The following is a 249,921-nucleotide window of genomic DNA, read 5'->3' as shown; positions in this document are numbered from 1 at the left end:
TTCGTATGTATTTTACGAAGTGGCTAATTCGTACGAATTCAAATGATGTCACTCGTACGAATTCGTATGATTTTTGCTAAATCGTACATATTTTACGAGTTGCCCAATTCGTATGAATGACCTACCCCTTACTCCGCCCCTACCCATCACTGGGGTTTGGACAAATTGGAGTGAGGTTGTACGAATTTGTATGAATTAGCCACATCGTACGAATTCGTACGAATTGGTCGTGAGATAGCGTTGGAGTGGCCGATCAAGTTGGAGAAGAACAGCGTAAACTTTATAGTTACCTTCACAATGTGTGTTTGACGTAAGTAAAACAAGTTTCAAATTATCTTTGAAATGTTTTTATTTTTGTATTATCAGAGTCCTCCAAAGATTCTGTATGTATTAGGTCTAATGTTTTTTTTTTTTTTTTTTTATGTATTAACCGACACAATATAGACAGGGCTTAGATTAAGACAGGACTAGGCCTTAGTTCAATTAGGACATTTAAGTAGCTTTTATAAACGTGCCTTAGAAAAAAACATTACTGCTGTGCATCTTGAGACAAAATACTGTAATGGCACTGACATATTTTAAGATATATCAGTGCAAGTTGCTTTCAGATAAAACAGCTCAAACAAGCATTTTAGTCTGGGACTAGGCTTAAGCCTGGTCTGTGAAACCGGGGGTAATACATTTGATGCAATTATACTAAATCTGTGCAATAATTATTTAAATGATGCACATCATTATACATTTAATTTAGTTGCATTACTTACATTTGAATGGGTGGATTGATATCATCAATAGTCGAAGACAGAGATAGTTTGAAGGGATGAGGGAATTTTACATTTCAAGAGTGTGTTGACGACAAAATGTTTGGCTTACCAAAGTTCATCACAGTACTACATTTACCAATACACACAACAAGAAATGTGCCCCTTGTTAATTTGTTACGAACACTGGAAACTTTAATGGTATGGACTTCTGAACAACACATCTCCCCAGTTTTAATTTTAATAATCTGGTCAGTGTATGATTTAGGGTTCAATGTACTTCTGCATTCTTCTTCTCCTCTAGCAGCATGGGTCTGCTCTGATTGGCACGGTTCAGTACACTTGGCAGGAGAGGCCTTTTCAAAAAGATGTGAGGGCTGATTGAAGGTGGTGACCATATGGAGGTGGCAAGCTCTCATTAAATGCGCAGTTCAGCTCTCTCATACACTCTTAAAAAGCAGTTATTCACTATACATTTGACTTCCAGCAATCATATACTGTAAATTACGTATAAACAGATAATTTATTTCAAGGAATATGAATGAATATGAATGATGGCATTGAAAGAAAATACTTCAGGTTCAATAAGTTATTGAGAGCAATAATGTCAGTCACCACACACATTTCCCCACTCTTCCCTAAAAATAACTGTGTACAGTAAGGTACAAAATATGGTTGCTATTATACCAACCATTGGTCTGTAATTTACAAAGTTGAACAAGCATTTAAGAAAATCTTAATAAATAACACTGATTTAACCCTCAGGTTGTGTTCGGGTCATTATATTCAAATATTCTCTTTTTCCTGAAAATACTAATTAATGTTATCGCATTGGACTGAAACTTAGTGACATTTGTTCATAAAGGGTATAACTTCTTCTCAAAAATTATTTGACATTTTTTTTAAACTTTTTTTAGGGGGGATTTTGTTACCTTGTTACACTTGTGGTGTTCCCGGTCAAACATGCCAGAATATAAAACATAGCTTATAAAGCTCTCATTATACAATATTATCACCCAATATTGGATTCAATCTTATTGTCAACTTTTTTTTCCTTCAATTAGGACTAGTTTTATATTTCTATTTGTATCTGATTAATCGTAGGCCTCATTTATCTGAGAGTAGGCATCTAATTTTTTGAGTCAAAAAAGCATTTTTTTTTTATAATTTTGGAAATATTACAGTACATTAAAGATGAAAAACTGTCCACTGTTGATCACACTAATGTACTTTAATGTTTCACCAGGAAGTTTGTTTTGAAATGCTTTTATTTGTAAAATATGGCACATAGTCACACTTGTGGTGTTCCCGGTCAAAAATGACCGGTCTACAAAAAAATGCTTATAATTCAATTGTTATGTGTCAGGTTAGGTGCAGGATGCCGAAGACGAGGACACGGGTACTTGAATGTAGTTTAGTTTATTACTTAAATTAACTCTCAGGAACAAAGGGAAACACTCAAGAACTTCAAAACACACAACCTTACAACGACCAACCAACACTGAGGGAAAACACAGGGCTTAAAAGAACTGGGGTAAATGGGAAAATTAACAAGACACCGGTGTCGGGAATTTCTAATTAGACGGAAAAACTAACAGGACTAAACAAAAAAAAAAAAACACAAACACACGGGGAAACAAGATCACAACACAGAACAGAACACATACAATGTGACAGAACCCCCCCCTCCCCGCATGCGTGTCCTCGCGCCGTAAAACATCCAAAGGGGTGGGAGGGTGGGCGCCGATGGAGGCCAATGAGGACGTGGCTACACCGGACGGGAAGCCTCCAGGGCGGAGCTGTCGGACCCTCGGGAGTCCAGGGCGGAGCTGTCGGACCCTCGGGCGTCCAGGGCGGAGCTGTCGGACCCTCGGGCGTCCAGGGCGGAGCTGTCGGACCCTCGGGCGTCCAGGGCGGAGCTGTCGGATCCTCGGGCGTCCAGGGCGGAGCTGTCCTTTCTGGTGGCCATGGTGGTGTTGACCCTTCTGGTGGCCACGGTGGTGAGGACCCTTCGGGTGGCCACGGTGGTGAGGACCCTTCGGGTGGCCATGGTGGTGAGGACCCTTCGGGTGGCCATGGCGGCGAGGTTTTTTCAGGTGGCCATGGCGGTACTGGGAACCTCGTCGGAGAGACCTCCACGGTCCCCCTAGCAAGTATACTGCGCTCCCCCAAAATTTTAATGGGAAACTTGACAGGCACAAAGATTGGTCCTTGGTGCTCAGGAACAGACACCGGCTCAGGAACGGGAACAGACACTGGCTCAGGAACGGGAACAGACACCGGCTCAGGGGCAGACGTGGACGGGACCGGCTCGACGGGCTCTGGCGCAGGATCAGCGGGCTCTGGCGCAGGATCAGCGGGCTCTGGCGCAGGATCAGCGGGCTCTGGGCGGGTTAAGATCAGCACATTATGGGACTCGGAACTGGACGGAATCAGTGTTTCTGGTAACATGGGGCTGGACTCACTGACCAGAACTGATGCGTGTGTAGCCCACACACACAGAATCGCTGCAGACATCACCATCAGCGCAGTGTCGTCTTGGATGTACTCGCATGCTGTGTTTTCAGTCACTGGCGGACAGGTGACGGGCTCAGCTTCAGATGGGCAGACTATGGGTTCTGGTTCTGGCAGATTGACGACGGGCTCAGGACATACCGGACTTGAAATCGGCTGAAGGGGAAGATCCTCTACCACGTAGTTCGATCCACACACCCATAGCGTGTGATCAACAAACTCCAGAAATGACAGATGGAGATCTTTTACCAGAGTCAGCTGGGCAAGCGGGTCCTTTAACCCACCCCAGAAACTTTGCGTCATTTCTTCTTCTTCCAACGTCACGTCACTGTAGAGATCCATATACCGCATAATCTTCGAGTGAGAGCTTCTTTTGAAAGAAGATAGGTGTGTCAATTGGTTTCACCTTTTTCTTCCGGGGACATCTCCTCTGGCTCATCTTCGGTTATTTATTGGTTGGTCGTTCTGTCAGGTTAGGTGCAGGATGCCGAAGACGAGGACACGGGTACTTGAATGTAGTTTAGTTTATTACTTAAATTAACTATCAGGAACAAAGGGAAACACTCAAGAACTTCAAAACACACAACCTTACAACGGCGACGACCAACCAACACTGAGGGAAAACACAGGGCTTAAAAGAACTGGGGTAAATGGGAAAATTAACAAGACACAGGTGTCGGGAATTTCTAATTAGACGGAAAAACTAACAGGACTAAACCAAAAATCACAAAGACAGGGGGAAACAAGATCACAACACAGAACAGAACACATACAATGTGACATTATGCTATATTATTACCCAATTGGATTCAATCTTAATGTCAACTTGTTCTCTTTAAATTGGGACTGGTTTTATATTTCTTTTTGCATCTGATTAAACAAAGGCCTCATTTATCTGAGAGTAGGCATGGTAAAAAATGGTCACAATGGCCAGCCATTGAAAGTGAATGGGCAAGACTGAAAATAAGAGAAACATTTTGTTTTCAGGAGCATGTTCATTATGTTCATGTAAACATATGTGCATGTGTGCTTGCAAACATCGAGCCCTTGGACCTGTGCATGTGTGGATACATGCATACACACACACACGCACACACACACACACACACACGTTAAAACACACTAACTATTTTGAGTAGTGTACACATTCTTTTTCACAGAGAGAAACTTGATCCTACCCTGATCTGCATCTAATATCCATTTATCCATCTGAAATTACCACACACACATGCACACAGACACGTATGCGTGTCTAATAAATATTTTACATAATATTTTGTCTGATGAAACAAAGAACATGAAAGATTTGTTTCAAACAGGGTCACTGCAGACTAAAACCAGTTTGCTTGTGTGTGTGTGTGTGTGTGTGTGTGTGTGTGTGTGTGTGTGTGTGTGTGTGTGTGTGTGTGTGTGTGTGTGTGTGTGTGTGTGTGTGTGTGTGTGTGTGTGTGTGTTTGGGTAGCATTTGCATGCATGTATCCACACATGCACAGGTCCAACGGCTCGATTTTTGCAAGCACACATGCACATATGTGTACATGAACATAATGAACATGCTCCTGAAAACTAAATGTTTCTCTTATTTTCAGTCTTAGATTATCTTAGATTTTGTCTTAGATTGTCTTAGTCTTAGATTTTGTGAGCTGGTGTGATGTGCTTCTGTGTACCCCAAACTAAGATTTTCAACAGTACACTGTCTACTACAGACCTGGGTAATGTAATTTTTAAAAATATAGCCTATATATTATACATTATGTATACACATGTTCATTTTTGTAAATCTGGTGACATTACTCCAGTAATGATATCCTTTGGAATGTTGAGTGTTAAACTGGCTGACAAACACGTCTGGGAACATGTAGATTCATTTAAATATTGCCCACTGTGTCCCTCTGTGTCCTATTAGTAGAGTTCCGGTGGCCTTTAGGAGCATAGTTCTGCCACACAAACAACGTCAGACCGTATTAGTGCATAGAACGCGACCCTGTCAGAGGAATGTTAACAAGCTTCAGATGCAGTCAGGCTTGTGGTAACTTGCCGTTCCTCTTGCTGCTGGGTCTGTCCACTATTCATCCTGAAACTGTTGGACTGATATGTCTGATTTGTCACAGCTGCCTTATGAAATACAATACAATACAATACAATGTTGAGTGAATCTTGAATCTGAATGGCCAGGTAGCCTTCCAAGAGTGCTGATATAACAGTCCAACAGCACTTTTCACTGTCTGTATCATTCATCTTGTCCATGTTTGCACGTTCCAGACTCTTTCAACTCTTTCTTCAGGTTACATACTTATGCCAGTAAGTCATTGAAACATTCACTCAACCAATTAGTTTAAAACCATTATTAGTCGAATCGCTTGCCCAACCTATTTGTTCATGAACACTGAATAATTCAGGAACAAAACACCACTACTGTGTGTGTCTCTGTGATGCAGCAGATCTGCTGTGACATGGTTTGGAACTATTCTTGTTGGCCAAGCAAAAACAGATACAGAACAATATTGGCAACATTGTGTCTAAAATGTAAGTTTCTCAATATAAAACTTTCTTTTTTTATCACACAATCACGCTGCCGTATTGTTACTCCAATAACTTCTCATAAACTGCTTGAGCTGTCATTGCTTGTTTGTTAATTTTTTTTAATTAGTAATAATTCCTTCCATACACAAGAGGGTCTTTTGGACACTACTTTGTTTTTCCTTACTTATTTACATATATACTTGATTGTTGTTCTATTGCACAAAAGCAATTTCACATTGATTTATAAGAGAGCAAACAAAACTAACAGAGACATAATTAACACTTTTATTTTTAGAGCCTATTCGGTAACACTTTATTTTAAGGTGACATATAGTGACACGTTACTACATGTACAACATACTATTTATAAATTATGCATAATTACAAGTAACTAACCCTAACCCAAACCCTTACTCTAACTCTTTAGTAAGTACATGTGGTTAATTAATACTCAGTACTTATTTGAATAAGTACAATCTACACGTCACATTCAAATAAAGTGTAACTGCCTATTCTTTTTTTTTTTTTTTTTTTCAAACGAGTTGTCCTTGTTTGTGCCAACCCAGTTTATGTAGAGTCCCAGGAAAATCCCCAAGGACCATGTTATGTAAACCTGATTTATGTTTCATCTTTCCTTACGCTGATTTGGAAGCAGTGATGTTTGTTCCCGCGTGATTTCAGGCTGTGTATACGATGTGACTGTGAGTGACAGCAACTGGTTAAAACTGCTGCTCATTTTGCAGACTCATGCAGATTTTTTCAAGCAGGAGGTAAAGCTGTGGTGAAAACAGCTGTCATTTTGTAAAGCAAGTGTTACACAATGCAGAGTGGCATGATCGAAGTTGGCTGCTGTTTTCCATGCGTCAAAACAGCTCATATACATAATGCAGCAGGCAGGAGCATTTTCGTGTAATCATACCAATCACAATGCAAAACAGGTATAAACTACAGATTATCTGACTCCAGCATAGCTTAATCTTAATCTAAGCTTCATCTGATTCCAGAAAAATAGCTTTAGTCAATTGTCATGCTGAAGATCAAACCTGGTTAATATAGCTGTCAGACAGACCAAAATAAAGCTACCTGAAGCACCTAAGACCGAGGAATTACCTAAGGGAACCACCGAATTGGGATTGCTGAGACAGCAAAAGAAAAGACAAAAACCAACAAAGAAAAGACGAAGAAAAAATCCAACAAAGACTGGGAACACGGGGACTTATGAACCAACAAGACATGAAACAATTAAATCTACAAGTGATTACAAACATGGCACAGGAAACAGGAGCAACAAAATAAAAGTCCAGGGACAGAACCAGGTTAAAAATACAGTTCCAGAGATCACACAGAACATGGAATTATTACAATGCCAAATGAGGCAAGAGTCCAGTAAACCTAAACGTGATGATGTTAAACAATAAAATCGACCTATTAATTCCTTAAATTCAATAATCTATGAACCTAAAATATTCTAAAGTACTCTATAATTAAAATGTTTGTTTAAAGTTCCATTTTTGCTGCGACTCTGTATATTTCTATGGCACCATTGTCGAAGAGTAATTAGCTGGTGAACTCAATTTACTTATTGTGTAGAGTTAACAAAAGTTTTCATGAGAATTGAGATATTATGCAAAACTAACTTTGTTGTTGTTTAACATCATTATGTCTGCAGTGTGTGAACACAACCACCATATTGTGATAAAAATCCATCTACTCCGTTTGTTATTTTCCCCATAAATCTGAAACAGTGTCTCAAAATGATCCATTCAGGAATGTGCTCCAATGTGATGTCACACCGGAACAGGACCCGCCCATGACTGGCATGGAACCTGTCCTATTAGCTTAGCTCCTCCCCTTAAGTGAACTGAACACAGTCCGCCATATTTATCCCCCTCGCCAGAGCATTTAACAGCAGCATTCAAATAAGAAATGTTTTCTTATTAAAGCTACTAAAGTTATTCAACCAAGAGCAGTAGTGATTTTTAGTTTTTCTTTTGTTGTTTGATTCACATTAACAGCATTTACAGCATTATATACTGTGTATTACGCTGCTTTCACTTTAATACACGAATCTAATATACACATGTGATTTATGTCCCTGCTGTTTACTTTCACTTAAACTTGTTTCTGTGAGGAGCTGAAAGACGATTGGCAATTAGCATACAGTTTGGATTGCTGGTATGGTTCTGTTCTGGGCAAGAAATGAAAGCTTTAGCATAAGTTCTGCCAGGAAGACTTAATTTCTACGTCACTTATTACCTTCATATCTATCCAATTATGCCCTTATACTCGCTGTATAAAAGATCGGCACTTACACATGTTTGAGTTCGCAGATGCTGACGCGACAATTACCTCCATCCTCCCCACCACCACCAGGATGGTCCTGTCCATACCTCCCGGGGGTCGGCTGCGCCCCTGCCTTCGTCTTCAGGCAGGAAATGAAGATCCGCTACCCTCGGATTATGCACTACGGATGGGGTCTACGCCAAAGAACTTTATAAATAATTGCTTGCTGGGCTGTCAATAAATGTATGCTTGTTACATCATTCTATCTCCCGAGTCTTTCTGGTAGAACTCCCTGCGCATCTATAAACGAGCAGCAATAACCTCCCTTAGAACAGAACAGAACCAGAATGTATTGCAGATATCATAATTAGAGAATTTAGTCTGATTCAGAGGGGAATCAGAATGCCCAATCCTGACTAGATGAGAGGAGGATAATGTAGGTAATTTAGCTCCTGAGAAACGTCACAGCTGCTAATAATAGTGAAAAAGCTTATATGGATGTTGTAATAGGCATCGTATTCCTATAGGTAGACGTGGATCAGCTGAGAGCTTGACTAAAGTGACGTGCCAGAACTAACGCTACACTTAATGTGTATTTGACAGCTTAAGCAATAAGACGTGAAAGAGAACTGTAGTGCAATACTCATGTGACGCTGTCTGACAGCCTTTCTGTGCACGTGCTTCGGATGTGTGCACTCAGAAAACCATAGAAGTTTAAACTGATATGGCTTTAAAACGCATGCAAATTATAACTTTCATGATGATGAAGAACTACAATGTCATAGAGGAAATTATCAAAACCAAACAAATGTCTTGTCAGTTTTTGGCTTGGAGTATCCAAGGCACGAGCTGTGAAAGCACTGCGCTATTCTGGATAGGAGGCGGGGATCAGCAGCTCATTTGCATTTAAAGATACATGCACGAAAACAGCATATTTTTGCTTCAAATTGGCATTTACAACATGGTAGAATAAATGATATGTGGGGTATTTAGAGCTGAAACTTCACAGACACATTCTGGGGACACCTGATACTTGAGCCGTGTTTCCACCACAGGAACATGAACAGGTTCATGCCGCATTTTGATTGGTTGACTCCACGCAGCATTTTATTTCAACCACCATCTGTTGCGGAGCGTGTAGTAACAGTTGTTTGCTACTCGAATCAACAATTTAGTTTAAAAAATACAGATGGACAGACGACGAGGTTCAGGCTTTTTTAAGCTTAAATTCAGAGGATGAAACTGTAAAGTAGCGCGCAGTTCTACGTCACTGGACTATAATCTTCACGATAATTTACACCACGATGCTTCAAAGACTGCAACAGGTATGGGGGAAAAAAGTTCCAGGGACAAATTGTTCCGGGTAATTTCGGTGGAAACGCCGCTTTATATTACATCTTGTAAAAAGGGGCATAATAGGTCACCTTTTAAGCAGATGTCACAACAAATGTCAGTAGATTGGGAAGATTTTAAAACGAGCGGTTGATTCATAAATCCGTAAAATCTTACCTTAATGCTTTGGTAATACAAACTGGAAGACAGCACTCAATGAGCGCATAAGGTCTACAGAATATGAGATAACCTTAAGCTACGATATTAAATAGCTAGCTTAACATACATTTTCTAGCAGGCATGGCACCTGTTGTGCTGTAACCACTTGTGTCTTGTCATTGCACATTTATACAACAGTTGCATGTTGAATGTGCTGAAGGATACCGTGCTAAAGTTTATCTTAGCAAATCGCAGCTCCTGTCACGATGGAAAGGTCATTATTCAGCAGGGGGTGCGTGGTGCCTGATGAGCTTTCGGCCAGATGTGTTGTCCCTTCTAGGCTTTGCATTATTTGAATTGGGTCTGTTTATAGTTAAACAGCAGAGAGGTGAGCCCTGACATTCCCTTCCCTCCCCACACGGGCCTCATTCCTCGAAATTTGTCCAATGATAGCCTTTCTGACACCTGCAAGACAGACATGTTGATATCCCTGCTTTTGTAACCATCATCAAGCCTTCCTTGTTTAACCAGCTTAACCAGAACGGTTGACCAGTATTTTGGTCAACGACAAATAAAGAATGTCCATGATCAAGAAAAGTTATATTATTAATCTAATATTAATAAATCATTTTTTCAAATATCTGATGTGTTCTTCAACATATAGTCTGTGTATTTGTTTCATGTGTTTTTGAAAAACTTCCATATTCTTTTTGAAAGAAGTTTAAATGTAATTTAAAAAATGTATGTGTAGCCATAAAGTAGCATAAAGTAATAAAATACTGTATTTTCTTCATAATTTCAACACATGAACGTCTTAAAGACGTTTTTCCCCTTGGTCGAACATTATTAAAGTTAGAGCTTATTTAGGGATATCAGCCTTATGGCTTAGTGCTTGGCTTAGTGCAGGCGCTAACGGATCCAAGTTTGTATCTCGTAAATTACCCCACTAATAATGCCCGGAATGGTACCAAACTAATACAGTAGTACAAATAGGTTCTTCTGTACTCATAAAATGAGGCATTGGAAATTTTGTAAGTACATCAGGAGTTTATTTAAATAACACCTGCCTGATGGCTTATGCTACCGCTAACCCGGACGTCGCGGTCACTTCCGTGATTTGGGAAAAGCCCGTAAAAGTCCTTTTCAAAAATCACAAGTGTTTACAACCTTATGCTTTGCTTTCTGCCAGGACTTTTACGGGCTTTTCCTAAATCACGGAAGTGACCTCGACGTCCGGGTTAGCGGTAGCATAGCCATCAGGCAAGTGTTACTTAAATAAACTCTTGATGTACTTACAAAGTTTCCAATGCCTCATTTTATGAGTACATAACCTATGTGTACTACTGTAGAAGTTTGGTATTCCTGGCATTATAAGTGGGGTAATTTACGAGATACAAACTTGGATCCGTTAGCGCCTGCAATAAGCCATTCGGCTGATATCTCTAAATAAGCTCTAACTTTAATAATGTTCGACCAAGGGAAAAAAAGCTTCTGGGGGGGTGTTTGGCTCGAGGTCATGGTGCAAAGGACCCTAGGTACTACGAACCATCCCTTTAATAATTATTTAAAACAACAACAACAACAAAAAATTCAAGCTATTTTTTGTATAACCTGAACCAACCTTGTCTTGTATATTTTAAGAGATTTATTGACAGTAATGAGGGTCTTCCACAGGGGTCTTCCACAGGGGTCTTCCACAGCATGTTGGTTTTGACTTTGATTCAGTGGACAAATCTTTAACCAAAAAAAATATAAGCAGCAATGTCATGTAAGGCCGCATTTACATTACATGTTTCAAGTGACCCAATTATTTTCCTCCCATATGGCACAGATAGGATATGACCCACAAACGTGTAAGCAGGAAAAAAGCACATTGATTCCAATATTCTCAGATAGGTTTCAAGTCTCACTCATATGTGGAAATAAATCTGATATGAATTGGATATGTGCATTTACATCTGTCATGTACAGTAAGTGGACAGATGGGATATTCCTCTGTCAATGCAAGTCGTACGTCATTGAAAAAGCGACAGTGGAGAATGACGTCAAATCAGGTGGACGCCAACTGTGATCACATGACTATTTTCAATGGCGCATGGAGGACAAAGACTCAGCCCAATGTTTTGCTGGCCTTTAAAGATATAATAAGCAAAAATATAATTGAATCATCTGCATCCATTGCAAGCTGTGCCATTTGTACTTCCTTTTTGGCCTAAGCTTTTCCGTGTCAGTATGTCTTCCTTGGGTTGTTTTGCCAAATGTATAGTGTGAATGCAGATATGTTAAATGTTAAAACTCTATTGGCACCCCAGAAGGGATGTGGGCTGGTAGTACTGGGTGTGTAGTTATGAGAGTCCCATGATGACTGAGTATATAGATAGAACCTCTGACAGAAATGCACTCTTTTTCTGAATGGGCTTGGTCAGTTGTTGAACGTTTTTCTTTGCAGCCCAGCCTTGTGATGTCCAAACTGGTTTTGCTTCAGAACACTATGTCATCAACAGCCAAAATTGTTGAAAAAAAAAAAATCCTTTGAAATGTTATTCAGATTTAGTACTATAATTGTAACACTTGACAATAAGGTTCCAGTTACAAACATAATTTAACTAGTTTACATTAATGATGAAAAGTGTTAACTAACGTTAACAAAGATTAATAAATCAAATGTTTTGTATATTATTTAATGCAGTTAAGGGACCTTATTGTTAATGCAGTTAAGGGACCTTATTTTTAATGCAGTTAAGGGACCTTATTGTAAAGTGTTGCCAAAATAATAATTGAATGCATGCAGTAGCCACCGATTCACAAGGAATTGTATAGTTGCGTTGATGAACTTATCATGAATTAGACTAGAGTAGCTTCAACTGACACCAAAACTTGCATTCAAATATCGTAGTTTCGCAGGATGCGCCGCCTTTGATGTCAACATGGGAAGAATTTTCTTCTCCTTTTTTAAAAGTTTCTAAGATTAAGTGTACCACTTTATTATTTGCATTTAGCATAATTGTTTCCACTATCTAAACAGGCCTGTGACCCATTTATATGGTGTTAGAATTGTTGCATTAATCCAAATAAATAGATTAATATTTACAAATAAATGTAAAGAGTTTCACAAAAAAAAAAAAAAAAAAGATTAAGATCCACAAATAAATGTATAGAGTTTCACAAAAATGTTTAAATTCACAAATAAATGCCAGGCAGAGTTGTGTTTGTAAAATAATAAAACATTTGTAAATATTTTTTTATTTGCAAATTTCATTTTATTTATTTGTGAATTGTATACATTTTTGCGAAACTCTTTACATTTATTTGTGAATATTAATCTATTTATTTGGAATAATGCAACAATTCTAACCCCATGTATGGCTCATAACCCACCAGTTAAGAACCACTGATGTAGAGTTTAAGCATTGCTGATTCTCCTGACTCATGAAATCAGAGATATTTTACACAGACATGCACACACAAGCTCATCTGCCATTAAATATGTTTTACACACCAGAAGAGGAGGCACTGCCTCTGGCAGAAATCTGTAGGCTTCACTGCACATCAGAGTAAGCTGCTTTCCAGCTGCTGCAGATGTTCACATGGTAAGCACTGTATGTAGCTATTGTAAAACATACTTGTCTTGGGGTCTGGCAAACTAAGGCTTCTATTCCATACTGGCAGCCTAGATCAATTTATATCTAGATTCAGTGAGGGTTACACTTTATTTCGCTTGTCCACTTTAGACATTCTACTAACTATAAGTAACTTTGCAGTCAACTAACTCTCACGAATAAACAGTAGTAGACTGTTAGTAGACTTTTAGGTTAGAGTTAGGTGTTAGGGTTTGGGTAAGTTGAAAAAGTTGACTTGTTCCAAAGTTACTTATATAGTCAGAAGTGATTTTGTACAACATGTTCATGGATCAACATATTTCGTAGATCCTGGAACCACATTCCTGCCCGAAAATTAACCATCAAAATAATATGTGGCCTAAAGGAATGAGCTGGGTGCAAAACAAATTAAGAACAACATATGTGGTATGTTCATGAGTTTTTAAAAGGATTAATGACATATAAGAGTGTCCACTAGGGGTGTGCAGCAAATGTCTGTATCTGTTAGTGATGCACAAAAATTGTGTCCGAAATGGTTTTGGAGGGCTAAAATCCATAAAAGTGACATTTCATTAGTGCTTCTCCAATGGTGCATTTTGACTGTGTCTGTTTCATAAAGATATGTTAACAAAACTTCACAACATATTATTTATAGTGCATATGCCATCCAATAATAACAATAAGCTTTTGCTTTCATGAATCTTTCATGACAACATCTTTATATCATTAAAAGTGTATATAAAAACTTCGTAATATGCAGTTTAAATGTTTGTATATACTTTTATTTGAGTTTTGATTATTAAGTAATCGTCAATTTTTGGTTGTTTTGGTAAAACAAATCAAAAAATCATTGTAGCACATCACATCTGTATCTATCTGTTTCTGTAATGGCAAACTTATTTGAATCCGTATCTGTATTCGGTTAAAAATTAACGTGGGTGGGGCTTACAGTTGAAGTTTGTCAAAATTGTTTTAATTATGTTCCCTTCATAGTTAGCATATAGTATGTGTGTGGGAGAGATTGGATGTGTTCTCACGTATAATTTAATCTGTACATTTTTCGTGTTGGTAAATCATTAAAGACAGAACAGATCTTGCTATAAGTAATAAGAGCAATTTTGACATATAGAGACTATTCCCCACCAATGCATTAAATGCGTAACAGTCTCGGGACTCTTAAAAAATGTATTCGCTCCAACCCAGTTTCACAATGCACACTCACAGAATGTTGCAAAACATGTCGTCTGTGTTTTTTTTTTTTTTTTTTTTTTTTTTTTTTTTTACTCTGACCTTCACATTTCTATTATAATCTGTCCCTGGTGAGCTTTTAGCAGCATCTACTGTATGGACGAGCTTCTTAAATTCATAACAAATATTCAAATAGTTTTTTCTGCATGTCCCAGATCTCATAGATGACATGATGCTTTCTTTGGCAGACAAATAAGAAACCTTAGATATCTTGCATAACCTTTGAAATTCAATATAGTATTCAGTTCAGTCTCACTCTACATCTGCCAAAATAATAGCAAAGCTATTGAGAAAATTCACAGTTGAATTCCTCTTTTGCAAATGTCTCCTTTGATGTTGTCCAAGGCCATCTTGATGAGTCTGATGGTCTTTTTACAGTGTATATACACACCACCCCTTTCTAGAGTCAGTTCAAGAGTATACATTTCTCTCTGTTCCTCTCTATCTCTGTTTGTCTCTCCAGGCCTGAACACATGCTCTCGCACTGTCTGTGAGTGTGGGAACAGATTTTGTAGTTGGATTGAACATGATGTTCTGTAATGGTCCTTGTCCATGTGTTATTTAAATACATCTTACACTCTAAAAAATGCTTTGTTGTTTTAACCCAATTTTGGGTCAAATATGGACAAACCCAAACGTTCGGTTAAAAATGTAATTTCAAAATTGAACTCAACGGCTGGGTTTGTCCATATTTGACCCAAAATTGGGTTGAAACAACCCAGCATTTTTTAGAGTGTACAAATCCTGTCTAGCTCATATTTCACCCCAAATCATAAAAAAGCAAATGATACAAGTAATCACAAACAATATGAAGCAAATAACATATACCGACAACAAGCTTCTTTTGCAGGCCGATTTTAGTATATACGGTATATTGTGTATATGCAACACGGCTCATAAGTAGATAAATCTCAACCTTATGACCAGATTCCACAAAACATCAACCCAGTGATATATAATAATCAATCCTGTTATTATCTTATTTCCTCTCTCTCAGATACACTGGGGTTTAGTCCTCTAGGCTTATCACTTTCAATAACCTCCGTTTTCACTCTGTTAGATTTATAACAGGGATCAGCTCTTAACGCTGACCTCTACAATGTCAACTACACATGTGACGTCGGTCATTAAAGCTGCAGTCCGTAACTTTTTTGGGTTAAAAATGATCCAAAATAAATTTTTGAGCAAGTATATAACCAGCCAGTGTTCAAAACTATCTGCTTACTAGTGGTGTCAACAATAATCGATTCGGCGATGCATCGCAATGCGGGATATGCACGATTCAGCATCGATGCGGCAAAGTGCCATAATCGATTATGTCACTGTTTATTTTCTGGCCTTGAGTTGGACAATAAAGTTGTGAAGTTTATTACTTCCGTGGGCATAACAACAACAATCAAGACGGCTGAGGCGGAGGGAGATGACCGCGATAGACGGGTAATTAAAAACGCACCCAAAGCTTGGAAAAGCGGACATCTGGGCACATTTCGATTCTACGAAGTTAATGGGAAACTTAACAAGACGAGGCTGAACACAGGAGCGCAGCTTCGCGGCTGAGACACGAATAGACTATTAACTTAAAGCTTTACTCTTAAACACAAAAGGCACGTCCATTTTAATAAAAAAATGATATTTATTAAACAAACCAGATCAAGAGCAAAAACGAAATAAAGTGAATAACTGAAAAATAAAGCATAGGCTCAAAACTAATACAAACAGTGGCACTGCGCGAGTGCGCGCATTGGGCTCCAATAATATGTTCCCGTCTTCTAAAAAAAAAATGCTGCCGATGTCTTTGTAGACATGGTAGAAGAGGACTGACTATGAATTAAACGGTCTCTCAATTAAATAAATAATATTCAGCAAACCTTAGTAGCCTACTTTCTTCAATCTGACTGTCTCTCTTCTCCAGTGGGTTGGGATAATCCAAAAGAAGTGAAAACAAGGGGGGTGTTCTGAAGACAGACTGTTACCTGTGAAACAGGGGTGCTCTGAAAACACCCCCATTAGCAATTAGTGCTTTCCACCTGATGAAATGAACGCGCAAAATGAATGAAATGAACGCGGCAAAACTGATGAAATGAACGCGGCAAAACTGATGAAATGAACGCGGCAAAACTGATGAAATGAACGCGCAAAACGAATGAAATGAACGCGGCAAAACTGATGAAATGAACGCGGCAAAATGAATGAAATGAACGCGGCAAAACTGATGAAATGAACGCGGCAAAACGAATGAAATGAACGCGGCAAAACTGATGAAATGAACGCGGCAAAAAATCGACCAATCAGAATTTTGGTCAAGCCAGAACGTATCGACCAACAATCGACTAATCGATTGGGAGATTACAGCCCTAGAAAGCAGTGATTTATGTTTTCTTTTTCAGGTTTGAAAATGCCATATACAATACCCTGTACCATTCAATTTTATTTAGTTTAATGACATTTATGTCAAAGATACAGCAGTGATAATGGTAGTGATAATACACACATATAGCAGCCAATAAAATCTGTTGTTCAATATATGACTGCTTGTATTGCCTCATGACTGATGAAAAATTTGCCTTGTTGTGTGCAGTAGAATTTTGATGCATCGCAATGCATCGTAGAATCGAATTGAATCGAATCGTTACCTGGTGAATCGTAATCGAATCGAATTGTGAGGGCAGTGCCAATGCACACCCCTACTGCTTACCTTAGCTCGATTCAAAATGGTAAGCTTGTAATAGTGTTTTCAATTCCAGCGGTACTGGTGGATTTCCGCGGGAAATTCAAGCATGTCTTTGCGTCATTACGTCACATCTGTACACATAAAGAAGATGTGTCGGCTAGTATAGGCTATGTTGCGTTTGAGGATGTTGGTGTTGGAGATTTATAGCCTTTTCTCACAGCACTTGATATAATTAAACTTTTCAATTTGATGGCGGATCCAGAAAGGTTCAAACGACAATCACCAGTGACGAGATTCACCCATTGTAAAATGCAAAAGACTTCGGAATGGCTACAGGAAAAAAGAGACTGCAACCGGCCCATGCGGAGAGGGCTTTTGAAAGGTGGCGTGAACTCCGTGTTTTGAAGGGGTTCAAAACGGACGCAGAGACGGCTTTTTTTCTGCTGGACAAGTAAGAAATTTCAACGGTTCAATTATGCAAAAGTAGCGCTCTTGTTCGCTTAATTCATTCAGTTATTGAGTAGGCTACTGAAATACAGTCACGCAATGCTGGTGGTGTTAACATTAACAATTTGACAACAAAGTATAATTTACACAGTTTGACGTGATATAAGCGATCGTTAGATTTAATCAGCGCGATTTACTGCAATGCTTTTTCCCCCTTAGTTGGTCAGAACAAAAGTGGATGTTACTTACTTGTTCAGATTACATTTTTTCCGATGAAAATTATTATGTTGGTCATACTTCCAAAAAGTAGAATTTGTGATTCTGAATGACAGTATCCACACCGGCGCGGTGACTGACAGCCGTACATTCTCCTCAAAACATTGGATTTATCCGCGCTGTGCCATGCCGAGGCATAACTCACGTAAAGTTGATAATTCCGCGAATAACTGCAATTGCACTTTAATTTTCTCATAATATACATTGGAGCACCTCTTTTCTCAGTGTCTGAAATGGTTTTGTTTAAGAATCTGGTCTCTCTAAACCCCTCCTGTCTGAGAGCCTACATTATCTGCACTGATTTGGTCCGATGGCCCAGTCTGTTGTGATTTCTCTACTGCTTACAGCACGTGTCTGAAACGGAACACCATTACCATATCTGAATTTCAGCTCCAGATCTTCCTCAGCACTTGATAGACAGTGATTTTTCCATATCCATTCGAGTCTGGGTCCTCATCCTTTAGAAGTGCATGCAAAGTGGATCTGCTTTCACAGCGCAGAAAACAGTGTCTTCTCGACGTGTTGATAACACGAACCAAACTCTTCAAGGCAAGTAAAAGTAGATGTTGTTCGCAGACAGCCAATGAAGAACATGAACTGGCATTACAACCCGATCTCACCAAATGCGTCTATATAGCACGCAGTGTGTTTATCGTGTAATATATACGCGAAAATGAGTTTTTACGTGCATAGTATACGCATGGATAGCACATGGTTGGGTTTAGGGTGGGGTAGGGTGCGTGTGTATTATACGCTTGGGTAGGATTAGTGGTGTGGGGTGCGTGTGTATATCACGAAATTAAGTGCGTATCATATGCACGCGCAAAACTGCGTATCATATCCACGTAAAAACTCATTTTCGCGTATAAATTGCACGATAAACACACTGCGTGCTATAGAGACGCATTTGGGTGAGAACAGGCTGGGCATTATACTAATTTGTTACAAACGTACGTAGGTTTGTGCAGGAAGTAAGGCTGTAATTACTGATGACTTTTTTAAGGCAGTTCAGAATTGTTTATTTTTGAATGATAACTACAGTGGTATCACAACACCACAACTACAATGATAACGATAAAGATATAGTTCTAAAAATCGTTGTAAATATATTTTAAAAAGCACAATATATAATGATAATGGCAAAGAGCAACTATGTCATTCGAATGACTTTCAGAACGATTTTTTTTCCAGCTGATGGAATACAAAAATTCGACAGCCCATAGCTATCGTTCTTGGTGTGTCCGGGTTTTAACCCATCATTTTGTGTGAAGAAAACTGTGATTTTTGAGCTGTATATGCAGAGTTTATTTTATGACTTTTTTGTACCACTAATTTAAAAAAAGTGCATGACACAGCATATTTACAGGGTACTTTATGGTTAGAAATGGGGATAGGATTACAACTATATTTATTTGACAGAAATGTTCTTTCAGGATCAACAGAAGATGATTATCCAGGAAAATGACTTACAGTACTTTCACTGTTTAATAACACACAATATGATCTTTTATGATAGTGCTTTCTTTTTATTTCTGAACCATTACCTTCAAACCACTTGTAACCATGAGAATTTACCACTTGTATTGTGATTAAATTAGGAAGGAAGGAAGTTTCAATCGACAGTTTTGCCGTTTCCCAAAGAGGTATGCCATTCATATTGAGTTTATAGGGAAACATTTAAATAAGACCAGCTTGTATAACACACATCCTTCAAATATTTTCCACAGCTTAGCTATTATACCACAGCTATGAGACCACAGTTTTGAAAGCTGCCAAAACATGCCTTTCAGCATATTTATTGAAGCCATTTGTGCCTCACCCGCATCTTTTCTCTTGTTTATACTGTGCGAAATGTGATTGAACATTCGTTTTACTTTGTGTGTTTGTCATCATAGTTGTTGACTTAACATTGAGTTTGATGTTTTCTGGCACATTATTTCTGTAAAACTTTTTTGCCCCCTTTTTTAGCCTCATTTTGAAGGGAACATTAGAAACGCAAAGCTATTCACTTTGGTTTGACTGAACACTGGACTTCTAAACCCTCTTGTTCTGTCTGTGGTGTAGTGGAGTGCTGGCTACAGAGACTGTATAAACACTTTAGTGACACCAGAGCAAAGCTCAGTCCCCATGACAATCTGATATGGCCTATTTCCAAAAGGCCTGACTTTCCACGGTGGACGCCAAAATGTTTGGCCCAAAAGCTATATTTGCTATGCAAAAATAGAAAACAATGATTTGTGGGACTTTGCGAGAACTGGTATTTGATAAACAGTTTGAGAAGTATAGCCCCTATCACAATCCTCTAGAGGCATTACTGTAATTGGGTGCCTTTAGGCAGATGATGTTTAATCTAATGTTGTTTTGCAGAAATGAGCAGTCTAAAAATCATTCATCAAAGATGTAAATTAAGAAAATTATATAAGTATGTTTTAAAAAAATAAAATAAAAACGTTTTCTGTCTTTCAACTTCATGTTTAATTAAATGTGTTACTTGCCCTTTCTCTGTGAATTTTTACATTCACTAGCAATTTCTGAGTGAAAATTGTTACAAAGCAATTTCGCTCTGACAAAATGCTGTCTGATTGGGTCATGTATCGGTTGTTACTGTCATTAGACTTTGTACAGAAGGTATTTCTGTCTGTTGATCTTTATAATGAAACAGCTTTTATTGAAATCATGTCATCCTTTCGTCTCTGGTTATTGTTTATTGGATACAATTTAATAAATAATTGTAATTTCTCCATTTATGTGATGTGACTTCATAGGAATCCATAAATTGTAAAATTTCACTTTGCATAATCCGGTTTCATTTGTTCACATAGTTAAAGGTGAAGTATGTAGTTTCTGCAACACTAGTGGCAACTAGTGGAATTACAAAAATAAAGCATATTTTGCAAACACCTCTTTTGCGCCTCCCCCAACTCCCCCAGCAGTACTTGTTAGAAACAATGTTTGTTTGTTTTTTATGAAAAATAACAGCTTCAATCAATATGGGTGTGTAATTTACGTTGTAGAACAAAACTACAGACGACGAAAGTATTGTCATGTTATGTTTATCACAGACATTATTTTCCTCATAAAAAAAAAAAACATTTTGGAAAATTAAGGAAAATCTCATGGGAACCAATATCAGATTAGTCTTCCAGTTTTTGATGTCATCCCTGCACCACTCTATATGTTGAGCTAAAGAGATTGACGGATCTGAGCTGACCGGTCTCAATGTATTGATGGTGCCAGAGAGGAGCAATGTTTACACTTTTGGGGAAAGATAAACCCATGACTGGTATACCAACAGTAGTCAATAAACTGTGTTAAGAGAATGTACTTTACCATAAAAAAATCTTACATACTTCACCTTTAACTATTAGTTAACATTAACCAAACATGAAAGACATGCAAAATATAAAATGCTTATAAAAGTAATTTTAGTTAAGTCCATTTTAGTTTTTCAGTTTGTAATAGGGCTGCACGATTAATCGCAATTTACATGAAATCGCACTTAAACCGATTTGGCGTATTGCTATTATTAAATCACAAAGGCAGCAATTGTTTGTATGCGCAGCTTGTCATTGATGTACGGCAAACTCTCCTCCATCTGAAACCACTGTGAGATTGAGTCACTTATAACGTGCATTTGAAAAAGAAACAAGTCAAACATCTTTTCAAACATGAGAATCATTTATGAACCTCTTGTCCAACAAAAGACAACATTTAATAACATTCTTTTACTTCGAAACTTATTTCATAACAACAGTTGTCTTTCTGTTTTTTCAATCTTCTGTTTATTCAGCTACAGCGACAGTATGATGCCCGATAGGGATTTACCGGGTTGCGTCCAAAATCGCCCACACTGGTAAAAAATATTTTGTGAAGTAAATACTACAGAAGAAAAAAAAAACAATGTAATTTCTATGAAAAATTTAGTTCAGGTAAGAATAAAAAATAAAAAAATAAAAAATAAATTATATATTAGTACTCAATTCAATCGTGTTTCCTGATACTGGTGTTCCCATCATGCACTGGGCCTTGAATAATTAATTAGGTTGATTTTTCGCTGTATTCCAGCTATATTTACACTGTTGTATCATTGCTTTAGTTGTTAGGATTAGTAACTTGCCCTTTTGTGACATTTGGAGTTAATTTTCTACTCAAAATGACACATTCATACACACAAACGATCCATCAAATGCTGCCGTCATTGTGTATTGTGTACCAAGTATTGAGGTCTCTGTGTTTAGTTGTTGTGAGACTAATAATATTGTATTGTTTATTTAGATGTTTCAAAGTAAAGCATATAATTAAACTTGTGGTTTAATTAAATGTAATAAAATTACTTAATTTCTGTGTTAATTTTCCTTAACTTAGTTAATAGAGTTTTAATGTGAAATTTACTTTAAAAATATGCGTGCAAATTCAAAAACTTTTTCAGTGCACTATACCCTTAAATAGGGCACTATTTGAAGGGACAGCCATTTGTAGTGGTGTCCGAAACCATAGTGGACTTTATTGAGTGCACTCATTTAATCCCACAATACACCGCAATAACGAGTGTACAACTGATGTATGCTCAACGGCTAGAGAATGCCCATAATGCAATGTGAGAGTCAAGCATCGGATGAATTCCCGCGCTTGACCAGAAGACGGCGCCCGCAGCTGAATCATCCATTCATTTTTCAAACCGCTGGTCAAGTGTGGCTACAGCATTATCATACAGGTAAATTCCTTTTTAATTGATTATTAGATTGTTTAACTATGGTTTATGTGTCCTAGTTTCCATGACAGAGTTCAAGATAAATATTTTCATTACTACTGTTATACTATTATACTACTATAATACAGTTTGCTAGGTTTTAAATGATTATTAAGCAGCTCAAACCATGCAAAAGCTTCCGGAGCACTCAATGTCCGAATTCACTCGTTTTCATTCACTCCTTCAGTGGACTAAATTAGGGGGGACATTTAGGGAATAGTGAATGAGGGTAAAGGTGGCGATTTCGAACACAGCAAAGGAGTGATGTGCGTTATCGTACTTCTGCGGCAGGGCATATTTGTCGTGTCTGCGTGAGAGCGCCTTTGCCTCAATAAGCTCATTGGCTCTTGTATGTTTTATAACTGATCGCAACATGCCGTGTTTCAGGTAATTGTGCATTTGAATAAGATTATAATTACACTGTAACAAGCGCAACTCAAAATAAAGTGCAACGCTTAAATTAAAGACAAACTCGGTAAGGAAAATTAAATTTTTACTGTTACTGAGACAAGGTATACAATTAAGGGTGTGTTCTAGTACTTGTTTTATTTTTTATTCATAGAATAATTGATTCTGTGCCAGTTTAAATTGGATTTAAAGAGATAGAACAATGAATTGTGTTATTACTTACTCACCCTCAAATTGTTCCAATCTTGAATGAGATTCTTTTCTCTGTTAAAAACAAAAGAAGATATTTTGAAAAATGTTGGTAACCAGATAGTTTACGTTACCCATTGACTTCCATACTCAGCCCGGTCTCACCCCAAAACATCATATACTGACGGGTCTTGATCATACGTCAACATACGACGAAAAGGGTACCCCTATAACGTCAATATGAGACGCAGACATAAGCGCACCAGCAGCGCCTCCTAGCGGTACCCTAACGCATACCTAAACCCAACCATACCCGAATCGTCACACATGGACGTTAAAGGGTACCCTTTTCGTCGTATGTTGCCGTATGGTCAAGACCCGTCAGTATGTGACGTTTTGGGGTGAGACTGTGTTACCATACTAGAAAAAAGTAATACTATGGAAGTCAATGGGTACTGTCAATTATCTGGTTACCGTCATTCTTCAAAATATCTTAATTTGTGTTCAGCAGAAAAAAGAAACTCATAAAGGTTTGGACCAACATTAGGGTGAGTAAATTAAATATTTTTTATTTATATTTACTATCACTCTAACTCTTTAAAAAAATACCTACTAAATTACCATGTACTTCAGTGTTGTTGGATGATTTTTGCCATTACTTTGTTATACCTTTTCAAAATAGGTCGTTTGAATTACTTTCGGATACAATTAACTTGGAAAACTACAGTTTCGAAGTAACTTCCCCAAAACTGATGGTAACAGTTTTCAGTGCCAGACACTTTGCAACAAGATATGGTGTATCCAGAGCTCTCCTCGCACAGTCCAACCAATGCACAAAACCTAGTTTTCTCTCTAGTGTAATCAGAGGAGGAGAGTGTTGTGTTGGCCTGGATCAAAAATCGCAACGAAAGTCAGCCAACAATGGAAGGACTGATAAAGATAGTGGAATAAAGAAATGACTGCCATGCCACCCTCTGTCTGATACCACTCTGTCCAGAAGCCTGAATCTATAGCTCTCTCATTTCGTCCGTCCCCTCAAACGGCTCTCTTCAATCTAGCACAAACATAAATGAAGTTTGAAAAATGTGCATCCGAAAACCAATTTAAAGGATGGCTGGCTTTGAGACATGAAGTTTGCAAATGAGTGTGCACTTTAACTAGAGAAATATGAAGCAAGCTGTAATGAGATTTCTAGACTTACAGGGCCAACCATATCTCTCTGGGTTGGGAATTCTGAAATTAGCATTTTTTTGGTGTGCAAACAAAATAGAGGTCGCTAAGGAATACACAATGCAGCACTGTGTGTGAGATTAGTCTCTTAGTGGTATAATCAGATATGGATTGCAGCTGTAATATTCCTCTTCTGCCTGAATTTCACAATAAAATCTCAAATGATCTCTCTGTCTCTGTTTTTGCAGTCATTTGTAATAGATTTTAAAATATGCCTTAGAAAATGATCAAATAATTTTAAGTTCAAAGGTCAGTCTCTGCAACTGGAGTGATTTCCAGTTTAATAATGTGGATATTAATAAGGTATATTTTTGTAACATATATTCTTTCAGATACAGTAAATAATGGGCCTCATTCACCAATATCTTCCTAAGAATTTTCTTAACTTTGTACTTAATAAACTTCCTAAGAAAAGTCTACGTTGGATTCATGACGTTCTTAAACAACAGAATTTTCCGCACTTGTGTTCTTAGGAATGATGAATCCCATTCTTAGCTAAGAATAAATCCAAGATAAGAAAACATTAGTGAATGTTAGAATCTTCGTTAAAAGTGTGTAAATGGGGTTTATGAACACATTTCTTCGCAAGAACGGTTGGTGAATGAGGCCCAATGTTTTGAAATGTTAATAAATTATGTCGTCTCAAGCTAACTTAATACAAATAATGACATAATTTCCAGTTTTAGAGATCTAACGCTATAATATTTCAAGGTGCAATAGTTGATCTGGGAAATGCTAACTTTAGCCTGCTAGCATACGATCCCACCCTCCCTGCAAATCACCATCCAAAGCCACATCTCCTCAAAAACACATGAGCGCACAGACCAGAAGCAAGACGACCAGAGACAACGTTATTGGCTTAACATAGTGATTGCTATCACGATATGAGGAGACTTTCAACCAGCATAACAAAGAAATATTCTGTAGAGAATCCAGCCTGGTCTCATTGGTAATACGTATTAATACGAAATTTTCAAAGATAGAACATTTACTTTTTTGCACGTTTGGATAGATGCTGAAATGTATAATACTGTATGGACGTATTTGCAACATTCAAACGTAACATTATTACGATTTTACAGCTACAAAACGTTAACTATTATAAATATTTCATATCTGTATAATTTCCCTTTTACCATGTTATAGATAAATGTAAGATCCCTTAACCCTACTCCCAAACCTAAACATATCCATTTTATAATATAAAAATTATAAAACATAATGGACAGAGATGTGTAAAAAGATATTTTGAGCCACTAATCCTACTTCTACCCCTAAACCTACCCGTAATAATTTCTTAAAACTACGTAGGCTACAAATTATGAAGAAAAACATAACAGACAAACTAGTGTAAATAATTAATTTATTGCGGAAATGTCAAAACCGGTACCAAAAGTCGTTCACGTGACGATGTGTTGCAGTTGCAGTCATATCTGGCAGTACAATAGTTTTGTATGAGGTACAGAGCAGAATTTAATTTATTAATCCATTAAAATGTTAATCCGGCTTCGCTCTGTGAAGGCGCGTGCGCTTCTCCATTTCAAATGTAGTAGCCTACACCGACTGAAACACAGCATGTCGCAATATGTGACCAAGCCGGCGAGAGAGCCAATGAGAGTTTGATATCACTGCTATAAAACATGTCGTAACGCTTCTTGAGGGCACAATTTTTTAATTTGAATTAATTACGAGCGCGGGATTTGACGTTACGGTCGCTGCTGATAATAGAGATGAAGATCGCTGGATAAAGGGCTGCATTTGGATCTGTTTCTTGCAAACAACGTATGCATTCTAAAGATTTGCACTATATACATGTAATGAATTATTATTATTATTATTATTTGGATTACATCAAGCTAATACAATTTATGTCTTTTGTGAATTTATGTTGTGTTTTACGAGTTTGCAGCAGAAGGCACGAAACAGCATATTGTATTAAGGTCTAAACATACCGTACAAAAACATAGTGAGGTCGTACGGAGTTAGCCACCTCAAAAAATATGTGCTGTGAGAATGCATTGGAAGTGCTTAGGGAAGTTTGTGAAGGAATGTCTGAAGTGGAGTTAAACGCAGCCCTGTGTCATGTGCTCTCCTGTCTATTGTCTTGACCCCACCCTCCTTGTTATCTGTTTTTTAGTTATAAGTTATCTGATTAGTAGTTATTTGTGTGCTCTGTCCTGTGTTGGTTTATTTGGTATTGTTGCTTATGTTCCTTTTGTTCGGTTGTAGTGATGTTCGATTATTGAACAAATAGTTCTGTTAAGCTCGTAACCGGTCAAGCTGATTCTCAGAATTTAACTGAATTGAGTACCATGCGTGTTAAAGCCAGCACATACAGATCTTTTTGAGTCAGTTCTTTTTATTTGTTCATTTTGAACCGGTTCTTTGGTTCAATAACCCATCTGGACATGCTCATTGGTTCACTGGGAACTTGGCTGCTACTTCGGATGTGCTTTAGCGCCATCAACCTGGAATTAAAGGAAGATTCTGTGAACCGGGTCGACTGGTTACTGGCTGAAAATAATGATTTGTTTAAAAATCTACATAGTATATGTCTTGTCTGTTTATATTTGCCTGTTTCTGCTCCCTGTTTTGTTTTGCTATAGTTTTCGGTTTTAGTTTTAGAAAAAAATAAAATGTATGAGGGAAATAAATGTCTCTCACTCTGTAGAATAACCATGAATTATTTGGCTTTTCGGTTTATATAGTGAGCTTTGTCGTAGCTAACTGCTATTGATTTAGTTTTTTACTCTGCCTCTAGACAGAATTGAATCGCTCTCATTTTATCACTCCCTGTTAATACAATATTCCTCTCACTCACTTCTTTTTGGGATGGGTCTATTGCATTCCCACCACAGACATTCATGTCTCCTACAGCTGTTTCAGACATTACTCACCAACCTCTTCACAGCTGGAACAACACTTGGCTATACTGACACAGCGAAATATGTCAGCACTCAGGACGAGCTAACATTTACATTAACTGGGCCTGAACTCTGAGCTGATGAGTAGATGTGCGATGTAATGTGTGAAGAATGTTAATTGCACATCTTGCTCGAAGGCTCTGGTAATGGGACAGTGAGTTTCAGCAGGGATTACAGCACTGATGCTGATCAGAAGGGAAATGTTATCTTGCCTAATCATACAGCCCAGGCACATCTTTCCCTCTCTCGCTCTCAGTATCGCACTATTAAGATGCTAAGTTGCAGTCATCCTCATGGGGTTCTCTTGAACTCCCAAAATCCAGTGAGCTGCCTTGCTGTTTACTGCCTACAAAGACAACTCGCACTTTCCACAAATGTGAAAAGTGCCAATTTTTTAGACAATAAGAGGCTCAAATTCAATGTCCTTGAGTGTGAAAACGTGTCTAAGGTGGCCTCATCTTATGGTCTTGACCTTTTCAGCTGTATCTAACAATTAAAAACATGAGAGCAATGTCATTATGTCTGTTGGAAACAATTAGGAATTTATTTTAATTAGCAAGCATAACATTTAGCTGTCTCGTGTTTTTCGTGCTCCCCTGTTACATGAATTTACCTGTATTATATAAATGATAAAATGTTTCTTAAAGTGTTTTTATTTAGTAAATATTTGTTACCTGTTACTAATTATTTATTGATTTATTAATGATTTATTAATTAAATAAAGTATTCATTTAATTCTGGCTTTGAATTTGACAGAAAAAGATATGTCTTAAGACAGCATAACGTTTTTTTTGTAATAGTTTTTTGTAACTCCCATTAGTTAACATACATATATGCATTAACATTGCCTTAAATGAGCAATACATTTGTTACAGTTTGTATCCGTCTTTGTTAGTTAATAATAATACAACTGGTCATTGTTAGTTCATGTTATCTCAAGTACTCCCTGTAGTCCATCATTTTTTTTTTTTTTCAATAATGTATTAGTACATTTTGAAATTTACATTAACTAAGATTTTAAAAAAGCTTTAGAAGTGATTTTCATTTGTTAGGTTATGAAATGGAACATTATTGTAAAGCGTTACCCACACAATAAAAAACAATATTTTTTGAAGATTATTGGAGTACATTTTAAAAGCAAAATCAGTTTTTGTTACTTGGTGGTTCTTTATAATTTGTAAAATGTATAAGCAATTTGTGAGAAAAAAATGTCGAGACCATTTTTTTTTCAGTTCAACTTCTGTGTTTAGTGTGCACAGATGATGCCTTAACCTGGTATCTTCCTTTTTCGAGAACCTGGTATCTTCCTTTTTCTCCCTTCCTTCCCCTTCTGGTTTACACACACACATTTGCACACACCCTTTTTCGCACTTCACCTACACTCGCTCATTCACTCCCAGCTGTTCCTTAATCTTCCATCGCATCATCCTCTCCCTTCTACACCTGTCCATGAAGTAAATGTATCTTACTAGTGGCATAATAAATTAAATAGTAACACATAGATGTGGTGCGCGAGCTGATAAGAGAAAAAGTGCAGTGGATTGAGAGAGAGCACTTCTGAATCCACTTGATTGCTGATCGTTCACTCATCACGTATTATCTGCATGAAAACTAAATTGTATATGTAAGTAAAACATGAACTGTTACCTGATGTATAACGAGTGGTTCCCTGCATTATTGCGTACAGGATGCTTGCAAGTCAAGAAGTTCCATGAACACAAACATCCAAAGCGCGCGATAGCTCTTGAATACTGAATTTAATTGTCTTTCACGTCTTGCGCTTGTAGCGGACGAATTCACACAAAATTATGTAAAAACGTCTGTTTGGGGGAGTATCCTAGTAAACAAAGTTGGTTATATCTCAAGTGAACGTAGACAGTATATTCAAATGGAGTCCGTGCGTTAGGTCTTAAAGGGGCAGCAGTCTAATAAACCTGATGCTGTGTTTTAATGTTCAAACATTGTTTAAAGCTGTAGTCCGTAGTTTTTCCTCTTTGCCGCTATCTCTGTTTGAAATCTGCAATTACAGTTATTTGTGGAATTATCAACTTTACGTGAGTTGTGCATGCACAGCGCGGATGAATCCAATATTGTGAGGAGAATGTATGGCTGTATTATTTCACCGTGCCGGTGTGGATACTGTCATTCAGAATCACAGATTCTACTTTTTGGAAGTATGACCAACATAATAATTTTCACCAGAAAAATGTCATCTGAACAAGTAAGTAACATCCAATTTTGTTCTGACCAACTAAGGGGGAAAAAGCATTGCAGTAAATTGCGCTAATTAAATCTACCAATCGCTTATATCACGTCAAACCATGTAAATTATACTCTGTTGTCAAATTGTTAATGTTAACACCACCAGCATTGCGTGACTACAAGTATTTCAGTAGCCTACCCCGTAACTGAATGAATTAAGCGAACAAGAGCACTACTGTTACATAATTGAACCGTTGAAATTTCTACGCTGTCCAGCAGAAAAAAAGCAGTCTCTGCGTCAGTTTTGAACCCCTTCAAAACACGGAGTTCACGCCATCTCCTTGTTGTCGCATGGGCCGGTTGCGGTCTCTTTTTTTCTGTAGCCACACCGAAGTCTTTTGCATTTTACAACAGGTGAATCTCATCACTGGTGATTGCCGTTTGAACCTTTCTGGATCAAGTGCTGTGAGAAAAGGCAACATATGTCTGTGAGAACATCTTTATGTGTACAGATGTGACGTAATGCAAAGACATGCTCAACTTTCCCCCGGAAATCCACCAGTACCACTGGAATTAAAAACATTTTACAAGCTAACCGTTTTGAATCGAGCTAAGGCAAGCAGATATTTTTGAACACTGGCTGGATGTATCACTGTATGTACTTGCTCAATTTATTTTGGATAATTTTTAACCCAAAAAAGTTACGGACTGGAGCTTTAATGTTCAATCAAACAAAGGACACATAAATTACTCACTGCTCTTGACTAAATAGGCTACCTTTTGTAACTTTACAAATAGATCCATCTATATTTAATTTATACAGTAATGAATAGTGTTTTTTCACATTTGATTGATTACTGTAGGTTTTGTTGTAGTATAGAAATTGGAATAGATCATTTATATTTCACTTGTCTAAACATTTGTACCACTGACCCAATCCTCAGCACTGGGCTCTTCTGGAGCTGCTCTAAATATGTGCTGTACTATTAAATGAAAAATAAAATATGATAGAGCAATGAACAGTGTGAGTAACAGAAGCTCATACAATGCATTTTAGCAGGCTTTATTAAGCATGAAAATAAATTAGTCAACTAATATGATTTATATTATTTTGGTTTCTCTACTAATGCCTTAAAACATTACAAATGCAGTGAAAATACAGGTATCAGTTATGGTATCAGTATCGGCGAGTACCAAAAATGACGGTATCGGACTCGGTCTGGAAAAAGTGGTATCGGTGCATCCCTATTCAAAATAGTATTAGTATGTAATGCATAATCCGGAAGTACTGCATTGGTAATGTTGTCATTATTATGACCTACCAGCATTAGTTGCGACGCTTCACTGCCATTCATAACTCCTCTACTGTTCATCATGAGATGAGGACTTAATATTGACAGAAGTATTAAGTAATCCAGGTACTTTTTGCCACTGTTTTATGAATACTGTGAATTCAGACATTCTACTCATTTCACTTACTATATAGTAGGGAGGAATGCGACGCAGCCCTTGTTTTGTATACGAGTCATTGAATCATTCCCCCAACTGAATCATTGTAACACTGATTCAGTAAATAATGAAACACCAATACTCTGTGTTGCTTGGAGATGGATTGGTTTATAGCGCTTGACCTCGTTTAAAATTATTTTCATTGCTGGAGAAAAAATATATGTACATGTAAGTATAGTTATGTCTAAAATGTAAGTTACACAACATTAGCTTTTCTTTTTTGAATGGTTGAGAAAAAAAAGAATGGTGAGCATTATCACACTCACAATTGATCAGTTGCTCAAGGTTCCCTGTAGAAATTAAATGTATTGGTGATAAATATGTGTTCAAGATAGGCAACAAACTCCATTTGGCAGATGGAGCCTTTGTACAACAAATTCAGCAGCCCATTTGGGCTAACAATTCGTGTATCTTGTCATGGGAATAATACTTCCTGGAGCCCTGCACAAAACTGTTGTTTTCTATATTTTTGTGTTTTGTTGTGTTTGTCTGTCCTTGCTCCTGTTGTGAGGTTATTGATTCAGTATGACCAACGAGCACTTTTGGACATACGATCATCTGTGAATTCGGATTTAGATTTTTCAACAAAGCAACTACAATATAGAGGGAGCTTTGCTTGTCCTCCTCTCCCCCTTGTTAAAGAAAAAGGAGAAAGAGAGGTGAGCTGGCTGGTATTCTATGCCTGAAAATAGAGTAGGGATTCAAATCCTCCTCTACCCAGTATTCTTCTGACCAATATAGTCATTAGACAACAAGTTAGATAATCTGTATGCCAGGATTTCAACAGGACATTATGAACTGTATATACTGTGCCTGATTCGGCTGTTACACACATCAAATGTACAAAACAATTCATCGCCAGAACAGAGCAGGGGTGGAGGGGCCATTTTATAATGAACTCTTGCTGGCGGATGGCATCAGCACTAGCGACTCACTGCTATCAGGTTATGTCATTTTTAATGATTAAAGTTTGACCAACTTCCATCATCATGAAGTGCTTTGAGTGGCCGCTCAAAACATATGCATGCACTTCTCCATCTGCCTCCATGGCTCCTCTTTTTAGTTTGAATATTGCTCCAATAGATCTACGGAAGATCTATTGCTTTAACATTACACAATTCCCTGAGTCATCTGAAAAAAAAAAAAAGAACTCCTATGTGAGAATGGTGATTACACCTCAGCATTCAACACCATTATTCCAGCCAAGCTTGTCGCAAAGATACAGGGCCTTTAGCTGGACAACCGCCTATATGGAATTGGATGACAATTATGACAATTGGTAGCCTTACATCCTCCACTCTCATCTTCTGCACCAGGGTCCCAGTATAATGCTGTTTACACATGTCTGTGTGGCAAACCATAACACCATTGTGAAGTCTGTTGACATTAAGTTTGCATAAAAGGGATAGTTCACTTTGAAATTAAATTGTGGTATGTTTTAGCTTACCTCAAGGGCATCCAAGATGTAGGTGTCTTTTTTTCTGCAGTAGTTTCAATTTTGATATTTTTAGGTCAAACCGTTCTTGTCTGACAGTCATATCATGCAGGTCTATGGTCACTGTCTCAAAGAGCACGCACAGAGTCCAAATTAAAACAATTCCCCATCGTCCAAATTAAACAATTCCCCATCGTAAGTACATATTGATGGCCTAAGACACGAAACGAGTGGTTTGTGTGAGAACACGAACAGTATTTATAGCGTTTTTACCTCTTGTAATACAGCCAGGTCCAAGTGATCTGAGGGCGCGGGCGCTTCCTTCTGTGTGACGTGTGTGCAGACTGCTGCATAGATATGTAGTGTATAATTTGGACTCTGTGCGTGCTCTTTGAGACAATGACCATAGACCTGCATGATATGACTGTCAGACAAGAACGGTTTGACCTAAAAATATCAAAATTGAAACTACTGCGGAAAAAAAGACACCTACATCTTGGATGCCCTTGAGGTGAGCTAAAACATACCAAAATTTAATTTCAAAGTGAACTATCCCTTTAAGTTTTGCATTCTCCCAGTGTCTACAGTGTCTTCCTCTTGTTTCCCCCACATTCCAAAGACACGTAGGACTGGTTTCCCTGCATATAGCCTCAAGATGAACAGTACACGCAGTTCTGTCAGGACACTATCGTCAAATACAATTGGCAATTGCATACAGTTAGGATTGGCGGTATGGTTCTGCTCTGGGCAAGAACTCCCTACACATCCATGCAGCCTAGCATGGATAAGAGCAGGGAGAGCAGCAAGAACAGAACTAACATGAATGTATTGCAGATATCATATTCAAGATTTTAAAGAACAACATAATTCGAGAATTTATTCTAATTCAATGGGAATCAGAATGCCATACTGACTGCACGAGAGGAGGAGCTGGGGATGGAGGAGGGTAATTGGCTCCTGAGAAACGCGATAGCTGCTAATAATACTGAAGGAGCTTAAATATGTATACAGTGATATTCATATTCCGTCATATTCCTATAGGTAGACATGGATCATCTGCTGATGCGAGCTTGACTAACGTGACCTGCCATAACTGACGCTAAGCTTAATTTTGGCAAATGGATGGATGGATTGACTGGTTTATACGTACATGTTGCCTTTTTAATTATGTTGTTGCTGTCATTATTGTTGGGTATATTTAGTATTCGTATAATTTTGCTGTCATTGTTTTATGTTATTTGCACATTGTACTGAGATATATATATATATCTTTAGTAACATGATTAGTAACTCGATAGTGAACCATATTATGTATGCAGATGACCTTGTGATTTTTAGCCCAAGTAGTGCTGGATTACAGCAGCTTCTTACAATCTGTTCAGTATATGGTGTGGAACATATCAAATATAACTCCAATAAGAGTGTCGTCATGATCAGTAGAACTAAAGATGATAAATGTTTGAACTACGCTGATTTTAAACTGGCTAATAATAAGCTTAGTGTCTGTAATAAGGTGAAATACCTTGGTCATTTTATCACTGATAAAATGACAGATGATGAAGATATTTACAGGCAATGTCGCATGATGTATGCACAAGCCAATATTCTCTTATGTAAATTTAGGGCATGTACGGCTGGTGTAAAGATATCTCAGTTCAAAGCATATTGCACACCGTTATATACTGCGCACTTGTGGTCAAATTATAGAAAGGCAAGTCTTTTAAAATTGAAATATAATGACGCAATGAGAATGTTACTCACAAGACCAAGATGGTGTAGTGCAAGTGAGATGTTTGTGGTTGCAAGAGTGAGGACCTTTCATGCTTAAGAAACCTAATGTTTAAATTTATGTGCCAGCTGAATGGGTCACAAAATGAAATAATAATGGGCTTAACTAACATACGGCTACTATAGTACTATAGTATATAGTATAGTGCTATAAGTACTATACGCTACCAATCCCGTATGTGGAAACACTGGTATAATTGTCTCCTGGTAGAACAATGGTTCTTTTTTTTATATGATATGTATGCATGTGCATTTATGGATATGTATCTATGTATTGTTGTGGGTAAGATTTGGACCTTGAGTAATAAAAGTTTTGATTGATTGTTGATATATATATATATATATATATATATATATATATATATATATATATATATATATATATATATATATATATATATATATATAATTGCATTTAATGTTTTATACTGTTTTATTGTTGAAGGATCTACCTGAAGAAGTGCCCAGGTTATCTGGTTTGATCTTTGTAAATGAAAAATAAATTGGTTGACTTTGAAATAATATGACAACTACAACAGTTGTAAGCTTCAAATAGTAAAGTTAACAGCAAAGAGGAAAAAACAGTCCTGGAGGATAAATGCAACAAGTAAGGATTAAAAATAATGTATGAACTAGGAGTGTTTGCCTCAAGTTAGAACATAATTAGCAGTACAAAAAATGTTTGTAACAAAATATTATTTTGTTCGGTATGATAGCTATTATTTTGGAAGCAGTAAAAAAGGGTAAACCCTGATAAGTCTTTGTGACTAATATTTGCATCAATATATATATTTTTTGATAGTCTAATTATATATATATATATATATATATATATATATATATAATTAGACTATCAAAAAATACAAACGACCTCATTTCATAAGACCACCACACACCACTGATATGGATTCTCTCAAATTCTCTAAGACAAACTGATGTATCACTTATTGACTGTAAAGTGGCGTTGTAAGTAATGTGGGTTAGTTGTTTAATGTTCTTGCAAGGAACTGAAAGGAAAGAGGTGCTAAGATGTATTTCCTCTGTGTGCATGCATAAAAATACCAAAACTGGGCGTGGGTTGTCTCTAGAGAGGAATGAGTTGTCCATTACCTATCATTCTCAGCTTTGGCCCTCTTCTCTGAAATGAGCAGAACTATTTATTGCAAACTATTATTGGTATGCAAATTTCAGCAATCTTCCTCCTAAGCTTTAAAAGTGCAACTGATATGTTTAGACATTCAAGACTGACTGTGGATTTACATTAAAGGGAACTGTATATAGGAGTTGTAGTATTCGTATACATACATACATGCATATGTACAGTAGGCCTACATTGCATAATAAAAAATAAAAAAAACTTTTTTTTTTTGGTAACGCTTTAGATTACAGCCCGGAAAGTACTGCATAATTAAAGCGATTTTACAGTGTAACTTTCTGTAATTCAAGTGTACCTGTAAAGTATACATAAGGGAACACTATGTAAAGTTTGGGGAATAAAGGGGTAACAACCAGGAGAATTAATTAGCGTAAAGAAAGAGATTCTGACGCAATTGTCACGCCCATGCATTTTATACTGCCCGCGAACCTGTCAGTATTTGCATGCTTCGCGTCAATTGGCCAGCTGTCCCTCAGCTGGCGTTAGCTTATAAGATTTCAGCAAAAATGGAGAAGGGAGGAGTTCCCATATACGTCTCAGTTGACGTAATGTTGAAGTTACCTCCTTGAAAGGGAAGTGCATTTTCCAAAAGATGTGCAAAAATCTTACACTAAACCGTGTCAAATTATCCATGTTATCCATGAATGAAAGTTAGAAATGTGGGTCAAAAAGACCCCGAACAGCGCACAAGGGTTAAGACAAATGGATTTATTGTTTGTTGTGTTTTAAGATTTAAGAATTTTACTAACACCTCTTCCATGATGCCAAATGTTCTCCTCCTATTCATATTTTACATTGAGGGGGTGCATACAACATATTTGCCCACCGGCAACTATAGTTGCCGCACATTCAAATACGATTTTCAAGAAAAAGAAAAAAAAAACTGGGGAAAATAAATGCAGAATATGTTCATATAGGACACTATTAACACGACTATATGCATGAAACCATTCAGAAAAATGTGGGCACAAATGGGTTAAAGCAGACATAGAGAAAGAGGAGGAGGTAAGAAAGGAAGTAGAGATGACGTATTGAAGGCGGATTCGAACAAAGGATGTCTCTTTCTTTCTTGTACTGTATATTCACCCACACTTACTCCTGCCATGCCGTTTTGGTTTCTTACATTCAGAGACAGCTGTTTCCCATTCTAAAGATTAGAGCATATTAGAAAGCCAGGCCAGAGTAATGTGATTCTGCCAGAAACAGAATGAGACCTTTCATCAGAAGTGTTCATGTTCATTTTCAAACGGCTCTACAGACAGATAGAGAGAGAGAAATGAGTCCAGATCCTCAGTAGTCAACCTTCTACCACTGAGCCTGAATACATGACAAGTACTCCAAAACTTAGTTATGGGACATTCTGCATCATTGTTTTCACAGTCTGCAGATTTTTTTTTTAACATCTCAAAACATTTATTTCATGTTCCATTGAAATGACAATGGGGTTTCAGAAGTGAAAGGAAGGATATGGGCTGGAGGGGTGGAGCATGTTTAGCTCTCATGCTGCCAACACTGGCTGTAACAGTCTCTGCACGCAGGAGACATGTAAATGATAAAGTTATTAAGAGATGTTCACCAAAAGATAGTCTTTTGATGCTTTACAGAACTTACTAGAATCCATTGAGCCAAGTTCAACTCTTCATCGAGTCTCCTCAACATCTGTACAGTTCTTGTTACTCAGCTAGAGAAAGTAAGTTGTTGTTTTTATAAAAGTGTCTGGTAACCAATACCTTTTTGCACTCACTGGAGGATGGGGCCACAGATCCCAGAGTGAGTTTTAAAGATTGTTTGGTACATATACCAAATAATTGTGTGTGATTTGTCTCAGATGTTACACTGCCCTGCTTTGTTGTTTCCTGCCCAGTCAAGCTGCCGGTCATGTCTTCCCCCACAAGGTAGTTTGGTAACACTTTAGAATACTGTATCTTATTTACTGCATAACTAATAAGGAATTATTGAAGAACTATAGGTAATTCTTCATTAATGTTAACTACTAAGGAAGATGTGTTAACTAATTATTATGTAATATAATTTTATGATTGTGTTAATTAGTTAATCAATAACTAATTAATTCTGTCATAACTCTTGAATAACTACTACTAATTATCTACTAGGTTCAAGAAAAAAAAAACTAAGAAGTAACTAATGAACAGTCATGCAAAACTACATTGAGTTGTGACCTTCTTTATTTACTAATGTTATTAAAGAAGTAGTATTATGAAAATACAAATTAACAAATACATTTAAATGTTAAAGTGTCATTAAACCCTTAACCACATTTTCTGAGATTTTAACAGAGGTATATGTGTTGAACACCATTGAAGACAATGTTAGTATCTGTTAGATTTAATAGTAGGGGGCAAATGGTTAAATTTGAGTTTTTATCCGCTATTTTTGTCTTCCGGGTAACTTAAAGGTTTTTCTTGTCATGTTCCAAAGCTTGTGGTAGGTTCCTAGTGACCAGACTGACTTATTACAGGTGAAATTGTGCCAATACCTTCCTGTAATTCTGCAATTCACCAAATGGTTTTTATTTTTATTTATCAAATTATATTATAATAAATTATACGTTTTAAGTACTTGGTGGAATTGGCAGACGTTCCCTTAAGCCTGGATCTGACAGCGGGGTTTGAGACGGGCGTTGCCCTATCTCTGCTTGCACTTGCCAGATCCAGTGCCTTATCTCAGGGAGAAGCATGCTCTGCGTTTCTCCTCCCCGCGATGAGGCACTTATGCTGCGATTTTCCGGTTCCGAGGAATATCGTTAGTGTTTTGTTAAAAAAGAGATAACAAAACAATAAAAAATATAATGAATAAGGCAGATGTTTATGAGTTTTCTAGAATAAATAAATAAGTCAGCTCATAACTTTTTTGAATAAAGAGGAGCTTATAAAAGGAGGTTTTATCTAGTGTTGTTGCTAAGTAAAATATTTACTGGCCAGCCGAACATTATGAGAGTGAGAATATAATGAAAACTCTATATCTCAGCCTCCTCGTCGGGGATTGCCGTTTTTTCCCTATCTCCACACTTAGATGTTGAGATTGTGGAATAAACCGGTTTCTATTTTTGTGTTTAAATCCCCAAACTTCTACTATAGTAATGTTATGGGTATTTAGTATCATGGTATGACAGAGCCTCGGGTTAAAGAGACGCTTGCAAGCTATCTCTCTCGTTATTATAACCCCTTATTATAACCCCGACGTTACCCACCTGCCATCATAAATAATAGCTAAATATTATTAGGCAGCGCTGGTCGGTAAAGTATATAAGGACATGGATGAATGTGAGGATGTCAGCGCTGACGCTATTCAAGAATTGCGTCGCGCAACAGATAAACTTTACCGGGGATGGGACGGTTTCGAGAAATAGTTTTTCCTTGGCGTCCTCTGGAGGGCAACTCTCTGAGGAGGGTCGCAGAGCTGCCAGTTTGGTTGTTTTCTGCTGGTGGCCACGGAGTGGTATATACTAAGTTATTCTGATGTAAAGAAAAATAATATAAAATATGTCTGTTCTTCTGAACTCTCCGCTTTCAAATAAACGAAGGAATAAACTATTCAGCTGTGTTCCAGAGGTTTCTTCCTCACCGATCTAATGTTCCTGAGACTGCTGGGCGGGAACAGTCTCAGCCTACTAAAGCTCCTCGCAGCATAAAGTGCTGCAAAACAGTGCGTCCATGTGCCTGTCCTTCCGGACAACACACTGATGGTCTCGTATATCAGAGGAGATATCCTGTTGAGGCAGGGGCTGAGGCCCGGGGAATGGAAACTTCACCCCGAGGTGGTGGTGCTCCTTTGGGAGAACTTCGGTAAAACTCAAGTCTAGCTTTCGCATCGTTTATACAACGCATTGCCCTTTGTGGTTCTAGCTGACGCATCCAGCTCCGCTTGGACTGGATGCGATGTACTAGGTGTGGTTGAGGCTACACCTATACGCATTTCCCAATATCTTTGCTCCCGGGAGTTCTGGAGAGGGTTTGCCGGGTAGGGGCTCATCTATTATTAGTAGCCCCATTCTGGCCGGCCCGAGTGTGTTTCTCAGACCTACTGTCCCTTCTAGATGGCTCTCCCTTGGAGATTCCGATCAGGAGGGACTTGGCGTCCCAATCAGGGACACAATATTTCACCCTCTTCCGGAGTTATGGATACTGTGGGCTCGGCCTCTGAGGGTCGTGGAGACCATACTCCAGTCTAGAGCTCCCACGAGAATACTGAATATGCATTGAAAAAGAAACTGTTCTCTGCCTGGTGCGGAGAACACCTTCTGAATCCTGTTAGCGACGTAAACAGATCAGATGGACGTGGGTGTGTAAAAGAGATAAAAATGATATAAACACTGTACGTTTTATCACACAAACCGCTTGTTTCGTGTCTTAGGCCATCAATGTGCACTTACGATGGGGAATTTTTTTATTTGGACTTTTCTCTGCATGCTATTAGAGACATCTCTGCATGCTTTTGGAGACAGTGCCTATATACCTGCATTATATGACTGACAGACAAGAATGGTTTGACCTAAAAATATAAAAATTGAAACTACTGCGGAGACAAAGACACCTACATCTTGGATGCACTTCAGGTAAGCTAAAACATACCAACATTTAATTTCAAAGTGAACTATCCCTTTAATCTGTTATGCCCTTTCCGGGCTTTGGATGCTTATGTTCACAGAGCTGCCCTGTGGCGTATATAAAGCAATTATTTGTTTGCTTTGGGTTACCAAGTTAGGTTGCCCTGCATCTAAACAGATAATGAGCAAGTGAGTAGTTGAGGCTATCTCACTTGCTTATGAAGCGGCCGGACAGCATTCACCTTTGGCTGTCCGGGCCCATTCTACGAGGAGTATGGCTGCCTCTATGGCTCTAATTTCGTGAGTTTCCCTTCACAACGTTTGTGATGCGGCAGGCTGGTCCTCGCTGCATACATTTGTCAAATTTTATGACTTAGACCTCTCCAGTCCTGGGGCTAGGTTGCTTGCTTCTAGTGTGCGCAAGGACTTCACACAGAACGGGCACTTGTCATTATGGCGTAGTGGGTATGGGGTTCCCACAGCGTAAACGCAGCGGGAGTTCCCTTGATAGGGAACGTCTCTGGTTACGTATGTAACCTTAGTTCCTTGAGAGGGAACGAAACGCTGCGTTCGCCTGCCATACTTCCTGCATGCCCTGATCGACTTGCTTCAGGCTTATCAGAAGCTGTCACGCACTGCGTTCAGGGGTGTTTTATAGTTTCCTGGTCTATGACGTCACCCGCCTATGACGTCTCGCTCTTTCATTGGACTGATTATACACATGCTTCATGACGCAACACTTGGAAGTGTTCCCACAGCGTAAACGTAGCGTTTCGTTCCCTCTCAGGGAACTACGGTTACATACTTAACCAGAGACGTTTTTGTGCGTCGGCCGACTAAGTTTTCTGTGTGTTCCGCATCGTCGGCTGAAATTGGTCCTCGTCGGCTTTGTTTCGGCCGATTCGACATGTTGAAATCATGTTGACATGAATCGGCGTCGGGCCGCCGGTGAAAGAGGGAACTCTGATTGGCTGTTCAGCTTACTGAACGAGTTGGTGCAGGAGAATAATAGCAAAACAGCGAGCAAAGAAGTCAAAACGGTACAGATAGAAGGCTGTTCTAATGTTACGTCATCTTACCTGAGTGTTCATTGGTGAATATTTCAATATCAACATGAGCAGAGTGGAATAAAGAAAGTGTGTAGAAGGATTGATATTCAAAACGGTAAGCACGCACTGCTTTGTTTACGGTTTGTGTATCTGCAGCCTGCAGCATCAGTTTGGCCAAAATGGCAGCACAAAAAGTTGAAGGCGATACTCTGTTAAAGTTTACAACTATTGGATCTGCCCAGAGCCACTCTGGATCTGTCATAACCAATCGCTAACGTTTGGTCGTGACGTAAATTATAGCCAAAAATCTGAACAAGTTGTGATCTAAAAAAAAAAAGCTTTCAGTAAGATTTTGTTTGGGCGCAGTACCAAACTTTTCCACTAGTTGACATATACTGCCCATATAAGGGCGCCTCCATTTCCATATGTTGTTTGAGTGATCTGAACCATTATTTTTACAATTTCCATACAATTAATGAAGTATGCATCCTATTCAGAAGTAGTATTGGAAGTTTGGCAGATTTTAAAAATGAATTCAACCTCTAAGAAACACAAAAAGAACACGTATGTGCATTATAGCTCGCTCCCACATCACAAATGCAGTGAATCTATTATTTTTTTCTTTATATTCAAAACATTGTCAGACCTTTTTTTCTAAAACAATTGAATGATTGCTATCTTTTGAACTCTTGGCATGAAAACAAACTGAGGTTTCTACCATTCTTTCATGATTTTTCATGTTCATCACTATTTCAAAATAAAGGTCTGAACACGCTTCAGGAAAATATTATTGTTGCAAATTGATAAATTACGGCTCCTCTGTAATTTATTTTGAAAATCAGTCACCAAATATGTCAACTAGAGATTGTAAATTTCAAATGATATATAGTTTGTCAAGATTAGTTTAGGTTTAGTATACGATTTTAAACTGTTTTAAATATAATGGCTGTTGCTATGCCTTAAAGGTTGTAGTACATTCCTAGTAACCAGACTGACTTACTACAGGTGATTACTGGTTTTTATTTGTAATTATCAAATTATATTATAATAAATTATATGTTTTAACCACTTGGTGGAATTGCCAAATGTTCCCTTAGGGATCATGCGCTGTGGAAGTGGGTCAAAGCATTCTAGAGTATAAATACGCAGCTATAATTAATGTAGGTGATTTTGAAGTAATATTTTATATCGAAATACAATGGTTGCATACTGTTAAAACTAATCCTGGTATTGATATCTTAAGACTGCCGACTCTATAACAATGGCAAGGAAAACTAAGTTTAGAGTTTAGAGAGCCCTAGTGGTCGGGAGCATTTCCGTTGTGTTGCAGCTTTATTTCGTGGTGTTTTGGTTTTATTTTGTTGTGGCTTATTTCCTTTGTGTTGTGGCTTATTTCCTTCGTGTTGTGGCTTATTTCCGTTGTGTTGTGGCTTATTTCCGTTGTGTTGTGGCTTTATTTTGTTGTGGTGTGGCTTATTTCCTTTGTGTTGTGGCTTATTTCCTTTGTGTTGTGGCTTATTTCCTTCGTGTTGTGGCTTAATTCTTTTGTGTTGTGGCTTATTTCCTTCGTGTTGTGGCTTATTTCCGTTGTGTTGTACATTTTCCTTTGTGTTGTGGCTTAATTTCGTTGTGTTGTGAACTTATGTTTGCTTTATAAATAATTTTGTTGTGTTGTGCACTACTGAGCCACCGTACTCACCTCATCCCTTCACCCAACCTTAACACAAAAAGGTTATTGTCACGGTTCATGAATTCACTGTCTTTTCCTTGTCTCGTGTGATCGTTGTGTTGTGTGTATCATTAGTGTGGGTGTGTCCTCTGATCACCACTGATCATAAGCGCCAGCTGATGTCCATCTACTCGTGTATATATTCTCTGTGACTGGTCTTCTCTGTTGTCAGAGCGTTGTGGTGTTCCCGGTGTTTGTTTTACCGGCATTTGCCTTCTCTCTCTCTCTTTGTTGTCATGACAGTTATTACACAAATACAATTAAATAAAACTAACAATTATATATTCTACTTTGAATATAGGCCTATTTTATTAAATCTTATTAATTTTAAATAAATCATTACCATATTTTGTAAGCAGTTCAAAAACTTTGGTATTTAATCTTGTTACTTTAAATTTCCTCACAATATAGGTCCCTAAATATTGAAGCTTCACACATTTGTCTAGTATTGTGTACACTTCACACTTTTGTCTAGTATTGTGTACACTTCACACTTTTGTCTAGTATTGTGTACACTTCACACTTTTGTCAAGTATTGTGTACACAATACAATTAGTTGGCATTAAAGAAAAGCATACTTCCTTTGCATAAAAGTGCTTATATCAATGCTTTTTATTATTGTTGACGGACTGATAGCATGACTAGATTCAGTTATCCTTAGCATTCGCATCTTCATTTCATACAAATGTTGTTTTTGGGGATGTTTTTTTTTTTTTTTTTTTGCGGATGTAGTCCTCCTTTGTCTTGGAGGTACTGTGCTGCCAGCATACAAACTGAGCAGCAGGGCTTGAAGTTTCAAAAGCACTCTGAACATTATTCTAATGTAAATAGGCAGTGTAACTGACAACCTTACCTTCATCTCACCTGGGAGAATAATCAAACCTTACATGAGGCTCTTTTTAAGGGAACCCCCGCCCCCAGATTTGGTGTCTCATTTACAACATTAGGTTATTTCCATTGACGGAAATGACTTTCTTTGAGTGCATGGGTCATTGGATATGGTCCATTTGACCCCAGTAGACTCAAGTTCAGGCTCATTTGCATTGGGGATGGGGGATGGGGGATGGGGGGCGTTACACTGTGGATGCAGAAGAACTTTGTGTTGGTACACAGCAAAAATACCTCTGTTAAAACAGGAAAAAACAACTTAAATACAGCAAAAATGCCTAAAATCAAATACCAGTGGTATATGCACGGACAAAGTAATTCTATTTATTCTTGATGATGTCACAAAAGCTCCACAAAAATACCCATACATATAGACTATTAAAAATAAGGTTTGGCTCTCCAATTGATACAAAAATGTTATAAGTAATATAAAAATATTAAATATAAAGATATTTTGAAAACAAGATAGATGCTATAATAACTTATTATATTCAAAATTATTATTCATATTAGAAGTACATGCACAGATTGGGTGCTATTCAGAAATGAATTTGAAATGAGATGGCAAACAGGATGCAGAATTGCAAGCTGAATTAAATTATAAGGAAGTGGAATGGGATTCAAAAAGATGCATATGTTCAGTAGGAATTACCCTTAAACAATATTATACACTTAACTTTACACAGTATCAATAACGGAAATGTCATAAAAAAATATTTAAAGGTGCACTATGTAATTTTTAGCGTTATCTAGTGGTGAGGTTGCGAATTGCACCTAACAGAATCATTCAGTAAAACGATGTTATTGTGAATTTTATTGTTACTTGTTCATCATGGTGTCAGTGTTTTATTCGCTGAATTTAGCTAGCTTCTTTGCATGAAGAACAACATAGTCATTTGTCCGTTTAGGGCTGCTGTAGAAACATGTCAGCATGTTACATTTCAATGTAAGGGGACCCGCGGTGTATGAAGATAGAAATGGCTATGAATAAAAACGGCAATAAAAACATAACGGTTCATTAAGTAAGGTCTTTATACACCACTGAAAACATAGTTATGTATATGATATTCCATTTCTGTCCACAGATCCTCCTAAATATTACACATTGCACCTTTAAATAGATATTTTCATTATTTTAATACATTAATATACTTTATTTCCCAGAATGCTCTAACATAGGCCTACTCCATAATTATGATGCTATATGATGTTATAAAGCTATCTTAGAACAATATTTGTGGTGCAGAATGACAAAGTTAAAATCTGATGGCAGATGATTTGACAGTAAGATGAGAGAAACATGTCTACCCGGCTGAGGGGAGGGGAGGGGAGGGGAGGGGAGGGGAGGGGAGGGGAGGGGAGGGGAGGGGAGGGGAGGGGAGGGGGGGTTGGGGTATCAGGGAAATGTTTACAATTGAGTACATTCCTCTTCCTGTCATTCTGCAGTAGGCCTAAATAAACATGCAGTATCCTGTGCATGATGCCAAAATAACTCGTATCCACACTGAGTCTATTCTGAATCCTGTATCAGAGAACATCCTCCATGCTGTTAAGTGCAGTGAAAGAGGTACACTGTAAAAACTACAGTCAAACCTATATCACAAGCATAACATCTAATCCACTCATGGACAATTCCAACATGTGATGATGTCATATAATATATACTAATTCAACAAGAGTGTGTATACAGCTTCTGTCTCTTCGTCTCTCTTTCTCATAAGGTTGAGTCTTCACCACCTGCTTCAGTTCATACACAAATAATAGCTGAACCTCCTTGAGTTGTTGTCATGGCAACTGCACCAGACATCATCAGAGGCAAGCAGAGAGATGCTATGGTACCCGGTCTTTATGATGTACATGGGGAACAAACTGCGCGCAAGCGTGTTCCTTTCTGTTTGTAGCCAGACTGTGTTGGTAGCTAGCACAGTCGTGGCCTAATGGTTAGAGAGTGAGACTGGTAACCTGAAGTTTGGGGGTTTGATTCTCCGGCAGGAAATGACTGAGTGTGAGCAAGACAAACTAACCCCCAATCGCTTCCCGGGCACCACAGCAAAATAACTGACCACTGGTCCAGGGTGTGCGTGTCCATGGTTTGCTGTGTGCGTGCTCACTGCTCCTAATGTGTGTGCACTAACTTATGGCAGAGGACAAATTGCATTCACGTCATGTCATGTTCACTTTCAACCAAGATTAGCTGAAGCTGTTCTATTTCTTACAGAACCCCTAAGGCCAAATACAAAGGGTTCTATATAATATCCATTAATTTTGAGAAATATGAAAGCTGTAAAAAAAAGTCCCAAATACTCCTGTAAATTACCTGTGGTACAAGAAAGACAAGGACCCTTGTTTCTTCTTAGTATCCAGAGAGATATCATAACCACTTGAACATTTGTGTTTATTATTATTATTATTGTCAGTAAAATGTATGTTGAAAATTAATGCATTTAATACAGAAATGTTTGTTGGTAGATTCTGCCATATATTTGGGTCAAATAAATAAATGGCAAAATCCACCAACAAACATTTCAACAAATGTGGATTCTGATATATATATTAGTTTAGGCTACTTACTATTCCGGAGTTCTAACAACAAAGTAGCGCATTAAAAAAAATAAAAATAATTCAAGTCCAACCAACATAGCAGTTGATCTGTATATTTGCATTTTTTCTTTTTGCCTGAAAAATTGGTGGTTTAGTCATATTTGCTTTCACTATAGTGCACTATAGTGTAGCAAAGGAACAATTTTCTGCCTAAAATCAGGCACTAAATACCTCCACAGTCAAAGTGGAAAGACAGTTTATTTTAATAAACGCCCGTTCACACAAAGAACAATAACTATAGAGAAAGATAACTATAATGATAATTAGGCCTATATTAGCATCCACACCAGCTGACAACATCATTCTGTTTATTAAAAGCGCATGCTGGAGTTTTGTCATCTACCGCTTTATATGCTCAAGCTCTTTAAAGCAGGATGGATTCAGATATCAATGCTTTTATAGTTCAGCTGGAAAACATAAAGTCTTTCTGAAAGTGATTCTAACAATATATTTTATTGTGCCGTTATTACTGTATTTGTGGTATGGACTATTTTTTTTTATATTTAGATCTATTTTTAGAACTATATATTTTTTATCGTTATAGCTATCGTACTTGATGTGTGCAGGCTTTAATTGTTTAGCCTACTCTTTGCTTTGGAGTCTTGGCATCGAAAGCAGTGTGCAGATTGAGATCGGAAAATTAAGGGTGATTTTCTCTCTGTAACTAGTTCATAGATAATAATAATTATATATATACACATGTATATATATATATATATATATATATACACACACACACACAGAAAAAATATTATGTAAGCAAAAAAAAATTATGTTAGATGTGATAAATCATGATTAATCGATTTGACAGCACTAGCCCTGAATGTACTTCAGTTAAAATAACCTACTTCCAAGTTTTGGTGAAATATATGACAAAATGTCTGAATGTCACTGCAGTACTGTACACTGTACATGACAAAACACCAAACTAAACAAATCGGCCAACAAATGCTGCTAGATCTTTTCTCAGAACTAACTAAAACTAGATCATTTTTGCAGTGATTTGTTTTTTACTTCGTTAAAATGCTACAATTTTAGCCTAATATGATGAAGGCAGACGTAAAGGGGACTCAAAAGCTTTCTTGATCAAATAAGCCTGGAACTATAAGCAGCAAAATTAAATATGGCTTTTAAGATTTTGTAAAGAAGTGCTTTAACGTTTTATTTGGTAATGAGAAATATGCCTCACATAACACATAACACTGGCATTCATTGTGAACTTTAATGATTGTCTTTGAATTCATTCTAAAGCAATAGCATTACCTGCACTCTGCATAACAGTTTTGATCAGTATTTTTGTCGCTCATTTTCTTGATTTTACATACAGCAAATGAACAAACTCAAAACAGACCTAGAACATTCCAAACAACCTTAAGCATCAATTTAAGAGAAAAATGGCAATGCAACATTTGTTTTGTACAATATAAATTTTCCAGCTGTGGTTCACAGATGTTGCTGTATTTAAACATCTACTGGTTTGTTTAGAAAACTAGCAATGCTATTGAATAACCACAAAGAGCTATGACATTCCAGAAAGTGATAGTGAAATAGCCTTAGTGATTTGAAGAAACAAATCCACAGTTTCATGTGCAAGAACTCTGTCACAGTTTGGAGGCAGTCAATAAAGATTTACTCAGGTCTTTTGCTTCTCCAGCTGTTCTTACACGTTCATAACCCAGGATGGCCATTGCATTATGGCAGTACTCCTCTACTTGTTTTATCTGTTGAATACTCAACACTGTTCTCCATGCACTGGCCGCCTGTGTCGCGTTCCTGGCCGACACAATAAATGGCTTTGAGGAAGAGCTTGTGCCATTAGTCATGTTAAGAGCAAAAGACTCAATGTCTAGGTTGGCACTGAGATTGGCAAATTGATAAACATTCCGGAGCGTTTTGACAGGGTTATCCACCAGATCTTCATAGCGCACCGCCAGGTATTTCCCTTTCAGCCAGTCGGGTGGATTTAAGGCAGTCCTCAGGCTCCTGTACGTCTGATCACATATCACCTCCATAGCCCCAACCGAATGGTAATCTGCACCGTCTTTTTTACTAATTTTGTGGCCGGGATCCACAAAGGGTATCCGACGGAGTTTGGGATCCCTGCTTCGGACCACCTGCAAGTTCTCACGAATCAGCCCGTGCCTCGATTTGATCCTGGAGTTGGCCACGGCTCTGGGATCTCGCACAAGGTGAATCACCTTCAGATCCAGAGACGGATCCTCCATAAGGGGCGCCAAAACATTGACGTCCAAAACCCGTACCCCTTTTATGACTATAGTGTTGTACTTAAGGCATTCTTCCTCTAAAAGACTGAGGCTTTGTGGGGGACATTTTTTGCACACTTTGTCATCTACCATCCCGACTACTTCTTTTCTATAAGCTGAGCAAAGAGGATACGAGCAGATGACTTTATTAAGTGTGGCCCCAAAAAGTCCAAGGGAGGTGAAGTTTTTGCTCCCAGGGCTGTTGTACAGCTGAAAAACTGAAAGATCGCAGCGGTACAATGAGCTCAGCATGTCCCTCGCTGCTCCCTGTAAGGACACAGCATCACCCGGATACAGCTTCTGCCAGATGTGCCACATAGGTTCATACAAGAAGAAAACCTCTGGATGTTGATTAAATAGCTCTCCAAAAAATGATGAACCAGACCTCCATGTGGTCAAAACGTAGACAAGCTGTCTCTTCTTAGCAAGAGATGGTCTGTAGAGGAATCGGATGTCCGACCTTCCCTGATACGGAGTGCTTCTCATCTGGAGATTACACTGTTGAGGTTCTTTAGTCCATCTGTAGTTAGCCAAGTTCAGCATTGTGAGAACTAACAGCAGAAAATACGCTATAAACAGTACTATTCTTTTTCTCCGCAACACTTTCATTACGATTCCAGGCTGGGAGGCTATTTTCGTGGGATGATTCCGATATGTTTTGAGATTTCTGTCATAAACACCATTATTTTCACCTAGTACAGACAACTGAAGTTGCAGGAACTGGTTGCTTCTCATCTGTTGAAGTATAGAGTGGCTTGAACCACTCAATTACAGTGAATGAGCAACTATCAATTCAAATGAGGTTTCCATGCAAGCAAACTTTGTTCTTAATGAAAACCCAGATGTAATCTCGTCGTTTGCCGACATAAATCCAATATCCATCACATCCACAGTACAGTCGTGTGCATTGTTGAATGTAGAGTCACTGCAGTGCGCAGATTCTCCCCTCAATCCTCAGAAGAAGAAAAAAAAATATCGCGAATGTTCACAAAATAATATCCGTTTGTACGTCCATCAGGATCGACAGTAAGATAAATCCCTTTTGAAACGTTTGCTTGTTGTTCGCGGTGATGGAGAACCACAGTAGCGGAATAGACATTAGGCTAGTACATTATAACCGAGTCACCGTTATGAATGAAGCCAGGATGCATTCAATACTCTGCGAACATCCACCGGCGTCTTGTTTTCCAGTCGAGCGTCGTGATGCGCGTCTATTTTCGCCGATGCGGCGTCTGTCTCCGGCTCCAACTGTACTGAAATGATCCAGTCTCGGTCCAGGGATATTAAAGACCCTCCCCTTCTCTAAAACCAGTGGAAATAGACGGGTGCTTTCGCCACTTCAAACGCCCCCCATCAGTGTCAGTGGTTGAGATTGCTAAACACAGAAAGTCCGGCTGTAAAGTAATTTACGCGAAGACTGCATAATAATATCACTTAAAATCACGAGAATCATACATAGGCTACATTAATTTAAAATACAGGTACTGTTCTCCTTTGTTTCCTAGTCAGTTTTAAGCATTTTGAACAGGAGAAAAATAACAATGAATTAAATGTGATTAATTAAATAATGAATTAAGTAGCCTAGAAGTGAAAAGCATTTTTTTCCCGAGTCTTAGTCTTTTTAATATTGTATTATATATTATCAGAAGAACCCTCATTGTATTGGAATAATGTATTTCTTAGTGACTGTAAAATACACACAAAAATATATAAAAAATTATTCAAAAAAAATTATTTGGCACTTTTTTTTAAATAGTAGTGTTGGGTCCGAGTCCACCTTTGTCGAGTACGAGTCGAGTCCAAGTCCTTAACAACCGAGTACAAGTCCAAGTCCGAGTCCAAAAAGGGCCGAGTCGGACTTGAGTCCGAGTCCATAACATCCGAGTCTGAGTCGAGTCCGGTCGAGTCCACAAAGATTTAAATTATTTGAAATTGACCTTTCACAAAGACCCGCCCCTCTTGGTTACTGTTGCTACGTCCGACAAGCCATTCCTCTCTCACTCCACATGTTCTCGGTCGGAGAAAAGAGGACACTGACAATGTGCCAACAGACAAGACAGAGCAGGGTACTTTTGGTATGAAATAAAGTCTCAGCTTTCAAATTTTGTATGATTTTATGAAATTCAAACAATAAATACTGTTTTGTGGTGCTTTAATGTGTAGGCCTCAGTTCAAGCAGCACGTGAACTGATAATCTCTTCTAGTTATAGCACAAACTAAACATAAATGAACATCAGAACTGCAAAAAGAAATCAATACACAGCATTTTTCAAGTTCAAGTCCACTGACTTTAATCTACTAACTGGTTTGGTTTGTCTGTCGAACAAAAATGGCGTGTATCTGCATTATAATTGGTCAGATCACCTGTCAATCAAATTCCGGCAAAAGGTCTCAACACTGAGCTCTTAAATTAATATTTTAAACCTTACAAAATGATTGCAATGTGTAGTTACAGTTTGTTTATTGTACATTACCTATTGTACATATTTTAGAATCTGCAAGGTAATGCTTAATAATGCAACACGATAAGAGTCAGGGGCAAGACTTTTGAGCAAGATGATGTTTACATTTTTCTTATTTTGTTTTACATGCTAATATCTTATTTATCCTCTGAAGGGTTGGACTAAATTAATGAATGCATTTTTAAACAAATAAGAACAATTTACACCAATGATCCAGTTCAAAAGTTTACAACCCTTGGCTCTTAATGGATGCTTCCTTCTTGTGCATCACTAAATGTTTGCAGGGTTTGTAATAGTTGTGTCCCTCAGTTGTCACCAGTGTGGAAATATGGATCTTACAATCATAGTCACTGCTAGTAAGGAGTCAAATATGCAGAAGATGCTGGAAAAGCAAAGAATGTAGGAGCTGGAGGATTTTTCCTCATGAACAACCATTAAAAAAAAAAAAAAAAGTTGTGGATCATTCAGGTAATGACACAATATTAATATTAATATGTAATATGTAATCTGTCTTTATTTTGTGTTTGTATTTTATTTAGGCTATTAAACATCTGTTATGTGAAAAAGATTTTTCAGGGCAGTAGGCTACTAAATAGAAACAATGTGTGTATGATCCGTCTTATTAAAAAAATTATAAAAATAACATTTAGGAGATTCTGCAAGGTATAAACTTATGACTAAAGTGAAAATGTAAAAAAAATTACAACATTATTAGACGCCAAAATGTTGCTATGGTTATCAAGTTTCTTATGTTGCTATGTGTCAAATCATCGCAATTTCATGACTCAAACGACACAAATTAAGTGGATTAAATCCCACATTTAAATGCAGTTATCACTCTTTATAATTTACAGTGTGAACGTAACCACTGGTCCTCTAGAAGTATGAAAAAAAAACTAGATTGTCAATAGCGCTCCCTTTAAGCCATCACTTACCACGTTCTGCACTCTCCCTAAAACTCTCGTCATAAACACTGACTGAAGTTGTCCGCACTGCACAGTGAATATCTTATATTGCGTCTAGAGAGACTTTGTCTTTTATGAGGGGATTTGCGAAAGGATAAAGCTCGTGCTGATTCTGAACATACATTTTGAGCGAATTCTTCGCATGCTGACTCTAAAACGCCTCTGATTTGCCACTGTGTTTATGCACTTAACTGTGATTGGCTACAATGCTCAACGCTGAAACAACGTCGTTTCGTTTCGTTTTTGAATAATATTGTGTCATCCAGTGCCCGGACTCGACTGGACTCGGCCATTTTTCCGAGTCTAAAATGTCTCGAGTCCGTGTCAAGTCCGAGTACAAATTCATCCGAGTGCGTGACAAGTCCGAGTTCATTCAAAATTGGACTCGAGACCGGACTCGAGTCCGAGTCCGAGTTCGAGTACCCCAACTCTATTAAATAGCATACCTGTAGGAAACTGATTCAAACGTGAAGACATGTACTAGTGTTTCATTCTATCATTCATTCAAATTATGAGGCATATAAACATAAAGATAGTAAGATAGTTTAATCAAGCAGGATGCATATGTAAGTTTATTCATTCTTTATTAACTTTATACCAAATGTAAAGTAATGACACACGTTGCAATGTAATATTAGGCCCTATATCATTCATATTAATTTAATATCAATACAATTACAATTAAAGTCATTGCCCCTATTTCTCTGGATTTTTCACTCTTTGATTTGAATTTTTTCTAATGAATCAATCAAACAGGTTAACAAAATTGCTTAAGGCTGAGGCTACTTAATTAGCAAAATACATGAATATTGTTTTTGAATATTATACATTTTGAATATTAATCAAAATATGATATTATATTGCTCAAAGTCTTCATAATAGGCTGGACCCAAACTGGAGCTGACATACTCTCTAGTTACCTCAGGATGGGCATCCCAAGATAAAACAGAGAAGTAATAGAAAATAATTAGCGTAGCTGCTGTTCATCATAACATTAATCAAGGATAATCATGTCCATTTGATCTGATATAACTGTATAAGGTTAGGAGATACATTATATGAATGCTAGGCTAAAGAGATGCATATTTAAAGGACAAGTTCGGTATTATACACTTAAAGCCCGGTTTTCAGATATACAACAGTTCTTCAGAGCCCCAAGGTGGAATTGAAAAATAAATAAATATTAGCCTACTCCATGTGTCAGTTACGGTTACTATCATCATTCATAAGGTCATGATTTAATCTTTAAACAAATGAAGAAATCAAAAAATTGTGGTGTTGAGCTGAGAGGGTTGTGGTCTGTTCATATTTGGCTTATATCGTTCAATGCAGGTTTATATTGTTTCAACAATTTTTGCCTGACCCCTGGGGGCTGTATATTTCTGATAAAATTTGTGGAGAAACATTACAATGTTTTAATTCAGAATCCTAACCATACATTGCACTAATTAAAGTAAATTTTTATTAAATTAGGTAAAATCAAAAAATAACACAAAATCCCTACCAAACGTGAAAGTGCACTGTAACAGCTGCAACAGGGGGGATGGGGGGGGGGGGGGGGATGATTCAATGAAAAGTCCTTAAAAATCTGTATTTTTTTATAATTTTTTTACCATTCCTTTAAAAAATCTTAAAATTGATTTAAATTGTACAAACGTTTGCCATTATAACACATTTGTCACAGGCAGGGGGCGCTAGCCGCCTCTCCTAAATTGCGTACCACCCTGAGGAGCAAGCCGTATTCCCTCAAAAAAGTCAGGACAAAGAATAAATTCAAAACGTTTTATGTTTATTAAATTACTAAAATAATCTTTAAAGTGAGCAATTTCTCCCAGGAGAATTAGACCAGCAGTTTCTCATCCTCTCCAGCAGAGGCTCAAACAGTAGGAGGCTAGCGTCAGCGCAGCAGTTTCTCATCCTCTCCAGCAGAGGCTCAAACAGTAGGAGGCTAGCGTCAGAGCAGCAGTTTCTCATTCTCTCCAGCAGGGGCTTGGACAATAGGCGGCTGGTTATTGTCAGCACAGCAGTTTCTCGTCTTCTCCAGACGTTTGCCATTATAACACATTTGTCACAGGCAGGGGGCGCTAGCCGCCTATCCTAAATTGCGTACCACCCTGAGGAGCAAGCCGTATTCCCTCAAAAAAGTCAGGACAAAGAATAAATTCAAAACATTTTATGTTTATTAAATTACTAAAAGAGTCTTTAAAGTGAGCAATTTCTCGCAGGAGAATTATATCAGCAGTCTCTCGTTCCCTCCAGCAGGGGCTCGGACAGTAGGCGGCTAGCGTCGGCACAGCAGTTTCTCATTCCCTCCAGCAAAGGCTCGGACAGTAGAAGTCTAGCGTCAGCGCAGCAGTTTCTCGTTCATCTCCAGCAGAGGCTCAGACAGTAGAAGGCTAGCGTCAGCGCAGCAGTTTCTCGTTCTCTCCAGCAGAGGCTCTGACAGTAGAAGGCTACCGTCAGCACAGCAGTTTCTCGTTCTCTCCAGCAAAGGTTTTGACAGTAGAAGGCTAGTGTCAGCACAGCAGTTTCTCGTTCTCTCCAGCAGAGGCTCTGACAGTAGAAGGTTAGCGTCAGCGCAGCAGTTTCTCGTTCTCTCCAGCAAAGGCTTTGACAGTAGAAGGCTAGCGTCAGCACAGCAGTTTCTCGTTCCCTCCAGCAGAGGCTCAGACAGTAGAAGCGTCAGTGCAGCAGAAGAAGGCTAGCGTCAGCGCAGCAGTTTCTCGTTCTCTCCAGCAAAGGCTCTGAAAGTAGAAGGCTAGCGTCAGCACATCAGTTTCTCGTTCCCTCCAGCAGAGGCTCAGACAGTAGGAGGCTAGCGTCAGCCCAGCAGTTTCTCGTTCTCTCCAGCAGAGGCTCAGACAGTAGAAGGCTAGCGTCAGCCCAGCAGTTTCTCGTTCTCTCCAGCAGGGGCTCGGACAATAGGTGGCTGGTTAGTGTCAGCGCAGCAGTTTCTCGTTCTCTCCAGCAGGGGCTCGGACAATAGGTGGCTGGTTAGTGTCAGCGCAGCAGTTTCTCGTTCTCTCCAGCAGAGGCTCAGACAGTAGGAGGCTAGCGTCAGCACATCAGTTTCTCGTTCCCTCCAGCAGAGGCTCAGACAGTAGGAGGCTAGCGTCTGCGCAGCAGTTTCTCGTTCCCCCCAGCAGAGGCTCGGACAGTAGAAGTCTAGCGTCAGCGCAGCAGTTTCTCGTTCTCTCCAGCAGAGGCTTAGACAGTAGAAGGCTAGCGTCAGAGCAGCAGTTTCTCGTTCCCTCCAGCAGAGGCTCAGAGAGTAGGAGGCTAGCGTCGGCGCAGCAGTTTCTCGTTCCCTCCAAAATGGGCTCGGACAGTAGAAGTCTAGCGTCAGCGCAGCAGTTTCTCGTTCTCTCCAGCAGAGGCTCAGACAGTAGAAGGCTAGCGTCAGAGCAGCAGTTTCTCGTTCTCTCCAGCAGGCGCTCGGACAATAGGTGGCTGGTTAGTGTCAGCGCAGCAGTTTCTCGTTCTCTCCAGCAGGGGCTCAGACAGTAGGAGGCTAGCGTCTGTGCAGCAGTTTCTCGTTCCCTCCAGCAGAGGCTCACGGCGGTGATCCACTTGTCCGTGCGAAACTTCTGTCGTGCTTCACTCCACTAAAATGCTATGGGTGACGTCTAGCAACTTTGACGCGCCCGCAAAGCATTCTGGAAAGGCGACGTTTCATTTGAAAAAATGCTGCGCGTCAAAAAGCTGGCCGATGCCTATCTTTATGCAAATGATTTCCGTTGAACGCGACGCAGCTATCCAATATAAGCAAGCACATGGAGACGGGGGGAAGTCTCTCGCAGGTCCTTTTTTCTAGACAAAACCACGCCCATAGCGGTAAACTAGAGGAACGCCCATCAACGTACAAATGTGGGGAGGCTTCGCGACACCACGCGACATTCGTGTCGGACAAGTGGATCAGTACCGTCAGACAGTAGAAGGCTAGCGTCAGCACAGCAGTTTCACGTTCCCTCCAGCAGAGGCCCAGACAGTAGGAGGCTAGCGTCAGCACAGCAGTTTCTCGTTCCCTCCAGCAGGGGCTCGGACAGTAGGCGACTGGTTATTGTCAGCATAGCAGTTTCTCGTTCGCTCCAGCAGAGGTTCAGATAGTAGAAGTCTAGCGTCGGCACAGCAGTTTCTTGTTCCCTCCAGCAGGGGCTCGGACAGTAGGCGACTGGTTAGTGTCAGCACAGCAGTTTCTCGTTCGCTCCAGCAGAGGCTCAGACAGTAGGAGGCTAGCGTCAGCGCAGCAGTTTCTCGTTCCCTCCAGCAGGGGCTCGGACAGTAGAAGGCTAGCGTCAGCACAGCAGTTTTTCGTTCTCTCCAGCAGGGGCTCGGACAGTAGGCGGCTGGTTAGTGTCAGCACAGCAGTTTCTCATTCTCTCCAGCAGAGGCTCAGACAGTAGGTGGCTAGCGTCAGCGCAGTAGTATATCGTTCTCTCCCGCAGAGGCTCTAAAAAAACTCACCACCTCTTAGTCCGCACGGACAACACGTCCGTGTCATACATCAATCGCCAGGGCGGTCTCGGGTCAGGCTACCTGTACTCCATGGCGAGAGACCTGCTTCTGTGGGCACAAGCCAACTTGAGCTCTCTGAGAGCAGCACATATCCTGGGCATTCAGAATCTGGGTGTGGATATGCTTTCTCGAGACAACACTCCCTTAGGCGAGTGGTCTCTAAACCCTCAGACGGTTCATCTGATTTGGAGTGTTTTCGGCGAGGCCAAAGTCAACCTTTTTGCCTCAAGAAACAACTCTCACTGCGCGGTGTTCTTTTCGAAGAACAGGGAAGCGCTGGCCCATTATTGGCCCAGTTGCCCCCTGTATGCATTTCCCCCCATTTCCATGATCCCCCAGGTCATCAAACGGGTATGAGAGAGCGGATGCCCAGTCCTCCTAGTGGAGAACCAGACCATGGTTCCCAGAACTGGTTAAGATGTTGGACAAAGTCCCATGGCCTGTCCCTCTGAGGAAAGATCTCCTCACACAGGCGAACGGGACGATCTGGCACCCCCGTCCCGACTTATCACTACATGTGTAGCTCATCAATGGGTATTCCGGGACCTCCATGAGAAGGTCCTGAACATACTTTCTGAGGCTAGAGCCCCGTCTACCGTGCCTCTACGCCTTAAAGTGTTCAGTGTTCTCCAGCTGGTGCTCGGATAGACACTTTGAAACAGTCATGCGAGGTATCAGTGATACTCTCCTTTCTACAGGAGATGCTGGACACGGGTCATTCCCCGTTCACGCTCAAAGTATGTGGTAGCCATAGCAGCTCCTCATGCTCCGGTGGCTGGCTCTGGTGGCTGGCACAATCACTGGGAAGGAATTACTTGGTTGTGCGGTTTCTGAAGGGAGCTAGGAGGATGAATCCTTCCAGACCTCCTTCTATACCGCCTTGGGACCTCTCCACGGTCCTTAGGGCCCTGAGGGGTCCGTCATTTGAACCGCTTCAGTTGATTGACCTCAAACCGCTTTCTCTAAAGACTGCTCTCCTGTTGGCACTGACGTGTATCAAGCGAGTGGGAGATTTGCAGGTGCTCTCCAGCCCGGTCTCACCCCAAAACATCATATACTGACGGGTCTTGACCATACGTCAACATACGTCGAAAAGGGTACCCCTATAAAGTCAATATGAGACGCAGACATAAGCGCACCAGCAGCGCCTCCTAGCGGTACCCTAACGCATACCTAAACCCAACCAGACCCGAATCGTCACACATGGACGTTAAAGGGTACCCTTTTCGTCGTATGTTGCCGTATGGTCAAGACCCGTCAGTATGTGACGTTTTGGGGTGAGACTGTGTTATGCTCTCCGTGAGCCGCTCCTGTTTGGAGTTTGGTATAGGTGACTCCAAAGTCACTCTGAAACTTTGTAATTTTCTTACTTTTGACAATTTTATTGTATTTCACAGTTGTTGTTTAATGTATACAATTGTAAATGATCTTGCACCTCCTCCTTTAAAAGCATTTGTAGCTTCACGTAGAGAAAATCTAAGACAAACAAGGGCTTCATCAAGAGGTGATTGTGAAGCACATTTTAGAGTAACTGAGTTTGGTCGATCAACTTTTTCTGTAAGAGCTGTTAAAAACTGGAATAACTTACCAATTGTTATTAGACAATGTCATACATTGACACAGTTCAAGCTGCATTTGAAAATATGGTTAAAAAGGAGTCAGGTCTGTAATCATTAGTTACTCATATCTTGTCAAGGTTTTATAATTATGGGGGATTCATTTTGTAATATTATGTGATTTTATAGGATGCATATTGAGATTTTTTTAGTAGTAAAATTTCTGTATTTATTGTTAAATGATAGACAATGTGTCGTATATTATATTTTGTGGGATATTATATTGTATGTAATACTTACCCTTGATAAGTTGTCTTCTTCCCACTCCCTTTCAGGCAGAATTTGATTGTTATATTTGAATACTATATATTATTTTGTTTTTTTATTGCTTATTGTTTTTTTGATATGATTTTTACCATATTGTCTACCTTTATTTTTATTTAATTTTTTGTGCTATTGCCTGGAATAAACGATTAATAATAAAATAAAATAAAATATGTAATGTAATTTGATATTTTCTGCCCAGGGACTGCGGATGAAATTTAGCCTTGTGGCTAATTCTGGGACAGTTCTTCTTTACTGTCCATTGTCCCTGTCAAATAAAGAGTAAATAAATAAATAAATAAAATAAAACCCAAGCATGGCTATATGCCCAAGGTGCTCTCTCACCGTTTAGAGCACAAGTGATTTCACTGTTGGCTCTTTGACGTGTCAGGGCTCTGAAGGTCTATTTGGAGCACTCTGCGTCCAATAGGCAGTCATAGTGCCATATCACTAGCATACGCCTCTGTGGGCCAGGATTGCCCTATAGGCACTAGAGCCCATTCGTCTAGAGGTATGGCCTCATCATGGGCGTGGTCCTATGGGTTCCCATTCAGGACCTTTGTGCGGCGGCCGGCTGGTCTTCGCCCTCCACTTTTGTGAGGTTTTATAACATGGAGGTTCCTTCCCTGCAGGCGAAGGTCCTTTCTGTATGATTAAGACTCGACTAGTCTGGTCTTATCTGTATGATTAAGTCACTGTTCATAAGCACATTATCTCTTACTATGAACCAGCCTCTGGCTGTTTTTGGTCCCCGTATACACGTATTAGACCCGAGGGTTCTGATCTATTGGTACGTTATTGGGGGTATGAGTTTAGTGACATCACTGTATACATGATTCAGATCCGACGGTGGCCGCTCTTATCAGTATATTATGCATATATACATATATTTGTATTCTGGCTTGTATTCTGCCGCACTATAGTAACATGGCAAGTTTGTCGCTTCAGTCGATTTAAACCTGCTATAATGGCGAATTCGGGCTCATTTTATAGGCTCTGCCACGCCCTGGTGGCGGGCTCTGACGTATGCTGGTGCGTTGTTAGCTGATTGGTGCATACGTTAGAGGCGCCTTCGCCATTGGATGTGCAGTTGCTGCAGCACAGCCAATGAGTGAGCCAGTCTCTCACTGTGCTAGCTGTGCAGCTGCAATGCACTTTACATTTTAACCTTCAATAAATCTGAGGAAATGAGTTTCCCCACTGCATATAGCTACGCAATACTCATTCCCTACTCTCAGGGAACCGAGGTTACGATAGTAAACGAGTAGTTTTCCGCTGCAAGTTTCACCATTATACTGTCACTGTTATGTTCAGTTTGTTTTAGTTTTCCGCTGCAAGTTTCACCATTATACTGTCACTGTTATGTTCAATGTTTGTTTTAGTTTTCATAGACATTCATTTTCATTTCATTAGTCACATGTCTTGATTAGTGCACAGCTGAAACTAATGAGTGTCCATGACAAACAAATGTTTTGCTGGTTCAGGTGTGTTTGGGGTCGGAGCTAAACTCTGCAGGACAGTGGCCCTCCAGAACTGAGTCTGGAGACCCCTGCTGTACAGTATCTTATAGGAAACCATCGGGGGTGACCATGTTCATTCCACCAACAGCTAATTCTACAGGTAAATAGTAGTTTATAGGGAGTTTATTATGAATGAGAATATAAATACGATTTGAATATAAATAAAAAATGTTTAATTTAAATGTAATTCATTGTGTACTTGTAACTTTGTGAGGACCAGTTTGAGTTGTAAACCAGCGGACTGAGGACAAATTGGGTAAAGTGAGGACATTTTGGCAGGTCCTCACTTTTTGAGACCCGTTTATACACTTTAACCGCCAGGGGTCGTTGTATACCAAAAACTGCTGTTGGGAAATTTACCCACATGAATACTGTTTTGATATGGCTAAAAAATTTATTATGTCACTGTCTTCACAAACTAATGTCTAGAGTTATGAAATGGTTATTTTTTAGTCATCAACTAAGTTTTTGTCCTGTTGTTTTATGTTCAAGGCTATTTTAAGCAGGCTACACTAATCACTTTTTCTAAAAGTGAATATTGGCTAAACCAGCCTGCAATGACAATGAGAATAAGAAGGAAAAAAATACATATTTGGGTGGTGTAATATTATAATAAAATTTAAGGCACCTAGTTGTGATGGGTAAGGTATGAGAGTGTATTGTATCAATGAATGTCCTCACAAAGAAAGATGTACAAGAATGTGTGTATAGGTCACATTTGCCAACTTTTCTCATTACAGTGTCTTAGTTCACAGGAGAACACACTGTTGCATTTACTTTTCGCTGTTATGTCTTTGGACGTCCATCTGTATGGTAAGTTCATGTAAAACATATTGAATAATATATATAATTTTAAAAACCATATAATATTTATACCCTTTTATGCAGTGTTTAATTTGTAAATAAATAATTGCCGGATAAATAAAAACAGCAATTGAAAGGCACTGTGACCGACCCTGACCATACAACTTACAGTAAGTTCTCGCGGAACAAACAATGACGTCACTAAATATATGACAGTACAATTTGTTTTGTTTTTTTCTAGAACTTTATTGAACAAAATAAACAACCATAAATATCCTTGTACAAAATATGAAATGTCTTGATCAGACAACAGTCAAGCATCATTACACAAGATAAAGAACATATAAAGAAATAAAATTAAATAAAAATATATCGAAGTAAATAATGAATAAGAAATAATAGACTAGGGGTTCTCAGCAAGTTTAAGATCCTCTATAAGGTACTAGAGGTACTAGTGATAGAACAACTGTAAGAGCATCATTCACAAGTGTGTGCACAGCCCTAACTACAGCCTATAGTGCGGTGGTTCCCAACCCATACTCCAAGGCCTCCCTCCTCTCCACTGCAAGCCAACTTAAAAGTACTTACTTTGGTTTAACTACACACAGTAACTTAAATAAGCAGAGGTCAACCTGCCATACCAAAAAAAAATATATATATTTTTTGAATATTTGAAATAAAAAAATAAAATAGTCAATAAAAGTTTTGTCATTGTTACAAGACTCGAACACTGATTTATTGAGGGCAATTCACAGTTGTAATCCACAGAACAGGTGTAGGGTCAAAACCCAGAGGTGTAAAGTCCAGGTTCAGAAAGTAAAAGTTCTCCTCTGTATTTTGTTCCAATCACCTGGATTAATTAGCACAGTTTTTCAGCCAGGAGATATAACTAATTAGTGAAATCAGCTGGAGTTCATGGGTGGAATAAACATATGGCCTGGACTTTACACCTCTGTCAAAACCACAGGACAAACAATGCAGAACAACAAAGTCCAAGGCTACGTTTACACCAAGCGGCAACCTCCCTGTCTCTCTCTTGAAACCAACACGGAAGTGAATTAAATGGCAGTTCATCGACTGGCCGCTTGAGGCTGGCTGCAGAAGGGAGTCAAATCTGTATCTCCCCCATGTTAAAATGCCCAACTTTACAGCAGAAAAAAACATGTTTACAGCCTGGTTCTCTCTGTGGCTTTGGTCTATACAGCTAATTTTGCCCTTCATAACAACTGTAAGGGGGGTGCATTTTTTTTATAACTCGCCCGTTTAGTTGATTAATATTTAAAGTTCTGCTAAATTAAGGGTGTGTCCACTTTTGAGTGACAGGTGGATTCCGCTGATGTAAATGCTAGCCGGTTAGCAGTCACTTCACCTCAGCAAATTCCAGCTGCTGAACTTGCCATCTCTGCCGTGTTTGTGCTTTTTTTCGGGATTATTTCATATAACGTTAATTTAATATACCCATTACCTCGCCCACGGCTTTGGATTCCGCCGTTGTCGTCGAGTATCGTTCAAGAGAACAACCAGCGCTGTATTCCAGTTGTTTTCCTCGGTGAACATGCTCTGATGGATGTCTGACAATTTCGTTGCTTTTTGGAGTTTTCAGATTTAAAAACGTCTATAGATATAAAGGCTACACTCGTTCTGCGGTGCCATTGCTCTGGAACAGATTATAACATCATGCTTATGTACCGTCAGATGAAATCCTACAGGTGTCTGTGTTTCTCCGTCCATGCAATAAATGCACATCCTTGAATGAGCGCGGATTTCTTGCGCATTTAACGTTACTTGAACTTCATAGGTAATATATCTATGTTTTGACCCATTTGAGAATTGAGATGCGGCCAAAATCAGAATTTAAAATGGACTGAATAATAAAGCTCTCTACGAACTTGACGAGCGATGCCGCGCTGACGGACCATAGACTGTAATAAATGAGTGACTGACATGCACATAATCACGGTCACACACACACACACACACACACACCCTCGGAGTAATATTGTAAAGTTACTGCATAATACATTTTCAACTAGAAGAATAGCTGTACAGAATCACGATACACAGTCTCACTTGTAGCTATGTCTTTTAACTATTATAATATTTCGAAGGGCAAAAACAGGACCTTTTAATTGGCATTCTGATTTTAATCATCAACTGTCAGTGTCACTTTAGCGCGAGGCCCTGTGCAGTCGCAGACTTGGTACTGTGAGTAGCATATAGCATTAGCTCCCAAGCCTGAGCTAACCATGGAGCTAACTCCATAACGTCGCGCTAGGTGGGCGTGGTTTCAGATAGCCAGGCTCCTCAGCTCCGCCTCTTTGCCCATATTCTGTTATCCGGGAGTGACGAGCGGTGGCGCGAGGCCAAGATGGCGACGGCCGGCTCCGCCCACTTTAGGCTTCAAAAATGCTCTTCAGAAACCTACGGGTGACGTCACGGACGCTACGTCCATATTTTTTACAGTCTATGGTTTACACGTGGCCGGTTATTTTCATAAACGGACATTTCACCCCTCTCCGTTTTCAGAAAAGTGATCGTTTACACGAACCCGTGTATCGAGAGCATGCCAAACCTTTAGGTGGCAGTGTAACGAGAAGCTCAAGCCCACGTTAGCCAATCAGAATCCCGAAAATATAGGTCGCACTTTTGACGCAGTGCAAGTTCTGTCGCATACTGTGACGTCGACTGCCTAAAACTCTGTTTTTCTCAGTTTACATGAAAACGTGAAAACGGAGTTTTCCAAAATCTCCACTCTGGCCGGAGTTTTTAGAAAGAATCGTTTTCAGAGGAGAATTCTCCGTTTGCGTGTAAACGAGGGGCACAACCGAAGGAAAATGTCTCCGTTTTTCAAAATAACCATGTACGTGTAAACGGGGCCCAAGACTAGCGATGTGACAATTGATATATAAACGTGTATATATAAACTGAGTTAATCTGGTTCCTTCTTTTTGGCTACTAGATGTTTTGAATGACTGGAAACTTAAAAATTATATATACTGGCCAACAGATATAAACTTGAGTGTAGAATGTGAAAGTTCAGAAGTTCTTACTATCAAACTTTTTATTTGCATTTAATTAATTATTTCAGTTTATTTTTATGATTTAATCCAACCTATCCATGTCAAATCTTCATCATACCTTCTGATGAAGAACACAATGGACAAACTCTATTTCATACTTTATAGATTTTATGCCAATTAAAGAGTTGTAGCCTGCATTACTGTAACATCTTTAATTAACCAACATGGATGATTTAAGATATGTATATTGCGTCATTTGCTACTGTTACACATAGCATTCAAGTGACAGGTTTATCTTGTAGAATAAAAGAGCTTAGGTTTTTTTTATATTAATATTTATATAAAGCTGCAGATTCACCTTATGTTGGCCTTCTCTTTAAATACTACAAAATAGCAATTCCAGTTACTGTCTCAAACACAAGATGTAGTTTTTTTGTGATTGTGTTTCAGGAATATAAATGATTACCTGAATAAGCAGTAATCAGGGAGCAGGAGATGAGGCACAGGTTAGGTGATGATCCTGTCGATTACAACGCAATGTTTAGTCAATGTCAGCGTTATCAGGAGGGTGCTTCTCATTTTTTTAAATTATCCATCCTCATCGGCCTTTACTAAAAGGAAAGAAGGCATGGTTTGAGGCAAGCATTGAGTAATAAATGCAATTGGCTATGTGTAATGTATGACATTATTGCTCACGTTCATGGCTTGCACTTTAAGAAATCTGTTAAATGTTGTTAGAACTTTAATCAGGTCATTCCTAATAAATAATACTAGCAAGACGCATGCATTTTTTTTTCAAGAATGTGGAAAATGGATGGTTTATTGAAACACTTTAATAACTTTTTAAATTAATTTCTCATTAGATACAGTAACAATAAATCAAATGCAAATAACAAGAAAACAAAACAAAGGAACAGAAAAATAATAAGATAGATGCACCATTGTTTGAAACCCAGAGAAGTCATGTACACTGTTAGACATTTCAAATGTTTTTTATGTTACTGTAATTAAGATGTACAGCATTACCGTATTTCAGGTTTACAGTTACTACATGGTACTGTAATTGTGTAATACAGTGCATTACTGTAAAAACTTTAGCATCAATTAAACTGAGAAGTGCACATGCAACCAAAATGGCCGTTTTCCAATCACTGCACATCTTCAAACTACAATCAGTGTTTTTCACCATTTTTCAATAGACTTGCTAAAATCATGAAGGCCCAAACCAATCCCCCAGTGGATTAGAGCAAATTAGGTAAAGCAATCGAAACCATCATGATTTGAGATGCCCCACTAAATAAGAAACACCCACTAGTGTTCTGCCCAGACATTCATACCTGCATGATCTTCTGGTCATCAATCACAAATCACTGTTAGTTCAATGTCACTGTCTCCACCCATGTGTGCTGTTGACTTTTATTAAAATTGCAATGCTGATCAAACATGCTTTAAACATTGAAATATCAATCTCAACCAAAATGATGATTAAGATCAAAACTCAACATTTTATCAATGTCACCATGCTAACTGGGGAAAGACATGACACACACGTTTAAAGGGATAGTTCACCCACTCACCCTCAAGTTGTTTCAAACCTGTATGCGTTTCTTTCTTCTGCTGAACACAAAAGAAGATATTTTGAAGAATGTTGGTGACCAGACAGTTGATGGACCCCATTGACTTCCATAGTAGGAAAAAAAGATACTATGGAAGTCAATGGGGTCCATCAACTGTCTGGTCACCAACATGCTTCAAAATATCTTATTTTGTGTTCATCAGAAGAAAGAAACTCATACAGGTTGAGTAAATGATGACAGAATTTTCATTTTTGGGTGGACTATCCCTTTAAGTAAGGGGATATCAAAAAATATTTTAAACTAGCTTGGAAAAATCTTATTTAAATAATTGAAGCAATCTCAAAGAAAGCTCAGATTATCTTCCAAATATTTGATGCCCCTAACCTTGCAAACTTTGGGTCCAGTATGCACATACTACACCCCAACAACTATACTCAAAATTATACAAATATATTAATAGCACAACACTGCTCTACAAAGGCCAAACACTGTAACTACACCAACACTGGAACTGAGAAAAATGTTTTCAAAGTTTCTGGATTGTAGTATCAATTGGTTTGTCAATCATACCTTTCTGCCACAAAGCAAATCATAAACTTAGATACCTGATTTCACAGGGGCCCTTTGCTATCTGTAAAAAAATGAACTTGAGGAGACTTCTTCTTTTCAAAATACCCAAGACACAATATGGAAAGCTACTCACAATTTTGTAACACAGAGACACACACACCAGGGTATTCAGCTTAACAGAAAAGACCAACCTCAATAGCTCACTGATGAAAGGCAACATCTTTGTTGGCCGCCACTGAGGAAACTGCTTTGCAGTGTTAATGCATTACAAGTAGCATGCATATATTCAGATTGTTTTCTTTTTGATGTAACAAGTAAACTCATTACTTTTAAAACACAAATACTTACATATCAACATTTGGGTTACTTTTTTTTAAGTAATGCATATCACTTTTCAGTTTGTTTAATTTGCTTAAAAATGTTTTTTTAACAATTGAATTAAGTTTATTTAAAAAAAAATCAACTTTCAATAAAAAGAGTTGTACAGGTAGGTACAACCTGTAACATCAATGGATATTTTGGATGACAAAGCTCTAGATTTCAGAATATAATAATATTCTAAATGTGTTTTTAAAAGAAAATAAAGGTGTATGTTATATAAGCTTGTTCTTAAGTGCAAAAAATGTGTTAAACACTCAGCCAGGTGAGAAAAATTAACCTAACACATTTCTTTCCATAAAAAGTAACTAAGTGACATAATTAATGCTTAAAAGTAACTTTTCCCAACACTGTTGGTTTGTGATACAATGCTAACGGTTTAAATATAATTATATTTCCTGGTCATCTTTCAGACTTTATGGAGATTTCTGGAGAGTGGTCATCAGATACGACAATTCCAGCCCCCCATTCCTAGACCTGTTAAAGGAAAACAGATTACAACAAATTCCTCATCTGTGATTTCCATTCATGACATGGGAATCAGTGAAGAGGAGTGGGATAGACTACAGAAAGCTCTGGACTGGCCCGGTCCAGATCAAGAAATCACTCCGCTGAATCAGAGCACAAGCCCAGTCCACTCAACTTTCTCTATTGTGGGACTCAAGGAGAGTTACCAACTGGGAGAAAATATCTCAGTTACCATCACAGCCAGAGACCACAACAAGAACCTGAAAAGATATGGAGGAGATTTTTTCCAAGCAAAGCTATTCAATTCAAAGCTAAAGGTGTGTTTGTTTTATATTATTTTATTATATATATTATATAATATTATATTATATATATATATATTATATATATATATATATATTTTTTTTTTTTTATAATAAAAAATAAGACATTGAGTTTGATTATCTGAGTTTCATTTTCCTGTTAATGGTTGATTTACAACATTTTATAAATTAAAGTTGTATATGCTTTAAAATTCGATTTACCTGCAGACATTAGTTTTCTGCATTACACTTAACTTTCTCTGTTCTTCTTGAAGGCGAGTGTGTACGGGGAGGTTGTGGATCACCGTAATGGGACTTACTCTGTAGCTCTTCTTCTGCCCTGGGAAGGTCAGGCACAAGTGTATGTACGTCTAGAGCACTCCAGTGAGGTTGTGCAGATTCTTAAAAAATACAGGGAGTCCTCATTCCCACGCAGCCACTATGAAGGCCACTTTGAAGGGCCAGGACCCGATAAAACCAGGATCAGTGAAGTAGTACAATGTAATCTTAAGTGGGGTGCAGATGGAAGTTGGAGTAAAGGCAACTGCTGCTGTGAGTATAAGGATGTAAAAACAGGGACGGTGTGGCAGTGTGAGAGACCAAAGAAACTTTCTTGTGACAAACTGGTTCATCACTCAAGAGGTGGTTTGGAAAACCCATTAAATACTTTTGAGAAGAACATTTTCACAAAGTAAGTGGGAAAGGATTCAAAATGAATTACAGAGGAATTGTAAAACTAGAAAAACTGCAGAAGATAATTTTTTTTTCTCTCCTCAGGAAATTAACAAATGTTGCTATTACTGGAGACACACACATCATAAATGTCCTTGCCAACACTACAGGCATCGGTATGTTCATATACAGTGCTATGCATAAGTTTAGACACCCATGCTAAAGTTGCCTAAAAAGAGGAATAAAAAAAATCATCTTTTGGAAATTAATCTTAATGCCTTAGTTAAATAAATGAGGAATAGCTCCACATCATCACATACTAGAGATTGGCATGGTTGTATTTCAGTTAGCATAATAGCTGGTTTGATTTGCATTGAGAGATGATCTTATGGAAAATACCCCATGCTGATCTCTAGGTATGGTGAAGGGTGTGTGATGATGTGCGGCTATTTTAATTCCAAAGGCCAAGGGAACTTTATCAGGATGCATAGTATCCTGGATCCATGAAATGGCCTTTAAAAATAAAGGCCTTTAAAAATAAAAGTCTGCCTGCCTCTACGGGAATTTAACATAGGGGTGTCATGACTTATGCGCCCTGTATTTTAAGGAAGGACATTTATTTATTTATGAGACATTTATTCATTCACAAAGTAAATTGGTGTCCTTAAAGGTTGGATCTTTCCTCATTTTTTTAAAGATCAATTTCCAAAAGATGATTTTTTTATTCCTCTTTTTTGGAAACTTTAGCATGCGTGTCTAAACTTATGCATAGCACTGTATCAGGACCAATATAATCTAAAATCAATTGTAGTTGCAAGAGAATTAAGAATTTGCATAATTACGGCACAGTCTCTTCAGGTAAATGTTTCTTTGCTTTAGACACAATGGAGAGATGCAGATCTGGCATGACGACACCAGTTCCTGCAGGCTTTTATCTGAAAGATGTCTGGAAGTCTTTTGTCTGCAACACCCAACAGTTCAATTCTTCACAAATGGGAAATTGTCTTAAAAACAAGATCGTCTACTTGATGGGAGACTCCACCACAAGGCAGTGGTTTGAGTATTTAGAAAGAAAAGTCCCAGGCAAGTTGTCCATAAATGACAATGGGGTGGGGGATTATTAAAAAAAAATTATTTAAGACTTGATGTCATGAAAGTAATATAACTGAAATATACAAAAAAAAGTATTTGGATACTTCATCAACAAATGTATGAATGTCTTGCCATTACACCAAAATATTAAACCAAGTGACAATTTTTATTTATAAATAAAATTATTATTATTTTCCTCATTGCTACATGTAATTGCAAAAATTCATAAAATCATTTGTTTGCATCTAATGCAATGACATTCAGACATGCAAATGAGTCAGTGCATCTTGAAGGGATAGTTCACCCCATAATGAAAATGCTGTCATCATTTACTCATCAGTAATTTAAGTTGAGTAAATGATGACAGAATTATACATTTTAAGTGTACTATTCCTTAAGTGCCCATATTTCTAGGGAGCTGCTGTGTACAATAAAAATCAGCTTTGCAAAGTTGTTTAAGAAATAAATAAAGCAATGAGTCTAATTTAAGTTTTACTTATCTTATTTAGACCTAAAAAGAATGGACCTCCACACTCCTCGTACCGGTGGACCCCTGATGGCTGTAGAGTTGAAAAATAATATCATTGTTCACTGGAGGCCACACGGTGTTCCTTTGAGATTTACTAAAATGCTCATTACTGACTTGCATTATATCAGCAATGATATTGATGAAATAGCTGGTGGTCCTCATGCAGTCTTTGTCTTTACCATATGTGCCCACTTGGTTTTTCACCCATTAACATTGTACGTGCATGAAGTGGCCAAAATCCGTCAGTCTGTTGTTGCACTGTTGAGTCGTGCACCAGAGACTACCGTCATCATCAAGTCTGGAAACACTGCAGGAGTAAAGGTACAATTGTTCATTTTTCAATCCTACTCCATTTTCAATCCTTTTTCTGTCTTGTATTCGTAATATGGTACATTTGTCCTGCTGTCTTTATATCTAAACTCTAGAAACACAAATATGCATGTGCTGAGGTGACACTTCTTTTTCCAATTCATGCAAAATTCCATCCCTTAAAGGGGCACTTCAGTTATATCATGTCATTTCAAGCCTGTATGATTGTCTTCCATGGTTTTGCAGAATGTCTACTTATTCATTTTTTTACTATGAAACTGAATGGGTACCAGAGTACAAGCAAAGTAGTCTATATGACTCAAGTACTATTTCATGATTCAGAAGGCATATGATAGTTCTGTGAGAGAAACAGAATACTATTTTTGGACATTCTGCTATAAATAGCTTTTTTTGTTCAATAATAGAGACTAGTAAAACTAACTGTTTTTTATCACTCTAAAAAAATGTTGGTTTAACTTAAAAAAGCAAGTTACCTTCAATTTTGAGTTTGTTGTAATTAAAAATGTTAGTTAATACAATGAAGAATAATGGTTTAATAAACAGAAACTCAAAATTGTATGTTGTCTTCACCACATTAGTTATCGAAGTTGATTTGACAAAAGATAAAAAGTTGTGATAACAACTCCCATCCTTCGGATGAGACGTTAAACCGAGGTCCTGACTCTCTGTGGTCATTAAAATCCCAGGTATCCTGGCCAAATTTGTCCAGTGGCCTCTGTCCATCATGGCCTCCTAATCATTCCCATATACTGATTGGCTTCATCACTGTCTCCTCTCCACCAATCAGCTGGTGTGTGGTGGGCGTTCTGGCGCAATATGGCTGCCGTCGCATCATTCAAGTGGATGCTGCACATTGGTGGTGGTTGAGGAGATTCCCCCTATGTAAAGCGCTTTGAGTGCCGAGAAAAGCGCTATATAAATGTAATGAATTATTATTATAACAAATCATGAAAATATATATATTTTTTACAGTGTATTCCTTTTAAGCAACCTACTCAGCACTCTTTCTGGTAGAAAATGCAAACAATGTAGTTTGTCTAAACCAAGTTAATATTAATGCTTATAGTATTGTCTGTTTCTGATCTGTGTTCACAGGATATCTTTCAAAGTGATTGGTATGCAATGCAGCTGAATACAGTGATGCAGGAGATGTTCCGAGATATTGATGGAGTAATCTACTTCGATGTCTGGCAGATGACGTCCTGTCACTATCTACGTGAAAGTGTTCACCCAGGACCTGTTATTATTGCTAATGAAATCGACATGTTGCTCTCATATATCTGTACTGCCTGATACAAGAGAATAACATGTACCTTTATACCAAGGAATGTATGTACCAACAAAAATGAGCATCTGTAAGAAACTTCTGGTATACATATTGTTAAAACTTACCAAGCTTAGCGCCTGTTTAATAATAATAAAGTATAATTAAATTAATTATATTTATTTTTAACCTCAACCTTTGGTTCCAAAAACTGAGGTGACTTTCAGTGTATGTGAATGGCAATAGTGGTACATTCCGTGCTTATTTAATTGTTATTATAATAGTTTGTATTGTGTTAGATGTCAAACCAGAGAATGTCTAATAAGGGGAGAACTGCCACTCTCGCTACACTTCCGGCTTCTGAACTGGTTGCAGTTCCACTTTGGTTCCATATGAGGGCGCTCACAGGACGAGTGCAGAATGGAGGTCTATGGGATACCCCTCAAAATCCACTTTTCTCAAGATATAATATTTTTTCTAGTAATTTGAATGTTGTATTCGAAATGAGATGCAAATAAATTACACATTGCTGGGTGTTAGATTTTTTAGAGTCACTTAGTTGCTTTAAAAAGTATTTTAAAATGTCAATGACGTCGTACACATCGTAAGACTAGAGATACTGCTTTACGGCAATCCTTCAGTCACTTTGGTGCTTTCGCGCTCTGCACTTTCTTTTCTCTCGAGGCATCGACAACACAGTTGACACAGGTAAATACACCTTTTTTTTAAGGTGGCAATACTATACCATATGTATCCTGTATTTCCTAACACAAGAATAACACAAGTACTCAAATTAAATGTAATTTCCGTGTAAATTTCACAGTACATACATAACCATAGACAGATAAAAGTGACGTTGACCAAAAAAAAAGTTGCTGCGTTGACAATAAAAACTTGGGCGAAAAAGTCTGCCTTAACATTCTGATCCCGCTTCGGATGCCACAATGCCATCAAGCGGTATCTCTGGTCGTAATCAGTCCTTCACTGACCAATCAGCGTTCATTAGCAGAATGCTAGCGTGTTATGGGCAACAACAACTCAACCTGTAAGAAATCGAAAGGACATAACTACTCGTTCATTCAACTTTCCACCTATAACCCATGTTGAACTTGCAAAACTTACAATCAAATCTGAGATTTCTCAACGGCAATCGGGTGAAAGAGACAAATTTAGCCGTCTAGCTCCATAGACTCCCATTCAATTTGCACTCATGGGCGATTGCCCCCAGTGGAACTCTGGTGGAACTACAACCAAAATTCAGTACAATAGGACTTAACCCATTTGTGCCCAAATTTTTCTGAATGGTTTCATGCATATAGTCGTGTTAATGGTATCCTATATAAACATATTCTGCATTTATTTTCCGCAGGTTTTAGTTTTTTTTCTTGAAAATCGTATTGTGTGCGTAAAATTAACGTTAACTATAGTTGCCGGTGGGAAAATATGTTGTATGCACTCCCTCAATGTAAAATATGAATAGGAGGAGAACATTTGGCATCATGGAAAATGTGTTAGTGAGGCCAGCAGGGGCCTCTGTTTATCATGGCCTCCTAATCATCCCCATACTGATTGGCTTCATCACTGTCTCCTCTCCACCAGTAAGCTAACTAAAAGACATATTTTCACAACTTTTTTCCAGTTGTATTCATATACATATTATAAATTAATAATAATATGTAGATATGAATCTAACTGGAAAAAAATGTGAAAAGATGTATTTTAGAGCTCTACAGTCATCTACTGGTTAAAGTGATATGTTTTTTTTTACTTTTAAAACTGAATTTTCTGAAATATGGGCAAAAATCTTACACTAAACCATGTCAAATGATCCATTTTATCCCAATGAATGAAATTTAGAAATGTGGGTCTTTTATAAGGTGAATTTGACATAAAAAAAACTGTTGTTGTTTTTTAAATAAAAACCTATATATTAAAATATATATTTTTTACATTTATTTATATACATTTTGTGGAGTAAAAATGTCCAAATGGGAAGTAAAAACATTAATAAACTGAGTAAAATTACATTGTAAAAACAAAACAAAAATATTTTGTTACAAAATGACATTTTGACTAAGACTCCAAACAGCCCGACTGCAAACCACAAACTAAACGCGCACAAGGGTTAAAGTGGTGGAACATAGTTCAGAACAAAGTGCAGCCATACTAGGGCATTGTGTATCAAAAAGTTAAATGAAAATAAATAAATAAATAAATACAAATAAATAGAATGAAGAAAAAAATGTAATATCTATATAACAAACAAATAACAAAATGGCAAATAACAAAAACTATAGATCTCTTGTAAGATTTGTTTTGTTTGGATGATTATAGAGACCTTTATGATTATGTAGATATATATATATGTCAACAAAACAATCGTATTATTAACATGAAAATGACCTTGCTTCCTGAAAGTAGGGGTAGGAAGTTGACAGCCTCATGTGACAGGAAGGAACTGAATACCTTTTTCTTTTTTCTTGAAATCCTTTACTTGGTTGTTTGTTTTACCGGTCGAACCAGTCGAAAGACTCCATTTGTCCATTATTTATTTCTAAAGAAACACGACAATGTATAAAAGGCTCCATTACTTTGCATCTTACGTTATGGCCCCGTAGAAGCCGTTTTTGTAAAAATAAGCTAACGATTGCATCATAACCACGCGACTCTCTGTCGCACAGAAGAGAAATTACCGTATAGGAGAAGCTCGGAGGCAATCTTTTACTGTCTATGAGGCGATCGGGGGGGCATGGAGGCATAAAGTCAAGGGAGAAGCCCATAGATAGAGAGTCCATAAAAGCAACGGGACAAAATATTTAAACAAAGTTTTTAAGGAATTGGAAATAGTTCGGTATGTGGCAAGTGAAATACATATGAAGTAACACATTTATCCACAAACGTTTATCCACAAACGTTAAATAATTTATCTACTTCATTTAATAATAAATAATAATAAATAATAATAAAAAAACCCATCTCAATGTCAATCGCGGTTAACGGCATTCCTTTATTTATTTACAGATCTACGCTTGAAAATTAATGTGATCCCTTTCATCCTGGGCGGAAGCCTACAAAATGTCCTAGCCTACATAACCTAATGTGAAATAAAGAAAAAGGTTTTTGTTCAAGTGTTTTTGACCATGATTTATTAGCCAAAACTACATGATTTAACACCTATAGCTCACAAGTCTTTATATATTGGAATATTATATGGTCAAATGTTTTACGTGAAGAGATAAAATCATGTGTGTGTGTGTGTGTGTGTGTGTGTGTGTGTGTGTGTGTGTGTGTGTGTGTGTGTGTGTGTGTGTGTGTGTGTGTGTGTGTGTGTGTGTGTGTGTGTGTGTGTGTGTGTGTGTGTGTGTGTGTGTGTGTGTGTGTGTGTGTGTGCATATATTAAAGTCGGCATGAAATCAAAATTGACCCTATTTACTTTGTTAGTGGATATTACTAGTCTTGTGGTGAACAATTAATCCGTGCAAGTTAATACACAGAAAAAAATAGTTTGCCGTGGTTATCTTTAATCAAAGTCTGAAAAGTTGCTTCCGGGTCTGGAATGGCAATCTTTTCTGATGACATAGGCTTGACGGCTTGGGTTGCTTAAACGCTAAACCACTCCCCTCAAACCGTTCTGCTATGGGCGAGAGATGGAGAGGAGGAGCGCTAAAGTAAAACCCTGCCCTCCGTTCAATATTCCGTTTCACTCGGAAATGTGTCACAACACTTGAGAAAAGTCGTTTGCATCTTCCGTTACACACAGACTTTAAACATGTTAAAAATAAGCTAAACAAAGTAAAGTTGCTCCTGCTCGCCGTCTCTGCAAGATTAGGTGATTCATATTTCTCTCGGCACAGCTACTAGAAGACTTACAACTGGCGGACAGGTTGCGCACGTCACATCTACGTCGTCAAGCTCAGTTTGAGTCTGCGCATTTCGCCTGGCGATCAGGAAGTGAGAGCTTCAAATGGGCTTCACTTTTCTCCGTTGAAATCTATGGGGTCGCTGTGTCCATCTTATATACTGTCTATGGGTAAATATGATCCCAGATGATGTCCCACCAGCAGTAGGCCTAACCAGGGTCTATTGTGGAGCCCATCCCGGTCCAGCAGCTCAGCAGGGTCTCACTGCATTTAAATAATTACACCTCGGGTGTGCATTATTTTTCTAATAATTCAACGGCCTGGAGTCAATTATTCCGCTTATACTACAGTAATACTCGAAATATTGTTCAGATGATGTATTTCAAGACGTCTGTAAAGTTTTTGTCATTAAAACGCTCTTGTATGTAGGACTAATTCCTTGCGCATCTAAACCCATGCTCCGTTGCTAATTCCAAAACGTAATTTTAGAGTCAGACTAGCCTAATAAATGAAACACAAAGCCCTTTTAACAAGTACAGGCCTATCAATAATTATTTATTTGTTATATTATCTGCAATGATTACGAAATCCCGTGCAGCAGGACTATCAATTTATTTAAATATTCAGTTTAATTTTCTATTGATTATATATAGGACTATATACTTTATTAATTCAAATTAAACTGCATGTTTCCATTGATTGTAAAGTTAGATATTGAAAATTGCAGACCAAGCGCATGGGGCTGCATGTTTTTTTCTTTTTTTGAATTGTATCCTATTTTCCGTTATTACAGTTAACTACGCGAAGTGATATGGAACTGTAATGCGGTCAAGACCTACCTGGAACTACTTTAGCCGCGCAGTTCCCTGAAAATAATTGCACACCGTAGAACCTCCGTCAACCAATCAGATTCAAGCATTCAACGGCCCTGTAGTATAAATATATATTTCTCAATCAGAAGAGAAAACAGCCTGTCCATCCTCTCCCTACTCTCCTATGCTCTCCTCGCCTCTGCAGTCCCATGTATTCTCTAATCAAGTCCAAAAACCGCCTTTGTGGTGCTGGTGCTGATGCTTGTGCTGGTGCTGCTCGTGCTGGGGCTGCTGGTGTTGCTGGTGCTGCTGCTGATGATGCTCGTGCTGGGGCTGCTGGTGTTGCTGCAGGTGCTGGTGCTGATGCTCGTGCTGGTGCTGCTCGTGCTGGGGCTGCTGGTGTTGCTGATGCTGCTGATGCTCGTGCTGGGGCTGCTGGTGTTGCTGCAGGTGCTGCTGATGCTCGTGCTGGGGCTGCTGGTGTTGCTGGTGATGCTGCTGCTGATGCTCGTGCTGCTGCTGATGATGCTCGTGCTGGGGCTGCTGGTGTTACTGATGCTCGTGCTTGGGCTGCTGGTGTTGCTGGTGCTGCTGATGCTCGTGCTGATGCTGCTGGTGCTGGTGCCGTCCCTGGCTCCTCCTCACCATGGGCACTCACTGCTGAACTCTGAGCCCTGGTCTGTCCTCAGGGATTGAGGCAATGAGGACAGGGAGGTTGGTGCAATGCCTCTGTCCCAACAACTCATCCACGAGGACAAAGCAGGGCCAAGTTTCAGCAGTGGGTTTCCCACTCACACCCTCACCTGTCCCAGTACACTTGCAATCCTAAGGCAGATTAAATTGACCATGGCTTGTTAACAACAACAGCACAATACATTTCAGCAAAGATGTGTGTATTAACTTTATTAATTAATATGTATTTTTTTTAAGGTTTTTTTGGGGGGCCAAAAATGAAGAACTCTTCGCCAACACTGGCTAATGTTAAATAATATTAATCAGAACTTTTATTAACTCCCCACGCTCCAACTTCTCCCTGATGCTGGGTAAACTATCCCCTTAACATTCATTTGCTGTTGGTATGCTAATCCATGATCAGCATAGACTAGTAATATGAATAAAGTGCAACCTTGTGTGTACTTGTGTTTGTTTTAATCAAGAGGAAATTAAAATATTTGCTATTTTATAGTATTAAAATAAAATCAGGTGTCTGAAGATCAAGATCCCAGTCATTCAAATGTGATGTGTCTGAACATTTACATTTTACATTTAGTCATTTAGCAGACGCTTTTATCCAAAGCGACTTACAACTGAGGACTACAGAGAGCGAGTCATCGTGAAGAGGCAAAAATAACGCAAGAAGTGCTCAACATACAAAGTGCAGGCATTGCTCAGAGTAGCATAAGCCAAACAATGGAGGATTAAAGGAAACATTTTTTTTTTTTTTTTATGTCAAGTGCTCATGAAAGAGATGAGTTTTCAGTTGTCTTTTGAATGTAGTTAGGGATTCTGCATTCCGGACGAGGGTAGCATGGAATTCATCATTCCACCAGCAAGGAACCGTGAATGAGAATGTTCTGGAGAGTGATTTTGTGGCTCTCTGTGATGGTACCACGAGCCGTCGCTCATTGACCAATCGCAGGCTTCTGGTAGGGATGTAGACTCGTAGGAGCGAGTGAAAGTAGGAGGGAGCTGAGCCTGTGGTCGATCTGTAAGCAAGCGTCAATGCCTTGAACTTGATGCGAGCAGCGAGTAGCCAGTGCAGAGAGATGAACAGAGGAGTGACGTGGGCCCTTTTGGGCTCGTTGAAAACTGCAGCATTCTGGATCATTTGTAGAGGTTTAGTTGCACATGATGGAAGACCAGCCAGAAGAGCATTGCAGTAATCAAGCCTAGAGATAACCAAGGCCTGGGCGAGAAGTTGTGTTGCATGTTCAGTTAGGAAAGGCCTGATCTTCCTGATGTTGTGCAGTGCAAACCTGCATAGACACCTAACCCTAGCTGCTCCCGACGAGCTGGATGGCGCCTTGCATGGCTGACACCGCCGTCGGTGTATGAATGGGTGAATGTGAGGCAAAATGTAAAGCGCTTTGGTGGCCATTGGGTCTGTGAAAGCGCTATATAAACAGTCCATTTACCATGATCGAGCTGTCTTTGTAATGTGGTCTGTGAAGGTCAACAAAGTAAGATTCTTGTCTGATGTGGACAGTGGATATCTGGTACTATCTGGTACTATGGAAAAGTTGCTCCACTCCCTGGAAAACGAGAAAGGAAACGTTTTATAATCTAACAATACAAACTGCTTTGAACTCCCACATACAGTAACAAGTTGCAGACTTAATATTTATTTCAAACAAATTATATAAATGTTTTACAGGGATTTTACAGTACTAAATATTTACATCTGAGTCATGCAGAATGTATCATCTGTAATACTGTTGTGTAACCAGTAGATGGCTGTATAGCCCTAAATATAAACATATCCATGGCTGTGTATTCACTAGTTGCTGCTTTCAGTCATAATTACTTGCATGTATTAGTGTTTTGAATTTGGACATATATTTATTATTAAAGAGTATTAAAGATTAAAAAAATTTCTCAGAAATGTTCATTTGAAGTGCACTGTAAAAAATGATTTTATGGCAAAGTAAATAAAACAGGAAAAATCATGTATCTTGTGACAATCAGCGGCTGGAGTGCCCGCTTGAGCCACTGGGGGGCACTCCTTCTCTAGTTTTCATTACTACTTATGGTTTCATTTGGACTGATTATGCTTTATGTCTCTCACCTGGTTTTGATTATGCTTGTTAGCTTCTATGATTTAAGCCTTGGTTTTCCTTTGTGTCTTTGCTCAGTATTGTATGTGTCTGACTGCATTACCTAGCGTTTTCCCAGTTCCTTAGTGTTTCCTAGTTTCTCAGTTCCTGGACTCCCTGCCTGTATCTGGTTTTCCCGTTTGCCTTGCCCCTGTATTGTACTTCTGCTGTATTGGACTGCTTACCTGGACTCTGACCCTCTGCCTGTGTACTCGTTGTGTTATCTGGATCTTCCTCTCATTAAAGCCTGCATTTGGATCACCACTGTCTGCGTCCTCGAGCAGTTCATGACAGAATACTGAGCCCCTACTGATCCAGAGGCTGAGAGAAACACGGACCTCGTTATGGATCCCACAGCGCAGATCGTAAGCCTCCGTCAAGGAGAACGTCCTCTCAAAGATTTTGTGACAGATTTTTTGAAGCTCTCTCGTCAGTCCTACTTGGATGTAGGGCTGGGCGATAAAACGATAACGATAATTATCGCGATATAATTTTTCTCGATAAAACGATATCAAGAGTTCGATAAATGTTCGATAATGTTTTTGCGCCAAAAGCGGAACGAATCTCATTTGAACCGCGCGCGCCACACGGACCGTTTATCCGCTCGGCTCAAAGTCCAAACGCGAATAGAGCGTCACATTCGCTTTTAGACGCGCGAATGCATTCAAAATGTTCAAGCGTCAAACTAGACGCGGTAGACGCGAATGTGACGTTAAATTCAGGTTTAAATACCTTTATTTGCATGGTAAAAAAAGGCTTTACATTGCCAAAGTTGAATCAGGCAGTGATTGACAGTGCTCTGGTCCAATGGCATCTGTATCATTGTCTGATAAGATAAGATAAGATAAGATATACTTTATTGTTTCCGAAGGGAAATTTGTTTTGGACAGCAGCTTTACAGAGACAACACAAAATACAAAGTTATAAAGAATAGACATATCTCTACACATCCTCTCATTTACATTAGATTGGTACGTAGTTACAACTCACATATTGCAAGTTCTTAGAAGTATACATATTGCACAAATGAGATAATGCACACACACACACCTACCCTGCAAAATACACAATTTACATATTGCACCATATTTATTTACATATGGTCTAAAATAGCACAACTAACATATTACACACCCCAATAACCTACAAATAGCACAACTAACATATTGCACACTCCATATGGCCTACCATAGCACAACTAACATATTACACAACCCAATAGCCTATTGCACAACTAACATACTGTACAACTCACAAATTGCACTATGACATTTTCCACATAACGTAATATAACGATCCAACAGCCCATACATTTCACCCCTAACATATTGCATTACCCCAATAACCTACTTATTGCATGATGGCATAGTGCACAGCCAGCCAGCCTACATGTTAGAGTTAATAAGCTTGATAGACATAGGCAAGAATGAGTTTTTATATCGGTTTAGCCTGCATTTAGGAACTCTAAATCTTCTGCCAGAGGGTAAAAGTTGGAATTCTGGTTGAAGTATGTGTGTCGGATAAATATGTGTATAATATGTGAATACTTGAGCGATACTTGCGAGACATCGTCTATATACGAAAATATCGTCATATCGCCCAACCCTAGTTTGAACTAACATATGACAGAATGTTGTAGTTTGATAACAAAGAATCTTAAAATTCATATGGCAAAAGGAATGTCTCATAGTGATAGTATTTCCATTCCTTTCGTGTAGTTGCCCCTGAACCACTCGGTGGGCATGGTCTGCTTGTGATTCTGACAAATGTGTCTCACAGTAATGTGCTCTCCAGTTAATTGTCTAGCCCCTCCCATCTTGTTATCTTATTATTGATTCATTTGCCCCACATTTCCTCCCTCGTTCTCCTTTGTTTGCTCTCCCTATTTATTCTCCTTGTGTTTTTGGTCCTGTGCTGTTTCGTCGTATTTACACCATGTGTTTCCCTGCTGTCAAAGTCAAGTCAAGTCAAGTCAAGTCAAGTTGAGTCAAATCAAGTCTTGTCAAGTCAAGTCTGTCTTGTTTTCCCCCTCGGGGTAGTTTTTGTTTGTGCTTTGTTTATTTTTATTATTAATAGAAACCCATTCTCCTGCAATTGAGTCCTCGCTTCATCTCCTCAACCCCAAACCCCTGACAAGTAGATTTTTCCACTTGGACTTTAGTGTTTCATAATCTGTAAAACAAACACAGATGCATTATTCACAAACTCTAACAATGTGTTTTTTATTCACATGTATTTGGCAACAGGGGACTTGATAAACAGTCTGGCGTACTGCTACCGTCTCGGAGTCCAGACTGTGTCCAACCGTATCAAGGAGACAAAGGGCCATTAAAGAACGAATGTTGCCAATATATCTCAATATAAGCCCACAAAGGACACAGCTTTGTCCTTTGAAATTCGGTGGGATTTTCCCAACTGCATTGGGGCACTAGATGGGAAACACATCTACATCACTGCTCCACCAAAATCTAGAAGCTTTTTTTTTACAATTATTGGCTCCTTCTCCATCATTCTCCTTGGTTGATGCTATCTATAAATTCATTGCAATCCAGGTTGGTGATTTTGGAAAAAGCAGTGATGGAGGAGAATGAAGAAGAAGTTTGCCTGGTGCTGAAGACCTGGGAAGATGTCGCACGTGATGGTTGGAGATGCCACATTCCCTCTCAAGCCCTACTTAATGAGACCCTACCCAGGGAAGAAATTAGAGAGAAGAAAGGCAAATTTCAATTACCGTCTCAGTAGAGCCTGAATGACAGTGGAAAAATAATTCGGCATACTATCCTTGTTCTGGCAAATTTTCCACAGTGACATTAACTTGATGCTGAAGACTGAAAAATGTACTGTTTAATGTTATTTTTTAGTATTATTTTTCTTTATTAATTTTCTTTATAATTTCATAATGTATTTTGTGAAGTCAGACTATGTTTGTACATGTGTGCTAAGCAGAAAGCTGGTAGAGCTATATTTTGCTTAGAGGTATGTGTGCGATGTAACATGTTCTTTGCAGGGAAAGGAATGTTTCCACTAATGTAAACAACAAAAGATAGTTCTTAATATGGAAGTGGATTGTTAATTTTCATAAGAAACATTTCCATCTCAAAATTGCCTTCTGTTTTATTCAAGCATCTTTCTTTTATTGTAGACAATCATCAGTACAGTACCAGACATGCAACTAAAGGCAACTTCACCTTAACCATAGCAAGAACAAATGCCATAAAAAAAAACACTGTTATGTTCAGAGGTATGAAGGAATGGAATGAACTGCCAAAACATATCATGCTTACTAACAATGCTAATAAATTTAAATTAAATGTAAAACAGCATTAATCATAATAATACATCTGACTGTTTATATTTATTTATAGATGTGTGTGAATATGTATGTACATGCACATGTGTAGGTATATTTATAGGCGTATGTGTAGAATGTGTTTTTATATGCGTGTGTATCTCATGCCCGTATGAGGGTACATATGTACGTTGATATGTGCATATACATGTGTATATGTGTATGTGTTTGTGGATTTACCTTTTTTATTTTGTATTTGTTGTATTTTTAATGACTTTCTCCTTTTTTTTTTTTTGTAGGCCTACATATTTTTCAGTACCCCAGGAAGAATAGCTGCAGCACGGCTGTAGCTAATGCCAAGTCAAGTCAAGAATATTTGTATAGTGCTTTTCACAATACAGATTGTATCAAAGCAGCTTCACAGTATTAAATTAAAATAATAATAAAAGGTCCATGTGGGGATCCTTTTTGATAAAAACTATAAAAACTAAATTGCGCCATGTTTAAGCATGACGTGTACATATGACATATACGTTCCAATTTTAAGAAGCTCAAAGCAACATGTTTTGTTACCTTACATGGAAGTTGTAAGTCTCTCTGTGATGTATATAAGCTCAATCTTACTGTACCACCTCAGAGAAGCATTAACCCTTTGGGGACTAAGCCCTTTTTGGTCCGTTTTCTCTATTTTTACATTTGGGCTTATAAACCATATGTAATGGAGATGGAACACCATGTGTTTGGTATCTATGGATTCAGAAGACCCTAAGCTAACATAAGCATGCATTTAATGTGTTTATAAAGGAAGTATGAGTGAAAAATGTACAATAATCGAGAGAATTTCAAAAACGAAAATTTGATTTTTGTCATTTATTACTGAAAATCACCCCTCACACAACAATAGTGAACAGTTTTTGAACCAAAAAAATATTTGTCAAACCCTTTGCTTGACAGACATTTGTCATTGTTCAATCAAATGTGTTAAGAACAATGAAATAAGGAACTTTTTTTACAAACAGTCCCAGGCGTGAAAAAGCGGTCTGCTCAGAACTAAATGAGACCTGCTTGCTCTGGGGCCGTATTCACAAATAATTTTAAGGCTAAAAGTAGCTCCTAACTGGCGAATTTAGGAGCAACTCCTAAAAATAATGGGCGTGTCACTTCTAACTTTAGGACTCCTAATTTTTTTCACTAAGAGTAATTCACGAAGCATTTTAGCCCTAAAAGTAGCACCTAAGTCTGGGACAGCTTAAAAGAAGTCGAGAGGACTCCTAACTCACTAAGACCTATTCACAAAGGATCTTAAAATCACAGCGCGACACAGTGTGTTGGAGACAGCCAATGACACGGAGTTATTACAAAGACACCGCCTTAACCTTGAGGGAATACTGATTGTTGTGGATCTTGTGAGGGATGCAATAACAGCGCCAACTAATCGCAACAACCCAATCAGTGCCGAATTGAAATGTTTGATAACACTTCGCTACCTGGCAACGGGGAAAATGCAATTGTGTAATGCCGACGATTTAGCGATATCCCAGCCATCGGTAATGCAGATCCATCCACCAAACCATCAATGCACTCTGTAGACCCCATATTATTCGACAGTTCATAAGTTTTCCTGACATTCGCCAACTCCAAAGAAACAAAGCCAGCTTTATGGATATTGCCGGTGTGGTCGGTGCTATAGACGGGACACATATTAAAATATTTGCACCACGTCAGGATGAGGACGTGTTTGTGAATAGAAAGAAAACCCACTCCATCAATACCCAGATTGTGTTCGATGCAAACTTCACAATTCTCGATGTTGGATCCCAGTGCCGAATTTCCCTTTTATTTTATTTTTATTTTTTTCAGCACCAACTGGCCAGCAGCAGTAACTGATCCTGCGTCAGTTGGGCTTTCTTTTCCGTTTTGGCGAGTTCATAATCCGCCGTCATTCAACTATTACATTACTTAAATAGGAGCAATATTTCCTTGCTTTAAGTAGTCTATTTAGGCTAATAGGATGTCAATTAACCAACCAAGTGTTAATGCAAGTGTCATTTTTCATTATTAGGCAAGTGGCAGTTTTAATTAGGGAATTAGGCTACCTCGATTTAATTTAATTTAATTCACAACTTCTCTCTCTCTCTCTCTCTCTCTCTCTCTCTCTCTCTCTCTCTCTCTCTCTCTCTCTCTCTCTCTCTCTCTCTCTCTCTTTCTCTCTGCCTTTTTAAAATTACACTTCACTGGGGCCTGCACAAACATGTTATTATATATGCATTTCGATTACATTATTATTATTATTTTGTGTAGGACACAGACATATTTAGATGTCGTAATTCCATGATTGGTGCGTCTGTGTTATGTTTCGCATGATGGCCCTGTCATCTAACAACCAATCACCGTGATCATTGCGAGGAAGCGCGTGCATGAGAATTGACGTCATCCATAGCAACGAAGACTCGCTCTTAGTTTAGGAGTTGTCATTTTTCCTTACTAAGAGTAGGTCTAAAAGGCGTTGTGAATAACTTTTAAGAGAACACTCCTAGCTAAAATCTTTTAGTGCGATTTAGGAGTACTCCTAGTGGTAAGATAAAATGCTTTGTGAATACGGCCCCTGAAGAACAGACACACTCACAACCTGGCAGATTTACTTTGCAGTAATTGTTCCAGAGCTTGTTCTTGTACTGCTTGCCATCATAAAAGTGCTAAAACAATACAATACAATAATAATGCTATTTAAGTTATTCTGTCTCTTATATAGATCTCTGGGCGCTCTGTAATACTCCGCTCCGTTCGCTATCTGTCTCATTCTCCGTCCACATGACGCTGTTTGTTTGCACATGTTGAAGGCTAGAGTCCTCTGATTGGCTTACCACCGTCATGGTAACCTTCTTCTGATTGGGTAAAAAAAAAAAATCCTCCCAGCGGCAATTTTTCCATTGGTGGAGTTTGCCTAACAACATCGATTTCATTGGCCTTTTTATGCAGTGGTATTGCGCAACAGCGAAGTGTGTGTATAATACAAACAGGATATCACTGTTTTCAGCGGAATCTGAGGAAGACGGCAAAAAAGACCGCACCTCTCTATCATTAATAGTTTTGAAGATAATTGCACATTTGTAAAAGTATGCCTTTTTGGGCGGTACCGCTCAATTTGTCCCCAGAGGGTAAGGCATGATGAGGGGGTGAGAGGAAGGTGGAAACATAGAGATTATGGGGCAAGGAAGGAGAAACCCAGGAACCATTTACATCTAGCATGATGGGGTGAGAAGATAGAATAATGGGGAATAGATAAATCTAGAATGAAGACCTCTCATGTAGCCTTATTCTTATATGCCTGTGTTTCTCTCTGTCTGACATATGACACATGTTTAATTACAGATGAGCCACACCTGAGCGCAGCCTACTCAAGCTACAAAAGGTTTCCGGAACCACACCTGAAGGCGTACACAGAGCCTGAGAACAGAGTCGATGCACTGCCGTGCTGTCTGTCTGTATAGCATTTGCAGTCCACCCCGGGAATCAAAAGCGTTCCACGTTTGGATTTGTGTCTTTATTTGTGAACCTACCCAGCATTTGCTCACCGACCTATTGAATAAACATACCCCTATAAATTTGACACAAGCTGGTCTGTGTGCGTCTCTCCGTTATGTTAAGGGTGGTGTCCGTCCGCCCGTAACACTTAACCAGTCACACACCTTTGTGCCATTCCTGAAACATAGTACATACCTGTCATTTCCAATGTGTTTGATTTTTCACTTTACCATGTCTCATGTTGAAGTCAGCAGGACTGGTACCTAAAAATATTAAATAAAGCTGTGAACATGCTGCATATATATGTAATGAACACCAGGTTTGTTGTGCCTTGTAGGCATATAGGGCTGCATAAAATATTAATAACAATAGTATAGCAGGCATCGTTAAAAAGGAACACTTCATTAACACTACACTAGAGAAAAATATATTGATGATCATATGTTACTTCAAATGTTTACAATCGATATGACGTTATGAAATGAGATTGGAGTAAAAACATGAAGCCTATGTTTGGTACGTTTTGTGGATCGGGCCGAATTTTTCTGTCCAAGCCCGGCCCGCGTCCGACGGGCATAAAGATATTTATGTCCGAGACCGACAGTTAAAATCCCATTTTTTTCTCATACTAATGACACATGTACGTTTGTTTGTGTGGAAAGCAAGCTTTTATTAAGCAACTGTAGGCAGGCATTCGGAAATGTCAAGAGATGAACGCATCAGCGCCATGGAGCAACAAGCGCTCTTAACACAGGCGCGCATGCACGTGTTTCGTTGTCATGGCTACATAAACAAATTTCCTCACACAGCGCTTTCAGCTCACTCTGTCTCCACAAAAATCTTTCTGAAACAAGTCTGGAAAATTAACTGAAACTCAGCTAAAGTAATATTTAAATGTCTACTTTTAAATAAAACAATTCACATTTAAAACAAATATTCTCCTGCAATGTAATCTGTATGAAACTAAAGAGAAGTTTACTTTATCCTTTCTCAGCTCATTATCGTTAATTTGTTCACACACACTCACAGACCGCACTATTCATAAGATAATGTGTTGAGGCCATCTATGCAAAATAGATAAATGCCTTAACAGCAGCAATTTTCATTAATTCATTCACTTTCCTGCGCGTTTGGAAGATGGCACGCTGCACCGGCGATGAAGCTCTTCAGCTCATCCTGGATAGTGATGAAGAGTTCACATTTTCCTCAGAAGAAGAGCAGGACTCCGACGATGAACGTTTGTATTTTGAAGCATAGACATGTATAGAAAGGCTAGATGGCTCAAGGCGGAGTCAGCTGTGTCGTCACTTGGCGGCCATCTTAGGTCAGGAGACTGCGCTGCTGCTCCCTGCTGCTGTGGACGAAAGGTGAGTGACATACGCCAACTAAAATGCTCGTAACTTGCTGAATTCTTGACGGATTTACAAACGGTTTGGTTTATTACAAACCTTATTAACGTGGCTATGATTTGTGCTGATGCCGATGTTTAATAAACTCCGTGGCTATAATTTTGAGCAAAATATAGTTATTTCAGCACTACATGCACAATAGACTTTAATGTTATAACTGGACGAGCGGTCCTGTCCTAAGATGGCCGCCGTGTGACGTCATCGGGTCCCATTGGCTCTCAGCGCCGGTAAGCCATCTAGCCTTTCTATACATGTCTATGTTTTGAAGAGCGACTTGATCCAGCCGTGGATTTCGGAAAAGTAAGTCTTTTAGTTCAACTTAAATTAGTTGACAAGCTATTTTTTATAAACATGTACATATTTTACTGGTTGGACTATTTCCAGACTTGCCATCTACTAGTATTCAGAGTATTGAAATTTAAAATATATCTTAATAGGCAGGTTTTAGTTCAATTTAAACACCATTTCTAAAAAGTAAATTTGTATTTGTGCCTATAATGTTTTAATATATATATATTTTTGTCAGCTGATAAAACCTGTGCTTCAGGGACCATATTAATATAACATCTAAGGCTAAATGTAGCTCTTAACTGGCTGAGTTAGATGGCGATTAACACTAAACAGTAGAAAATCAGTCCAGTCTTCCCAGCTGTAAATGTCATTGGCTGTTAAAGTATTGTGTTGCTTATAATAAATTGACATGTTGATACATGTCATGATGATACACCTAGTCTTTCATAATGCTCTCAATTACATGTCATTGCATACTGTATGCATTAGTGAGTGTGGTGGTGCTTATGGGGTGGGACCATAGACTGGTTGGGACAGGTTAATATGAGACTGGAGGTGGGAGGCGGGGGTGGGGGTCACAGTATACTCACTACAAAAAACTAGACTACACCACTGGTCCAGACTGTGTCCAACAGTATCAAGGACACATAGGGCCACTGAAGAAAGAATGTTGGCAATATATCTCAATATAAGCCCACAAAGGGAAGGGGAGGACATAGCTTGTTCCTTTGAAATTCGGTGGGATTTTCCCAACTGCATTGGGGCACTAGATGGGAAACACATCTACATCAGTGCAAAACAGACTCAAAATACTCTGTTTATTTTGATCTTACATAATCATGTTACACATCATTCAAACTGTTAAATGTCTTCTTTTATTTGTGTACACTCATAATAAAAACAAAATGTTGTGTTTTTCGTAAAATAAAGAAAATAAACATGATGCGTGTTTTGCCGTCTCTCAATGTGAAGTTCGTTCTGAAACGCAACAGAAAAATAAACAATACTTGCTACACACATGTGATAGTTATGTCTTTACAAAGCTTGGAGTCTTGTTTTTAAATGATGTAATTCATATTGAAAAAATATATATTCTCTGTAAGTAATCCGTATGAAAGCAACGAGAGGTACAGTTTCTCAAACGACCAGTTTGTAAACACCCTCATTACCTCTAAACAAAGCATGAAGAGAAACTTCATAATTTTTATGCTTTTCATCGAGTTTGGAAGACACGCTGTGAGTTTACACAGGATTTACCTCAGAAGAAGAAGAACGCGATTTCAAGATTTTTAAGGTAAGACATGTAGGCATATTCCCATTTAATAAACTTAACATTGTACTAGTTGAACTGGTGCCTGACTAAAATGTATGAAATCGATGGAAACATGTTGAAATATGAACTATAGACAGGTTGTCACATTGTTAATGTGTTTTGTTCTGTGTTGTGATCTTGTTTCCCCCTGTCTTTGTGATTTTTGGTTTAGTCCTGTTAGTTTTTCCCTGTCTGTTTAATTAGTAATTCCCGACACCTGCATCTTGTTAATTTTCCCATTAACCCCAGTTCTTTTAAGCCCTGTGTTTTCCCCTAGTGTTTGTTGGTCGTCGTCGGTATAAGGTAGTGTGTTCTGAAGTCCTTGATTGTTTTCTGTTATTCCTGAGAGTTTATTCATTTAATAAACTAACTGCATTCGAATACCCGTGTCCTCGTCTTCGACATCCTGCACCAACCCTGACAGAACGACCAACCTTATAAATAACCGAAGATGAGCCAGAGGAGATGTCACCGGAAGAAGACGGTGAAACCAGTTAACACACCTATCCTGTTTCAAGGTGAACTCTCACTCGAGGATTATGCGGGGGTGTATATGGACCTTTATAGTGACATGACGTTGGAAGAGGAAGAGTTGAGGCACAGTTTCTGGGGTGGATTGAAGGACCCGCTTGCCCAGCTGATTCTGGTGGGAGATCTCAACCTGTCTTTTATGGAGTTCGTTGATCACATGCTATGGGTGTGTGGATCGAACTACGTGTTAGAGGATCTTCCCCTTCAGCCTATTTCAAGACCGGTATGGCCAGAGCCCGCTGATCCTGCGCCAGAGCCCGCTGATCCTGTATTACTCATTACTCTAGTGTAGTGTACTGAAGTGTTCCTTTTTAACCCTCTATGCTATTGTAATTATTATTTTATGCAGCCCTTCAAATATGCATAAGGCACAACAATCCTGGTGTTCATTACACACACACACACACACACACACACACACACACACACACACATGTATATTAAATTTTAACCCAATTAGAAAATCTAAAAATGTAGTAGATCTTTAGTTTATCTTGATATCAGCATGTTCACAGTTGTTGTTTTTTTGTTTTTACAGGGACCAGATGCCACTGATGGAGTCCAGCGGACTTAAACCATGAACATGAAAACATGGTAAAATGAAAAATCAAACAACATGGAAATGACAGGAATGTACTATGTTTCAGGAATAGCACAAAGGTGTGATCAGTGTGTTCAATAATGTGCTTTTTGTCCCTTGTTGTGTATCTTTGGATTAGGTTGTGTTGTAAATAAATCCAAAAAATCAAAAAGCCATTCTTTTTTGCAAGGTTTCTCATAATGATAGGCCCTGATAGCTCCTAATAGGGCCATTATGGGAGGGTCTTTGTCTTTCTCAGGTGTGAAACGCATCAATATCAATGGCTGATTCACGCATACAGCTTTCTTACACAAAATATGTCTTACAATTTTTAAATCAATATATTGTTTTATCTGAATTTTACAGGATTATTTTCACATAGTTTTGAAGAAAATATTGTAGGCTGCGTGGTACAATTTTCTAAAGTCTTGTGAAGAAATAATCAGTATGGGTTTCATGACCTTATTTCAGTGACAATTTATTTTTTGATTTTCACAAACCACCCATAAACGTCATTATCTCAAAACTAAAAAATGTTACATACATGCTGCTGACATATTATTGTAGCAGAGTTTGTTCTGAATACAGTGTAATAAGACTTTAGCCATGGAAATGTCACAAGTGACAGAAATAAGCTCAAATGTCAGAGCATGTCAGAACACCTCCAGGACCCAGAAAACACCTCAGACCCCAGAGGGTTAACTTGATGCCCGAGACCACAGACACCATGATTGTTGACATGCATTCTGTACAACATGCTGACACACCCAGGTGAAGCAAAACACTGACCCAGAGAACAATCTGAATATGTGTCCTTGAGGGGGCTGACTGAACGCCCCAACAGAGGAAGCCTGAAGCATCAAATGTGCGAGAGAAGTTTGCGGATTACTTCAGCTCTCAGACAGGAGTACCCGTATTTTCCGGTATAAGTCGCATCAGTCAAAAAATGCGTCATGAAGAGGAAAAAAGTCCAGTTGACCTGGACTATAAGTCGCCTTTATTTCACAAAATCCAAGACCAAGAACAGACATTTTATCTGGAAAGGCAAGTTATTCAGCTCCACAATAGCACACAGAACATCAGGCTGAATAGGTGTCCAGCATGTTAACGTAACACAGGGTTTCCCGCAGCACTTTGGAACTAAGGCGGCCGCCTAAGCAACACACGCCTGCCGCCTTAACTACGTCGTCAACAAAAAGTATATGAGCGATATCCGCCGTGTTACCCTGTCCTGTTTAGAGCTTAGTTTCTCTGCCCGAGCCCGAAATTTCCCGCCGCTATATAGGCCCGGTCCCAAATAGCACACTCCGGACTTGTGGACTTCCTCAGAGTCCACACTTTGGTGACGTCATGTAGTGCAGACCTATAGGGCCCTTGGCGAGAGTCCACGAGGGCGCATTGAGAGGTATTTTTGGGACAGACTCGATCGTCACGCCGGAAATAGGAAGACGGTCCGGTTGTTGTTTAAATATTATATTTCTACATTTACATATGACTCAGTAAAGCCCTGACATTCGGTTCTATTTATTTAATTAATCATAATGCGATCGTAGCCTATTATTCAGCAAGATATTTATGTTTATATTAAATATAAATATATATTTATGTTTGAGACATCAACCACTGGTTGATGACCATAATGTTTGTATAAACTGGTAAAATATAGACCTAGGTCATACAAAGCATAATGATATTTACACTTAAATGTTTTCTTCTCAGCCATGTTAACAATTGTCCGTGAGTGAAAGCTCCTCCCATCCGTTGTCCGATTGGCCTTTCGCAAGGATTCCTAGGTAGTTAAAGTGCGTGAAGCCTGCATCCAAGAGGGCTTCGTGGAAGACAAAGCTTCAAGGGTACAAAGGGGGCGCTGCTGAGCAGACTTCAGAGCGTTAAAATGATAAATGGGACGGCCTACGGACTCAGCGAGCACGCGCAATTTAAGTCCACGAGACCGAAAGTCCACATGAAGTGTGCCATTTGGGACAGGGCCATAGAGACGTGCGGCGCGGGACTAGATTTGATGGCCGAGTGCGAGCACGAGCGGGTAGCCTCCCAGACAGCATTTACATCTTTGCCAGATCCGTTTTCGAATCCACAGATTCGCGCAGCAGTCGCACTCAATATGCAGATCTGCACCAACTCTGCGCCAGACTTGTCTGCAGCTTCGACTGTGACAGTCCGTCCGGCGCCGATCCGGGGCAGCTGCGCAGACCATACACGCCACAACTGAATTGAGTCCGCCCGGCGGGTGTGGGCCGGATCCGCGCGAGCTGCGCAGACCATACGCGCCACAACAGAATTGAGTCCGCCCGGCGGGTGTGGGCCGGATCCGCGCGAGCTGCGGGCATAACCCTCTGACAAGAGTGGAAGACTGCAGGCTGCACCGTCTTTGCTAATTGGTAAGTGCATTATACAAGTATAATTTAGGAGTAAGTACATTATAAAAGTAAACTGGTGTTGATGTCATGTTAGTCTGTTACATAATTATATTAAAAATAAAAGTTTACAAACGTTAACACTGACATTCTGACAACCTAAGACGTGTCAGACAAGCTGGGTAGTAGGCCTATAGCCTAGACGGTTAGCTGGTATAGGTTCTTTTAAACATCCACAACTAATGTGAACATAGGCTTTAAGGCTGAATCGGTGATATTTGCTTATTATTCACCAAAATTGCTGAATATCGTGTCCATTGTGTGTTAGCTGCAAAATCATATAGCCATAGCGCTTGTTCGACGTCAGTGCCATATCAAGTCTCACTGTATTATACCGGCTGTACAGTGCGACATATATGATATGTCGATACGTTATCAAACTAACGTTACCTGCAAATTACTGTTGCTACCTGCAGTTCATGTTGCAAAATGGATAAACCATATTACCCACGTCTTCTAAGCCACTGCGATGTGCCTCTTTTATTTGTTAAACAAGCTGTTTGTGAAATAGCCTATAAAGCGGTTTTTAATTTCCATTGATGATTATTACAGTGTTCGGACATATTATTTATAGACTGTTAATAACTTTAATTATAGGCCTATAATTCATTGTATAATCGACCTAAATAGGTTTAGATCATTTTCAGCCTAAGCAAGCTTATTAACGTTATTATCCTCGCAGCGTGGCTGTTATGCGGTGATGCGAAATTTTCAATTGCAGTGACAGATTTGAGGAGTTGCAAGTGCCTAATTGAGGTTGTACTGCGAATGTGAATGTAAGATTAACTGCAAATATATATTACAAGTTTGTCCGTGTCATTGTATTTCTGTGATTTTACACATCTGTGACTACTTGTCTGCAGCTTCAAATTCAGATTCACATCTACGTGCTCTCGAGTTTTGATACTCTTTTACCTTCATACTACTCGCTCCATACCACTTTAGTCACATTTATTATTATTTATTTGTGCAAGCGTTTTACTATAATGTAATTTAATAAAGAATCTTTGAATATTGAATCTAATATTTACTCTTTGTTTCTTTGCTTTGTGTGCTTTTTGTACGTCTTACAGGAGCAGTGAGGAAGAATCGCATGTCTGACAAAGCCACCGACACCGAGATAAACCAGTATACCATCAGGTGGTTTAATCTGGCATGGGACCGTGGGGGTGGCCGACGTGCCCGGTCACACCCAACTAATGAGTGACATGAGAGGGCAGTGTTCACATTAGGTTTTCTTTTCTTTTTCTTTTTTATATTGTGTTGCCTTTTTAAATAAAGATTTTTGAAAATTACAAATTGTCTGGGTGTTTGTGCCCTAATTGTCTGAGCCTAAATATGAATCACAGACCAGGGGCCTCATTTATAAAACGGTGCGTAGGATCTTTATATGGAAGTAAAATAATGACAAATGTTTTTGAAATAAAAAAGCCTGTTGAATTGCACTACTTGAAAAAAATATGCATTGCATTAACCATGCTTGCATTTTAATGCAATGTATTTTTAGGGCTTGCATTTTTATGGGCTGAAATTCAACATGGTTGTATATTTAAGCTGTGGATATTTCAATTCAAAACATTTCAAACACATTTTCATTCATAAAAAATCAATAATCCATTTTCACCTTTCATATTTCACTTCCAAAATATTCAAACTGTTTAAAAATACAACCTATAATATTCAACAGGCAATTTTCGGTCCACTTTATTTCGCTTTACAAATTCGCTTCCACAAATTCAGTGGTTCAAATTCGACAGTAAATTCAACATTGACATCCAGGAACTGCAGGAAAAGCAGTAGATTACCGAGCATACTCTCCATCTGCTGTTAATCGATCTCACCAGCAGGGAGTGCAAGCGCGTGTTGTTGATGAGGACCAGAGCAACAGTTAGAGCAAGCCATTAATTAATTCATAAAAACTGATTTATAGAAATATAAGTGTATTTGTGATTATTATGAGGGCTGCTTTTATGTTTATTTCAGTGTCTTCACAGTCCCTGTGTAGCCTACATGCATCTTTCTCTACCGTGAACGAGAACAAACAAATGTACAGAACAAATGTTACATTTGAGGTAGACATATATTTCTCTTGGTTGTTTAGTTGCCTTAACTTTATATCGTGGCGATGTGCTACAGTATTAGGGTTTCCCTCAATAATTCAGGATTGCTGGACATTAAACGCTTAACGTAGGCTAGCTTAACTAAAGTGATATAAAAGACCAAACTCGCACCTTATTGAGAAGGCTGTACTAAAGCTACAGGCAAGCAGACTCAGAATATGAACTTAACGTGCAAGCAAAGTTTCACGCTAAGCGTTTCCCAGTTATATTTGGTTATAACGTTGGCTTGACGTTGGACATTCGCACATTTAGGGACCGTCTCTAAAGTTGCATACGATATTAGGCTACACACGTTTCTAACTTCAATAGCAAACTTCTATTTATGAATAAATATAAAACATGTAAAAGGTGTGCATCACGTCTGACACCTACATGAACACTTACAGTTGTTTTTATGACTGCAAGTCATTCTCTTCCAATGCTATTGAAGTTAGAAACGCAATGTCGTATGTCACTTTAGAGACGGTCCCTAAATGTGCGAATGTCCAATGTCAAGCCAACTTTATAGCCAGTATATCACTGGGAAACGCGTGAAACTTTGTGTGTTAAGTTCATATTCTGAGTCCATCTGCTTATAGTTCAGCCTTCTCAATAAGGTGCGAGTTTGGTCTTTTATAATATCACTGTATTAGTCCATTAAGATACGTTAAGCGTTTTATATGTCCAGCTAGCCTGAATTATTGAGGGAAACCCGCGCAGCACATCACCGGGATATAAAGTTAAGGTAACTAAAGTTGAACAACCAAGAGAAATATGTCTACCTCAAATGTAACATAACATCAGCATCGGGGGAATAACATTATTATCTTGTTCACGGTAGAGAAAGATGCATGTAGGCTACACAGGGACTGTGAAGACACTGAAATAAACATAAAAGCAGCCCTCATAATAATCACAAATACACTTATATTTCTATAAATCAGTTTTTATGAATGAATTAATGGCTTGCTCTAACTGTTGCTCTGGTCCTCATCAACAACACGCGCTTGCACTCCCTGCTGGTGAGATCGATTAACAGCAGATGGAGAGTATGCTCGGTAATCTACTGCTTTTCCTGCAGTTCCTGGATGTCAATGTTGAATTTACTGTCGAATTTGAACCACTGAATTTGTGGAAGCGAATTTGTAAAGCGAAATAAAGTGGACCGAAAATTGCCTGTTGAATATTATAGGTTGTATTTCTAAACAGTTTGAATATTTTGGAAGTGAAATATGAAAGGTGGAAATGGATTATTGATTTTTTATGAATGAAAATGTGTTTGAAATGTTTTGAATTGAAATATCCACAGCTTAAATATACAACCATGTTGAATTTCAGCCCATAAAAATGCAAGCCCTAAAAATACAATGCATTAAAATGCAAGCATGGTTAATGCAATGCATATTTTTTTCAAGTAGTGCAATTCAACAGGCTTTTTTATTTCAAAAACATTTGTCATTATTTTACTTCCATATCTTTACTAAAGGTGTACGTGCGCCCGAAAGTCAAAAATGGCGTGCGCAAAAAAATATTCAGACTTATAAAACCGTGCGTACGCCAGAACCTGCGCAGAATTCACTTTATAAATCCCACTCAGCGGAAGATTGTGCGCACATGCGTCTCCTCCCCGAAATAACCATATATGGAGCTAACAACGCCTAGTTTTACTATGCATATCCTCATCTGCATATCATTTACATATGATTATTCATCCACGTGATAACATGTTTAACGGTACAAGACATTAGGAAAATATGAAATACGTATGTGCCGTCACATTACATTACATTCCACTGGCCAAATAGTATTTTTAATTGATATTTGTAATGGAAACAGATAGACCTTGTTGTGCATTATATTTCCACAATCTGCTATTATCATGACAAGCAATTATCTCTGTAGTTAAAACATTAAAACACAGCATGCCAAAGGAAAAGTGTTCAAAAGCATTGCATCCACATCCACAACAAATATGTATAGGCTATTTATTGAATATATATAGGCGATATATATATTAACTTTAAGTGTTTAACTCCTTTAATGAGAATGGCATATTTAATCTAAATGTTTATATCAGAAGTAAAACATAGTTTAAAAATCATTATTTTGTTTAAACTGTTATTGTGATCACGCACTGTAGCCTATTTATGATAAGGACTCATAATGAAGATTTACAGTTTTACTTCATCTGCCGTTAGATATGCGTCAGTTTCACTAAACGGCCCAACGCGCTCACTGGCGCGGACATTTAAGGTGTGGATATTTGCTTCAAGTGATAGGCTTGGTGAGTGAAATTATATTTGCATTATCTTTCTGTATATATGTCTAATTTTCTTTAGATGTTCTGTCTAAAAGTGACCAAAAAGACATTTAACTCCTGCTCACCATCGGTGTCGCCAAACTGCTCCGTCTCCAAAACGTTCGTACGCATGGGTCAGAGTTTGCGTGCAGGTGCGCACATTTTCCCGTCAAGTTTGTTTTTATAAATCACAACTTATGCGTCGGAAGTGGCGTACGCCTCTTTCAGGGCCGGTTTTGTGCGTACGCAACGGTTATAAATGAGGCCCCAGGGCCAGATGAGCCCCAGATGTAAAATATGAGTCACGGTCACGGATCTGGGCCAGATCTGCACCACGTGTCATGGCATTAATAACTGGGCCAGTGCTGGCCCAGATCTGTCTCTGATCCGTAATTCCGACCTGTTCCGGTATTGGGCCGTTGGAAAGAATGAGCCCGGCCCAGGTCCGTTTAGCGGATCTCTGCCAAATGCTAATAAAGACCTGGCCCAAATACATTTTGCTGTCTGGGTAGCTAATGCACTCACTATGTGTGTGCGGGCTGCGGGAGAATAAAACGATTAAATAGAAATATCTATGAATAAAACATATACAAACTAATAAATTGCTATTCAACTGTTGCAGAAAAGCAACAAGAACAACTAAAACAAAATAGAAACGATTTACAGGCCAGAGTTTCTATTTGTAACATGTTTGCAGCGTTGAGTGATGTAGCCAATCACATACGTGTTGATTTCTGGAATGCAATGGCCAATCAGAAGCATTTAAGATAGAATCCCCTCACGGCTCAAAACGGACTTTTTGTTCAGTGCTGAATTCTGCATGATATTATGAAAGATTCATTATGCAGTCAGCTTGATTGATAATAACAGAGATGTATGAGATCGCGATGAACTGATGCCAGCTTTTTAAGAAGTATTAAGAGAGCACGCATTTGCGCGCATTCATGGCAAACCATGCACGCAGCCTGCTTGCTTTTATGTTAAATTAACAGTGGATTGTGAATGTTAATGCTTTAATTACATCATTTATCAGGAGCATTTATGCTGATGTGTATGGCGACACGTAGGCTAACACGAAGTTAAGTTACACAAAGTTATCCGCTGATTGTTTAAGGTCTAGCTATGTGCGATGCAAGGCGCTGCTGCCGCGAGGCTAGAAAGCTCCTGGCTGTTCTACAAAGGAGACTAATCCAATGCAGCAAAGATATTTAACGGCTAAAGTCCGTAGTATAGCCTATTGGCTATGTTGTATTCCCAGAAAAAAAAAATATATTTTCACAGAGTCTTCTCAAATGCAATGCAAGAGATTGCACGGGCGCCTCCGCGTCCTGATTATATGTATGCTATATTTGCTTCTTATTTATTAATTCCAGGCAATTGGTTGATGAAACATTGATTAAAATTAAGATACAATTTATACAAAACGAAATTCAATTTAAAGAAAGGCCTTCTACAAAACAAAACTCCTGCTGTTCACTTTTCATATAGCCTAGGCCTACCGGTAATCAACATAGATTAAATTAAAATAATAAAATAACATTATATTATGTAAACATAAATATGGAATATAATTTAATTACTGCCTGATGAAAATTTGACTGTTTCAAAGTGTGCTCGTTTTTTTCTGAGGTAACAACATTTAACAAAGTCTGTCTAGCAAAAAAGTAAACCATAGCCTAGCCTATATTTCGTTTTGCCAGCACTTTATTTAGACATCATTCCATTTCTGTTCTAAATGTGAAATAATAAATGTAATGTGTTCCTTTACACATTACATTTATTATTTCACATTTAGAACACATTTAGGGGGGGATGGGGGGGATTTAAAGTGTTTTTTTTCTATACTGGGGGATTTCTTGCTTTTCGATCACGGTAAGAAAAAATCCATACCGTCGGTCCCAGCCCTAGTAGACTGTAATGTTTTCTCTTGATTCATCTCAGTCAGTATGAATTAATTTTGATATATAAGTCGCACCCGACTATAAGTCGCAGGACCAGCAAAACTATGAAAAAAGTGTGACCGGAAAATACTTGTTTCTGATCAATACATTTAAAAACAAACAAATGTAGTTCTTGGAGCCGCTCTACAAATTTGTTGTATCAAACATTTGGAATTGATGCAATCTGATTGCATTTACTCTTGTGGTATCTTTATTTAATTTTTACCAGTTCAGAATAATAAAATGGTTTAATTTCTGTTGAACTGTTTTGTACTGTCTTTAATCCATGCACATTTTGGATATATTTCTGCCACTAGCTTATGATTAGAATCAGTATGGGAAAACAAACATAATAGGCTATGCATTATACACTACATAATAAAAAAATATTGATCTACACGTCATGGTAAATTACCATATCGTCACCTTCCTAAAATAACTGCATTTACATTGCAAAACATTCTCATTTTCAGAGCAGTGTTGCCAGTTTAACAGGATATTGGTTTGGAGTCGGGTGAATTCACTCATAAGCGGACCTAAAATTATTCTAGAAGAACAACAGACTTAGCCATGGTCGTACCATCCACAAATACATCAAATCCACCAGGTAATCAATAGTTTATGAACATGACTATATTTGTCATGTTATGGGTCAAAATTTATTTTTATTTTTTCTAAATTTGGAAATAACACTTTTTCTGTGTATCTTCAGTCTGCAGGTTAAGACAATATATATTACTACTGGCATGTTTTCTTTGGACATCATCCTGTCTGGTAAGTTCAGAATAAAATGTATACATTAAAAAAAATCTGACTTTAAAAATGTATAAGCATTTATAAGAATGAGACAAAAGGGCTGTGTGCGTTCAGCTAAATTGAGCTGATCTTAATTGTCAATTCAAATCATAAATCTGCTAACAAAATGCATAATTTAATTTAAGACAGTAGAAATGTGCTGTAAATGTATATGTCTTAGCAGGAATCAATGGATTTTTATGTTTGACATTTATTTTTATGTCTGAAAAAGTTGTCTGAACACATTGTGAAGGACTTGTTCTGATTTAGTTTCGAAAAGTATGGCTGAAAAACAAACACCAAAAAGGAATAATAGGCTAAATAGAAATTCCTCTTTCTGTCCCAACTCAAATTGCAATTCAATAGGTTACTTCAATATATTATTTCATTATTATAGTGTAAGACATATAAACTTATTTTTATTCCTGTATGATCTCATAATCGAGAAAACATTTACTGAGAGTCCATTATCTGTTACCAAGTAAAATGAACTTGAAAATGAAAAAGCATTTCGACATTTTCGTGTCACAACAAGAGTTTAAAGACAAGACTTTCTTCATGGATTGCGTAGTGGAATGGTTTATGAGGATAATCAACATTCTTAGCATTTATGAATAACTGACTGCTGTAAAGAAGTTCTGCCTCAGTCCTGCCCATATAATTTGTGGGTGGGACGGTGGGACATGTCAACACCACTTTTTGCCACGGTGAATATTGTCCTTACCACTTTCTGAAACATCATGCGGCACAGATGTAGCCTATGGCAAGCCGTTTTAATAGTTACCTATGATCACGTGCTTGAACTCGACAATCGACTACTTTTGACTTCGACCGAAAACAGGAAGTAAATACAGGTATTTGCGCTGGCTGATATAACATCATTTTTATTCATATCTTTCACATCTACTGCAGTCAGATTCACTCGTGTTCACTCTGAAGTTATCATCTAACATGGCTGGGCACTTGTAATGACACATTACAAGATGTTAAGAGGCTAAAAGCAGGTTTATAACGTGCCCCATTGAAGTCAACAGCTTGCAAATTTTAAAAAGAGGATAACACGGTGTAGGCAACACCGATTTTTGTCGTTGTTCTCTGTATTGACAGCACTCCAAATTTACAAAAAAATTAGCTCAATGTTAAAATTGACCGGAGTTCTCCTATAAGCGTTTTTCACGTTAAGCGTTTTAGAATGTCCCCAGGACAATCTCATCTCACAGAAAGATGATAATATCAAAACAGAAACTTCGAGTTTGAGTTGGACAATAATGCCCACAGAGCTAGAGAAAATATGCTGAATAGAGATAGAACAGGTAGGCCTATGTTTATTTTAATTACGTTTAGCCTATAACTTATATGCCATCTGCTCCACTATGAATGATGAACAAAATATACTGATTAGTTCAATTAAGTTTATTGTACATCACACAAAAGATGAAGCGTTAGTTTTACTGCAGAAAATCACTGTAAGAATAAACACAGTATAAGAATTGCTCTTATCCATAAACTCTCTCTCTCTCTCTCCCTTTCATTATCATGGAACATAACGTTACACAGCGAAGTACACAAAACACTTGTTACAACTAACATTAAACAAATATATACACACCTTTTCAGTGGGTGCTTTATAAACTGGTAAACTCTATATCAGTAAAACGACTCGAGCTCGAGCTGTCATAAAGTGCTCGCTCTCACATTAATTTCTGCCGTGATCAGTAACGTTAGTCCTGTCGCTCCGGAGACTGTAAGCTCACGAGAGCAGTTGTACTGATCAATCCTCGAGTAACAACGAGAGTAAATGAAGACTGCTATGTTTATTCTAACATCCAAAAAAAAAAACTAAATCGCTTTCGGAGACATTCTACAGCTGCTCCAGCGTTGAAACAATGGCGGACTGTGTCCAGCTCACTCAGGGCGGGTCTATGCTCAAACTGCAGTGTCAATCAACAGTCGTGGGCGGGGCTTGTGCAATTCACCGTCACATTGCATTGATTCTGAGAACAGCTCGTTCTGAGGCAGTACTTATGATTTATGGGGATTAAAAAAAAAAAACACTGGTTGCATTTTTATCATTATAGGGTGGTTGTGTACACACATCACTACCAACACACATTTATGTTCAAACACCATGTAAAAGTGAATTTTTCATAATACATGCCCTTTAAGTAAACAACAAAAATTCCAGCAAACGGTCACTTTTATCATGTTCGTTTTGCGATCTCAGTTTCCAGAGATTTCTTTATGATTAGTTTTCTGATAAAACTTCCATTTGTTGGTGAAATGATGGGTTTGTGTGACATTGTTCCAGAGATGTTACGGGTTAAGGGTGGGTTTTAGTGAAGCGCTGGAGATCTTCTGGCCCGACAGTAGAAACGCGGCTAATACTCACTAATGCGGCTGCTTATTCACTAATGTAAATACTCTCGAAACTAACAACATAGTATTGTATTATAGATGAAACTATCACATTAAAATTCATAGATGGAAATGAAAGAAATGGAAAACCTCCTTTTCTTTTATTTCTTCATGATTTTGTGAGAATATTGCAATATTCAGTCTCAAATACTGCAAAGTAGTAACCACTTCCTAACTAATTCAAATTTCTATTTTCTTTCTTTTTTTGAAAAGTCAGCATGAGTTTTTAGTTATGTTACTATCACAAACTGCAGCCAATGAGCAAACAAGAAATATTCATATTATTGTTCTCATGGAAAAGATCAGAAAAAAATCAAGATTCATCTTAAAGGATAATTCCGGTATTTAACACCTTGAGTCTATATTGTAGTTTGTTTTGGATGAATAAGAGTGGTGGACAACATTTTTTTGACAATGGTTCCTCTCTCGAGTTTTTTACTATAAAAGAATTGGCCATGGACCCATTTAATGCTATCTGAGCTACGCTATAAGTTGCTTTCAGAGGAGGTTCGGCAGCTGCGCTACAGAAAGCTGACTGAAGTAAATAGTCATTGCTATGGAAATTAAACACTGTCTTGTCAAGTCACATTAGTACATAGGCTACAAGCCGGTTACAGAGAAAGGAGGGAGACTGACTCTATTGCGTCACTCGCAGTGCTTCATGAGTGGAGCTAAAGAGCTTTTTTGGCATGTTTTGCTTGTCGTGACTATAATTGGTGGAAGTGTACTCAGTTTATTTGAGTAGTGGCAGGGAAGGGAGTTAAATGTAGATGAGAACTCAGTTCCCTTTGCTGTCCAATACTCACTTATTGTGTAAAGGCAACTCATGTTTGAGCTACTGTAGGCTAGATTTCACCAACCGCCTAAATATCCACATATCTTTTCTAGTATTATCCAGAAAGTATCTTTATCCACAATGATCTGATTGATATCCTGGTCCTCTCTCAGGCTATATGGGGATTGACTGGTGGGATCCAAATAAGACCATTTCAGCCCCCCAGACCTAAACCAGTTCCTCTAAATAATGATTCTTCATCCTCAATATCTGCTCATGACATGGGAATAAGTGAAGAGGAGTGGGATATGCTACAGAAAGCTCTGGACTGGCCCGGTCCAGATCAAGAAATCACTCAGCTGAATCAGAGCACAAGCCCAGTCCACTCAACATTCTCTATTGTGGGACTCAAGGAGAGTTACAAACTGGGAGAAAATATCTCCGTTACCATCACAGCCAGAGACCACAACAAGAACCTGAAAAGATATGGAGGAGATTTTTTCAAAGCAAAGCTATTCAATTCAGAGCTAAAGGTGTGTTTGATTTATATTATTTTATAATATGTTTTAAATAAAAATTAAGATATTTGTCATATTGAGTTTAATTTGCCAGTTAAATGTTGATTTTGTTTACAACATTTTATATATCCTCCTGAGACCCAAAGAAAAAAAAGTGTCACCAAATTGTTTTGTTTGTGTGATTTCCTACTTATTTGGGGTAAAAAAAAAGAGTTTATAATTTTAATTTTACATTTTACAGCATGTCCACTGTAGTGGACCACAGGGCCAAATTAGTTTGAAAAGACAGCCGAACTCAGAAAACAAAAACATTTACAGAAAATGGACAATATACACTGTAGAGTGATAGTAATCCAACAATAAATTTAACATTAAAAAAAGAAGCAAATTATCATTCTGTATTGTTTCACTTGCTTAGCCAGTCCCTCCATAAAAACGGGGCGTTTTTTTGTGATTGTTGCGGGCAAAAATCCTTGATTATGTGGCACGTTTTCTTAAAAAATGCGATGGAATATGCGGGATATTTATGCAATTTTATGCGATGAAATTGCGTGAACTTGCAAAAATTTCGGGAACTTGCAAAAATTTCGGGAACTTGCAAAAATTGCGGGAACTTGCAAAAACTGCGGTTTGATGAAAAAGAGAAAAAAAATGTTTTCACCCAACACCCTATTCACTAGGCTACTACTTTAATGTAAAGAGTCATTTCTTATTACTTCCTATGATAAGCAAGCATACTACCTCACATAAAGTGCTGGGATTATTTAAGTTCTCATCTTGTTTTATTTCAGACCTTAATAAACACATGGCTCAAACTTACAAAACATTTATGAGTCGAACAAGTTCTGTAGCTTTACAAAATGAATATGCTACAACTTCTGTAAAAATGACAAAGTGGCAAAGTGGTTGTCCAGCGTCGACTTCCGCAAGTGGTCCAACACGCAGTTGCACGGAGTACAAAATAATTTGCCCCCACTGTCATGTAACACACTGGGAAACTGCTTTGCGCGGTCTTTTGCGCTTATGTTTGTTGGCAAATGAGAATGATTTGCGGGCTTCATCATGGTTTCATCAGCATCGCGGGGTTTGCAGCTTTTCAATGATGTCGCGCAATTACGTCACTTCATAACGTTCCCATGGCAACAGGGCAAATGGCTGCGCTTGTGTGAAGTAAACGCAACATTTTTTCAACTTTCTGCTAAGATATATGTGACTTTTTGCAACGAAAATGCGGGGATTATGAAATCATGCAAGCCGAAAGTGCGGCGTATTTGAAAAAATGCGCCCCCTGCATAAATATGCGGACTTTGGCTGATTATGCATTGAATCATGCGATCGCATAATCGCGTTTTTCTGGAGGGACTGCTTAGCGGTGATAGTCCTGGAATAGTTTAGTTCTAAAAGACAGCTGAACTCAGAAAACAAAACAAAAAAATTAACAGAATATGGCTGTAATGTGAAATTAATTCAAGAATAATATAAAGTAATTAATAATATTCTGGATTGTTTCACTTGCTTAGTGGTGATACACCTGGAAGCATTTTCTCTTTTTGGTAATGCAGACCATCTTGCATTTGGTACACCTCGTGTACGTCTTGCTTCATCTTTACAGTCAGGAAGACTGTAAAGTTGAAGCAAGATGTACACGAGGTGTACCAAATGCAAGATGTTTTACCACACCAGGTACCACAGGTGTGAATCTACACTAAACAAAATTATAAAAGCAACACTTTTGTCTTTGCCCCCATTTGCCCACACAAGTCGGTCATGATGGCGAACTGCAGTCAGGTTGAGACCCATGCAGAGACGAGCATGCAGATGAGCTTCCCTGAGTCTGTTTCTTACAGTTTGTGCAGAAATTCTTTGGTTATGCAAACAGATTGTTGCAGCAGCTGTCCGGTTGGCTGGTCTCAGACGATCTTGAAGGTGAAGATGCTGGAAGTTGAGGTCCTGTGCTGGTGTGGTTACACGTGTTCTGCAGTTGTAAGGCCGGTTGGATGTAGGCCTACTGCCAAATGTTTATTCAGAAGGCAATGTAAATGAGAGGCAAAACCGCAGGGAAATATCGGCATCTTCCCTTCGTGTAAACGGGGCCTTAGACAGATTTTTTTGAACAATATTTGAGAGAAATAGGTCTTTTGTGTACATAGAAAAAGTCTTAGATCTTTGAGTTCAGCTCATGAAAAATGGGGGCAAAAACGAAAGTGTTGTGTTTATAATTTTGCGTTTAATTCTTCACCATCTTCTTGTACATCAGGTTCAAATTCATCCTCTTCTCTCTCCTCATCTGACAGGTCTAAGTCTGAATCTCCCTCAACTATCTTATAAAGAATCCTCTCTGCTTCAGTTCTGTCTCCTACAACATGGAGTCATTAAGTACATTAAGATGGTCCTGGTGTCCACTATAATTGACATTCATAAAAAGGATAATGTTATGAAACACAAACAATTTAACTGCTTTAAGAACTAAATGTATTATTCCTGACACTTTAATAAACAATTATGTATATGATTATAATAGTAAAAAAAAAAAACATTATTTTACATACAGTACTTCTCTCCTTTCCATAAAATGTGCTTGTTCTTATGGCGGCCATTTTGGATGCAGTGTAAGAAGTAGTTCCTTGCATCCCAGCCAATCAAATTACATATCAATAGAAAGCCCAGGCTGTCCTCTGTACAGTACAGCAGGAATTGATAGAGTAGATAAAAAAATTCAAAGAACATTCATGAAAACAAAAGGTCCACTACAGTCAGTGGACACAAGTCAATGGGCGGGGTCTCAGGAATATTATAGTTTTATATGCTTTAAAATTGGATTTACCTAAAGACAATAGTTTTCTGCAATTACACTTAACCTTCTCTGTTCTTCTTGAAGGCGAGTGTGTACGGGGAGGTTGTGGATCACCGTAATGGGACTTACTCTGTAGCTCTTCTTCTGCCCTGGGAAGGTCAGGCACAAGTGTATGTACGTCTAGAGCACTCCAGTGAGGTTGTGCAGATTCTTAAAAAATACAGGGAATCCTCATTTCCACGCAGCCACTATAATGGCTACTTTGAAGGGCCAGGACCCGATAAAACCAGGATCAGTGAAGTAGTAGAATGTAATCTTAAGTGGGGTGCAGATGGAAGTTGGAGTAAAGGCGACTGCTGCTGTGAGTATAAGGATGTAAAAACAGGGACGGTGTGGCAGTGTGAGAGACCAAAGCAACTTTCTTGTGACAAACTGGTTCATCACTCTAGCGCAGGTTTGGAAAACCCATTAAATCCTTGTGAGATGCAAATTTTTACAACGTAAGTGGGAAAGGATTCAAAATTAATTACAGAGGAATTGTAAAACTACAAAAACTACAGAATATGTTTTTTTTCTCCACAGGACATTAACAAATGTTGCTATTACTGGAGACACACACATCATAAATGTCCTTCCCAACACTACAGGCATCGGTATGTTCATATATCAGGACCGATATAATCTAAAATCAAATGTAGTTAGTTACAAGATAATCAAGAATTTGCATAATTACGGCACAGTCTCTTCAGGTTAATGTTTCTTTGCTTTAGACACAATGGAGAGATGCAGATCTGGCATGACGACACCAGTTCCTGCAGGGTTTTATCTGAAAGATGTCTGGAAGTCTTTTGTGTGCAACACCCAACAGTTCAATTCTGAACAAACGGGAAATTGTCTTAAAAACAAGATCGTCTACTTGATGGGAGACTCCACCATAAGGCAGTGGTTTGAGAATTTAGAAATAAAAGTGCCAGGCAAGTTATTCATACACAGAGGCCCCAAAAAGTATTTGGATGCTTCATCAACAAATGCATGAATGTCTTGCCATTACACCTAAATATTAAACCAAGTGACATTTTTTTAAAGACTTAAATAGGTTGCACTTTAACACTGTAATTATTTTCTTCATTGCAATATGTAATTGCAAAAATGGTTCATAAAGTATTTGTTTGCATCTAATGCAATGACATTCAGACATGCAAATGTGTCAGTGCATCTTAAAGGGATAGTTCACCCCAAAATAAATATTCTGTCACCATTTTCTCACCTTCATGTCATTACAAACTTGTATGACTGGCATTCTTTTGTGGAACACAAAAAGAAGATTTTCATACATTTGGATCATATTGACTTTTATTCTTTAGACAAAAACTGTTAAACATTCAATATCATCTTATGTGTTCTGCAGAAAAATAAAGTCATACATGTCACACACATTTTTTAAAGTGTACTATTCCTTAAGTGCCCATATATTTTAGGGGGCTGTGGTGTACAATAAAAAGCAGATTTGCAAAGTTGTTTAAGAAATAAATAAAACAATGAGTCTAATGTAAGTTTTACTTCTCTTATTTAGACATAAAAAGAATGGACCTCCACACTCATCATGCTCTTGGACCCCTGATGGCTGTAGAGTTGAAAAATAATATCATTGTTCACTGGAGGGCACACAGTGTTCCTTTGCGTTTTCCTAAAGTGCCCATTAACGACTTGCATTATATCAGCAATGATATTGATGAAATAACTGGTGGACCTCATGCAGTCGTTGCCTTTACATTATATGCTCACTTAGATTTTCACCCATTAACATTTTACGTGCATGAAGTGGCCAAAATCCGTCAATCTGTTGTTGCACTGTTGAGTCGTGCACCAGAGACTACCGTCATCATCAAGTCTGGAAGCACTTCAGGATTAAAGGTACAATTGTTCATTTTCCAATCCTACTCCAGATTTAATAATTTTTCTGTATTGTATTTATATGATGTACATTTATCCTGCTGTCTTTTTATTTAAAGTCTAGAAACACAAATATACATGTGCTGAGGTGACGCTTCATTTTCCAATTCATGCAAAATTCTATCCATTAAAGGGGGGGTACAATGGTGTTTCATGTATTCAGAGTTGTTTACAGTGTTAAAGAGATGGATTCTCATGCTAATAATGGCCAAAGTTTGAAAAGTTATTTTGAACGAATAACAGAGAATTTCTGTGCTGAAAATCATACTTCCGGATTGCAACACGTTTCGGCTGTTTTTTTTCTATCGTAGATCTAATGACGTAGACCAGAGTGGAACTCCTTATATGAGCATTGCTCTCGGAAAAGCGCGTTCACGCACACGTCGACCAGAGGAGAGAAAGACCGCGCTCATCGGCGCATAGACATCATATATCTCTATATAATATCTATGCATCGACGCGCTACTACCGGAAATCATCATCAGCAGCGCTAAATAGGAATGGTTGATGTCAAGAATGTCTCCAAAAAAGTGTGTTTTGGGATGTGAGGGAAAGTTTACCTTGTTCAGCTTCCCAAAGAACCCAGTGTTACTGGAACAGTGGATGCAGTTTGTATTTCCGGGACAGCAAAGGAGTGTGGCAAGTGCGGTTTTGTGTTCTGGTCATTTCAGTGACGAATGTTTTATTAACAAGGCCGAGGTCGTCGCTGGATTTGCAAACCAAATACTATATATATAGTAATATGGCCTACCGCACCGCGATCGATAATAAGCAAACCTTCCCGGGCGCTCCCGCTTGACTCTATAGCTCCGCCCACGCCCAGAATCAAGGACCTCTGCTTTTTCCGGTTAGAATCGGAAAGCTGTATTTTTATTTTATAAATATGATGAAACTAAAGACTTTTTGGAGATATGAAGGACGCACTATTACTCTATAGGTACTCAAGATTAACATGAGATTGACTGAAACTAAGTATTTTACCCCCCCTTTAAAGGTGTAATTCAGTCCATATCATGTCATTACAAACCTGTAGGATTGTATTTCATGGTTATGCAGAATGTCTCCTCATGTTCTTTAATAATATAGAGCTTAGCATAAAACATGAGGAAATATAGATGAATTAATATTTTTTTCAAATTAACTATTCCTTGCTTTCCCCCTATTAGATAGGCCTACAAGGTCAAAGTTAAATGTCAGTTATAACAGGTGACAGACTAGTATTTAGGTAACCTACTCAGCACTGTTTCTGGTAGAAAATGCAAACAATGTAGTTTGTCTAAACCAAGGGTGTAAATTTGGGTCTACCATTGGGGGGGTTAAACTCGCGGCATATTTATTAATTTATTATTTATTGAATAATTGTCTTGTGTAAAAGGTAACATGCTAATTTGCAGTTCCTGTATTAGAAATACATTGTGATACTTTTACTGATTTAGGCTACTTAACGTAAATGCAGCTGTTCACTTCGTCCCCATGGAATTATAAGGTTCTATCTGACATTTTTGTAAAAATTTAGTTATTCACATATTCTTATTCTGTGACCACTACTTTACATTATGTGATGTTGTTTTTTTTAAGATGTGTACATTTTGGAACTTTTTATTTAGAAAATAAAAAGGTTCTTTCTACACAGTCGAATGGAATGCAAAAAACTTTAAATCTCAATATCTCAAAACCAGTCAGAATGCAGATAGAACCTTATAATTCCAAGGTATTTATGCCATAATGACACAGTAGATAAATTAAGTGTTTAAGCACTAGCCAGCAGTGACAGCTTCCACTTAATTGATTTTTTGTGTGTTCAATATCTTATGAAAAAAATAAATAATAATTTTAGGTATTTTAATAAGATAACGTTACCTAAAATACGTTGCGCATACAGCTCAACTAACGCGATCGTTATAAAGGTGTTTGAACAACAAAACACATCCACTTGCACATATTTTACAATCGGAATATAAGATATATCATGCTATAGCTAACAAATTTGTGACATTTTGAATAAAAAAGGAAATAAAAACAGACGATCAGTCATTCAGCAGATCAGCGTTATTGTGGCTGCGGTGTGACAAGCAATGAATGACGCGTCTCCATGGGAACCATAAAGTGATACTAGCCTACTATCAATAACGGTCGCCTTGAAAAACTTTTAAACTTAAGTGTGAAAAGGTTAAGTAAGGCTTACATTTAAATGTGTCTTTGTTTTGTTTTGAGTGTATGGTTAATAAATAAAGGAATTAAAAAGATGGGCACGGCACAAAACCTGTTTGTTGCGCCCCACTTGTCATGTCTCTATTCCCCACCAGTGGGCCGCGCCCGCGCCCCATACTTTGAGAAACGCTGAGCTAACTTAACAGCTAACTTAGCAATAGGGGTACCTCCGTTTGGTCAGGATTTTTCCTCTTTTTGGCTGGTGTCGACCAACAATGAAAAATTGTTGTCTGGCTGCCTTTCAGTGTCCTTTTTATCTTTCCATCCGTTAGCATGCACCGTCAGCTTTCTCCAACCATTCATCCCAGCGACTGCGCAAAATAGTGAACAAACTTGGTAGAGAAAGCGGGTTGGGTAATACCAAGTAGTCGGTAACACTACATATTATTTAAAATATGATACTATCTTTCTTGCTGGCAAGTTAAATTAATAATAAAAAAACGAAGAGTATTCATTCGGAATATTTCATATTTATTTTAATCTGAATGATGTGATGATATTGGGGGGGTTATATTAGCTGGATCTGATTTTTGAGGGGGTCATGACCCCCGTAACCCCGTGCAATCATTACCCCCGTAACCTCCGTGCAAACGCGCATGGTCCAAACCAAGTTAATATTAATGCTTATAATCTGTTACTGATCTGTTTTGTTACAGGATATTTTTCAAAGTGATTGGTATGCAATGCAGCAAAATACAGTGATGCAGGAGATGTTCCGAGATATTGATGGAGTAATATACGTCGATGTCTGGCAGATGACTTCTTGTCACTATCTACTTGAAAATCTTCACCCAGGTCCTGTTATCATTGCTAATGTAGTTGACATGGTGCTCTCATATCTCTGTCCTGCCTGACACAAATTATATTGACCTTACTTTGTTATAATATAAAACTGCCGTTTTGTCTTGCGGTTCTTGAATAAAGATATTTTCCAGCTAAAGTTAGTTTTGATTGATTCACTTCCTTCGCAAGGATCATTAGTTATTAAATAAGCCATTCTTCTTATGATGTAACGAGTACATCAGGATTGATGGGAATTGTTCCCAGTTCCGGCTGACCTAATCTATGCAGCCTAACATTGAAGTATAGAAGTCTATAATGTATTATGTGAATGCTAGGTCAAAGAGATGTGTCTTTAATCTAGCTTTGAACTGACAGAGTGTGTCTGCTTCCCGGACAATGGTAGGAAGACTTTTCCAAAGTTTTGGTGCTAAATAGGAAAAGGATCTACCGCCAACAGTCGATTTTGATATTCTAGGTATTATTAACTGGCCGGAATTTTGAGATCGCAATAGACGTGAAGGACTATAATGCGTTAAGAGCTCGCTCAAGTACTGTGGAGCTAAACCATTTAGTGCTTTGTAAGTAATCAGCAATATTTTAAAATGTATACGATGTTTAATAGGGAGCCAATGCAGTGTTGACAGAACGGGGCTAATATGGTCATCCTGGTTCTGGGTAAGAACTCGAGCTGCTGCGTTTTGGACCAGCTGTAGTTTGTTTGTTAAGCGTGCAGGGCAACCACCCAGTAGAGCATTACAATAATCTAGCCTTGAGGTCATGAACGCATGAACTAATTGTTCCGCATTTGTCAATGAGAGCATATGGCTTAATTTAGATATATTTTTAATATGGAAAAATGTGGTTTTACAGATACTAGACACGTGACTTTCAAATGAAAGATTGGTATCAAAGAGCACACCCAGGTTCCTAACCGACGACGAAGACTTAAAGGAGAACTCCGGTCAATTTTAACATTGAGCTCAATTTTTGTTAAATTTGGAGTGCTGTCAATACAGAAAACAGTGGTGTTGCCTACAACGTGTTATCCTCTTTTTAAAATTTGCACCCTATTGACTTGAATGGGGCAAGTTTTAAACCTGCTTTTATCCTCTTTCCTTGATGTGTCATTACAAGTGCCCAGCCATGTTGAGTGATTCCTTCAGAGTGAACACTGTGAATCTGACTGCAGTAGATGTGAAAGATATTAATAAAAATGATGTTAATTCAACAAGCGCACATACCTGTATTTACTTCCTGTTTTCGGTCGAAGTCCACAGTAGTCGATTGACGAGTTCACGCCCGTGATCATAGGTAACTAAGCAACAGTGGAGACTCAGACTGTCAGCTGTCAGCCGAAGACGGTGCTGTGTAGTGTTTTGAGAATATCAGCTCTGATGGATATTTGTAAAAAAAAATATCTTAGATACCTATGATCACGCACTGGAACTCAACAGTCGACTACTGTGGACTTCGACCGAAAACAGGAAGTAAATACAGGTATGTGCGCTTGTTGTTGAATTAACATCATTTTTATTAATATCTTTCACATCTAATGCAGTCAGATTCACCGTGTTCACTCTGAAGGAATCACTCAACATGGCTGGGCCCTTGTAATGACACATCAAGGATGATAAGAGGATAAAAGCAGGTTTAAAACTTGCCCCATTCAAGTCAACAGGGTGCAAATTTTAAAAAGAGGATAACACGGTGTAGGCAACAACGATTTTTGTCGTTGTTCTCTGTATTGACAGCACTCCAAATTTAATAAAAATTGAGCTCAATGTTAAAATTGACCGGAGTTCAAAAAGAGCAATACACAATAAAACCAGAGGGCTTATATAAACTGAAAATGGTACGGTCTAAATCCGGACTGAAAATCCTTGCAGATATAATTTCTTTCTAGAAAGGAACACAGTTGTGAGGATACTGCTTTTTCTAGTATCTTTGACAGAAAAGTCAGATTTGAGATTGGTCGTAATTGACTGATTTTGTATGATCAAGTTGCGTTTTTAACAAGCGGTTTAATCATAGCTAGCTTAAAGGTTTTTAGGATGTATCCTAGAGACAAAGACGAATTAATGATATTAAGAAGAGGATCTTTGACATCTGGAAGCATCTCTTTCAGCAGCTTAGTCGGTATAGGGTCTAACATACATGTTGTCGATGTAGATGAATTAACGAGTTTGCAAAATTATTCCTCTCCTATAGCAATGAATCAAATTTTTCCTCAGGGAGACTACAATGCTCTCCCTGATGCGATACTGTAGTAGACGGTTGCGTAGTTATAATTTTGTCCCTGAAATTATCAATCTTATAAGTGAAGAAGTTCATAAAGTCATTACTGCTGTGCTGCTTGGAAACTTCTGGGTTTGAAGCTTTCTTTTTCGTTAGTTTAGCCACTGTTTCAAATGGGATTACATAGCAGCAAAATAGACTTAAAATACTCCGTCATTTTTAGTCATACAGACTTAAGAAATATGAAAAAATAAGCTGTTAAATGTCTACTTTTTTATGTGTCCACTTACAATCAAAATAAAACATTGTGCTTTTGTAAAATAAAGAAAATAAACAAGGTGTGCTTTCTGCCTCTCCGTCTCCGTGAACTTTTTTTCTAATGCACGTCTGTAAATATAAACAAAACTCAGCGAATACTATTCACCCAGGCATGAGCAATATATCTTTATAATAATTTAAGTGTGTACTTTTAAATTATCTAATTCAAAACTAAAACAAATATTCTCTGTTTATGTAATCTATATACAAAGAGCGAGATCTCATTTCAGCTCATTATAGCTAGTTATCTTCTAATGTGACCACGCCCACGGAGAGCGTGTGCTATTCAAACGCAAATGATCTGAGGCAATACATGCAAACCGGCCACATCAGCTCGATAAAACACATCAAGTTTAATCAGATGAGTTTACTATGTCATCTTGCGAGGCTGTGAGGAATAATCCTGGGAAACTTACCTCAGAAGTGCTGGTTTCACTTCGAGGAGCAATGGATCCAGTTGAGGATTAGTAGTAAGTTTTTTATTCTTATATGCTTTGTTCTAATCGCGTTATGGAATAGTGTCTGTAAACCGCAAAAAGACTGTTTGAATATGAAACGCGTTTCTGTGTGTGATAAATGAACAGCATGCGCGCTGTTGCTACTAGTTGTGACTAATTTTGGATAGACTATAAAGTTTTTACTGTAAAATAGACATCAAATAAGCTTTTGTTAGCCAGTTTCTGCTCATATGTTAAATATATAGTATGTTTTGTCAAAAATAAACTCATCAACTAAGATGTTATAGTGTTTGTTCCAATGTAACTTTAGGCTATATCAAACTAATGAATCCGTAACTTTGAAATATGTAGGCCTTTGATACTTTAAAAAAAGAAAGATTACACTTGAAATATTGTTAAAATTGTAATTGTTGTTGCATGTGAACACTTTTTAATAAAATAGCAAAAAACATATTTACAAGGCAGATGTAAAATAATCTTTATAGGTCAATATATAAGCCTTCTCATGAAATTATTTGTTATTGTTTTTTTTATTAATGACACATTTTGGGCAGAGGATGTATTCCAAAACTTTCTGAAAATACAGTATGAGAATTAACTGCACAATTACTAGAAATGTTTACCTTGGATATTATACAATTGCATGTATAAAAAAAATATGTGAAAAAAAAAAGAAAAGTTTCTAAATCTAACTTTGAACCAATTATGTAGAATGGCTCATATTTGAACAGGATTTGTTTCCAGGTATGACTATGTACTAAAAATGTGCTTTTGACTTTAATTTATATTTGGATTATATATATTTATTTATTTTGTCCTCACATTCTTTCTTGTGTGACACACCTGAATGAAAGGCTCATTATGTGGGGTCATTATGCGGGCCAGTGTCTTCTCAGTTTTGAACCACTTACTATACATGATGGTGTTGGATCATTCACGCCCCTGTGCATATTGCCTTCCCAAACAAAAAGTGTTTTACAAAATGTAAATCAATGTATTATTTTATGTGAATGATTAGGCAGGATGATTTTCAGATCATTTTGAAGGAAAAACTCTAGGCGACATCCATTACTCAAAAGTATTGTGGACACATATTTAGTATGTGTTTTGTGGCGTTATTTCAGACACTTACATTTTAGTTGTTTTTGAATAACCATGCATAAACATTATTCTCTCAAAAATACAAACATGTACATGCATGTTGTTCACATATTATGGTAGCCCTGTTTGTGATAAATAGAGTGCAATTACACCTTTGCCATTAATATGTTTATAAGCAACTGAAAAAAGCACAAATGTCAGGGCATGTCAGAACATCTCAAGGACCCCAAAAACACCTTGGTCCCCACAGGGTTAATGACCAAACGATTACAAATTAGATTATTGTATATGAAATATGGCATTCATTATTTATTTCCCCCATTTAGGTCCAAGGTTCAGAGAGCTCTGGAGGAGGAAGAGAGTTGTGGCCTTTCTTTTATTACAGGGGAGGAATACAAGGATGTGGGTGCATCCAATAAATCAAAAAAAAGAGCAGAGTAAGGGGCCTATCACAACCTAGTGCCGGAACTTTTCCTGGACAAGGCACGTTTTTTTTTTCCCCCAGTATGTCCTCCACTGATATGGAGAATGTGCTGTCCTATGTTGGGAAGGACCTGAGGAAGCAGACCACATCATACCGTGTTCCAGTTGAGCCACAACAACGACTTTGTGATGCAGAGTCGTGCAGATCCATTTGCAGATACTTTATTAACAGAAAGCAGGCAGAGAGAATGCAGTAGTATTAACCCATTTGTGCCCAAATTTTTCTGAATGGTTTCATGTATATAGTCGTGTTAATAGTGTCCTATATGAACATATTCTGCATTTACAGTATTTTCCCCAGTTTTTTTTTTTTTTTTTTTTTTTTTTTTTGAAAATCGTATTTGAATGTGTCAAATATGTTGTATGCACCCCCTCAATGTAGAGTATGAATAGGAGGAGGACATTTGGCATCATGGAAGAGGTGTTAGTGAAATTCTTAAATCTTAAAACACAACAAACAATAAATCCATTTGTCTTAACCCTTGTGCGCTGTTCGGGGTCTTTTTGACCCACATTTCTAACTTTCATTCATGGGGATAACATGGATAATTTGACATGGTTTAGTGTAAGATTTTTGCACATCTTTTGGAAAATGCAGTTTTTAAAGTAACAAATTATCACTTTAACCAGTAGATGGCTGCAGAGCTCCACTATTTGCTATTTGACTAACTGAAAGACATCTTTTCACAACTTTTTCCAGTTGTATTCATATACATATTATACATTAATAATAATATGTAGATATTAATCTAACTGGAACAATTTGTGAAAATATGTCTTTTAGAGCTCTGCAGCCATCTACTGGTTAAATTGATATATCTTTTTACTTTTAAAACTGAATTTTCTGAAATATGGGCAAAAATCTTAACCTAAACCATGTCAAATTATCCATGTTATCACAATGAATGAACTTTAGAAATGTGGGTCTTTTATAAGGTGAATTTGACATAAAAAAAAAACTGTTGTTGTTTTTTAAATAAAAACCTATATTTTAAAAATATATTTTTTACATTTATTTATATACATTTTGTGGAGTAAAAATGTCCAAATGTGAAGTAAAAACATTAATAAACTGAGTAAAATGACATTGTAAAAACAAAACAAAACAAAAATATTTTGTTACAAAATGACATTTTGTTGCCTTGGGTCTCTAAGACTCCAAACAGCCCGACTGTAAACCACAAACTAAACGCGCACAAGGGTTAAAGTGGTGGAACATACAGTAGTTCAGAACAAAGTGCAGCCATACAAGGGCATTGTGTATCAAAAAGTTAAATGAAAATAAATAAATAAATACAAATAAATAGAATGAAGAAAAAAATATATCTATATAACAAACAAAAAAACAAATAACAAAATGGCAAATAACAAAAATAACAGTGCATACAGATGAAATTTAAAGGGTTATGTTTATGCACTAAACAAGACCAATAGCCTTGATTTATTAACCTATTAACACAGTATACTCCATTGTCCCATGATATATGTACTTACAAGGCATTTGCCCACCGGCAACTTGCCACTTGGACTTTTGACTAAGTATACAAAAAACTATAGATCTCTTGTAAGATTTGTTTTGTCTGGATGATTCTAGAGACATTCATGATTATGTAGATATATATATGTCAACAAAAAAAATCTTATTATTAACATGAAAATGACTTTTCTTTGGGAGGGTTTGCCTTTGCCATGCTTCCTGGAAGTAGGGGTAGGAAGTTGACAGCCTCATGTGACAGGAAGTGAATACCTTTTTTTTTTTTGAAATCCTTTACTTGGTTGTTTGCTTGCATGTCATTGAGACATTAAACATGGATAACATCTAGAAAAATACTTACAAAAGGAAAATGACAACTATACACTGTCTGCGACAATTATAGTTGCCGGTGGGCTTAGGGAGTGGCCAGGCTCTCCGTGGACGGGCTCTGGTAAAACTCTCAGCTTTGGATGTGTTGGCGTAATTTCCAATAGCATCCAGCTGCAGCCCCGCAGACTCACCTCCGGCTAGACACCAGTGGATAGACAGCCTACGTCATTTCCATTTTCTCCGTCATTTCCGTTTTCACAATTTTATTTCCTATTTTCACCTCTGGATTGACATATATTCATTTTATATTTTCACCTATGGATAGAGAGCATATTTATTTTCTGTTTTCACCAGTGGATAGACAGCATTCTTTGCAGGCTTTTGCACACGTATTTTCCATATTGTCATTTTACTTTTATGACTTAAAATATATAATATAAAAGCTGTGTGCAAATTGAAATATGATCTTTATCATATGTCTTTACATAAAACAATTTTTAATAATATACTTATTATAACATCAATAATTCATGCAAACTGTATACACAAGAACCACCTCGGAAATATATATTGTTCAGATCATATCACTATTCTTAATTCAGCCTAGATCAATGGACTATAATGTTTTGTCAATACAACAGACTTGTACATTGACCACAGTTTTTTGCCTTGCCAATTTGGATATTCAATTCTTTCTTTTTTGTAAATGTAACCACTTTTTTTTTTAATATGCATAGATTCATATACACGATCAGACAATTTACCAAACAATCCAGATCAAATGAACACTTCATGGTTTTGCAATATTTATTGGAAATTATGTCACATAGTGACCAACGTTAAATAATAAACTCAGGTCCCAGCCACAGAAACCCAACCGACAGTCAAAGTTGAATACAAAAGAATACACTATTAATGGGCAAGCAAGCACTAAAATAGAAAATACTGATACGGAGGGGAAAGAGTTCACTAAAATCAAGTCTCTGAAACTATTTAGAGAGAAGTTAAGAGTCAGTGATTGAGTGGCTTCTCGGTGGTCCGCTCCAGCTGTCCTCCCTCAAAGCAATCGAACGAACACGTCCAGAGGATCACGGTAGTCGTCAGACCCACAGGAGAAAGTTACGGTACTCTAGGCAGCGAGCGTTGAGGGAGATCTTGGTGTAACCAAGGCAGTCTTCACAGCAGCACTGGGCCCAGGACCCCACGATAAAATATAGTTACGGCCCTTCGGGCAACAATAGTGAGCGTTGAGGGAGGTTCGAGGATAGCCACACGGTCTTCAGGACGACACCAGACACTGGAACCACAGGATGGGTATTGCTGAGGCTAGAAGCAATCAACCACAATGAACACCAACAGCACAGCTAGCAAAAGGACACATTCACACTGTGTGATAGTAAAATATAGTTACGGCCCTTCAGGCAACAATAGCGAGCGTTGGGGGAGGTTCGAGGATAGCCACACGGTCTTCAGGACGACACCAGACACTGGAACCACAGAATGGGCGCTTCAGGCAACAATAGCAGGCGTTGAGGAAATCCAACTGCAGCACACAGTGTTCAAGCAGAGAGGCCTGGGAACCTGGGTTCCATTTACAGAGCAGGAGTGTGCATTGACCACAACGGCAGCCGATCAACCGCCACCAGCCACCCTCTCTCTTCCAAATAACCAGTTTTTATCTCTTTCAACCCAGGCATGTCCAGCTGGTAAACAATTAGTCACTAATTGCAATCATCAGCAGCAAGGCAGAGGCAATAATAAAGTCACTCAATGACAGGAAGTATCGGCCAAATATGGGTAAAAAAAGGTGGAGCATGATAACGAGTTATAATAAACTAATTACGTCACATTAGCAGGGGAGGAAACACAGTCCAAATATGGGCATAGTAATAAAACAGGAAGCGGGTTGCCAGGTTTGTCCATTAGCGGGTGTCTAAAAAGAGTCAAGTAGGGCAGAATGAGTAAATGGCAACAAGAAAACCCACTACAAATATGATGCACACTCACAGTGAATAATCACTACAATTCAGAGAGCAAATATGTTCATGCACACAGTAAACACCATCACACATGATACACTGCACACAGTAAGGCCCTAATGTCTCTACTAATTAGGCAACAAAAGAAAAAGAAAACAACTAGATCAACCTGTGACAATTACACAATCTGACCATCAGAATGAAGATGCCACAGTCAGGCCCGTGAAGGTTGTGGGGGAAGTCCCTATTTCAAGAGAAAATAAAACCAAAATTTGAACTTTAAAAAACACGACATTGTACCTTGAAAACAAGAAGATTTTTTTTAAATACCTAGTTTGAGCATTTGAATTCTGACATGACCTATAAATCATTGACAGTTTATTATTTTTTCTTACCGCTGACATCTGCATGGCGCGTCAAATTTGAAAAGTGAATGACGATACGGAAATGACGTCAATTTGAAAAGGAAATGACGTCTGCTGTCCATCCAGTGGTGTCCAGCCACTGGTGTCTAGCAAGAAGTGAGTCTGCGGAGCTGCAGCTGGATGCTTCTCGTAATTTCCACTGAAACAGGAAGCTAAGGCGGGACATATTGAATGGGTCCTCCCCCAAATAGTCAATAGCGTTTAGTTTACATCACAGACGGCAAGTCGTACTTGACAGCACCATGGAAACGAATCCGAGTGCTGATACGATGGATTCAATAGTAACGTCAGAGGTGTGAATAAATTCTTGCCATTTAATTCTGAAAACGGAATAAAACTGTTCGCAGTACGCCTGGCGATCAGGAAGTGAGAGCTTCAAATGGGCTACACTTTTCTCCGTTGAAATCTATGGGGTCGCTGTGTCCATCTTATATACTGTCTATGGGTAAATATGATCCCAGATGATGTCCCACCAGCAGTAGGCCTAACCAGGGTCTATTGTGGAGCCCATCCCGGTCCAGCAGCTCAGCAGGGTCTCACTGCATTTAAATAATTACACCTCGGGTGTGCATTATTTTTCTAATAATTCAACGGCCTGGAGTCAATTATTCCGCTTATACTACAGTAATACTCTAAATATTGTTCAGATGATGTATTTCAAGACGTTTGTAAAGTTTTTGTCATTAAAACGCTCTTGTATGTAGGACTAATTCCTTGCGCATCTAAACCCATGCTCCGTTGCTAATTCCAAAACGTAATTTTAGAGTTAGTAACGGAGGTTTGAGCCACTGATAGCAGAGTAATGCTGGACACACTTAACCACTAGAAACATCCTCTGACTGTGAATGCAGCAGATTGTAAACAACGCTGTGAACACAGACTGAACGCGCTAAAAACGCTTACATGATCAGTCATAAGTATCAAATTACATTCATAACCGGCCTTACAGTATGTGTGTCCCCGGCTTTATGCAGTTATTAATGCAGTTATGAGAGAGAGGAGCATGTGCATCAATATTATTATTTATTTATTAATTCAATTCGTTTGAATTAATTCGTTCATTCTTTTTTTCTATTCGAGACTTATTCTATTAGAGGTTAATGGTTCGTTAATCAATTCGAGCCATTGAGACCACAGCAGGTGGTGAACCTAAACCTAAACTGACGAGCGAACGCTGGCGTGTTCTGACAGCCGCTGCTCTCCCGCTATCCTTTTGTTTTCGCGACAAACTGTGGACTAACTATGGACTACTCAAGTGTGTGATTTACATTTTTTGGACTAAACTCCCTTGAGTGCATCCTGCAGTCAAGCTGGTACCTGCCAAACGCGAGCTTTCGCCACCGAAGCAACAGGCTACTTCAACTGTTTTCCATGAGTAAGCTTTCACTTTCTCTTGGACTATAGGTTGTCATATGCGAGTCAGGTTGATATGGTCTTAGAAAGGGCTGTATATTCCACATACTTGCATTGTGCAGTAGTTTAGCTGCCCGGTGTGCTGGCTAACGTGGTTTAAAATCTGGCTGGGTATGCGCGACTCTAGGATGATCATCCTCTTTTTACTGCCCGTAACTTTTTTATCTGCTTCCTTTTTTTTTTGCGCGCTGTCTCTAGAAACTTTGTTGCCTTTTTGTCGGTGGGGTTTTTATGACATGACTTTTTATTCGTCGTTGGATCTGCATCATCTGAACCCTAAAGTTCGGCCATTGCTGCCCACTAATCTTTACAATCATTGCGTTGCTCTTGGCATCGCTCGCCGGCCTCGCTACATACATCGGGGCTCCCATAAAAATTGTACTGGGCTCACTACCTCAGTTCACTCAGTGGACGGATGTATTATCCCCGTTGTCTGGTCTTCCTCTCGTCGGCTGTATACAAAATCTCGCAGAGAAGGCGGAAATACCAACTCTGCATATCACCGTTCTCTGGAACATGCCCCACTTGGGGCTCTATTACCAGCTGAAACTTCCTCTGCACCAGCTCAGCCTTCAGTGAAAATGGCTCTAGTAAACGCTAGATCACTATCAAATAAAACATTCATTATGAACAACTTTTTCTCATCTTATGCCTTGGATTTTCTGTTTGTGACTGAAACCTGGTTGAAATCGGATGATGTTTCGTCTCTGGGTGAACTATCTCCTCCTGACTGTTCCTTTTACAGCTCTCCCAAGCCAAAAGGTTCTGGTGGTGGTCTAGCTACAATCTTCAAGAAGTCATTTAAATGTCAACTACTGCCCATAGATACTTTTTCCAGTTTTGAGGCACAACTACTGCACATCGACCTAAATGGTCCTCTAATTTGCATCCTGATTTACAGACCACCCAAAGTCAGCACAACGTTTATCCATGAGCTCTCAGACTTCCTGTCAAATCAAGTGTCACGCTGTGATAGAGTGTTGGTTCTGGGGGATTTCAATATCCATGTTTGCTGCCCCTCTAAACCTATGGTTAAAAATATCATGAACCTCATTGACTCAGTTTCGCACAGTGTGTCTCTTCTCCCACTCACAACCTGGGCCAAACACTAGATCTTATCTTGACTCGTGGTCTCTCTATACATTCATGTGAAGTATTTGATGCTGGTATTTCTGATCACTATTCTCCATTTTTTGAACCTGCAGTTCCATATGTACAGCCCATCCTCTTTCAGCCTGTGTGTAGCTCCCGTGTTTTTCATGCCACTACTGCAGTAGAATTCTCAACCACCTTTTCTAATTGTGAGGTCTCTTTGTCACCTGATATGACCACTGATGAGTTGGTTCTTGTCTTCAACTCTGCCTGTTCTACTGCATTGGATACTGTTGCCCCTCTGAAGCCTAGAAGGCAAAAACCTAAATCAAACTCTCAACCTTTGTTGAATGCCTCTACCCGTGTGGTCCGACGGGAATGCAGAAGGGCTGAACGCAGGTGGAAAAAGGACGGGCTACAGGTCTCTTATCAAATTTTAAAAGATTGTCTTGCCATCTATCAGAAGTCGGTCAGTGATGCAAAATCTCAATATCTTTCTAATTTAATTGCTATGAATGCAAACAGGCCAAAAGTTCTAAAACTATAAACTCAGTTCTCAATCCAGCCACCTGCCCAGCTCCTGTTGGCAATATCAAGACCTGTACAGAATTCTTAGGTTTCTTTGTACAGAAGATTTTAGATATCACATCTCACCTCTCTCCTTCTGACACGGCTGTTTCTCTCCTGATCTCTCCTTCTAGTAATTTTACTAGTTTTAAACCAGTGTCTCAATCTCAATTAAGTGCATTGATCTCTAAAATGAAATTGACATACTGTCAATCTGATGTACTGCCTGGCCGTTTGCTTAGAGAGGTATTAGACACTATTAGCCCTGCGCTTTTAACTATCTTAAACAGTTCTCTGTCTAGTGGGGTTTTTCCTGAGTCTTTTAAACATGCTTCTGTACAGCCTTTGCTAAAAAGATCTAACCTTGATCCATCTGTTCTTAGTAACTACCGGCCAATTTCTAAAGTCCCATTTATCTCAAAGGTTTTAGAGAAAGCAGTGCTCTCACAGCTTACTTCTTACTTGGATGCTTTTAACATTCTGGATAAGCTACAATCTGGTTTCAGAGCATTTCACAGTACAGAGTCAGCCTTGCTTAAAGTTACGAATGATTTATTGTTGTCTACTGATTCAGGGTCATCTGTCATTCTGTTACTGCTAGATCTGAGTGCAGCTTTTGACACTATTGACCATGACATCCTCTTGAAACGACTTCAATATACAGTAGGGGTTCAAGGCACGGCATTACAATGGTTTAACTCTTATCTAAAGGGTAGGACGTTTTCAGTGAATATCGGGTTGTTTACCTCACCTACTGCACCCGTCCTTTATGGTGTTCCCCAGGGTTCTATTCTTGGCCCTTTGTTGTTTTCACTATACATGCTTCCCCTGGGCTCCATTCTCCAGAAACATGGCATAAACTATCACTGCTATGCCGATGACTTACAACTTTACCTTCCAATCAAACTTGAAAATTATCTCTCTATACAACGCCTTCTCTCATGTCTTGATGAAGTGAAAATTTGGATGGCGAACAATTCACTGCAACTAAACACTGACAAAACTGAGGTGCTTCTGCTAGGCCCCGCTGCACTCAACACTACTCTGACAAGTAAGTTAGGCTCCCTTAGTGATAGCTTACGACCCTATGTAAAAAATCTAGGGGTCCTTTTTGATCTTTCACTACATTTTGACAAACAGGTGAACATGGTTGTAAAGAGTAGCTTCTTCCACCTCAGATCTGTTACGAAGGTAAAACATTTTCTTTTTCAAAAAGATCTTGAAATTGTCATCCACGCACTAATCTCTTCTAGACTAGACTATTGTAATTCTCTGTATGTCGGTCTTCCTCAAAGCACTCTATCTCGGCTTCAGATGGTCCAAAATGCAGCAGCCAGACTACTGACAGGAAAAAAAAACGGGAGCATATCACTCCTGTTCTTGCTTCATTGCACTGGCTCCCTATCAAATTCAGAGTTGATTTTAAGGTCCTTCTTTTTGTATATAAGGCTCTACAAAAATCAACCCCGGATTATCTCTGTGAACTTATCCAGCAGGACTATCAATTTATTTAAATATTCAGTTTAATTTTATATTGATTATATATAAGACTATATACTTTATTTATTAAAATTAAACTGCATGTTTCTATTGATTGTAAAGTTAGACATTGAAAATTGCAGACCAAGCGCATGGGGCTGCATGTTTCTTCTTCTTTTGAATTGTATTCTATTTTCCGTTATTACAGTTAACTACGCAAAGTGATATGGAACGCATTGGTCAAGACCTGCCTGGAACTACTTTAGCCACGCAGTTCCCTGAAAATAATTGCACACCGTAGAACCTTCGTCAACCAATCAGATTCAAGCATTCAACGGCCCTGTAGTATAAATATATATTTCTCAATCAGAAGAGAAAACAGCCTGTCCATCCTCTCCCTACTCTACTATGCTCTCCTCGCCTCTGCAGTCCCATGTATTCTCTAATCAAGTCCAAAAACTCGTCCTCTCTGTCTCGCCTTCGTGGTGCTGATGCTTGTGCTGCTGGTGCTCATGCTGTGAGCAGGCAGTGATTGACAGTGCTCTGGTCCAATGGCATCGGTCATTGTCTGATACAGTACTTTTTGTACTGTAGGCTACAGATACTGTACAGTACTCTAGCCCAATGTTGTTTGGAGTGGCTGGGGGGAAATATGATCTAATCGAAGACTGTAATCGTATGTAGATAAACAAGTCATGTAATGATTGAAAAAGTTAAATAAAGACAACACTGTATAATGTTATGGGCTCTCACTAGCCGCATTTTCACTGTCGGGCCAGGGCCAGGCGCGTTTCCACTGTCACTTTCGGGGCTTCTATAAATTAACTAAGGAATAAATATTTGTATAATATGTGAATAAATATGTGTATACCTATAGGGCTATGTGAAAAATAGGCTATATCATTTTTTATATCGACGATTATCGTCTAGAAATTACTGTTATAATCGACATTGCGAAACTTGCGAGACATCGTCGATGTATGATAATATCGTCATATTGCCTAGCCATAGTTTGAACTAACATATGACAGAATGTTGTAGTTTGATAACAAAGAATCTTATATTCTTGGCTGAATATATGGCAAAAGGAATGTCACATAGTGATTGAGTATTTCCATTCCTTTCGTGTAGTTGCCCCTGAACCACTCGGTGGGCATGGTCTGCTTGTGATTCTCACAAATGTGTCTCACATTAATGTGCTCTCCAGTTAATTGTCTAGCCCCTCCCATCTTGTTATCTTATTATTGATTAATTTGCCCGGTCTGTCCTCCCTCGTTATCTCCTTTGTTTGCTCTCCCTATTTATTCTCCTTGTGTTTTTGGTCATGTGCTGTTTTGTCGTATTTACACCGTGTGTTTCCATGCTGTCAAAGTCAAGTCAAGTCAAGTCTAGTTGAGTCAAATCTAGTGATGGGCAGATCGAGGCTTCATGAAGCAATGAAACAGTTGAACCAAATGGTCCATATTGTTTCGAGGCTTCGAATCAATCCGACACCCATCTCAACGGTGACACCTAGTGGTCACTTGCAGGTGTTGATCTGAAACAACCTTGATGAGCCATTAAAATTGTTGTTTTTTTATTATTATTGTACTTTTCTAATATGTGAATCTTGTAACCTATAGGCTCCTCACTGTGCATAATGTTATTTTGGTCCTGCAAAATGAATATTAATAAAATAAATCAAGCCACAATGTCTCACTTTTTTAGATATTTTTATTCAAAAATATTAATTTCTCTGCTGTGGAAGGACTTAGCCTACTTCTTTTTTTTACAGATAATTTCTCCAGCCTTTGGAAAAAATCCTCTCACAAGGGACACTTGTTGCTGGAATGCAAAGATATTTTTTAGACATGACATACAAATGAGGAAAGATTACTGCTCTCTCTTTCCAGTAAGTTAGTGGATCATGAGTTCTGGGCAAATACGCATCGTTGATGTATTTTTTCACTTCCACTGTGGCATCAGCTGTAGCATTGTGTATCATCTGGGTTTGATGGATACGAGTATCAAAAAGTTCCCATAAACTGTCCTGTGTTTCTACTGGTGTTGATGGGTCTGATGTTGACATTTCTATCCCTATCTTTAATCTATCTATATATGTATCTATCTATCTATTAATCTAGCTGTCTATATATATTTATATCTATGTATCTAATAATGTGTCACTATATACTCTGTGTATCTAGCCTATCAGTCAATGTGTTGTGTAAATTTAAATGTAAGCCTAAATATAACTAAACAAATCACACTATAAATGTCACTATATCACCAAAAATCCGCTATCTCAAAATCAAACTCATCTCACAAAAACCCACGAGGTCAATATGCGTTAATTTCACTTTTATACAGATGTGCGATTGTGTGGTCTGTTACCGACCGTGTCAATCAAGCGCTGATTCGGCGGATCACACCTGATGAAACACTTGTGAAACACTTCGAGGCTTCGTTTGGCCATAGTCACGTGACATGGGTGTTTTGAATCACGCTTCGGATCAGTGTTTCGAAACATCTGCGCTTCGGGATCTCGCAAAGCTTCGGAACGACTGTTTCGCGTCAGCCATCCCTACTGCTTACATGGACCTTGACCTTTTGCCTGTTCCTGGATTTATGATTACGGATTACCCAATAAAACTGCACTTGGACTATCACCCTTTTTGTATGCGTGTCGTGATAGAAGGATTCCAGCAATATGTATAGATCCAGCAGTACGGGTTTTCGTATCCGTCCCCCAACCACTGAGAAGGAGAGGAGGGGACGATTTAGTAATGTAACAGCCCTATGTCAGCAGGGCCAGACGGTGGGTTGCCTGTCTCAGGTATTTTGGACGCTCTCGAGAGGCATGGGTTATACTGAGGCTACCCTCAATTATCTTTTTAACAGCTGCCTGGATGATCCTTTGCCTCGATGGGAGATGGAAGGGCTGGAGATCCTGGATTTTTTGGGTATTACCAGTTACCTAATACATCGGAGCCAGTGTGACGTACCAGAGCCTCGCCATGCCGATTCCCCCCCGAGCCCGGTGGTCCCTGTTCCGGTGGTCCCTGTTCCGGTGGTCCCGAGTCCGGTGGTCCCGAGTCCGGTGATCCTAGTTCCGGTGGTCCCGAGTCCGGTGGTCCCAGTTCCGGTGGTCCTGAATCCGGTGGTCCCAGCTCTGGTGGTCCTGAGTCCGGTGGTCCCAGTTCTGGTGGTCCCGAGTCCAGTGGTCCGGAGACGGAGGAGGAGGAGAAAGGTCTCCTCAACGACTTGTCCGGTGGCTCCTAACTCAGAGACCATCCCGGAGGTTACTGCCATCCCTGACGCGCCGCCCAGGCATCCTGCTCTGCCGGCCCTGCCCGAGCTGCTCGCCCTGCCGGCCCCGTTTAAGCTGCTCGCCCTGCCGGCCCCACCCAAGCTGCTCGCCCTACTGGCGCCACCCCGGCGGACTGGCACGCCTGCCGAGCCTGAGCCTCACGTCACGCCTACCGAGCCTGAGCCTCACGTCACGCCTGCCGAGCCTGAGCCTCACGTCACGCCTGCCGAGCCTGAGCCTCACGTCACGCCTGCCGAGCCTGAGCCTCACGTCACGCCTGCCGAGCCTGAGCCTCTCGTCACGCCTGCCGAGCCTGAGCCTCACGTCACGCCTTCCGAGCATGAGCCTCACGTCACGCCTGCCGAGCCTGAGCCTCACGTCACGCCTGCCGAGCCTGAGCCTCACGTCACGCCTGCCGAGCCTGAGCCTCACATCACGCCTGCCGAGCCTGAGCCTCACGTCACGCCTGCCGAGCCTGAGCCGGTGTCTGTGACTGTTCCTGAGCCGGTGTCTGTGACTGTTCCTGAGCCGGTGTCTGTGACTGTTCCTGAGCCGGTGTCTGTGACTGTTCCTGAGCCGGTGTCTGTGTCTTTTCCTGAGCCGGTGTCTGTTCCGCCGTGGCAGCCCGATGGAGTGTCTCCGCCCTGGCCGCCCGAGGGAGAGTCTCCGCCCTGGCCGCCCGAGGGGAGGTCTCCGCCCTGGCCGCCCGAGGGAAAGTCTCCGCCCTGGCCGCCCGAAGGAAAGTCTCCGCCCTGGCCGCCCGGTCGACTGTCGCCTGCTTCGCCCTGGCAGCCCGATGGATGGTCGTCTACGCCTAGGCCGCCCGATGAGTCGTCTATTTTGCCCTGGCTGTCGGTTAAGCCGTCAACTCCTGTTTCTGTTCCCTTCCATGGACCTGGCCCCCCATCCCTCCCCCTGATCCTCCTTTCCACCTCCCTCCTGGACTCTTGTTTTGTTTGTTTTTTGTGGGTCTTGGAGCGTCTGGTAGCCGCTCCGTAGAGGGGAGGTTATGTCACAATGTCTGGGTGATGTCCCCTGGGTAGCCACTAGAGGTCCTCTTCCCCCACAGGTGTCAGTCACTATTGGACTACAATCCCCATCACCCTTGTCGGACTCATTATTCATTATCACACTCAGCTGTTCCCACTCACCTTGTTAGTGTCTGTCTATTTATACCCTGTCTGTTTAATCCCTTGTTCTGGAATCCTTGTATGTTGTCACCCACTTCCCAGAGTCAGTCTTGGTTTGGTTAAGTGTTTATTTCTTGTTTTGGACTGCTTATGGACCTTGACCTTTTGCCTGTTCCTGGATTTATGATTACGGATTACCCAATAAAACTGCCTTGGACTATCACCCTTTTTGTATGCCTGTCGTGATACCTTCCTACAGTTGCTTAAAGCAGACATAGAGAAAGAGGAGGAGGTAAGAAAGGAAATAGAGATTACGTATCGAAGGCGGATTCGAACAAAGGATGTCTCTTTCTTTCTTGTACTGTATATTCACCCACACTTACTCCTGCCATGCCGTTTTGGTTTCTTACATTCAGAGACAGCTGTTTCCCATTCTAAAGATTAGAGCATATTAGAAAGCCAGGCCAGAGTAATGTGATTCTGCCAGAAACAGAATGAGACCTTTCATCAGAAGTGTTCATGTTCATTTCCAAACGGCTCTACAGACAGAGAGAGAGAGAAATGAGTCACTAGTACCAGATCCTCAGTATTCAACCTTCTACCGCTGAGCCTGAATACGTGACAAGTACTCCAAAACTTAGTTATAGGACATTCTGCATCATTGTTTTCACAGTCTGCAGATTTTTTTTTTACATCTCAAAACATTTATTTCATGTTCCATTGAAATGACAATGGGGTTTCAGAAGTGAAAGTAAGGTATACACAGGGCTGGAGGGGTGGAGCATGTTTAGCTCTCATGCTGCCAACACTGGCTGTAACAGTCTCTGCACGCAGGAGTCATGCAAATGATAAAGTTATTAAGAGATGTTCACCAAAAGATAGTCTGATGCTTTACAGAACTTACTAGAATCCATTGAGCCAAGTTCAACTCTTCATCGAGTCTCCTCAACATCTGTACAGTTCTTGTTACTCAGCTAGAGAAAGTAAGTTGTTGTTTTTATAAAAGTGTCTAAATGCTTAAATGTTGAAGTAGAGCTTATTTGATCATCTTTCAATCATTGCTCATAGGGATGGACAGTTTAATTTAATTCCAGAGTTTATTTTTGCTCAATTCAATTTATCTTGTAATGCAGTTCTGTTTATTAACCACTTTAGTGCCAAAAGTTACAGAGTGTACATTTAACAAACAGTTATTTTAAGAGTAGGGTTATCACTGAAAATTCTATTTGTCTACTTTTTAAACAGCATTATGGTAAAAATGGAACACAATGGCAACGTTTACACTTCCTGCTCTGTATTTTTATATTATTCCATGTCGCTCTCTAGTAAATGTACGGCAGTATAACAAATTAGCTCTATGAAATATCAATAATCAATAATAACTTGTTATAATTGATTATAAATATTTGGATCAGTTAATATAATTAACTTAATGTAGTAAAGTTAATATTACAATCAACCCACCTGTTCGTTCTGTGAACACTCAGTGTTAATTGTTTATTAATTCTAAGAAATATTAATTTCCGGGGAAGGGAAATGTCTTTCTTACTGTACAGTACTAAGAGCCTGTCAAAATCTAAATCGTAAGTAAACCTTGTTGCAAGCAGAGAATCCGAACCAAACATGTACTGTATTGTGCACATGTTTTACTAACTAAATCACAAACATAACTAATCTAAACACACACACACACACACACACACACACACACGAAAATGGGTGAGTGACAGAATGGAACCGGAAGCAGGAAATTGAACTATGGGAAAGATCCAGTAATGGATCAATGAAAAGAACCATCAGCATATAATTTTTTAGAGCACCTCATTACATTGATACTTGCATGGGTTGTGCAGTGGATACAATTATTTAAGTTGTTGAAAATTGAAGTTGTTGATGGTTCCGAGAGTGTCAAACATGGAAGTTGTAATCGTTTTCTTTTCGAAGAGAAGAAGATATGATGAACTTGCCTGGTTGGTTCGACTCTGTTCTGGTTGAAAGTTATCTCTCTCCATGAGCACATGGCTGAGCACATGCACATGCCTGGGCCGGAGAGGCCATGCTGGCATGAGGCATCCAAGGAGTGAGGAAGTCGGAAGAGTAGATGGCTGCCCATTCAGTAATGGAAAAGTTGCTGGAATTTATGTTCATTTATAGACCGTGTCATCTGTGATTAATGCAGCAAAGTCTGTATTAAAGATTGTTTCTGTCTTCAGTTTCAGTTTTATTTATTTGTCATTGTTACAAGATAACAACGAAATGTTGTTAGAGCAAAAACAGACAGGCATATAGTATTAAGTTGTCCACCCATTTACCTTATCAATATATGTCCCCATAAATTAAATTACATTACTCATAACTTATACCTAATTTAACTCCCCATAAATACATCCCCATAAAGAGCTATGTCCAGTAAAGTGCATGGTGCAATCAATAAATCTAATAGATTACCCATTAAGCAGCCTGACTGCATGGGGGTAAAGACTTCTTCCCCCATTGTCTCTGTCTTGAGCACGTGACCACATTTTTTAACAGCCATCAAACCAACTTATCTGATCGTGGTCATCGTAACCAATACCTTCTTGCACTCACTGGGGGATGGGATCCCAGATCCCAGAGTAAGTTTTAAAGATTGTTACATATACCAAATAATTGTGTCTGATTTGTCTCAGTCGTTACACCTTTGTAACGACTGAGACACCTTGTACTACCCTTTGACTGCTATGCAAACATCTACCACAGTATTTAAATACTATCACAGAGTATATACTGGATTTCTTCCATCAGAGATACAATCTGGTAAACATATAAATGTCAGGTAATTATGACAAATATACCATCCAACCCAACATCTTAGTCGGCTCAATGCTTTTTTTCTTTCTCAAGTTTTAAAATTTTCTTATAACAGGAAGTGTTCAGTGTTGCTGCAGGCTCTCTGTAACTTTATGAGCATACATGGGCCTCAGTGCAGCACTGACTTTCACATCCCTTTCACACAGAGATTCCAGAAAATACACAGATAATGTGTCCCGGGATTTGTCCCAGGATCGTTTGATTTTGTTTTAGTCACACTGCCAGTGATTTTCTGGGATCTGTGAGTGCGTTCACACACATCCCGGTAAGATCCCATAAAGATACGTGACGTGTAACGTATGCGTCGAAAACATGTACACAGAGCCGTCGCATAGACTGTGCGAACTGTGCAACCGCACAGGGCCTCGCGCCACTAGGGGGCCTCGCAATCCTGCTGTTTTTTTTATTTTTTATCATGTCTGTCAAGGTCACATAAAAAAAATCTAACAAATTTTTTCTATCAAAATCTAACGGGTTTTTCATTGTCGCTATGTACGTAATGCGTCCTCATTGAAGACGTGAGAGCGGGAAAGCTAAAGCGAGGGAAAGCCAACATATCAGCTGCAAGAGAACGCGACCATACAACAATTTGAATACAACAATTTTCAAGATACAGTAAATCTTCAAATGTGTAACGGATTGTCACCTTAAAAACTGTCTTATGTGGTGGAACAAGCAATGCTATATATAAATATGTAGTTAGCATCTTAATTCAATCTTTGTTTTATTATTTTATTAGTTCATTAATTGTTAACTCAACTAATTTAACATAAAGAACTGGATACTAGAATTACTAATTAAATAAATGTCAACTAGCCTAAATGCATTAATTAGAATTGCCATAGACTAAATATTTTTCTAGTCGTAGTCATTCATTTAAGCAATTAGTTGACTAATCTCAAATTTATATTAATTTCTGCTTAAATACTGGGTGCATGGAGGAATATAGCCTATTCCGCGCTCAAGCGCATGCATAAATCTTGCCACAAAGCACCGGCAAAAGTAGGCTAATTATAATATGTCTGAAAAAATAACGAGGCATTTTTATTGTTTATTAATAAAAAATATATATTTTCTAAATCAGTGCCGGCTGCAAACATATACATCTCCGCTTCAAAGTGGATGTGTCTTTAGAGAGAAATGAACCTTTCAGGATTAGGCTACAGCCTAATCAGCCGGTAGCCTATACACAGGTTTCTTGTATACAAACAATACCGGATGCGCGCGCATCCGAGAGGCAAGACCGCTATATGTTATGCCGAGTTCTGTAAAAGAACATTGTAATTAACGTAGATTTCGCATTGTTTGTAAATTCTTGTTGACTCAATAATAAACTGCAATTTCAGAGTTGAATCTGTTTGCTTTTGTTTCATTTGCATATTAATATAACATTAGCCTATGTAAAAAGTTAGTTAGTTGACTAGTATGAAATTGTCCAACTAAGTTTGCGAATCATAAAAACATGACATACCCTATGCATTTAGGTTAGTTTACAGCACAACAGCTCAGCGTCATCTCTGCTTCTGCTAGATATAGCCGTAAAGACTGTTGCTTTCTGCCTCAGATGCGCGCGCATCTACGTGATGACGTTGCACAGAAACCCGTGTATTGGCTTTCGATTAAATTTTTTTTTGTGTAAAAGTGGACATTTCGAGATTTATATAGAAATATTCATCATGTTGTTGAGGCTACACTGTATTTCAGTTCATTTTTGAGTTCACGCCACGGAAACCATGAAAACGCGGCTTGTTTGTTTTATTTTATTTTACAAAAGCACAACGTTTTCTTGTTATTGTGAGTTTGCGACTGATGCATTATTCTTTTCTGTATGACCAGAAAAGATTGAGTATTTAAAGTTGTTTCCACTGTTGATAGGAAAATGAAAGTGTTCGCGCTGACGCCTATCAGTGCGCGCTCCACTATATTTCACACACACATTCATAGCCTACATATATACTTTTACATGAATATAGAACGTATTTGTTTAGCGTACACATTAACGCAATCAGCAATCTTTCTCCAACAGTCTTCTCTTGCTTTGGCAGCAGAGACCGTATTGTTTCGTGCTCGTAATACATATTTAAATTCATCGTAATTCTGAATGATTATCTCTTGCTCCTCCGCGGAAAAAATATATCGCTTTCGCTCTCTCCATATCGAACGCGATTGTTTGTTTGGTGCCAACGTCACATTGGTATGTGCACGCGCTCGTGTTTTAATCATAACTCAAGACCAAAGCCTGAGTTGACAGAGAAAGGCTGCGTTTACACTTGGTATTAACATGCGATCACCGTGATCCGATCAAGCAGATCGGATCATTAGGCAATCAGGACACCGTGCGTTTACATTTGTTCATAAGTAGGCTAGTCTCTGGATAACCGATCGGATTTCTGTTTCTTGCTTAATATTTAAATTAGGTCTGTAGCACGACACCAATAAGAGTAAAGATTATAAAAATGAAACAATGTCCCAATTGCTTTCACTCACTTTAGTTTCCTGTGCAATCTCCATCCTTAAATCAAATTACGTTTTTTAAATGAAGGAATATTTCCAGAGTTGATCATACAAAAATAACCATGGCTAAGTCACATCATCGATCATCTGGGTTTAAGGTTATAGCATGCAATGACTATATTAACAGAAATGGGAGATCAATAAACATGCTGAAACAATAAAAACATTCAACATTTAAAACATAATTTTTTAAAAGTTTATTCCCATTATTCCTTTGGCAAAGCAGCGCACGCTCTTCATTAAAGGGGTCATGACATGGGTTTTTTTATTTTATTATTATGTTCCCTTAGGTGTAATTATAGTATTACTATAGTTTTTTTTACAAAAAACGTTTAAAATGTAGTGATTTATGACCTTTTCCCACCCTGTTTCTCATCCTCTGATTCAAACAGTCTGTTTTGGGGGTGTTTCCCCTTTAAGAGTTCAGTGTTAACGCCCAGTGTTATGATTGGCTAACGTCAGTGCCTATGCATCAATTATTAACGCCCCCAGCCAGAACATTTGCGGATTCGGCGCAACTGTTTAGTAGCGGGTGATGCATGCGAAGCGATGGCTCTTGCAATGATAAAACCTTATTATGTTTGAGCCGGAATCAGAGGAAAATGAACCATCACCACAACAACGAAGACTGGATTAGCCCGTGTCCACATGGAAAGTGAAACTATTTTGAACTAATAAAAAAATTGTAACCCTAGACACTTGAAAACGGATTATTGTTGCCTAATTATCCTATAGCTTAATTTGCTAACAGTTTAACATTATTTAACTAATTTCAATGACATGATAGGGTGTACCACGGACAAAAATGCATGCACAGGCCATATTTGAAGATGCAGCATTGATAAAGGCAACATTTTTAATTTTCTATCACATGTAGGCCTACTAGAAAGGCGACATATTTTCAAGATTCTCTTATACAAATGTGTTTATATTAGCCAGTGATAAAAAGTTTGCAACGTCGTTTTGAGCCCAGAATAGTCGGCACGGACTTATCTTTGAGCAACAGTTTTCTAGCAAAGCCAGCATCATATTGGGATTTTTTCTCAAAACAGTCATCCTTATAATGTATAGAGCAAACACTTACATTAACACTGCCGTGACTGGGACGTCCGCAAAAAATAAAGTGCATCCATTTTTCCCTGACGTCTGGATCTTTCGGCAGCGTATTCAAAGATGTTGTTTGTCCACAGCCAGGAACAACACATCTGCGGCATCGTAATTTCCCTGTACACAGACCCACTCGCTGTCCGTCGACTGAACACTTGTGAGGCGCGCGGGCGCGACAATGATATGAAATGAGCGTAGTTGTCTTGCGCTTAAAGCGTAGTTGTTTGGAGGCGTGGGAACGATGTGCCTGTGACGATCTCGCGAGACATCGGGTGTGATCTAAACATGGCGGCGCCTTGAACGCAACTAAAACAAAAGTAAACCGATCTGCTTCCCAATTATCTACTATTACAACTTGCATCAACTTAAAACCAGAACTGGATCAAGAGACAACGTGGAAACCTTGGAAAAGTTTATAGATCACTACTTCAACAATTTGACCATCATGCCACAACCACAAAAGAAACAGCCGCGACGGGAATACTCAGCAGAGTCCCAGGATGAATCTACCACAACAATAGAGGTGGGTCTTCTAGAATCCATAAACAATAAACTGGCAATTCTTGAACTACTCCATCAAGATATCAAGGATCTTAAAACCAGCCTCGAATTCAGTCAATCACAGATAGAATCGTTGCAAAAAGCAAACAACGAAATGCATACAAAAATAACAGAAATCACAACAACAATAGAATTTCTCTCAAACGAAAATAAACTATTGAAAGAATCCTTATTAGACATCCAATGCCGCAATATGCGAGACAACCTGATCTTTTCGGGTATACCAGAACAAATCCAAGATAAACCGGAACAAGCGATCAAAGATTTCATGCATTCTTCTCTCAAACTCCCAAAAGAGACTGTCAGCAATATTACCTTCCACCGCGTACACCGCCTCGGATCTAACAACAAAAACGCCGACACTAAACGTCCGCGTCCCATCATTGCAAAATTTGAGCATTACAAACAGAAAGAACTGGTCAAGAGCAAGGGCAAAGAACTGCGTGGAACCACCTTTGGACTTAACGATCAATTCCCACGGGAGATTCAGGACAGACGGAGAATATTGGTTCCATTTATGAAACAATTTCGCCAAAATGGAAGGAAAGCCGTTCTCACGGTAGACAGATTATATGTGGATGGTCAACTTTACAGGAACGACACTGTGTACTGGTTATAATCCACCGCGAAAGGAAGATCGGGAAGAAAAAAAAATCACCTACTTCCCGTATTTAAAATGTTAACTGTATATTCACTTGAAAAAAAGTGCTCTCACTGTTGCATTACGTTTTCTTTTCTTATTTGTTTGTCTGTCATTGATTATGTATTGCATGTATGTTTTATTTTCACATCATATAGGGTACAGATACATATAATAAATATCGAACAAAACTATATATTAGTATCATAACACAGAATGTCACACCTAAGATTAGTAAGCTGGAATGTACGAGGCATTAACTCAGCAGCTAAAAGATCCAAAATTTTAAACCACATTAAAAAACTCAAGGCAGATATATGTTTATTGCAAGAAACACATCTTTCAGAATCAGAACACAAGAAATTAACAAATACACAACTAACACAAATATACTCGGCATCCTACAACTCAAAGAAAAGAGGTGTAGCTATATTAATCAATAAAAATATAACAGTTATTAATCAATCAACTATATGTGATCCAGAAGGACGATATGTTATTATCAATATAACCTTTAACAATAAAATACTGACCATTGCTAATATCTACGGACCAAACACAGATGACCCCCAATTTTTCCATAATTTTTTTTCTTCAATAGCCAACGCTCCCCAATCAGCCATCATAATCGGAGGAGATTTTAATACAGTTATTGATCCAACTCAAGACAAATCGAATACACCATTACACTTTAAACCATGGCAATCTACAGAAACCATTAAACAATACATGACTGACCTTGGTCTTGGCGATAGCTGGAGACTTACAAACCTAAACTCAAGAGAATACAGTTATTTTTCAGCAGTTCATAAATCATATTCACGTATTGATTATTTCCTAACAAGCAATTCCCTCATCCCTGACATTTTAAATACAACAATACACCCTATTATTATTTCTGACCATGCACCAATTACTATAACTATTAACAACAAGAATGATACTAAAAAATCACTTAGATGGAGGATGAATACTTCATTACTTCAAGATAATGAGTTTAATGAATACTTTAAAAAAGAATGGGCATTCTTCATGGAAACAAACGACACACCAGACATATCTGCTTCAACTCTCTGGGAAACCGCTAAAGTTGTACTAAGAGGAAAGATCATATCATACTCTACATATAAATACAAAAAGGAACAAAGTCGAGAAAAAGAATTAGAAAATAAAATACAATCATTACACAATATTTACTCTCATAATCCCAACGAACAGATCCTAAAGGAAATAAATAAAATAAAAGATGAACATAAAGACATATTACATAAAAAAATTGAATTTCAAAAACAATGCCTAAGACAAACACACTTTGAACATAATGACAAATCAGGTAAATATCTCGCTAATCTACTCAAACGTAATAGAGAAAAGACACTTATCCCGGTGATCAATAATCCAGAAGGAAAGACACTTCACACCTTACAAGACATCAATGATACTTTTCGTACATTTTATAAACATCTATACAGTAATGCAAAAGAACCAAAAATTAATGACACTAAATCATTTCTTAACAATGTATTTTTACCCAGTCTAACCACAGCACAAAGAGAATCTTTAGAAGAATCTATATCAGTAACTGAATATAAACAAGCTCTTGAATCTCTATCAAACAATAAAGCCCCAGGTTTAGATGGATACCCACCAGAATATTACAAACATTTCTGGTCAACTATATCACCACTATTCTTGCGAATGACGGCAGAAATTAAAAACACTTCTTTTATTCCACCTCACATGAACACAGCACTAATTTCAGTCTTACTTAAACCAAACAAAGATCCAACTTTATGCTCTAGTTATCGCCCATTATCTCTATTAAATACCGACTTAAAAATTATTAGTAAAGCTTTGGCTACACGACTTGAATCAGTCATATCATCCCTCATCCACCCAGACCAAACGGGTTTCATCAAAGGACGCCAGTCATCAAATAATACCAGACGATTATTCAACATTATGAACCTATGTAATCAAAACAAAACAAAAACCATAATCGTATCATTAGACGCAGAAAAAGCTTTTGACAAAGTCAGTTGGCACTTTCTTTACATGACACTTAAAAAATGTGGGTTTGGAGACTGCTTTATTCATTGGATTAAAACACTATATAATACCCCACTAGCATCTGTTATAACGAATGGCATAATATCATCACCATTCCAACTTCAACGAGGTACTCGCCAAGGATGCCCCTTATCACCACTACTTTTCGCCTTATTTTTAGAACCTCTTGCTGCTGCAATAAGACAGAATGACAAAATTATCGGAGTTCTATCAATTAACACTAATCATAAAATTTCATTATACGCAGACGATATACTACTATTTTTACAAAATCCTAAAACATCACTTACAGAAATAATTAAACTCATCAATGAATATTCTATCATATCAGACTACTCCATAAATTGGACGAAATCAACAATTTTACCCCTGAACATGAAACCGCATGACAGGAGCATACAAGATACACCGTTTAAAATTAATAATATTACATACTTAGGAATAAACATATCTCAGAACCTCTCTGAATTGTTTAGCCTCAATTTCAATCCACTGTTGAAAACGATAGAAGATGATTTAACTCGATGGATGAACCTACCGCTTTCCATTATAGGTCGTATTGCAACAGTAAAAATGTGTATTCTACCAAAACTTCTTTATCTATTCACTATGACTCCGGTACAACCAACTAAGAAATGGTTTACATCATTAAATCAAATAATCAACAAATTCTACTGGAAAAAAAAGAACCCTAAAATTAGCTTACAAACACTTCAAAAAGATAAAGCTCAAGGTGGTCTAGCAGCACCAAATTTTCAGCACTATTACTTAGCATCCCAACTACAATACTTCTGCAAATGGATCAAAGGGGACAACTCCCAAAACACATGCATGGCTAGAGTTAGAACAAACAGAATGCAAAGAAATAACCATATCTGATCTCCCATCCATCACAAAAAAAATCAAACAGAACAATCTTTTTAAGAATGTAATGATTAAAACAACTCTCACTGCTTGGTGGCAAATTAATACATTGACAAAACATGAACTGATACCACACATTAACTCACCTATATGGCATAATCCTGATTTTACTATCAATAAAACTCCGCTTAACAATACTAAATGGAAAGAGAAAGGTATTACACATCTACATCACCTGTTTACTGGCAACACCTTCGCTACATTTATAGAATTAATACAGAAATTTAACTTAGGAAAAGAACAGTATTACTATTACTTACAAATCAGGAATTCTATTAAAACCACAATCGGAAACAAAGACATTGCTCAACCTCCCCCAATTCTAAAAAATATCACTACAATTAGTAATTCATCAAAAACACTTAGTAAATTATACACCTTAATATCATCTATAGATTTTAAAACAATAGTAGTACCAGTTAAACAATGGGAAAAAGATCTCAATATCAACACAAATGACGAATTCTGGAAAACAATTTGCAGAAACACTTTTATCATTAGTACAAACATAAACATCCAGTTAATTCAGTATAAAATTATACACAGAACACACATAACACAGCGTAAGATGTTTAAGATGGGACTAGTAACATCCGATAGTTGTACTAACTGCAGTGTAAATACACCAGACACTTTCCTTCATGCATTCTGGCTATGCCCACCAGTTCATCAGTTCTGGATAGATGTCGCTAATAAACTATCGAGTTTCTTTAAAATTACAATTAATGCACTCCCGTTATTATGTCTTTTAGGTGACACATCTCAAATTAACCCTCCCTTTGAACATTCAAAACCTCTGCTCATATCTCTAGCTATCGCCAAAAAAACAATATTACTCAATTGGAAAAATAAATACCAAATATCAACGACACAATGGCTACATCTATTAAGGGACCATATTATTAAAGAGAAACAAACATTAGTAAATAAAAATCATTTATACAAATTTAATAACATTTTCAGTCCACTGCTCTCATTCTTGAATATTGATTAAATCTAGCTAGGTAGTCGATGCCTCAACTTATATACTAAATAGATTAATAATAAGGAAGCACAATATGCATAATTACTAATCTCTGAGTATTGTTAAATACATCAGTCGTGTATACATGTGTGTGTTTATATTATGTTCTATAAACTTTACTTTTTGTTTTACATGTAAAAGCTGCATATTGTTATTATTTATTGTTGTTGATAGGGGTGGTGGTAGGGACGGTGATATTGGTATTGATATTATAGAACCATTTTGTGTTCTTTTTTTTTATCTGGGCCGGGTGACTATTCTGGGTGCTGTCGGTGGGTATGACTAGCAGGTCCTGTCGGCATATTCATTGTTTACTCGGTTCACGGATTTAATGGCCTCTCATTTTTGCCGCCTCTGCCTCAACTCCAGGCTTCTGTTGAGCAAAATAAATGTGTTGGACGGATATCTGGGCTGGATGTGGTGTCTCTGGCTAGGGAGCTAGCCAGTGCACGCTAGGGTCCAAGCCACAGATCAACTAAAAAATAATAATAATAATAATAATAACAATTTGAACTTCGGTCCTGTCAGGTCACAACCAGACTAGGTGAGCTGGGTCTGGAGGTGCCTGTAATGGTGCCATAGCATATTTTACTGAGGAAGACTCAGCGAAACATAAAGCTTAACTGCTGGGGTTGGGTGTGGGGGGGTGATGGGGGAGGGACAGGTGGATCAGTGAATCTGAGGGAGGTGTCTTTGTTTGGGGGGTTTGTTGGTTGTGCTCACTGGCAGTGGTGGAGTGGCCCCCAGGCCTAGAGAATGATGTCCTAAAATATGGTGTTAGTATTATAATTACAGTACTGCCACAACTACTACCACTACTATTATCATCATGAATATTAGTGCCACCACTACTACCACTACTATTGCTACTACTATTATTTTTTTTGTTCTAGTTATTTTTATTAATAGTATGAATACTACTTTTACTACAACTCACAATTATGATTTTCTTAAATTGTCTCTATCTATATCACTAAAATACCTCATTGCTTAAACTTACCAATGTACCTGCATACATCACTATATTGATGTTTTTTTTGTTTTTTTGTTTTTTTTTGTCTATTTATTTGTTTATTTCTGGTGTCCTGTATGTTCCTCTCTCTTCTGTATGTGTATATATGACATTGATATTTTACCCTGTATAAGCTACAATGTTTTAATTTGCAATAAAAAAAAAAAAAATAATAAAAAAAAAAAAGCGTAGTTGTCTTTCGCTGGAGGCGGTCATATGCAAACGCTGGTACGTCACTTCGTACTGTGACGTCACTTCTTACCATGGATCCAGAACGAGCTGTATTTAGAGCTTGATTAAATAAATGATTCGTTTATAATGGGGAGGACGTCTTAAGCTATGAAACTTGCAGGACGTTTTAATGGTACAAAGACCTCTTATATACCAAAAGATCAAGGCAAATTTGGTTTCTCATGTCATGACCCCTTTAAGATCTCATGACTCACAGCTGTGATTGTACAGGCGATCGCCTCGTTCAGATAATGTTGCACAATTAAAATGAAAAATGACACACACAGTATCATGTAAGTCTAAATAAACCTTTAAATATTGACGTTTATTGTAAGGTTCAAATACATTTTATTTATTGCCTAAACTGCGTCTGGCCATTATTTTCTGACAGCACGTGGGGAGACTGAGCGGGGATTTAAATGACGTCCACCTGTGAATGCAGACACGACGGCTGGATTGCGTTTACATTACACTGAGATCCGATCACAATGCGTCCTCGACTACCTCCGAAACTGGACACGCTGATCGAATAACATTCCGATCAGAAGCGCGTTTTCACTCGTCTTTTCAATGTGTATGTGGACAACATCCAGATACAGGTCGCATGTTAATGCCAAGTGTAAACGCAGCCAAAGTTGATGAGCTGCGTCATGGTACCAATAAAGCCTGATTGCATCGGTTTGGTTTTGTCAACTCAAAACTAGGGATGGCTGACGCGAAACAGTCGTTCCGAAGCTTTGCGAGATCCCGAAGCGCAGATGTTTCGAAACACTGATCCGAAGCGTGATTCAAAACACCCATGTCACGTGACTATGGCCAAACGAAGCCTCGAAGTGTTTCACAAGTGTTTCATCAGGTGTGATCCGCCGAATCAGCGCTTGATTGACACGGTCGGAAACAGACCACACAATCGCACATCTGTATAAAAGTGAAATTAACGCATATTGACCTCGTGGGTTTTTGTGAGAGTAGTTTGATTTTGAGATAGCGGATTTTTGGTGATATAGTGACATTTATAGTGTGATTTTTTTAGTTATATTTAGGCTTACATTTAAATTTACACAACACATTGACTGATAGGCTAGAGGCACAGAGTAATATATAGTGACACATTAATAGATACATAGATATAAATATAGACAGCTAGATTAATAGATAGATAGATACATACTATATAGAGAGATTAAAGATGGGCTACATATATAAATACATAGATAGATTATAAATAGATTTCAAATACTCAGACGACACAGCCATACTCGCCCTCCTCACTGGCACTGAATCAGTCACAGCATATCACCAATCTGTTGCCCATTTCACCCAATGGTGTACAGACAGTCATCTCCTTCTTAACACCACTAAAACAAAGGAACTTATCTTGGACACACGCCAAAAATTCTCCACTGCTCATTGCCCTATCTCCATCAGTGGCCAGTCAGTAGACATTGTTGACAGCTTCAGGTACCTTGGCATTATTCTGGACAATAAACTGAGTTTTCACCATCACATCACAGACATTCACAGGCGCTGCCAACAGAGACCATTTGTCATACGAAAACTCAGGACTCTCTCAGTAAAACCACACTTTCTTCTACTTTTGTACCGTAGTATCATTGAACCCGTTCTTCTGTACTGTGCCACCTGCTATTTCACTATGCTTTCACTCACTGATAGAAACAAGCTTCTTAAAATCACTAACACTTCCTCAAAAATAATAGGCCTTCCCACACCCAACTTGCCGGCTCTCATTGACGCTGCTATCATTCGCAGAGCAAACACCATCATAAAAAATCAGAGCCACCCGCTTAACTCATGTTTCACCCTTCTTCCCTCAGGTCGTAGATACAGACAGCTACCCCATAAAAAATCACGGCTAGGGAGGAGCTTTGTAATTTCAGCCATAAGAGCGTTGAATTCACAGAAAGCCTAATTTATTTATGTGTACAATGTGTAATATGTGTATGTTATGAGTGTTGAATGTTGCTCCTGGTACAGACTGTGGAAACAAATTTCCTCTATTGAGGACAATAAAGAAATGAATGGAATGACATAGATTATAGATACATATCTAAATACATAGATAGATTATAGATACATATTATATATTTAAATACATAGATAGATTGTAGATGCATATCTAATTACATAGATAGATTAGAGATACATATCTATAGATAGATTTGGATAGATAGATAAAATGGAGGCTCCCCAGAAGAGATGCCGTACATCTGTGGTGTTGGAGCATTTCCATTTAGAAACCCCAAATAAAGTGAGATGTGTGTATTGTGATCGGCAGCTTGCCTACTGCAACAATACATCATCCATGATGCACCATTTGAGGAGCTGATGCCACAGTGGAAGTGAAAAAATACATCAACGATGCGTATTTGCCCAGAACTCATGATCCACTAACTTACTGGAAAGAGAGAGCAGTAATCTTTCCTCATTTGTATGTCCTGGCTAAAAAATATCTTTGCATTCCAGCAACAAGTGTCCCTTGTGAGAGGATTTTTTCAAAGGCTGGAGAAATGATCTGTAAAAAAAGAAGTAGGCTAGTCCTTCCACAGCAGAGAAATTAATATTTTTGAATAAAAATATCTAAAAAAGTGAGACATTGTGGCTTGATTTATTTTATTAATATTCATTTTGCTGGACCAAAATAACATTATGCACAGTGAGGAGCCTATAGGTTACAAGCTTCACGTATTAGAAAAATACAATAATAAAAAAACAACATTTTTTTTAATGGCTCGTCAAGGTTGTTTCAGATCAACACCTGCAAGTGACCACTAGGTGTCACCGTGGAGACGGGTGTCGGATTGATTCGAAGCCTCGAAACAATATGAACCATTTGGTTTAACTGTTTCATTGCTTCACGAAGCCTCGATCTGCCCATCACTACTCAAAACTAATCCTGTAACCCCGAGTTTGTTCAGCTACCTTCATGGTACAGGCCCCTGGTGAGACCCAACAAAGACACAAAAACAGAACTTAACCTAAATAGTGTGAGGATAATGAGATGATTGATTAGTGCACAGCTGAAACTAATGAGTGTCCATGACAACCAACTGTTTTGCTGGTTTAGGTGTGTTTGGGGTCGGAGCTAAACTCTGCAGGACAGTGGCCCTTCAAAACTGAGTCTGGAGACCCCTGCTGTACAGTATCTTATAGGAAACCATCGGGTGTGACCATGTTCATTCCACCAACAGCTAATTCTCCAGGTAAATAGTAGTTTATAGGGAGTTTATTATGAATGAGAATATAAATACGATTTGATAAAAAATGTTTACTTTAAATGTAATTCATTGTGTACTTGTAACTTTGTGAGGACCAGTTTGAGTTGTAAACCAGCGGACTGAGGACAAAATGGGTAAAGTGAGGACATTTTGGCAGGTCCTCACTTTATGAGACCCGTTTATACACTTTAACCACCAGGGGTCGTTGTATACCAAAAACTTCTGTTGGGAATGATTTACCCACATGAATACTGTTTTGATATGGCTAAAAATGTATTATGTCACTGTCTTCACAAAGTAATGTCTAGAATTATGAAATGGTTATTTTTTAGTCATCAACTAAGTTTTTGTCCTGTTGTTTTATGTTCAAGGCTATTTTAAGCAGGCTACACTAATCACTTTTTCTAACAGTGTATATTGGCTAAACCAGCCTGCAATGACAATGAGAATAAGAAGGAAAAAAATACATATTTGGGTGGTGTAATATTATAATAAAATGTAAGGCACCTAGTTGTGATGGGTAAGGTATGAGAGTGTATTGTATCAATGAATGTCCTCACAAAGAAAGAAGTACAAGAATGTGTGTATAGGTCACATTTGCCAACTTTTCTCATTACAGTGTCTTAGTTCACAGGAGAACACACTGTTGCATTTACTTTTCGCTGTTATGTCTTTGGACGTCCATCTGTGTGGTAAGTTCATGTAAACATATTGAATAATATATATAATGTTAAAAATCATATAATATTTATACCCTTTTATGCAGTGTTTAATTTGTAAATAAATAATTGCCGGATAAATAAAAACAGCAATTGAAAGGCACTGTGACCGACCCTGACCATACAACTTACAGTAAGTTCTCGCGGAACAAACAATGACGTCACTAAACATGACAGCACAATTTGTTTTGTTTTTTCTAGAACTTTATTGAACAAAATAAACAACCATAAATATCCTGGTACAAAATATGAAATGAACAGTCAAGCATCATAACACAAGATAAAGAACATATAAAGAAATAAAATGAAATAAAAATATATCGAAGTAAATAATGAATAAGAAATAATAGACTAGGGGTTCTCAGCAAGTTTAAGATCCTCTATAAGGTACTAGAGGTACTAGTGATAGAACAACTGTAAGAGCATCATTCACAAGTTTGTGCACAGCCCTAACTACAGCCTATAGTGCGGTGCTTCCCAACCCATACTCCAAGGCCTCCCTCCTCTCCGAATCAATACTGCAAGCCAACTTAAAACTTACTTTGGTTTAACTAGGTCAACCTGCCATACCAAAAAAATAAATAAAATAGTCAATAAAAGTTTTGTCATTGTTACAAGACTCGAACACTGATTTATTGAGAGCAATTCACAGTTGTAATCCACAGAACAGGTGTAGGGTCAAAACCCAGAGGTTTAAAGTCAAGGTTCAGAAAGTAAAAGTCCTACTCGGTATTTTGTTCCAATCACCTGGATTAATTAGCACAGTTTTTCAGCCAGGAGATATAACTAATTAGTGAAATCAGCTGGAGGAGTTCAGGGTGGAATAAACATATGGCCTGGGGCCTCATTTATAAAACTTTGCGTAGGATTTGCGTCAGAATGGCGTACGGATGAAACATAGGACGTGCGTACGCACAGCAATATTCGGATTTATAAAACCGTGCGCACGCACATCCTACGCAGTTTTCCCTTAATAAATCACAATCAATTCTAAATGTAGCGCAGCTTTTGCGGCTTCATGTCACGGCCATAGTTGCCCATAAATAGTCCGTGAAACCCCCACAATTTAATATTCATCGATTGCGAAATCATGGCAAACACAGAGAGAAAATAAAAAAAACGTAACTTCACTCAATGGCCCTCATTTATCAATCTTGCGTCGAAACGGGCGTATATGTTGGCGTAAGATTATGCTTACACTCCTCTCACCGCCTGATTTATGAAGCTGTGCGTACCTTTGAAATTCAGGTGTACGCAAAACCTGCCCATGATAAATGCCGCGGCTGAATACGATCGTCATTAGATTAACACGCCCCTATATATTCACGTCTCCGCCTCCCCCACGCCCTCATTTTACGCCATGGACACACGGAAGACGGCAAAGAGGAGAAACTTCTCCGGTGGACATCCAGTTAACGCTGGTTGGTTGAGCAAATTACCTATCACAATGCATTATTTTACAGCACGTGTTTTGAAACTATTAGCGTTGAATTTCGCATGACGTCACATGTAATGGGGTACAATAGTGATGATGATGTGAATAATTGCATGACAATTTGTAATATTTTTCTTATTAGTATTATGATTTTGATTATTAATGACGCTTATTGTTATTTAGAAGAAGAATGTCTTTGTTAATATTATTATTTTGTATTATTATTATTATTTAAAAGAAGAAGAATGTCATTTTAATTATTTTGTCACTCTGAATTATTTTTTGGTCGTTTTCATTACAGATTTGCGCAAATGTTTTGCGCTATTATCTAAATATCGATAAAAAACTATTGCGAAATGACGCCGTTTCCATTAACCGATGTTATGCAACTAAAACGTCCTTTTTTTTCTCTCGCGATAAGTCATTCCAAAAATCACGGCAACGGACGTTGGTTTATATAATATCACAGCCACCGCATTAGACATTATTATTATTAATGGAAGGAGACGTACGTGTTATCCAAGCATTAATGGCAGGGAAAGACCCTAGGCTACTCCGAACGATAGGCCTATATAAGGAGTTTCTGGGTGTTTCACCCAATTTCTGCTCTGAGGTTTTGATTGTGACATTTCTTTGAGGTTTAGAATCCAGTATTCCTATAGGCTAATTATTGTTTATTTTATGAATTTAATAAAGAACTCTGTCTCCTATTCCAAACGATCCATGTAGGCTACTTTTGTGTCCATTCGTTTTTCCTTTTTAAACCCGTAATTGAAAAACGAAAAATTAACGGTTGTCTTTTTAAAACGCAAAGTTGAATACCAAACGTTTAATTTGAACTGGCAACACCAACTGCTGCGCAAAAAAGTAAATATCGACGAATTTTCAGATTTTTGTTTAATGACTTTTTGCCCCTTTATTAAACATGAAAAATATACACAAATTAATATGGAAAACATGTCGATTTTACTGGTTTTCTAAGGCCAAATTAGAATCTGGAATTGATATTTTCCCGCAGTGCTGAATGAGAAGAGCCAATATTAAACTATTGTTTTCTAAGTCGGCTAAGATCTCCATCTTCGCTGTTAAGCAGATGCGCTTTTAGATAGAAATGCACCTTTCATACACGGATTCCTTAATCAGAACAAAATGTATTAGCTTTCGATTCGAATTTGATCGTTTTAAAGTGGACATTTCAAGCTTAGTTTCAGTTCTCGCGCTCCAGTTCACGGAGATCATGAAACGCGCCTGATTGTTTTATTTTATTTTACAAAACCACATCGTTTTCTTGTTATGGTTTAAACAAATAAAAGTAGTTACAAATAATGTATTATTATTTTCTGTATGACCAGAAATGATAGAGTATTTTAAATTGTTTCACTGTTGATATGAAAAAGTGTTCGCGCGTGCGCCTCCGTGCCATCCAGTGCGCGTTCCACACTCCGCTCCACAAACCCTTGGATATGCGTCAAAATCTGGTGTTTATTTGTGATAATCTTAGTCCTGTATTATTATTGTCTAACCCGTATTATGAATGTCTTTTGACAAATTGCTTTGTTCCTTTTTTGGATAAAAGCGTCTTCTAAATATAGCCTAGTAATAATGATGATAATTATTATTTGTGTACACGGACCCCAAACACACCGCGTCTTCTAAGTCAGGTGACTGTAAATGCGCAAAAACTGTTTCCATTGCAGTTTTGCGAAATATTCCTTTTTCGAATTGCCTGAAAAACCACCTCATGCGAGTGTGGCATAAGCGGGTTTCTTTTCGGTGGTGACGCCACACACTCTCCTTTAAGAGCAGGCGTATACTCCAATAATGACAACAACGGTCGACTACGCCACCCCAGAGGACTGGGGACTAACCGCCCTAAGGGCACACAGGTTCGTTATCTATTACGTGGGTAAAGAGACGTGGGGCAACATATAGAAAAATATACTTTTATTTCTCTCATCAGCACTTCATAATAAATAGTTAAAAGGTCACAAGATTTTTAGAATCAATTTTACAGTAACGTTCACACAGTTTGTATCAGAAACACATTACCACAACCCTATATCTACATTTAACTAATAGACCAGCAGCGGAGGTTCCTGGAGGTACAGACTAGCTACCAAATTAACAGGAGCCCCAGTAACCCCATACACGCGCCCACACACACACGTGAAGATTGAATGCAAGAAAACACACGGCCTAGGTGTAAATCACCACACACGATAGCAGCTAGCCCTCCCTCTCCGGAAACCTCCAGCTCCTGCAAAGAAAATAACACAAAACAATATAAACGCACAACAATAACAAGAAACCACAAAAAGGCACATACAAATAACTGTTCTCGTAAGAGAGAACAGTTAAAAACACGCATTTCACTCAGACTCAGCAGTTATGCATTACAACGCCCAGAGTGAATTATGCACCATAACAAAACAAACATTCATAAAGAAACTCCATGTACTGATGCACAATCAGAAGATCAAGCAGGTGGCAGCTGGTGAAGACAGACCAGCCAACCAACGAAGCACCAGCCTCGACCGAGGCGCATGACGGTACCGCACCAACGTGCACACAGTTTAACGTTACTATAAAAACTAGAGGCAAAACAGCAACATAGTCACACTTAGCCGCTTCACGAGTTAATATTGACGCTCAATCCCATTAAGTAGGCAGGGAGAACCCTCAGATCTGCAGATAACCTGCAGAGCATAGCAATACGTTAAAGAGAGTAACATTATTAAAATCAACAAAGCTATAATTATACATACCGCGGGATGGTCAATGTAACCAAACCATTCATGGTCGCACACCATGTCGGAATACAGCCACTCCATCAGAAACATAATCGCTGTAAATGACATGCTATAAATATTTCACTGTGCATAAAACGGATAGCAGCTAAACAGGGTCAACACTCATTTCTGACACGGCTGAACATACCTGTGACACGTAGGCAGCGAGCGCACAGCAGACGCGAACAGTTTGAACCGTCGGCGGCAACAGATGACGTGACATCACGGCAATACCAAGACGCATATCAGGTCGCCAAAGCCCACTTCTTTTATACTCCATACAAGGGCAGCCAATAAGCCGCACGCATGCGCACGATCTCCCAGTAGGTTGAGTTATTCCACCCTGCTACACGAGCGTAAAAACTTTTGTGCGATAAACGCGAGTTTTTGCGAAATTGACGTGTTTCCATTGGGCGTATTTTCAATTCGCAATTTCAATTTGCGCAATTTGAAGGGTAATGAAAACGCATTACTGAACCCAGTCCGTACGCACATGCCGGGCTTAACTCACAAAAATAAACACTGAAGTTTATAATTTCTATGTTGTTGTTTTTTTACAGTGGGTCATAATATATCATATCTTTAGTTTGTCAGTGCGTTTTGTGGTGTTAGGAATTGTTTTTCTGCGCATTTCAGCACTAACTCAAAACGTGCGTAGGCCTACATGTAGGGGAGACCGGGGACAGTTGCAACACTTTTTGCATTTGGCTCTGTTACTCGGAGACGGTTTGGATTAGACAAACCAATTTTTTATACAATAAACTTACATCTGTCTGTTAATAGTCTAAACCATTTAAAGATTGTTCCAGAATCTACATTTTTCACAATTTGCATTTGAATGTAAGGAGTCAGATGTTGCAACTGACCCCGTGCCCGGGGACAATTGCAATGGTTGCAACATGTTACAAATAGGAATATATGTCAGTTTTAGCTAAATGATTATTATCAAATATTTATTCATCAGCTTTGATTAATGACAATTATAGATTTTTCTAGATGAATAGGCCTTATGTGCAGATGTAAAATATTCAAATTGATATCAAATACAGTAGGCTTTTAGTAAAATAAGAAGAACGGAACGATTTGTGAGGCAATTAACTTTTATTTAGCCTATTGTCATGTAAAACATTTTTTTAAACTATATTTTTTATTATCATTTTTCATTTTAGCAAAACAAAGGTTAACAATGTAATGTCAACAATATAACTGCATCTTGCATCTACTTTAACGATAACTTTACAGCAATAACTCTCATTTTAACAACTGTCAAAACTTGATGAACTATATTATATTTAAGTAAAAACTTGTGTGCAGATGAATGAAAAATTATGAAAGAACTTTTTTAATGTTAAAAATACTGCTATGTGGTCTGTTTTTATATTTATGCATTGTACAGGGACAGTTGCAACAGTTGTTGCAACTGTCCCCTTACCTGTCAGCCATGATAAAACCTAATGTGCTAGCTAAACAAGGTGGCATTGAAACATGTTAACCATATTAGCTTAAAGTTAACATATCACTAATTTAAACCATATAAGTTTGAACTGAATCACAAAAAACAATCACCTCATTTTAACAAAAACAAAGCTCAAGAAAATAAATACTTTCATACCTCAAAAACAGTTTTTTTTTTTTTATAAATCCTGGAGAAGCTCAGGAATCTCCTTGATGTTTCTCTGCAAGGGAGGGGCATCCAACTGAGCATGTGCAGTGTGAGTGTCATCACTCTAGCTTCTTTCTGATTGGAGAAAAATGACATGTTGCAACCATCCCTTGTTGCAACTGTCCCAGGTCTCCCTACACCACCTCCTGAGCTGGCGTAGGATTTGAGCGTGCCGTACGCCAACGTCCATATTGATAAATCGCAAAGTCACCGGTTTTGGGTCTACGCCAGGTGTACGCTGGAAATTTGGTGTACGCACTTTTCATAAATGAGGGCCAATGTGAAGTGGAAGTTATCGTTGGCGAGGTGGAAAATAGGAGAAAAAAATGTTGTTTGGAGGGCACTGTGTGGGCATTACTAATGCCAAAAAGGCACTTGAGTGGCAAAAGGTTGTAGACGCCGTTAATGCTGTAGCCTCACAACCTCGGACCGTGGCCGAAATAAAAAAGAAATGGTCGGACAAGATCATGGCCATTGTGCGTCATTGCGCATTTTGATGGGCCATTTTATTTCCATCTATTTAATTGCATCTGACAAGCTACAGATGTCGGTTATAATCTACATGGAAATTGGAAATAGTTCAGTGCAAATGTGATTTCTTGCAGCTTTCTGAATGGTTGAGAGACATACGTCATACGTTATTTTATCAAAAATAAAACAAACTAAAGGCATATGAATACCATGATTCCGTAGCTGATGAAGACATTTTTACTATGAAAACAACTTTCCCCAGTGGACAATTAATACATCAATCTATCTATTAATCTAACTATATATCTGCCTAATTATCTATCTATATCTGTCTAAATCTGATTGCATCTATATCTGCTCCGCCAGACGGACACATTGACGAGAATATCAGTTTTGTATATTATTTCGTTCTTATAACGGCTCCTGAATGTTTTCTCCAGACCAGAAATAATCACGCTTCAACTGATGCCTTCGATGTCTTCTATTTTTTAATATCTTCCTCTCAAGAACCAGGACAATCCACATCACAAACATCAAATGGACACCGTGAAAAAACTGAAAATAAACCAAAATTACAATAAAATTCGTGATGAAGTGATTTAGCCATGATGTCGTTCATTTAGCTTATTAAACTGAAATTAACACAGTACCTTAAATGATAAATAAATGATAACCAAGATATATGCAAACATACCGTGTGCCTTCCAATCAAGATTCAGGAGACATTAGGAGACATTTTCTGATCAAACAATTTTCAATTGTACACCTCTCAATTCGTGTGTGACACCTCGTGTTTCTCTCTTTTCTTCTGTGTTCACGCAAATAAACAAATCACATGACCAGTACGTCTTATGTTACTCGTTTTTTCCAGTAGGTGTCACTATTGTCAAACTATCATGCAAATCAAATTCCCACATAAGTATTCAAGTATTATACAACATTTATAAAACAAAACAAAAAACATTCAAAATGTGACACAAATACTCAGCAAGAAAATACACTATCTGCGACAGCTACACTGCCACCAAAATTACAAGGATTTATGTCAGTAATATTTTGATCATATCAAATAAATCCTGCAATTTTCCTATAAGCTGTTACTTAACTTTCATTAAACTTTCAACACCTTCACAACCAGTGCTATTTTACCTTTATTAGAATGACACTATTTTAAATGTCAAAACTAATTAGTCTAATCCCATTTTGTGGTTTCCTTCATAGCTTAAGAGTTGTTTTCAACTATTACTACTAATTTTTGGATTGGACGCTCCAAAAGGGATATGTGTGTCAATCGCTCTCCTTTTTTTCCTAACTTACTTTGTCCCATTTGAAGTTTAACCTTTCGCACTAACCCATCATCGTCTACACTTGTCTCAACGACTCTAGCTAGCCTCCATTCATTTCTGGGAACATTGTCCTCTTTGAGAATTACTACATCTCCAACGTGAACATTTCTTCTAGGCATGTGCCACTGTTGTCTGAGGCTTATGTTGGCCAGGTATTCTTTGCGCCACCTACTCCAAAACTGTTCCGACAAGTACTGCACTCTCCTCCATCTTTTCCTAGCGTACAAATCTTCACGGACAAATTTGCCAGGAGGAGGAAGAGGCACTGAGGTCTTCATCGTGAGCAGATGATTAGGTGTCAAAGGCTCAACACTCTTTGGGTCATTTATTGTGTTAGTGGTTAGCGGCCTACTATTTACAATTGACATTGCCTCGTAGAAAAATGTCCTTAATGAAGTGTCATCCAGTCTTCCTTTAGCTTGTGCCAGAACAGCGTTCATCACACTCCTAACAGTCCTTATTTGGCGTTCCCACACACCTCCCATGTGGCTTGCTTCGGGAACATTCATAAGGAAGTCGCATTGTTTGCTTGCAAGATAGGTAGAGATCCTCTCTTGGTCCATATCCTTCAAACCTTTCTCCAGCTCATTCTTAGCTCCCACGAAATTCGTGCCTTGGTCGGATCTGATCTGTCGCACGGCTCCTCTGATTGCTATGAAACATCTTAAGGCATTCAGAAATGCATCGGTAGTAAGATCTTCTAGCATCTCTAAATGTACAGCCCTGGAGCTCAAGCACGTAAACAACAGTCCGTACCTCTTGAATTCCTTCCGACCTTGTTTTGTGTAGAAAGGGCCGAAATAGTCGATACCAGAATACAAGAATGGAGGTGAGCGTTCCACTCGGTCAGCTGGAAGGTCCGCCATACGTTGTTCTTCGACTGATCTACGCAGCTTTCTGCAAGTAACACAATTTTTGATGTTCTTGGCCACTACGTTGCTTGCACCCAATACCCAATATCCACTGGCTCTGAGCTCATTCAAGGTTTGACCTCTGCCTTGATGTTGAGTTTTCTTGTGACAATGGTCAAGTATTAGTTGTGTGACAATGCCTTCCTTAGGAAGAATTACTGGATGTTTCAACTCAAACGCTGCACTAGACTTTCTTAATCGTCCTCCAACCCTGAGCAGTTCATTCTGGAGGATGGGATCAAGTTGGTATAACTTGTTATTCTTTGGCAGCTTAGCAGGATTTTGACTGAGCAATTTCAGTTCTTCTTCAAAGGCTTCTCTTTGTGCTGCCATGATGAGCACAAGCGCTGATTTCTTTTTCTCCTCTACACTAATGAACCCTGAATTGTCTTTGTTCACTAGTCTTTTGATCCTAGCAATAGTATTGAGGGCTGTATTCCAATCTGAGAATCTTGAGAGTCTTTCAAGAAAGCTACCTCTTACACAGGCATCTGTTTTCAGGACCTTTACCTCAGGGTCGCCTACAAGAAGCACTGGGGATTTTTCACGAGTGCTAATCTCTCGTTCCCATAAGAACTTGGGACCTACCAACCAACTTGAGTCCATCAGGTCTGCCACCTTGAGACCCCTAGACGCACTGTCTGCAGGATTCTGACTTGTTTCCACGTAGAACCATTGTCTTGGATCTGTAGAGTCTCGTATCTTCTGTACACGATTAGCTACAAAGACATGGAAGCGCCGGGCTTCGTTCTTGATATAACCTAGCACTACCTGGGAATCAATCCAGAAAAACTCCTCATTTACCTTCAGATCAAGCTCTTCCCTAAGAACATGACTTACTGCCGCAGAAACTGTAGCTGCGGTCAGCTCAAGGCGTGGTATGCTGAAAACCTTCGTAGGGGCTACTCTGGCCTTACCCATGACCAGTGCACAATGTACTTGTTCATCAGCAACAATCCTGATGTATGAACACTGCCCATAACCATCACTGCTGGCATCTGAGAAATGATGCAGCTCTATTTTCTGGATTCTGCCAATATTTCCAGGAATGAGGCATCTTGGTATTTTAACCTTTTGGAGATTCTCCAAGTCATGGATCCATGTATCCCACTTTGGCTTCAGATCAGAGGGAAGAGCTTCATCCCATCCTACCCCTCGTTTGCACATCTCCTGGAGCACTTTCTTCCCAGTCAAGATATAGGGAGCGAGAAAACCTAATGGGTCGTACACACTTGCAACCACTGACAGAATTCCTCGCCGAGTGGCAGCCTTTTCATTAAGGTCAACTTTAAATGAGAATGTGTCAGTCTCTATGTTCCACTTTACTCCCAGTACACTCTGCATTGGAAGCTCATTGTAGTTCAGATCTACATCCTTCACTACACTGGCACGTTCGCTCTCTGGAATTGCACTCAAGACTTCTCTGCTATTGGACACAAACTTGTGTAAACGCAGTGTTCCCTTAGCCAAGGCTTCTTGCGCTTCACTAACCAACTTGTTAGCCTTCTCGATGGTATCAACGCTGACAAGTCCATCATCCACATAGAAATTTTTGCGAATGAAGCTTGCTGCCAGTGGGTAGTCCGTTTCATATTTGCTGGCAAGATATTTCATGCCGTAGTTCGCACAACCCGGAGAGGATGCAGCTCCAAAAATATGCACTCGCATGCGGTATTCCTTGGGTTCCCTTTCGGTGTTCCCTTCTTCCCACCATAGGAATCTCAGGAAATCACGATCATCTGGACTGACATGAAAGCGGTGGAACATCTTCTCCACATCACAAACAATCACAATCTGATGCTCACGAAATCTGCACAACACTCCAATTAGAGCATTTGTTAAGTCTGGACCTGTGAGTAAGTGGTCATTTAGAGACGTACCTTCAAATTTGGCTGAGCAATCAAATACCACTCTTATTTTTTCTGGCTTCCTGGGATGGTACACCCCATGGTGCGGAATGTACCATGCATTGCCTTCTTTTGGTGTGCCAGCTGCTTCTTCGGCATCACCATCTCTAAAGACACTATCCATAAATCTCACATAGTCTTCTCTGTACTTGGGGTTTCTCTCCAGTTTTCTTTTCAAATGTTTCAAACGAACCGTAGCAAGCTGCTTATTGTTCGGTAATTGAGGACGTTCTCTGAAAGTTAAGGGCATTTCCACATGTCCTTCTTTGTTGTGTTGAGTCATTTCATCCAACTGTTGAAGAAATTGAATGTCCTCCTGAGATATTGTCTTTTCTCTTGAGTCTGTATCCCGAAAATCTGCTTCTAACGTCCTGATTACAGAAGCAGGTGTGATTGCTGGGAGTACCTTTACAGAAATGCGATGACAGAACCCAGCTACATTTCTAGAGCAAGTATGGGGTGTTATGGATCCCACTATACTCCATCCTAAGTCCATCTTGACTGCATATGGTTTGTGATCCTTCCCTGATATCACTTGGGTTGGCTTCAGAGCCCTTGGACAATCAAAGCCAATTAGAAGCCCTACAGGACAATTCAACAAATCTGGCATTTTGTCTGCAACACTGAGCAGATGAATCCATCTCTGAGCCTTTTTGCAAGTAGGAATGCTTTCTCGTTCCAAGGGAATGTATTCTCGAGTGTATACAGGTGGCAACTCGATGTACTCTTGCAGACTATAACCTCTTACTCTTAGTCCAACTGCTCTCTGACAATTCTCTATTGCAGCTCTATCAGTCATTGTGGAAAGCTTTAATTTCACAGGTTCTGTGTTTGCTTGCAGTTTATCACAGATGTCTTGATTGATAAATGTATTACTGCTCTGCGTGTCCAGCAATGCGTAGGCTAAAATTTCTGGGCTGTCCTTTGTTGCACAAGAGAGCCATACTGGAACAATCATCGAAGTGTGATTACCATTATCCATCTCCACACTGCATAAGCTAGTGGAAGCCCTTTCATCAGGTGAAGCTTCCGGCTTTCCTCTTTGAGAGCGTTCTTCATGAAGTGGAGAGGGGTGATTCTGCCTGCAGATGTTGCAAGTAGCACGCTTTCTACAGTTTTTGGAGACATGGCCGACTCGGAGACAACCAAAGCACATCTTGTTGTTGATGACAAATATTTTCTTCTCCTCAAGAGGCATTGCCGCAAACCTTTCACATTTGTATATAAAATGATTTTGCTGACAGCAGACACATTCTATTTGTCTCTTATCCTGAGTGACAGAAGGACTTAGTTTGGAGCCCTTCTCTCTTTCCAATGCACTCTTTGCAATGGGTTTAACATTTTGCACCAGAGCACTGGCCTTGAGACGTTTCTGCTCCTTCCCAGGCCTTTCATCTGCATGTTTTAGCGCAAGTAGAGAGGAAACAGGATTACATGCAATACGTGCCTCCTCTGCCACAAAGTCTGAAAACTCACTGAAGCTTGGGTATGGCTTTTCTTCATCTAGTGCTTTAGTGACATACCTATTCCAACGAGTTGTTATCCAGTCAGGAAGTTTCTGCAGCAATTTCTGGTTTTCTTCGCAATCGTCCAAGACCCTCAAACCATGTACGTGAGGCATTGCATTTTTGCAAGATATGAGGAAATCACTAAACTCCCTTAATTTCAGTGATTCTTTGGGTCCAAGTTTTGGCCAGTCATTCAGCTTTGCTCTAAACGCTCTTTGAACTACAAAGGGGTGTCCATAACGTTTGTTCAGGGCATCCCAAGCTTGTGTGTATGCATCCTCATCACTCCTATAAAATTTTCCCTCTAGTACACGAAGCGCATCTCCACTTATGTACCTTTTCAGATAGAACAACCGATGTGCTGGGCTTGTACAGTTTGTTTCAATCAAAGCTTTAAAGCAGGTGCGCCATTCAGTGAACTTGAGTGAGTCACCTGTAAACGTGAATGGCTCCGGAGCTGGAAGTTTAGTCATTGCCAGGGATTCCTTTAGTGCTTTCACTAACAAGACCTCATCTACTTTTGTCTCTAGCTCATTTTCAGTGCAAGGTTGCGCTAAAGTTTCTTGGGAAAACTTGATGCATGAAGGGTTATTGTGGTACAGTGGAAGCTGACTTGGAGGCATAATGCTTCTTTCTTTAGCATCTCCTATTTCAGCATTCAATCTTGATTCCTCTTCTGCATACACAATGTATTCAGCTTCCATTGCTTCAAGATCCCTTTGCTCCTCCAGCATTTTTAACCTCTCTTGTTGGGCTAGTACCTCTTTCCTTTGAGCTGAGATTTCTTTTTCTCTCTTTAGTTCAGCACGTTTTGCAGCTAAGCGTGCCGCTGCTTCCGCCCTTTTTACTGACATATGACTTCCCTGCTGACTATCTCTTTCAGCTCTCGACACAGTTGATCCATAAACTGACCTGGCGTCATCTCTTTGCAGTAACTGAAGGAGTGTTTCTTTTACAGCTTCAGCATCAAACTCCTTAGTGCCAACCTCTGCGCAACGTCCTTTCAGTAGTGCAGTTATTTCACTAGTAACTGAAGTGCAGCTATCCATTCTCCTTCTTATATCTTGAGATGGGACGTTCAGTGCACGTACACTCTCATATATTTGTTTTAACTCTGCTTCACGTTTCTCTGCTGTCACAATCATATCATCTAACTCAATTTTAGAGCACTCTTCTTTCAGCTTAGATCTGATGAACTGAGCTTCAGCTTTGAAGTTTAAGTATGTGAACATAAACTTCCGTTCTTTTTTTGCTAATTCGTCATGTCTCAACTCAAGCATTTTTTCTGTTGGACGCCTTTCTCTTTCTGATCGCCTAACTTCTTGCTCAACTCGTGATGATGATTCCTGGAATATCGTCTTATTAACTTCCAGATCTGCATTAATTTCAGCTAAGCGGTCTTCATATTTTTCTCTGTCAGAGGCATCAATTTCCGTTGCTAATTTCCCCTCTAATTGTGCCTTTTCTTCTTCGAGAGCTTGAATCACTTGGTCTAAGACAAATCTCTCTGATCTATTTTGCTCCATGTTGCTAACTTCCTTTAAACCACACTATTATTTAGCTTTAAACACTGATAACAAGCTATAATATCATGTGGAAATTGCACAATTTCAATTATTTCTGTCAACTTAGAAAATGATCAAAAGCAAATATTTGTGACAACCATTTGCTAACAATTTTAACTTGAATAAATGTTAGTCAACCAAGAATTGAGAATTCAAGCTAAAAATATACAGTCTGACCTGTAAATCCAAAGATAGCATCTCTTATTGACAGCTGAACTGTCCAAAAACATCGCAACATTGCCGCCTTGTGGCTGTCCGTCGTCACTGCAGCAATATTTTCTTGCGTTCCTCTTCCGCACGGCAAAGAATGCAGTCACGCGAAACGCAATAGTTTCAATACGACGAAATCGCGTTGCTCAATTGAATGGCGACGTCTTCATTTCCACCAATGGCTGCGATTTTCCAACAGGGTCGACTGGGTTATGCTCTTCACATCGAGGTCTGGCGATCTTTCCTTTTCCACGATGAACTTTAGCACTCTTACAGGCAGGGTGAATGCACGTTTTTTCACTATAACGGCTCCTGAATGTTTTCTCCAGACCAGAAATAATCACGCTTCAACTGATGCCTTCGATGTCTTCTATTTTTTAATATCTTCCTCTCAAGAACCAGGACAATCCACATCACAAACATCAAATGGACACCGTGAAAAAACTGAAAATAAACCAAAATTACAATAAAATTCGTGATGAAGTGATTTAGCCATGATGTCGTTCATTTAGCTTTTTAAACTGAAATTAACACAGTACCTTAAATGATAAATAAATGATAACCAAGATATATGCAAACATACCGTGTGCCTTCCAATCAAGATTCAGGAGACATTAGGAGACATTTTCTGATCAAACAATTTTCAATTGTACACCTCTCAATTCGTGTGTGACACCTCGTGTTTCTCTCTTTTCTTCTGTGTTCACGCAAATAAATAAATCACATGACCAGTACGTCTTATGTTACTCGTTTTTTCCAGTAGGTGTCACTATTGTCAAACTATCATGCAAATCAAATTCCCACATAAGTATTCAAGTATTATACAACATTTATAAAACAAAACAAAAAACATTCAAAATGTGACACAAATACTCAGCAAGAAAATACACTATCTGCGACAGCACCAGTTCTTTTTACCATATTATTTAAGAGGATGAATTGCATAACATGTCAATATTATTGCAGAACATATTTCACTTTTCTTTTTGCATATATATATATATGTTAATTTGCATTTCTGTTGTAATTAGGGCCCAAGCCTTGAAAAGGCGAAGGCCCTATTGTTTTCCTTCGGATTATTATTATTATTATTAGGGCCCAAGCCTTGAAAAGGCGAAGGCCCTATTGTTTTCCTCCGGATTATTAGGGCCCAAGCCTTGAAAAGGCGAAGGCCCTATTGTTTTCCTTCGGATTATTAGGGCCCAAGCCTTGAAAAGGCGAAGGCCCTATTGTTTTCCTTCGGATTATTCTTCTTTATTATTTATTATTATTATTTATTAGGGCCCAAGCCTTGAAAAGGCGAAGGCCCTATTGTTTTTCTTGGGATTATTAGGGCCCAAGCCTTGAAAAGGCGAAGGCCCTATTGTTTTTCTTGGGATTATTATTTATTCTTCTTCTTCTTCTTTATTATTATTATATTACTACCTTTTGGTCACTTTTGGGGGCCTTAACGTGCTCAAAAACTCTTGAAACTTTGCACAAATGTCAGAACCTGCGGCCATCAGGGCCCGACTAAAGCTGGGACCCGGGCGTGGCAGGGGGGCTCGCCAGCGCCCCCTGGAATGGGATTCAAAAACATGTCCATATATCAAACACGCTTGCATGAAATAATATGAAACTCAGTACACATATAGATCTCATCGGGCCGAACAACTTTCGTGCTCTAAGTTTTACGCCAGTCCAACAGGAAGTCGGTTATTATGGGTTGTATGGAAACGCATGTTCTGGCATTTGAAACACTTCTCCTAGAGAATTCATCGGATGACCACGAAACTCGGTGTGCATGAAGCCAAGACATGGAGGATGATAAATTGCGAGGGGATTTTTGATATCTCGAACGGTTTGGCTGTGGCGAGGAAACAAATTTATGGCGAATATTGGAAACAGGAAGTGTGTTATAACATCCTCATACATTAATTGATCTTGATGAAACTTCAGCAGTGTGTTTGTTGTAAGAGGCCGATCACATGGATGTGACTATTGTGAGTCAAAGTTATAGCGCCACCAACTGGCAGCAGGAAGTGTGTCACTTTCAAGATACTTTTGACCCAAGAGTTGGGGTTAGTTTTACCTACAGTCACAAAAATCTATATATGTATTCTTCTCCTTGAGCCGGACAACTTTCTAATTTACAGTCATTAGCTCAGACCAACAGAATAGGGCTATTTAATAAAAATCAAGTTATACATAGGGCTATACTGCCCTCTAGTGATGTATGACAGTCAATGCCAGCATGTAAGGTCTAAATGAGATCAAAATAGTTCAGACATAAATATATATTTATTAGGGTGACTGTGTGAGGATATTTTCCCACCGGTTAATCGACGTGTGACACCGGCGGGAGCTTTTAAATCGCTAACTTAAAAGCGAAAGTAAGTACTGGACGTCCAGTAGGAATGAACTAAAACACATTCACTCTGTTCTGCTCGTTCCTCGCCGTGAACGCGTTATTGCTTGAATTGCAAGTTCAATAGCCTATTATTCTTAATGGAAAACAATAAAACAGTACAATGACAGATTCGCTTAAATAGTCGTTTTTACACAAAATATTCCGTCATCATCTTTTCAGTCTGCTCTTCACCCATGATGATAAATGAAATTGGACTGATCTTTGCTGCGACTCTCGTTCAACTCACGATTTATTAAGCGGACACGTTCAGGTTTTAATAGGTTAGTGCCCGTTCTCTAACTAAACTAAATTATTTTAACACACACACACACACACACACACACACACACACACACACACACACACACACACACATACACACACACACGTGCATTGCAATCTCAAATCGACGGTGGAGCGCGATGATATATTTAAATCTGTATATTGTAGCCTAATATCTGTACCTAGTCACACCCCTACTCTTATTAAATGTATGCTTCATATTTCATTTTTAATTTCTAAATTTGATCAATAAATTAAATTATTTAGAATAATAAGACACTATAGGGACACCCTGTGGCTGATCAAATTAAATATTTTAAACTGAAAAATAACAATGCATTAAATAATGTTATGAGATTGTTTTAAATATATAAGTTAATTAACGATCGTTGGAAAGAATGATAGGCTATACTTTTGAACATAACACTAAACCTCCTTTAAGTGTCGCAAGGCGACCGTCTTAATGAGCGAGTCATTGATTCATTCGTTCAAACGAGTCGTTTGAACGACTGAGTCATTAATGAATGAGACAGTTGTCTATTGATTGATAATTGAATCTTTGAGTCAAGCGATTCTTTCCAAAAGCGGAATCATTCACTAATGAAAAAACACTGTGAGATGCGCGATGGTTCTGCTGTGATCTTTGTTGAACTATTTTCGCTGCTGAAACAGAACAAAAACAGGAACATTGCATCTAAAGTGTAAGTGACTCATTTTATGCATTTATTGAACTGTTGTATGAAATCAATGTCAATTTTTCAATTGTGATGGTGGTATTCATGAAAAGAGGACTCGTCGTGTGAGGTTGCTTAACTGTATCATGTTAGAAAATATGAAAACGCCCCATTTTTTAATTGTTCACTGTGATTATTTTGTGAGTGCTTCGCAACATTGTTACCGTGACTAATGTATTTATAATGCACTATCGATAGCAGCTTACAATAAATGTTATAATCAGGATTTTGTTTCTTTTTTCCCCATGTTCTAATCAGGTTGGGCAAGTAAAATTATCTTTGTCTCAACCATGCGCTTTTTAGTTTCATGATTTGGCTCTATAGTTCGGGGTGGATTGCTTGAATTGTGAGTTCAATAGCCTATTGTTCTTACAGTAAATGAAATCGGACTCCTGCTGCTGATCTTTGCTGCTTAAAATAAACAGATTACTGCTCTGTTTGAGGACAAGAAATTAAAACCAATGCAATATGATGAATGTCCAAAAGATGGCACCGACAGACTGTTTTTAAATGAGGTTGGATACATTTTTTTTGCTTTTAAACTGTGTGTGTGTGTGTGTGTGTGTGTGTGTGTGTGTGTGTGTGTGTGTGTGTGTGTGTGTGTGTGTGTGTGTGAGAGAGAGAGAGAATTTGGTTGGGTGACAGTTGTAGGTTACAGTTTGACAAGAGTTTATAGTTTAACAAAAGCCCAATGTGTTTTATTGCGAGTGTACACAAATATAAGGAAACACTTGCAGTTTGAATGATGTCTTGTATGAACAAAACAACACACACACACACACACACACACACACACACACACACACACACACACACACACGTGCATTGCAATCTTGACATCGCAGTATGTTCATTATAGCCTTAATATAATAGTCAACCTAACATATAAAAATTACACTGCTCTGTTTAAATAGTCAGTTGTACAGTTCGTACCGTTCACAGTAAGCACCGCTCCACTGTGATGTTTCCAAGCACATTTTTGCGTATTTGAAGAGGATCATTTTTCAATATTGGAACGTGAGTGAAATACAAAGCCTATAATAAAGAATAGTTTAGCACCCAAACATTTTAATAATATATATATATATATAATAATATACATGTTAAAAATAGGGGGGGGGGGGGGGGGGGGGGGGATATACACACATACCGGTATATATATATATGTATATATACAATTTTTTTTCTTATATGTGCCCTCGATGCGCACTTTTGCAGAACCCACACTGATGCAAGCTCTAAAGCAGACTTCTTCTCGACAGTCAAAGCGGAGTTACGTTATTGCCCGTCGTGCACAGGAACCCGAAAGGCACCGGGGTGGCGTTTTTATATATATATATATATATATATAAATAAATAAATATAGCTGCAAGCAGCGATGGAGGGCCCAAGCCGGTGGCACCGCCACCTCGGTGCCTTTAGTGCAACTAAAGGCACCGGGGTGGTGGTGCCACCGGCTTGGGCCCGTAATCGCTGCTTGCAGCTATATTTATTTATTCTTCTTCTTCTTTATTATTATTATATTACTACCTTTTGGGCACTTTTGGGGGCCTTAACGTGCTCAAAAACTCTTGAAACTTTGCACAAATGTCAGAACCTGCGGCCATCAGGGCCCGACTGAAGCTGGGACCCGGGCGTGGCAGGGGGGCTCGCCAGCGCCCCCTGGAATGGGATTCAAAAACATGTCTATATCTCAAACACGCTTGCATGTAATAATATGAAACTCGGTACACATATAGATCTCATCGGGCCGAACAACTTTCGTGCTCTAAGTTTTACGCCAGCCCAACAGGAAGTCGGTTATTATGGGCTGTATGGAAACGCATGTTCTGGCATTTGAAACACTTGTCCTAGAGAATTCATCGGATGACCACGAAACTCGGTGTGCATGAAGTCAAGACATGGAGGATGCTAAATTGCGAGGGGATTTTTGATATCTCGAACGGTTTGTCCGTGGCGAGGAAACGAATTTATGGCGAATATTGGAAACAGGAAGTGTGTTATAACATCCTCATACATTAACTGATCTTGATGAAACTTCAGCAGTGTGTTTGTTGTAAGAGGCCGATCACATGGATGTGACTATTGTGAGTCAAAGTTATAGCGCCACCAACTGGCAGCAGGAAGTGTGTCACTTTCAAAATGCTTTGAAATCACCCTCTTATTTTTACCCGATTTGCTTCAAACTTCATCTGTATAATGTAAACACACGGCAGATGTAGACCTGTGAAAGGATTATTGATATCTTAAATACTGTTGCCATGGCAACGCATCAAACTTTAATATTCTTTTTGGGTGCATTTGAGGCTCTTAACATGCTTCAAATTGCATGAAACTCAACATGCATATCAGATTTATTAGGTACTAGGCATGTGTGAAGTTTCAGAAACGGGCGCGGTGGAGGGGCTCAGTAGCGCCACCTTTAGTCAAAAATGGGGTATTAGTTTTACCTACAGTAACAAAAATCGGTATTTATATTTATCTCCCCGAGCCGGACAACTTTCTAATTTACAGTCATTAGCTCCGACCAACAGGAAGTCAGATATTTTGGTTTGAATGTGATTTGATGGGAATTTTGCCAGTCTCTCTCAGTGTCTGTGTGTGTGAGAGAGGAGGGGGGCTTTATTTTAACCCTTTCTCTGCTGTGTGGTTCTTCTCGGGCACTTTTGGGGCCCTTAACGTGCTCGAAAACTCTTGAAACTTTGCACACAGGTCAGAACCTGCGGCCATCAGGGCTGGGCTGAAGCTGGTACCCGGGCGTGGCAGGGGAGCTCAACAGCGCCCCCTTGAACGTGGTCCGAAAAACTTGGTCCATATATCAAACACGTTTGCATGTAATAATATGAAACTCGGTACACATATAGATTTAATCGGGCCGAACAACTTTCGTGCTCTAAGTTTTACGCCAGTCCAACAGGAAGTCGGCTATTATGGGCTGTATGAAAATGCAAGCCCCTGGAATTTGATATACTCCTCCAAGAAAAATTATCCTATCGCCACCAAACTCGGTCAGCATGAAGTCAAGACATTGAGGACGCTAAATTGCGGACGGATTTTTGATATCTCGAACGGTTTGGCCGTGGCGAGGAAACGAAGTTATGGCGAGAAAAGAAAAACACAATGTGTTATAACGTCTTCATACATTAATTGATCTGGATGAAACTTCAGCAGTGTGTTTGTTGTAAGAGGGCGATCACATGGATGTGACTATTGTGAGTCAAAGTTATAGCGCCACCAACTGGCAGCAGGAAGTGTGTTACTTTCAAGATACTTTTGACTAAAGTGGGTGGGTTATTTTTACCTACAGTCACAAAACTCGGTCTGTATATTGTGCTTATCGATCCGGACAACTTTCTCATTTACAGTCATTAGCTCCGACCAACAGGAAGTCAGATATTTTGGTTTGAATGTGGTTTTGTCTCTCTCTGACAGAGTTCCCCCTGCCATTCTCTGTGTGTGTGTGTGTGTGTGTGTGTGGGGAGGGAGGGAGGGAGGGCACACACACAGACAGCCCCCCCCTTTTCTGTGTGTGTTTGGAGGGGAGCAGAAAGACTCACACTAGAGTGCGGATCGGGCCAAATTTTTCAGTCCGAGCCTGGTCCGCGTCCGACAGAGCAGTAACCGAACCTGACCCGAGCCCGACAGGCATAAAGATATTTATGTTCGAGCCCGACCCGAGCCCGACAGTTAAAATCCCATTTTTTTCTCATACTAATGACAATTGTACGTTTTTTTGTGTGGAAAGCCCGCTTTTATTAAGCAACTGTAGGAAGGCAATCGGAAATGTCAACAGGACAAGCGCATCAGCGCGCGGAGCAACAAGCGCTCTTAACACCTGGCGCGCGCACATTATGCACGCGTTTCGTTGTCACGGCTACATAAACAAATGTCGGCACACAGGAAGACGGATGTTATGGTAATATTTTACATGTATTTTAATCACAAAAACGAACGTTTGCATCAAGTGAAAGCATCAGGCACATCGGCTACCTACATAATAAGCTGTTTTAAATTTAAAATGTTCAATGCCTTATCGCGCTGATGTGACCGAGCCCGACCCGAACCCGAACATCATTTCTAAATATCTGTCCGAACCCGGCCCGGCCCGTCGGGTACCGGCGGGTCCCGTCGGGCTCGGGTCGGGTATCCATCCTCTAACTCACACTGATGCAAGCTCTAAAGCAGACTTCTTCTCGACAGTCAAAGCGGGGTTACGTTATTGCCCGTCGTGCACAGGAACCCGAAAGGCAACGGGGGTGGCGGCTTTTTATATATATATATATATATATATATATATATATATATATATATATATATATATATATATATATATAAATAAATATAGCTGCAAGCAGCGATGGAGGGCCCAAGCCGGTGGCAGCGCCAGCCCGGTGCCTTTAGTGAAACTAAAGGCACCAGGGTGGCGGTGCCACCGGCTTGGGCCCGTAATCGCTGCTTGCAGCTATATTTATTATTATATTACTACCTTTTGGGCACTTTTGGGGGCCTTAACGTGCTCAAAAACTCTTGAAACTTTGCACAAATGTCAGAACCCGCGGCCATTAGAGCCAGACTGAAGCTGGGACCCGGGCGTGGCAGGTGGGCTCGACAGCGCCCCCTGGAACGCGGTCCGAAAACTTGGTCCATAAATCAAACACGCTTGCGTGTAATAATATGAAACTCGGTACACTTATAGATCTCATCGGTTCATATATCCTTCGTGCTCTGACTTTTTACCCCAGCCCAGCAGGAAGTCGGCTATTTGGCGTAGTTTAAAAAACACATGCAATGGAATTTAAAATACTCCTCCTAGACGATTCAACCAATCACCACGAAACTCGGTGTGCATGAAGTCAAGACATGGAGGATGAAAAATTGCGAGGGGATTTTTGATATCTCGAACGGTTTGGCCGTGGCGAGGAAACGAATTTATGGCGAATATTGGAAACAGGAAGTGTGTTATAACATCCTCATACATTAATTGATCTTGATGAAACTTCAGCAGTGTGTTCGTTGTAAGAGGCCGATCACATGGATGTGACTATTGTGAGTCAAAGTTATAGCGCCACCAACTGGCAGCAGGAAGTGTGTCACTTTCAAAATGCTTTGAATTCACCCTCTTATTTTTACCCGATTTGCTTCAAACTTTATGTGTATAATGTAAACACACGGCAGATGTAGACCTGTGAAAGAATTATTGATATCTTAAATACTGTTGCCATGGCAACGCTTTAAACTGTTATATTCTTTTTGGGTGCATTTGAGGCTCTTAACATGCTTCAAATTGCATGAAACTCAACATGCATATCAGATTTATTAGGTACTAGGTATGTGTGAAGTTTCAGAAACGGGCGCGGTGGAGGGGCTCAGTAGCGCCACCTTTAGTCAAAAATGGGGTATTAGTTTTACCTACAGTAACAAAAATCGGTATCTATATTTATCTCCCCGAGCCGGACAACTTTCTAATTTACAGTCATTAGCTCCGACCAACAGGAAGTCAGATATTTTGGTTTGAATGTGATTTGATGGGAATTTTGCCAGTCTCTCTCAGTGTCTGTGTGTGTGTGAGAGGAGGGGGGGCTTTATTTTAACCCTTTCTCTGCTGTGTGGGACTTCTCGGGCACTTTTGGGGCCCTTAACGTGCTCGAAAACTCTTGAAACTTTGCACACAGGTCAGGCCATCAGGGCCGGCCTGAAGCTGGTACCCGGGCGTGGCAGGGGAGCTCAACAGCGCCCCCTTGAACGTGGTCCGAAAACTTGGTCCATATATCAAACACGTTTGCATGTAATAATATGAAACTCGGTACACATATAGATTTAATCGGGCCGAACAACTTTCGTGCTCTAAGTTTTACGCCAGTCCAACAGGAAGTCGGCTATTATGGGTTGTTTAAAAACGAATCCCCCTGGAATTTTATATACTCCTCCAAGAAAAATTATCCTATCGCCACCAAACTCGGTCAACATGAAGTAAAGACATTGAGGACGCTAAATTGCGGACGGATTTTTGATATCTCGAACGGTTTGGCCGTGGCGAGGAAACGAAGTTATGGCGAGAAAAGAAAAACAATGTGTTATAACGTCTTCATACATTTATTGATCTTGATGAAACTTCAGCAGTGTGTTTGTTGTAAGAGGGCGATCACATGGATGTGACTATTGTGAGTCAAAGTTATAGCGCCACCAACTGGCAGCAGGAAGTGTGTTACTTTCAAGATACTTTTGACTAAAGTAGGGGGGTTATTTTTACCTACAGTCACAAAACTCGGTCTGTATATTGTGCTTATCGAGCCGGACAACTTTCTCATTTACAGTCATTAGCTCCGACCAACAGGAAGTCAGATGTTTTGGTTTGAATGTGGTTTTGTCTCTCTCTGACAGAGTCCGTGTGTGTCTGTGTGGGGAGGGGAGGGAGGGCACTTACACAGACAGCCCCCCTGTCTCTGTGTGTGTGGGGAGGGGGGCAGAAAGACTCTATTAAAAATAGGTATATTGTGCCATCTAGTGTTTTATACTATGTATACATGTGTTTTTTCTTTTAAACAAGTGTTTTAAAGTACAGTAATTTCAATGAATATATATACCACACTTCATAGGAATTTTCGGTGTTGTCTGTTGTGTACTTACAATGGCTGCTGATTTCATGTGTCCGTTAAGTCCATGAGACTGTAGGGTGTCTAATTTTTCATTTTAGGTTTCAGAAGGGTGCTCACGCATACTTTGTGGTTGATATGTGCCCTCGACCCACACTGATGCAAGCTCTAAAGCAGACTTCTTCTCGACAGTCAAAGCGGAGTTACGTTATATCTGTGTATGTGTGTGTGTGTGGGACTGGGGAGGGGGGCAGAACTGTATGAACAAAATGACGGAGTAGCCTATGTTTTTATGTTTCCACTGTTCGATCACGCCCGCGCCTCACACACACACACAAACGCGCGCGCAGTTTGAATGATGTCCTGTATGAACAAAATGACGGATTATGTTTTTATAAATGTTTTTATATATGTTTTTATAAATGACGGATAAATGACCTATTGTTTTCCTTCGGATTATTAGGGCCCAAGCCTTGAAAAGGCGAAGGCCCTATTGTTTTCCAAAGGATTATTATTTATTATTATTATTGTTCTTCAAGGGTTTGGGCACTTTTGGGGGCCTTAACATACTCAAAAACTCTTGAAACTTTGCACAAATGTCAGAACCCGCGGCCATTAGAGCCGGACTGAAGCTGGTACCCGGGCGTGGCAGGGGGGCTCGACAGCGCCCCCTGGAACGGGATCCGAAAACTTGGTCCATAAATCAAACACGCTTGCGTGTAATAATATGAAACTCGGTACACTTATAGATCTCATCGGTTCATATATCCTTCATGCTCTGACTTTTTACCCCAGCCCAACAGGAAGTCGGCTATTTGGCGTAGTTTAAAAAACACATTCAATGGAATTTAAAATACTCCTCCTAGACGATTCAACCAATCACCACGAAACTCGGTGTGCATGAAGTCAAGACATTGAGGATGAAAAGTTGCGAGGGGATTTTTGATATCTCGAACGGTTTGGTTGTGGCGAGGAAACGAATTTATGGCGAATATTGGAAACAGGAAGTGTGTTATAACATCCTCATACATTAACTGATCTTGATGAAACTTCAGCAGTGTGTTCGCTGTAAGAGGCCGATCACATGGATGTGACTATTGTGAGTCAAAGTTATAGCGCCACCAACTGGCAGCAGGAAGTGTGTCACTTTCGAAATGCTTTGAAATCACCCTCTTATTTTTACCCGATGTGCTTCAAACTTCATCTGTATAATGTAAACACACGACAGATGTAGACCTGTGAAAGGATTATTGATATCTTTAATACTGTCGCCATGGCAACGCTTTAAACTTTTATATTCTTTTTGGATGCATTTGAGGCTCTTAACATGCTTCAAATTGCATGAAACTCAACATGCATTTGACATTTATTGTGTAATAGACATGTGCGAAGTTTCAGAAACGGGCGTGGTAAGGGGCTCAGTAGCGCCACCTTTAGTCAAAAATGGGGTATTAGTTTTACCTACAGTAACCAAACTCGGTACGTATATTCTTCTCTTCGATCCGGACAACTTTCTAATTTACAGTCATTAGCTCCGACCAACAGGAAGTCAGATATTTTGGTTTGAATGTGATATATTGATATATTTTAGACTCCGAGTTTTTAGCGGTGGTTGATTTTATTCACACCAAACTTTTTCAACATGATGAAAATACATTAAAGATGCTAAATTATGAACGGATATTAAATATCTCAAACGGTTTTGCTGTGGCGAGGGATTAAAGTAATGTCCAGAAAGGAAACACTAAAAGCCTCATATCTTCTAAAAAATTTATTATACACCATTTATTTCTATATAAAAGTATACAAATATCAGAACTAAACCCATTTTGTTCTTTTTTTCCAATTTAAGAATTATGTATAAGTTAAAAAACAGCCAGAATGCGCTATTTAGTCAAAAAATAAGTCATACATAGGGCAATACTGCCCTCTTGTGTTCGAAATCAGGTAGGCCCATTGTATATTGTATTTATATATAAATATATTAGTGACTGTGAGAATATTTTCCTACGGGTTAATCGATGTGTGATTAAAGCGGGGGCTTTTAAATCGCTAACTTAAAAGCCAAAGTAGTAGCCTACTGGACGTCCAGTAGGAATGAACTAAAACACATTCACTCTGTTCTGCTCATAGACTGTAAAAAAATGGTTCTGCTCGTTCCTCGCCGTGAACGCGTTATTACCCGTGTAGCCGTGAGCATTTAGTTTAATTTTAAACATAGCGCCATTTCGGGGGTGGGATTGCTTGAATTGCGTGTTCAATATTCCGTCATCATCTTTTCAGTCAGCTGTCCACCCATGATTAATGAAATTGGACTCCTTGTGCTGATCTTTGCTGCGACTCTCATTCAGCTCACGATTTATTAAGCGGACACGTTCAGGTTTTAATTGTAGGTTAGTGCCCGTTCTCTAACTGAACTAAATTATTTTAACACACACACACACACACACACACACACACACACACACACACACACACACACACACACACACACACACACACACACATCAAATCGACGGTGGAGCGCGATGAAATATTTAATATATCTGTATATTTGAATATCTGTATATTTTTCCCACCAGTTAACCAACGTGTGACACCAGCGAGGGCTTTTAAATCGCTAATATAAAAGTGAAAGTAAGTATGATTATGGTGGCGCTTGCAGTGCGCTCGAATGAATTCCTATGAAAGTAGAAATTAACTAAAAAACGTTCGCTCTGTTCTGCTCACTCCTCGCGTTGGACGCGCACCGTTATGAATGTCTGTGCAGCCGTGAGCTTTTTTAGTTTAATTATAAAATTAGCGCCATTTAGGGGGCGGGTATAGTCTATTGCTTGAATTTATTTTGCAAAAACACGTGCTATATTTCAGATCAATATATTTGTTTTCCTTAAAATTATTCTCATCTGAATTACAAATAATGTATTTCTGTATAAAATAATACTATGACTAAAAATGCATTTGATGTTTCTTTTTTAATCAATAACTTAAAAAAAACGGATTAGGCTACTGCTCTGTTTGAGGACTAGAAATTAAAACCAATGCAATATGATGAATGTCCAAAAGATGGCACCGACAGACTGTTTTAAACGAGGTTGGATAAATATTTCTTGTTTTTAAACAGTGTACGTGTGTGTGTGTGTGTGTGCGCGTGCAATCAGTCCCAGGTAAGAGGCATGAATGATGGGAATTGGACTTCCGGGAGTGAGGTTAATATTCCGGAGACGGTTCCCTCAGGTTGTGAAAAGGAGGCGGCGCGGGAGCCCCAATAGTAACCAACTGCAGAACCCCAGAATCATATGTCATAGCAGTGTGATCACGACAGCGCCAGCCTAAAAGTCTGATGCCAGAAGTGGGCGTGGCCAGACATTGCGCTACTTCTGTGTTTCAAAGTTTAAAACAATGCTGATATATTTTTTTTGAACGATTTCATTACAAATGTTTATTTTATATATATATATATATATATATATAAAATATTATAACATATAATAACAATGTTTTGTCCTATTAACAAAAGACAGACAATGTACTATTAACAAATGTTAATAGTTTTTTAAAAGTTAAAATGATACTTTATGCATTTGGTTAGTGTCAAATGATTAACAATATAAATTGAACGAAGTTTAAAACAAACAAAATAATAAAACGAAAACAAAGCTTGAACATTTGATTTAATTGAAAAGCATTTTTTAAATAAAATGTGTTTTTTTCCTCTGAAATAGCAAAAGCATCGCACACTAGCTGTACCTGCTCTAAATAAATAATAGTCATTAAATAAAAATACAAAATCGAAATAAATAAATTATATTTTATTGTTATTTTTTTAATTCTTGTTCTGTTCTGAATATCAATACATTTAAAGGATTTGTTGTGGAATATTTTGAGTATCATAATAAAATCAGAACAATTCTCATTTTAGTGATTATTTTTATTTTTTATTTTTTTCACTGTTCTAATCAGGTCATGCAAGTCAAATTCTTTGTCTTGTCCCTTAAAAAAGGTAATATATATATATATATACCACACTTCATATGAATTTTTGGTGTTGTGTACTTACAATGGCTGCTGATTTCATGTGTCCGTTAAGTCCATGAGACTGTAGGGTGTCTAATTTTTCATTTTAGGTTTCAGAAGGGTGCTCACGCATACTTTGTGGTTGATATGTGCCCTCGATGTGCACTTTTGCAGAACCCACACTGATGCAAGCTCTAAAGCAGACTTCTTCTCGACAGTCAAAGCAGAGTTACGTTATTGCCCGTTGTGCACAGGAACCCTAAAGGCACCGGGGTGGCGGTTTTATATATATATATATATATATATATATATATATATATATATATATTTATATATATATATGTATATATATATATATATATATATATATAAATAAATATAGCTGCAAGCAGCGATGGAGGGCCCAAGCCGGTGGCACCGCCACCCTGGTGCCTTTAGTGCAACTAAAGGCACCGGGGTGGCGGTGCCACCGGCTTGGGCCCGTAATCGCTGCTTGCAGCTATATTTATTATTATATTACTACCTTTTGGGCACTTTTGGGGGCCTTAACGTGCTCAAAAACTCTTGAAACTTTGCACAAATGTCAGAACCTGCGGCCATTAGAGCCGGACTGAAGCTGGGACCCGGGCGTGGCAGGGGGGCTCGACAGCGCCCCCTGGAACGCGGTCCGAAAACTTGGTCCATAAATCAAACACGCTTGCGTGTAATAATATGAAACTCGGTACACCTATAGATCTCATCGGTTCATATATCCTTCGTGCTCTGACTTTTTACCCCAGCCCAACAGGAAGTCGGCTATTTGGCGTAGTTTAAAAAACACATGCAATGGAATTTAAAATACTCCTCCTAGACGATTCAACCAATCACCACGAAACTCGGTGTGCATGAAGTCAAGACATGGAGGATGAAAAATTGCGAGGGGATTTTTGATATCTCGAAAGGTTTGGCCGTGGCGAGGAAACGAATTTATGGCGAATATTGGAAACAGGAAGTGTGTTATAACATCCTCATACATTAATTGATCTTGATGAAACTTCAGCAGTGTGTTCGTTGTAAGAGGCCGATCACATGGATGTGACTATTGTGAGTCAAAGTTATAGCGCCACCAACTGGCAGCAGGAAGTGTGTCACTTTCAAAATGCTTTGAATTCACCCTCTTATTTTTACCCGATTTGCTTCAAACTTTATGTGTATAATGTAAACACACGGCAGATGTAGACCTGTGAAAGAATTATTGATATCTTAAATACTGTTGCCATGGCAACGCTTTAAACTGTTATATTCTTTTTGGGTGCATTTGAGGCTCTTAACATGCTTCAAATTGCATGAAACTCAACATGCATATCAGATTTATTAGGTACTAGGTATGTGTGAAGTTTCAGAAACGGGCGCGGTGGAGGGGCTCAGTAGCGCCACCTTTAGTCAAAAATGGGGTATTAGTTTTACCTACAGTAACAAAAATCGGTATCTATATTTATCTCCCCGAGCCGGACAACTTTCTAATTTACAGTCATTAGCTCCGACCAACAGGAAGTCAGATATTTTGGTTTGAATGTGATTTGATGGGAATTTTGCCAGTCTCTCTCAGTGTCTGTGTGTGTGAGAGAGGAGGGGGGCTTTATTTTAACCCTTTCTCTGCTGTGTGGGACTTCTCGGGCACTTTTGGGGCCCTTAACATGCTCGAAAACTCTTGAAACTTTGCACACAGGTCAGAACCTGCGGCCATCAGGGCTGGGCTGAAGCTGGTACCCGGGCGTGGCAGGGGAGCTCAACAGCGCCCCCTTGAACGTGGTCCGAAAAACTTGGTCCATATATCAAACACGTTTGCATGTAATAATATGAAACTCGGTACACATATAGATTTAATCGGGCCGAACAACTTTCGTGCTCTAAGTTTTACGCCAGTCCAACAGGAAGTCGGCTATTATGGGCTGTATGAAAATGCATGCCCCTGGAATTTGATATACTCGTCCAAGAAAAATTATCCTATCGCCACCAAACTCGGTCAGCATGAAGTCAAGACATTGAGGACGGTAAATTGCGGACGGATTTTTGATATCTCGAACGGTTTGGCCGTGGCGAGGAAACGAAGTTATGGCGAGAAAAGAAAAACACAATGTGTTATAACGTCTTCATACATTTATTGATCTTGATGAAACTTCAGCAGTGTGTTTGTTGTAAGAGGGCGATCACATGGATGTGACTATTGTGAGTCAAAGTTATAGCGCCACCAACTGGCAGCAGGAAGTGTGTTACTTTCAAGATACTTTTGACTAAAGTGGGTGGGTTATTTTTACCTACAGTCACAAAACTCGGTATGTAAATTGTGCTTATCGATCCGGACAACTTTCTCATTTACAGTCATTAGCTCCGACCAACAGGAAGTCAGATATTTTGGTTTGAATGTGGTTTTGTCTCTCTCTGACAGAGTTCCCCCTGCCATTCTCTGTGTGTGTGTGTGTGTGTGTGTGTGTGTGTGTGTGTGTGTGTGTGTGGGGAGGGAGGGAGGGCACACACACAGACAGCCCCCCCCCTTTTCTGTGTGTGTTTGGAGGGGAGCAGAAAGACTCACACTGATGCAAGCTCTAAAGCAGACTTCTTCTCGACAGTCAAAGCGGGGTTACGTTATTGCCCGTCGTGCACAGGAACCCGAAAGGCAACGGGGTGGCGGCTTTTTATATATATATATATATATATATATATATATATATATATATATAAATAAATATAGCTGCAAGCAGCGATGGAGGGCCCAAGCCGGTGGCAGCGCCAGCCCGGTGCCTTTAGTGTAACTAAAGGCACCAGGGTGGCGGTGCCACCGGCTTGGGCCCGTAATCGCTGCTTGCAGCTATATTTCTTCATTATTATTATATTACTACCTTTTGGGCACTTTTGGGGGCCTTAACGTGCTCAAAAACTCTTGAAACTTTGCACAAATGTCAGAACCCGTGGCCATTAGAGCCGGACTGAAGCTGGTACCCGGGCGTGGCAGGGGGGCTCGACAGCGCCCCCTGGAACGCGGTCCGAAAACTTGGTCCATAAATCAAACACGCTTGCGTGTAATAATATGAAACTCGGTACACTTATAGATCTCATCGGTTCATATATCCTTCATGCTCTGACTTTTTACCCCAGCCCAACAGGAAGTCGGCTATTTGGCGTAGTTTAAAAAACACATGCAATGGAATTTAAAATACTCCTCCTAGACGATTCAACCAATCACCACGAAACTCGGTGTGCATGAAGTCAAGACATGGAGGATGATAAATTGCGAGGGGATTTTTGATATCTCGAACGGTTTGGCCGTGGCGAGGAAACGAATTTATGGCGAATATTGGAAACAGGAAGTGTGTTATAACATCCTCATACATTAATTGATCTTGATGAAACTTCAGCAGTGTGTTCGTTGTAAGAGGCCGATCGCATGGATGTGACTATTGTGAGTCAAAGTTATAGCGCCACCAACTGGCAGCAGGAAGTGTGTCACTTTCAAAATGCTTTGAATTCACCCTCTTATTTTTACCCGATTTGCTTCAAACTTTATGTGTATAATGTAAACACACGGCAGATGTAGACCTGTGAAAGAATTATTGATATCTTAAATACTGTTGCCATGGCAACGCTTTAAACTTTTATATTCTTTTTGGGTGCATTTGAGGCTCTTAACATGCTTCAAATTGCATGAAACTCAACATGCATATCAGATTTATTAGGTACTAGGCATGTGTGAAGTTTCAGAAACGGGCGTGGTAAGGGGCTCAGTAGCGCCACCTTTAGTCAAAAATGGGGTATTAGTTTTACCTACAGTAACAAAAATCGGTATTTATATTTATCTCCCCGAGCCGGACAACTTTCTAATTTACAGTCATTAGCTCCGACCAACAGGAAGTCAGATATTTTGGTTTGAATGTGATTTGATGGGAATTTTGCCAGTCTCTCTCAGTGTCTGTGTGTGTGAGAGAGGAGGGGGGGCTTTATTTTAACCCTTTCTCTGCTGTGTGGGACTTCTCGGGCACTTTTGGGGCCCTTAACGTGCTCGAAAACTCTTGAAACTTTGCACACAGGTCAGAACCTGCGACCATCAGGGCTGGGCTGAAGCTGGTACCCGGGCGTGGCAGGGGAGCTCAACAGCGCCCCCTTGAACGTGGTCCGAAAAACTTGGTCCATATATCAAACACGTTTGCATGTAATAATATGAAACTCGGTACACATATAGATTTAATCGGGCCGAACAACTTTCGTGCTCTAAGTTTTACGCCAGTCCAACAGGAAGTCGGCTATCATGGGCTGTATGAAAATGCATGCCCCTGGAATTTGATATACTCCTCCAAGAAAAATTATCCTATCGCCACCAAACTCGATCAGCATGAAGTCAAGACATTGAGGACGCTAAATTGCGGACGGATTTTTGATATCTCGAACGGTTTGGCTGTGGCGAGGAAACGAAGTTATGGCGAGAAAAGATAAACACAATGTGTTATAACGTCTTCATACATTTATTGATCTTGATGAAACTTCAGCAGTGTGTTTGTTGTAAGAGGGCGATCACATGGATGTGACTATTGTGAGTCAAAGTTATAGCGCCACCAACTGGCAGCAGGAAGTGTGTTACTTTCAAGATACTTTTGACTAAAGTGGGTGGGTTATTTTTACCTACAGTCACAAAACTCGGTCTCTATATTGTGCTTATCGATCCGGACAACTTTCTCATTTACAGTCATAAGCTCCGACCAACAGGAAGTCAGATATTTTGGTTTGAATGTGGTTTTGTCTCTCTCTGACAGAGTTCCCCCTGCCATTCTCTGTGTGTGTGTGTGGGGGGGGGGGGGAGGGAGGGAGGGGGGGCACACACACAGACAGCCCCCCCCCCTTTTCTGTGTGTGTTTGGAGGGGAGCAGAAAGACTCACACTGATGCAAGCTCTAAAGCAGACTTCTTCTCTACAGTCAAAGCGGGGTTACGTTATTGCCCGTCGTGCACAGGAACCCGAAAGGCAACGGGGTGGCGGCTTTTTATATATATATATATATATATATATATATATATATATATATATATATATATATATAAATATAAATAAATATAGCTGCAAGCAGCGATGGAGGGCCCAAGCCGGTGGCAGCGCCAGCCCGGTGCCTTTAGTGTAACTAAAGGCACCAGGGTGGCGGTGCCACCGGCTTGGGCCCGTAATCGCTGCTTGCAGCTATATTTATTTATATTTATATATATATATATATATATTTAGGGCCCAAGCCTTGAAAAGGCGAAGGCCCTATTGTTTTCCTTCGGATTATTCTTCTTTATTATTATTATTTATTATTTATTATTATTATTATATTACTACCTTTTGGGCACTTTTGGGGGCCTTAACGTGCTCAAAAACTCTTGAAACTTTGCACAAATGTCAGAACCCGTGGCCATTAGAGCCGGACTGAAGCTGGTACCCGGGCGTGGCAGGAGGGCTCGACAGCGCCCCCTGGAACGCGGTCCGAAAACTTGGTCCATAAATCAAACACGCTTGCGTGGAATAATATGAAACTCGGTACACTTATAGATCTCATCGGTTCATATATCCTTCGTGCTCTGACTTTTTACCCCAGCCCAACAGGAAGTCGGCTATTTGGCGTAGTTTAAAAAACACATGCAATGGAATTTAAAATACTCCTCCTAGACGATTCAACCAATCACCACGAAACTCGGTGTGCATGAAGTCAAGACATGGAGGATGAAAAATTGCCAGGGGATTTTTGATATCTCGAACGCTTTGGCCGTGGCGAGGAAACAAATTTATGGCGAATATTGGAAACAGGAAGTGTGTTATAACATCCTCATACATTAATTGATCTTGATGAAACTTCAGCAGTGTGTTCGTTGTAAGAGGCCGATCACATGGATGTGACTATTGTGAGTCAAAGTTATAGCGCCACCAACTGGCAGCAGGAAGTGTGTCACTTTCAAAATGCTTTGAATTCACCCTCTTATTTTTACCCGATTTGCTTCAAACTTTATGTGTATAATGTAAACACACGGCAGATGTAGACATGTGAAAGAATTATTGATATCTTAAATACTGTTGCCATGGCAACGCTTTAAACTTTTATATTCTTTTTGGGTGCATTTGAGGCTCTTAACATGCTTCAAATTGCATGAAACTCAACATGCATATCAGATTTATTAGGTACTAGGCATGTGTGAAGTTTCAGAAACGGGCGCGGTGGAGGGGCTCAGTAGCGCCACCTTTAGTCAAAAATGGGGTATTAGTTTTACCTACAGTAACAAAAATCGGTAATTATATTTATCTCCCCGAGCCGGACAACTTTCTAATTTACAGTCATTAGCTCTGACCAACAGGAAGTCAGATATTTTGGTTTGAATGTGATTTGATGGGAATTTTGCCAGTCTCTCTCAGTGTCTGTGTGTGTGAGAGAGGAGGGGGGCTTTATTTTAACCCTTTCTCTGCTGTGTGGGACTTCTCGGGCACTTTTGGGGCCCTTAACGTGCTCGAAAACTCTTGAAACTTTGCACACAGGTCAGAACCTGCGGCCATCAGGGCTGGGCTGAAGCTGGTATCCGGGCGTGGCAGGGGAGCTCAACAGCGCCCCCTTGAACGTGGTCCGAAAAACTTGGTCCATATATCAAACACGTTTGCATGTAATAATATGAAACTCGGTACACATATAGATTTAATCGGGCCGAACAACTTTCGTGCTCTAAGTTTTACGCCAGTCCAACAGGAAGTCGGCTATTATGGGCTGTATGAAAATGCATGCCCCTGGAATTTGATATACTCGTCCAAGAAAAATGATCCTATCGCCACCAAACTCGGTCAGCATGAAGTCAAGACATTGAGGACGCTAAATTGCGGACGGATTTTTGATATCTCGAACGGTTTGGCCGTGGCGAGGAAACGAAGTTATGGCGAGAAAAGAAAAACACAATGTGTTATAACGTCTTCATACATTTATTGATCTTGATGAAACTTCAGCAGTGTGTTTGTTGTAAGAGGGCGATCACATGGATGTGACTATTGTGAGTCAAAGTTATAGCGCCACCAACTGGCAGCAGGAAGTGTGTTACTTTCAAGATACTTTTGACTAAAGTGGGTGGGTTATTTTTACCTACAGTCACAAAACTCGGTCTGTATATTGTGCTTATCGATCCGGACAACTTTCTAATTTACAGTCATTAGCTCCAACCAACAGGAAGTCAGATATTTTGGTTTGAATGTGGTTTTGTCTCTCTCTGACAGAGTTCCCCCTGCCATTCTCTGTGTGTGTGTGTGTGTGTGGGGGGGGGGGGGGGAGGGAGGGAGGGCACACAAACAGACAGCCCCCCCCTTTTCTGTGTGTGTTTGGAGGGGAGCAGAAAGACTCACACTGATGCAAGCTCTAAAGCAGACTTCTTCTCGACAGTCAAAGCGGGGTTACGTTATTGCCCGTCGTGCACAGGAACCCGAAAGGCAACGGGGTGGCGGCTTTTTATATATATATATATATATATATATATATATAAATAAATATAGCTGCAAGCAGCGATGGAGGGCCCAAGCCGGTGGCAGCGCCAGCCCGGTGCCTTTAGTGTAACTAAAGGCACCAGGGTGGCGGTGCCACCGGCTTGGGCCCGTAATCGCTGCTTGCAGCTATATTTATTTATATATATATATATATATATATATTTATTATTATTTTTCTTACGACTATTCGGGCACTTTTGGGGGCCTTAACGTGCTCAAAAACTCTTGAAACTTTGCACACGGGTCAGAACCCGCGACCATTAGAGCCGGACTGAAGCTGGTACCCGGGCGTGGCAGGGGGGCTCGACAGCGCCCCCTGGAACGGGGTCCGAAAACTTGGTCCATAAATCAAACACGCTTGCATGAAATAATATGAAACTCGGTACACTTATAGATCTCATCGGTTCATATATCCTTCATGCTCTGACTTTTTACCCCAGCCCAACAGGAAGTCGGCTATTTGGGGTAGTTAGAAAAACGTATTCAATGGAATTTAAAATACTCCTCCTAGACGATTCAACCAATCGCCACGAAACTCGGTGTGCATGAAGTCAAGACATTGAGGATGAAAAATTGCGAGGGGATTTTTGATATCTCGAACGGTTTGGCCGTGGCGAGGAAACGAATTTATGGCGAATATTGGAAACAGGAAGTGTGTTATAACATCCTCATACATTAACTGATCTTGATGAAACGTCAGCAGTGTGTTTGCTGTGAGAAGCCGATCACATGGATGTGACTATTGTGAATCAAAGTTATAGCGCCACCAACTGGCAGCAGGAAGTGTGTCACTTTCAAAATGCTTTGAATTCACCCTCTTATTTTTACCCGATTTGCTTCAAACTTCATCTGTATAATGTAAACACACGACAGATGTAGACCTGTGAAAGGATTATTGATATCTTTAATACTGTCGCCATGGCAACACTTTAAACTTTTATATTCTTTTTGGATGCATTTGAGGCTCTTAACATACTTCAAATTGCATGAAACTCAACATGCATATCACATTTATTGTGTAATAGACATGTGCGAAGTTTCAGAAACGGGCGTGGTAAGGGGCTCAGTAGCGCCACCTTTAGTCAAAAATGGGGTATTAGTTTTACCTACAGTAACCAAAATCGGTATCTGTATTTATCTCCCCGAGCCGGACAACTTTCTAATTTACAGTCATTAGCTCCGACCAACAGGAAGTCAGATATTTTGGTTTGAATGTGTACTTTTAGGAGCATTTTCCCTCTGCCCCTCTGCGTCTGTGTGTGTGTGTGTGTGAGGAGGGGGGCTAGTTTAGTTTAACCCTTTCTCTGCTGTGTGCAAAATCTCGGGCACTTTTGGGGCCCTTAACGTGCTCGAAAACTCTTGAAATTTTGCACACAGGTAAGAACCCGCAGCCATCAGGGCCGGGCTGAAGCTGGTACCCGGGCGTGGCAGGGGGGCTCGACAGCGCCCCCTGGAATGGGATTCGAACACTTGTCCGTATATCAAACACGCTTGCATGTAATAATATGAAACTCGGTACACATTTAGATCTCATCGGGCCGAACAACTTTCGTGCTCTAAGTTTTACGCCAGTCCAACAGGAAGTCGGCTATTGTGGGTGGTATGAAAACGCATGCCCCTGGAATTTGATATACTCCTCCAAGAAAATGAGTCTGATCACCACCAAACTCGGTCAACATGAAGTCAAGACATGGATGATTCTAAATTGCGGACGGATTTTTGATATCTCAAACGGTTTGGCCGTGGCGAGGAAACGAATTTATGGCGAGAAAAGAGAAACACGATGTGTTATAACGTCTTCATACATTTATTGATCTTGATGAAACTTCAGTAGCGTGTTTGTTGTAAGAGGCCGATCACATGGATGTAACTAATGTGAGTCAAAGTTATAGCGCCACCAACTGGCAGCAGGAAATGTGTTACTTTTGACAAAAGTGGGGGGGTTAGTTTTACCTGCAGTCACAAAACTTGGTATGTATATTGTGCACATCGAGCCGGACAACTTTCTGATTTACAGTCATTAGCTCCGACCAACAAGAAGTCAGATATTTTGGTTTGAATGTGATTTATGGTATACTTTAGACTACAAGTTTTTAGCGGTGGTTTATTTTATTCACACCAAACTTTTTCAACATGATGAAAATACATTAAAGATGCTAAATTGTGAACGGATATTAAATATCTCAAACGGTTTTGCTATGGCGAGGGATTAAAGTAATGTCCAAAAAAGGAAACACTAAAAGCCTCATATCTTCTAAAAATGTTATTATTCACCATTTATTTCTATATAAAAGTATACAAATATCAGAACTAAACCCATTTTGTTCTTTTTTTCAATTTAAGAATTATGTATATGTTAAAAAACAGCCAGAATGCGCTATTTAGTCAAAAAATAAGTCATACATAGGGCAATATTGCCCTCTTGTGATCAAAATCAGGTAGGCCCATTGTATATTGTATCTATATAAATAGTGACTGTTAGAATATTTTCCTACCGGTTAATCGATGTGTGATTAAAGCGGGGGCTTTTAAATCGCTAACTTAAAAGCCAAAGTAAGTAGGCTACTGGACGTCTGAATGAACTAAAACACATTCACTCTGTTCTGCTCGTTCCTCGCCGTGAACGCGTTATTGCTCGTGCAGCCGTGAGCATTTCGTTTAATTTTAAACATAGCACCATTTCGGGGGTGGGATTGCTTGAATTGCGTGTTCAATAGCCTATTATTCTTAATCTTTTCAGTCAGCTCTTCACTCATGATTAATGAAATTGGACTCCTTGTGCTGATGTTTGCTGAGACTCATTCAGCTCACGATTTATTAAGCGGACACGTTCAGGTTTTAATAGGCTAGTGCCCACTATATTTGAATATCTGTATGTAATATCTATACCTAGTCACACCCTACTCTTATTAAATGTATGCTTCATAGTTCAATTTTAATTTCTAAATTTGATCTATAAATTAAATTATTTAGAATAATAAGACACTGTAGGACTGTTAGCCTACCCTGTGGCTGATCAAATTAAATATTTTACACTGAAAAATAACAATGCATTAAATAATGTTACAAGATTGTTTTAAATATAAGTTAATTAACGATCGTTGCAAAGAATGAAAGGCTACTTTTAAACATAACACTAAACCTCCTTTAGGTGTCGCCAGGCGACCGTCTTAATGAGCGAGTCATTGATTCATTCGTTCAAACGAGTCGTTCAAATGACTGAGTCATTCATGAATGACACAGATTTTTATGGATTGATCATTGAATCTTTGAGTCAGGCGATTCTTTCAAAATGCGGAATCATTCACTAATGAAAAAACACTGAGATGTGCAATGGTTCTGCTGTGATCTTTGTTTAACTATTTTCGCTGCTGAAACAGAACAAAAACAGTCAACATTGTTGTGTGTGTGTGTGTGTGATTTTGGTTGGGTGACATTTGTAGGTTACAGTTTGACAAGAGTTTATAGTTTAACAAAAGCACAATGTTGTGTTTTATTGCGAGTGTACACAAATATAAGGAAACACTTTGCAGTTTGAATGATGTCCTGTATGAACAAAATGACAGAGTATGTTTTTATGTCTCCATTTTTCGATCGATCCTCGTACACACACACACACACACACACACACACACACACACACACACATTGCAATCTTGACATTGCAGCCACACACACAGACAGCCCCTCCTGTGTGTGTCTGTGTGGGGAGGGGGGCAGAAAGACTATTAAAAATAGGTATATTGTGCCATCTAGTGTTTTATACTATGTATAAATGTGTTTTTTCTTTTAAACAAGTGTTTTAAAGTACACTAATTTAAATTAATTCAATGCTGCATTTTTATGTATATTTAAACATTATCAAATACTACTTTCTGTCAAAGTTAGGATGTTATTTTTTTTAGTTTCAAAAGTTCTCTGTCTCCCTCTGTCTGTCATTCCCCTCCCCTATTCCTGTTTTTTCATTGCACGTTTTTCAATGTAAAAAAATCTTTCTGTTTTGATACATTTAAACTTTTTAAAAAAATCTGGCAAAAAATATGCCCTCGATGAGCCTTTTGCACAACCCATTTTTTTTTTTTTTTTTTCACTGTTCTAATCAGGTCAGGCAAGTCAAATTCTCTGTCTTGTCCCTTAAAAATTTTAATATATATATATATATATTATATATACCACACTTCATATGAATTTTTGGTCTTGTTTACTTACAATGGCTGCTGATTTCATGTGTCCGTTAAGTCCATGAGACTGGGTGTCTAATTTTTCATTTTAGGTTTCAGAAGGGTGCTCACACATACTTTGTGGTTGATATGTGCCCTCAATGCGCACTTTTGCAGAACCCACACTGATGCAAGCTCTAAAGCAGACTTCTTCTCGACAGTCAAAGCGGAGTTACGTTATTGCCCGTCGTGCACAGGAACCCTGGCGGATTTTTATATATATATATATATATATAAATAAATATAGCTGCAAGCAGCGATGGAGGGCCCAAGCCGGTGGCACCGTCTTCCTGGTGCCTTTAGTGCAACTAAAGGCACCGGGGTGGCGGTGCCACCGGCTTGGGCCCGTAATCGCTGCTTGCAGCTATATTTATTATTATTATTATTATTATTATTATTATTATTATTTTTCTTACGACTATTCGGGCACTTTTGGGTCTCTTAACGTGCTCAAAAACTCTTGAAACTTTGCACAAATGTCAGAACCCGCGGCCATTAGAGCCGGACTGAAGCTGGTACCCGGGCGTGGCAGGGGGGCTCGACAGCGCCCCCTGGAACGGGGTCCGAAAACTTGGTCCATAAATCAAACACGCTTGCGTGTAATAATATGAAACTCGGTACACTTATAGATCTCATCGGTTCATATATCCTTCGTGCTTTTACTTTTTACGCCAGCCCAACAGGAAGTCGGCTATTTGGCGTAGTTTAAAAAACACATGGGGGGGGGGGGGGGGAAGGGAGGGAAGGCACACCCACAGACAGCCCCCCCCCCTTTTTCTGTGTGTGTTTGGAGGGGAGCAGAAAGACTCACACTGATACAAGCTCTAAAGCAGACTTCTTCTCGACAGTCAAAGCGGGGTTACGTTATTGCCCGTCGTGCACAGGAACCCGAAAGGCAACGGGGTGGCGGCTTTATATATATATATATATATATATATATATATATATATATATATATATATATATATATATATATATATAAATATAGCTGCAAGCAGCGATGGAGGGCCCAAGCCGGTGGCAGCGCCAGCCCGGTGCCTTTAGTGTAACTAAAGGCACCAGGGTGGCGGTGCCACTGGCTTGGGCCCGTAATCGCTGCTTGCAGCTATATTTATATATATATATATATATATATTTTTCGTTTGATTTTGTTTGTTTTACACTGCAGATCGATCGAACAGGTGTTCGTGTAGGCTGTTAATTGTAAGACTTGTTTTGTGAAGTCTTCATGTTATTTATGAGAGGCAATATTGCCATTTCTTTTACACAACGGTCTACAGTTTCACACACTTTCACGTGTTTCTTCCATCTGCCGACGGTGTCGCCATTTCTCATTTCACCCGTTTTTGTGCGTACGCCTGGGTCAGAGCTTGCGTGAAGGACCGCACATTTTACCGTTAAGTTTGCTTTTTATAAATACCAATTATTGCGTAGAGAGCGACGTACGCCTTCTTTTGTGCGTACGCAACGTTTATAAATGAGGCCCCTGGACTTTACACCTCTGTCAAAACCACAGGAAAAATAATACAGAACAACAGAGTCCAAGACTAGTGATGTGACAAATGATAAACGTGTATATATATAAACTGAGTTAATCTGGTTCCTTCTTTTTGGCTACTAGATGTTCTGAATTCAAGTATTATACAACATTTATAAAACAAAACAAAAAACATTCAAAATGTGACACAAATACTCAGCAATGACTGGAAACTTAAAAATTATATATACTGGCCAACAGATATAAACTAGAATGTGAAAGTTCAGAAATTCTTACTATCAAACTTTTTATTAGCATTTAATTAATTAAATCAGTTTGTTTATGATTTAATCCAACCTATCCGTGTCAAATCTTCATCACCTTCTGATGAAGAACACAATGGACAAACTCTATTTCATACTTTATGGATTTTTTGTCAATTAAAGAGTTGTAGCCTGCATTACTGTAACATCTTTAATTAACCAACAAGGATGATTTAAAATATGTATATTGTGTCATTTGCTACTGTTACACATAGCATTCAAGTGACAGGTTTATCTTGTAGAATAAAATAGCTTTGTTTTGTTTTTATTAATATTTATTTAAAGATGCAGATTCATCTTATGTTGGCCTTCTCTTTAAATACTACAAAATAGCAGTTCCAGTTACTGTCTCAAACACAAGATGTAGTTTTTTTTGTGATTGTGTTTCAGGAATATAAATGATTACCTGAATAAGCAGTAATCAGGGAGCAGGAGATGAGGCACAGGTCAGGTGATGATCCTGCCGATTACAACGCAATGTTTAGTCAATGTCAGCGTTATCAGGAGGGTGCTTCTCATTTTTTTAAATTATCCATCCTCATCTGCCTTTACTAAAAGGAAAGAAGGCATGGTTTGAGGCAAGCATTGAGTAATAGATGCAATTGGCTATGTGTAATGTATGACATTATTGCTCACGTTCATGGCTTGCACTTTAAGAAATCTGTTAAATGTTGTTAGAACTTTAATCAGGTCATTCCTAATAAATAATGCTAGCAAGACGCATGCATTTTTTTTCAAGAATGTGGAAAATGGATGGTTTATTCAAACACTTTAATAACTTTTTTCATTAATTTCTCATTAGATACAGTAACAATAAATCAAATGCAAATAACAAGAAAACAAAACAAAGGAACAGAAAAATAATAAGATAGATGCACCATTGTTTGAAACCCAGAGAAATCATGTAAAATGTTAGACATTTCAAATGTTTTTCATGTTACTGTAATTAAGATGTACAGTACAATTTTCGTATTTCAGTTTTACAGTTACTACATGGTACTGTAATTGTGTAATACAGTGCATTACTGTAAAAACTTTAGCATCAATTAAACTGAGAAGTGCACATGCAACCAAAATGGCCGTTTTCCAATCACTGCACATCTTCAAACTACAATCAGTGTTTTTCACCATTTTTCAATAGACTTGCTAAAATCATGAAGGCCCAAAGCAAGCCCCCAGTGGATTAGAGCAAATTAGGTAAAGCAATCGAAACCATCATGATTTGAGATGCCCCACTAAATAAGAAACACCCACTAGTGTTCATTCATACCTGCATGATCTTCTGGTCATCAATCACAAATCACTGTTAGTTCAATGTCACTGTCTCCACCCATGTGTGCTGATGACTTTCATTAAAATTGCAATGCTGATCCAACATTCTTTAAACATTGAAATGTCAATCTCAACCAAAATGATGATTAAGATCAAAACTCAACATTGTATCAATGTCACCATGCTAACTGGGGAAAGACATGACACACACGTTTAAGGAAGGGGATATCAAAAAATATTTTATACTATCTTGGAAAAATCTAATTTAAATAATTGAAGCAATCTCAAAGAAAGCTCAGATTATCTTCCAAATATTTGATGCCCCTAACCTCGCAAACTTTGGGTCCAGTATGCACATACTACATCCCAACAACTATACTCAAAATTATACAAATATATTAATAGCACAACACTGCTCTACAAAGGCCAAACACTGTAACTACACCAACACTGGAACTGAGAAAAATGTTTTCAAAGTTTCTGGATTTTAGTATCAATTGGTTTGTCAACCAAACCTTTTTGCCACAAATCAAATCATAAACTTAGATACCTGATTTCACAGGGGCCCTTTGCTATCTGTAAAAAAATGAACTTGAGGAGACTTCTTCTTTTCAAAATACATAAGACACAATATGGAAAGCTACTCACAATTTTGTAACACAGAGACACACACACCAGGGTATCCAGCTTAACAGAAAAGACCAACCTCAATACCTCACTGATGAAAGGCAACATCTTTGTTGGCCGCCACTGAGGAAACTGCTTTACAGTGTTGTGGGTAATGCATTACAAGTAGCATGCATAAAATCTGATTGTTTTCTTTTTGATGTAACAAGTAAACCCATTACTTTTAAGACACAAATACTTACATATCAATATTTGAGTTACTTTAAGTAACGCAAATCACTTTTCAGTTTAATTAATTTGCTTAAACATTTTTTTTAACAATTGAATTAACTAGTTTTTTATTTTAAAAAAATTCAACTTTCAATAAAAAGAGTTGTACAGGTACAACCTGTAACGTCAATGGATCTTTTGGATGACAAAGCTCTAGTTCCCTTTCGTCCAGGGAACTCCGACGTACGTCGGGTTCCCCTGACGAATTGGGATCACGCTAGGGAGCCTATTACCTTCGAGAACTAAACAAAAAGCCAATGAACATTGGCATGCAACATTTGCATTCCGCGGACCCGCCCGTCAGCGCGGGTATAAAAGCCGGAAGTAAACATTGCATCATCGCCTTTCGCTTCGGAGCCTCAGTATTGCTGACTTCAAGCTAAGCCTTCTGGAGAACAAAACAAGCGTTTACCTGGAGAGCAGAATCGCTGGTGTGACGGCGCGGTGCAGCGATCTTCGCCCTCGGCAGCAAAGGGTTGCAGTTTTCCCCCGATTGTCTGCTGCGGTGGTCCCTCGGCGCTTCGGCGTTTTCTCTCTCTCTCTCTCTCTCTCTTGTTTTTCTCTCTCTCTTTTTCTATCTAAAAGAGCTGGCGGGTGTTTCGCGTCCTTTTCAGGATGTCGACTCACCCGTGCGTTTCTGGATGTGGTAGACTTCTCCCTCCGGATGATGGCCATCAACACTGTCTCGCATGTTTGGGCTTAAGGCATGCTGAGGCAGCGTTGTTGGATGAGTCATGCTCTCTCTGTGGGAACATGACCATCGCGACGCTCCCCTTTAGACTAAGATCCCTGAAATATGGGGGAGTCCCTTCGGAGAATGCTCGATCTAGTTCGTCTGTCGGTTCAGTTCGGCAGGCGGCTACTTCGGTCATTCCCGTTGGTGAGCGTATGAGGGTTACAGTGCGGAATGTCTCGTGTGGTGAAACATCCTCGCGAGCTTCCCACTCCTCTAGCAGCTCGCTGCCAGTGGCGCTTCCGGGGGAACCTCCGGGGCCGTCCCGCACGGTTCCGGTTGTTTCCTTTGGAGCGCCCCCGGAGGACCAGATGTCTATCGCGGCATCGGAGGAGGTGCAATCATCTTCGGGTGAGGAGTCAGCGGCTCCACCCCCTTCGGGTGCGGTGGCTGCGGCTGACGCTGATCCCGAGGTGGTTGCTATGCTCGAAAGGGCGGCCGCGAATGTGGGACTCGAGTGGAACCCTCCGCCCGGGCCCTCGCATTCGCGGCTTGATGATTGGCCTGCTGCGGTACGTGCGGATGCCCCGCGTACCGCTCCAGTGCCCTTCTTCCCTGAAGTGCATGAGGAGTTGAGGAAGTCCTGGTCGGCGCCTCTGGCGTACCGGCGGGGGCCTCCTCGCCCCTCCCTCTTCACCACCCTTGAAGGCGGGGCGGCGCACGGGTACGAGGGAATCCCCACGGTGGAGCGGTCTATCGCGATGCAGCTGTGTCCGAAGACCGCTTCCACCTGGCGGGGTGCCCCTTCACTCCCCTCCCGCGCCTGTAGGTTCTCCTCGGGTCTAACCGGGGAGGCCTATAAGGCGTGTGGAGACGCCGCCTCCGCCCTGCATGCCATGGCTCTGCTTCAGGTCCACCAGGCCAAAGCACTCCATGACCTGCAGGGGGGTGGTCCCGACCCAGCCTTGCTGCAGGAGCTGCGTGCGGCGACCAACTTCGCTCTACGGGCGACGAAGGTTACCGCACGTTCGCTGGGTCGAGCGATGTCCACGCTTGTGGTCCAGGAGCGCCACCTGTGGCTTACCCTGGCGGATATGCGGGAAGCCGAGAGGAACAAACTTCTCGACTTCCCCGTATCCCCAGGGGGCCTCTTCGGCGAGGCGGTGGATAACTTGGCCCAAGAGTTTTCTGCCGCCCAGAAGCAGTCGGAAGCTATGCGGCATGTCCTGCACAGGAGGAAAGCCGCTGCTGGCCCAACTCCTGTTGCTGCACAGCCTCCGGCCGCTCGTCGCCGAGGTCGTCCTCCTGCGGCCGCTCCCCCTCCAGGCCAGCAGCCTCAGCCTGGGGGACGGAGGTCGGGCCGTAAGAGGGCGACCCAGCCCGCTCCGACGCCACCTGCCCCTCCCAGGAAGAAGAGAGGTGGACGTCGTTCCTGAAGCGGGCGACCTGGGACTGGATGCTGCTGCTCTTCGGGAGGCGGTCCCTATTCGCCTCCTTCCCCCGGGGGAGGGCCGGGTGGAGAATTCTTTGTTTGTTTGTGTTCCGCCACTGACACAGTCAGTGGTACCCACTTCCTCAATAAAAGAGCAGTTTCCGTATCCTTTTCCAGGTCACCCACGGCCGAGACTGTCGGGCACGCAGTCTCCCCCGTGCGAGAGGGTCGCAGCGGCGGCGCGTGTCGTCTCAGTGCGACACGGCCCCCGCTCCCCTCTCCCCAGCCTGCGGGTAGCGGCCTCGCGGATCCCTCCGCGTCGCCCCGGCCCACGGCTGGCCACGGAGGCGCAGAGACGGGGTTGCGAGGAGTCAGGGCCTCGTTCCTCGTCTCTCCCCCTCCCCTCGCCACGGGGCGGCCCGCAGCAGAGGGTACACGAAGAACCCTCTCTGCCGTCTGCCCCCCGGTGTGGACAGGTAGGTGTCAGTACCTGCGCCCAGACCCCGCTCGCGGTCGCCACGTCGTCGCTGGAGCCGGGTCCCTGTCCCCCGCCCTGCTGCCCCTCCGCGGGTACGCCGGTGGTTCGGGTGGGTCTACTCGCTCGGTTCCTGGAGGCCTGGCTAGCGCTTCCAGCTCCGTCCCGGTGGATCCTCCGCACCATTCGGCTCGGCTACGCAATTCAGTTTGCCCGCCGGCCTCCCAGGTACAGGGGCATTCTCTTCACCCGTGTGCGGTCAGAGGATGCCCCTGTCCTGCGGAAAGAGATCGATGTCCTGCTGGCGAAGGACGCGATCGAGCCGGTCCCTCCTGCCGAGATGAGGTCCGGGTTTTACAGCCCCTACTTCATTGTACCCAAGAAAAGCGGTGGGTTACGACCGATCCTGGACCTGCGTTCCTTGAATCGGGCCCTGCACAAACTCCCCTTCAAGATGCTCACGCAGAAGCGCATTTTCGAATGCATCCGTCCCCGGGATTGGTTTGCAACAATCGACCTGAAGGACGCTTACTTTCACGTCTCGATACTTCCTCGACACAGACCGTTCCTGCGGTTTGCGTTCGAGGGTCGAGCGTATCAGTACAGAGTCCTACCCTTCGGGCTGGCCCTGTCCCCCCGTGTCTTCACGAAAGTCGCGGAGGCGGTCATTGCTCCCATGAGAGAGCAAGGCGTTCGCATCCTCAATTACCTCGACGACTGGCTCATTATAGCTCACTCTCGGGATGTTCTGTGCGAACACAGGGACATGGTGCTCCGGCATCTCAGTCAGTTGGGTCTTCAGGTCAACTGGGACAAGAGCAAACTCTGCCCCACGCAGAGGATCTCTTATCTCGGTATGGAGCTGGACTCGGTCGCCCAGACTGCGCGCCTCACAGAGGAGCGCGTCCAGTCAGTGCTCACCTGCCTCAGGTCTTTTCGAGGCAGGACAGCGGTTCCACTGAAACAATTTCAGAGGCTCCTGGGGCATATGGCGGCCGCAGCGGCGATTACACCGCTCGGCCTGTTACATATGAGACCGCTACAGCGCTGGCTTCACGATCGAGTCCCCAGGTGGGCGTGGCAGAGTGGCACGTTCCGGGTCCAAGTGACCCCGCACTGCCGCCAAACCTTCTCCCCGTGGTCGGACCCTGCGTTCCTTCGGGCTGGAGTGCCCCTGATCCAGGTTTCCAGGCATGCTGTGGTTTTCACAGATGCCTCGGCCACGGGGTGGGGGGCCACGTACAAAGGGCATGCAGTCTCGGGTCTGTGGACGGGGCCCCAGCTGCATTGGCACATCAACTGCCTGGAGTTGCAAGCAGTACGTCTGGCTTTGTGTCGCCTCGTAGGGGTTCTCAGACACAAGCACGTACTGGTCCGTACGGACAACACTGCGACCGTTGCGTACATCAACCGTCAAGGTGGTCTACGCTCCCGTCGTATGTCGCGACTCGCCTCCCACCTCCTCCTATGGAGTCAGAAGCATCTGAGGTCGCTTCATGCCGCTTACGTGCCGGGGGCTCTCAACCGTGTGGCCGACGAGCTTTCACGGTTCACCCCCCTGCCCGGAGAATGGCGACTCCATCCCCAGGTGGTCCAGCTGATTTGGAGTGTCTTCGGAGCGGCACAGGTCGACCTGTTCGCCTCTCCGGACACGACCCATTGCCAGTGGTTTTACTCCCTGTCCGAGGGGACCCTCGGCACGGACGCCCTGGCTCACAGCTGGCCCCGGGGCCTACGCAAATATGCGTTCCCCCCAGTGAGCCTTCTTGCGCAGACTCTGTGCAAGGTCAGGGAGGAAGAGCAGCAGGTCTTGCTAGTGGCGCCGTACTGGCCCACCAGGACTTGGTTCCCAGAACTCATGCTCCTCTCGACAGCCCCTCCTTGGCCGATTCCTCTGAGGAAGGATCTACTTTCTCAGAGACGGGGCACTCTACGGCACCCGCGTCCAGACCTCTGGAAACTCCATGTCTGGTCCCTGGACGGGACGCGGAGGTTCTGAGTGGACTGCCACAGGCAGTGGTAGACACTATCGCTTCCGCTAGAGCCCCCTCTACGAGGCGCCTCTATGCGTTGAAGTGGAACCTGTTCGTCGCTTGGTGCTCCTCCCGTCAGGAGGACCCCCGAACTTGCCCGATCGGCGTTGTGCTTTCTTTCCTGCAAGATGGGTTGGAGCGTAGGCTGTCCCCTTCAACCCTCAAAGTGTATGTCGCTGCTATTGCGGCGCATCACGATGCAGTTGACGGTAAGTCGGTGGGAAAGCACGACCTGGTCATCAGATTCCTGAAGGGTGCTAGGAGGTTAAACCCTCCTCGCCCTGTACACTCTGTACCCCCTTGGGACTTGACTCTGGTACTGAGAGCTCTCCAGAGTCCTCCCTTTGAGCCTTTGCTGACAGTAGAGCTTGATATCCTGTCTATTAAGACAGCGCTCCTGTTAGCATTGGCTTCTCTTAAGAGGGTCGGGGATCTGCAAGCATTTTCGGTCGACGAATCGTGCCTAGAGTTCGGGCCGGGCCTGTCCCACGTAACACTGAGACCCCGCCCCGGATATGTGCCCAAGGTTCCTACCACTCCGTTTAGAGATCAGGTAGTGAACCTGCAAGCGCTGCCCCAGGAGGAGGCAGACCCAGCCCTAGCTTTTCTCTGTCCCGTCCGCTCCTTGCGGTGTTACGTTGACAGAACGCAAAGCTTCAGGACCTCAGACCAGCTCCTTGTCTGTTACGGAGGCCGGCAGAAGGGGAAGGCCGTCTCCAAGCAGAGGTTAGCCCACTGGATAGTGGATGCCATCACCCGAGCCTATGAGGCTCAGGGTGAGCCTTGTCCCCCCACGTTGCGCGCTCACTCAACTAGAGGTGTTGCCGCTTCCTGGGCGTTGGCTCAAGGCGCCTCGCTGACAGACATTTGTAGAGCTGGGGGCTGGGCGACACCTAACACGTTTGCTAGGTTCTATAACCTCCGTGTGGAACCGGTTTCCTCCCGGGTTCTGGCTTCGTCCAGTGGGTCGAGGGAATAGGTTGTGATGGCTTGCTGCGCCACTCTGTAATCAGATAAGTGCGTCTCTTCCGCTCCGCTGGCCCCTAAGTGGTAACCTCGTTGAGCTCCTCCATCACCCCCCCGGCGCCCGGCGTAGCGGACCGCCCGGCGCCAGGTTTGCTCCTCTAGCTAGAGTCGTAGCAGACTGGGTGTTCAGTGGTCTTGTGTACCGGTTTTTGCCACGTGCAGTCCAGCCGTGTCTTCCCCGACGGACTCGCGCCGTCGTCCTTGTTGTATGCGCTCCCAATTCCAATGGTTGGGACCATCTCAGGGACTCCATATGTTCACTATGTGAATTCATATGAGTATTCCAGGCCAGATCAGGCATCCTGGTTTTCCGTAGTGTGCCTCCCCCCCCCCCCCGGGGGTTGAGGCACGCTTCCCAGTGTTATCCAATGTCCTCTGTGTGGGTCTTGCGGAACAGCAGTGGATTCCTAGCAGCTCCCGAAATTTATTGAAAAAACTGCTGTAGGGCGGCTTAGCTGGGCACTGGAAGGGGCCAGCACCATGGCGTTTTATTAGGGATCCCAATTCGTCAGGGGAACCCGACGTACGTCGGAGTTCCCTGGACGAAAGGGAACGTCTCGGTTACGTATGTAACCCTCGTTCCCTGAGTACAGGGAACGGAGACGTACGTCCCTTTGCCATGTGGCTGCACCTTCGCAGGGGCCGTTACTTCGGCTCCTCAGCGAAAAGCGATGATGCAATGTTTACTTCCGGCTTTTATACCCGCGCTGACGGGCGGGTCCGCGGAATGCAAATGTTGCATGCCAATGTTCATTGGCTTTTTGTTTAGTTCTCGAAGGTAATAGGCTCCCTAGCGTGATCCCAATTCGTCAGGGGAACCCGACGTACGTCTCCGTTCCCTGTACTCAGGGAACGAGGGTTACATACGTAACCGAGACGATTTCAGAATATAATAATATTCTAAATGTGTTTTTAAAAGAAAATGAAGGTGTATGTTATATAGGCTTGTTCTTGAAAATGTGCAAAAAATGTGTTAAACACTCAGCCAGGTGAGAAAAAGTAACCTAACCCATTTCTTTAAAAAAAAAAGTAACTAAGTGACATAATTAATATGGTAATGTATTGCTTAAAAGTAACTTTTCCCAACACTGTTGGTTTGTGATACAACGCTAACAGTTTAAATATAATTTTATTTCCTGGTCATCTTTCAGACTTTATGGAGATTCCTGGAGAGTGGTCATCAGATACGACAATTCCAGCCCCCCATTCATAGACATGTTAAAGGAAAACAGATTACAACAAATTCCTCATCTGTGATTTCCATTCATGACATGGGAATCAGTGAAGAGGAGTGGGATAGGCTACAGAAAGCTCTGGACTGGCCCGGTCCAGATCAAAAAATCACTCCGCTGAATCAGAGCACAAGCCCAGTCCACTCAACTTTCTCTATTGTGGGACTCAAGGAGAGTTACAAACTGGGAGAAAATATCTCTGTTACCATCACAGCCAGAGACCACAACAAGAACCTGAAAAGATATGGAGGAGATTTTTTCAAAGCAAAACTATTCAATTCAAAACTAAAGGTGTGTATGACATTGAGTTTGATTATCTGAGTTTCATTTTCCTGTTAATGGTTGATTTACAACATTTTATAAATTAAAGTTTTATATGCTTTAAATTTGGATTTACCTACAGACATTAGTTTTCTGCATTACACTTAACCTTCTCTGTTCTTCTTGAAGGCGAGTGTGTACGGGGAGGTTGTGGATCACCGTAATGGGACTTATTCTGTAGCTCTTCTTCTGCCCTGGGAAGGTCAGGCACAAGTGTATGTACGTCTAGAGCACTCCAGTGAGGTTGTGCAGATTCTTAAAAAATACAGGGAGTCCTCATTCCCACGCAGCCACTATAATGGCCACTTTGAAGGGCCAGGACCCAATAAAAAAAGGATCCGTGAAGTAGTAGAATGTAATCTTAAGTGGGGTGCAGATGGAAGTTGGAGTAAAGGCAACTGCTGCTGTGAGTATAAGGATGTAAAAACAGGGACGGTGTGGCAGTGTGAAAGACCAAAGAAACTTTCTTGTGACAATCTGGTTCATCACTCATACAGAGGTTTGGAAACCCCATTAAATCCTTCTGAGAAGCAAATTTTCACAAAGTAAGTGGGAAAGGATTCAAAATTAATTACAGAGGAATTGTAAAACTAGAAAAACTGCGGAAGATAATTTTTTTTTCTCTATACAGGAAATTAACAAATGTTGCTATTACTGGAGACACACACATCATAAATGTCCTTGCCAACACTACAGGCATCGGTATGTTCATATACATTGCTATGCATAAGTTTAGACACCCATGCTAAAGTTGCCTAAAAAGAGGAATAAAAAATCATCTTTTGGAAATTAATCTTAACGCCTTAGTTAAAAAAATTAGGGATATCTCCACATCATCACATACACCATACCTAGAGATTGGCATGGTTTTATTTCAGTTAGCCTAATAGCTGGTTTGATTTGCATTGAGAGATGATCTTATGGAAAGTACCCCATGCTGATCTCTAGGTATGGTGAAGGGTGTGTGATGATGTGCGGCTATTTTAATTCCAAGGGCCAAGGGAACTTTATCAGGATGCATAGTATGCTGGATCCATGAAATGGCCTTTAAAAATAAAAGTCTGCCTGGCTCTACGGGAATTTAACATAGGGTCCTGACTTATGCGCCCTGTATTTTAAGGAAGAATATTTATTTATTTATGATACATTATTGTGGTGAACAGAACGAGGTCGAGGGACGTGAGAGAACGGCGCGAGGCCGGTGGCGTGATTGATGATGAACGACACCTGTGAGACGACCCGGTCTAGATCTTCACTGTCGTCGCTCCTCCTTTATGCTTCCGCTCCTCCGTGAGAGATACGAGACCGGTGCGTCTCAGAGGTGTCGTTCATCATTAATCACGCCACCAGTCTTGCGCCGCTCTCTCACGTCCCTTGACCTCGTCCTGTTTGCCACAATTATTCATTCCTAAAGAAAATTGGTGTCCTTAAAAGGTTGGATTTTTCCTCATTTTTTAAATTGAGGTTAAGATCAATTTCCAATAGATAATTTTTTTTATTCCTGTTTTTTGGAAACTTTAGCATGGGTGTCTAAACTTATGCATAGCACTGTATCAGGACCGATATAATATGAAATCAATTGTAGTTGCAAGAGAATTAAGAATTTGCATAATTACGGCACAGTCTCTTCAGGTTAATGTTTCTTTGCTTTAGGCACAATGGAGAGATGCAGATCTGGCATGACGACACCAGTTCCTGCAGGCTTTTATCTGAAAGATGTCTGGAAATCTTTTGTCTGCAACACCCAACAGTTCAATTCTGCACAAATGGGAAATTGTCTTAAAAACAAGATCGTCTACTTGATGGGCGACTCCACCACAAGGCAGTGGTTTGAGTATTTAGAAAGAAAAGTACCAGGCAAGTTGTTCATAAATTACATAGATGGGAGGGGGGCGGGGATTATTTAAAACAAATATATTTTGTTATTTAAGACTTGATGTCATAAAAGTAATATAACTGAAATATACAGAACAAATATTTGGATACTTCATCAACAAATGTATGAATGTCTTGCCATTACACCAAAATATTAAACCAAGTTTGTTTTTAAAGACTTAAATAGGTTACACTTAAAAATGATAATTGTTTACTCATTGCTACATGTAATTGCCAAAATTCATAAAGAATTTGTTTGCATCTAATGCAATGACATTCAGACATGCAAATGAGTCAGTGCATCTTGAAGGGATAGTTCACTACTCATCACCATTCAAGTTGAGTAAATTATGACAGAATTATACATTTTAAGTGTACTATTCCTTAAGTGCCCATATTTCTAGGGGGGTGCTGTGTACAATAAAAATCAGCTTTGCAACGTTGTTTAAGAAATAAATAAAGCAATGAGTCTAATTTAAGTTTTACTTATCTTATTTAGGAATAAAAAGAATGGACCTCCACACTCCTCGTGCCGGTGGACCCCTGATGGCTGTAGAGTTGAAAAATAATATCATTGTTCACTGGAGGCCACACGGTGTTCCTTTGAGATTTTCTAAAATGCCCATTACCGACGTGCATTATATCAGCAATGATATTGATGAAATAGCTGGTGGTCCTCATGCAGTCGTTGTCTTCACATTCTTTGCCCACCGGGTTTTTCACCCATTAACATTTTACGTGCATGAAGTCACCAAAATCCGTCAGTCTGTTGTTGCACTGTTGCGTCGTGCACCAGAGACTACCGTCATCATCAAGTCTGGAAACACTGCAGGATTAAAGGTACAATTGTTCATTTTCCAATCATACTCCATTTTCAATCCCTTTTCTGTCTTGTATTCGTAATATGGTACATTGTCCTGCTGTCTTTATATTTAAAGTCTAGAAAGTGACACAAATAGCCTATGCATGTGCTGAGGTGACACTTCTTTTTCCAATTCATGCTAAATTCCATCCCTTAAAGATGTAATTCAGACATATCATGTCATTACAAACCTGCATAATTGTCTTCCATGGTTTTGCAGAATGTATACTTATTTATTGTTTTACTATGAAAGTGGATGGGTACCAGAGTACAAGCAAAGTAGTCTATATGACTCAAGTATGGCTGTTTTCGACTAAGGATTTTCATAGTCGAATCTGATTCGTTAGATTTTTCCGTAGTCGACGGACAGTCTAAATTTTTTTCTTTTTTTTTTAGATAGCAGCTAGATTTTTTCCATTTCAAACAAAAGAGCTAAAAAAAAAAAAAAAAAAAAACATGGTGTGTAACAAATACCTTTTATTCATTTAAAGCCAGATGAACAAAACATATCACACATCAAACATCAGAAAAGTTCACATAAAATAGGAACACATTGGCTTCAAAAACAACAACGTGCCAAAACATGCCTTTATCTCTCACTTAGGAACCTATTTCTTGGCTTTTAATTCACAGTTCACTCTCGGGAATCCGAATCGGGATAAAATAAATAAATAAAATTAAACTTAGCGCAACAGCCTGGCACTAGTGCAAAATGTCATAAACATTTTTTAAAAATACAATAAGCCTGCCTGAATAAATAAAAACAATTACACAACAACGAAAATAAACATAGGCCTAATATAAGTCATAATCGAATGGGCTTCAGAAAGTGTATGCAGCAAAAAAGAAAAAGAAAAAGGAAAGGATGTCTTCGTTGCTGAGACGCTTCGTGCGCAGCCTTCAGCTTGCACTTAAATTTATTTCGGTCATCTTTAACCTTCTCGAAATACTCCCACACTTTTGATGATTTTTTAGAAGCCATTGTGAGCCAATAAATCCGTAAATGCTAACAAATGCGGTCCGGACGTTAGGCATGTAGTGTGCTGCTGCTCATTGGTTACATAACACTCAGCGCCGCCGCTCCCACCACGCGCATCACCACGCGCTGTGCCCAAGAGCTGAGGGGGCACCAAAAAAATATCCTAATGAAAAATCTATAATTATAATGCTGATATTATTTCAGTATAGAAATACAGACATCCCAAAGGAAGTTCCGGGAGTCTCCCGCCTATTGATAGCGGCTCACTGATGCCCGCGAATTAGTTAAAGGGGTCATGACATGAGAAACCAAATTTGCCTTGATCTTTTGGTATCTAAGAGGTCTTTGTACCATTAAAACGTCCTGCAAGTTTCATAGCTTAAGACGTCCTCCCCATTATAAACGAATAATTTATTTAATCAAGCTCTATACAGCTCGTTCTGGATCCATGGTAAGAAGTGACGTCACGGTGCGAAGTGACGTACCAGCGTTTGCATATGACCGCCTCCCCAGCACAAGACAACTACGCTTTAAGCGCAAGATAACTACGCTCATTTCGTATCGTTGTTGCGCCCGCCCGCACACTGCGCGCCTCAAGCCTTGTTTATACTCGACGCGTCCGCACGAGCGCGAAGGTGCGGGCGGCAAAAATGACGTCATTGCGGTGTGGGCGGTCGCGCGCGCTGGGTGCACAAAGGCCCATTTCGCCTGGCGGTGTGCACGGCAGATTTTGTAACAACGCGCGCGGCTCCGCATCCGAAGATGAACGACTTCGAGCCGAATCTGGCCGAGCACGAACTTCTCATCACACCAGCACCCAGTTTGCGTGTCTAAATTAGTTGCTTACATTCAAAAAATTAGCATACAATAGCATAAAAAGCCTTTTTAATGAACATAAAGGTCCATGGTTAATACAAATGTACACGAAAGTTAATGAAATGTTTAGTGAAATTAGAAAATATTTAAGAGATCGTTAATTTATTTGTATACGTACATGTATTCCCATATAGGCTAGACTACATATTTTGTTCTAATGTCACAAGTAATAATCTCACGGTTTACTGGGTTGTACACGATTATTTTTGTATTGGTGGTATAACTAAAATAAACATTGTCACGTGTTTATATTTCTTCTTCTCACCGATTGCTGATGGTTGAGATAGGACAATTACTCGAGTCGCCCCCTGTAGTTTCAAAGAATAGTACAACGGCGAGCGCGTCAAGTATAAACGCCTCGACCGTTTGGAGAGGAGCGCGCGCAGTCAGCGGAGACTCGCGCTCGTGCGGACGCGTCGAGTATAAACAAGGCTTCACAAGTGTTCAGTCGACGGACAGCGAGTGGACGATGCCACGCAGATGTGCTGTTTCTGGCTGTGGACAAACAACATCTTTGAATACGCTGCGAAAGATCCAGTCGTCAGGGAAAAATGGATGCACTTTATTTTTTGCGGACGTCCCAGTCACGGCAGTGTTAATTTAAGCCTTTGTTCTATAACGTTACATTTTAAGGATGACTGTTTTGAGAAAAAATCCCAATATGATGCTGGCTTTGCTAGAAAACTGTTGCTCAAAGATAAGTCCGTGCCGACTATTCTGGGCTCAACAACGACGACGCAAACTTACTTTTTATCACTGGCTAATATAAACACATTTGTATAAGAGAATCTTGGAAATATGTCGCCTTTCTAGTAGGCCTACATGTGATAGAAAATTAAAAATGTTGCCTTTATCAATGCTGCATCTTCAAAGATGGCCTGTAGTTTTTTTGTTCAATAATAGAGACTAGTATAGAGCTCAGCATAAAATATGAGAACACTAATATAAAAAATGTGATAAATTAATAATTTTATTTTTAATGAACTATTCCTTGTTTTCCCCCTATTAGATAGGCATACAAGGTCAAAGTAAAATGTCAGTTATAACAGGCGACAGACAAATATTTAGGTAACCTACTCAGCACTGTTTCTGGTAGAATATGCAAACAATGTAGTTTGTCTAAACCAAGTGTATTGTCTGTTATTGATCTGTGTGTTCACAGGATATTGTTCAAAGTGATTGGTATGCAATGCAGCTGAATACAGTGATGCAGGAGATGTTCCGAGATATTGATGGAGTAATCTACTTCGATGTCTGGCAGATGACGTCCTGTCACTATCTACCTGAAAATATTCACCCAGCTCCTCTTATCATTGCTAATGAAGTCGACATGTTGCTTTCATATATCTGTCCTGTCTGACACAATAGAATAATATTGACCTTACTTTGTTATAATATACCAAGGAATGTATGTACCTACAAAAATGAGCATCTGTAAGAAATTTCTGGTACGTTAAAACTTACCAAGCTTAGCACCTGTTTAAAGGAGTCATAACCTACAGTTAACGATTTGCTTGTATTTTTACAGTACAGTACTGGCAGCACGGTTGCCAGCAAGTTACTGTATTTCGATTTACAGTAATTGTACTGTAATTCACTTTACAGTACACAATATCAGTACTGTAAAATACAAAACAGTAATTTACTGTATTTTTACAGTATTTTGTAATTTAGTCTGCTTCTGCTGTAATTTTACGGTATTGTACTGTAATATCTATATTGATACATTACTGCTAAATATTATTATATTACTAATAATGATAATATTATAATTATATATGTAGTTATTACAGTATATAAATCTATAGGTAATAATATTATAATGCAACTCCAGAATAACTGCGAATCAAAAGACAATCCAAACAATGTTCTTGTAAAAACAAATTTTTTATTAATCAATTACAATCCTGAAAATGAAAGAACACAATGTTATTTACCTACAATGTTTTATTCTGAAAACAACCTTATGTCAATAAACTCCATGAATGACTTCACTCCATTCTTAATGGTACAATTTATATATTGCTGTTTGTACATATTAATCGAGTATATGTATGTGCAGTGAATACAAATACTTACAGCTGTGTGTGTGTGTGTGTGAGTGAGAGTGCAAGTGATTGTAGCTGTACAAACGTCTGTGTGTGTGTGTGTGTGTGTGTGTGTGTGCAGGTGAGTGTAGCTGTACAAACGTCTGTACAGTATGTGTATGTTTGAGAGTGTATGATTATGTTTGTGTGTCAGTGAATGTGTGAGTGAGTGAGTGTGTGTTTGATTGTGAATATCAGTGTGTAGCGGTACAAACATCTCTGAGTATGTATATGTGTGTGAGAGTATGTGTGAGTGTGAATGAGTATGTATATGTGTGAGTGTGTGAGTATGTGTCTGTGAGAGTGTCTGAGTTTGTCTAAGTGAGTGTACGTGTAAGTGAGTATGTATGCGAGTGTGTGCCTGTGTGTATGAGTGTGAATATTAATATGTAAGTGTGTGTGTGTGTGCAGGTGAGTGTAGCTGTACAAACGTCTGTGTATGTACAGTATATGTGTGTGATTATGTTTGTGTGTCTGTGAATGTATGAGTGATTGAGTGGGTGTTTGATTGTGAATATCAGTGTACAAACATCTGTGAGTATGTGTATGTGTGTGAGAGTCATTTAAAATGTCCATATAACGTTTGGCGCAAGATTATTTAAACATTTAAAAAACATTTTAATAACAGATGAATTTATAAAATTTTCAAAACTCAACAAACTGTATTTTTGTAAAATGCTACAGTGTATCTGGTTGGTTTCTTATCCAAAATGTTTAGTGTTTGTTTATATAGGGATCTAACAGGTTTAATAGTCAGTTGAGAAACCTGACTCCAGACAGTCACACAGTAAGATAAGTGTGAAAAAATCATTGCATGCATGTATAACTTGGCTGCTTTCAAGGATATATATGGTCTAATCATGTAAAAACAATTCAGATTTGTTTTGATTGTTCTACATAGTTTCTTAACATGCATATCAAATTTCAAATGAGAGTCTAAAATAACACCTAAATATGTAAAATTATTAACTGTTTCAATTTCCTTTTGATTGATCTTAATTATAAAACCACTCAGTTCCTTCTTTCTGATTGAAAAACACATTGAGACAGTTTTTGTACAATTCAGGGTCAAATAACTGTTCTGTAACCACTGTGACACACCAATCATTTCATTTGTTAATATTTCTGCGGCTAAACTTGGAGTCTTTGCAGATACATAAATGACTGTGTCATCTGCATATAACTGACATTTTGTTTGCTTACAACAGTTTGGAAAATCATTAACATATAAGGAAAACAACAATGGGCCCAAAATTGACCCTTGAGGAAGACCCATATTATTATTTCGTAAAGCTGATCTTGAATTAGTCATTTTAACACACTGATCTCGGGATTCTAAATATGATCTAAACCAATTCATTGCCTGCTGAGTGAAGTTAAATGCATTTAATTTGTGTAAGAGAATTTCATGATTCACAGTATCAAATGCCTTTTTGAGATCTAAAAACACTGCACCTACTACATTACCTTTATCTAAAGATTCCTTAATAAATTCTGTGAGATAGCAGTTTGCCATTTCCGTTGAATACTTAGGCCTAAAACCAAACTGTTTAGAATAAAGTAAATCATGTTTTTCTAAATAATTGATAAGTTGTTCAGCTACCAATTTTTCCAGAATTTTTGAAATTGCAGGAATAATAGAAATTGGTCTATAATTCTAAACCTCATCAGCTGATCCTGCTTTGAAAATTGGAGTTACAATACTAGTTTTCCAATTTGAAGGGAATTTATTTTCTCTAATTGATAAATTTATCAGATTTACCAAGGGCTTTATCAAACAAGCACTATATGTTTTTTACGAATGCAGTATACATTCCAAATATATATTTAGCCCTTGAATTATTCAATTGATTAATAATTTGAAGTATCTTATGTTCATCAACCTCAGAAATATGAAAGGATGAGGGTGTGCCATTTATTACTTTTTGAGGTAGTTGTATACAGTGGCGTAGACAGGGGAGGGGCCATGGGGGCACTGGCCCCTCCTGAAAACTGATTGGCCCCCCAGTGTGCCCCCACCAGTGATGCGCGGGTCAATGTATAAACAACCCGCACCAGACCGACGTTTTCAACTAACCCGCCCGCAACTCGGACCGCAAAAAAAAAGAAAGAAAATATTGTACCCGACCCGCTTCCTGACTCGCGTTTTTTTTAAGTAGCTAGTAAATGCTTATCGTAGCGTCATTAGGCCATAGACGGAGGAACTAGGGGTGCGCATTTTTCTGAATGCTGTATGATATAGGCTAGCCTAGTGTTTTGTAATAAAGGCTTGATTTATTCATTTATTTCGTTTCATTTTATTAACAATTAAGATGCTGCATGTGTTTATCCAGTCTAATCGACTTGTGCGTCTCTCCCCGGACTTTCCCAACAAAAATCCCCCCGCCCCCCTCTCAGCAAATAGCCTATAATAAACTGACATTACTGAGCTATATGCGTTTAAAAGTAGCCTAAAATGGCACAATGGCATTGCTCAGTTCAACGTGTTGGGAAATCGGGCATTTTGTCCCGCGTCAGCTTTTATTCAAAAGTTAATAACGCGCTCAACATTCAAAAGGTAAATAAGGATTTCCCTCTTTCATCTCTGCAGACTGCTCGTGCGTCATCCTCGCGCAGTTATTCAGCCAATAAAGTGAAGTAGACCTATGTATTTCATAGAACATTGTGTCTAGGCCTACTATATAAATGACAAATGTTTAATTGGCATCTTTATTTCAAACGACCCGACCGACCGCGACCCGAATATCATTAAAAATATTTTTGGATGACTCGTAACCGCGGGTGACCGCATGAGTCATGACGCGGAACAACATGGGTAACGTTAGAGGAGAATCTACGAATATTGTTTGTTGGGTAAACACCAGAAACATAAACCTATTATAAGCCACATTATACATGAACTACATCCACTGTATTTTAGTCTGTAGGACAGTGGTTTTGTTGTTGTTGTTTTTGTTTATTTGTTTGGTCAGTATTACAGTTGTGAGGCTAAAATAGAGTTGTATGTAATTTCTATATCTTGATGTTTACTTTTCTTGTTGTACAACAAGATATTGTAGTTTTGTTTTGCTATGCTGTGTGGCACAATCAGGCGAATCGTGTGTCAAACAAAGTTAATGAAATGAGTCTCAAATTTGGTGTGTAGTGTGTACTGTGTTTTCACAGAAGTGACAAAACGTCCTTTGATGACATCCAGAAACATTCTCAAAAAAAAAAATCATAAATAAATAAAAATGCATGATTAACCCTTGTGCATTGTTCAAATTATCATCCTTTCGTTATGTTCGTGGCTGAAAACAGCCCCAACAGCACATAAGGGTTAAATAGCTAAATAAATAATTAATACTAAAATAACACTGGATTAATTAAGCCATTCTAAACTGTTTCTAGAATTCACATATTTTACGTTAAACTAAAGCTACCTTTTTTGAAAAAGTAGCTATCTAACAAAGTAGCCTATTGATATATGATATTTTACAATCAATATGCTCAAGACTAATTAGCCTTCCTCTACATAAGTAGATTTGGTCTATTCATCAATGCAAATTTATTGCAACTGCTGATATGCTAATTGAATAGGATGTGGGAAAAAAAGATTTATTATATAAAATTTTATTACAGTTATATGAATTCATTAATTGTGTTTATTATATGAATGATTCATATAATTATGCATTTATATAAATAAGGCTATTCTATTATTATTTGTGAGTTGCACACTAATACATTGGATTATTTTATTTATTACAGTTTTTCTTTCACTTTTGTAAAGTGAAAAGTTAATATAAATTGTATTTTATTGTTTTGATTTAGAGCAGTGAATAACTGCTATTAAAGGGCACCTATTATGGAATTTTGAAATTTACCTTTCATGTAGTGTGTAACATAGATCTAAGTGAACAAAAACATCCTGCAAAGTTTGAAATATGAAAGTGCACCGTATATAAAGTTATTGTCTTTCAAAAGTAAGAGTCGACTCTGAGTCATTTTTATGAATCGTTAGAAGACCGAAGCTTTTTCTCTGACTAGATGACGTCAACTTGTCAAGTTATTTGAATACGATACGCCCACTTATTGCGCTCCAAGGCCAGCAGGGAAAATATCATGGCGACGAGACGCTGTGTTCTGAAGTGCGGCTCAAAAGCAAACTTTTTTCATCTGCCCAAGGAGGAGCATTTGAAGACTAAGTGGCTACAATTCACTATACCACAGAAGTATAGTCCGAGCCTTGTGCTTTGTTTGCGTCATTTTGAAGACGATTGCTTTTTAAATGCAATCAAACTTGGATTCGCGAGCCGGCTGATATTGAAGGAAGGTTCAGTTCCAAGTGTATTTGCATCAGCTTCCTCCTCCGTATCACAACCTGTAAGTGTTATTAATAATTTTTGCTTTTATATTTTATGTAGCATGCTTAATAATTATTTTGTTTGTTGTGTAAGCACCGTTTAGCTTCTAGGTCTTCAATGACAATTGTATTGAGATATGTGAATTGTTTGTCGTTGTTTTCGGAGTTGTCTAAAGAATAGAGTAATAACTGTAACGTAACTGCATTTTTTTTTTTTGTAAAAACGTGATGTTTATGCATCGGGCTAACGCAAACAAAGACTGATTGTGCTTTTACAATATGAACTCTGGGCTATGCTCGCTAACATAACATTAAATTATTTATCTTATTTTTCGTTTTTTACTACAAACTATAAAGCAGTGGACTATAATCATTATTATAATACAATTTAATTGATAAAAGCATCATTGTACTCCATGTTAAAAATAAGTATTATCTCTGTAAACACTGCTGGGTCATCTGACCAATCGCAGATTAGCGTTGCGCAAAGGAGGGGTTTGAAAAACGAGTCGTTAAACGAATCATTTGGGAGTCGGTGAGCAAATCAGGTAAAAATAAATGCATATTATACGAAAACAAAAGTGTTTTTTGTCATTGCATGCATGTACAACTGTTGTTGGGGACTCCCTAAACAACATTAGGAACATTTTAAATGTCATAATAGGTGCCCTTTAAAAGATAATAGGGTATCACTGTTTATTGCTGATTTTAAAGCTTACTGAACTTGAAATGATTTGGATATCTACAGTTCTACATAAATACACAACATAAGAATGGCCCCTCTGTAATAATTGTGGCCCCTCTTGTGCCCCCCAGTTGAAAAAATCCTAGAATCGCCCCTGGTTGTATAGTTTTAAAACGCATAGCAAGCTCTTCCACAGACTGAGTAAAATATCTGTTAAATTAATCGGCAATTTCAGTGCTGTCATTACTTAATCTACCATTTATGTTCAGCTCCACTAAAGGTTTTCTTTGTGTACCCTCTCTTTTAGAAAGTTTATTTATACACTTCCAAAGAGATGAGCTATTTCCTCCAGATTCTGTAATCAGTTGCTCAAAATATGCACTTTTTGCCTTCCTCATATCACATACTTTATTTCTTAATGATTTAAAATGTATAATATCTGTCTGCGTTTTTGTAAGCAATGACTTTTTCAAAGATGTATCTCTCTTTTTCATTAGTTGAAAGATATCTGAATCTAACCATGGTAGAGATGCATTTTGTCTACATTTTAGCGGTTGTGTGTATTTTTGAATAGTTTTTTCAATAGTTCTCATCACAGTTTCACTGTTTTTGTCCAATTCACCAATTTGTAATACATCATCCCAATTTATGTTTTTCATATCATTTTCAAATTTTAACATTTTGCTCTGAGGAATACCTACTTTTTCTGATTTAAAGATTTGATGAAAATTATTCTGCAAATGTTTCTTTGTTAATTTCCTAACAACCAGGATCATGTTATGGTCAGACAAACCTGTCAGAAGATTATATGTTTTTATTACCTGTTCAGGTTTATTTGTAAATACCAAATCAATAAGAGTTTTACTTGTTTTTGTTATTCTTGTTGGTCCTTTTATTAACTGGTTAAATTTGTGTTTTGCTATAATTGATTTCAGTTTTTGCTTACTATGTTTGTCTGACCAATTTATGTTAAAATCTCCAAATATAACAGTTTCAATACGCCCATTTAAAAACTTCAACATTTCCTCTAAATTATTATAAAAAGACATATCATATGAAGGTGGATTATACAAGATCACAAGATTAAAATTCATTTTTGGGGACAATATAACATTTAACGCCAAACATTCTAATCCAGCAATATCTACACTGATCCCCATAATGGTAATGTCAAATGAAACAAAACAACATCTAAACCTCTGTTAATTCTCAATAGGAGACGTATGAAAAAATGAATTAAGTCAATCTGGTTAATAATAAGTGAAGCTGGTAATGCTATTTTTTAGAGTTGTTTAATCCTTCTCTGCTGAGATCTTCAGAGATTTCATGTCTTCTGTGGCTGAAGTAAGTTCTAGTTCTTGTGTTTCAATTTTGTATCTTCTTGTTGTTCCTTTGTCAATGTCTTTGTCAGGTGTTCATCACTAATGCTCAATCATCAGTTAATTAATCACTGAATTATATAATTAACTTCAACACTCATGGACGCGGGAACTAGGGGTGCTGCAGGTGCTGCAGCACCCCCTGTTGGCGCTGCAGCACCCCCTTTGGCAAACTGTGATGACAATAAAATGATAGCTTATAAATATTTCTGGTTGTTGTTTCTGTTCCACGACATTTTGTATGTCACGTTTGGTGTGTGGGATGAAGAGATTGATCATTTTAGTTGTTATTTAATTAAAAATTATTTAATTTATCTTCAGTGTGTAGTATTAGCCAATCAGATGTGCCTTGACGCGCCTACGCAGCACGCACACTCACGGCCCACACACAAGTTGCGCAACTGCTACGAGCAGGACAAGCTACTGTAGTTCCCGCCGGCGAACTTCCCGGTACCTTTGGTGTACCGAAATCATCGTAAGGTAGAGACACGGTGTCTTACGGCGGTGATCCACTTGTCCGTGCAACACTTCTGTCGCGCTGCACTCCACTATATTCCTATGGGTGACGTCAAGCGACTTTGACGCGCTCGCAAAGCATTCCGGGAAGGCGGCGCTTCATTTGAAAAAATGCCGCGCGTCAAAAAGCTGGCCGATGCCCATCTTTATGCAAATGAATTCCGTTGAACGCGAGGCGTCTATCCAATAGAAGCACGCACATGGAGACGGAGGGAAGTCTCTCGCGGGTCCTTTGTTTTTGACTGGCCGCTTGCTCAAAACCACGCCCATAGCGGTAAACTAGAAGAACGCCCATCAACGTTCACATGTGGGCCTCCCACGTTGCGACACCACACGACATTCGTGTCGGACAAGTGGATCAGTACCGTTACATCTCTGCGTCTTTTTCCTGCCGCCATGCAGGCCCAGATTTAGGCTATATAAAGGATCGTTAAGCGTTTAAGAATGTCCCTCGGATAAGACAGATTTGCATAGTCTGTTACTTTGTGGCACTTAGGCCTTTTTTTGGCCGTTATGCGGTTTATGAACACTTAATCTACTTGTGGTTGTTTTAAAATAAACATTCCTGCGCGACAGAAATCCATGTCCGCGCCATAGACAGTATATAAAGGTCCGCGCGCGTCTGTGCATGTTTCTTAGCGACCGCAGCGCGCGCACATCTGAGCACACCGAAACGCTATTGAGCTATGAAAACATGACGAAACAAAAGTTTGTACATAATACAAATAAACGTATTTTTATTCATTATTTGCTTCTATTGTATTCCAATTTGTTGGCCTTCAAACTTAAAATGCACATATGTAGGTCCGAGAAATCCAAAATTTCTCGGGGGAGCATGCCCCCGAACGACCCACCCTGTTTTATAAACAAACGCCCCTGCCTGCAGAACTGTATAGCACGGGGAATAAACTGTACTATCTTTGATTGTGTGTCAGTATCCCCACCCCGCCGCCAGCACCCCCTGTCGAAAATGACTTCCCGCGCGCCTGTCAACACTGCTTCAGTGTTACTCCAACACCCTGTAGTGTGGACATACAAGTGTTCATTTAAAACTGAATATTTTGCAGTGGGGTTTAAAGGGTTAAATGTGTCAATAAAACCAAAAAAACAGAGTGAAGTGTAATTTAACGGTAATCAACTGTAAATTAATTTACGGCATAAAACTGTAGAAAAACAGCATTTTACTGGCAACCCAGCTGCCAGTAGATTACCGTAAAATCAAGGAAAAACAGCAATATTCTGTAAAATGTAACAGTCAGATTTACTATACAAAATAAGTTAATTTCACTGAAATATTAGTAAAAGTTCATAGAAAAAAGTTATGCGAAGTCAATAACTGATAAAGAGAATAAATATTAAACTGAAGTGTTTTATGTGTTTTGCACAAGATGATACAGGAGATATCTTTTAGTTTAATTAATAAATTTTGTGGGTCACCATTGTGCTGGAGAGCAGAGTCTGTGCTTCAGTCAAACGTGAGCAGAGAAACTCTGATGTTATGCTGCCCGTTGCTTTATTTAAACGCAGTAACTATAGTTGCTGATGCAGTGACAATCTCGTTGCTAAATACTTTAGCACATACATGTGTGCTACTGTTCGCTAAATGCGAATTGCAAAGATTCTAGTTAATGTCATGTTTTTAATTCATTCACGATTACACATTGGATGTTTGCAGTATTATACTAAGACACATTCATTTTCAGTGGACTCAAAGTAAGTTCACAATACTATCAGTATAAATACTCGTTTTTAAACTTGAACTGTTTGAGCAATCGGTTTCCCAAATGATATGAGTTACCTTCCATTGTTTTTTACAGTAACATACTGTAAAAAAGGAGAGCTGTATAATAACGGTAGAGGGCTGTAAATTAACAGTACTTTGCTGGCAGTACTTTTACTGTTATTTTACAGCGCAATTTTTTACAGTGTACTGTATAAAGCAGACCGTCACGGAATTTGGTCATTTTTTTAAATGAATAAATCAAAAGTAGGGCTGTACAATTAATCAAATCTCGATGGACTAGTCTGTGAATATTAAACCTCAAAGAGACTGCTGTTTTTCTATGCGTCTCGGGGAACGAGCGCTTAATGTGTGCTCTACTACTACACACACACACACACACACTGAAGCAGGTGTGATGCTCGTGGTGTTTGCAGCGTTTCACTGTATGACGAAATGATGTAGGCTACACGTGAACTTCATCGCAGAGCTGTTATGAGAGTCATTTCATTTGATAAAACTATCGTCATTTACGATAACCTGTCAAAATAAAAGTACGGTATAACTTAACAGAAATATATTACTAATGCACAGTAGAGTATACTTCAAGTAGGCCTAATAATAATAATAATAATAGTTTATTCAAACAAACAGAAACTCAAATGTCTACAACCCATCAAAAAAAAAGTTCGGTCTAACTCAAATAAATTATAAAAAAAGAGCACAGTAAAATTTACTTAAAAAAATAATAGCCTACTAATGAAATCTATTAAAAGGTTATTTTAAAAAGGAAAATCAAGTTTCAACAAGTTTTTACACATGTTTTAATTTAAACAGTAAACTTGCCAAACCAATAACACCATTTTTTTTAAACGCCATTTCTAAAAAGTAAATTTGTATTTGTGCCTATAATGTTTACTTTTTTTTTTTTTCATTGTCAGCTGATAAAACCTGTGATTCAGGGACCATATTAATATAACATCTAAGGCTAAATGTAGCTCTTAACTGGCTGAGTTAGAAGGGCGATTAACACTAAACAGTAGAAAATCAGTCCAGTCTTCCCAGCTGTAAATGTCATTGGCTGTTAAAGCTTCAATCGGCAGGTCTGGCAGATTGAGTGGACTTAGCCAAAGTTTTGAATGTTTACAACTCTCATGCCCCTCCCCCACTACCACCGAGCACCCTCCCATCGAGTTTGTGCTCGTCAGTGCATGTGCACCAGATTTTCTGTGAACGCGCGCCCGTCTCTTCAGCATCGATCAACACCATGGAGTACTTACCAGGTTTTCTTTTCCTTGGTTGTTTTGGACCTCCTAACTCTGGTTGTTAACCGAGGAATTGGAAGCTTGTTAGTAGATTTTCTCTCCGCCATCACGCTTCGTACAATCCAACACACCTGCGAACTTCAGGCGTGTGCATGTGATATTGTAACGTGTGTGAGGGGGGAGGGGGGATCTGTGGCGTGTGCACTAACTGTGATTGACAGACATATCTCACACGCCCCTGTGCTGACTGGACCAGAAGAACCAGGAGCACTGGATTTTTGCAAAACAAATTACAGGCTAAACCTGGCTGATTTATGTTGTTCTGTCGGAGCATAGCTTCGGTTTCAGTGAATATGATAAAAAACATTTTGCCGATGGCAGCTTTAAAGTCTTGTATCAACATGTCAATTTATTATAAGCAACACATGTCATGATGATACACTTAGTCTTTCATAATGAGCTCAATTACATGTCATTGCATACGCATTAGTGAGGAGGCGGGAGGGTCACAGTATACTCACTACAAAAATCAAGACTACACCACTGGTCCAGACTGTGTCCAACAGTATCAAGGAGACATAGGGCCATTGAAGAACGAATGTTGCCAATATATCTCAATATAAGCCCACAAACATTTTTGGGGTGAGACTGTGTTACACTAGCTTATGATTTGAATCAGCATGGGAAAACATACATAATAGGCTATGCCTTATAAACTACATAATAAAAAAAGTATTGACCTACAAGCCATGGTAAACTACCATATTGTCACCTTCCTAAAATAATTGCATTTGCATTGCAAAAATTTCATTTTTTTTCAGGTTTCTCAGAAAACACAAAAAACTGAAACAGCCACTCTTTCACTCTTACTACATGGGTAGAATTGCATGATCTATTACAGGCAAGCCTATACAGTATTGTATTGGTACACAATTATTACAAAAAGGTATGCAATATATGTTCTTGCTAAATTGCTCCCAAATGTAAGATTGTTGTATCATAATAGTAGAATACCCATTATTTATATAATACTTATAGTATAAATAATGTTTTTATTCTCCTGGTTGTTACCCCTTTATTCCCCAAACTTTACATATTGTTTCCTTATACTTACATGCAAGTACTTTATAGGTACACTATAATTATCGAAAGTTACGCTGTAAATTCGTCTTAATTACGCAGTGCTTTCCAGGCTGTAATCTAAAGCATTACCGTTATTGTTTATTACTTGACCCACAATTTAAGAGATTTAACTACGATCCGTGCTTCACTTCGCATGTCGCTAGCAAGTCAATTCACAAGTTCTAGCTATTTGCACCAATCTTCTATCCTACTATAATGCCATTCAGTGAACAATATCTGATAGTATATTTTACTAAATACTTTACCTTAAAGCAGTTTGACTGAGCACAAAATCAGCTTCTTTACTTAATTGCGTCTAACCTTGTTCACAACGAGCAAGCTTTTTTCACAGTCTGTAATGACGCGTCTCTCTATTTTTTCAATATTTTTAAAAGTTGTGATAATGCTGTTGTGGCATTTTTCTTTTGCTATTTGAGCAAATGAAAACACACAAAAAAATATATATTTAAAGGGCACCTATTATGGGATTTTGAAATTTACCTTTCATGTAGTGTGTAACATAGATCTAAGTGAACAAAACCATCCTGCAAAGTTTGAAATATGAAAGTGCACCGTATATAAAGTTATTGTCTTTCAAAAGTAAGAGTCGACTCTGAGTCATATTTATGATTTGTTAGAAGACCGAAGCTTTTTCTCTGACTAGATGACGTCAACTTGTCAAGTTATTTGAATACGATATGCCCACTTATTGCGCTCCAAGGCCGGCAGGGAAAACATCATGGCGACGATACGCTGTGTTCTGAAGTGCGACTCAAAAGCCAACTTTTTTCTTCTGCCCAAGGAGGAGCATTTGAAGACTAAGTGGCTTGTGCTTTGTTCGCGCCATTTTGAAGACGATTGCTTTACCAACTTAAATGCAATCAAACTTGGATTCGCGAGCCGGCTGATATTGAAGGAAGGTTCAGTTCCAAGTGTATTTGCATCAGCTTCCTCCTCCGTATCACAACCTGTAAGTGTTATTCATAATTGTTGCTTTTATGTTTTATGTAGCATGCTTAATAATTATTTAGTTTGTTGTGTAAGCACCGTTTAGCTTCTAGGTCTTCAATGACAATTGTATTGAGATATGTGAAGTGTTTGTCATTGTTTTCGGAGTTGTCTTAAAGAATAGAATAATACCTCGTAGTAACGTAACTGCATTTCTTTTTTTTTTTTTTTTTTTAAACGTTATGTTTATGCATCGGGCTAATGCAAAGAAAGACTGATTGTGCTTTTACAATATGAACTCTGGGCTATGCTCGCAAACATAACATTAAATTCTTTATCTTATTTTTAGTTTTTTACTACAAACTACAAAGCAGTGGACTATAATCATTATTATAACACAATTTAATTGATAAAAGCATCATTGTACTCCGTGTTAAACAATAAGTATTATCTCTGTAAACACTGCTGGGTCATCTGACCAATCAACGCAGATTAGCGTCGCGTAAAGGAGGGGTTTGGGAAAATGAGTCGTTGAACGATTCATTTGGGAGTCGGTGAGCAAATCAGGTAAAAATAAATGCATATTATACGACAACAAAAGTGTTTTTTGTCATTGCATGCACGTAAAACTGTTGTTGGGGACTCCCAAAACAACATTAGGAACATTTTAAATGTCATAATAGGTGCCCTTTAATATAGTCTCTCATTCACTGCTATAGAAGTTTACCCAACTATGACGACTTCCACTTCTGAGAAACCCGGAAATGTAAACGGGGTCAATAGCATGTGTCACGTCACGTGATTTTCGTGCATCATAGCCAAAAACTGTGATAGGCAATTTGGTAGTCCTATTCCATTTTTTTAAATGTATATGGTCTTATTAAGCCTGGGGCTGAAAGTTAATATATGCTAAATAAAATGATATATTTATAAGTATTTGAAATACAAATTACAGTCCCTCAAAGGTTTTTTTTTTTTTTTTTTTTTGAGGAAAATACAAATGACAAAATACTCAAAAGTAAAATATGCAATTGAAATAATGTCCAGGTAATATTCAACCCCTGACAAGCCAGCGTGGTCATCATCTTCTGAAATGCCACAGGCGCTGAAGCCAATCTATAAGGAACACGACAAGAACGGAACAGTCCATCATGAGTAGTAATGGCCATGAGGTCACTTAAGCAGTAGTCAGGTCGATGATAGTGAAATAGGTAACCAGAGCAGAGGTTAGTTCAACCATGTGTGTCAATGGAGTCCACAATCACTGCTTTATTTGGCTCTCTGAGCTCAACGCACATCTTAATTTTACCTGGCTTTTATCTGCGTAACAACAATTGGTGACACCCATGCAGTGGCGTCAATGGCTACATTTACATGCAACTAAATAATCCGGTAGTAATCGGATGGACGGCTCGATCAGACTGAAAAGCCCTCGTGTAAACATCTTAATTCGATCCTATTGAAAGGGGTTGTTTATTCCTTTTCTAATTCCTTTCTTGATCGGATTGAAAGCCAAAACTGAAAGGACTGCGCATGTGCAATGATGTTGAAATAGCACAATGACGTATGATGTGATGAAAGAGCTGTTCTTCCTGTTGAATAAAGTGTCATATAAATGAGTGTCCTGTCATTCTAAAATTCTCCTTTCACTGTCTGTGTGAAGTGGAGCAGGGCAATGTCCCGGCAGATTTTGTAAGAGTTCATACCATCAGCCCCTCCCTGGTACCCTCTTGCTCCACATATTTTAAAATGTATTTATCAGTGTTCCTTAGGGTGACCACCTGCTAATAAGCCCAAGGGGGGACAAGGGGCATGTTTCTGACGGACAATGTGGGACACTGCCCGGCGCGGCGGTGCCCCCACCCCACGGGCAGACTCACTGATAGTGGTTTACCCATTTCTAGAACATACCACCTTACATGGTATATTAATAATGCCCTATTCCCCTAAACATGTGTAATTGCTGATGTATGCTCATGAATAGGCCAACCAATGTGTATTTTTTTTTCTAAATAAAGATTCATAATATTTTGAACATTCAATGAATTGACAGATACACTTACCATTTTTTTTAGCTATTTATTTTTATTTATTTTTCATAATTTTATAATATAAAATTATAGGATTAACAGGAATTGTAGTTGTTCAACACCACAGGAACATTAAAAAAAAAAAAAAGTCTTAACTCACACAACTCCAGAGGTTTACGGAACGAGAAGGGGGAGGAAGGATGGTGAACTTGCATGTTAGTAAAGGCAGGCGCAGGGAAAAAAACTGTTCAGTGTTCTGGGGACACCTTTAGGACTCAAACCTTTTCTCCAGCATCTGAATCAAATAAGGAAGAAAGATAAGAGAAAGCGCGCATCTAATTGGAAAACGCGCATCTAAAAGTTCCTTCCCAGTGTGTCTGGTATGCAAGTGCGTGCGCTGTCATGACAACAACAAAAAAGTTGACAACAACCTCAGCAGTTCAACTGAGGGGTGGGTGTGGCAACAGTAGAGTGCTGACCTGTCAAGTTCTGTCAATGTCACTGTCAATGTTTGTGGCTGCCTGGGGCTCGAGGATATAGAGCAACCAACTTTTTTTTTGAGCAAGCATTGAGTATGCGTGACACGTTCTCAAAAAATGTTGTGAAAGTGCAACAGAGACACAGCGTTTAAACTCTTGGTGGATTTTTGCTAACAATTTAATTGCTAATAATAATTGCTGAATTCCGTTGTTCCCATAGCAAGAATAAAAACAATAAAAAAAACAGTTAGAATCTAATGTTGATCAAATCAAACAAAGCCAAACTGCCTAAACCTTGTAGCTAGTGATCTTTCACATAATTTGGGGGGAAGGTCTCATTTTCAGAGCAGTCTGGCCAGTTTAACAGGATATTGGTTTGGAGTTGGGTGAATGTACTTCACTCACAAGCAGACTTAAAATTATTCTAAAGAGCAACAGACTTAGCCATGGTCGTACCATCCACAAAAACATCAAATCCACCAGGTAATCAGTAGTTTATGAACATGATATTTGTCAAAAAATAAATAAAAAAATCTCAAAATTTGGAAATTACACTTTTTCTGTGTATCTTCAGTCCGCAGGTTAGGACAATATATATTACTACTGGCATGTTTTCTTTGGACATCGTCCTGTCTGGTAAGTTCAGAAGAAAATGCATACATTAAAAAAATCTGACTTTAAAAAAGAATAAGCGTTTATATGAATAAGACAAAAGGGCTGTGTGCATTCAGCTCTAATTGTCAATTCCAATCATAAATCATAAATCTGCTAACAAAATGCAGAATTTAATTTAAGACAGTAGAAATGTGCTGTACATGTATAGGTCTTAGCAGGAATCAATGGATTTTTTTATGTTTGACATTTATTTTTATGTCTGAAAAAGTTGTCTGAACACGTTGTGAAGGACTTGTTCTGACTATTAAATTTAGTTTAGAAAATTATAGCTGAAAAACAAACACCAAAAAGGAATAATAGGCTAAATAGGAATTCCTCTTTCTGTCATCCCAACTCAAATTGCAATTCAATAGGTTACTTCAATATTATTTTATTATTATGGTGTAATACATATAGACTTATTTTTATTCCTGTATGATCTCATAATCGATAAAACATTTTACTGAGAGTCGATTATCTGTTACTAAGTTAAATGAACTTGTCAAAAAAACTAATTTCGACATTTTCGTGTCACAACAAGAGTTTAAAGACAACGCCTTCTGTATGGATTGCATAGTGGAATGGTCTATCTGATGATGATCAACATTCTTAGCATTTGTGAATAACTGACTGCTGTAAAGAAGTTCTGCATCAGTCCTGCCCATATAATTTGCAGGTGGGACGGTGGGGCATGTCAACACCACTTTTTGCCAGGGTGATTGTCCTTACCACTTTTTGAAACATTGTGCGGCACGGATGTAGCCTACCTAATACAAAAGAAACATCTCCAGTTAATTAGCTATTTGTTTGAAACTGAAATCGGCGAAATGCGAGAAGCAACAAAATGCGTACACAGAGAGCAGCCAATCGTACAAGCAGACTTATGGGTCAAAATGCGTGCCGAGTACGAAAAATGCGTACATGTTGGCAGGTATGGAAGCGAGTCAGATGAGAACTCAGTTCCCTGTGCTGTTCCATACTGACTTGTTGTGTAAAGGCAACTTATGTTTGAGCTACTGTACTGTAGGCTATATACTGTAGATTTCACCAACCGCCTAAATATCCACATATCTTTTCTAGTATTATCCAGAAAGTATCTTTATCCACAATGGACATTAAACAGAGTGGAATTTGGTGTGATTGATATCCTGGTCCTCTCTCAGGTTCTATGGGGATTGAACGGTGGGATTCAAAAAAGACCATTTCAGCTCCTCAGACCTAAACCAGTTCCTCGAAATAATGATTCTTCACCCACAATATCCACTCATGACATGGGAATCAGTGAAGAGGAGTGGGATAGGCTACAGAAAGCTCTGGACTGGCCCGGTCCAGATCAAGAAATCACTCAGCTGGATCAGAGCACAAGCCCAGTCCACTCAACTTTCTCTATTGTGGGACTCAAGGAGAGTTACAAAGTGGGAGAAAAAATATCTGTTACCATCACAGCCAGAGACCACAACAAGAACCTGAAAAGATATGGAGGAGATTTTTTCAAAGCAAAGCTATTCAATTCAGAGCTAAAGGTGTGTTTGATTTATATTATTTTATAATAATTTTATTTACAACATTTTATATATTATAGTTTTATAGGTAACACTTTATAAAAACTGCACGCTATTAATCATTAGTTAAGCATTAGTAAACAGTTAATTAATAATTTATAAAGCATTTATAGACATTAAAAAGCAGTTTATAAATACAGCTTACAATTGTGATGCAAATGTGGTCCTGTTGTTGTAACAGGGAGCCAGCATGAGAATGTGAGTATGAGGTGTGATCTGGCTCAAAATCTTTCCACACCAATGTTTCAGTTAACCCTCTGGGGTCGGCAATCACGCCGGCGCACAATGTACCCGACCTTCTAACAACGTTTTAACAACTCTAACAACTAAAAAAGGTTGCTTTAACTACGTTGTGTGGTGAAGGTTGTTACAGCGTTGTCACAATGTTGACATTAAACCACCGTGTGCCTATGGTGTCTGGACAACCACTGGACTACATAATGTACTCGTCACTGCCCTGAAGCGTGAAAATCAGCCTTTTAAATTCCAACCACCTGTTGGGCTCATTGTGTTCTCATTCATCATCGATCAAGGATACGTGAGTATTACGTTTATTTTAGCCTCAGCTATCAAACACAAGCTACAATTTTAATTTAATGTGACTAATGTAGCCTCGCTCGCTCTGTTTTAGTTTTTGATTTGATTTGTGGATGTTTCTCCGTCCGGTTACCGACCTTTATTGGCCGGCTTTCGACTACTGTCTGCCATACAGAACCCAGTTTTGTTCATTAAATGTTCTGATCTGCCTTTGCTTTTTATGTTTTATTTATTATACTTAAAATAAATTTGTATATTCGTTTATTTCTTTTTTTTTTCTTTTTTCACAAATGACTTTTGGAAGTGCAATTTGATTAGCCTACCATATGCAGTTTTAATAAAGTTGAATTAACGAAACCTTCTGTAATTTTCTCTACAAAGTGTACACTTTCAGTTATAATTAGGCTAATTTACTGATAGCCCCATTAAATAATAATAAGGATAAACAATATTTAAAAAGTATAATAGTTATCCAACAAATTGCTAATTGGGGGATACATATCTAGCAGCATATAAAAAAATGTCCGAACATCGTCTCTCAGTTGCTGAATGTCGCGCAGCAACGTTGCTACATCCCTGACGCGTCTTACAATTCTACGTTGTTACAATGTTGCCATAGCAGAAATGCAACGTGCCAGAGATGTTGCCACAACGTAAATGTGTTTGCTGGGTAGCAGCTGAATAGACTTAAAATACTGTGCTTTCTGCCTCTCCATCTCGTGAACTTTTTTTTCTTGAGCACGTCTCTGAACATAAACAAAACTCAGCGAATACTTGTCACACATTTATGAGCTCTATATCTTTATATATACATTTAAGTGTGTAGTTTTAAATTATCTGATTCAAAATTAAAACAAATATTCTCTAACTAATTTGTATAAAACCAACAAGATATCCAGTTTCTCTAACGCTTGCTCATTAGTTTTAATGTGACCACACCCACACGCGCAAAATATATTGACATGCAATCGTGCACGCGTCACACGAATGCGCTCATTACCTCAAAAACAAAGCGCCAAACTTCAGTCCTCTGTTGTACGTCGAGTTTGGAAGACACGCTAGCTGTGAACTTATTGGATTTACATCAGAAGAAGATGAATGCGATTTGAAGACAATAAATATTTTAAGGTAAGAAATAATTCCGAATTATATAAGTTAGTGTTATTGTTGCATAAACTTCACATTGCCATTGAACTGTTGCTCGTTGCTTCAGTAAATGTTCTCTGCACGCGCTGCGAGTTTGAGTCAGTCGCGCAACGTGCGTTTGAAAAGCAAAATGCACCATATTTTTACTCCAATCTCATTTCATAACGTCATATCGATTGTAAACATTTTAAGTAACATATGATAATCAATATAGTTTTCTCTAGTGTAGTGTTACTGAAGTGTTCCTTTTTAACGATGCCTGTTATACTATTGTTATTATTATTTTATGCAGCCCTGCACGTATATGCCTACAAGGCACAACAAACCTGGTGTTTATGATATATATATATATATATATATATATATAGTGTGTGTGTGTGTGTGTGTGTGTGTGTGTGTGTGTGTGTGTGTGTGTGTGTGTGTGTATTTTGTAATTTTAAAAAATCAATTTTAACCAGAACAAATCTAAAATGTATTCCAGCAATTCAATTGTGCAGCCCTAGTTTCTCTTGATATCAGCATGTTTACAGGTTTTTTTTTTGTTTGTTTTTTTGTTTTTTAGGTACCAGTCCTGCTGACTTCGACATGAGACATGGTAAAGTGAAAAATCAAACACCTTGGAAATGACAGGTATGTACTATGTTTCAGGAACGGCACAAAGGTGTGTGACTGGTTAAGTCTCTGTCTTTAGTTCAGTGTGTTAAATAATGTGTTTGAAGTTGTGGCCATTTGAAGGTAGGCACTCAAAAAAATTCAAAGTGGAGAAATCTGCCTCTAAAGATTGAGCAGTTCTCACCTCTCTGCTGCTGGGAGTGACAATAGGGCTCATTTACATCTCATTTAGATAAGCCATACCCCCTGTAAAGCTCCCCCTGTAAAGCTGTAAAGCACATGTTGTTTTATTAACATTAAATGGATAGTTCTCCCCAAATGTTTAGTTAATTGTCATCATTTACTCTCTCAAGTTGTTTTAAACCTGAATATGTTTCTTTATTCTGTTGAAGTTATTTGGAAGAATGTGGGTAACCAAACAGTTGATGTTCCCCAGTGACTTCTATATTTATTTCCTATGGAAGTCAATGGGGACCAGCAACTGTCTGGTTAACCACATTCTTCCAAATATCTTCTTTTGTGTTCAGCACAATAAATAAATAAATACAGGTTTGGAACAACATTAGAGTGAGTAAAGAATGACAAAATGTTTATTTTTGGGTGAACAATCCCTTTAAGGACAAGCTGCATGTTTACTATTAGGGCTACTGTCTCTTTAAGACCTGAAAGCAACGCGTCTAATATGTACGCATAATATGACAAGCAGATTTCTCTCAATTTAGACATAACCAACTTTCTTTATGTAAACCTTGAGTGTATTTGACAGTATTAGCTCAAAAAGACTCGAAAGATAACTTAGTCCAGTATCCAGGCGCTGTTAGACAGGCTTCTAGTGCATGTGCGCGTCGGCTGTTTGCGCGCAGAAAAGCGCATTATAACAGCGCTTCAGCAGCGAATGACATGTTTAACCGGCAAGGCTTTAAAGCACATGCAAATAATGAACTTTTGAGAACTGCAGTGTCCTGTTCCTCTGCGTAAACATTTAATGTGAGTATTAGTCGCGTTGTACACTGGGCTGTTGAGACGCAGACTGCTACAAAAGCACGCAGCATCTTGCTTGCAGCAAGGATCACAGCGCAACTTTGAACTATATCGATGCGATATGATCTAATTCCATATCCCATTTAAAAAATATATCAATATATTTTTTATATCGATATTACATCGCCCAGTCCTACCACGCTGTTCCCTTGGAGGGCGGGGGCAATAACAAAAGAAACAAAAGCCGGCTTATCCAGTATGTGTAACGACAAACTGAGAGGAAACAAGTGCGAGTGCAAAATATGTTTATTGAATAATGAATACTCTGGGTAGATGACAGGCAAACGGATTCCTCCTGCGGGTATCGCCAGGAACACAGCTAGGAGGAGAGCGTGACACAGGGGCTGAGACAGGCGATCCGTGGTGAGAGTGCAGGTGAAGAGTCCGTGGTGAATCCGTGGAGAGATCGGCGGTGAATTCCAGTCCAGTGCAGTGCAGTACAGGCGAACACGAGGGAGAGACAGGAACCGGCACGCAGACGAGGAACATCAAACAACGATCTGACAAACATGAGACGGAAGACAGGGCATTAAATAGGCAAATGAGATTACCCTCAGCTGTCACTAATCAGATGATCAGTGACCGCGCCCACATGAAACAATGAATGAACCGAGACACACCCACGCCCTCACACACACACGTAAACACACAGACTAGAATGAGACAGTGGATCTACCAACCGTGACAGTATGGAAATACACACAGACAATGACACGCCCCTACTGCGAGATAAAATCTCACAAAACAAGCCGATTTCAACCTAAAAATGTACAATTTAAATATACCAATATTGATATCTAAAACATGGAGAGGCTTCTTCGTGATCTCAACTAACAGATTCTGCAAAAAAGCGAAAATCACCACTTCTTTCTCATTTTGCTCAAAAGTTGTGCTGCCGACTTGTGTCCTTACTTTCCGTGGCGGGTCACATATTATTGTAGCAGAGTTTGTGCTGAATACAGTGTAATACGAGTTTAGCCATGAAAATGTCACAAGTAACAGAAATAAGCATAAATGTTAGAGCATGTCAGAACACCTCCAGGACCCAGAAAACCCCTCAGATTTTCATGGTTAATGCAAATTGTGATTAACATTGTAGCCACATGGCAATTCTATGCTCCTGAAAATGGTTTTACTGCAGCTATATGGAATAAAAAGGAGACAAGGAATATAAAAGGAATATAAAAACAGGGGCGATTCTAGGATTTTTTCAACTGGGGGGCACAAGAGGGGCCACAATTATTACAGAGGGGCCATTCTTATGTTGTGTATTTATGTAGAACTGTAGATATCCAAATCATTTCAAGTTCAGTAAGCTTTAAAATCAGCAATAAACAGTGATACCCTATTATCTTTTAAAGGGCACCTATTATGACATTTAAAATGTTCCTAATGTTGTTTAGGGAGTCCCCAACAACAGTTGTACATGCATGCAATGACAAAAAACACTTTTGTTTTCGTATAATATGCATTTATTTTTACCTGATTTGCTCACCGACTCCCAAATGATTCGTTTAACGACTCGTTTTTCAAACCCCTCCTTTGCGCAACGCTAATCTGCGATTGGTCAGATGACCCAGCAGTGTTTACAGAGATAATACTTATTTTTAACATGGAGTACAATGATGCTTTTATCAATTAAATTGTATTATAATAATGATTATAGTCCACTGCTTTATAGTTTGTAGTAAAAAACGAAAAATAAGATAAATAATTTAATGTTATGTTAGCGAGCATAGCCCAGAGTTCATATTGTAAAAGCACAATCAGTCTTTGTTTGCGTTAGCCCGATGCATAAACATCACGTTTTTACAAAAAAAAAAAATGCAGTTACGTTACAGTTATTACTCTATTCTTTAGACAACTCCGAAAACAACGACAAACAATTCACATATCTCAATACAATTGTCATTGAAGACCTAGAAGCTAAACGGTGCTTACACAACAAACAAAATAATTATTAAGCATGCTACATAAAATATAAAAGCAAAAATTATTAATAACACTTACAGGTTGTGATACGGAGGAGGAAGCTGATGCAAATACACTTGGAACTGAACCTTCCTTCAATATCAGCCGGCTCGCGAATCCAAGTTTGATTGCATTTAAAAAGCAATCGTCTTCAAAATGACGCAAACAAAGCACAAGGCTCGGACTATACTTCTGTGGTATAGTGAATTGTAGCCACTTAGTCTTCAAATGCTCCTCCTTGGGCAGATGAAAAAAGTTTGCTTTTGAGCCGCACTTCAGAACACAGCGTCTCGTCGCCATGATATTTTCCCTGCTGGCCTTGGAGCGCAATAAGTGGGCGTATCGTATTCAAATAACTTGACAAGTTGACGTCATCTAGTCAGAGAAAAAGCTTCGGTCTTCTAACGATTCATAAAAATGACTCAGAGTCGACTCTTACTTTTGAAAGACAATAACTTTATATACGGTGCACTTTCATATTTCAAACTTTGCAGGATGTTTTTGTTCACTTAGATCTATGTTACACACTACATGAAAGGTAAATTTCAAAATTCCATAATAGGTGCCCTTTAATAGCAGTTATTCACTGCTCTAAATCAAAACAATAAAATACAATTTATATTAACTTTTCACTTTACAAAAGTGAAAGAAAAACTGTAATAAATAAAATAATCCAATGTATTAGTGTGCAACTCACAAATAATAATAGAATAGCCTTATTTATATAAATGCATAATTATATGAATCATTCATATAATAAACACAATTAATGAATTCATATAACTGTAATAAAATTTTATATAATAAATCTTTTTTTCCCACATCCTATTCAATTAGCATATCAGCAGTTGCAATAAATTTGCATTGATGAATAGACCAAATCTACTTATGTAGAGGAAGGCTAATTAGTCTTGAGCATATTGATTGTAAAATATCATATATCAATAGGCTACTTTGTTAGATAGCTACTTTTTCAAAAAAGGTAGCTTTAGTTTAACGTAAAATATGTGAATTCTAGAAACAGTTTAGAATGGCTTAATTAATCCAGTGTTATTTTAGTATTAATTATTTATTTAGCTATTTAACCCTTATGTGCTGTTGGGGCTGTTTTCAGCCACGAACATAACGAAAGGATGATAATTTGAACAATGCACAAGGGTTAATCATGCATTTTTATTTATTTATGATTTTTTTTTTTGAGAATGTTTCTGGATGTCATCAAAGGACGTTTTGTCACTTCTGTGAAAACACAGTACACACTACACACCAAATTTGAGACTCATTTCATTAACTTTGTTTGACACACGATTCGCCTGATTGTGCCACACAGCATAGCAAAACAAAACTACAATATCTTGTTGTACAACAAGAAAAGTAAACATCAAGATATAGAAATTACATACAACTCTATTTTAGCCTCACAACTGTAATACTGACCAAACAAATAAACAAAAACAACAACAACAAAACCACTGTCCTACAGACTAAAATACAGTGGATGTAGTTCATGTATAATGTGGCTTATAATAGGTTTATGTTTCTGGTGTTTACCCAACAAACAATATTCGTAGATTCTCCTCTAACGTTACCCATGTTGTTCCGCGTCATGACTCATGCGGTCACCCGCGGTTACGAGTCATCCAAAAATATTTTTAATGATATTCGGGTCGCGGTCGGTCGGGTCGTTTGAAATAAAGATGCCAATTAAACATTTGTCATTTATATAGTAGGCCTAGACACAATGTTCTATGAAATACATAGGTCTACTTCACTTTATTGGCTGAATAACTGCGCGAGGATGACGCACGAGCAGTCTGCAGAGATGAAAGAGGGAAATCCTTATTTACCTTTTGAATGTTGAGCGCGTTATTAACTTTTGAATAAAAGCTGACGCGGGACAAAATGCCCGATTTCCCAACACGTTGAACTGAGCAATGCCATTGTGCCATTTTAGGCTACTTTTAAACGCATATAGCTCAGTAATGTCAGTTTATTATAGGCTATTTGCTGAGAGGGGGGCGGGGGGATTTTTGTTGGGAAAGTCCGGGGAGAGACGCACAAGTCGATTAGACTGGATAAACACATGCAGCATCTTAATTGTTAATAAAATGAAACGAAATAAATGAATAAATCAAGCCTTTATTACAAAACACTAGGCTAGCCTATATCATACAGCATTCAGAAAAATGCGCACCCCTAGTTCCTCCGTCTATGGCCTAATGACGCTACGATAAGCATTTACTAGCTACTTAAAAAAAACGCGAGTCAGGAAGCGGGTCGGGTACAATATTTTCTTTCTTTTTTTTTGCGGTCCGAGTTGCGGGCGGGTTAGTTGAAAACGTCGGTCTGGTGCGGGTTGTTTATACATTGACCCGCGCATCACTGGTGGGGGCACACTGGGGGGCCAATCAGTTTTCAGGAGGGGCCAGTGCCCCCATGGCCCCTCCCCTGTCTACGCCACTGTATAAAAAGGAGACAAACAAATTCAAATTAGTCACACATGCAACTTGAAATTGCTATGCAATTCCAGTAAATCAATTATTCCAGTTTACACAAGATGCATAGCCTAGAATGCATAGAATATACAACATTTTAACCTAAGTGTTTTCATACAACACTTACAGTAAAGCAAGCATGTGTTTTAAAGAATAAACTTAAATATAGCTGCAAGCAGCGATTACGGGCCCAAGCCGGTGGCACCGCCACCCTGGTGCCTTTAGTTACACTAAAGGCACCGGGCTGGCGCTGCCACCGGCTTGGGCCCTCCATCGCTGCTTGCAGCTATATTTATTTATTTATATATATATAAATATAAAAAGCCGCCACCCTGTTGCCTTTCGGGTTCCTGTGCACGATGGGCAATAACGTAACCCCGCTTTGACTGTCGAGAAGAAGTCTGCTTTAGAGCTTGTATCAGTGTGAGTCTTTCTGCTCCCCTCCAAACACACACAGAAAAGGGGGGGCTGTCTGTGTGTGTGCCCTCCCTCCCTCCCTTTCCTCGCCACGGCCAAACCATTCCAGATATCAAAAATCCGACCCAGCATTTTTTAGAGTGTATGAGCGATGTGTTGCGCACAACAGCAAATGTAATATTATTCAGACATAGTAATAGTTACTTAGTGTGCTAATAAATGCGTTATTAACATGTATTTATAGTGTAATTTAGGGTTAATTCGGGTAGTTATAAAGGATTTAGTAGTGGTCACTTAGCAATTTTTTTGTGAGCTCATCAAAAGTGAGGACTATTTATGCCTTGTAAAGCATTTACAAAGGAGATTTAAAGGCTGTTAAATATTTCTATGCTCTGTATCACTGTTGTGTTTGTTTCCTTTTTCTGTTTAAAAGATAAATGAGCCTTTAAATCTCCTCTGTAAATGCTTTACAAGGAATAAATAGTCCTCACTTTAGATGAGCTCACAAAAAGACTTAACTGACCACTACTAAATGCTTAAATACTACCTGAATTTACTACATTTACTTACACTTTCTAAGTGATCTTATGAACCACTGACAACTCTTAAATAACTGGTTTGAAAATAATGCTATACTTAATTTAGAAATTATTAATTGATCATTAACAAAGTAAGAAAATACAATTATTAAACACATTATAGATATCTTTATAAAACATTTATAGCTGTATTTATAAACTGCCTATTAATGTTGATTAATGCTTTACAAATTATGAATTAAACTGTTTACTAATTCTTAACTAATGATTAATAGTGTGCAGTTATTATAAAGTGTTCGTTTTATATGCTTTAAAATTGGATTTACCTACAGACATTCTTTTTCTGCATTACACTTAACCTTCTCTGTTCTTCTTGAAGGCGAGTGTGTACGGGGAGGTTGTGGATCACCGTAATGGGACTTACTCTGTAGCTCTTCTTCTGCCCTGGGAAGGTCAGGCACAAGTGTATGTACGTCTACAGCACTCCAGTGAGGTTGTGCAGATTCTTAAAAAATACAGGAAGTCCTCATTCCCACGCAGCCACTATAATGGCTACTTTGAAGGGCCAGGACCCGATAAAACCAGGATCCGTGAAGTAGTAGAATGTAATCTTAAGTGGGGTGCAGATGGAAGTTGGAGTAAAGGCAACTGCTGCTGTGAGTATAAGGATGTAAAAACAGGGACGGTGTGGCAGTGTGAGAGACCAAAGCAACTTTCTTGTGACAAACTGGTTCATCACTCTTACGGAGTTTACGAAAACCCATTAAATCCTTTTGAGAAGCAAATTTTCACAAAGTAAGTGGGAAATGATTCAAAATGAATTACAGAGGAATTGTATAACTAGAAAAAGCTTCTTCTTTTTTTCTTCACAGGAAATTAACAAATGTTGCTATTACTGGAGACACACAAATCATAAATGTCCTTCCCAACACTACAGGCATCGGTATGTTCATATATCAGGACCGATATAATCTAAAATCAAATTTAGTTGTTGCAAGTTACCATAAATATGGTACAGTTTCTTCAGGTAAATGTTTATTTGCTTTAGACACAATGGAGAGATGCAGATCAGATATGACGACTCCAGTTCCTGCAGGCTTTTATCTGAAAGATGTCTGGAAGTCTTTTTTTTTTTTTTTTTTCAATATGTTTATTGTTCTTTTCTCATTTTATAACCACAGAACAAGTACACATGCTTACACCCTTTCACATATACATCTTCAATTTACACTTCTTAAAAGAAAGAAAAAAAATCTTAAAAAAAAAAAATATATATATATATAATAATAAATAAAAATAAAATATAAAAATAATAATAATAAAAAGAGATAAGTAAATAATAAAACATGAATTTGTTACAAACAGTGTTTACAGAGTCTTTTTCCGTACGATCTACATTCCCAGTTTACATGATATTTATGTATGGCTCCCACAGCTGATCAAAGTCTTTCCTCTTGCATTTAGCAATATAAGTTAGCCTTTCCAGTCCGATACAGTTTGATATCTCCTTTATCCACATTTTCATGGATGGAGCATCCATACTCTTCCAGCATAATGCAATAGCTCTTCTGGCTTGAAGCAGACCAAAGTCTATAAGTTTAATCTGTCTTGGTGTTTGTATAAAGTCCATTGGATATATTCCAAGAATACAAAGTTTTACATTCAAAGGAATTATAATGTTAAACATGTTTGACATACATTTTATAATCTCCTTCCAGAAGTTTTGTATTTTTGGACATTCCCAGAGGCAATGATATAATGTACCTTTATTATCCAAGCATTTAGAACACACATCTGGAATATTACAGGACATTTGATGAAGTTTGACAGGTGTTATATAAGTTCTCATTAACCATTTATATTGAAGTAATTTAAACCTTGTATTTATTGTCTGTGTTTGTGCTTTAAGACATGCATATTTCCAGTCCGCCTCATCTATATCTTCATTTATATCCATTTTCCAGGCATTTAATTTGTCCAATGTTGATTCAGTACTGTGTTTGGCCATTAAATTATAGTACACAGATACGTGACCCTTGCCTTCTAGATTTACAAGAGTTATTTCTTCTAATTTTGATAAAGATGGCATACAGATTATCTGTTCTTCTTTTGATAACATGTAACTTTTCAACTGCAAATACTTAAAAAAATGCTTTTTGGGGATTGTATATTTCTGGCACAGCTGATCAAATGAAAGTAAAACACCATCTTCATATAGATCCATAATTTTCTGAATGCCTCTTATATTCCATAACTTAAATCCACCATCTTTATTACCAGGTATAAATTGTTTATTACCCCAAATAGGAGTAAATTGGGATAATCTCGGCATATCACCAATATGCTTATGTGCAGCGTGCCAGATTGAAACAGTATTTTTAAGGAAAGGGTTTTTTGTTTTCTTCTTCAATGACTTAATATCTTAGGAGTATAGATACATTTTTAATGGCATATCTGGGATGGACTCTTGTTCAATGTCTACCCAAGCTGGAGGCACTGTTGTAGAAAAATTGTTTAATGCTGAAGTCAGCTGGGCAGCCATATAGTACCATCTAAAATTCGGAAGTTGAAGCCCTCCCCTTTCATAGGGCAGGTGTAATAGCTTAAGGCGAAGTAGCTTTTCTATCATTCCAGATAAATTGAGCAATTAGTTTGTTAAGTTTCTCATAAAACATGTTTGGTAATGGCAATGGGAGTGTTTGAAAAAAGTATAAGAATTTGGGTAGAATAGACATTTTAATTATGTTAATTCGTCCGATCATGGATATTGGTAAATTTGACCACTTTTTCAATGCTTCAGTGGTTCTTTCCACCAGGGGATCGTAATTTATTGAGAGGATTTCACTAAGGTCGGGAGTAATTTTGACACCTAAATACTTAAAGCCTTCCGTAGTTGTCATAAAGGGGGTATTTATTACGGGTCTATGTCTTTCTTCCTTATTTAGAAATAATAATACTGATTTAGAGTTGTTAATTTTATATCCAGAAAACTCTCCAAAATTTTCGATTAATCTCATCAAATTGGAAATACTACTTTTCACATTAGTGAGAAAAAATATAATATCATCTGCAAATAAGGAGATACGATGATCCTTCTCCCCAATTGTAATGCCTGATATTCCTGTATGTTCTCTCACTGCCATATAGCTAGGGGTTCGATTGCCAACACGAACAACAGTGGGGACAGAGGACACCCCTGACGGGTGGATCGCTGCAGATTGAATGATCTTGAGATGGTGTTATTAGTTAGTATCTCAACAGCTGGGTCCGTATATAACAGCCGAATCCACTTCAGAAACGTTTCACCTAATCCAAATCTTGGAAGAACATCAAAGAGATAGTCCCATTCTATTCTGTCGAATGCTTGGCATGCATCTACTGATAACATTGCGGTGTCTTTTTCATTGTGTCTCTCATATAGTACATTCAAGACTCTTCTGATATTGTGATAACCTTGTCTTTTTTGAACAAAGCCTTGTTGATCGTCAATAATTAATTGGGGAAGGTATTTGTCTAATTTTCTAGCAAGTGCTTTACAAAGTATTTTTGTATCGCATCCCATTAAACTAATTGGTCTGTACGATGAGCATTCAGTTGGGGGTTTATTTGGTTTTAATATTATAGTTATTATAGCCAGTCTTAATGAATCTGGGAGCCTTCCAGTAATAAATGATTCCTCATACATGTCAAGTAATGGTCTTATAAGCTGTTTTTTAAATATTTTGTAGAATTCTATTGGAATCCCATCCGGCCCTGGCGCTTTACCGCTGTTAATATCCCCTATAGCTTCACTAAGATCTTCTATTGTTAATGGACTATCTAATGCTGTTTTCTCATCTTCTGATATGGTCTCAAATTGCAGCTGATCTAGAAAAGATTTCTGAACTGTTTTATTTTTTGCTTTATATTCTGATTTATATAACTGCTGGTAAAAGTCTCTAAAATTATTATTTATCTCTATTGAGTCCATAGTTAAATTACCAGATTTCAGCTTTATAGAGTTAATTGTTCTTTCAGATTGCATTTTCTTTATCCTCCAGGCCAATAGCTTACCTGCTTTTTCCCTCTGATCATAGTATGTTTGCCTAGTCCACATTAAGCTTTTAGCCACTTTGTCGGTTGTTAATTTATCATAGTTAGCTCTCATGACAGACAGGTTATGTAATTTTTCAGGGTTATTATCAATACTTATTTCAATTTCAACTTTTTTAATTTGATCCTCTAGTTTTTGTAATTCCTGATTATTTTGTTTGGCTTTAGCACTTGTATAACTAATAATTTCTCCTCTTATGTACGCCTTAAACGCTTCCCATCTAATACTTGCCGTAGTTTCATTCGTATTTAGATCAAAATATTTATCAATACAATTCCCCACAAATGTAATAAACGCTGAGTCTTGTAACAAATAAGTTTGCAACCTCCATCTAGAACAATGCTGAAATCTACCCCAATGTATATCCATAGATACTGCAGCATGATCGCTAATTACTATACTATTATACCAGCATTTTTTCACATTAGACAATAGTTCCATTGATATTATAAAATAATCTATGCGCGAGTGAGTTTTATAGGAACTTGAGTAACAGGAATATTCTCTTCTATTTGGGTTTAGCATTCTCCAAACTTCGATTAATCTTAGATCCTTCATATAATCAATTATCGTTTTTCTAGTTTGTATATGGGTTGTATCAATTTGGGTGGATCTGTCCAAAACAGGGTCGAGGGTACAGTTAAAATCTCCACCGATAATATTAAATCTGTCTGGAAGTCTTTTGTGTGCAAGTCCCAACAGTTCAATTCTTCACAAATGGGAAATTGTCTTAAAAACAAGATCGTCTACTTGATGGGAGACTCCACCACAAGGCAGTGGTTTGAGTATTTAGAAACAACGGTGCCAGGCAAGTTGTTCATACACAGAGGCCCAAAAAAGTATTTGGATGCTTCATCAACAAATGCATGAATGTCTTGCCATTACACCAAAATATTAAACCAAGTGACCTTTTTTTTATTATTATTCAGTGGCGGTTCAGTGACTTAAATTGTTCACTCTTTAACAGGGTAATTATTTTCTTCATTGCAAACTGTTATTGCAAAAATGGTTCATAAAGAATTTGCAATGACATTCAGACATGCAAATTAATCAGTGCATTTTAAAGGGATAGTTCACCCCAAAATAAATTTTCTGTCATAATTTTCTCACCCTCATGTTATTGCAAACTTGTATGACTGGCTTTCTTTTGTGGAACACAAAATAAGATTTTCATACATTTAGATCACAATGACTTTCATTCTATAGACAAATACTGTTCAAACATTTAATATCATCTTATGTGTTCTGCAGAAAAATAAAGTCATACATGTTTGGAACAACATAAGTGTCATGAAACTGCTCCGAGACTCGAAGGTGAGATCCAAATGCTACTATTTATGGGCAATCCAAAGGCGTAAGCCAAAATACAGGCAATAGGTCAAAACACAGGTAGGTAGGCAGTCCAAACAAACAAACAAACACAACAAAACAAAACAGGCAGGGGTCAGAGGCAAGAGAGTAATCCACAGAACAGGCAAGAAATCCAAGCGACAGGAAACCAGGGAAAATGCTCAGAAATGCAGTATGACACACACAAACTTTGCAGTGAGTTACTGAGTGAACCAGGCTTATATGGGGATGAGCTAAACAAGATAATGAGACACAGGTGAATGTGATCAGTGATGATGAGTCCGAGCAGTGAGTTATGGGAAATGTAGTTTGTGAGGGAGTAATAATAGTCTGATGTGGAGTGCCCTCTGGTGGTTCTCAAGGGCACTCCAGCTGGTGACTGTTACAATGAGAGTGAGTAAATTATGACAGAATATAATTTTTTAAGCGTACTATTCCTTAAGTGCTCATATATTTTAGGGGGCTGCGGTATATAATAAAAAGCAGCTTTGCAAAGTTAAGAAATAAATAAATAAAGCATTGAGTCTAATGTAAGTTTTACTTATTTGATTTAGACATGAAAAGAATGGACCTCCACACTCCTCATAAAGATGGACCCCTGTTGGCTGTAGAGTTGAAAAATAATATCATTGTTCACTGGAGGGTACACGGTGTTCCTTTGAGATTTTCTAAAATGCCCATTACCGACTTGCATTATATCGGCAATGATATTGATGAAATAGCTGGTGGTCCTCATGCAGTCTTTGTCTTTACCATATGTGCCCACCGGGTTTTTCACCCATTAACATTTTACGTGCATGAAGTGGCCAAAATCCGTCAGTCTGTTGTTGCACTGTTGCGTCGTGCACCAAAAACTACTGTCATCATCAAGTCTGGAAACACTGCAGGATTAAAGGTACCATTGCTCATTTTCCAATCATACTCCATTTGCAATAACTTTCTGTCTTGTATTCGTAATATGGTACATTTGTCCTGCTGTCTTTGTATTTAAAGTCTAGAAACACAAATATGCATGTGCTGAGGTGACACTTCATTTTCTAATTCATGCAAGATTCCATCCCTTAAATGTGTAATTCAGACATATCATGTCATTACAAGCCTATATGATTGTCTTCCATGGTTTTGCAGAATGTCTAATAATTTTATAATTTTACTATGAAAGTGGATGGATACCAGAATATAAGCAAAGTAGTCTATATATAGACTACTTTGCTTATACTCTGGTATCCATCCACTTTAATAGTAAAATAACTCAATGGGCCCTATCTTGCACCCAGCGCAATTGACTTTGAACACCGACGCATGTATCATTTCTATTTTGCACCCGCGCACAGCGGACTTTTCCCTCCACAGACGCACGTCGGTAAATTAGGAAATGAACTTGCGCTCGCGGGGGCGGTTCAGCGCAAAGAGGAGGCGTGTTTCGGCGCAAAACTCCCCTGGTGCTATTTTCCAATTTTAGAAAGGAACAGTCTAAAGACAGTGGCGCGTTGCGCGTTAGTGATATGGTATTTTAAGGGCGCGTGCTTGGCCATAATGTTAACGCGCATCCACTTTGATTCTTTAATATAAACAGACGCAGCAGTTTTCATTTTTGCAAATCATACATTATTACAAGGAAGAATATTAACACACGAGGGAAATCATTGTTGTGTCCGTGAAGATGTGAAAAAGATCTATCTAGAATTTTTTTTTTTATATATATATATCTAGATTAGGCTACACATTTACCCCAAATATAGCCTACGCCTGTTTAACCGAAGCTAATTTGGGTGGGTTTCTCCCATCATCCCGAATGTCTTCTCTGTGTTTTACGGCCCTGACGAGAACGTCGGTCTCCTCGGCTGTGAACCACTACTGGCGTGCGCTGGCAAATCCGCCGTTATAATAGCGATCCGCCATGGAACAAGCGCGCCTGCTCTTAAAGGGAATGTGAGAGGACGCTCTGATTGGTTTATTTCACGTTACGCCCAAACCACACCTATGAATAATGAAGCTACTTCAGACCAACCCCATTTACATTTGCGCCAGGCGCAAGAGTCATTTATCCCGCCGGGAAAATAGCAACAGCGCCGGGATCTGCCCACAAAGTTACTTGCGCTTTGCGCTTTGACACTTGCGTTTCAGATCGTTAAAATAGGGCCCAATGACTCAATGACTCAACATATATGACTCAATGTTTCAGAAGGCATATGATAGTTATGTGAGAGAAACAGAATGAAATGTAACTATTTTTCCCATGAAAAAATGGTCACCATTCACTGGACATTCTGCTATAAGTAACTTTTTTGTTCAATAAAAAAGACTATAAGGCTCAGCATAAAAATGAGGAAATATAGATTAATTAATCATTTTTTTAAATGAACTATTCCTTGTTTACCTCCTATTAGATAGGCATACAAGGTCAAAGTAAAATGTCAGTTATAACAGGTGACAGACAAATATTTAGGTAACATACTCAGCACTGTTTCTGGTAGAAAATGCAAACAATGTAGTTTGTCTAAACCAAGTTAATATTAAAGGGGTCATGACATGGGTTTTTTTATTTTATTATTATGTTCCCTTAGGTGCAATTATAGTATTACTATAATTTTTTTTACAAAAAACTTTTAAAATGTAGTGATTTATTACCTTTTCCCACCCTGTTTCTCATCCTCTGATTCAAACAGTCTGTTTTGGGGGTGTTTACCCTTTAAGAGTTCAGTGTTAACGCCCACTGTTATGATTGGCTAACGTCAGTGCCTATGCATCAATTATTAACGCCCCCAGCCAGAACATTGCGGATTCGGCGTATTTAAAAAGTAGTTTACAGTTTTAAATACATTACTTACAGTTTGCGTCGTCGTTGTTGAGCCCAGAATAGTCGGCACGGACTTATCTTTGAGCAACAGTTTTCTGGCAAAGCCAGCATCATTTTGGGATTTGTTCTCTACCACTGCCGTGACTGGGACAAATAAAGTGCATCCATTTTTCCCTGTCGTCTGGATCTTTCGCAGCGTATTCAAAGATGTTGTTTGTCCACAGCCAGGAACAGCACATCTGCGTGGCATCATAATATCCCTGTACACAGACCCACTCGCTGTCCGTCCGTCGACTGAACACTTGTGAGGCGCGTGGGCGCGGGCGCGGGCGCGACAATGATACGAAATGAGCGTAGTTGTCTTGCGCTTAAAGCGTAGTTGTCTTGTGCTGGAGGCGGTCGTATGCAAACGCTGGTACGTCACTTCGTACCGTGACGTCACTTCTTACCATGGATCCAGAACGAGCTGTATTTAGAGCTTGATTAAATAAATGATTCGTTTATAATGGGGAGGACGTCTTAAGCTATGAAACTTGCAGGACGTTTTGATGGTACAAAGACCTCTTATATACCAAAAGATCAAGGCAAATTTGGTTTCTCATGTCATGACCCCTTTAATGCTTATAGTATTGTCTGTTACTGATCTGTGTTCACAGGATATTTTCCAAAGTGATTGGTATGCAATGCAGCTGAATACAGTGATGCAGGAGATGTTCCGAGATATTGATGGAGTAATCTACTTCGATGTCTGGCAGATGACGTCCTGTCACTATCTACGTGAACAAATTCACCCAAGACCTGTAATTATTGCTAATGAAGTCGACATGTTGCTCTCATATCTCTGTCCTGCCTGACACAATAGAATCATTTTTACCTTACTTTATTATAATATACCAAGAAATGTATGTACCTAAAAAAATTAGCATCTGCAAGAAACGTCTGATACAGGGGCGGACTGGCCATCGGGAGCACCGGGACATCTCCCGGTGGCCTGACGGTCGTTCTGGCCTGCCGGCTGCCAAAAAAAAAAAAAAAAAGTGCAGACGATCAGCCTGGCATGTGATAGGCTGGTGTGCAACTACCAATTAATTGACGGATCTCTCAATCGACGAATCATAATGGCGGAGTGAAAATGACAATCCCACCCAACGTCACGAAGCACTGCCTAATATCTGACTAAATAGTTCAAAAAATGGAGCGTAAGCGCAAAGGAGGAGCAGAGAGGGAGCGTTTAAAAAGGAAAAAAGCCCTGGCCACAGACGCAGCAAGCTGCAAAATCTCAGCCATGTTCGCCAGTAAGGGAACAGGTTGGTCAAGATTACATTTACATTATATTTGTAATAATTTGGCAGACGAACGCTTTCATCCAAATAGTGTTAATTTCGTCAGATGAGACGAGACTAAAAATGTTCGTCAACGACCTTTTTTTCCATGACTAAGACGAGACGATGACGAGACTGCACCAATGTCCAAAAACGCTGACTAAGACTAAATTAACATGCATTATTGTTGACGAAAAAAGACGAGAATGTTTTGCATAAAATAAAAACTAAGATAAAATCTCTCTTCATTTTCTCTACTTGCCATCATCAGGAGATAGAATATTCATCTGTTATGAACAGATTAATGTTAAAAACTAGTTGCATTAAAAAAATCTATTACATTTTTTTCAGGTAATTATGACATTTAACCAGTATTTGAGATGTGTGAAACACTATTTGACTGAAATGGTTATCAGAAATAATCTCAGAAATAATTTGTTATTTTAAAAAAAGACTAAAATGTTTTAACTAAAACTTAGAAATATTGAGTTTCTTTTGACTAAAATTAGACGACTAATTAAAATTTGACTAAAATAACAAGACTTTTAGTCGACTAAAACTTGACTAAGATACCTTGAGTTTCTTTTGACTAAAACTAGACTAAAATGACGAGACTTTTAGTTGACTAAAACTAAGACTAACTAAGACATTTGGCACAAGACTAAGACTAAATTAAAAATAGGTGACAAAATTAACACTACATACAAATCACTTAGATAATCACAATAGATAAAATTAAACCAACAAACGAGCAACAATATGTAAGTGGTGCTGTGTCAAGTCTCGTTTCGTCTACATGTAGCATATTTTTTATATAATAAATAAAAATTTATAAAAAGTAGACAGAATATTGTTAGTGGGTCAAATTGTTTAAATAATAAATAAATCAAGTAGATGGTATGGAAAAGAATACAGTGTTAGTTATTTAGATTTTTCATTTCTAGTCTACAATATGTAGCCTACAATGTTTGTTTGTTTATTTATTTATTTTGAAAAGGTGACGAAGGAAGCAACAGTAGCACTAGAGCTGCCAATGCTCCTGCTGTTGAGCTAGAGGTGGTGGACAGTGAGTTTTTAAGGGTTTTTTTTATTATTCATTTATATTGCATCTGGTAGTCTACCTGTTACATTAATAGGGTTAGCCTACAAGTTTATCAGTCCAGTAGATTACATGAATAGGGTGGTGGTGACTGCAGCAGCAGAGGTGGCCTGGCAGTGGAGTCAAATTCCCGGCCTGAATTATTGTCCCAGTCCGCCACTGGTCTGATATACATATTTTCAAAACTTAACAAGCTTAGCACCTGTTTAAGTATAATCTCAAATTAACCTTCGGTTTCAAAAACTGAGGTAACTTCCAGGGTATGTAAATGGCCATAGTGGTACATTCCGTGCTTATTTAATTTTATGTTATTATAATAGTGTAAATTGTGTAGGGTGTATTTATACTCACTGTACTGTCTGCTGCTGTATCTTTATAACGTTATTCTCCTCAGCTGAAGACGCCTGACAAGACTGACTGAACCCTAAACACGTTTTGTCACAAAAGCCGGTGTTGTTCACTGTCAAGGCATCGCGAGTTCATGTTTTACAGCAGAAACAGACAAGCAGTAGTACCCTTGAATCGGTGAACACAACACGATAAGTCTGTGTTAGCGACTCAACGCGCAGTAGTCAGGTCAGATGTCACTTTGAAAAGACGCGCTAGCTAAGAGCAGTTACGTCAAATGGATAATTGGATAATCGGATGGATAATTTCTACAAACTTGATGAACCCATGAAATCTTCTTCGGGGCGTAAAAGGAAAATAAAAGCTGAAACCTTTTCACGGAACCTTACTAAAGCAACACGTTTAGTGGTGAGGGAAAAGCTCACTGTATTTCGTGTACGTTAATCACAACAACAATGTTTGTCAGCTGAGGAGATTAACGGTACAAAGATTAACCGCAATTACTTGGTTTTGTTTACCTCAGAAACATGAAATGTGAATGTACTGTATCTGCTCTGCTAAACTTTTAATTTATAAAACCATACTTTCAATTAACTTTAATTTTGTAATTTACCTGTATTTTTAGGTTATTATTATTATTAATCAAAACAACCCAGCTGCAGTTTGATTGGTATTACTTGGAATGCACAATAATAAGAATAAAAAACATGAAAATGCCCCAATTGGGAGAGGGTGTGCAATTTTCAAAGAGTTTAATTAAACGTTCTTGTTATACATTTTGGTTGCATTTGTGAGTTAATAAAAACATAACTGGTTGTGTGAACATGTTACATATAATTTTATGATTGTATTAAAGGGGGGGTACAATGGTGTTTCATGTATTCAGAGTTGTTTACAGTGTTAAAGAGATGGATTCTCATGCTAATAATGGCCAAAGTTTGAAAAGTTATTGTGAACGAATAACAGAGAATTTCTGTGCTGAAAATCATACTTCCGGGTTGCAAAAACATTGCAACACGTTTCGGCTGGTTTTTTTCTATCGTAGATCTAATGACGTAGACCAGAGTGGAACTCCTTATATGAGCATTGCTCTCGGAAAAGCGCGTTCACGCACAAGTCGACCAGAGGAGAGAAAGACCGCGCTCATCGACGCGCTACTACCGGAAATCATCATCAGCAGCGCTAAATAGGAATGGTTGATGTCAAGAATGTCTCCAAAAAAGTGTGTTTTGGGATGTGAGGGAAAGTTTACCTTGTTCAGCTTCCCAAAGAACCCAGTGTTACTGGAACAGTGGATGCAGTTTGTATGTTGTGGATGCTCCCGCTTGACTCTATAGCTCCGCCCACGCCCAGAATCAAGAACCTCGGCTTTTTCCGGATATTGGAAAGCTGTATTTTTATTTTATAAATATGACGAAACTAAAGACTTTTTGGAGATATGAAGGACGCACTATTACTCTATAGGTACTCAAGATTAACATGAGATTGACTGAAACTAAGTATTTTACCCCCCCTTTAAGTAACATTTAGTTAATCAATAACTAATGAATTCTGTCATATCTCCTGAATTGGCTGGACAGCAATGGCAGTCTGGCTGGTCAAGCTGGAGCGCACGCAAACAACATTGACAAATTTACAAAAAAAACCCGGATTGTGTTTTAAATATACACACAAAAACCGTAAACTAGCCGACATAGTTCAAAGATTATTTGTTTTGAACTATGTGTTTGCAGTACTGCTACTATCTGTGCGAAGTTGCCATTCAGGCCAACAACGGCAACAACAATCTGGCTGTGAACGCGACGCTCGTCATGGCTTCAATCTCAACCCATGGAGCCAACATGTAGTCTATGCCAAAATTTTAAACAATGGCCGTGCTACCCAACCACCAACCTGGATAAATACCTGAGGAGCTGAGAACTTGAAACAACCGCACAGAAAGATCATCTAACTGATGGCAATCCTCCTGCTAGCTGGTGATATCCAACTAAACCCGGGGCCTCGCCTGGCCTCCGCTGGCGACCTGCTGCCCTCTTTGGGTGCTCTGGATTTCCCCCCTGCTTTGGTGATGCCTCCGTCAGCGAGTGGAGTTGTACGCGAGGGGTGCCTGTTGCGGCGGGTGGACAGAGATGCGCGGTTGGCGGTTACAGCCGCGGATCGGGCAGATGACGGGCCAAAAAATTATATTTTATTTAAATTCGGGCGGGTGGCGGGCAGTTGAACCAATCAAATGAAAAATATATGTATACATTGTTAAATATTGTTATCTGACTATACCTACATCCAAAAAACGAAAATAGGGGAATGATATTACATGAGCTTCATGAGGCACACGCACGGTCTCTTGCTCTCTCTCCCTCTCTGCCGTGCACACGCTACGCGGCTTGGAGCACAGTCTCTATCTTGCGCTCGCTCTAGATTCCGGGAGATTTTAACTAATTTGCGGGCATCAGTGAGCCGCTATCAATGTGCGGGAGACTCCCGGAACTTCCGGGAGACTTGGGTTGTCTGCATTTCTATACTGAAATAATATCGGCATTATAATTATTGATTTTTCATTAGGCTATTTTTTTGGTGTTCCCTCAGCTCTTGGTGCCCTACGCACAGCGCGTTGTGGGAGCAGCGGCGCTATCCTATAGTCGTCACCCTGACATGACAGTGCGTATAGTTTGCCTATAATGTAAATTACTTATTTTATTCGAGCTTTCTATCTATTTGCTAAAAAAATTAAGTGAAATAGGCATTCATTAGTAGTAGGCTAAATAGCAGCATGTTGAAATGATGTGCCAAAATGTGTTTTCTATTAGGCTATTATTCTATTAGATAAGGTCAATTTATTTATTTAATTTTTGTCCCTGTTCGCTGATCGGAGACGGAGTTCACCGGAGTTCCTTGCATCGCCCAATCAGCGGATGGCGGGCGGGTGCGGTTTTGAAAATTGGTCAAAAACGTTGGTCCGGATTGATGGCGGACGGATGATGAGTTTTGTGATGCGGTTGCGGATGAAATAATAGCCCATCCGCGCATCTATAGTGGACAGCGGCGGCGAATGGAGTGGCCTGGTTACTTCGTCCTGGCTGGGGAGCGGCGCTCCGGTCGTGGCGCTTTTCTCTGGTGCCGATGCACGGTGTGCTGTCCCTGCTTTGGATGTTGCGGCCGCAGTTGGCGGGGACTTGCCTCGGATGCTGTGTGGAGAGCGCTCCTGTCCACAAACGCCAGGTAGCGGTGAGTTTCAAACTTTGACTGCTCCGCCCTCACAAGAAAACAAGTCCAACCAGACCGCAAATCCAGTTAGACAGCCCTTTCTCAACTGGCAACACATGGGGACTAAACACGGCGATTCAGGTTTAATGTGTTTAGGAGGGATAGAAATAAGGGTAAGGGTGAGGGATTGCTAGTGTGGCATTCGAAATATGAACAGACAAAACACCGACTACGCCACCCTGGGAATTTCACCCAGGGAATGATTTTACTCCCTTATTGGAATTATATTAATACAATTAAGGACACACAGGTACACGTACAATACAGCCAAAGACGGGTTCAAATTTGAAGAAACTACTTTTATTTCAATGATTTAAAACACTGTAAAACCATCTCTCGGGGAAGAGAACACAGAAAAAAACAAAACAAAATAACAAACGTATAAATGCTGAGGCTTACCGATGGAGGAAAAAGGAGTCAGAGGCAGTAAGAAATCCCAGGGAAAGTTCCCCAGTAAACACACAACCACACCACAGTGAACACAAAAGATGATGAGAAAGTCAACAGCACACCGGAAGGGGACACTACCACCCAGACACCAACACCACCATCGGCTCTCAGTCACTGTAACAAACAAAGAAGAATGAAACAAGCACACACACACACTCCTTTAACAAGGATTCACCAAAAAGAATAGAAAATACAGAAAATCTAAATCTTTAAATGAAAGGAACACTTATCAGAAAGTACAGACAATGACTGCCAAAACCAGCAATGGTTATAAAAGGGCAGTATAAAGAAAACTATATATATCTAAAGATATATAAATCCAGTAATCCGAAAAGAAAAGAAGGAATAAAACAAAATATAAATACACTTATTAATCCAAATTGGAATGAACAAACAACAAGAAAACAAACTTCATAATCAGCAAAATTATAATATAAAGCCCCAACCCCTTGAGCTATATTCAGACATCATAAAAACAATAGCCCACATGAAACAAATGACACATACTGTTGGCCATGCAGGCGTAATGGCCCCGTAACGTTTAGTATTAAATGGCAAGACGAGCGCACAGCAATATGCTCCTATTGCTGGTACAGGTTCAATAAATACGTATAAAACAGTAGTTCAGGGAAACCAATGGTCCAGGAAAGACAGCCGTACAGGGCAAAATAAGTGTCTTAAAGACAACCGTACAAGAAACAAACGGTGTCTGCAAAACAGCCGTGAAGGCAAAACAGTGTCTGCAAAACAGCCGTGAAGGCAAAACAGTGTCTGCAAAACAGCCGTGAAGGCAAAACAGCAGCTAGCGAATCAGTGTTGCTGGCGACGATCTCCAGCTAAACCGGCCTCATTCCTGTTGTTTACACACAAATATTACCATTAACCCCAATTTAAAAATGAAATGAATAATCACACATCATGGCATACATACCGATCAAGCAGCATTCATTTACACCCGAGGGAGACAGCTCAACGCGTGCCGACGTCACCGATAATGCAGTAGCGTTTATTGAATGTGCTGACTGACGAGATGGAAAACTGGGCCCCGAAACGGAGATCTATGAGCGTCCAACACATAACCATCACTGCAGATAAGAACAATATAGTTCACATGGAGGCAACGACGCCGCTACCCTACCTGTTGCACAGCAGAGCACACGGAGAGAGCGACCCGGAAGCACAACACAACTTCCGTCACTGACGAGCAAGAGAGAGCGTTAGAAAGACTACCCGCGATATTTATAGGACGGAGCCTCACATGGGGATTGGCCAAAAGTACGCCAGTTACACATTACTTATTAATTAATACTGCTACAATCTCGTCATTTAGCCGCCATGTTTGAGGACTCGTGTATCACTTGTTTCTCGTCATTTAGCCGTCACGTTAAGAGGACTCGTGTATCACTTGTTTCTCATCATTTAGCCGTCACGTTAAGAGGACTCGTGTATCACTTGTTTCTCGTCATTTAGCCGCCATGTTTGAGGACTCGTGTATCACTTGTTTCTCGTCATTTAACCGCCATGTTTGAGGACTCGTGTATCACCTGTTTCTCGTTACTTAGCCGCCATGTTTGAGGACTCGTGTATCACCTGTTTCTCGTTACTTAGCCGCCATGTTTGAGGACTCGTGCATCACTTGTTTCTCGTCATTTAGCCGCCATGTTTGAGGACTCGTGCATCACTTGTTTCTCGTCATTTAGCTGCCATGTGTGAGGACTCGTGTATCACTTGTTTCTCGTCATTTAGCCGCCATGGTAAGAGGACTTGGGCATCACTTGTTTCTCGTTGAGTAGCCGTAAAGGCAGAGGACCTGTAACAAATGCCTTACTCGTGTTTTAATCATGTTGGAGGACTTGTGTATCGCTTGTTCTCGTAAATGGTTTTAGGTGCGTGACTTCTGTCTAATGTTGTTCTGCCCTCTTTAGGCCCTGGAAGTGAGTAGCAAGAGTTGCTTATCGTCGGGGCGCCGATACAAAAAGGTGGGGTAGATTGTAGCAGTATTAATTAATAAGTAATGTGTAACTGGCGTACTTTTGGCCAATCCCCATGTGAGGCTCCGTCCTATAAATATCGCGGGTAGTCTTTCTAACGCTCTCTCTTGCTCGTCAGTGACGGAAGTTGTGTTGTGCTTCCGGGTCGCTCTCTCCGTGTGCTCTGCTGTGCAACAGGTAGGGTAGCGGCGTCGTTGCCTCCATGTGAACTATATTGTTCTTATCTGCAGTGATGGTTATGTGTTGGACGCTCATAGATCTCCGTTTCGGGGCCCAGTTTTCCATCTCGTCAGTCAGCACATTCAATAAACGCTACTGCATTATCGGTGACGTCGGCACGCGTTGAGCTGTCTCCCTCGGGTGTAAATGAATGCTGCTTGATCGGTATGTATGCCATGATGTGTGATTATTCATTTCATTTTTAAATTGGGGTTAATGGTAATATTTGTGTGTTAACAACAGGAATGAGGCCGGTTTAGCTGGAGATCGTCGCCAGCAACACTGATTCGCTAGCTGCTGTTTTGCCTTCACGGCTGTTTTGCAGACACTGTTTTGCCTTCACGGCTGTTTTGCAGACACTGTTTTGCCTTCACGGCTGTTTTGCAGACACCGTTTGTTTCTTGTACGGTTGTCTTTAAGACACTTATTTTGCCCTGTACGGCTGTCTTTCCTGGACCATTGGTTTCCCTGAACTACTGTTTTATACGTATTTATTGAACCTGTACCAGCAATAGGAGCATATTGCTGTGCGCTCGTCTTGCCATTTAATACTAAACGTTACGGGGCCATTACGCCTGCATGGCCAACAGTATGTGTCATTTGTTTCATGTGGGCTATTGTTTTTATGATGTCTGAATATAGCTCAAGGGGTTGGGGCTTTATATTATAATTTTGCTGATTATGAAGTTTGTTTTCTTGTTGTTTGTTCATTCCAATTTGGATTAATAAGTGTATTTATATTTTGTTTTATTCCTTCTTTTCTTTTCGGATTACTGGATTTATATATCTTTAGATATATATAGTTTTCTTTATACTGCCCTTTTATAACCATTGCTGGTTTTGGCAGTCATTGTCTGTACTTTCTGATAAGTGTTCCTTTCATTTAAAGATTTAGATTTTCTGTATTTTCTATTCTTTTTGGTGAATCCTTGTTAAAGGAGTGTGTGTGTGTGCTTGTTTCATTCTTCTTTGTTTGTTACAGTGACTGAGAGCCGATGGTGGTGTTGGTGTCTGGGTGGTAGTGTCCCCTTCCGGTGTGCTGTTGACTTTCTCATCATCTTTTGTGTTCACTGTGGTGTGGTTGTGTGTTTACTGGGGAACTTTCCCTGGGATTTCTTACTGCCTCTGACTCCTTTTTCCTCCATCGGTAAGCCTCAGCATTTATACGTTTGTTATTTTGTTTTGTTTTTTTCTGTGTTCTCTTCCCCGAGAGATGGTTTTACAGTGTTTTAAATCATTGAAATAAAAGTAGTTTCTTCAAATTTGAACCCGTCTTTGGCTGTATTGTACGTGTACCTGTGTGTCCTTAATTGTATTAATATAATTCCAATAAGGGAGTAAAATCATTCCCTGGGTGAAATTCCCAGGGTGGCGTAGTCGGTGTTTTGTCTGTTCATATTTCGAATGCCACAATCTGGCGTAGTCGGCAGGGTACAATTTAACGCCAAGACGTGTTCAATTTTGTTGTTTGTTGTCTTTCTCTCTCTTTTTTTTTGTGTTTTTTTTGTGTTATAGGCAAAACAGCAGCTGGCGTCCTTCCTCCGCCCTTCCTATCTCCTAACGCTAGAGTTTCCCTTTGTTGGGTAGGGTTTCCCTTTGTTGGGTAGGGTAAGTATGGAGGGAGAGGTACAGGAGTTGAGCGACTTAATTGAGCAGTCAAGAGCCGATAATGAGAGGCTGCGCCAGGAACAGGCTGCGGCCGTCCCTGGACCTAGTTTCGCACCCTCTAATCGTTACCTGGTTGTAGGGTTGTCAGGTCCCCATCTTGTCAAATGGTTGGGTGGATTTTAATTTCGTGTTGACCAACAGTAGCGGAATGGTATCTATTGTTACAGAGTGTAATTTTAAAGTTTGTCGAGCTCATGCACGTTTAGGGAGTGACCAGTTCGAGTCTTAAAAATATGGCCCGCTGAGGGTTCTGTTTTTACTTGTATCATGTTTGAGGACTCGTGTATCACTTGTTTCTCATCATTTAGCCGTCACGTTAAGAGGACTCGTGTATCACTTGTTTCTCGTCATTTAGCCGCCATGTTTGAGGACTCGTGTATCACTTGTTTCTCGTCATTTAGCCGTCACGTTAAGAGGACTCGTGTATCACTTGTTTCTCATCATTTAGCCGTCACGTTAAGAGGACTCGTGTATCACTTGTTTCTCGTCATTTAGCCGCCATGTTTGAGGACTCGTGTATCACTTGTTTCTCGTCATTTAACCGCCATGTTTGAGGACTCGTGTATCACCTGTTTCTCGTTACTTAGCCGCCATGTTTGAGGACTCGTGTATCACCTGTTTCTCGTTACTTAGCCGCCATGTTTGAGGACTCGTGCATCACTTGTTTCTCGTCATTTAGCCGCCATGTTTGAGGACTCGTGCATCACTTGTTTCTCGTCATTTAGCTGCCATGTGTGAGGACTCGTGTATCACTTGTTTCTCGTCATTTAGCCGCCATGGTAAGAGGACTTGGGCATCACTTGTTTCTCGTTGAGTAGCCGTAAAGGCAGAGGACCTGTAACAAATGCCTTACTCGTGTTTTAATCATGTTGGAGGACTTGTGTATCGCTTGTTCTCGTAAATGGTTTTAGGTGCGTGACTTCTGTCTAATGTTGTTCTGCCCTCTTTAGGCCCTGGAAGTGAGTAGCAAGAGTTGCTTATCGTCGGGGCGCCGATACAAAAAGGTGGGGTAGATTGTAGCAGTATTAATTAATAAGTAATGTGTAACTGGCGTACTTTTGGCCAATCCCCATGTGAGGCTCCGTCCTATAAATATCGCGGGTAGTCTTTCTAACGCTCTCTCTTGCTCGTCAGTGACGGAAGTTGTGTTGTGCTTCCGGGTCGCTCTCTCCGTGTGCTCTGCTGTGCAACAGGTAGGGTAGCGGCGTCGTTGCCTCCATGTGAACTATATTGTTCTTATCTGCAGTGATGGTTATGTGTTGGACGCTCATAGATCTCCGTTTCGGGGCCCAGTTTTCCATCTCGTCAGTCAGCACATTCAATAAACGCTACTGCATTATCGGTGACGTCGGCACGCGTTGAGCTGTCTCCCTCGGGTGTAAATGAATGCTGCTTGATCGGTATGTATGCCATGATGTGTGATTATTCATTTCATTTTTAAATTGGGGTTAATGGTAATATTTGTGTGTTAACAACAGGAATGAGGCCGGTTTAGCTGGAGATCGTCGCCAGCAACACTGATTCGCTAGCTGCTGTTTTGCCTTCACGGCTGTTTTGCAGACACTGTTTTGCCTTCACGGCTGTTTTGCAGACACTGTTTTGCCTTCACGGCTGTTTTGCAGACACCGTTTGTTTCTTGTACGGTTGTCTTTAAGACACTTATTTTGCCCTGTACGGCTGTCTTTCCTGGACCATTGGTTTCCCTGAACTACTGTTTTATACGTATTTATTGAACCTGTACCAGCAATAGGAGCATATTGCTGTGCGCTCGTCTTGCCATTTAATACTAAACGTTACGGGGCCATTACGCCTGCATGGCCAACAGTATGTGTCATTTGTTTCATGTGGGCTATTGTTTTTATGATGTCTGAATATAGCTCAAGGGGTTGGGGCTTTATATTATAATTTTGCTGATTATGAAGTTTGTTTTCTTGTTGTTTGTTCATTCCAATTTGGATTAATAAGTGTATTTATATTTTGTTTTATTCCTTCTTTTCTTTTCGGATTACTGGATTTATATATCTTTAGATATATATAGTTTTCTTTATACTGCCCTTTTATAACCATTGCTGGTTTTGGCAGTCATTGTCTGTACTTTCTGATAAGTGTTCCTTTCATTTAAAGATTTAGATTTTCTGTATTTTCTATTCTTTTTGGTGAATCCTTGTTAAAGGAGTGTGTGTGTGTGCTTGTTTCATTCTTCTTTGTTTGTTACAGTGACTGAGAGCCGATGGTGGTGTTGGTGTCTGGGTGGTAGTGTCCCCTTCCGGTGTGCTGTTGACTTTCTCATCATCTTTTGTGTTCACTGTGGTGTGGTTGTGTGTTTACTGGGGAACTTTCCCTGGGATTTCTTACTGCCTCTGACTCCTTTTTCCTCCATCGGTAAGCCTCAGCATTTATACGTTTGTTATTTTGTTTTGTTTTTTTCTGTGTTCTCTTCCCCGAGAGATGGTTTTACAGTGTTTTAAATCATTGAAATAAAAGTAGTTTCTTCAAATTTGAACCCGTCTTTGGCTGTATTGTACGTGTACCTGTGTGTCCTTAATTGTATTAATATAATTCCAATAAGGGAGTAAAATCATTCCCTGGGTGAAATTCCCAGGGTGGCGTAGTCGGTGTTTTGTCTGTTCATATTTCGAATGCCACAATCTGGCGTAGTCGGCAGGGTACAATTTAACGCCAAGACGTGTTCAATTTTGTTGTTTGTTGTCTTTCTCTCTCTTTTTTTTGTGTTTTTTTTGTGTTATAGGCAAAACAGCAGCTGGCGTCCTTCCTCCGCCCTTCCTATCTCCTAACGCTAGAGTTTCCCTTTGTTGGGTAGGGTTTCCCTTTGTTGGGTAGGGTAAGTATGGAGGGAGAGGTACAGGAGTTGAGCGACTTAATTGAGCAGTCAAGAGCCGATAATGAGAGGCTGCGCCAGGAACAGGCTGCGGCCGTCCCTGGACCTAGTTTCGCACCCTCTAATCGTTACCTGGTTGTAGGGTTGTCAGGTCCCCATCTTGTCAAATGGTTGGGTGGATTTTAATTTCGTGTTGACCAACAGTAGCGGAATGGTATCTATTGTTACAGAGTGTAATTTTAAAGTTTGTCGAGCTCATGCACGTTTAGGGAGTGACCAGTTCGAGTCTTAAAAATATGGCCCGCTGAGGGTTCTGTTTTTACTTGTATCATGTTTGAGGACTCGTGTATCACTTGTTTCTCATCATTTAGCCGTCACGTTAAGAGGACTCGTGTATCACTTGTTTCTCGTCATTTAGCCGCCATGTTTGAGGACTCGTGTATCACTTGTTTCTCGTCATTTAGCCGTCACGTTAAGAGGACTCGTGTATCACTTGTTTCTCATCATTTAGCCGTCACGTTAAGAGGACTCGTGTATCACTTGTTTCTCGTCATTTAGCCGCCATGTTTGAGGACTCGTGTATCACTTGTTTCTCGTCATTTAACCGCCATGTTTGAGGACTCGTGTATCACCTGTTTCTCGTTACTTAGCCGCCATGTTTGAGGACTCGTGT

The 249,921-nt window shown here is 39.3% G+C and overlaps 5 protein-coding genes across 7 annotated transcripts; 4 read left to right on the top strand and 1 right to left on the bottom strand.

The window, feature by feature from the left end:
• Nucleotides 1-36,886: 36,886 nt before the first annotated feature.
• LOC306992396 (NXPE family member 3-like) lies at nucleotides 36,887-71,687 on the top strand. 3 transcript variants are annotated; one of them, XM_079601223.1, is made up of 9 exons: nucleotides 36,887-37,094; nucleotides 59,809-59,944; nucleotides 60,593-60,657; nucleotides 66,607-66,978; nucleotides 67,239-67,654; nucleotides 67,741-67,811; nucleotides 68,515-68,718; nucleotides 69,237-69,577; nucleotides 70,682-71,687. In XM_079601223.1, the coding sequence occupies exons 2-9, from the start codon at nucleotides 59,914-59,916 to the stop codon at nucleotides 70,877-70,879; spliced, it is 1,698 nt and encodes a 565-aa protein (XP_079457349.1). In that variant the 5' UTR covers nucleotides 36,887-37,094; nucleotides 59,809-59,913; the 3' UTR covers nucleotides 70,880-71,687. The 3 variants fall into 3 exon arrangements, with proteins under 3 accessions (XP_079457349.1, XP_079457350.1, XP_079457351.1); XM_079601224.1 differs by having other exon boundaries at nucleotides 60,585-60,657; XM_079601225.1 differs by lacking the exon at nucleotides 36,887-37,094 and having other exon boundaries at nucleotides 59,823-59,944; nucleotides 60,600-60,657.
• Nucleotides 47,729-50,197, bottom strand: chst2b (carbohydrate (N-acetylglucosamine-6-O) sulfotransferase 2b). Its single transcript, XM_079601246.1, has one exon. It carries the CDS (start codon nucleotides 49,235-49,237, stop codon nucleotides 47,840-47,842), a length of 1,398 nt encoding a protein of 465 aa, XP_079457372.1. The 5' UTR covers nucleotides 49,238-50,197; the 3' UTR covers nucleotides 47,729-47,839.
• Nucleotides 71,688-98,547: 26,860 nt separating the features above from the next.
• Nucleotides 98,548-110,371, top strand: LOC306992399 (NXPE family member 3-like). The gene is made up of 8 exons (XM_079601228.1): nucleotides 98,548-98,652; nucleotides 98,758-98,819; nucleotides 102,204-102,563; nucleotides 105,427-105,842; nucleotides 105,925-105,995; nucleotides 106,113-106,316; nucleotides 106,916-107,256; nucleotides 110,163-110,371. The coding sequence occupies exons 1-8, from the start codon at nucleotides 98,616-98,618 to the stop codon at nucleotides 110,358-110,360; spliced, it is 1,689 nt and encodes a 562-aa protein (XP_079457354.1). The 5' UTR covers nucleotides 98,548-98,615; the 3' UTR covers nucleotides 110,361-110,371.
• Nucleotides 110,372-128,835: 18,464 nt separating this feature from the next.
• LOC306992397 (NXPE family member 3-like) lies at nucleotides 128,836-202,248 on the top strand. Its single transcript, XM_079601226.1, has 9 exons — nucleotides 128,836-129,045; nucleotides 144,081-144,216; nucleotides 144,859-144,923; nucleotides 195,262-195,633; nucleotides 195,793-196,208; nucleotides 196,295-196,365; nucleotides 197,317-197,520; nucleotides 198,038-198,378; nucleotides 201,418-202,248. The coding sequence occupies exons 2-9, from the start codon at nucleotides 144,186-144,188 to the stop codon at nucleotides 201,613-201,615; spliced, it is 1,698 nt and encodes a 565-aa protein (XP_079457352.1). The 5' UTR covers nucleotides 128,836-129,045; nucleotides 144,081-144,185; the 3' UTR covers nucleotides 201,616-202,248.
• A 14,992-nt stretch (nucleotides 202,249-217,240) lies between these two features.
• LOC306992405 (NXPE family member 4-like) lies at nucleotides 217,241-229,040 on the top strand. Its single transcript, XM_079601249.1, has 8 exons — nucleotides 217,241-217,314; nucleotides 217,406-217,467; nucleotides 218,649-219,008; nucleotides 219,229-219,585; nucleotides 221,293-221,360; nucleotides 228,185-228,600; nucleotides 228,678-228,748; nucleotides 228,854-229,040. Exons 1-4 carry the CDS (start codon nucleotides 217,278-217,280, stop codon nucleotides 219,247-219,249), a joined length of 480 nt encoding a protein of 159 aa, XP_079457375.1. The 5' UTR covers nucleotides 217,241-217,277; the 3' UTR covers nucleotides 219,250-219,585; nucleotides 221,293-221,360; nucleotides 228,185-228,600; nucleotides 228,678-228,748; nucleotides 228,854-229,040.
• The last annotated feature ends 20,881 nt before the right edge of the window (nucleotides 229,041-249,921 follow it).

This window comes from Phoxinus phoxinus, assembly GCF_949152265.1.
Source record: "Phoxinus phoxinus genome assembly, chromosome: 24".
NCBI classification, from domain to species: Eukaryota; Metazoa; Chordata; class Actinopteri; order Cypriniformes; family Leuciscidae; genus Phoxinus; species Phoxinus phoxinus.
This window is presented reverse-complemented; position numbering and strand designations above follow the sequence as displayed.

Coding starts and splice junctions, on each gene's coding strand:
- chst2b (XM_079601246.1), bottom strand. CDS start 49,237: ATGAGAAGCAACCAGTTCCTGCAACTTCAGTTGTCTGTACTAGGTGAA.
- LOC306992396 (XM_079601223.1), top strand. CDS start 59,914: ATGTTCATTCCACCAACAGCTAATTCTACAG. Junction 66,979..67,238: donor TATTCAATTCAAAGCTAAAG/GTGTGTTTGTTT, acceptor TTCTTCTTGAAG/GCGAGTGTGTACGGGGAGGT. Junction 67,812..68,514: donor TGCCAACACTACAGGCATCG/GTATGTTCATAT, acceptor TCTTTGCTTTAG/ACACAATGGAGAGATGCAGA.
- LOC306992399 (XM_079601228.1), top strand. CDS start 98,616: ATGGTCGTACCATCCACAAATACATCAAATCCACCAG. Junction 105,996..106,112: donor TCCCAACACTACAGGCATCG/GTATGTTCATAT, acceptor TCTTTGCTTTAG/ACACAATGGAGAGATGCAGA. Junction 107,257..110,162: donor GAAGCACTTCAGGATTAAAG/GTACAATTGTTC, acceptor GTTTTGTTACAG/GATATTTTTCAAAGTGATTG.
- LOC306992397 (XM_079601226.1), top strand. CDS start 144,186: ATGTTCATTCCACCAACAGCTAATTCTCCAG. Junction 144,217..144,858: donor ACCAACAGCTAATTCTCCAG/GTAAATAGTAGT, acceptor ACAGTGTCTTAG/TTCACAGGAGAACACACTGT. Junction 196,366..197,316: donor TGCCAACACTACAGGCATCG/GTATGTTCATAT, acceptor TCTTTGCTTTAG/GCACAATGGAGAGATGCAGA.
- LOC306992405 (XM_079601249.1), top strand. CDS start 217,278: ATGGTCGTACCATCCACAAAAACATCAAATCCACCAG. Junction 217,468..218,648: donor TTTGGACATCGTCCTGTCTG/GTAAGTTCAGAA, acceptor GTCCTCTCTCAG/GTTCTATGGGGATTGAACGG. Junction 219,009..219,228: donor TATTCAATTCAGAGCTAAAG/GTGTGTTTGATT, acceptor TTGTTGTAACAG/GGAGCCAGCATGAGAATGTG.